A 254,139-nucleotide genomic window follows, 5' to 3' on the forward strand; every position below is an offset into this window, starting at 1 on the left:
ATTTTGATTTTTAAATTCCACATATAAGTGAAATCATATGGTATTTGTTGTTCTCTGTTTGAGCTACTTCACTTAGCAAATACCTTCCAAGTTCCATCCATATTGTTGCACAGGGCAAAATCATATTTTTTTTTGGCTGAGAAATATTCCATAGTCTCTATGTATTACTCTTCTTCATCTACTCATCTCTCAATGGACTCTTAGGTTGCCTCCACATTGTGACCACTGTAAATAATGCTACAATGAACATGGAGATACACATATCTTTTTGAATAACTGTTTTGGGTTTCTTTGGATAAATACCTAAAAGTGAAATTGCTGGTCCTTTTTTTTTTTCTTGTTATAGTGTCTGCATTTTTGTTACAGCTATTGTTTTAAAATCCATGTTGTCTGATATAAGTATTGCTACCCCAGCTTTTTAAAATTTCTATTTGCGTGGAATATATTTTCCATCCCTTTACTTTCAGTCTGTGTGTCTTTTGATCTGAAGTGGATCTCTTGTAAGCAGTATACATATGGGTCTTGTTTGCTATCCATTCAGCCACCTATGTCTTTTTATTGGAGGATTTAATCAATTTACACTTAAAGTAACTGTTGATAGGTATGTAGTTATTGCTGTTATTATTCATATTTTTATCTCTTTTTCTCCTTTTTCTTAAAGAAGACCCTTTAACATATCTTGTAATTCTGGTTTGGCAGTGTTGAACTTCTTTAGCTTTTTCTTGTCTGAGAAGCTCTTTATCTTTTGATTCTAACTAATAGCATAAGTGGGTAGAATAATCTTGATTGTAGATCCTTGGCTTTTATCACTTTGAATATTTTGTGCTAATTCCTTCTGACCTACAAAGTCTCATTGAAAAATCAGCTGATTCTCTTATGGGAGTTCCCTTGTAGGGAGCACTGCTTTCCTCTTTCTGCATTTACGGTTCTTCGTTTTTCATTTTAATTATGATGTGTGATGGGGGTTTCTTTGGGTTTATCTTGTTTGGGAGTTTGCACTTCCTGGGCTTGTTTATTTACTTTACTAGGTTAGAGAAGTTGTCTGTCATTATTTCAAGTAGTTTTCAATTTCTTGTTCTCTTTTTTCTCCTTCTAGTACCTTAATAATGCAAATGTTGGTAAGCTTGATTTTTATCCCAGAGGATCCTTAAACTATCCTCATGTATTAAAATATTTTTTCTTTTTGTTTTCTGATTAGTTGTTTACTGCTAACTTGTCTTTCAAATCACTGATTTTATCCTCTGCTTCATCTAACCTACTGTTGATTTCCTCTATTGTATACTTCATTTTAATTATTGTCTTCTTCATTTCTGACTGGTTATTTTATTGTTTTCTATCTTTATTTTTGTGTTTATCTCTTTGTTAAAGTTCTCACCAAGTTCAATCACTCTTACCCTCAGTTCATTTAGCATCTTTATAACTAGTGTTTTGAATTCTGTATTTGGTAAATTGCTTGTCTCCATTTTGTTTAGTTCTATTTCTGGATTTTTGTTCTGTTCTTTCATTTGGGATATGTTTCCTTGTTTTCTCATTTTGGCTGCCTCCCTGTGTTTTTATGTTTTAGGTGGGGCTTCTGCATTCCATGGTCTTGGCAGAAGGACTTTATGTAGTAGGTATCCTGTGGGGCCCAGTGGTATAGTCTCCCTGATCACTTAACTCAGGGGCTCCAAGAGTGTTCCTTGTGTAGGTTTTATGTGTCCTCTTGTAGTTGAGCTTTGATTGCTGTCACCATGTCAATAGGAGGGACTGACTCTCATGTTGATTGGTTGTGAGGACTTGCCATGACTACAGCAGATGCATGGGCTGACCTCACAGAGCAAGATTTGCTTTAGCAGGACTCTGGTGCCTGCTTAGTCTAACTTTCTTGTGTATGGCTTGTGGATATGGTTGTGTGATTCTTTGGTGTGTTCTGAAGTTTGTCACCAGGTATGTTGATTCTGGGGTTTCTTGGGAGAAGCTTTGGTGAAGGCCAAGGTCAGCTGCTGCCTCTGCCTGGCCCAGAGCCTCCTGGTATAAGCTACAAAGTGATCTGCAAATGATTGCTGCTTGTGCTGGGCTTGGAGGCTCCTGGGAGAGGCTAAATAAGCTGTGAACTGAGGCTGGCTGCCACTCATACTAGATTCGGAACCATATAAGACCCTCAAAATCATTTTGCCTGGCCTTGCAAGGTGAGCTAATTAAATGTTTGATCAAATATATCAAGTTAATTTTTAAGTTGATAATGTTGTACAGCCTGCAAATTTGTTCTAAATATCCAAATGGTTCTTGGCATAAAAAAAAGGTTCCCTGTCCCTGCGCTAGAGGGATGGGCCAGCAATTTTGGTGGGGCAGAGTCTCATGGAATTACCAGTGGGGCTAACAATGTTATTCATGCTGATGGAGATTCAGACTTGGTGCCAGCCTGCATGTGCAAGTTCGGTGGAGAGAGGGCTCAACAAAGGAGCAATGGCTTCTGCCAATACTACTGTATGGGAGAAAGCTGTCCCTCCAGCCCTCATCCTGAACGCAGACAATTCAATTCTTCTCTGCATATCCTGGTGCATTTCAAGAGGGTGCCCCAATGCTTCAGTAAGTCAGACTGTATTTAAGCCCTTTAAGAGGAATTCCTGGGACTCAAGTCTTCCTCTGTTTCAATGAGCTACAATCCCTGCTGGTTTTCACAGCCAGAATTTATAGGAACTTCTCTTCCAGGCACTGGAACCATAGTCTTTGGAGCCTGGTGTGAGGTTGTGACCCCTTCATTATGGTTTTAATTTGCATTTACCTAAAAATTAGTAATGTTTAACATTTTTTCATATATGTGTTTGGACATCTGTATGTCTGTCTTAGAAAAATATCTATTCAGATCCTCTGTCCAATTTTAATTGAATTGTTCATGTATTTTTTCTTGGTCAGTTGTATGAATTCTTTACATTTTTTGAATATTAACCTTTTATTGGACCTGTCATTATCAAAATCTTTCCCCCTTCAGTTGGCTGCCTTTTTGTATGCTGAGACCTTATTGTCCTTTGCCATGCAGAAGCTTTTTATTTGGATATGTTTGCTTTGTTTCCCTTCCTTTTTGAGTGAAATTTACAAAAAAACACCTCTGAGACCAATGTCCAGAAGCTTAGTTGCCTATAGTTTCATTTAAAAAATATATATATTTTATTGATTTTTTTACAGAGAGGAAGAGAGAGGGATAGAGAATTAGAAACATCGATGAGAGAGAATCATCGATCAGCTGCCTCTTGCACCCCCCACCCCACTGGGTATGTGCCGGCAACCAAGGTACATGCCCTTGACCAGAATCAAACCTGGGACCTCTCAGTCCACAGGCCAACGCTCTATCCACTGAGCCAAACTGGTCTCGGCTATAGTTTCATTTTTGTATTTTATTTTAAATTTTAAAAATCTAATTGGTTTTATTAAATGATTAATGTATTGGGCAGCAGCCTGACTAGCAAAGAGAAGAGAGCTCCTCTTTTTTCTATTTTATTATTTTAGGTCTTACATTCCAGTCTTTAATCCATTTTGAGTTAATTTTTGTGTATGGTATAAGATAGTGATCTAATTTCATTCTTTTACACATGGCTGTCCAGTTTTTTTTCTATTTAAATTCTATTTTTCAGTTATAGTTGATATTCAGTATTATTTTTATCGGTTTCAGGTGTACAGCCTAGTATTTACACAATCATATACTTCACAAAGTGTTCCCTTGATATTTCCAGTAATCACCTGAATTATACATGGTTATTATAGTACTACAAGCCCAGTGTGTGAAATTGTGCAGCCCTACCCACCCACTCAGCCTCACAATGCTCACAGCCTGGTTGTTACAGTGTTAGGACCACTGGGTTTTAATAATATAGATTATTGACTATATTCTCTATGCTGTACTTTAATACTTGTGACTATTTTGTAACTACCAATTTGTAATTTTCCAATCCTTTTATCTTCTTCATCCAGTCCCAACTCCCCTCCCCTTTGTCAACCATCAGTCTATTCTCTGTGTCTAGGAGTCTGTTTCAATTTATTTATTTTTTTGCTCTTTAGATTCCACATATAAGTGAAATCAAATGGTATTTGTCTTTAAATGATTTAGTTTACTTAGGATAATACCTTTAAGTCCAAACATGCTGTCACAAATGATAAGATTTCATTCTTTATGGCTGATTAATATTCCATTGCATATATGTACCATTTTTTTTATTATGGTATCACATAATTGTGTACCACTTTTTTTTATCCAGCTTCCATACATTGACTCTTGTAAATAATGCTGCAATGTACATAGAGTGCATGTATTTTTTTCAATTAGTATTTTGGGTTTCTTCAGTTATATACCCATAAATGAAATCACTGGGTCATGAGGATCCTCTACTGTTTTCCATAGTAGCTGCACCAACCTAAATTTCCACCAATAGTGCATGCAGGTTTCATTTTCCTTGCATCTTCACCAATACTTTTTGTTGTGGATTTATTGATGAAATTCATTTGATAAGTGTGAGGCGATATTTCATAGTTTTAATTTGCATTTCTCTACTGATTAGTGAAGTTGGGCATCTTTGCATGTGCCTATTGGCCATCCATATGTCCTTTTTAGAGAAGTATCTATTTAGGTCCTCTCCCCGTTTTTTAATTGGATTGTGTGTGTTTCTGGTGTTGAGTTGTCTGAGTTCTTTATAAAATTTGGATTTTAACTTCTTATCAGATTCCTCATTGGTGAATATATTCTTCCATTCAGTAGATTGTCTTTTCATTTTGTTAATGGGTTCCTTTACTATGCAAAACCTTTTTAGTTTGATGTAGCCTCATTCCTTTATTTTTTTATTTTATTTCCCTTGCTTGAGGAGATATATTAAGGGGAAAAAATATTGGTTTTACTGCCCAGACTTTTTTTCTATAAATTTTATGGTTTTGAGTCTTACATTTAAGTCTTTAATTAATTTTGAGTTCATTCTTGTGTATGGTATAAAATGATTATCTAGTTTCATTTTTTGCATTTATCTGTCCAATTTTAATAACACTTATTGAATACATTGTCTTTACCTTGTTTTATGTTATACCCCTTTTGTCATATATTAATCAATCATATAGGCTTATTTCTGGACTCTTTATTCTGTTCCATTAAATTATGTGTCTATTTTTATGCCAGTACCATGCTGTATAGATTATGGCTATCCAGTTTTCCCAGCATCATTTATTGAAGAGACTTTTCTTGTCCATTATATACTTTTGGCTTCTTTCTCATATATTAGTTGTCTATATATGTGTGGATTTACTTCTTGGCTCTTATTTTGCTCCTGTTGGTCTGTATCTCTGTTTTTCTGCCAATGCCATACTGCTTTGATTACTATAACTTTAAAGTATAGTTTGAAGTCAGGTTGTGTGATTCTTCCAGAATTGTTCTTTTTTTCTCATTAATGAAGGAAGGATTCTTGATCAGGGCTGGGTTCATGTATGGCCCATCTGTTGTCACCACCTAAAAATTCTCAATCATTTATGAACAAAAGAACCTTCATTTTAATTTTTCACTGGGATACACAAGTTAAGTAACTGGTCTTATTCTTGGTTCTAGGAGAATGATTCAGAAATGGGAAGTGGGGAGAACAGGCAACAAGAGAAAGTGTAAGAATATGATAGACACCATGTGAAATCTGTATGCATGTTAGAAGGTTAGCAGACCAGCTCAAGAACACCAAAGGACTTAGATTGTTATAATGAAGCTTGAAAAATAATTTAAGGCAGAGTTTGGATACTGTCTTGGAAGTGATGAGTAATCTCAGATGATTAGTAAGCAGGAGATTGGTGGGAAGTGCAGCTTTATGAAGATTTGTGTGGTTGACAGTATGCAAGATGGATTAAGAAGCAATGAGACAGAAAATAAAATCAGGGAGCTGATCTAAACCCTAGGGCCGTGGTTGGCAAACTGCAGCTCATGAGCCACATGCGGCTCTTTGGCCCCTTGAGTGTGGCTCTTCCACAAAATACCACAGCCTGACGAGTCTATTTTGAAGAAGTGGTGTTAAGAAGAAGTTTAAGTTTAAAAAATTTGATTCTCAAAAGAAATTTCAATCCTTGTACTGTTGATATTTGGCTCTGTTGACTAATGAGTTACTAGGGGTATGGTAATAGGGCATAAATAAGGTAGAAGAGGCACAGAAATAAAAAATAGGGGGAAAATTATGAGGAAAAAATAGATGCAACTTTGACCACATGTAGGAACTGAGGAAAAACTGGGAGTCAAGGAGTACTCTGAACTATCATGAGCCAGCTGAACTAAGGAAGTAAGGGATAAGGTGTAGTAGCTTATTTGTCAGAGGAATCATGAGTTCAATATTTTAAAATATATTTTTATTGATTTCAGGGAGGAGAGAGAGAAACATAAATGATGAGAGAGAACCACCGACCAGCTGCCTCCTGCATGCCCTACACCGGGGATGAGCTCACAACCTGGGCATGTGCACTTGACCGAAATCGAACCTGAAACCCTTTAGTATGGTACCTACACAAACCTTCTGAAATGTTTTTTTTTAATTTAATAAGTCTTTATTGTTCATATTATTACAATTGTTTCTCTTCCCCCCCCCCCCATAGCTCTCCTCCACCCGGTTCCCACCCCACCCTCTGTCCTTCCCTCCCTACCACCCCTGCCACTATCCTCATCCATAGGTTTATGATTTTTGTCCAGTCTCTTCCCAAACCCTCACACCCCTTTCCCTCTGAGAATTGTCAGCCCACTCCCTTTATATGCCCCTGATTCTATTATATTCACCAGTTTATTCTATTCCTCAGATATTTAATTCACTTGATTTTTAGATTCACTTGTTGATAGATATATATTTGTTGTTCATAATTTTCATCTTTACCTTCTTCTTCTTCTTCTTCTTCTTCTTCTTCTTCTTCTTCTTCTTCTTCCTCTTCCTCTTCCTCTTCTTCCAGAACACCTTTTAGCCATAACCGGTTTGGCTCAGTGGATAGAGTGTCAGCCTGCAGACTAAAAGATCCTGGGTTCAATTCCAGCCAAGGGCATGTACCTTGGTTGCGGGTACATTCCCAGTGAGGGGTGTGCAGGAGGCAGATGATCAATGTTTCTCTCTCGTCAATATTTCTGACTATCCCTCTCCCTTTCACTCTGTAAATATATATATATATATATATATATATATATATATATATATATATATATATATATATATATATATTACATTATATATATATTACATTTCAGCAATCATATAATACTGGTTTGGTGTTGATGAACTCCTTTAGCTTTTTCTTATCTGTGTAGCTCTTTATCTTACCTTCAATTCTGAATGATAGCTTTGCTGGGTAGAGTAATCTTGGTTGTAGGTTCTTGCTATTCATCACTTTGAATATTTCTTGCCACTCCTGTCTGGCCTGAATAGTTTCTGTTGAGAAATCAGCTGACAATCATATCAGTACTCCCTTGTAGGTAATTAACTGTTTTTCTCTTGCTGCTTTTAATATTCTCTCTTTGTCTTTTGCTCGTGGCATTTTAATTATGATGTGTTTTGATGTGGTCCTCTTTGGATTCCTTTTGTCTGGGGTTCTCTGCACTTCCTGGATTTATAATTCTATTTCTTTCACCAGGTGGGGGAAGTTTACAGTCATTATTTCTTCAAATAGGTTTTCAGTATCTTGCTCTCTCTCTCTTCTGGCACCCCCATAATTCTGATGTTGGTTTGCTTGAAGTTGTTCCAGAGGCTCCTAACCCTATCTTCAAATTTTTGGATACTTTTTTCTTTTTGTTTTCATGGTTGAGTGTTTTTGTTTCTTTGTATTTCAAATCTTTGACTTGATTCTTGCATTCCTCTAGTCTGCTGTTAGGTCTCTGTATAATATTTTTTATTTCAGTCAGTGTATATTTAATTTCTAGTTGGTCCTTTTTCATAACCATGAGGGTCTCGCTAAGTTTATTGGCCTTTTCTAGGAAATTCTTGAAAAATCTTATAACCATGGTTTTGAACTCTATATCCAGTAGTTTGCTTTCCTCCATTTCTTTCATTTGTGATATGTTTCTTTGTCTCCACATTTTTACTGCTTCCCTGAGTTGGTAGAGTAGCTTTGTGTGCTAGGCCTAGTGGCTCAGCCTTCCCAGTTACCTGAGGTGAACACTCTTGGTGCACCCCTTTGTGGACTGCGTGTACAATCTTGTTGTAGTTAAGTCTTGATTGTTGTTGGTATCACTGGGAGGAATTGACCTCCAGGCCAGTTGGCTGTGAGGATCAACTGTGTCTACAATGGGAGAACTGAGCTGGAGACACTCTTATGAGACAAGACTTGCAAAATTGCAAAAGCCTCTGTGCTCAGCTTGGATGGGGCAGAGTCTCAGAGCAGAGCAGACAGCCTTGGCTTCCCATCAACCCTGCCCTAAGAGGCCCCTGGGTCTCAGTGTCCTGTGCTAATCACTGCAAGCACCTCTGAGAGAAAGCCGCCCTTGAGTTTTGCCCACTGCCAGACAGTCTAGTTTCTTCCCAAATGAGTCTGTGTTTTCAGATTCTCACCCAGAACTGGAGTGCAGTGCAGTTGGGAGCTTCTATCTCCCTCCCACTTGTGAAAGCCAGCGGCACACTCAGTAGTCTGTCCTCTCTACGCACACTCTTGCACACATCTCCAGACCTCTGCCTTTCATGGCTCCCCTGAGTTTCCATGTGCTTTTCTCTTTTCCTGACAGTCCAAATTCCCCAGATCAAAAATGAACCAGAACTGGGGTTCATGTGCAGTCAGAACTGGGGTTCAGTGAAGTCAGAAATTTCCATCTCCCTCCTGCTAGAGAAAGCCAGCCAGGCACTCGGCTGCCAGTCCTCTCTGCATGCTTGTTTCCATACCTTAGCCTTTTGCAGCTCTTCTCAGTCTCTGTGAGCTTTTCTCTTTCCTTCTAGTTATAGAATTTCCACTCAGCCAGCTTTCCTGTGGTTCTGGATGATGTCCATTTTGTCTTTTAGTAGTAGTTTTGAAATTGTTGTGCAAAGCAGCAGTTTAGATGTTTACCTATGCTGCCATCTTGGTTTCTCAATGAGTTCAATTTTAGATATTTAATATGATAGCAGGTTTTCAAAATAAAATTGTTCATCTTGAAATTAAATAAAAATAATTGTTCATGGAGAAGAGAGTTTGAAAAAAAGAAAGAATGGTTAACTATGTCAAATGTTGCATAAAGGCAAAAACAGTGAAGATTGAGTAAAGTTTTTAGATCACAATTTTAGAAGAACAATGAGAAGAGCCAGAGCCACACAATAAAGACTGTGTGGGAATTGAGAAAATAAGGTAGCACTTCCTAAATTCATAATTTCTCTTCTGCAAACTCACTTCCGCATTCCCTGTCTCATTAAATGCACCAATTCATGCAAGTGTCGGCCTTCCTTCCCCTGGCTGTCAGCACTGGCTTCCCTCTGGCACCAGTGACCAGGCTTCCCTCACAACTCCAGCTTTGTCCAGAAGGTGGTCCAGAAGGAAGTCCGGTCTAATTAGCATATTACACTTTTATTATTATAGATTATTGAATATATTCCCTATGCTTTACTTTAAATTCTCATGACTATTTTGTAACTGCCAATTTGTACTTCTTAATCCATCACCTTTTTCACCAAGCCCCTTAATTGTCCTCCCTCTGGCAACCATCAGTTTGTTTTCTGTATCTATAAGGTTGTTTCTGTTTTGTTTGTTCATTTATTTTGCTTTCTATATTCTATATATAAGTGAACTCATATGGCATTTGTCTTTCTCTGACTGACTTATTTAATTTAACATAACCTCTAGGTCCATCCATGTTGTTGCAAAGGTTAATATTTCCCTTCTTTTTTGATGGCCAACAAATATTCTATTTTATATATGTACCACATCTTCTTTATCTAGTCATCTATCAATGGTTGCTTCCATATCTTATCTATGGTAAATAATGCTGCAATGTATATAGGGCTACATGTATCTTTTTTAATTAGTTTTTTGGATTTCTTTGGATAAATACCCAGCAGTGAGATTGTTGGGTCATATGGTAGTTCTTTAAAAAATAAAAATAAAAAAAATAGGAACATCTCTACTGTCACTCTAACTGATATTCATACTATACTAAAAAGCTATAGTAATTAAAATAGTTTGATACTGGCATAAAAACAGATATATATTGTAGATCAGTGAAACAGAATAGAGCACACAGAATAAACCTATACCTACACAGTCATTAATCTATGACAAAGAAGGCAAGATTATACAATGTGGTGAGGAAAGTGTCTTTAATAAATGGTGTTGGGAATATTTAACAAGTAATTTTGAAATGTCAGTTTCAGTGTTTAGAAGTAACAAAACAGAGTCCATTGCCTCAAGGATTCCCAGTCTAGCAGGGGGCCCAATATCCAATAAGGCAACAGGAGATAAGTGATGTCAGCAAAATGTTGGTAGCCATAAATATAGATGGATACTGAAAAATGCTTAAGAATACACAACAAAGCTGAACCCCAGGCCTATACTGAGACAAGCCAACAAGAAGCAATTTAAGTTAAATCACAGACACTCGGCAAAGCTCGGAACCCTGTGGCATGACGTGCCTTTGAAAGCAGGAGTGCAAAATGGAGCTGAAAAACAAAAGGTTTGGTAGAAAATTATATAGAGTAGTGAGACATTTCTTACCCCACCTTGATATTTAAAAAAATAAAATAAAATAAAAAGGAAGATTCAGAGAAAAAGAGTTTGGGGATTATTAAAAATTACAATAGAAATAAAATGTTCAATAGTGCCGGCATGTCATAAATGCAAGAAGTTTCATCAAAAGGTTGATAGCACCTTGAGGCTTCAGCAGGGGTGGAGATACATATTATTGCTTGTTGAAATGGCCAAAGGCATTTCCCCAAACCTAAAGATCTGCATATATTATTGCCTGTTCCAGACAGCTGAAGGCATGTTAATCTACATGTTATTGCCTCCTGCTAGCCAAACACCTGAACAGCTGAAGGCAGCTCCCCCAATCTAACAATGCCTACTAAACCTTAACCTTTGATATGTATATCTGCTTTGATTTAGGGCAATTTGTGTTAATAAAGAGCAAGGGGTCCAGAGACTCAGAGTATTTGGTTCCTACAACTAAGCTCCTCTGGCTCCCTCATGTATTACAAATTTATATTATATTTCTAGACTATTTATTAATTTACACCACAGCACTTTCACCAGGTTCCTGAACCCTTCTAGATGCTGGATATCACCTCAGCATTACAATATAAGTTTTATTTTTTTTTCTTTAATTTTATTGATTTTTAAAGAGAGGAGGAGAGAGGGATAGAGAGCTAATAGAAACGTCGATGAGAGAGAAACATCGACCAGCCGCCTCTTGCACACCCCCTACCGGGGATGTGCCCACAACCAATGTACATGCCCTTGACCGGAATCGAACCTGGGACCTTTCAGTCTGCAGACCAACGCTCTACCACTGAGCCAAACCGGTGTTGGCAACAATATAAGTTTTAAAGAAAAAGTTGAAAAACCTGACAATTGAACAAGGAAGGCCAAGAGGCAGAAAAGAGTAGCAAAAAATTTTAAAGAAAACTGGAGGATCAGTTCAAAAGACGCAACAAATAAATTTAATCCCAAGGAAAGAGAACATAGAAAACAGTGGGGAGGGAGAGAGAGAGAGAGAAAGAGATATCCCAGAACTGAAATATTTTACTATCTAGATTAAGCAATCACTGAGTCCCAGCCACAGTGGATGAAAACAGACCCACTCTAGGACCTATAAAATTTCAAAATGCCAGGTATAAAGAGAAAATTCTAAATATTTCTAAAAATTAGAAAGAAATAACATGGAAAGGACCATAAATCAGAATGGTACCAAACCTCTCAACAGTAACACTGAAACATAGAACAATTCTTTCATAATTTTGAGAGAAAATGATTTTCCAGTCTGGACTTCTGAAATTATATATGGTTCCAGTTATAAAATGTCTCAAACATTTTATGATCTAAGAATCTACTAGAGGATGTGCTTATTAAAACAAGGAAGTAGACCAAGAAAGTGGAAGACATGTGGTCCAGAAACATTAGATCCAACCTAGAGGGGGGAAAGGGGATTCCCAGGATGATGGGGAAGGGAGTTTCTGGATGGTTATGGGTAGCAGAGCCAGATAGGAGGATGAAGGACTATAAGAAATATTCCTCCAAAAGAAAAACGGATTCATTTTTTTAAGTTTTTTACTTTTAAAATTTATCTTTTTTTAAGTATTTCATATGCTCCCCTTGTTCCCTCTTGACCCTCTTCCCCCTGTCCCCCTATTTCTTGATTTTTAAAAATAATTTTATCTCAGTTGGAGTTTTTATTACAGAATTAGTAATAGGTACATAGAAACCTAACAAATTAAAAAAAGATGCCAAAATGAAATATAAACATAGTGCTCTATATAACTCAGGTGTGAGTATTTACAAGTCATTGTAAAATTGGAATGTTAATTTAATTAAAAAGGTGTTATAACATATTTTGTAGGATGGTGTGGGGGCTACTGTATGCATGTAAGTGGAGTGAGAGGGCCAAATCTTCATCTCCCAAGTAAGAAGTAAAAAACAAACAAATAAATAAACAAAAAACCTGATTCTGAACAATCAAGACATAGTATAAGCATAGCATCTAAAAATATGGAGTAGCTGAGGAAGTAGCTAAAACTATTGAAAATAATTGTTTCAGGGGGATAGGAATTGATCATAGAGAGGAAGTGTGTTAAGACACTGCTGTTTCACCTACACCTTGAAGTAATATTTGACTTCTAATGCTATTTGCATATATTATTTTGATTAAAAAGTTATACATCCACACAAAAACTTGTACATGAATATTAATAGCAACATTATTTATAATCTATAAAGTGGAAACAACTCAAGTGTCTATCAACTAATGAATGGATAAATCAAATGTGGTATATACATAAAATGGAACATTATTTTTCTATAGGAAGGGAATTAGTACAGAATTAGTACTAGGTACATAGAAACCTAACAAATAAAAAAAAGATGCCAAAATGAAATATAAACATAGTGCTCTATACAACCAGCATTGATACATGCTAACAACATGGATGAGCCTTGAAAATATTCTGTTTAAATAAAATAAACTAGTTACAAAAGACTACATATTATATGGTTTCATTTTCATGAAATGTTCAGAACAGGCACATCTACAGAGACAAAATAGATAAGGAGCTGGGGGGTTGGGATGTGGGAGTAAATGAGGAATAACTGCTAATTAATATAAGGTTTCTTTTTGGAATGATGAAACTATTCTGTAATCATATAGTATCATGGATGCCCAGCTCTATAAATATACAAAAATCCACCGAATTTCACTTTTGAACAGTGAATTTCATAGTATGAGAATCATACCATTAATTAAATATTAAAGAAAAAAAATCATAGGGTTGTTATGAGGAATAAATGAAATGATGTGTGTGAAGGGTCTATTCTTAATCTTGATATATTAAAAGACAGACTCTTCGAAGTTTCCTACATATATCAATTCACTTACCTCTTATAGGAACTGTATAAAATAGACACTATACTTAGCCCCATTTTCTAAGTGAAGAAACTGAGGCCAGTGAAATTAAATACTTTGCCCAAGGCTACCACAACTAGTACAATATTAGTGCTGGGCTCTTTACTCTTAACCACTCCATGTGCTCCCTCTGCATGCCTCCCAGACCCGCCTACTCCTCACCTCCACCCTGCTAAGACTGGGTTAGTGGTGTGTGTTCCCACAGGCACTTTGCTTTACATCTGTCATGGTTCTGAGTACCACCTGCCTTTTTACTTGTTTGTGCCCTTGACTATAGTGGACATTCTACAAAGGCAGGGTATGTGCACATATTAATTACTTCATTCCATGCTCATCAAATGTTGGAGGGTAAGCAGTATAGTGAAGCAGAAGTGTTTTTTCTTTGTATAAATCCCATGAGTAAATAAAGGAGAAGTGGCAGAGTATAAGTGACTTAAGATTCTAGAAAAATGAGATAACTGATGGAACGGGGTAGCTAAGGAAGCAGAAGATGTAAGATTAAGGTTATAATGAGAAACTATTGAGAAGCTGGGAGAACTTTAAGACAGAAGGAGAGGAGGAGTAGTAAATGATGGAACCTGTGAGAGTAGAAGAGGCTCAGACCAGGTGACTTGATCATCTCAATAAGCAAGCAGCAGGAATTTGGGGCTAAGGAATGTTGCAGGAGAGTGAACTTGATTGAGGCAAGAACTTTTGGAATCTTTGTAATAATCCTATATAATAAAAGCCTAATATGCAAATTGTCCCCTTAGGTGGTTGTTCAACCAATTGTTCAACCGAGAGACCAGGAGTTAGACTGCTCACTATGATGTGTATTGACCATCAGGGGGTGGCAACCAACCTCGGGTGGTACCTGGGCGCAAAGTGGGGGAGGGGCTTTGACCTCTCTCCAGCTATCTGGAGCCAGGGGTGATGGGGACAGAGGTGGAATGAGAATGAAGGGGGTGTGATGAGAATGAAGGGTGTCTGCCCAGCATGCTCTCACTCTGCCTGCTACCCTCCCCCTGGATGCCAGGGCTTGTGCACCGGGGAAGCCCCTGAGCTCAGTGCTGGGCGCCTGTGAGGAGCCCACTTCGCACTCATGTGGCCTCTTCCAGGTGAACCTGCAGCTGCCGGGACCACTGGGGCTGGTCGGGCTCCTTGTGGGTTCGTGCAGGAGTCTGGCTGCAAGGCTGGCAGGGAGAGAACACGCTGCCTGCCTGGCTTCTGTGTGGCACTATTGTGCGGCCCAGAGGCCCTCACTGTGCCTGGGCTCTGGGCATCAGGCCACGCTCACCACATCTCTGCATGGGGACTTGGGCACCGTGACTCAGGTGGAGGGGGCGTGTGAGGGCCCGGTGCCCAGGTGCTGCCCAGGGCCCCACGGACAGCTGGGACCTGCCCTTCCACGCCAAATGCTTGCACTTAGATTGCCAACCAGACCTAGGGACCGCACCCAGGCACAGCTTTTGTGCACCAGGCCTATATATGATAAATACTATGATGGACCAGGCAAAAGCACATACACACAAAATTACATATACATTTTAGAGATCTAGACCCAAGATGAGAATGCCTGCTCTCAGTAGTTAATGAAAATGAATAACAGTATTTCCGAGGAGTAATTTAGAGGCAAGCAATTGGTTACATTGCAAATCTGTTTCTGTGAACGTAATAGCTACCATGTTTCCCCAAAAATAAGACCTACTTACAGATTTCCTTCTGAGTGAAATATAAGTCATCCCCTCCGAAAATAAGATCCTCCCCTAGGCTAAACATGAGAGATTTTGTTCACTGATTCTGAAAGAAATTGAGTCACAAGAAATTCACCAGGAAATTCAGGAATTGGATTATTATGTTGATGTTCTAGAAGATGATGACATGATGACATGATTGTCATTGAATAAATGAGTAAATTCTTGATACTGTAAAATTCACAGTTTGTCTGGTTTGTGTTGACAACTACCGTACTACCATATCATATACAGATAATAAATTTCCTTTATTTTCATTTAACAATAAATGTGTACTGTATTCTTCTTCATGGAAAAATAAGACATCCCCTGAAAATAAGACCTAGCACATATTTGGGAGCAAAAATTAAAATAAGACACTGTCTTATTTTCGGTGAAACAGGGTAGTAGTTTTAGGGATTGAGGCTCTGGGTTTCAAAGCAGTGGTGGGGGGTAAAGTAGGAGAGAACAATGTGGGTAGAGGAAAGCAAAGTGTCAGCCAGTGAAGAAGTGGTGGAGGACTAGCTGGTTTGGCTCAGTGGATAGAGCGATGGCCTGTGTACTGAAGGGTGCCAGGTTCGATTCCAGTTCAGTACATATGCCTGGGTTGTGGGCTCGTCCAACATGTAGGAGGCAGCCAATCAATGGTTCCCTCTTTATTGATGTTTCTATCTCTCTCTTCCTCTCCCTTCCTCTCTGAAATCAATAAAAATATATTTAAAAAGAGGGGGGTAAGAAGTGGCAGAGGGGGTAGTAGAGCCACAGAGGGTTGGGGGTAGGAGGTGGGAGAGGTCCACTCTGAGTGCAGGTCATCAGTGATGCAAAGACTATAGAGAAGGTAAAAATAAATAAAAGTCAGTCTTCTATTTACTATAATTATTAACATGAAATTCTAGATACTGAATGTGGTAAAATACTCCTCTTTGAAAAGCCTTGGTCTACTCTAAGACTTAAGCAGTTGCCTGCCTCTGGGTAGACTTCTGCCACTGAGAGGAGGGAGTGGTCCAGGAAGTGGGTGAGGTGAGGCGGTAGTGGGTGGCTAATGTGCAGCCAAAGTTTAGTTGGTGCTAGAGTATAAAGACTCCTTCAACTGTTGGTGGTTGTAAGTAGCACAATTCAATGGCTTTCATCTCCTAGAAACTAGACATCATCTGAAATCCTAAATCTTTTTTTTTACTCACTTAGCAGTCATAACTAAGCAGGTTTCACGGTCTTCAAAAGTCAGCTTCACTGAGGAAAGGCTAAGGAGGGGAGGAGATATTAACCAAAGAATGTATATGCATATATGTATAGCCCATGGACACAGGCAATAGTGCGTTGAAGATAAATTTTTTAACAAATAAAAAGGATTTTAAAAATTATAAAAAAATAAAAGAATTAACTAGTAACTCGTTTTTTTAAAAATCAGCTTCACTCAAATCTTTTTTTTCACCCCTTTCATAATAGATGGCATTTATTACATGTCTTTTTCTCCTACTAGATTATACACTCCTTAAGAGCAAGACTGTGTCTTATTCATTCCTGAATCACCAGTGTCTACAGACAGGCACACCAACACTTGCTCTGTATGATGCTCTTCTTTACGGATTCCGCAGGTCTCTGGTGACCAGGTGACGATACCTACAGACTGTGGCTGCTTTTCCTCTTCCAGGCACATGAAGTGAGTCTCTTTCCATTTATGAAGAGTTACTGCTGGACCTTCATTCCATCCTGAAATCGCAGGATGCAGAACCAGATTTTTTTAGGAAAGTTCACAGTCACTTCACATTTTTTTTTTTTTTAATCCAAAAGTCCATTGAGAGCCCTGTGTAGGGCCCCTTGATGATGACTGCCTCCACCAACGTGGAAACCACCAGCATTTGGCTGCATTGTAATGAAATTAGTCCTGTCACCGCAATGCATGGATATTTCTCTGGTGTCCCAAAAGAATTTAGGTGCTTCTTGAAACCCTTCTGCAACTGATTACTGGAGAAAACAGGGTTCGATTCACTTTCTCTGACTTCCCTGGGGAGGCACAAGAGAACTGATAGTTCTCTGTGAGGTGAACTACTTCCAAAAAGGAATGAATCTCCACCGTCTCTTCCTATTCTTCTGCCCATCCCCGGGGTAGCCACTGTGGGATTCTAAGAAGCTGGCCACCACTGGCTAATGGACTACATAAATCAGAACAGCTTGGTTTAACATTTGAGGTCAGAAGCAGGACCTTTCTAGAGAAGAAATCAAAGAAACGAAAGAAATATAAAGGCAGTCTTCCAACTGGTATACCCCCAACTGGTGTACCCATGGACAGGGTTCCAGGCCCCTAGAAAATACAGAAGTGAATGGAATGGTCAAGCATCTTCAACTCAGTCAGCTCTGGAGCACAGCCATACATACTGATTCCTCAATAGCAGTCTGGCTGTGGAGCCACACACAGTCTCCAGGCAACATACAGACTGTGCTTAATGCTCAGTCAGCATTACTCAGAGCTGTACACCCTTCACAACCCTGTATGAGCCCCTGAGCACTTACATTTGATGATAGCAATTTGATCTCAAGACAAACATCAGGATATAGAATAGAGCTTTTTTATTCTATTTCTAATTTTACTAAATGTGCATTCCAAAAATAAATCTGGTCTCTATGAAGAATTTAACTTCCCATTTAGCCACAACAGCTGCCTAAGTTATCCACTGGTGCTCTTTATAGGAAATGTCTGAATAATTGAAATCGTTAATTGGGTTAAAGAGATCCTTAGCACATTGGGTGTTCTATAAATAGAAGAATGAGTAAATAACATAGTGACCTAGATTTTCTAGCCCTTCCCCTTAAAGAGGTTGTTTTGTTTTATTTGCACCAATAGCATTGTTCGGGGACTCTTAAGGGGGATTTGGTTTGGGCTGGGGTGGGCTTTCCCAAGAAAATTCCTTTTAGTTTGTTTCAGATATACTGCCACTTTGCCCCTTGGTTCTTTAACTAAAATGAATAATTGGTTTATCTCTGCTGTTGTTAGGTAGGAAGTTAGACATGAGCACCTGGGGTGAGGCCTACTGTGGGGTTCTGAATAGGGGTTGTACCAACACTGCCTTCTGGCTGCCTCTCTATGGGTAGCCCAGCAGCCAGCAGATCGCCAGAGGGCGGGTTCAGAGTTCATGCAGTTTGGACCCCTGATCTTTCATATTGCTGGTCATATCGCTGGTTCAGACTTCCCCCCTGACCTTTTCCTCCCCAAAGATAACATCTAGGCCTCAGTTGTATTTCAGCTCCAGGCCCAGAAAAGCAGCAAAACCAGACAAATGACTCCGCGGCCTCAGGACCAGCTGCAACTGACCAGTGACCTTCTGTCCTTGTACCGACCAATCAGTGGACACCACGGCCCTGAAAAAGCACTCCTGGAAAGCTGACGAATATTCTATGAAGACCCTCCTTTGAGGCCTCCCCTAAGGTTTCCGCCTGCAAGAGAGAGAGAAATACACTCAGGACAAAGGACCCAGAGTGTGCTCTCCCTCCCAGGAGCACACCTGTGCCGTTCTCCACAGGCATGTAACCCCCAACCTCTAACGGACCCCATGAGACTTGCAATCAGGGGAGCAATGGGCAGTGGAAGCTCGTCCTGTGCTAACCCTGTTCTCAAGGCCCCCTTTTCTCTGACTTCCCAGTGAGTTGGCAGCAGGCCGGCCATTGTCTCTTTGACTGGCCTGCTCCTCATTTGGAGTGTATCTTCCATAAACCTTACTTTGCTTTACTTTCATTTTCGTTGACCTTAAAATCTTTTCTGAGTTGATAAGAAGAACAGAGGTCCTAGTAGTAACCCCAACTGGTTACATTTTCAACTGGGATCAGAGAAAGAAGGCAAGGCAGCAGGATGATATTGCTTGTTATCTGAGATCAGACAGGTTTCAGACAGGTTTAAGTAGCCCAAAACCTAACAAACAGATAGAGGAGAAAAGAAAAAAAAGGAAGGAAAGAGAAAAATGCTTATAAAGAGGAAGTGGTAAGAGGCTTCTAAATTTCTGTTAGGTGATTCTGTTAGGTGATTTTTGTGGGGGAGGAGACATGAAAAGTGTTAAGTAAAATGTCCTTATAAAGACAAAATCTATTTCTTTCTTGGCTGATGATTTGTCATTTTAGTCACTTCCTGCCTTGTGACCACACACTCAGGGTTGACAAAGTTCTGCAAATCAGAAAGAAGGGAGTTCCTGGTCACACGCCAGTACCATTGAGGACCGTTTTTCCACAAGGTAAATTTTCTTTATGCCTTTTTGTCATTTCTAAGTGCTTGTGATGCTTTGCCTGTTGGGTGGCTCTGTTTTAGTGGATTTGGATTTTGCTTTCAGAGGACTAGTTATCGGGCACCTGTCAGCCAAGCCCTTTGTGAGCCCTGCCACCACCAAACTGCTCGGCAAGGCTGCAGCCACATCATGTGCCTGTCCAGACTGGGACCCTCAGCTCTCTGAGTGGCTTCTCCGGTTATGTATTGTTATGACCAAAAAAAAAAACTATGATTTTTTTTTTTCTCTTCTTAAAAACAAATCATGTTCTGATTTATTTCTATTGCTTTATTTCAGAGAGGCTATTTACTGTGATTTTATCTGCTTTAAAAAAGTTTTCAAGAAAGTGCATATTGATCATTTAGATTGTACCTAATGGTGGTGGTTTAATTTTTGCTATTTTGGTCCTGTATTTTTCTTTAAAAAAAAAAACAAACCTTCTTTACAATACTTTAGTGGATATACCTAATATTAACATCTTGAATCACATGTTTATATGTTACTAGTTGTCTGAGTGATTTTGATGCCAACAATTTTTTAATGGATGTGCTTAATAACCACATGGAGTTAGAGGCCACCTCTTATCCATTTATTCTCTAAAAATAAAAATAATTTGTGTTGCCTAATTGTACTTTTTCATAAATTTGTCTGGACTATTCATTATGCTTATGACTAGACAAATGACTGTTAAATTTTGGATGAAATGTTTCTGTCTACAATAGAAATTCTTATAAAATTGACATGGGTATTTATTGAAACACGGACTTCGGATCTTATAACATCAGCCTTTATTTATTTATCATTATCCAATAATATTAAGAACCACTGACAGATGATAAACATAAAAGCCATTCAGACTGGAAATAGATTCATTTTTCAGCATACTTAGCAAAACTCAATTTTTCTTAATCAAGAATAGCAACTTGTCTTCTATAATTACTCCATCAGGATAACTTTAAAAAATATAAAACACAAAAACACCATTAAACAAAGGTGGTTTATCCACACACATTTTGATTTTAACTTTATACAAATCTATCATAATTGGTTACTATTAAATAAACTTGTTTAAAGAATATTTTCACAGGGAATTTTGAATGAAATTAACTATTTACCTATAAATGTGAATTTCTGAGCATTGCAAAATGTGACCATTAATATTATGTGACACATCTCACCTGGAAAAAAAAAAAGTGAAATTAAGAGAGGCAGACTTGAACCCAAAAAAAGAATAAATAAATAAAATATTCTATATGTTAGTTTAAGTAAAAATATTAATGAGAATAAAATAAATTAGGATGTAACAGTATGTCAGCATTTCCCTTACATTGGAGACAATAAAATGGAATGTGAAAAAGTTAATTTAAAGTAGCAAAAAGTCTCTTGATTTAAATGAAGTTTAGCTTGCTAAAGCATCGACATGCTATGTTATAGAATATCCATTGCTCTTCATTCTAGCTCACTCACTGCCAGGCACACCAGAGAAGACACGTCTGGGTCTTGCCCTTTGAGCAAGCACTGCTGTGGTGGGAGGGAGTTGTGCTGAGGGGACATTTCATTAGCAATCTCAGGCCTGCTTTTCTTTGTCACATTTTAAATTTTCTCTTTTTCACAAATTATGCCTTGAAATAATTGGTAATTTGGGAAACAGTTCAGTGTTCTGACATCAGTTATGATTTGTTTTCTGAATCCTTTGGGGAAGGGGAGGTAACAAGTAAAGTCTCATTCAAATATATCTATTGATATTTAAATGAGAGAAAGGGACAAGTAATAATAACACTCAACATCTACAATTACTTACCATGTGCAGCCACTCTTCGTGCATTTCATCACTTAGTCCTCTTTACAGATGATGAGTGGGCTGAGATCACAAAGAAACCGGCCCAAGATTACCGAGCAGTCGGAGGGGGCAAGGGGCTGTAAGGAGCCAGGGTTTCCAGTTCATGCTACCTTTCTATAAGCATGTGTGTCTATTCCAGGTTCTCTCTTCCACACTAGCATATTTTTTCCACCAGATACAGATAACTAAAGGCTTTTATTTCTGAAACTGACTGGAGAGATCTGGCACTCAATTTTAACAGGTAGGGAAGGAAGCTGGAAAGGAAGGGAAAAAGAGGGAAACAGAGGGACTGAGAAAGAGAGAAAGGGAGAGAGGGAAGAAGAGGGGGAGACGGGGGGAGAGACAGAGAGAGAAATTATTTCAGTAAACCCAGAAACATTTCTAATTTTATAATAAGAGATATCATTGAAGTTTTCATATAATAATGAAGTATTTTTTAATTAATGCATAATTTTTCTAAAGAATTGTGTGCCTTCACAAACTTGCTTCAACCACTTCCCCAGTCTTATTTCTTGTCTCACTTCCTTCTGCTCTCTGATCCCCCACCCGCCTCACTTACTCACGCTCTGGGTACACAAGACCACAAGCCTCCAGAAAGTTCTATGCTATTTCACTTTTTTTTTTTTTTTCTTCAACTATTTCTTCCATTGCTTTTGCCTTTATTTGTAAAACTTCTGGTTATTTTTCAAGGCTCACATCAGGAAGCATGCCCTTTGAATTTTTCCTAGTGGACCCCACCCTCTTTCTTTCACAAAGTTTCTTCTGTGTGTGTTTGCTTAATGCTTTGATCATGGAGTAAGTATAGCAGCAATAGTATTGTTTTCGATTCAAGTCCTTATTTCCTGACAACCTGAACTCCTTCTCTGTTCCTCCTAACACACTGTAGTTGCTAATGATTTTATTGAATTGCAATTCATCACAAGTATTTTTTCTCAATTCCTTAGATAGTCCTTAGAGCTTTTTCTTTGATTTCATTTATTAACTTAATATTTACTGAATTTCTCCTTTGATTACTATGAAAGCAGATACAGTAATAATATAATATTTTGCTTTCTACCTTGCTTCTTTCTTGCCAAAACCCCTTTCTTTATTTTGGCCTCAAAGCACTAAACAGACATTGACTTTAAGGAATTTAAGAAATTGTTCTATAACCATTGAAAACAAGCAAAATTATAACCTCATTATCTTAGTCTAAATATATTCATTGCACTAGAACTTAGCTACACTTACCAAACTATATACTTGATAATGAGCTTTTTGATAACAAAGAGCAAAGGACTGTATATCATTAACTTTTACTTAGTCATTTTAGATTATCCTCAGAAAATTCTCAAGTCAATTTATTTTTATTTCCTAAAGAGAAGCCCTTCTGTGTGTATAGGAGATATAGCAAACAAATTTTTAAATCAGGTTAGGTAAAATAAATTAATAAATTTTCTTATAAGCTTATAGTTATGAAGTAAAATTTTTTTGAAGTAAGATTTTAATGGCATTGAACTTTGACTAATAGAGGATTTTATAGCAGAGTGACATTTAGATTAATCTAATGGTCTTCCTAATGTTCTTTTGTGTGCTAGTTTCTCTACCCACAGATTATCAGCTAATGAAATGATGCTATTCCATCTGCATGTTGAACCCTGCAGAAACAAAAATTAGAATTAGAGTTCACCAAAATATAAAACTAATTGGTATTGGCAGATTTCAAGACGTTTAAGTTTCTCCATTTTGGTAGATGGCAGTGTACTTCTCAAAAAAAAAGTGTTGCTGTTTCACATTGTTTTCATTTTGAAATTTTAAAAAGTTACGACTTGATTAGATGTTCTTCTGTAGGAGCATCTCCATACAGCTGCTGTAACTGCTGGCACCCAGATGGCATCTCGAGTTTGCTTCCCTCAGTTCCCTCCTGCTTCAACTTCCTTATACTGTGCTATTGACAGTTCTTCTTGTTTTGGTTTGTCAATTTCAGTCATTACATAGACTTCCCTGTAATTTCATAATCACTCCATCTTGTAAGATACCACAAACAGCAGAGGTGGAAAAAGACTTTCAATTTATCAGCTTAATAATAATAGCTAATATTTATGTACTACTACTTACTTTGAATTGAATATTTTGTGAACATTTTTACTATATTAATGCATGTAGTCATCACAACAAACCAAGATTAATTAAGTCATTCAAATACGTATTGGATTAATTTTCTACAGTTGAATCAGTATTGTATTAACTGCTGAATTCCAGGGAAACCTCCTGGAGTAAACAGGCGGCAGACCATGGCAGTATTTACACTTAAACCCTCGAGCTGAACTTAAATAATCATAATTTGTCCCAAATAAATGCTTCTATATTATAATTGCTTTTATTGAACAGTCTATTATTTATCATCATCATCATCATCATCATCATTTATTTAGTCCCTCTATGCACTTGACTGAGTATTTGGTTTTTACCAATTTATTGACTTCTGCCTAAGTCACAAAACATGATCTCAAAAACTTTATTATCAGTCTTGGAAGATTAGAATACTTTTAGTAAAGTAGCACATTTTCTAATTGTTGACTGATAAACAGGAATAAGTTAAACAATTTAGTATTTAGACCCAAATACACAGGTCTATAATCCTATATAATAAAATCATAATATGCTAAGGGTCCAGTCTTCCAGTCAGCCATTCAACCAATCAAAGTGTAATATGCTAATGATGTGCTAAGGTCACTCAACTGCTCATTATGATGTGCACTGACCACCAGGGGGCAGACGCTCTGACCCATAGGTTAGCTTGTTGCTGGGTTCCAGCCTATCAGGACTGAGGGAGCAGGCCAGACATGCCCTGAAGCCCTCCCGCAGTCCCTCCCATACGCCCACCTCCTGCATCCCACCCAGCCCCAATCATGCACTGGTGGGGTTTCTCGGCCTGGCCTGCGCCCTCTCGCAACCCGGGCTGAGTGCACCGGGCCTCTAGTTATATAATAATGGCCAAATACAAGTATTCTAAAAACTGCAAAAGGATGAAAAAATTGTTTTAATTGTGAGTTGAGAAATAGAGGTAAAAAGTACCCACTTACTGAGTTAAAATAAGTTTTGCTCAGCTTCAGAGTCCTACATGCATCATCCCCACTTGCAAGTTCTAAGGAGGCTTGTTTCTCAAATATGGCTGGGGTTTTTTTGTTTGTTTGTTTGTTGTTTTTTGGTGGAAAGAAAAGCTAACATGTGGAATTAAGGAACTAGCAAAGCCACCATTCTCTGGTTGCAGCATTGATTCTTATTTTAGTCCAGTTCCAGTTCCATGGAATGATGGATAGATGGTATTTCTCTCTCTCTCCCTTTCTCTCTCTCTCTCTCTCTCTCTCTCTCTCTCTCTCTCTCTCTCTCTCTCTCTCTCTCTCTCTCTCTCTCATACACACACACACACACACACACACACACACACACACCCCTTGACTGGCTGAGCTAAAATGAAAAAGAGATTATGTTCTCCACAGGCAGAAAAAACAAAAATTAAAAAAAGCCAAATTCAGCCAGCAAATTAATTATGCAAGTGAATTGCTATCTCACAGATAATTTGTTTTCTTTTTTTCCTCTGGTTGCACTTTCCTGAGGGAAGTGAATTAATGGAATAATTGCTTTACACTTAATAATACCCTACATTTTTATCCCTGTCTTGTAGTTACCACTAAAATGTATCCAAACTGTGTGTCCAAATGTATGAAGTACACAAATGTATTTGTATAAAATTTGCATCTTCTTCCTTATGGCGTAGGAAAATTTAGAATTAGAACTACATCTTTGTTAGCCTTGGGTGTGTCATTTTAAAACGTGGATCAATGGCACCTCCTTGACATTGCCAGCTCACATTTCCTTCACCAGGAGGGCCAGATTAAAAAGAGTGGAACAGACATTCCTTATAGGAAAAGCTATAATATATTGTATAATAGTGCAAATTGAAAGTAAGAAAGAATGAGAAACAAGTAGGCAGTATTATATTATTGAGCCTCCTTTCATCATCTAAAAAATGTGAAATGAACTTTCCCTGTCATTTCCAATGCTATATAAACATTTAAAAAATTTTCCCTTTGGAAAGTGGAATATTAGAGGCAACTTTGGGGAGTTTTTCAGATTTTTTTCTTCCCTCACTATCTTTCAACTTGACATTTTTTTCATCAATATATTCCTGATCCTCTGTTTCTTTCTTATGATCACAGAAAAAGGCAATTGCAACACAATCTATTGGGTGATCATAATACAAGGGTAGGCAAAAATAGGTTTACAGTTGTGAGTACTCAAAACACAATTTATTCTTGTATTCTTATCTATTAATTATTGTATTATTTATTTGTATTACAATAGTAAACCTATTTTTCCCACCCCTGTATAATGTATATAAAATATAATGTATATAAAATATAATGTATGTAATATATGTAGTCAGTTTTTTAAAGTATATTTTATTGATTTCAGAGTGGAAAGGAGAGGGGGAAAGATAGAAACATCAATGATGAAAAAGTATCATCCATTAGTTGCCTCCTACACGCCCCCTACTGGAGATTGAGTCCCCAACCTGGGCATTGAGCCCCCAAACTGGGTGTGTGCCCTGACCAGGAACTGAACCATGACTTCCTGGTTCATAGGGCAATGCTCAACCACTGAGCCATCTCAAGCAGGCATAATGTCAGTTTTCTTAAAGCTATGAGTCTGAGTGTGTGTCTGCAATTTTTGTTCATGAAACAAACAGATATGGTATAAAGAAGAGATCAAATTTGGAAGAAAATTTGGATTCATGTTTTTGTCTTTTACTGTATGGGGGGTCTGAGCAAATGTTTTAAGCCTTTGGAAGTTCAGTTTCCTCTATAAAATAAGAGAAAGTCCTATATATTTCCCAGGTCTGTACTTGGTTTAATTTTCTCCTTCCTTGATTTTATTATCCTATTTTATCAATCTATGTGTATATTTTACTCTTCTCACTTATTGATCCCTTGCTATTTGCTAGGCATTTAATATATGTTAGCCTTATATTTCCATGTAAAAGCTGCATAAGGTTAGTGTTATCATTATCTTATAACAGATGACCAAACTGAGGCTCGGGGAGGGTCAAGTCCAATGTAAGTGCCAGAGCCAAGATTTACACCTTGCCTTTTTCCATTATATACTCAGTTTCTTAAAAGTGCAAACACATGAATTTAAAAGACATTGTCTCTTCTAACATCATTCAGTAACTGCTTTCTAATAAGTCTAAATATTCCTTTCTGTGATTGGCTATTGGATAATTATTTCTAATATCACATTTCCATTAGGCAGAGATCCCAACTCTACTTTTGATGGGTTTTCTGATGTACCAAACATATTTGAAAAATAAGCAAATAAATGCTTGATGATTTTATGATGCAAAGGCCTTTAAACTAGGGTTATGAATGTATTAGACTATTTAGTTAGCACATTCCATTGTAAGTTGGTATTGATAATATTTGCAAATTAAACTGTAGCTTTAAACAAAGTGAAGGTAAGTATAGCCCATCAAATTAAAATTTTCTGCTTCAATTTATCCATGCCTCATTTTGGTGTGTGTGTGTGTGTGTGTGTGTGTGTGTGTGTGTTCTGTGAATGAGTTTATCATTAGAGATTCTCAAAGAACATTTAATCCAAGGAGCCTATAGGAAATTAGGTCACATTATTAAGAATAAATAGAAGCTTCTATTGTCATTGCTAATATACAAATGTTACAGCACATTGTCTCAGTGGTTTTCTAGCTCAAACTAAGACAGAGAAAATGCCTGGAGAGTCAGGAAGTGAAGAGCAGATAGATGTAGAGCACAGGCTAACAGAATCAGGCCCCGAGTACTGTGCACCCAAGAGAGGAGGTGTTATTGCCCCATAGTTCTCAGATATCCAAAGATCTATTTTCTCTTCATGACTCATAATGGATGTGGTCAGGCTTTTCTTAACGTTGCTGTAATTTTCCCCCTCTGACCATACTTTCTCAACTTTTAGAAGGTACTTTCCACCATCAGTATATTAGGTAAGGCTAAGTCTAGAGCCCTTTGACCATTGAACATGAGATCACCCAATACCAATGCTGCTGGCTTCTAGCTGGTATCATCTACCAATTGTCCAGTATCTTTTTGAGACTCACTTCTAGGATTCTTGTTGAGAAACTTGGCACCAGAGCCCCAACAAGACAAGCTGAAAACATTTGAAGATAGGGCACAGATATGAAATCAAAATTTACATCTCCCAAACACCCATAACACTCATGTAATTGTGGATTTTAGATGGTGATGTTAGATAATATTTCATACAATTTATAGTGGAAGTTGGATTTGTTCCCCAAGATTATTTTGTAAAAGTTCTAGTTCTTCATGTTTCCCTTTCTCCCTTCCTATTTCTCTTCCTTCCTTCCTTTGCCAAGCACAGTTTTGTGCAATTTAACACTTTGTCTCATCTAATTAATTCTAAAACAACCTTGTGGAGTGAGCACTATAGTTGGATTATTAATATTCTCCTTTAACCTATGAAGAAACTAAAGCTCAGAAAATTGAGGTAACGTACAAAACACACAGGAAGAAAATCAAATTTTTTTTATATACCATGTTGCTTCCTATTTCATTTTATATATGTATATCAAGCCTAATTTTATAAAGGAAAATAGGATCATAAGCATTTAGGTGAGGTTTATGGGATGCCCAAAATAAATTCCACTGGCTTAGACTGGGAGGAAGGTCTTGAAACATGAAGAAGAAGAAGAAACTCCTCCTCTTCTCCTGTTCATCTTTATATCTAAGATGTAAAGTACATTTCATCTGTACTTTTCTCTGACTGTATATCTCAAGGGGTATTTTAATCCTTAGGTTGTTTAACACTAATTTACTTCTGTTTTTCCCATACCATGGCTAGACCAAACCAAGATTCAGAGGATCTTCTTCTCTTTTCAAACTAGTCACTGACTCACTTTGAGACTTTGAGGAGAAACTTCATTTTTCAGGGCCCACAATTTCCCATCCTACATAATAAAACCCTAATATGCAAATCGACCAAATGGCAGAACAACCAGTCACTATGATGCAAACTGACCACCAGGGATCAGATGTTCAATGCAGGAGCATCTGCCCCCTCCCCCTGCCCCAGAAAGAGAAGTGACAAGCAGTGGTGATCAGGGGTTGGGGCCAGCAGTCAGACATCCCCTGAAGGTGCAGACTAGACTAAGGAACCCCCTCCCCATGCACGAATTTTGTGTACTGAGCCTCTAGTTTTCCAATATGTCTACTTCTCTCCCTCATTTTGCAGGTCTGTATTTTCTCAATGGGAGGTGGTAATAAAAGGAGGAAGCTATGTACATATGAACAAATGAACATGGCTTCTACACAGAATCATTTTTAAAAATATTTTTTATTGATATTTTACAGAGAGAAAGTGAGAGGGATAGAAAGTTAGAAACATTTATAAGCTTCCTCCTGCACACCCTCCACTGGGGTTGTGCTCTGCAACCAAGGTACATGCCCTTGACAGGGATTGAACCTGGGATCCTTGATTCTGCAGGCCAATGCTCTATCCATTGAGCCAAACCGGTTAAGTCTGGGAGGAATCATTTTGTTGTTTAAGGAAAATAAGTATTCTAACCAGTCAACTGCCACGTGTCCAAAACAGAAACCATCCCCATTTCTTCCATATGCTCTGAAATATTTACAAATTTAAGTTACCATCATTTTCTTTACAAAACCCAGAGATATCACTAACAAGTTTGATTTTAAAATTAGGCAACCTATAGATGCTTACGGCGTACAAAGGGTTAATTGTGTAAAGTGAATGCAAAAAGCACTGTAATTAAAAAAAAAAAAAAAAAGCCATTGTAATTGAAGATATCAAGGAGAGCCCAAATCACCAAGGTTTCCCTTCTGGAAGTAAGAGCTAGTGAGAAAGGAAACCACAATGCCACTTCTCCAAACTCTTCTGGAGTTTTACCTCCTGCATCCCTGGCCAGTCATGCTAAGCTCTCAAGAGCTCCCCTGGTGTGCTCTTGCCTGTTTTCTTACTTTGCAGGGATATTTTCTCTTACTTGGAGGAATGGAGTGCCCTTCACCATTCTGTTTCTTTGGAAAGCTACTACTACTTCTTTAAGGTGTAACTTTCCCTTCTCTCCTCAGGCAAAGTTGAGTACTTCCTTCTCTGCTCCTATAGCACTATGGTAAAAATACCTTTAAAGCAGTAATTTTCAACTGTTTTTATCCCATGGCACACATAAACTAGTTACTAAAATTCTGTGTCACCAAAACAAACAAAATTTTTTTGCCGATCTGACAAAAAAAAATGGATGTAATTTTTATTCATTCACAGTGGATGGCTATTGTTGTATTGACTGTTGTCATTTTTTATTTGACAATCTAAGAGAAAAGATATCTTTGCCCCTGACTAAGTAGGTATTGTATGTTTTAAGAAGTCTTGCAGTACACCTGTTAAAAATTGCTGCTTTAAATTATTCAGATTAGTGAAGTTTTTAAGTTGTGTAATCATTTTTGTCCACAGGACTGTGTGTCCCTCAAAAGCAAGGTCTGATGAAGACAAGAGTATTTGGATTACTTAGAGTAATATCTTCATCTTTCTATCTCCACTCTCTAGGAAAAGTCCAGCATTTGATTAAATATGAGTGGATGACAGATGTAGCAGCTACTAGTGGGGAGGATCTCTTTGTCTACCAGAGGCAGGGAACACAGGCAGAAGTGGTCAAGACCAAGCTTGATGGTGTTCATATTCTTCTTTTTAAAAAATATTTTTATTGATTTTTAGAGCTAGAAGAAGGGAGAGGAAGAGAGAGAAACATCAATGCAAGAGCAAAGCATGAATCAGCTGCCTCTTGCTCACTCCTTTCACCCCCACCAGGGATCAAGTCCACAACTGGGGCATGTGGCCTGATAGAGAATCAAACCAGCAAACTTTCAGTGGTGTACGGGATGGCACCCAACCAACTGAGCCACCTGACCAGGGCCATATTCTTCTTAACTCTTCCCTCAAGGTGTTGAGGAACTGAAGGAACTAGACAGTTAAAATTTCTCAAAAGAGCTTAGGAAGAGTCCCAGTTGTAAGTAAAAGCTTGCAGAAGTGGGTTTTAACTAACATGAGGTCAGAGCTCAGTAGCCTGAGTTACCCCAAAGGAGAGCAAAGCAATTTTACATGCAGAAATCCAATGGCCAGAAGCACTAAGAAAGGTGTCCCTGGCCAGGCCCACATCTGTCTTGGCCTGCAGTGGGCAGGCAGTATCGACTAGACTCTGGCATAAGCAGGTAGCTTCCCCAGTTCATAGCAATGTGACTCTGGGCCACTTTTTTAAACCTCAGTTTCCTCATCTATAAGGAGAAAATCTCAATAATGCTCCATAGGATTATGGTGAGAATTAATATGACCCCAATATATGCAAATCGACCAAACAGCTGACTACCTGCAAGTTACCAGTCGCTATGACGCTCACTGACCACCAGGGGCAGATGCTTAATGCAGGTGCTGTCCCCTGATGGTCAGCACACTCCCACAGAGGGAGCGCACCACAGCCAAAAGCCAGGCTCAAGGCTGGCGAGCGCAGCAGTGGTGGCGGGAGCCTCTCCCACCTCAGCTGCAGGCATGTGGTAAGGAGCAAGGGTCCAGTACTGCAAGAGGGATGTCTGACTGCTGGCTTAGGGGGACATCCACCAAGGGGTCCCACACTGTGAGAGGGCACAGGCCAGGCTGAGGGATGACCCCGCTCCAATGCACGAATCTTGTGCACCGGGCCTCTAATAATGTATATAAAACATTTAGTATTGAATACCATTCAGTAAACATTAGCTGGTCTTCTCATTTGTCCTTCAGTTATTGCTTCCTCTGACTCCAGTATGGATAGCCTTTCTACAGATGGAATATAGATTAATCATCCTACATGAATAAGGATAAAGACTGATCTTTAGGCAATCTCCTTCTCATCTGCGGAAATCCAAGTCAAATGTCCCTTGTGGAGGGCCATGCAAGGCTGTCCATAGAAGAGCTATTTCCCCCCTTTCTGTGGATCTAAAACGTCCCCCTGCATTCCAGTGACTAGTGTCTCTCTCCCCTACTAAATAGTCAGGGTCACTTCTTATCTTTGTGTCACCAGCATATAACTCAGGGCCTGGCATATCTGATAGTTATTTGACAGATTTTTCTTAAAAGAAGAAATGTACAATATATGAATTGGCTTATGGCCAATTTAGACATAAGAATTTAGACATTTAGAATTTCCAGAGGATGAATTTCATAATCCAGATAGTGATCTGTAAATTGCATTCAGATCAACTTTACCACCCATTCCCAGTTACCTGGACACTGAGTTCATGTTCCTGGCTTGGTTTTATCCTCCTTTCAGTCACTGCTCCATCTCCACAGTCCCTTTCCTTCCACCTCAGCAGGACTCAGATCAGAGTCGGACACTGTGTACTTAGAGACCCATTGCCAAGCATCACAGACAGCCAACAGGGTTTACCGAAGCAGTTTGAAGAAGCCTAGTTCCAGGCTGTACCACCTCGGCCAGAAATCTCAGGTCGTTGTCTGGGCAGGGCCAGGGTGAATTCCATGGTTAGTTTGAAGACTGTCTAAGGAAACTTGCTGCTCTTTAGTCCCCATAACTATGCATCCATCATTTCTCCAGCCAAGTGGTTTCATGTAACCTTGAAGCATTAACTTGCCTTGTCCTAGGAGTTTGTACCTTTCAATGGGATGGATATTATAAGTACGTATAACAAGAACATAATTATTAAGCTCCTCAGAGAAGGTGACAATCAACTTCTAGGTCCCTGTATATCATTAGTTTACAGTTGCTTTGTTCATGTCTACAACTCATTTCCTGAGCCCCTGCTATATTCCAGGTAATGAGGAGACACTATGAGGTGACTTACAGTTTGTGATCTCATAATGTGCTGGAAGACATGGATATGGGCACAGGTGCCATGCTGCAGAGGTCTGAACGAGAGTTCAAAGGAGGAAGGGCTCGCTGACCCCCACCCAACAGCCAGAAGAACATGCCGATTGTTTTTACAAGTCTGTGGGTGTGATTTTAGTATTCACCTGTAAATTTGGCATTATGGTCTTTTGAAGCATTGTGCCTGAGGGATATTTTAATATGGTTTGATTTGGGTTGCTCAGGAAATTCAGAAGGCCATCATGCAAAGTTAAGAATGAATACACAGATGAATACAGGAGACATTAACCTTGCCTTGATCACTGTAAATTAGTCAGTGCCAATAGTATGTGCATATAGATATGGCATATGTTATTTGTAGCGTGAACCTAAACAACACCTTCTCAAGGCCTAGCTTAAGTTTTTCTTCTTATACAGGAAACATACATGAATTATATTCATAAGCTATATGAAATCATGAGGGAATTATACTTATTATATGTTGAGCAGGTCTCAAAGAACAGCACTACCTATTAGACTAAAATCTTATTTTAAAGGACAGAGGAGAAATAAGGAGACCTGAATTCCAGATCCAATGAGGTCATTGACACTAGGCACATCCTTTAGCTTGGTTGTCATTTCACTCTTCTGTGACAGAAGAAAAGTGTCCAGACAGATAATCTCCGAGGTCCCTTCACCTCTACATTCTATGACTCTGTTATTCTTACATTATCGCTTAAACAATGTGGCACAGACCCGGAATATAGCAAAGAAAACTATTAACGTTTTAAAAAGTAAGTCTCCGAAACCAGGCTAAAAGAAATGTTTAGAAGTCCAGTGGTAGTCACCGAGGCATGTGACAGAATTTTTATGAATCGAGCAGCTTCTATTATTCCCTCTGAGAATAGCCCAGAGAGAGGGAGCTTGAATCCTATCAGGATAGATTTAGGTTACAGAGTAGGGATATGAGACACCAGAGAGGTGTAGAGTTTCTGTATTTGGATGTTTTTAAGAAAATAGTGGATGGTTTTCTTTCTGGGACAGTTTGCGTTCAGTCTTGCCTAGAAACTAGGAGGGAATTGCATCAGCATGCTGTATGTAGCCACATCCCAGAAGCTGCTCTGGTAACCTTACCGAGCTGTGCCGAGCCGCTGAGCAGTGGCCATCTGCTTCGGTCAGTGAGAAGAATGCATGTGAACTGAGCTTTACTTGCTGCTGAGGTAAGAGCAGGAGCCAGGTGGGGATGGTAGGTGTTGGATGTATTTTAGAGGAGGCACCTCCTGGAGAAGGGCCAAGGCCACGGCTCCTGAAACCCCCGCCCCTGTTTCTAGGCTCATTTGAAATACACCATAGCCAGACTCAAACTTGTGCATACACTTGTCAACTGGTGAACAGACTTTTGGAATTTTTAAATTGGGAGGGATTTCATCTCTCAATTTACAGATGAGGAAATGAGGCTCAGAGAGGCAAAATGTTACACAGGTCACCCAACTCACAAGCTTGGCACTTTCTCCCACTCCCTGCTTGATATTTCCGTTAGGGTGTCCTTGGAGATGTACAAGTGTGTTAAGTTCTCTGAATGCCTTTATTGTGTGGGCTGAGTTAGATGTTTGACCATTTTAATTTTTTGATAAGCTTTTGTGCTAATTTCTTACTCTTATTTAATATTTTCCCCTTTAACTGCGTATTTATCCTTTTATTTAGTCATTTTTTTATCTTCATAACTTTTTGCAATAAGTGAGCTGTACTCTCTGTGTTCCATTTGAAACCTGACATGTAACTCTGGGTTCATGAAGTCCTAGCCTTTTTAACTCCTATGCGTGTAGCCCAGTAACCAGAGCAGTGCTCATGGATGGAGTGAAAGAATGAATGTATGAACAAATGAGTGACATCTGGTATTGAAGTGATTATATAATAGTGGATAATCAACTAGCCCATATTAAAAGTCAACTGTTTTTAAAAGATCCAGGGATATCTGAGCTTTCAATAGAGGAAAGTCTGGATCTTAAAGTCCTGGTGAAATGTGGAGCTTCAGGACATTAACAGTAGGAGTATCATTATTTACAGCCCAGGGAGAGATACCCAACCTGCACCTGGAGTATTCCTTTTGCTTGCAAAAGGTTTGTTCTGTGATACATTCTACACAGAAAACAGAGGTGTTGGGGCATGTTGGGTGAGAGGAGAGAGGCTGTGGCCCTCCTTAGGTGGTGACAGAACCACACTCTGTATGATGTACTATATACAGCTTCTGAAGCCCCTTATGCAGTGATCAAACTACAATGGATCCCAGAGCAACATTAGGCACATCAGGTTTGGAGTGATCTGGATTGTTGGCTTCCCATGACTGTTTACATGGCCCAAGATAGTGAGAGAAAAGGGCCACTGAGTCTGTGCCGTGAATAGCCTTTCTTGGCCTTGCTCCTCTCCCTCTGAGACTGAAGAGACAAGAATTCTATCCTTTGAAGCAGCCCCTGGAAGAATCAATGAATGTGCAGGGAGAAAAAGATAATATGAAAGAAATTTTGACTTAACAAAATAATTCATAAGAGCCCTTAAGTGTTTATCTGTATTTGAAACTATTTATAATTTTTTTTTAAAGTCATTTTAAAAATACATTTTCAGAACCATCTTTTATGGAAAGTTTTGGTATATTTGTTATTTATAGGCAAGTGACATTTCAAGAATATATGGTAAATTACTCATAGTTAGACCCCCCTAAAATGGTCTATGATTTTGAAATGAAGGGAACAGGAATAGGTGGAAGTTAAAGCTCCTTTGATATCTAAGTTTCTAAGAAAAATTTACAGGTCTTTTATTTTGTGTTGAAGTCCTATGTACGTTACGTTTTACTTCTTTAGTCATCATAGTCTAACTCTAGAGATTGCAATATTGATCATGTTCTAGATTACATGTTGTTTTGGATTACTTTCTGTTCATTGAGGTGTTGGGAAATGGTACAATTTCCCCTGGGATACACACAGAAATTATTGAGATAAAGCTAGGAATTTAGGTCCTGAGTTTCCAGTTTTACTTTACTTACTGTGTCAAGTTGCAGGAAAAGTAGGGCACACTCAAAAGAGTCCCTTGGCAAAGTGATGCCAGGTTACAAGTGCATCCCTGGTCCTGGCAGTTATATAATTGGGCATCAACATATTGAATCAAAGCACTGCCCAGCACAGCACTATCACCTTTCAGAAACAATTCCATCCCATGAGCATTTCCCTCTGGATAGGTCACCTTTTATCATTCTTTCTGCTTCTTTTCATTATTTGTTTTCCCGGAGAAAATTCAGCTTACACTTTTACATTTATTTTACAGGACATATTTCCTTTTGTAAGTTCTATAGCACTGTATTCTATAGTAAGAACCTGCAAATAGTTTCTATATTCAGACTTCAGGAATTGGACTTAGTTGCTTTTATCATAAGATGTCATTCTCAGAAATTTGCTTTTACTACCAATTGGAAAATACCAGCCTCCTATAAGTAGGGACTCAAAACCTACCAACTTAGAGAAATAAATAGGTTTTGTCACTTTTGCCATGTGAGGGGTTACTTGATGTTCTTATGATGTTAAAAATAGTCTTATAACAATGAACAACCAGTGCTTTATTTGGACAAATGTCATGGGTTCCTATAACTATTGACTTAATAAATGTAATTGCTCACAGAAAAGCTAGCAGCCAGATGTCACTTAGAAAATGGGTCGAGATTTTTCTTCTTAGATTTTGTATTGAAGATACTAGTGTATGTTTCACTTCTTTAGATTTGGGCAGTGATCCAAAATTCACCACTGATTTACAAGAGACCTTAAAATGGCTTCAGGCCGGGCATAGTCAGATGATGTAGTCATTAAAAAAGGTCACACTTCCTGCAGGAACAGTACAGCGGTGCTGAAGAAATGGCTCTTGGGAGGCACATGCCTTCCACTTTTTTCAGGCTCCAAATAATTCAGCAAGTCCCATTACTATAGTGACCTCCCTAGAGTCTGTTGCCAATACGGTGGCAGTAATTTGCAAACCAAAACACTCATAATTGGCTTTATGAATTTTACCAACATTATTATAACTCATGCCTTCAAATATGTATGCATTAAAATGGGTGTATTTTTTTCTGGGCAAACACATTAATAGATTATGTAAAGTACCTAATCTTTTATTCTAACCCCAGTAATATCCTTCTTAGAAATGGTCTGATCTGCATTGTCCTCCTGTTTCTCTGCTTTGTGAAAATGCTATTTGCACACCCAGTTCAATCATTTCTCAGTTATGGTCTGTAATGGCCCTTTTAACGGTCCCTCCATCCTTTTGCTGCTCTCTTCACCAGCAACTGCATTGACCAGGCATTGATTTAAGAACTTGTTCATAGCCGAAACCAGTTTAGCTCAGTGGATAGAGCGTCGGTCTGCGGACTGAAAGGTTGCAGGTTCGATTCTGGTTAAGGGCATGTACAATGGTTGCGGGGCACATCCCCAGTAGTGGGTGTGCAAGAGGCAGCTGGTCGATGTTTCTCTCTCATCGATGTTTCTAGCTCTCTATCCCTCTCCCTTCCTCTCTGTGAAACATGAATAAAATATGTTGTTGTTTTTTTAAAAGAACTAGACAAAGCATTTTATCTCATTGGATCCTCAGGCTCCTTATCTATAAAATTATTCCTTAGATTCCTTCTATCTCTAACAGTTTGCTGTGTTTCCAGGACTTTCTGCTCATTCTGATGGTAAAGGTGACTTATCTATTTGTGTTTATGCCCAAGAAAGAATAAACAGTATCATAGTAACTTGGGCTGTTGATTATTCATTTTTCAATTCACCTTTTAAGCTATTTCAAGCTACTCTCTTTTCCTTTAGTTATTAAATAACTTATGTATTATAGATTTTTAAAATTTTCAGACTGTCTCACTATATGGCTTCTCTGAGCTAAACCTATAAATATTTATAGGTCTACTAGAGGCCCAATGCATGAAATTTGTGCATGGGGGTCTGGTGTCCCACAGCCTAGCTTGCACAATTTCTAATCTGGGATCCCTCAAGGGACGTCCAATTGCCTTTTTAGGCCCTTTCCCACTGGGACTGCTGGCTCCCAACAGCTCACCTATTTGCCTGCCTAATCATCCCCTAACCACTTTCCTGCCAGCCTGATTGATGCCGAACTGCTTTCCTGCCAGTCTTATCCCAACTGCTCTCCCCTGCAGGCCTGGTCACCCTTAACTGTTCTCCTCTGCTGGCCATCTGGTGGTGGCCATCTTGTGTCCACTTGGGGGCGGCCATCTTGTATGTTGGTGTTATGGTCAATTTGCATATTACCTCTTTATTATATAGGATTTCTAAAATGTGGTTATTTGGATGCTCGGATTTTTCATCTTCACCTAGCTGGCATGGCTTAAAAGCATTATTTTACATTATATTACACTTAAAGTAATGCTTTTTTTCACTTTCTAGTTTTTTCATTTGGATTGGGCAATGTAATTTTTAGGTTAAAATGGTTTTCTACTTTTTCATGATAGCATGATCACTTTTTTTTTTCCATTTCAAAATTAAGTCTTTTCTTCCTTGGCCTTGCTCTTTTCCCTAAAATGTATTTTCATTTCTTGTATTTCTGCCTTTTCTTGTATTTCTCACCAGTCTCTTACAATGGTCTAAAATCTACAACTCTTAGGTCAAAGAAGAGGAACAAGTTTTTATTTGGAAATCCCTTTCATTCTCTTTACTTTTCACATTGTTTTATGCTTGCCAGGTAATTAAGTCATTGTAGACATGCCTCACCTGAAATGAAGAACAGTACCTGGCTTGTAGTAGGCATTCTTTAAATATTTGTTAAATGGGTGAATTTATTTCATAATCTTATGAACATTTATGAACCAAGAGGTATTAAGACACCTAAAGCCTAGAAATTAGGGCCAGCCAGCTTTAGGAAGTCCGGATTTTACCAAAAGCCTTGTTAAAATGTGGTGAGAGAGAGCCTTCTCTTAATACATACATAGAGTTTTGGTAGAGAGTACAAAGGAGAACCAAGCCAAATTAGTCACCAGAATTTAGTAAAGTGTACAAAGTTATATACTAATTTCTTAAAATAGAAGCCTTGATTTCTGTTTTAATACATGAAAGCAAAAGCTCCCTAAGTTAGAATACCTAGATATGTTCTCTATATTACAGTTATTTTTAATCTTCCCTGGGTTATACATATTAAAGGTACTTAATGAAAAATTCAGAGTGAATGAATGGAAGGATGAAATGAGAGTTGAGCAGAAATATGAAGGCATTGAACCTGAATAGACATCATGGGAGAGGAGAAAAGATTGAGAGTTGGAATCCTGGTTGCTCTTCTACCTACCTGTGTAATCTAAGATAGTGTACCTTAATATCTCTGAGCTTCTGCTTCCTGCTCTAAAAAATGAGAATATATATACTTATGCCCTAGCCTTTATTGATGGAAGTTATATATATATTTTTTTAAAAATGTGTTTACTACATCCCTCAAATGTTCTCATTTTGAGGCCTGGGTAAAGGTATTACTATTAACTTTACTTCTGAAGCCTAAAAAAATTGGTTTTGTTTATCTCATATAAATAGAGTAAATTATGTAACTGATTATATCTTCTTTTTTGCATTAATTTCTGGAGAACATGGAATTAGATTTTCAGCGCACTTCTGGAGAAATATGCAGTCCTAATCATGTATTTGAAATATTAACACTCTTCCCTGTCAGCATCTTATTTCTCCTCACAGATTGCATAATCTTATTGGCTTAGTTCTTAAATCTGGATATATCTTTGTAACCTGGCTCAAAATGTTTTTGAAACAAGACAGTGAAAAAGAAGAAAGGAAGAAAAAAAATACAGGAAGGAAGTAGATAGAAAGACAAGCAGACAAAAAAAGAAGAAAGGGAAGTAAAGAGAAGACAAGGCAGTCGGATGGATAGCCAGGCCCTACCTCTGAGGGTTATCGTGATGTATAAATGAGATTGTGTTTGCTTATACAATTAAGGCCTCAACATTTTCTATTATCCTTCAAAGAACCCAGTAGACCAAGGCCTTTTTAAATAGATAAGGTAAATGATAATAAAATTAATTTTTATTGATAGTAAAATATATGTTTAAGGAATTTTAAAAATAACTATTTATATATATTTAATTCCACAATTTTTAAATGATGTTCCCTAGAGTTTGCACTGGTACATAAGGTGACAAGGAGTCGGGATAGTAGAGACAGGAGGGCCTTGGGGTTTTTTCAACCAGAATTGATTTTGTGGTTTTGTTTTCATTTGTTCACTTTTATTTACATGTAAAGTTTCTGTTAACAAATGGGAAAACAAAAGTTTGATAGCACTGATATATGTACATGACAGGATAGTAACTTGGGGAATTATGGATGTGGATTTACAAAATTAAGCATAATGCATTTTTATGCTTAATTTAAGTGTTAAAATTGTTTTCATTTTTGTGTGCTTATTGGTTGCCACCAGGAACAAGTACAGCATTATAGAATAATGTAACAAAGAAATAATGTAAAAGAGAAAATCAATTTAAAACATTCTGTCACAAATTTAAAATATTTTTAAGTCAGTAGTTTCACTAACATGCCCAAAATATAATTATAGAAATACCCTATCCTCTATAGTCCCACCCACCTCACAGGAAATCCGTAAGATTTAGTGGAAGTCCTATTTGAAACAACTGGTGTGGATTAGCTAGGGACATTATATTCTCCAATATAATCTATTTTCTGTTTCATTCTCTTTCTACCTACCCAAGGCAGCAATAATGCACAGGAAAAGCAAAGTAACTCCAGCATCAGCATTATATTTCTCAGCAAAACTGGCCTTTCTAGGAAGAGAACACCTAAAAGCCCCTCAGATTCCCATATATCGATTATTAGTCAAATTTTCTTCCTTTTTCCCTAAATGTTTATAGAACTTTGATAGCATCCTTATAAGTTATAAAATGTATCCGTTGTGTTGGCCAAACATTAATTTTCAATGTGAACATGACAATGTGTCTAAATAAAAGTAAAGTGGGGTTTTTGAGGTTTTTTTAGTTGTATATTGCTGTGTAGCAAACTACTCCAAAGTTTAGGGATTTTAAAACAATCATGTTATCATCTCTCTTGACTCTGTTGGTTTAATGGGTACAGCTGGGTGATTCTTCTGCTCCATGTGATGTTATCTGGGACTGTAGACACCTGGGGGCTCAATGGGCTGAAACATCCAGAATGGCCTGGTCAGGTGGCGGGCAGTGGAAACTGCCTGTCAGCTGGGAACAAGCAGGAACTGTTAACCAGAGCATCCAATTCCCCTTCATTGACTTCTTCATGTGCCTTGACATCTCATTGCATAGCGGTGAGAGGAACATCCCAAGAATGGGCATTCCAAAAGGAAGAAAGCGGAAGTTTCTCATTGAGACATGGATTTTCTATCCTTCTAAATGGTCAAGGCAGTGACAGGGTCAGCCCAGATTCCAGGGGAGAGAAATCAGCCCTGCTCCTGATGTAAGCAGCAGTCCATACATAACAGGGAGAGGAGAGACTGGTGAGGGCCATCTTTGGACACCACCATATGGAAGGTTAAAAAAAAACACAAAACTATTTCCTACACTTTGAAAGAGAGTTATAAATCATGAGGGACGCAGAGAAATAGTTCTTCACTTAAATAAATGGAAATTGCTTTTGAAAGAAATTGGTACATTAGGAATTAATGTGCACAACAGTCATTCCTTATGTTCTCCCCCTCTGCAGATCTGTTGCCTAAAACTATAAAAAATGGCCAGAGGATCAGTGTCTGATGAAGAAATGATGGAGCTCAGAGAAGCTTTTGCCAAAGTTGGTGAGTAGATCTGATACCTCAAGTGGCACAATTCTCTTCTTTACTGACTTGAGGGCAGATTCATTGAAATGGTAAAATGAAAAAAATAGCAGAAGTAGCAAGAATACAACGATATTGGTTAAAGGAGTTAGGAAATTTAATTATGAAAGATATCTTTCAAAAAAATGCTTCTTTCTCTATCAAAACATGGAATATAGGCCCTTTCTTACTGTAGCTTTTCCTGGAAATGGCTCTTGAGTCTCATCTTTTTATTGCATCTACTTTCTTTGTTGTTGTGTTTTTCTATGTGGGTTTTTTTTTGGGGGGGGGTGGGGTATATTTTATTTATTTCATATTTTTTTCTTTTTTTAAATCATTAAAAAAAAATTTTTTTTCACAAACCAAGCTTGACAGTTTGGAAATCCCTTTGTACAGTTTATAAAATAATAACTTCTAAATGAAGGCCTGGATTCACCACCAGACCAAGCAATTATGTAAACAATTTCTGTTCACCCTGTCATTGCATTTTCAAGTCAAATTGCTTCCATAAGGTGGAACAGCACTACATATGATGCATAACTTTGAAACATTAGCCATCAGACATGCTAGGTTGCCAGGCACCTGACGTCCCAATGACAAGGAAGGCATCCTGTGTTATGTTTCTACTTCTGATTTACACTCAGAGGAGAGTCAGCCAAAAGACAGAAGTGCTGCGGGGTCAATTGTATTCTTGTATAATTTCTCCTGCATTGAGTGGTGTTTATTCTGATTTCTCATACTTTTTCTTACTCCTTACCTCCAAGTCTATGATTTATTATTATTTTCTTGTCTGGTTTTATTAGAGTCCCTTTCGATTCTGTTACCAAACTTCTATTTTGAATTTATGACTCCTGGACGTTGGAAGTGATGTTAAGGAACATATCCAACTGCAATAGGCCTCTCGTGACAGTCCAACTCTTGCACGAATCAGGTCATCACTCTTGAGTGATTGCTCTGCTGCCTGCTCACTTCTCACCTAGCCTTCACTCACCACTCTTCATGCTATTAGTTGAATTGCTCTGAAACTACGATTTGTCTTTTGCCTTACAGATACTGATGGGAATGGATACATCAGCTGCAATGAGTTGAATGACCTGTTCAAGGCTGCTTGCTTGCCTCTGCCTGGATACAGAGTGAGAGAAATTACAGAAAACCTGATGGCTACAGGTGATCTGGACCAGGATGGGAGGATCAGCTTTGATGAGTTTATGAAGGTATGATGCATAATATAAGGAGATGCATTTGAAACTTGGAACTTTAATTCAAAAAAATATACAGAAATGCATTTCCACTCTCCTTGCTTCAATATTATGTATTCTTTGTGGTTTTCTTGATCACATATTGGATTTCTATAGATATAATAGGGGCCCAGTGCATGAATTCCTGCACCTTGAAAGGAACTGTGGGCCATGAGTCTGCAATAGGCACAGGGGCAGGCGTGGCCCATTCTTCATGCCCTGACCCGGCCCCTCCTGCTGTGACCCCAGTACCCTGTCTGCTGGCAGCCCTGCTCCCGCCACAGCCACTTCCATGTGCTAACGGCACCAGCTCTGCTCCCACCTGCTGATAGCCTGGAGTGATTGAGGCCAGCGCCAGCAGTGGTGCAAACAGGGCCAGCACCATCAGTGGGTGCAAGTGATGGCTGCTGCCCCTGATTGCTCCTCAGGACCTGGAGATGGTGAAGAAGGCCACGGGGGTGATCAGGGCCGGCAGCTGCCGCTTGCACTCACTGAGAGATCAGGACCTACACCGGGTGCTGGCAGTAGGTTGAACAGCAGCTCCAGTGCAGGGGGTACAAGCGGGGCCAGTGCAGGTGCAAACACCAGGAAGAACTGTGGTGCACAAGAGCAAAGAATTTTCAGTAACCACCAGAGGTTCACCTCGGTCTAGTCCCCTGACTCACCTGCTCTTCCATCCCACCGTGGCCAATGTCCGCCATGTTCCACACACACCCCCTGGTAGTCAGTTCACATCATAATGACTGGTTGTTTGGTTATTCGGTTGTTCTGGTTGTTCCACCTTTGGGTCTATTTGCATGTTAGCCTTTTATTATATAGAATTATATTTTTGCAGGTTTTTCATGGCCTAAAAAGCACCGACGTTGCCAAGACCTTTAGAAAAGCAATCAATAAGAAGGAAGGGATTTGTGCAATTGGTGGTACTTCAGAGCAGTCTAGTGTTGGCACCCAACACTCCTATTCAGGTAAGTTGTACTAATGGGTGTGGATGGAGGTAGAGAGGGTATTGGCATGAGGCAAGAACTGAGGGCAAAGGGAGAGGGAACCATGTAGAAAGGATGTCTTCTGGGTTTACAGATTCAGAACTTAGAATTCAAACTTAAGGTGTACAAAGAAATATAGAAGTTAAGATTAATTTATTGACTATTGATTTTCCAGTGCATAAGTGTACCAATAGTTCTGGGTAGGGCCCAATACAAAATAATCATATCAGCATTTTAAAAATACATAAAGGCTGGCAAAATTCCTTTGTAAATCTTTTGGACAAAATGAGCTACTCAGGCTTCTACCTTTAAATTTCATGTTTATTCTTAATGCCTACTGAATGGTCCAAAAATTTGTATTTTCATTGATTTTGAAGAAAGTTGTATATTTATTCTGAAGGTTCTGAAAGCTATCATCCAACAACCTTGATGAAAACTTATAATAGCCCAAACAGTACAATAATCCAACAAACCCCAAACTGAGTTCTTCAAAGTATTAGTTGTTCTTAAAGATAAGTTCATGGTTAAGTAGCATATTCAATTCTTCAGACAAAGTTTAGCCTTTTATTTTAAAACTAGAGGCCTAGTTTTATTTTAAAACTAGGGCAGGCAGTGTATGGGAAATCTCTGTACCTTCCTCTCAAAACTGTTCTAAGAAAAGATTCTGAGAAAATGTAGCAGCAAGTCTTTGCTTGCTAATCCAAGAACATTGCTTGTATTGAAAACAGGAAGAAGCTGGAGGACGTAAGGACATCAGTCTTGGTGATATCTCCTGTGACCTATCTTTCAGCCCACACTTAGCCTGGGTAGTTTATAAGAGATTTGTGCAATAGGCCTTCCTTCCCTTGGCTTCCAGCACAGGTTTTCCTCTGGCACCTGGGACCCAGGCCTTCGCTCTGGCCAGAGTCTGCTTTCTTGGTCTTTGCTGCAGGCTCAGGCCAGAGTCTGCCATCTTCATCTTTGCTGCAGCCAGAGTGCTGCTCCTGTAGATCCCTCTGCCTCACCCCCAACCTCCCTCTCATAGCAGGTATCCTGCCCCGCCCAGCCACTCCATGCCTGGAGCAACTGGGTGGCTACCATCTTTGTCCTTCTAATTTGCATATTCCCTCCTGATTGGCTGATGGGCATAGTGGAGTGATGGTCAATTTGCATATTTCTCTTTTATTAGTGTAGATACAGAAATATATAAATTATTTCATACATTATGAAACTTCAAGACAGTGATATGCTATGCAGTGTTTCTCAAACTTTTGTGACTTAAGATTCTTCTGAGGGATACTGTTGCTTTCAATGACAGACAAATTGAGAATCACAGTGCTGGGCACAACTTGAAGTTTTATTAAAATTTCTAAAATTGACCTCTGGCAGTTTTATTGGTAGGAAAGAAAGATTATATCACAAATTATTTCATTTCATTATAAAAAAATTTAGAGATATTGCAAAAATTGCCTGTGATCATCCCACATTTAAATCAACAGGATAAAGACAGAGCCCCCAGTTTTATTCTGTAAGAATTAGATCACATTTATATTTAAATTATATATAAATATAAAGAAAATATACTTTATAATTTATATATATTTATATATATATAATATAGCTATAAACTTGCTTTTAAGTATAAAATAATGGTATATATATGTGTATATATATATATATATATATATATATATATATATATCTTCTAAAATCTACTTGCTGTATGTTTTCTTTTTAAAAAAATATATATTTTTTATTAAATTATTATTTTTGCACATATACCAATGCCCTCCCCCTCCCGTAATTGCTGTATGTTTTCTGACTTGGAGTGAGCAGAGATTCTGTGCCTATACCCCACTGTCAATAAATATGAGAAGATCAGATGATGGATGAGATGACCTTGCAATGTCTCTCCTGAGCATGAGAATCTAATATCCACATGTATAATTTTTATATTAGATTTTTACTTTTCAAATAATCCATTTTAACCATTTACTTGCAGAGGAAGAGAAGTATGCCTTTGTTAACTGGATAAACAAAGCCCTGGAGAATGATCCTGACTGTCGGCATGTCATCCCAATGAATCCAAACACAAATGATCTCTTCAACGCTGTTGGGGATGGCATTGTCCTTTGGTAAGTAGCACTTCCTTCTTGGTTTCTGAAGGTTTCCCTAGAATTTTCTAGAATACCAACAATTAATTGTGTTTATCCTAGATCAAATTCTTTTGGTGTCAGCTGGACTTGAAATGCTTTTCTTTGTCAGGTCCAGGAGAAACCTACTGTCAAGAGCAAATTATAACAAAAATGTAAAACGACTATCTTTTAGGTGCAGAAGAAGGATGCACAGTCTAGAGAGAAACATAAACATAGAGATACAGGGATACAAGGTCAAGGCAATTATTTTTGGGTTATATGCCACTTTGCTTCATTGGAACATGGCTTGCATGAGAGTAAACAGAATTAATAATAGCAGCATAATAACAGACTAATACAATGGAAGTCCTATGCAAAGGGAATCGTAAGTGGCGCACACAAATACACAACTGAGGGCACCTGAAAAGGAGAAATGTATTCTTCTATGGGAGGTCTCAGAACTCAGCTGGTCAATTCATGCTGGTGTCTTGAAAATGCCTCTTCAGCTCTTGCTTTAGCAGCTTCTCTGTCATCATAAAACATGGTATTAGTGAGGAGGCTTGAAATGCCCAATCTCAGGTGAGTCCATGTGTTGAAAGGAGGGATAGGTGGGCAAGACTTTAAGCCCCTTTTCTCTCCTCTGACCAGAGAAATTCTGCTTTTGATATTTATTAGAGTTTATTTTTTAAATTTTCAACTGCTAAAAACTCACACACACAACATAGCCTGTAGAATCAAGTCCTGTTTCCTTTGTTGGCACCCAACTTCCCCCATCAATCTCCTACTTTTCCACCCAATACCCTGTCTCAGGAACCCAGTCCAGGGTACTGAATACATGGCTTTATAAATGACATAATGCTTATAATTTGTAACTGTGGCTTTGCCTTTTATTTTTAATAATGCCCTTCCCCATCCTTTCCTTCTATACATCCAATTATGGTATAATTTTCTGGTCTATTCCAACCTCCAGTGATTTCTTCCTTAACTGAATTCTTAAAGCACATGTTCTTTGTAATACTTTGAAAGCCATAATAATGTCCTGCTTTGGACTGTTACTAGCTTTTTATGTCCAGATATTTTGTCTCTGTAGTTGGACCACACACTTTTCAATGGCATGGGTATCTTCCACTTTTAAAAGTCACCTCTCTGCAGCACCATCTCCCAGAGCTGCAGAGAGGTGACTCCAGGTTCACTCCAATTTCATATTCTTTTAAATTATGATTAAGGAGTTTGTTTTGCCTATATTGTAGTAAAATGCCTTTTAGTTAAACAGTAAAGTTATGGAAATACATCTTTAAACAACCACCACCAAAAAAATGTAGTTGGAAAAATTGTTAATGTGATTTCTGATCTCATTAAAAGAATAGTCAAATTTAATATTCTTTGAATTTGTTATTCTTTGTATTTTTTTCTAACTCGCTTTTTAAAAATAAGATGGAGGTGAACTAAGGAAATTTAATTTTTGTTTCATTGAAGGTTAAATCAATGCTAATTTGGGTAAAATCAGTTTTTCATAAACAATACCTGCTGGCTTTGGCTGTCTGATCAATATATTATCTACTTGTGTGGGTGAAATTTCTAAAGTGTTGATAAAATAATGACTACAGAAAGATATAAAACATTTAATCATGTGACTAATTAAAGGTATAGAGTTTGACCTGGTGTCAAATAGAAATTGAGACATCATATAAGCTCAAAAGTTTATAATATTTTATGTAGTGGAACAATTTTTATGGCTGAGAAAGTAAAGTACTTACAGAGGATTTGCTTTGGCTCTCCTCCCAGAATTTCATAATATGTTAAGGAAACCAAGATAATTTTGTAGCTTTTGAGGTAAGGGGCTAAAGTGGGGTCCTTATTTTCTAGCTCAATATATTAGTATGAGCTTAGGAATATTAACCTTCCTTCAGATGATTTGAATCTCATCAAAATTGCACAACTGCCCGGACAGTGTGGCTCAGTGGTTGAACATCGGCCCATGAACCAGGAGAGTTGATTCCTGGTCAGGGCACATGCCTGGATTGTGGGCTCAATCCCCAGGGGACAGGGGGTGTTCAGGAGGCAGCTGATCGATGATTCACTCTCATTATTGATGTTTCTATTTCTCCCTTTCCCCTCCCCTCTCTGAAATCAATAAAAACATAGAAAAACATTTTTAATTGCATAACTGGTTTTATATCTAAACACTGGGTAGCAAAGATTATGTTGCCATCTTGTTTACAATATTGCTAGAATTTAAATTCAGTGTTACTGGGCCCTGTTATTTAGAAGCCTGATTTCTTTAACTTGTTTCTCTTTCAGTAAAATGATCAACCTATCAGTGCCTGACACAATTGATGAAAGAACAATAAACAAAAAGAAACTTACCCCTTTCACCATTCAGGTATGTCTTCCCTCTGTTACTTTCAAAGTGCTTGGAGTGAATGCTCACCAGAACTGCTGAGTCACACTTGTTCATGGCTCAACATTATTCCCAAACCCCGGGCTTTGGTCTGGTGATTGTCGTGACTAGTGTAGATAGAAGGACACATTTATGTTTATTCTTTTATGAAAATAACAGGGTGGGGGATGCAGTATTGAAAGTGGGGAAAGGTTAGCCTGGTGTGAATAGTTTGGGAATTCTTTGTTTTTGGCCATTTATGAATAAAATTTACATTGGTAAAGTTTTAACCCAGCAATTTATCATTGAGCTGATGCAAGTTACATAGCATTTTAGCTGAAAAGACAAGACTTTCTAAAAGAGAGGGGGAGAAAAATGAGAAGTGTTCTTACAGCCTGCACAGTGCTCTTTGCTGCAGCCACCAGAGTGATAAATATAACCTGTTTTTAGCCTTCAATGTGTTGACTTACTGGAACAGTAACCAATCGGTAGTAAGTAAGCTGTACTTCTATGTTATGTTCCAGTATTTAACATTATCGTAATTCTCTTGCTCAGAAGCCATGTCTCATTTCTTAAATCATGAACAATATAGTAAATCCTGTTTGGATTTAAGCAACCCTGAATACTTAAAAAAATATATATATATTGATATCAGAAAGGAAGGGAGAGAGAGAGACAGAAGCATCACTGATGAGAGAGAATCACTGATCAGCTGCCTCCTGCATCCCCACAATGGCGATAGAGCCCACAACCTAGGCATGCGCCCTGACCAGGACTCAAACCATGACCTCCTGGTTCATAAGTTGATGATCAACCACTGAGCCATGCTGGCCAGGTAACCCTGTGAACTTTTAAAATGGAATTGTTAACCAAAGAGAACAGTGATGTTAAACCTATATGAAGAAACTTAATGTTAAATTTACTCATAATCTTGGTCAGAAGAACATCATTTGAACTACACACTAGGGTTAAAATATACCTTTCTTCTCATAGTTACTTTCCCAATTTGACTGGTGGCTAGTATTTTGTTTTGTTAATTTAAAAATTAACATCTCTGACTCTGATAAATTCTCTTTATTGAAACTAAAAACAGTATATAGATTCTAGACTGAAATTTTCACTAACAGTATTCCAACTGAAAGTTACATTATATATATTGTTGTTAGTGACAAGGACATATAATCTATATGCTTGTGTGCATGTGTCTGTGCACACATGGGTGTAAGTTTGTGTGGATGTGGATGTGCTCAAGGTCCCTAGATATTACCAATACTCAACAAATTGTCCTAGTGAGAACCACTCTATCTTTTCTACAAATTTGATTTGTACTTTTTTTATTCCTTTAATACAAAATCTGAAAGTCAAAAAGATATTTTCTTACTCTCTTTTGTGATCTTGATAACAATTGTTTTACTAATGATAGACAGTGACAGGTAATGAGGGTATGTCTTACCCTCAAAGGTGCTCCCCTTTTCTGGCTGATGGAGATATTGAGTGTGAAGGCTCCATCACAGAGCAAGATGGAAAAGTATATGACTCATCTGTTTCATCCTGACCAGAATGGGTCTTCAACTCAGGGTTCTGGTTTGATTGACTAGGCACTACATAAGCCCTGTGTCTGGGTAATGGATTTCCTTTTCTAATCACTGCTTTTCCAATGTCAAAATTTAGTGCCTCTACACCTGTGAAGGTTCCAGAAGCTGCCAATCAGTAATCATCATTTGGTATTTGCAAAATCAAAAACAAAACTTACATGACCTCACTCATTTGTAGGATCTAATAAACAAATGATGAACAAAATAGATCCAAACTGATGAACAAAATATATCCAAAATATAGAAGCATAAAACAGATTGTCAAACCTCAGAGGGAAGGCAGGGGAGGGTGGGTGGTGGGAAGAGATCAACCAATGAGCTTGCATACATTTGCATAACCCATGGATACGGACGATAGGATGGTGAAGGCTTGGGGTGGAGGGGGTAGGCTGGAAGAGGTCAATGGGGAGAAAAGGAGGACATATGTATTGTAACAGTTTCAACAATAAAGTTTAAAGAAAAAAAACTTGCATACTTTTTCTCCCTCAGGAGAATTTGAATCTGGCTCTGAACTCTGCTTCAGCCATTGGGTGCCATGTGGTTAACATCGGGGCTGAGGACTTAAAGGAGGGGAAGCCTTACCTGGTCCTGGGACTTTTGTGGCAAGTCATCAAGATTGGGTTGTTTGCCGACATTGAACTCAGCAGAAATGAAGGTACAAGTAAAGCTTCAAATGTCATTAATGACATGGCTTTTTATTACTGATTTGTTGGGGGCTATCACAGGTAATGTCAGGAATAGTCAAGCTCAGAATCCTCAATTTTTTAAAACTACAGTTATATCAAATTCATTGTATTAATGTAATAGATTTTATCCATGCTGACCAGATTTTTTAAAATGATGAAACTAAAGCTTTTAAGACTACAGACTACTCCAACCTCAAGAGCTTTTCTGAGTTAATTTTGCTTTTAGACACTTTGTAAAAAGTCTACTCTTAACTTGTGTTTTATGAAGCGATTCACATTCATATACTGCAGTGATACCAATAGATTAGGAGAAACTTGATATAGTTCTTACCAAAATGATAGAAAATTACATTTAGTGTTTCAAAGTTCTCAGCTAAATATGTAGCTGTGAATCTATTTCTAGTTGCTCTGAGCATCCTCTCTGCATTTAAACAATTACAGCCCTGTCCTTTAAACAGAAGTAATAGATCTTGATAAGTATTATGTAAAATGCAGTGTTACTTTTTGATTTTCAAGTAGAGATCCTACCAATACAAAATCTGTAGCCAAATCCTAATCTTTATAATTTATAATATATATATATATATATATATATATATATATATATATATATATATATATATATAATATGTTATTATATACTTTTAAAGTCCAATTCTCAATAACCTGTGAAGAATCCTGGGGTAATATAAAATCAATATATTAAGCATAATATAAAGAAGAAGAAAAAATAAAGAGAACTCAGAGTCCACAAGAAAGACTACCGATTTGCAAATAATGACCTCAGTTAAATTTAAATGTTTTTAACTGAGGAAGAAATATGTATTCATCTGGAAAATATAGAAGAAAGAGTTTATTCTACTTTTTGAGCTGCTATAATTATTCAAGAAAGCACTTGAAATATTAAACACAATCTATAGAACATAGTCATTATTACAAAATTGATCGCTTAAAAGTAAAAATATTGTCATCTCATGAAATGTGTTCTGACAGACCCCGTAAAGTGTACTGAGCCAATGGTCTTATTTATTTCCTTGGCTCTACCAACTAAGAAGGCATAGCATCAAGATTTATTGGTGCCTTTTTTCCCCATCTGCAAAAATAGGGGTAAAAAATTAACTCACAGTACCTTACCCCTTTTTTTAGGGAATGATGATAAAGTATTTACTCCATGGAAAAAGCTGTGAGTGCCTTTACCACAGAGAGATGAAGTTGCTATCTTTGGTTTTCCAGCAGAGCATCCTCCCAAATATCCCTGTATTCATTTTACCTCTGCTTTTGTGTGCCCTCAGTTCTGATTGCTCTTCTGAGAGAAGGGGAGAGTCTGGAGGACTTGATGAAACTCTCCCCTGAGGAGCTCCTGCTGAGATGGGCTAATTACCACCTGGAAAGCGCAGGCTGCAACAAAATCAGCAACTTCAGCACTGACATCAAGGTAGGAGAAGTATAACCTGAACATGATTGATGGCAGCGGTGAAGGGAGTTTGGGTGTAAATGGTGTAAAAATCAAGGCAATGGGCCCCATCTCTAGATTCTGGGGTTAGTTCGAGAGTGGCTGGTGCTGTTTTGGAAGGCTTGCTGTTCTCAAGTCCAAGTGCTGGGCCACATACAGGTCTGTCTGAAGTTTAGCAACTGCCCAGCAACAAAAGGTGATGGGTCTTTCTTAGAGTTTCAATATCAGGAAGTAGAGGGATGAGAAAGAGGTAGAAGAAGGGCAAGAGATAAGACTGCTTATGAAGTATGTGGAGGACTGTAATGTCTTTTCTGATTTTATAAATGAGACTATCAGGTCAGGATTCCTTTAAAAAATTAAATGAGTTATTAATTATATTAATACCAGCACACATAGTGTCTACTGTATACTAGGCACTATTCTAATTGCTTTATGTATTTATTGACTCATTAATCCTCACAGCATACCTTTGAGATAAGGATTATTATTTCTTCATTTTACAGATAAGGAGACAGAAGTAAAGAGAAGTTAAGTTGCTTGTTCAAGTTCTTATGGGTGGGAGTGGGGAAGGGGAGGGGGGGGGTAATAGGGTCAGGATTTAAATCCAGCAGTTGGCATCCAAGGTCCCCGTACTTGACTGCCATACTACACTGCCTCTCAAAGAAAACAATTTGTGAATTTTTTTTAAAGGTTTTCCTTTGTATGCACCAGTGATTTTTAAAAGATAATGATTCTGGAAACTGTCTGCAATGAGAATTTACTCCAGAGTGTGCAGAAGGCATAATTGGTCCTACAACAAAAATCACAAAGGGGCAAGGCTGAGGGAAGCATGCACTATGGTTTTTAATTTTGTGCAAAGTTCCATGTCAAAGGAAAAGGGAAAAGCTGTTGGCATTGATGGCAAATGGATCCATAGAAAGAGCTTAAAAGGGAGTAAGGAACATCAGAAGGCAGTCCCATTTGTGAGATGCTGGATGCATCATACAAAAAAACACTTCACTTTTCTACTTTCTCAAAACTTAAAGAGATTTTCTCCAAAGAGAGTCAGAGGAAAGGTCACATGGCTTACCAGGAGTCAACTCAGGCTGATAATTATTTTGTTGTTGTTGTTAATCCTCACCCAAGGATATTTTTCCATTGATCTTTTAGAGAGTAGGAGAGGGAAAGATAGAGAGAAACATGGATGTTAGAGAAACACATTGATTGACTGCCTCCTGCATCTGTCCTGACCAGGGCTCCAGGTCAGAGAGGGGCCTGCAACCAAGGTACACACCCTTGACTGGAATCAAACCCCAGCCCTTTGGTCTGCAGGCTGACACTCTATCCACTGAGCCAAACCAGCCAGGGTCAGGCTGGTAATTCTTTAGGTGACAGCTTTCTCCTGCTATGGACTCCTGGCTTTTAGAACTCAGGGCCTGTCAGGCCTGGTGCCAGTTAGACTGAAGCTTCTAGGATGTAGAGTTCCCCACTCCTCAGGACCTAAGCTAATAATGCCAATTCTTTTTCTTTTTTTTAACTACACCACTTTCATTGGTATTAATAGTCTTCTAGCACCGCCGACCAAACTGGGATTGAACAGGAGCTGGAAAGCATTATCTCCCTGTGTACTCAACAGCTTTGCAATTGTTTTAGCCAACATTTTCAAGCTTTTCAGCCAAAATTAGGCTGTGTAAGCTAAGCTATAAATTCATCTGCTTTCCCATTACTGAGAGGCTGTGTTCTTCTGAATAATAACCATTTCAGACTTGGGAACTGGCAACCTGAGTGCTTACATACCCTGTTTCCCCAAAAATAAGACAGTGTCTTATATTAATTTTTGCTCCCAAAGATGCGCTAGGTCTTATTTTCAGGGGATTTCTTATTTTTCCATGAAGAAGAATACAGTACACATTTATTGTTAAATGAAAATAAAGGAAATTTATTACCTGTATACGGTAGTTGTAAACACAAACCAGACAAACTGTGAATCCTACAGTATCAAGAATTTACTCATTTATTCAATGACAATCATGTCATCATCTTCTGGAACATCATTATAACAATCCAATTCCTGAATTTCCTGGTGAATTTCTTGTGACTCCATTTCTTTCCGAATCAGTGGACCAAATCTCTCATGTTTAGCCTGGGGGAGGGGGCCTTCTTTTCGGGGGGATACCTTATATTTCACTCAGAAGGAAACCTGTAAGTATGTCTTATTTTCGGAGGATGTCTTATTTTCAGGGAAACATGGTAGTAGTCGTGCCTGTTCTCAGCAGCAGCCGCATGCCAACCCAGGGCAGTGCCGTGACATGGATGTCTGAGCAACAGGCAAATCTGAGGTGCCCTTACATCACACCAAGTCAGCAGAGGTGGGGAGAATGCTCCAGTGCATTCTGGGGCCCTTTCCTCTAGCAATAATTAACAACAACCAGCCTGCGGGCTGCATAAGGCCCACAAAATCATTTGGTCTGGCCCTGCAAAGGCATTAGGAGTTGGTTCATCAAATGTTTGCCCAAACAGAGCAGGCTAAATTTTAAATTGATACTTTCGTCTGGCCTGTGAATGATGTTATGAATATCCAAATGGCCCTCGGCAGAAAAAAAGATTTCCTACCTCTGCACCAGAGTGAGTGAAATAGATTTCTTAGGATCAGATGAAATAAGTTGATTCTTCGCAAAGCTAAACAGATATAACATGTGGTAGGCAGATTTTATTCATGCCTAGCACCTGCATGAAACTTTTACTGGCTTTAAAATAGCTGCAGTGAAAATTAAGAGGAGGGAAAGGCAGAAAGAAAATAGATGAAATTCAGTTTCCACAGGTGCACCATCAATAGCTGGCATTCTCTTGTTCTCACTGTCTAACGCCACAGGTGGTGAGCACACATACCCTGCTCTCCCCAGGCCCGATCCAGGTTCAAAAACAAAACAACAAAAAACTAACAACTAATTTTTCAGTATTTAAGAGAAATAAAAATCTCTTCAAATGGTTTTTAAAAATTACCTGAAAATCTGCATGTTTTCATTGAATGAGAATACAGTATATCTATAATTTTAAGACTACAATTCTGAGAAATATGCTTTTTGTCAATAAGCATATTCCCAAAATATAAGAAATCATAATAATTTGCTATCTACATACAATCTTCTATAACTAAGCTAAACTACTTTTTCTAATTTCTGGATAAACATTAAATTAACTTGTCATCTCAATATCTCTCCTTTTACATAAAAACTGCTTGTTTAAAATATTCTTCTTTTGCTTATATTATCTATTTAAATGTATTTGTAAACTCTTTTATACTTCTGCTTCCTTTTCCTGTCACTTTTTAAAAATTAAACTTTAGCTGACTGACTTCAGCAATATAAAGGAATATATATTTTCCTGTATATATATTGTCCTGTATATTTTCCTGAAAAACTTTAGTTTTGCCATTATTTTAATATTGATCTTGAGAAATCATCTTACTCATTTTTGTGCCACAATTAATATTATTAGACTTCAAACCAATGAGTTGAATACATCTTCATGAATTATTTTTCTCCCTTAAGGTCAAAGGAATAAATAGTATTTACATCTTTGGGGGTTTCCTTTTGTGTATGTCCTATATTTTTAATGTTATACTCCTCGTAAAAATAAAAGCAAATATAGTATGTAAACAGACAAATAGAAAATTCAAATTAGTGAATGTTTCCAGATTTGTTAATTAAGTTGCATTCTTGAATGATAGTTGAATAAGAAATGAAAAATATTTGCTTTTGGGAAATCATTGTACTAAGTATGTAATTTAAAATTGTAATTTCTTATTTGCTCACAGGACTCAAGAGCATATTACTACCTGCTGGAACAGGTTGCTCCAAAAGGAGATGAAGAAGGTATTCCTGCTGTTGTGATTGACATGTCAGGACTGAGGGTAAGGCCATGTTCCAAGCTCTGTTTAGAGAACACGATGCTGCTTTTCATTGGGGTCCTACTGGCCGAACAACCTGCCTCTGGGGTTGCATGAGGGGACATCTCTGTTTAAAGCCTTTAAAAACTGCTAACAGTTTTGGGTAATAATTGTAGGAAATTTAACCTGGAAATAAATATTAAGGAAAGAAAGAAACTAATACCAATTAAGTGTCATACACCATACTAGGCATTTCTGTATATTTCCCATCATTTAGTAGGCTCCAAAGTACCAAGAAGTATTATTTCCATATTTAGGTTTCTGAGTATTATTTCTGGAAATAGATGAAATATTTATATAAATAAATAAATTCTCCCTTTAGTGATAAAAACTAATCTGAAGGGCTTATTAAGATCATATGACAGATTTTTGGAAGTAATTTGATCCATGTCTGGGGCCCTTTTCCTCTAGCAATAATTAAAAAAAAAAAAAAAAAAAAAAAGGAATCCCTTCTTGTTGAGTTCCTCCAGTGTGCCAGGTACTAGGCAAAGCATATTGCATATACAGCCTCTAATCCTTACAAACATCACTAAGGTGTTAAACTGCTTTATTGTTGAGAAAACTGAAGGTCAGAGAAGCTAATAATCATCTCATGCCACAGAGCCCAGTGCCTGATACAGCAAGAATTAAACCAAAGGGTGGCTCCAAAGTTCACCCCGCCACAACCCTCCCTCCCTACATAGCTAAGGCTAATGACATTTTTGGTAGACAAAATCTGATGGCTTGTATAAGAAATAATAAAAAGTAAGCTTAATAGATGAAAATAACTAAATCCACTTAATAAGTTATAGAATCTACTGAATATTTTTAAAATATATTTTCTTTGTTGATAGTATTACAAATATATTCCATTTCCTCCTATTTTCCCCTTTACTTCCTCCTCCCAGCCCCAACTCCCCACAATACTGTTTTCCATAGTGGCTGCACCAGCCTGCATTTCCACCAGCAGTGAACTAGTGTTCCCATTCTCCACATCCTCACCAGCACTTGTTATGTGTTGATTTTTTTTTTCTTATGATAGCCATTCTGACAAGTGTGAGGTATTATCTCATTGTCATTTTAATTTGCATTTCTCTGATGATTAGTGACTTTCAGCTTTTTTTCATATGTCTCTTGGCCATTTGTATGTCCTCTTTGGAAAAAATATCTATTGAGATCTTCTGCCCATTTTTTATTGGATTGTTTACTTTCATTTTGTTGATTTGTATGAGTGCTTTATATATTTTGGACATTAACCCTTTATCAGATGTGTCATTGGCAAATATGTTCTCCAATGCAATGGGATTTCTTATTGTTTTGTTGGTGGTTTCTTTTGCTATGCAGAAGCTTTTTCTTTAGATGTAGTTCCATTTGTTTATTTTCTCTTTTGTTTCCTTTGCTCTAAGAGATGTAGCCATAAACATATTGCTGCCTAGGAGGCAAAGTTTTTTATGCTGATTGGCATAGAAACTGACCAATCCGAACCAAATTGGCTGGCAGCGAAGGGCAGGAGAGAACAGTCAATGGTGATCAGGCAGGCAGAGGCAGTTAGGGGCAATCAGGGCAGGAGGGGAGGGCCATTGGAGGTAAGAACAGGCCGGCAGGGGAAGGCAGGGGGGGCAACCAGGTCAGCAGGGGAGGGCAGTTAGGGGCAATCAGGCAGGCAGGCAGAGGCAGTTAGGGGCCATCAGGCAGGCAGGCAAATGAGTGATTAGGAGCCAGCGGTCCCAGATTATGAGGGGGGTGTCCAACTGCTGGTTTAGGCCCTATAACACAGGGGTCATATATCCCCCAAGGGGTCTCTGTGCTATATCCTTTCCCTACAGAGTTGGCTCCACCGGTGTCAACTGCAGACACTTGGGGTCCTGCTAGCTTTTGCTTCATTCAGCATTCAGCATTGATGTCCGCGCAGGAAATCCTACTGGTGTTAGCCTCCCTGGGCCTTCGGGGGCGGTGTCTACTGAATGTTTTAAAGAACAGGACAGCCAATCATTCATCTGAAATGGTCCTGTATAAAGATGAGAGGACTCGATTACTTAAATCCCAAGATTCCTTTTATTTGTGATTTTTCAGATTTCGGTTCAGGAGAATATAAATAATAATATGCTGTTATTGAGTGCCTATTTGAGGTTAAACACTAAAGGTTTCCTTTGGTAAAATTTTTATTTCTTTTTCTGTTATCCATGTCTACTTTGTTCATGGAGAGCCTTAACCCAGCCTTGACTTTTTTATTGCAGGAGAAGGATGACATCCAGAGGGCAGAATGCATGTTGCAGCAGGCGGAGAGGCTGGGCTGCCGGCAGTTTGTCACAGCCACAGATGTTGTCCGAGGGAACCCCAAGTTGAACTTGGCTTTCATTGCCAACCTCTTTAACAGATATCCTGCCCTGCACAAACCAGAGAACCAGGACATAGACTGGGGGGCTCTTGAAGGTAACTGAAAGCCAGTTGATTAAGAGTTTAAAAAATCATTCTCAATTCTAGGCAATTCAAAATCACTTCCTACGCAAATATAAAACCCAAACATGTTATAAATTCTCTGATACATAACAAAGAGAATAAAATAGATTAATTCAATCAATTAGAGCAAAGCAAGAAAAATCAAATGTTGTTATATCACATCCAAAATACAAAGGATTTATCCATTATCAGAATTGTTTTAGGCAAGACAATGAACTTAATTATCAGATTAAATAAGTCCTAACTTCCAAAAATCTAATGATGTACTTAAGGGTCTGAGTGATAATTCCTAGAGGCAAGAAATTGCAGCCACTCGTCATCTAAAAATGTATTTTAACTATTCTAGAGGGTGCTTTACTGAGGTTTTTATTTTGTTTCTTTGCTTTGGATTATGGGAGGCACACAACCATATTTTGAGGCAAAAATCCCTGACAATTATGGTTTGGGAGTTAATTCCCTAAGTGTGAACAAAAAAGCATATAGTGTTACTCAGTTTCTAATAGGTAACAGTGCCAGAGATATTTATTTTTTCCCATCATGAGTTAGTCTCAATATTAAGACAGGAAAATCAAAACAAAGTTAATATTGACTATCACCAAAGAAAGGAAGTCCAAATTTAACATATTGGTTGATCATTTTTCCACAATGCTTTACTCTAGCTACAAATGCAAAATTAATTTGTATTCCAACACTAATGAATTTATTTCATTTGATAACTTGTGGCCAGTGGCCCATGCATTTTGCTGACTCTATGTATATATATCAAGCCTCTACTCACCCAGCTGCCCCTAGAACATTCGCCTTTGGATCCTTCTCTATCACTTGAGATTCAGCTTTTACAAAGCAGAATTGATCATTTCTCCCACACACATACACCACTGTCTTTCTATTCTACTCTCCTCCCACCCCCTTCCTTCAGAAAGTCTCCATTTCCATTAACCTTACCATTTTTTTCTTTATTTACCAAATCCATCAGTTCTACCTTAATATCTTCCTCACCTTTAAATGTATTGAATCAACAAATACTAATAATTCTTCCTATAGAATGGCTTTTTGATCATTATTTTTCCTTTATGCTCTTTTAGACTTTTATTAAATCACACACCAACTATTTCAATAGGTCTTGGGGGCCTATTCCTCCATTCATTAAGCACTTGGATGTGCTAGTGTCAAACACTATCCCCTCTGCATTTTTAATTTAATTTAAGTGTATATTGCCTTCCAGAAATTCTATACACTACTGTCAGGCACCTCTGTTTTCATTATATCCCGGCCTTGCTCAAGAATTTATTTTAGTAATATAAAAAAGAACCATAAAGATTGTCCAACATATCAACCCAAATCTGCTACCTAACACAAATATCCCTGATCCTGGTTCCAACCACTGGACAGCATTATCTCCATGCACTGAATACAGATCCAAAAAAAAAAAATCAGTTCCTAATGGTTTTAATAAGATCTTGCCTATCACACCCTTTGGGTTTATATTTACTCTATCTCCTAATCCCACCCCTACCATATCCTTAAATCCTCTTCCCTTTAATCTTCATTAACCAGATTTTATCAGTTCTAGAAAGTGAAGCTCAAATTCCTCTCCTTCCAAATTTAGCCCATACTATTCTCTCCCCTATCTCAACTCAAATATCAAATGTGTCTATCTCGCACATTAGTTCTCTAGCTTACATGGTCTATGGAAAAATTAACACAGAATAGCAACCTCATCCAAATCCATTAATTTTTAAAATTCTACTTCAGATTTTATTACAGCCTCTTTAGTTAAGATATGCCTTATTAAAGTTTATATTTTCTATGAAAGATATGCCTTATTTGGGCCTGAAAGATAACCAGTCTTCATTAATTTAGGTGAGACAAGAGAAGAACGGACATTTAGGAACTGGATGAATTCCTTGGGTATTAACCCTCGAGTCAATCATTTGTACAGGTAAGAGTATTTGGAAACTCTGAGACCTTGAAAGATCCCCAAGATTTCAAAAACTGCTATGATATGCAATTCTCTTCACAGTGATGAAAAGGGGAGAATTGCCAAATTGGTCTGCAGATGTTGGATATTCAGAAAAAGAGAAACTCACTTTCATACACCAACCTGGCTATGTGTTTCATACAAAATCATAACGTAGCAAAAGGACAAATGTACTATACATTGCCAGTCTATATATGATTTTCTCACAAGTAGGCAAAACAATAAATGTTAAGTTTGTGATTATCTCCTATGTTTCTTACTAGAGCCATATTTTTTTTTTCCTGGAGGCAATGAGTTTTAGTTGAAGGGACATAAGTCTTCCTACAGAAGACCTCAAATAAGTTCCCTCAATATCTGAGTCAGTTTCTTTACCTCAAAAGATGGAGCTGTCTACACCAATTTTACCAAACTGTGAAAAGTCCTTAAGCTAATAGATAAGGAAATGCCTAGCTCACTATAGATCCTTCATAAATGTTAGCTATCTGAGAATTCTTCTGTGTTTGCTTTTTGTTCAGTGACTTATCAGATGCCCTGGTCATCTTCCAGCTGTATGAAAAGATTAAAGTCCCCGTTGATTGGAACAGAGTAAACAAACCACCATACCCCAAACTGGGGGGCAATATGAAGAAGGTAAATATGGAAGTTCCAGGAGGCATAAGCCTGCAAAAGCATCCTGTGGATACTTTATCAGGAGGCCAAACTTAGATAAGTAATGTTTATCCAGAGTTTAAATTACAGTGGAGCAATCAGAAACCTAGTTTTATTAAAGCAAGTTGCTTGCTTATTTATAACTCCATGTTGGATATCTTTAAATATTATGATGTAGAAATTCTAATTAAGATGATTAGAGCAGGGCAGGGTCTCTTCCCCCAGCAAGATTCTCATTCTAATTTTTCAAAGAATTGGAACTTTGTACTGACAGTTTGTCTTGTACAAATAGTTTGTTTAATGTCAACACAGTGGGAACATATTGTTATGGAAAAGCAACAACACGATTAGCACAAATATTTCCTACTAGCCAAGCGTAGCCACAGGAATATGTCTCATATGTCAGTCCATTGTGTGCATGTAGAATAGAGAATCCAGATTTTTTTCATGCCAACCTGTTAGAATTCAGCTATTTTAGGAATATGATGGACATAACTGAGCACGGCTCCCTGGTTAAGTAGTGTGATATAGCCATGAAAATGTCCACAATGATTAATTTATTTTGGTCTTACACTTAGAATAAATATTTTTTGGTAGAAATGAAAGGTTTTATTTAAGAAAAGATGGAACTTTCAGTGTCTAATTTAGAATCCTAGAATTGCAGGAGCAGGCAAGACTTGAGAGATCATTTAATCTGGCCATGTTTATTTCATTGTCTTTACTTTTATTATAATTTTTTTTTTTTGTATTTTAGCACCATAGAGATGATTTCATTAGATTGTTGTCCTCTTTCTTCATTAACAGCTTGAGAATTGTAACTATGCTGTGGAATTAGGGAAGAATCAAGCTAAGTTTTCCCTGGTTGGCATTGGTGGACAAGATCTCAATGAAGGAAACCGCACACTAACATTGGCCTTGGTTTGGCAGTTAATGAGAAGGTAATGCAACTCAGGGAAATAGCTTTTTATTGAGTGTGTTATTAATGAAGAAAAGTACTAGAAAATTTTTAGGAATTTTACTTAATCTAGAAAACTATATTTTAAGCTAAACTTAAAACCAAAGGAATATTTTTAAAATGTTTCCTGATATTTTTTTTTCCTTTCAGTTCTATCCGTTTTCTTCCAAGTATTTTGAAACTCTTATTAGGTTCATAAGTATTTTAGATTATTTTGTCCTTTTAATTAATTACTCCCTTTTCATTAGGGGATGACTCTCTTTATGCCTGGTAGTAGTCTTTTCTCTGAAATCTACTTTTTGTGATATTAATTAATAGAGCCACTCCAGCGTCCTGTTGATTATTGTTAGCATGGCATATTTTTCTTTTATCCTTTTGCTTTTAAATTGACTTATTGTGTTAATAACAGTATATTATCTTTAAAAGGGATTTTCAAAATATGGGGGAAATATGCTATAATTTACCTACATATTTGCCACTTCTGATACTCTTCTTTCCATGGTATAAATACAGATTTTTGTTTGATATCATTTGCCTTCTAGTGGAACTATTTCTAATAGTGCAGAGGAATTTCAGCTTCTACATGTCTGAAAGGTTCACTTTTCATTTTTGGATACTTTTTCTCAAAGATATTATTTAGTATCTTTTGGTCTGCATAGTTTCAAAAGATAAATCTTTTGTCATTTTTATTTGTATATAATATGTCTTTTTTTCTCAAGCTTCTTTTAAGGTTTTTCTCTTTATCACTGGTTTAAAGCGATTTGGTTATAATGTCCTTTGATGTTGTTCATAATTGAGATTTGTCATAATCTGTGGGTTGATAGTTTTAATCAAATTTGGAATAATTTTGGCCTTTACTGCTTCAAATATGTCTCTTAAACTTACCTATCCCTGTTTTAGGGTAGGACTCCAGGTACTTATATATTTGGTCACTTGAAAGTTCCCAAAGTTCATTGAAGTTCTATTCATTTTTCTCTCTATTTTTTTTTTTTTCTCTTTCTGTGTGGTATTTGGTTTCTATTGCTTTGTATTCTAATTCATTGCTATCAACATTTAATCTTCCATTAATCCCATTCAGGTGTATAATGTTTAGCCAAGACATTATAGTTTTCATGTATAAATACTTGATTTGGATCTTTTTGTCATATCCCGTAGCTCAGTGGTGGGCAAATTGAGGCTTGTGAGCCACATGTGGCTCAAGTCGTGGTTTGCCGACCACTGCCATAGCTCTTTCCTCTATCTTCTTAAACAAACAGAATATAATTACAACAACTGTTATTTCTAGGTCTGTTTCTATTAATTGATTTTTATCCTCATTATGGGTCATATTTTCCTACTTCCTTGCATGCTTCCTAATTTTTTTATTGTATATGAGACATTGTGGAATTTACCTTGCTGTGTGCTGGATATTTCAGTTTTCCTCTAAATAAATATTCTAGAATTTAGTCCTGGAATTGAGTAGTTGTTACTTACTAGTCTAGAATTGAGTAGTTGTTACTTACTCAAAAGCAGGTGATCATTTTAAGGGTTACTTAAAGCCTTAGTTAGTCTTGAGTTAATTCTGTAACTCAATACTGAGATCATCTCTTCTGGGTACTTTACTTGATGCTCCTTATATCACATAGTTCTTCCGCTATGAGTGATGAGAACCAAATTATTGCCACCCCTGAGTGAGCTCCAAGAATTGCTCTGCCCATTCATTTCTGACAATTCTTTTCCAAACCTCTGGTAGTTTCTTCACATGCATACCAAAGACTTGAGGCAAGCACTCTTAAGGTCTCTGGAACTTTCTTTCTAAATGACTCTCTTCTTTACTGGCAGCTTTCTCTTCTCTGTTATTTTGTCCATAAATCTTGGCTTCCTTGGCTTCCTCGAGGTTTCAGCCCTCCCCTCAACGTCATGCCCTATTTGGGTTCTCGCTCCCTGCCCTGCGGCCTGGAAACACTTCACGCCGTTCAGCTGGGACAATCTCAGGGCCAGCCACGTTCGGTTGCCCTCTTTCAGGGACCACTGTTTTGCGCTTTCAGATACCCTCACGTCTGAACACATTGTTTCATGTGCTTTTTCATGTGTTTCATTGAATCTAAGGCAGAAGGGTGTATCAGGTCCTGTTCTTTAAAAAAGTTTAGCTATTTTTTAAAACTGACTATAAACTTGATTGCTATGAGAGCTAGATGGTGGTATTTTTAGTAATAGTGGAATATAATAAGATATACAAATATAAAATAAATTATGGGAAAAATAAGCAATTTTTGGTACACAAGTATTTTTAGAAGACTTTTAGAAAGCAAATCTGTAAGAATAAAATAGTTTACTTTTAAATGTTTTGCTTTGTCCCCTATAATGATAGCTCTGACTGGGCAGAAGCCATATAACACTTATTAGAGCCTATGTTAATGTGACTTAATTCATTTTCCTACCTGGAAGAAAGTTCCAGAAATCACATATCACCTTATCTTACATTTAATAAGGTAATGGCAACCACAAGTTGTGTTGTGTGTCTAGACACACAACATTTCAGTTTCATGTCCATGCCACTGTCTGCAGGTCTTCATAATGTTCCTCGAATTGTGTTAATGTTTCCAGTTACTGTAGGATAATCAGAAGTGATTATAATAGCTTTCACAATCTGATTCACATTTGTTTTATTAAGTTTAGTTTTCTACTACCCATTTCTCACCTGGGCCTCCTTGAAGACTGAGGCAGGTGTCTGCTGGGGTCTTTCCACTTTAAACGTTCAGGAATCTGGAGAAGGGGCTGTGATGTACATGAATAAACTAGATAAGAAATATAAATTTGGAAGGCACGGGGAAAGCCAGGCAGAGGCTTAACTCTAGTGACTAAGCTCTTCAAATCTCCGCACCCAGGGTTTTTATTCACACATTTTTCCCTCTAGCAAAGTAGATATACATATCAAAGGTAAGGTTTGGTAAACAGTAAGGGATAATCAGCTTGAGGGATCTGCCCTCAGTTGTCTGGCAGCAGGCAATATCATGCAGATCTTCAGCCCTGCTAAAGCCCCAAGATCCATCAGCCTTCCAACGAAATTCTTGCATTTTATTATACCCTGCTGGAATTTGCTTCCTCCTCTGGCTCAGAAAACTCCAGAGCTAAAGAAACTTCAACTCTATCTCCTTATATATTTCATGTATCTAGACCTGTATGTTTCTAACCAATGCATTTTCACCAGTGCATTTTCAGAAACTATTTTTTAACTTTTCTGTTGTCTTTCACATGTGCTTTTAATTCTTAATGAACTGGCTTTGATACTGATTGTTTTAAAAACCAAAGCAAAAATCTTTTTAGTTGCAAAAGTTAAATTAACTTGTGGGTTTGGATATAAAATAATCTTTGATATTTTCTGTTTTAATTATTTATAAACTCAGGCCAATTCTATTCTATTTTGAATTTCATGATATCTGAAAATCACATTATAATATAATCTTTGTTGTGGAAGTCCTATAAAAATGTGGCCCAAAGTCATACTTTATGGCTGGTGTGTATATATATATATATATATATATATATATATATATATATATATATATATCAAGGTCTAGTCTGCTACTGCCGCTGTTGCCATCTGGTTAATGTCACATTTCTCATGAATGTTTACTATACAAGAATTGTGCATTTAAGAAAGTGGGGAGAGAAATACATTACTGTTGAAGGCTAAATTACTAATAATTATGTAAATGCCACCAGAAGAAATTTATTTATGCGCTACACATTAACAGAACTATTAAAGGCAATTTTAGCTGGAATTTATTTCATTAGATTGCACAGATGTGCTATGGTCATTGATCTGAGCAATAAAGGACATGCCTTTTTTCCCCCCTAAAAACAAATAAGAGATGTATGTTTAAACCTTTCCTTTTTAAACCTAAAAATAGTCCTCAAGGTGCAAAGCTGGCGAACAGTGTGTGTATAAATTTGGGGACAAAAGCCTGAAAGAAGTAGGCTGTCAGTTAGACTCCAGCAAATGAGTAGAGAGTCTGAGGCAGGTAAATAAGAGGATTCTCCCCAAATTAAACAGACTGGGACAGTGAATTTGGCATAAGTTCTTGAAAAACAAAACACAAAGTCTTGTCCTTCTGGTTCAAAAGTTAAATAAATAAATAAAACAAGTGTTGGAAGGCAGGAAAACAAAAAAGTAATGGCTGCAGCTCATGGAGGCCCACCCGCACACACCTCTTCAATCCTGTGTGGCTGACTGAGACCCTGGCTGAAGCTGGGGTTCCTGGTGTCAGTTCATTGTGACAGAGGAGGACTTCTCAGCACCTGTGGTACTGGGATCTTGTCTGGAGAGAACTATTAATAATAGCACAGTTATCCCAAAACATATTTGATGATATGGAATATTTCACAAGGAAAATCATAGGCAGACATAGGCCAAATTGATTTCTGTTTTAAATTTTGTATCTACATTTAGTGCTTAGAGTTGAAGCTCCGACTTAATTATATCCTTCCTTCCCTTTGTTTTCACCACTGTCCTCACTACCATTTTAAACCTCTGCATCTCCCGGGAGGTGGCAAAAAGCCAACTTTGTGTTCACCAGAGCTGTGCCACTGAGGGGCCATTCTCAGACACCTGAATGCAATGAGCTGCTGCCATGGTTTTCTGCATCTTTTTAAACATTCCTGTTCTTTAGTGACTTTTTTTGAAAATATTTTCATGAGTAGACATTTGTGTAAAGGTGAGCTTTTCCTCTGTTCCATTTGCTTCCCTAGTTCAAGAAGTAGGTTAAAAGCACTGCTTCTATCGATGTGAGAGTGTCAATAAAACAGGCTGGGGCTCTAGACAAAGAGGAGTGAGAATTCAGTCTTGAGATTAGTAAAGCTGCTAGATTAAACTTTGTTTTCATCAAACTATACATAGACATAACTTAAGGAAGCAAGCACTAACATACCATCCTCAATGACTTTACTAGGAAGAAATGCTTAACTGTAATGGTTGATCATAATAACTTAATACACATGATAATAATTAAGAAACTAGAGGCCCGATCCATGAAGATTTGTGCAAGAATGGGCCTTCCTTCCCCTGGCTGCCAACACTGCCTTCACTCTGGCCGGAGCCACCTTTCTGCCTTCCCACACTGCCCAGAGGCCCTGAGTCGCTGGGCAGTGCAGAATGCCTGTGTCATTGCTATGGCAAATACGCAAGCAACCCGGCCCTGACTGCTCAGCGTCTGCATATGCAAATTAACCCACCATCTTTGTTGGGTTAATTTGCATACTCATTCCTGATCCTGAGTATGCAAATTGGCTGGTGGGGGTTGTGAAGGTACGGTTGATTTGCATCTTTCTCTTTTATTAGTGTAGACAAAAAGCTAATGTTGCCATAAAGCATCATTATTATAAACAGATCAAAACTAGGGCTTTTTCTAAACTATGGATATTTTAAAAATTTACCTGAGACTTAACCCATTTGTCTTCATTAGTCTTTTGCATTTTGGTCCCATCTCTGGGTTCACATTAAATATTACCCATCTTGACCACTTTCTTGCTTTCTATCGGAGGGACCATTCTATTTATTTCACCCACTACTTCACTCCTCTATATACTAGATGCTCAATATGTACTAGGCACTCTGCTAACCCCTAAAAACAATATGATGAACAAGGTTATGGATTTTGTCTGAGATGACATGGTAGGCAGAGACATGCACATCAATTCCATCAGAAGTTCTGGGAAACAGGTAAATGCTTCACTGAAAATTGTTCAAAGAATTAGAAATCCACTCCCAGAGAACAAAGCTAACTCAGAGAGTCAGGATTCATGGCTTGGTTGGGGAGCTGCTGATGGTTCTGTAAGATTAAAACGTGAGTGTGTTTTTAGGGGGCTTGAGAATAAGGCCAAGAAGGGAGGAGGGAATAAGAAATAAGAGGTGCATTGAGAAGAAGGGCCAAGACCAAATTATGAAGGATCTCATGTGCCATTCTAAGGAATTTGACCTGTATTCTTTGGGTCATGGAAGGTCACTTTAAATGAAATGACCAGAACTGTATGTTAGAAGGAAAATTATATGAGGAGAAGCAGAATGAAGAGGAGCCAGTTGATTTGAGGGATTTTGAAGAGGTATAATTGAGAATGATGCCAGATTGGTAAACATAATCACACAGACACACACACACACACACACACACACAGTGGAGCAAAAGTAGGTTTACAGTTATTTGTATGGAAAATAATAATAATAATAATAATACAAGAATAAACTCTGTATTTCACATACTCACAAATGTAAACCTATTTTTGCCCTGCCTGTATATAACTGCAGGAGCCCTTTTCCTCCCAGCTACAATGATGGAAAGAAGCTGTGACCTGGAGGAAGCAGGGCATCACTCCTCTTTCAGAGGTTAAATTTGAAAGCCATGTGGAAAGTTGTGGGAGAATTGTGTTTTCCATAGAATCAGTAATTGGGAAAGTACACCTGATGGATTATGTACACAATCCTAGGCAACCAACTGGAGGGTGACCTCATTTGAGTAGACCCCATTGAGTAGACTCAATGGCAGGATACTTGAGTTTCAGAGTGAGCAGTACACATTGAAACCCTCGCCCTGAATGTTTTTATATGGGTAATTTGACCCTCTCCTGAAAGCCTTAACCTTTAGGCCTGTGGTTGGCAAACAGCGGCTTGCGAGCCACACGCAGCTCTTTGGCCCCTTGAGTGTGGCTCGTCCACAAAATACCACGGCCTGGGAGAGTCTATTTTGAAGAAGTGGCATTAGAAGAAGTTTAAGTTTAAAAAATTTGGCTCTCAAACAAAATTTCAATCCTGTACTATTGACATAATGAGTTTGCCGATCACTACTTTAGGCCAACAAACCTGCTCAAATGCTTGGCTTTCTTCTGTGTATTTCACCTTTCAGAGGGAGTTGCCTTAGGGAATGATGAGTCTTATCTGTTCCATAAAATGTTAAGAGTTTTGAAGCTTTCTAATAAGTTTCAAAAACAAAACCAATTCTTATAACACTATCCAAGGTGATTCTTACTCTCAGACTGGGGATTAACTGATTTCTACTTTAAAGTGACCTTCACTGTGAGGTATTCCTAATATTTCTGTTCTATGATATATATTTTTTACACTTATATATTTAATGTGTTGGTTACTTGGGCCTTTCTAACATTGACTTTTTCCTTCATTGTTTATGATCCTTTAAAAAAAAGCATTACTGGTTCAGGTCTTTTGCATCATTTCCCTGTCCTTGCTTCTCTTCTCATCTGCCTTCTCTTCTGACCCAAGAAGTAATGACAGTGCTTAGCAGGCATTTGCTCTGCATCTCATTCTAACAACCATAAAGCTGTATTTTAAGTTATCCTAAAAAGAATGAATATATATATATATATATATCCCTCCCCCCTTATCCCTCATTAATGTAACAGTGTCCTGGCTATCTTTTTGTGACATACCTAGAAAGAAAAGAATATCTTCTACTTTAGCTACTTTCTGTGATATAGAAATATTTAGCAACTTTTTTTTCAAAAAATCATTCTTGATTTTTGTTCAGGTACACACTGAGTATTCTGGAAGAAATTGGAGGTGGACAGAAGGTCAATGATGACATTATTGTCAACTGGGTAAATGAAACATTGAAGGAAGCAGGAAAACGTTCATCTATCTCTAGTTTCAAGGTAAAATTCTTAGTCTGCTGCTCATGACCACCTGAGTTTCATGCTTATCATTATTGTTTTCTATCTGTTTTAAAGTGACTGTAAGTGTGAGGTAGCTCGGGTTCCCTCCAATTATGATTTTGCAGAATGATCCATTATTGTTTTGCTGTTCATAGCTATTTCATTGACAAATTTCTTATCACTTTCTCCTGTAATAATTAACTTTAAAAACCATTTTTACATACATTTTGGGTTTTGTTCTTGTATGATAATATTTTTTTAATCTTTATTGTTGAAAGTATTACATATGTCCCCTTTTTTTTCTCATTGACCTCTCCTACCTTGCACCCACCCCACCCCAGGTCTTCACCACCCTATTGTCTGTGTCCATGGGTTATTATGCATATATGCATATGAATTCTTTGGTTAATCTTCCCCACCTGGCCTCCCCTGCCTTCCCTCTGAGGTTTGACAGTCTGTCGATGCTTCTATGTCTCTGGGACTATTTTTGTTCATCAGTTTATGTTGTTCATTAGATTCCACATGTGAGTGAGACCATGTTTCAATAATATTCTTAAAATGTGCATAGCTCCAAGATTCAGATTGTTAACATTATGATGGTAAAATATAAAATGCTAAAATATCTCCCATGCACTATTTTCTGAGAGGAAAAAAAAAAAAAAGCAGTTGTATACTTGTATCTAATTCCCATTTTTTTTATTAATAATAGCATTATCTTTTATTAAATTTCTTACGTAGTTTATGTTTTCTACATTAACTGGATCCTTCCTCAAGGGACCTGTGCCCTTGATCCATATTATAAAATTTGTGCCATTTTACCTGCATTTAAAGATCAATATTTGGAGAAAGGACAACTTTGGAGTTGTATTAACAAGTTTAAGTTGTATTAACAAGTTTGTCTGCACTCACAGATCTCTAGGAGAGAGAACAGATGGTGCAGAGTTTTATGTAGTTCATTAAGGCAGTTGATCATGATATCAATCCTCTGCTTCAAAATCAAGAAAAAAAGTAAAATCTCCTCCCACCAGAAAGGGCAGAAAGGTTGGGCGTACCAGGAGTGCTCAGTTCCAGTGAGTCCATCACGCATAGCGGTCCCTCTATCCCCTCGCCACCTACTGTTCAGTTTGGATTGCTGAGTGGAGGTACGGAGGCTGGTGACAGAAAGATGGTTGGAGAGGTGGTGGAGAAGAGCAAAGGAGAAGGGCATGTCCCATGTGGAATGCTCTCTGGGAACCAGGGCTCCTTTTTTAATGTCTCATTTCATCTTCACAGACATTGTGAAGTCAGCTTTATGGTTTTTCTCACATTATAGGTGAGGAAACTGGAACTCAAGTAACTCCTGAGGTTAGTGCTAGTGATTGCAGGTGAGGGTCCATCAGTGAGGAGAAAGTGTCTTTTACCTGTGGGTGAGGTTGCAAAGCAGAGTGTATCTGTAGGTCACTTAACCATTACTGTGAAGTGACTGATTAAATAACCCAAGGTGCCTCTCTCTGTAAAGAGCTGCCCCTGACGTCCATTACTCCCTCCCCTGGGGTGCTTTCTTGGGGTTTTGCTCTCGGGAATGTTTGACAATTATTTGCTCCTTGTTTCTCTCTGGACTAACTTTCTCCTGTCCTCTCACTAAGTCATTTCAGAGTTAAATAAAAAGGACTATAAAAGGAGAATGTCAAATTAACCCCAGATTGCTTAGTAAGTGAAACCCTTTAAAAAAAAAAAAAAAAAAAAAAAAAAAAAAAAGAACACAACTCACAGTTGAGTAACCATTGTGGAAATTATTCCTTGTCCCCTCCTCATCTATGAGTGTTACCAATTGCAGACCATATCTCTATCTGTCAGCACTTTCACAAGATTGTGGGCAGGAAGTAGGAAAAAAGGTAAAACTCAAATCTTTGTATTTTGCTCCCCTGGTGCTTCTTCACCAGAAATTAGATTATAATTATAAATTCATTTTAATTTTGTGTTAGTTTTTATGTTATCCAGGGGTAAATAAAAATAAACCTACTCTATTTTTAAAAATATTATTCTACATATACAGAGAACCAATGCTAGAAATATAACATCTTGCAGGTGTCCTATGCCTTGTTTCTTGCTTAGAATTGATTCTGGTTTGGACCCTTGAAGTATGAAGTGTTTAGACTTGACTGTGCTTGGATGGAGGTAAACAGTTGCCTCTCTGTGTCTGCACTCACAGATCTCTAGGAGAGAGAACAGATGGTGCAGAGTTTTGTGTAGTTCATTAGGGGAACATTTACAGCTCCAGGTGTGACCATCAAAATGTTTACAAATGCTAAAGAAAGAGTCCTGTTTTTTTAATCAGAATATCTGAGTTCCAATCCCAGCTCCACTACTTACCAGCAAGTTACTTAACCTCAGAAAATTCCTTTACTCACTGTAAATTAAATTCAGGTGCCTACATCTGTGGTGCCAAGAGAGAAAATTTATTTTAAAAGGTGAAAAGATTAAGCAAAATAAAATTATTTTTAATTCATAGACACAGACAATATGATGGTGATTACCAGAGGGAAAGACGGGTAGTGGAGGTAGAAAAGAGTAAAGGGGAATAAGTGGTGAGGACGAAGACTTGACTTGGGGTGGTGAACACACAATACAATACAGATGATATATTGTAGATTTGTAACTTGAAACCTATATAATTTTATTAACCAATATCACCCCAATAAATTCAATATAAAAGAGGAGGGGGAGAGAATTACTGTGGGAAGAGAAGAAAATTCAACCTACAATTGTAAAAAAAAAAAAAAAAAAAGTGCTAAGCAAACTGTGAGACACCAACAAAGATTAATTACTGTCATTTCATTTAATCACATAATTGCCAACACTGTCTCCCTAGACCTATGGACTCTTTTCTTTCCTTGAGGGCTCCAAGAAATGAGCATCTACTGAAACTCCTATCCAAGTGAGCTCTTGTCACTATCCCTGCCCATCACCTCTGGGATATCCCCCCAAATGAAGCAAGGTTTCTCCGAGCACCTTTGGTCTTCTTGATGGTTTTTGTTTGTTTGTTTTTATCAAATCTTTCCTTTCTCTGCTCATACCAGTAGTTAAATTAAACATTTCAACCTCTCTGCTTTTCTCTAGCTGTGCTTACTTTCATTCACATGCTATTTGAGAATAGCTCCCTGCCTGTTGGCAGACAATGGGTTTCCTCTGCTTATTGAGCTACTTAGGAAGTTACTGATGCCTCTACAGAAGCTACAATTGATTTGAAACTACAATTAATGTGCAACACTGCTGCATTTTCCAGAACAGGCTGTATATATTCATATTTGAAAGGAAAGAACTACCCACTTCCCTTGAACGAAATAGAAGTAACCTGGGAGCATACTGATAAAACCATCCGTTCTCTGTGCGCAGGACCCGAAGATTAGTACAAGTTTGCCCGTTCTGGATCTCATTGATGCCATTCAGCCAGGTTCCATTAACTATGACCTTCTGAAGACAGAGAACCTGAACGATGAAGAGAAACTCAACAATGCAAAGTACGTAAATAGACCTGAGGTCAGAGAAAAAAGGACCCAACTGGTAACTGGATATCTATAAAGTCTATCATTTGTGCCTTTATGCAAACACTTTTCACTACTTTCATTTCGTTTTTCTTCTTGTGATTGTTGTCTCCCGTCATCAGTATTTTAGATATTGTACAGTAGTAGTTTTATGTCTCCTGGGATTACAGAGAGCAAGACAAAAAGCAAGCCTATTCTTCCAATTGATAAGCAAGCTTATATTTTCATAAAACCAATTTTCTAATCATAATTATAGGACACTTTACTTAGTTTGTATATGGCAAGCCTGAACACAAACACCCTTTTTTTGAAAATCCATGTATACAAATGGCAGGGGGTGAGGTTCAAGATAAGAGCCTTCTCCAACTTGGAAACAACTGCAATTTCCTTTACCACATTGGAGGGTGGAGGGGGTGGTCAGCAGACAACTATATAGTCTGTGAGCCAAATGTGGCCTGTCATATGCTTTTATAAAGTTTTATTGAAACACAGCTGTGCTTATTTATCCATATTTTTATAGCTGCTTCCCTGCTGCAATGGCAGAGTTGACTGGTTGTGGCAAAGCCCACAAAGTCTGAAATATTTACTATCTGGTCCTTTGTGGGAAGTTTGCTGACCGCTATTCCATAGAAGCACCTTTCTCGGAGTAGCCCCTTTCTAAGGGCTGCTATTGCAAAATACCACAAGCAAGGTGACTTCAAAGAAATTTATTCTCTCGCACTGTAGAGGGTAAATGTCCAAGATCAAGTGTCAGCAGTGTTGGCTCCTTCCAAGGGCTGTGAGGGAGAATCTGTTCCCTACCCCTCTCCTGTCTCTGGCCTTGGCCAGCAAGCCTTGGCGTGTAGATGTATCACTCCAGTCTCTCCCCCGCATCTTCACATGGCTTTCAGATGGCTGTCTTCCCTCTGTGTGTGTATTTGTGTCTCTTCCATTGTTCTTAAAAAGAAACCAAGTCGCCGAAAGCGGTTTGACTCAGTGGTAGAGTGTTGGCCTGCGGACTGAAAGGTCCCCTGTTCAACTCCGGTCAAAGGCATGTACCTTGGTTGCGGGCACATTCCCAGTAGGGGGTGTGCAAGAGGCAGCTGGTCAATGTTTCTCTCTCATCGACGTTTCTAGCTCTCTATCTCTCTCCCTTCCTCTCTGTAAAAAATCAATAAAGTATTAAAAAAAGAAAGAAAGAAAAAGAAACTAAGTCATATTGGATTAGGGTCCCACACTAATCCAGCATGACCTCATCTTAACTGATTGCATCTTTAAAAACCTAATTACCAAATGAGGTAGGAATCGGAGGTCCTAGGGGAGAGGGCTTTTACATACCCTTTTTGAGGAACACAATTCAATCCCAACAGTGTCCTCTCTGATCCCAATTTCGGGAAGTGGGGACCTGCATTTCTGGTATACTGATGTTTAGCACAATATAACGGAGAGAAGATAAATAATTAAATGGCAATTACACTGCAGTGTGATAGATGGTATGGAAGGGGAGTACAGGATGCTATCAAGGAGACAGAAAAGAAATGGGAGCTCTGCAGAGCAAATGACATTAATGCTGAGATGGATTAAAAGGATAAGTAAGAAGGAGCTAGACAGGGAAGGAGATAAGAAAACACTCCAAGTAAAGGGAAGAACATGTATGAAGACCCAGAATTTTTTTTTTTTTTTTTTTTTACGTCAAAAAGAGCTTGAGTCTAGATGTTCAAGATGAATATGATTAGGTTTAAGGAACTTGCTCAAAATTTTACAAGTTAGTGATTCTGTTAAGATTCAAAGTCTGACTTCAAGGCCCAGGCTCCTAAGCACTATCCTATAAGGGCAAGATACAAAATTGCTTCTAAAATGGCTAAAAGGAATTATAAAAAATCTTCAAAATGCTATGATGGCAAGGTTATGCATGATATTTGAAGCTCTACTTTTTCTTTATATTTTATAATGGAAGATACATTTTATTTCATTAATAATTAATATAAAGGAATTGAGAGATGGACAAGAAGAATGGGGACTACCCCAACCTGGTACTCTTAATTTAATTGATCCATAAAGTAAGAATAGTTATTTTAAGGGAACAGGAGAAGTGATGGGACCTTGGGAACAATGAAGAATCTCTGGAGTAGTCATTGTAAGAAGTTACTAGATAATAAACAAAGTGAATGAAAAAAGTGACAGGTAGTAATGTAGGCCCATTTGAAAATAGATTACAGCTAATTATCTTCCTATACCTATAAATAGAGCAAAAATGTTCTGCTGCAACTATGATCATTTTATGTAGAAAATGAATAATATAAAACTGGCTATTCTAGTGTTATAGCAGCATAAATAAACACATGTATATGTGCATAAGAACAGGAATGGAGCAAGGAATAAAATAATTGATTTATAAGGTCAAAATATTGAAATATAGTCTGTAAACTTTTGTAGTTGAAATATAGTCTGCTCACTTTTCCTAGCACATATTCTTCTCCAGTTTGATGACTTTTTTTGCTGTTTTATAGCCCATGAAAACACTTATGATGAAAGCATCAAAAGTGGCAGGAGCTAGGAAAATATCTAAGGACAAGTTATACATTTAGTATGCTAGACAGCAAGTCTGATGGAGTCAGGAGTTTTATCAAGCCAAGATTTGCCCCTAAAAGTGAGAGGATGTCAGTGACCAGCTCTAACCATACCTGCAGTGAGCTTTGTGTTATATATAGTTTGCAGTAGTGTACAGTATAGAATGATTATACCAATATCCTAAGGGTCCCCTTCATGCTTTGTTGCTCTGGCTCTTCTCATTCTCCTGGTTTTCTCCCTTTTAGGTATGCCATCTCTATGGCCCGAAAAATTGGAGCAAGAGTGTATGCCCTTCCAGAAGACCTGGTTGAAGTGAACCCCAAAATGGTCATGACAGTGTTTGCTTGCCTCATGGGGAAAGGAATGAAGAGGGTGTAAAGCCCAGTGGAGTGGGGCTGGAGGTGGCAAACCTGACTGCTCTGCGCTAGATGCTCCTAGGAAGCACAGAGATGATTCAAGCCATTTCAAACTTTTCAACTTAGTGACTCATACAAGAGTCCAAAAAAATGTGTATTTGTTCAATCAGGTAGCCTTTCCTGTATTTAACAAAAAGTGCTTCATTCTTTGCAAAAGATCCAATTTCTTACAAATATTTTTTTTACCATTAAATTTATTGCTTCTTTGAAAATCTAGAGAGAAAAAAAAAAAAAAAAGAACTTATTTTCCTGGTACCATTCCTGCTTTCTGCCATTAGTCAAGTATAGAAGCTGCTGTGTTATTAATTTTAATATAATCTTTCAACCAGTTTAATATGGTTGTGTTTTTGTTTAAGGTGAGGATCAGCAGAGAGAATCATCAAACCAACCTTAAAAAATGTTTCTGGAGGCCAGCATTTGGTCTGTGACAAGCCTTTCTTTCTGTTCCCCTTCTCCTTCACTCTACCTCCCTGTGACTTCACTCTCCACCCTCTCAGAACTGTGCCTTTTCCGTGACCCACCGCTGTAGGCCATTCCTGCCTCTGGGCCATCTGGAGCATCTGACAAATCAGTCAGGTTACCGGGACCCCAGTAGTCTCTGGGAACCTGTAGAAGTAAGACGCATCATCAGAGCTTTTCCTCAGAATTAGGGTCCCATTTGTTATCAGCTTTTAGTTTTATTTTTAGCCAATAGAAAGACCTCTGTTTTTAATCCTAGTATTTGTGCTCATACCAGAACTAACTTTTTTTTTTTAATGTTTTGTTTCTAACATCTTTAATATTATGCTCTTGGTTAGATCCAAGCAGGATGTAATTGAGCAGCAAACCACCAGGGGCCAGCATGAAGCCACAAAAAAGCATCTAGCTTTTGGTGCTGCCTCTCCATAGTTATCTGGTATGGCTAAATATCTAGTGAGTGGGAACAATCCTGCTCTGCTTTAATTTGCTCTGAGATCTCAATGTACCTGATTGCTGCCAGGCCATATTACCAATGTTTACTTTTTTGGTACTGTAAAAGCTTTTTGCAATCCCCAAAATCCCAGGGGACAGTATGTGCCAATGAACAGGGACCACAGCTTACCCCCCAACACCAACACACACACACACACACACACACACACACACACACACACACACCTACCCATACCTAGATAAGAACTGGCTAAGTTGCTTTACAAATACCTAATTTATTGGGTATTTAAAGAATTTCTAAATAAAACCAAAGGGACGCTGTGAATTTGAGCAAACCTAATAGGATATACAGTTTCATGTAAAGCTCCTGAAAGCTAAAAAACAACCGAACATTGTGAACCAGCACCAGACTTCCTTTATAGTGCTGAAAGGGTTCATCAGTGAGTACCTTCTTTAGCAGTGGTATGTCATGGAACTTAGCTATTTTACAGAGCAATTGAAATATCACCCCAAATCTGTTCCTTGGCAGTGGGCTCAGGAAGCCAATGTGTGCCTTCTGTGGCATCTGAATGCAAAGTGGTTGGTTTTATCTTACTCTGCACTTAATGCAGCCTCCGATGATTCTCTTCCATCTGCCTCCAGGAAGAATGTTACTGCCATAATTGAAAATGAAGGTAATGTTCAGAATATCTCCAAATAAAATGTTCCTTATATTGCATCTCCTTTGATGGTTTTATAGCTTATTCATTCATTCATTCATTCATTCAGCCAGCACTCACTAATTGCCTAATTGAGTGCCAGACACTGTGCAAAGTTTGGGAATCTACCTATAAATGAGATGGGCATTGCAGTCTGTTGATCTGGAAAGACATTAAGTAAACTGGCAGGTGCAGTAAGTGATTAATAAAGGCAGGGTGAAATGAGCTTAGAGGAAACAGTCTAAGAAACATTTTGGTTGAAAACTGGAGAATAGATTGGAGATAGTTTGACAAAACAGAGGCTAAAATTAGAGTAGAGACACAAATTCTCAGAAACACACTGAACCCAGTCGTGAACAAAAGCCAGACTTGGATATTGATGCAACACAGATTTTAGCATAATTTGAGAAGGAATCTTTGGGATTGGTAGTGCCAGGGGTCCTCCCTAGCCTGGCTGAGCCTCACTTTGGCAGGCTGAGGGAAGGGATGTTGCTGACGTATTCTGCTGCAGTGACTCCCTGCCAGGTGGGCTGTTATGACAGAAAAGCATCTATGTAGCATGGTCACTTCCTTACCAGGGGGCACCACATATCACACAGCTTCTAGGAAGCCGGGCTTTTGTGCCTAAGCTGTGTGTCCTGGCTGCACTAGCAGCAGCTCTTTGGCGATGGCTCATTTTTTGCCAGAACATTCCTGCAGCTCTGCACTTCCCTACAAATAAAGGGGTTACAAATATTAACTGTTTTTTGTACAAGATTGCACTGATAGGTTTCCTGAATGAGTTCTGGATAGCAGAATAAGTACTCTCAAGAAATGAAAACCAAGACTCTCTTGAAGAAGAAAAGGACAAAGGAATGCAGCAATCTCAGCATGATCATTTTTCAAATTTAAAGTTTATTGTTACATTTTAAATAGTCAGTCCAAGAGAAACCAAGATGGTGGCATAGCTAAACACCTGAACTTGCTGCCTCGCACAACAACTTCAAAACTACAACTAAAAAACAAAATAGACATCATCCAGAACCACAGGAGGGTTGGTTAAGTGGAAATTCTACAACTAGAAGGGAAGAGAAAAGTACACAGAGGAGCTGCAGAGGTATGGAGGTGCGCGTGTGCATGGAGAGGGCTGGCAACTAAGTACGCACCTGACTTTTTCAATTTGGAGGGAGACACAAGCTCCTGACTGCTCTGAACTCCAGTTCCAGGCAAGACTCTGAGGACCCAGACTCATACTGGAAGAAACTGGACTGTCTAGCAGTGGGCAAAACTCGAGGGTGGCTTACTCTCAGAGGTGCTTGCAGCGATTACTGTGGAACACTGAGACCCAGGGGCCTCTTAGGGCATGGCTGATGGGAAGCCATTGCTGTTTGCTCCACCCTGAGACTCTGCCCCATCCAAGCTGTATGCAGAGGCTTTTGCATATGAATGGCCTATTCCTTAGAAATATAAACTTACCTAATAAAGTGTAGCTGAGTCAGAGAGACCCAGGACATCCAAAAGAAGGCCAAAGACCCCACAGCAGCTTATATTGCCTCACAGCTGGGCCTCATGTGAACACCTCCAAAACCCAAACAAAAAAGAGGAATCTGCAGATCTCTCTGTTGCTCCTGCTGGGTGGCCTCAGGCAGAGGCTAAATTAGCACCTCCTTGAAGATCCAAGAGTCAATGTACCCAGGGGTCAGAGTAGGACTTTCCAGATTACAACTCAGATCCATAAGGGATACACTCAGGGGCACACTCAGTGAGCACCAAAGCCCCACTGAAGCAAGTCTTGCCTCATAAGGGTGTCTCCATCACAGAAGTTCTCCTATCATAGACATAGCTGATTCTCCAATTGGCCTGGAGATCAAGTCCCCCTAGTGATACCAACAACAATCAAGGCTTAACTACAACAAGCCTGTGCACACAGTCCACAAAGGGGTGCACCAAGAGTGTCCACCTTAAGTAACTTGGGAGGCTGAGCCACTGGGCCCTATAGGATACCTAGTACACAAAGCTACTCTATCTACTCAGAGAAGCAGCCAAAATGCAAAGACAAAGAAACATATCACAAATGAAAGAAATGGAGGAAAGCAAATGACTGGAAATAGAGTTCAAAACCACAGTTATAAGGTTTTTCAAGAATTTCCTAGAAAAGGCTGATAAATTTAATGAGATCCTAGAGGATATGAAAAAGGACCAACTAGAAATTAAGCATACACTGACTGAAATAAAAATATTATACAGAGATCCAACAGCAGACTAGAGGATAGTAAGAATCAAGTCAAAGATTTAAAATACAAAGAAGCAAAAACACTCCTCTAGAAAAGCAAAAAGAAAAAAAGAATCCAAAAATATGAAGATAATGTAAGGAGCCTCTGGGACAACTTCAAGCATACCAACATCCAAATTATGGGGGTGCAAGAAGAGAGAGAGCAAGATACTGAAAACCTATTTGAAGAAATAATGATAGAAAACTTTCCCACCTGGTGAAAGAAATAGACTTACAAGTCCAGGAAGCACAGAGAAGCCCATACAAAAGGAATCCAGAGAGGACTACACCAAGACACATCATAATTAAAATTCCAAGAGCAAAAGATAAAGAGAGGTTATTAAAAGCAGCAAGAGAAAAACAGTTAATTACCTACAAGGGAGCACCCATACAATTGTCAGCTGATTTCTCAAGGGAAACTATGCAGGCTAGATGGGAATGGCAAAAAATATTGAAAGTGATAAATAGCAAGAACCTACAACCAATATTATTCTACTCAGCAAAGCTATCATTCAAAATGGAAGGTCAGATAAAGAGCTTCACAGATAAGAAAAAACAAAAGGAGTTAATCACTGCCAAACCAGTATTATATGAGATGCTGAAAGGTTGTCTATAAGAAAAGAAAGAAGAAAAAGGTAAAGATAAAAATTATGAACAACAAATACATATCTATCAACAAGTGAATCTAAAAATAAAGTGAATAAAAAATATGATGAACAGAATAATCTGGTGAATATAATATTAGAATATATTAGAATATAATATAGAATATAATAGAATTATGGGCATAGAAAGGGAGTGGACAGATAATTATCTGGGGGAAATGGGTGGGGGTGCAGGAAGAGACTGGACAAAAATTATACACTTATGGATGATGACAGTGGGAGGGTGGGGGGTGTTAGGGCATGGGGTAGGGTGTGAGCCGGGTGACGAGGAACTATGGGGGGAGGGGGAAAAGAGGAACAACCGTAATAATCTGAACAATAAATGTTTAAAAAAAATAGTAATAAATAGTCAGACTAAGTATGTGATCAAAAATTAAATTTGTACCAAAGGTCTACAATGGAAAGTAGGCCACCTTCCCACCCGCATGTCTAGTGGTATGCTTTGAAGCCAATTTTGTGATCCTGTTGTTAAACCATTATTTGCTTGAAATTTCCCATGATGGAGGTAGTTACACCACAGATATAATCTAACTCTATAAATAGGTGTTGTTGTTGTTTTTTTAATTTCCAGAGAGTTAGTTTATCAACCCACCAGTATCTCTGTCCTAGTCCTCCAGTTTCCCTCCTAGTCAACTACTGCTACCACTTCTTTTGTATCCTCCTAGAAATATTCTCTGCACATTATTCATACATGCACACCTTTTTACATTACAAACTATATTACAAACTTATTACACATCATTCTGCATCTCACTTTTTTCACTTATTTTTTGTTGGAGACTGCCGTATTGGTGCATGTCAATCTGCCTCAGTCTTTTCAACAGATGCTTAGTAGTCTTAGTGGCTCATAAAGATATGTTTAAGCTTTGCCTAAGTGCATAATAGTTTAAATAGCTTTCCTTAGCGCATAAGGACACAATAATATTATACCCACTTCTTGTGCACACAATGTTAATTTTAAGTTGACAGGTACTTATCAAGGTTCTACTCTAGTAAAGGTTTTGAACATTGGACAGCAAACATAGAAGCATAGATTCTCCTCTTAAATTTCCTCAAACTATTTGACAAAGAACCATGAATTGAGATGGCTCCTCAAGCTGATTCAAACTTCTCCACTTTATGTCTAAGGAGGCATGTTAATCCAGCAAGGAGATAATGTGCACATGTGCATACACATACACACAAAACATAATTTTAAAAAATGTGATAAAGGCTATAGTCAAATTCTAAATAAAGTTTGGGAGCTCGTGGAAAATTAGCTCTGAATGAAAAATTTGCAGGAGTTCTAACCTTTGGTCACATAGATTACTAGTAAATGCTGGCAGTGATCTCTTAGTGAACTTGGCATTGTTTTGCCCAGCACATCCCTGCCAAACTCATGATCCAGAGACCAGAGTAGATGCTCAGAACAAGTTAGCAGCCCAGACTGATTCTCTTGCAAAATCTAGTCACTGATGGTTTCCTAATAAAATTCCAGTAATTAAACTCTCAGCTGCCAAAGACTGCTCTTTATTCAGTGTTCTTTCCCTTCATTTCTGACAGTTCACCAATTGAGTCTGTGCATGGGTGACAGAAAAAAAATGGTGTAAATATTTTCTCATGTCTAAAGTCTACATGTATTTAATAACACACCATATGTGAAGCATAAAAACATAGTCTAGTAAATATTTTACTATCTTACCATTAACTCAGAAAAATGGCAGTAACATTTATTTTATCTGGTTTGCCAAAATTGAGAAGCTCCATCTATACAAGTATGTTGGTTAATATAGAGGTATCATGCATCAAGACAATTAGAATGAGAAAATGGGGTACCAGTGGTAATACTATCAACAATGAAAAATGAACTTTTAAAAACAGAGGATTAGAGTGCACATACTTAATTCTGAAGCTATGTGTAACCTAACTTGAAAGTTGATGACTCAGTAGTCATTGCTGGACTTGGCTATACCATGAGTCCACTGTTACAGTCCCAAATGTTTAAATTTCCTTGCTCTAAGTGTGTTGCTCAGGCCAGAAGCACCTTGAGGCTGATTTGTAATGCAATCTCAGCCCCCACCCCAGTCCTACTAAGTCAGAACCTGCATTTCAATAAGATCCCCAATTAATTGGTATGCACATTGAAGTTTGAAAAACACTGTCCTAAAAGAAGAGGAGTTGTCTTAAAAGATGTTCAATTGATAGTTACATTAATTAGCTGTAAATTAAATTACACTTTCTCAATTACACTAAATTTAAGAGATTAAATAACTTTACCCTGTTTTCCCATCCACAATGTTTGTTTGAAATAGAATGGCTCTCCTTCCATTTGGGTGCATCCAGGCTTGCCCTTAGCTGTCTCCCTCCCCCTTCCTGGTAGCATCCATTCCCAGGAAGTGCTTTATCTTCCTGGTCCTGCTGGGTACAATTAAGATGTTTCTTAGCACAACTTTCTCTTGCTGGATACCTAGGAAAGCCACTTTAATGCATCTGACCTGATGCCTTATTATTACTTAATAGTAATAATAAGTCTTCCTTCCTATTCTTCCACTACCTACATCAAAACTAGTGGCTTTTACTCCCACAGTCTCTGGAGCAATCTCTCTATGACTTCCAGTGACAACTAAGAAACTTAGTAAACCAAATTGTTCCAGAGGTTGGGGTTTATGGCCCTCTAGTGTCTACTCTTTTCTGCCCCAACACATGCACTTTGCAATGATTTTCTGGGAGTGCAGCTTGATCATTGTTATCTTTGCCAAATTCCTAATGGCAAAGACAGAAAGAGGATAGTGTTTTCCAACTGAACAACTCTAATATTCAAAGCTCCAGAGGATGGAAGAATTTTTTTTTTATATTTGAGGAACTGAAACACTAGTATGACTGATGGGGAGTGAGAAGTGTCATATGAGAAACAGGTGAACTAGTGAAAGGTTTGAGTGATTCTCAGATGTTAGGGTGCTTAGGAATCACTGGGAAACTTGTTAAAATACAAAATCTCCTGATTCCCTTTTGAGAATGTCTATAGGTCTGGTGTGCTCAAGAATTTCCACAAACACCCTAAGCAATTCTGTGACTCACAGACCACCCTTAGAGAACCACTGGTCCTGACCAGCTGTTCTAGATACTGGCTGCACATTGGAATCATCTCAGAGCTTTAAAAAATGCTGATGCCTATACTCCTCCCTCTTGATTCTGTTATAATTGATCTGATGTTCCACCAGGGCAGCTGGATATTTAGGATCCCCAAATGACTCTAATATGCAGTCAAATTTGAGAACAGTGGCCTAAGGCCTGGAGTGCTCTTCAAGGAGCAGGCCTGGGCGGAGCATCTTTAAAAGTGAAGAGACTAATAAAAGGGAGTGGTGATTTACAAAAGGGAAATGAAGGGATGGAAGTTTCCGAAGACAAACCTTGCTTTCTTCACAATATAATTATCTAGTCAACACACATTTGCCTGCCTGGGTGCCAAGAAATCCACTTCATGCCCCAAGTCTCAGGCTCCATCTTAGAAGCAAAAGCAAGGGAATCAGAACCTGGGACAGGGGCTTCAAATTCCCCTCCTCAGTGGCTTCTCAGATATCATCATCTTTCTCATAGAGGAAAACATGAGGGGGCCAGATATGCCAGACCTTTGTGCAAATTACAACACTGCTTCACTCTTCATGAATAACCATGAGAGATTATGTTTGGAAGGGAAAACATGTGTAATTATGTGTCTTCGGAGCCTCTCAAGATTATGCAGCTTTAATGGCTGAATGGTTGTTGTTGTTTTTTTAACTAAACCACATGCATGTTATTTTCCAAACTTGAATGTCAAGAGCAAAACTCTGGCTATTAAATAATAACAACAATCCCAATGAAAAACAACAAAATGAGAAATCAGAATTATGGACATATTATTATTTTTAGCTACTAAATGAGTCTCTTTTGTTATTGGTGTAGATTTACTCAGAGTCCTTGGATTTGCTGCACAAGACTTTGCAGAAGACTGGAAGCTAACAGATGCTAGCATGAGCAGGAACATGATTAAAGAAGTAGCTTCCACTTCAGTCTTTAATTTCTTCAGATGATTTCATGTTGGCACCTCAGTCCTTTGCGTAGCCTTCTGTTTTCTTCTCCCACTTTGCTGTCGTCTGGGCAACTCTCAGTCCTTTTGGGTGAAGGGACACAGGAGCTTCTCTGAGTCCATTGTGATGACGGACCTAACACTCTGGTACCCGAATTGGCTGCATTGCTCCTTCTTTCCTTTCATTTTGAACCCAGGGTTCGACCCCACAACATTCCTGGTCTGGCTGCTCCGGGCCTGGCTGCTGCTGCTCCGGGCCTGGCTGCTGCTGCTCGGGACCTGGCTGCTGAATGGTTTTTAAAGGAAAACTTGTAAATTGAGCTGCACCTAAACTCATAATAAAATGCCATTCAATGAATTGCGTCTCTCAGTGCCTATCTAACAATAAGCCTGCACTGCATGTCCAAGTCAGGCCAGCCGAGATGGCAATGGCATTGGCCCTTATCCTTGAGCCCCTCCATTTGAGAGGAAGGCAAAGCAGAGAACTCTTCAGAGGGGAGGTTATCTTCTCAGGCAGTCTGATGAAAGGCTCTTGAAGAAACACTTGCCATATTGTTTTTGCCACCTAACACTCCAAGTTGGCTGGAGAACAAATGTACAAATTATTTGAGTTCCAGGTGGCATAATTCAATCAGATACATCTCCAGGCTTCTGGGGCACTGATCCATCATCTACCTCTCTGGGAGCAGCAGAGAAAGAGGTCCAGCTGTCTCCACAGGCATCGTGAGCTGGATAAGGTTCCAGGCACAGAATATGTCGCCCATAAGCTCCCTCCCAGGATTATCTTTTTAATGTACTGGTAAATGGGACCCTGAGCACCTGTTTTGTCACTTTCAAATGTTATCTCACTGAATTCTCACAACAGCCCTCAGAGGTAGTTTTTAATACATTTTGAGTTAATTCTTGTATATGTTATAATAAGGTGGTCTAGTTTCTTTGTTTTGCATCTATCTATCCAATATTCCCAACACCAATTATTGAAGAGACTGTCTTTATCCCATTCTTGCTTCCTTTATTATAGACTAGTGGCCCAGGGCACAAAATTCATGCACAGGAGGTGGGGTATCCCTCAGCCCAGCCTGTACCCTCTCCAATGTGGGACCCCTCGAGGATGTCCGACTGCCAGTTTACAGGGATCAGGCCTAAACCAGTAGTCAGACATCCCTCTCACAATCCAAGACTGCTGGCTCCTAAACGCTCTCCTGGCTGCCTGACTGGTCGTCCCCTAACCACTCTGCCTGACGACCTGCTCACCCCCAACTGCCCCCCTGCTGGTCTGCTCACCCCAAACCCCCCACCACCAGCCTGATCACCTACAACTGCCCTTCCCTCTTGGCCTCTAACCACCTCTAAATCAGCCCCACCACCATGGCTTTGTCCAAAAGAATGTCCAGAGGTGTCCTGGAAGGTTTCCCAGTCTAATTAGCATATTACCCTTTTATTAGTATAGATAGAGGCCTAGTGCATGGGTGGGGGCCAGCTGGTTTTCCCTGAAAGTGAACAACTTGGATGAATAAGATCTCAGGGAGTGGTCCAGAAGAGGCAAGTGGTATTCACCAGACTAATGCAGATGCAGATTTTTGTCATGTGGAAGGAGAGCTCAATACAGGTGGTATCACTTGTGAGGTTTGCGGAAGGAGGGACAATGGCAGCTGGCCCTCCAAACTTGCCCTGAATTCATACAACCCAGTTTCTCCCTGCATCCTGCATATCTCTGGCACTCTTCCCTCCTCCCCAACCCAAAAGCCACTGTTCCCAGTGCAAGGCCTGTGAGCCAGTAAACCTGCACACGGGCTTTTTAAAAGAACACCTGGGTTTCCAGCCAAATTCCTTCTCACTCAGATGGATGGAATCTCCACAGATTTTCATAGCCAGCTTCCTTTTGATGCCCTGGTGGAAGCCTGGGTTGAGGAGCCTGTGTGAGGCTGGACCCCTTCCTCCTGAAGGGAGACCTGTGCAGATGATATATCACTCCTGATTCTCAAACACCACAAGTGGGTGCAGGGACAGCCCATATTGCCTCTCCATCCCTCCTACCAGTTTCAACATGGCTTTTTCTTTATATCTTTAAGTTATAGTACTTCTGTCCAGCTATTCTTCAGATCATGTTATAATTCTATAAATTGTTCTAGAATCTACATAAATAACAGCCTAAGTGACTAGAAGATCTGCCGGTTGCTGTGACATGCACTGACCACAACAGGGCAGATGCTTAATGCAGGATCTGCCCCCTGGTGGTTAGTGCATGCCCACAGCTGACCTCCCACAGCCAGCCAACCTCCCATGATCCTTCCTTCTGACTGGCTATCCCAGTGCAGGACTGGGTGAGACAACCGATTGGTTCTAATCACTGACCAGGCCAAGGGACCCCACCCATGCATGAATTTCATGCACCAGGCCTCTAGTTCAGTCATAATTTTGATGTGGAAGGAGGTAAGCACAGCACTTATCTATTCCACCATCTTTACCAGAATTCTCAGGCCCACTCTTTCTTGGTAAATTTAAAATATAAGAGTGTGATTAAAAGAAAGAAAACAAGTAGCCCAAATAGTCAGTTATTGAAATCAACCAAGATTTCTAGAACAAGGGAGACTCAGTAGGTGGCCTAGGTCTTTACATAATTCTGTATCAGGTGAGATATATTTGCCTATTTGAGATAGTCATCTTTGAAGTGGATTCTTTGGTAATCAAGTTTTAAGTAAAGTATTTGCATTATGAAAAAGGGAGGAAAGTTCAGGGATTGTACTACATGTACCTTAATTTAGATAATGACTGTTAGATAAGATGGTCTTCCCTAAATAAACATGATTCAAAGCAATCTGATTTAGTAGCTGCTCCAAAGAGCTTCCCACAATGTAGTATCCGTATCCTCTCAGGGCTGAGCCCATCATTTCATATGAACACCAAAAATCTTTCTGAATAAAGTTTCTGTATTCCTCCATATAATCTCTCTTCATTTTTTTATTAGCCACAAATTTGAGAAACTCACCTTCTATGCCTTATCTAAGTTAAAAATGTTGAAAAGGCAGAGGCAAGGGAAGACCTTTTTAGTACTCCATTGGAGACCTCCTTCTGCCTGGCTTATGATCCATTAGTCAGTACTCTAAGGCTATGGCTCTCCAATAAGCCCAACATGTTCCTATGTTTCTGCTACATTACTACCCATTTATTCTTGGCCTCATCTTCCCTGAGAAGTTAAATATTTTCTAGATAGTCTCAACTAAGAACAACAACTCTCATTATACTTCCTTTTTGAGAGTAGAAATGCCAGCTAAATTGATTGATTACAGAAATGGGAGGAAACAGCATTATAGTTTAACCAGTGTGTAAAGAAGGCTCTTATGTAACCAGTTATCAGTGCCCTTTTCTTCAGAGAAATTTGTTTTTTTGCAAAGAACTGTCGGGATGAAGTTTTATAGCTTTGGAGTCCTGATAGCCACTCTCCTCTTTTGTGAACAGCATGTCTTCGCATTTCAAAGGTAACCTAATGGAATCTTAAAGGGTGATTGGCCATTTTTTCACTTGCATTCCCCATAGAATGTGGTAAGTGCACTGGAATGGGGAGCAATTGTTAAAGTTTGAAGGTCAGCTCTTTCTGAAACTTTCCATGTCGCCCTCACAGATATTAAATTTCAAGAAAAGGATCTCACTAGATCTAGGGCTTGTCTTTTTTCTTCTCTGCTTCCAGTTTTATTATCAGGAGAACTCTGGATTATATGTATATTCAGTGTCTATGGAGATTAACAAAAAATAAACTTTTATAAAAAGTAATTATTTACACCCTAACACATGTAAAATATATTAACTATATAAAATTTATTTTCTTCTTGTATGTGAAACATAGAAGGGAGAACAAAGCCAAAGTATCAAATAGGTGGTTAGGCTGTGCACAAGTATTCAAGCATGGAATATAAAAGGAAAAATAGCTGTGTCATAAGAACAGTCACATGTACATGTCTAATTCTTTATTTTGCTTAGTACAGTGATTTCTTTAGGGTTTCTACTATAAATCACTTAGAAGAACACAAATGAACACATGCTCTGGCATATATGATATGAGGTGAAAGTAGTTTGTAGTTCATGCCTATGTGTAACATTGTAATTTATTCACTAGCTAATATTCAGGATTCTTTATTGATAATGTTTACTTTGGAATTATTTTTTTCTTTGTTTTGCTTCTATGATTCTTTTCTTCTCCAATTTCTCCTGGGACAGATTTCTCTCCCCATGTTAGTAATTGGCAAAGAGAGAAGGGACAGAGAAAATTATACCAGAAAAAAATGTTCTGCATTATGAAAAGCATTTAAGATAATGGAGGTTTACTGGTAAGCCTGAAGTTATGTTTTTTATTCTTTTTTGTTCAATGTGATTGTCAATTGTCAAGAACAAATCTCATCACCAAATAATTGCTGTTATTGAAGTTACACAGGAGTCAAATTACTTAAAAAAAAAAAAATCAGTGATTTATATGTCTCCATGTTTGATCAATAACTCAGATGACTATGATTTCTAAAGTCCTTCCCAGTTCTAATATCCCATAAATTGGTGATTGGCTTTAATTAAGGGTAATGGAGAGGGAAGGAGGAAAACTGATACAACATATCCAAGCTGGTATTGTAGACAGTGACACTATCACTGACAGAGAGGGGAAGAGGAAATGCGTGGTTATTTAGCACCAGGGTTGTCCCGTTCATTGCTCTAGTCTAGGCACTTAGAAGTGTGACCTCTTTAGATGCCTGCAATCCTACACTTTAGGAATCTCTGTTGACATTTTACCAAGGAGAAAACTGAGCCTCAGGAAGAAAAATATAATTTGCCACAAATCAAACAGTAAGTGTAGAGTTTGTATTCAAACCCACGTTAGTCTCATTTCCATTCTATTCATTGCACACCATTGCCTCTAAAAAATCTAGAAAATATAAAAAGAACCAATTTGAAGGGATATCAGATTTGCAAGTTTGTGGAAAAGACAGTCAGTCTGGAATGCAAGGGTAGAGAGAAGCCGGAACTGCAGGTCCCATCAGCTGGTCCTCACCTATAGCAGATCTAAAAGTGGCCTCAGTGCCAGCCCAGCACAAGCACTGTCACCACAAACAAAGAAAATGGACAGAAATGAAGAAATAAATGAGAAAACACCTTCATGCCTGGCTTTTCTTACTATTTTTTGCTTCAACATATACTTTGAAGTCTGGCTGAGACCTGTGTTAAGGAGAGAAATGAGACAATGACTATATTTTAACCAAATAATATCAAAAATATTTAATACTTTGTGTCTATGGTGATGGTCTCTATGTTGTGTGAGCAGAAGCATATCTGATTTCCCAGTCCCATATCTCCACTAGAAAAAAATTAACTCTTCTTTCTGGGAGAAAAAAAAATTTTTTTTGAACCAAATAATTCTGCATGCTGTTTTTTCAGGAATGGCCAATTACTGAAGCAAAAAGAGAAATCTAATTTCATTCATGGTGACTGATGAATTATCTCTGCGGCAAGGATATAATTTCTTCTTGGAATAGCTAATGATGTGGCTTTTTCTAAAGTGGTTCTTTGTTATTGTTTTCTTGTCCTAATCATTTTCCTAATAATGTTTTGTATTCAGGCAATCACTTAGTGGCAGATTTGTAGTTGTATTGAGATAAATCTCATCAGTGAAATGCCCTGAAATGAAGACAAAAAAGGTTTTAAAGGCATAAATACCATATGCCTAGGAGAAAGGCAACAACAACAAAGAAGTCTCCATATTCACTCGCTTTCAAAGGTCAAACACAATAAAGAGTATATCTAAAATACTGACAAGTACCGGTACAATCTTCCAGACCGAGTCAAGAATAATCAGAGAATCTGATAGACAGATTACAACTAGTGAAATTGAAGCAGTAATCAGAAAAGTGCCAACAAACAAAAGTCCTGGACCAGATGGCTCCACAAGTAAATTTTACTAAACATTCAAAGAAGAACTAGCACCTATACTTCCCAGTTACTCAATCAGGGCAGCACACATGGCATCTACTATATAATCACATCTTGTGCTACTCAAAACAATCTGCTTCATAAAATACATTTTTGTATTCTGGTTGGTCTCTTTTCCTGAAAGAAACAGTGGAATTAACTACAGTCCCTACAGCAATAGCAAGTCTTGAGAGACTTATTCATCATTCCCCTTTTCTACCATCTATTCTGTCATTGTCAGTACCTATCCTGGTCTAGGTGGCCTGCCTGGTGAGATAACACAAGCCTGCAGCTTTCAAGGGTTTGAGGCACCAATCACCAGGCCCTTTTGGTCCATGTCTGCTGCATTTGTCAACATATGAAGAAATTAGATAAGGGAATATCACAGAATGTCTAAGTTTATTATCTGATAGCCAATTATATTCTTGCCTGCCACCTTCACTGTGTGAACACAACCCTCGATATCCTCCTGATGACCAAGGTCAATTGCCCCTTCCAGCAAGATAACTCCTCTCCTTTCTGATCATCTCTTGGCACATTGAGACAGAAATATTGTGTAGCAGCAAGAGCTTTCAGTTTAATAGAACTCTATATGTCTTGTGGAAAGATTTTTCCTCTGGATACCAGGACTTTTAAACTTACAGAACCCATATTTGTAAATTCAAAGTAAAATTTCCCTACATGGGTCAACTCGGAATGATAGTAAATCCAACTTGATTCCTGGAACCATGTATTCTATCTAGTGGAGACACAGAATTATATGTTATTTATTTAAAGTATATACTGTATTCTAGAGGATGTTGCCCCTTTCCAAGCTAGCACCTCAGCTGATTCTTCAATAACCTATTCTAAATGCTGTATCAAGCTAGTAGTTTCTGAGTGGTGTGATATGTGATATGCACAGTGGATCCCATGGAAATGTGCACAATATTTTGAAAAGTGGATCTCTTGACCTGATAAAATATTATGTGGGATGCTGTGTCCATGGATCATACATTGTATAAGCCTTTATATGGTGATGCTGACTGAGGCTTTGAAGGCAGAAGAGGCAAACCTAGACCCATAATGAAAGGCAAGTGATGTAGTCACTTTGTCACCATGTGGTTGCCTGGTCTCCTCGAGGAATGATGCAGATTGAAGGTTCACTTTGACCTCTTCATAGATCAAATCTCCTTCTGTCTAACTTTTCCACTTTTAAGGATCTTTGTGAAACCATTGGTAATCCAACATAATCTTGCCATTTTAAAATCCTTACCTTAGACACCTTTGCAAAGTCACTTTTGTCATGTAAGGTAATAAATTCAATTATTCTGGGAAATAGGGCATGAACATTAGACTACCTACCACAGTAAATATGACAAAGCCCAGCTCATGGTGGGTGAGACTGGCCCCATAACCACTTGTTGTCCCATGGTTAGCATTCTGTCTATATTATGGCCCAATAGCTTCCAGGAATTATTTTTTAATTAAATATATAATTCTCCACAGTAGATATTATCACTTTGCTCTAGGTCAGTGGTCGGCAAACTCATTAGTCAACAGAACCAAATATCAACAGTAAAATGATTGAAATTCCTTTTGAGAGCCAATTTTTTTTTTTAACTTAAACTTCTTCTAATGCCACTTCTTCAAAATAGACTCTCCCAAGCCGTGGTATTTTGTGGAAGAGCCACACTCAAGGGGCCAAAGAGCACATGTGGTTCATGAGCTGCAATTTGCCGACCACTGCTCTAAGTGCCTATATTGTGAGTTTTCTATTAGGAGATACCAAAACCTTCAAGTGGCATATTTTCCCACCACAAATGCCCATGTGGTATGAGGGGTCTTGCACTACAGTCTGAACCTTTCCATTCTGGGCCTCTCACAAAATGGTAAATTTTTTTGTCATCCAATATATGTTTTGAAGCAGTATTTCCAAGTGAGCTATATTCAAAACCCAAGAGACCTACCAAGAATTGTGCTCCCTTCTTTAGCATGGGAGGTTGAGATGCAATTAATCATCTGTTATTTTTTTTATTTATATTATTACAGGTATCCCCTATCCCCATCTTTGTCCCCATTCATCCTCCCCTACCCCACATTAGGCTTTCCCCATGCTCTTGTCTGTATATATGGATATGTTATTCAATTAATCTCTTACCATCCCATCTACCACCCTTCCCTCTGAGATCTGTCAGTCTGTCCCATGTATACATGCCGCTGAACCTAGTATTTTGTTCATCAGTTTATATTGTTGATTTAGATTCCACATGTAAGTGAGGTCATGAGGATACTTGTCTTTCTCTGACTGGATTATTTCACTTAGTATAATCCTCTCCAGGTCCTTTCATGCTGTCTCAAGAGTAAGAGATCCTTTTTACAGCCACATAGTATTCCATTGCATAAATGTATCATAACTCTTTTTTCCACTTATCTACTGATGGACATTAGGCTGTTTCCAGATCTTAGCTATTGTAAATAATGCTGCTATAAGTATAGAGGTGCATATACTCTTTCTGGTTTGTATTTTGGGATTCTTAGTATATATTCCCAGAAGTGGGATCACTGGATCAAATAGCAGTTACATTTTTTTTTTTTTTTCAGGAAACTCCATATTGTTTTCCATAGTAGCTGCACAGTCTGAATTCCCACCAGCAATGCACTAGAGTTCCCTTTTCTCCACATCCTCAATAGCAGTTGTTTGTTGATTTATTGAAGATAGCCTTCTGGTCGGTGTGAGGTGATACCTCATTGTCATTTTAATTTGCACCTCTCTGATTAGTGGCATTGAGCATTTTTACATGTATATCATCTGTATTTCATCTTTGAAGAAGAGTCTATTCATTATTTTGAAAGGGATTTCCCATCTATCCCAGACCACTAGACCCTATAATGTTTCTAGTGTGGCAGACCCTGAATCTCTATGGTATTTTTTGCCCACTCTTGAAAATACATGTGTGTTACTAAGACCTCCAATGCACTTGCCACTTCTTGCTCATCTGATCTGATCCATGATTCACATGATGACACTGATATAGTACACTGATATAAACATAAAGGCTAGTTCTCTTTGATTGTATTATTACATCTAGTGGGAAAGTTAATCTAAGTTTGAAGCAAGACTGTAAATATATATTGGTGTCTGTCCCAGTGTGAACTGTTCTGATGCTTTTTTTTTTTTTTTCTGAAAGGGATATCCAGTTCAACAGCTAAATACTATACACCTGGGGCCCTGCTCAGCAAAGATACCACATTGAGTACAGTCACTACAACTGATATTCCTACTTAGTTGAGTTTTATTATTCATTGTCATCCCCTAGAATCCATTTGGTTTTTGTGGGATCCAAATTGGTGAATTGAAAGTGAATTTGATGGGAACCACTATCACTATATCTTTAGGTCTTTAAGAGTGGTACTTATACCTGCCATTTCCTCCAGATGCATTTTTTCAAAATAATTTTGCTATCTTGGCTGTGAAGGGGTGGGAGTGGGGTTGTGCCGAGGTTCTTGTTCTGGCATTAAGAAGAGTTCAGCAATCTGGAAAAAGGCTGTGTGCAACTTAAGTAAGAATCCAGAGATAAAAGATAATTTTGAAAGACATTGGAGATCAGAGGAGCCTAGCTAAAGAAACTAAGTTCTCATTGTCTCAGGACCCCTTGCTTTTTATTAACACAAATTGTCCTAAGGCAAGGTGGAGAAATACACTTCAAAGGGTAGGGTTTCATCTACACTGGCAGTGTTTCCCAAACTTCTCTCATGATGAGAATCACCTGGTGGAGTGCCCCACCGTTGTTGCTGGTCACCCACCATGTTCCACTCTGCCCCCTGGTGGTCAGCATACATCATAGCAAGCACTTTAACTCCTGGTCAAATTCCCTGCTGAAACCGGTTTGGCTCAGTGGTACAGCGTCTGTCTGTGGACTGAAAGGTCCTGGGTTCGATTCCGGTCAAGAGCATGTACCTTGGTTGCGGGCACATCCCCGGTGGGGGTTGTGCAAGAGACAGCTGATCTATGTTTCTCTCTCATCGACGTTTCTAGCTCTCTATCTCTCTCCCTTCCTCTCTGTAAAAAAAAAAACCAATAAAATATATTTTTTAAAAAAAATTCCCACGGGGACAATTTGCATATTAGCCTTTTATTATATAGAATAAGCTAGTGTTGGCATAAATATTCCCTATGCACCAAAAATTTAATTTTTGAAATTAACCCACACACATACACACACACACACACACACACACACATGGAAAAGAGTAAGCACTCTGCAAACTGACTGCCATTTAAGAGAGCTGTTGATTTTGCAATTGCATAGGAGCAAAAAGAATGAGTGAGTATATCTTCTCTTTTTAGCACCACATAGTCTGTAGCAAGACCCTCTTTTCTTCTAACATTTAAAGTTTGTTTCCTTTTTGTAATTATCTCAAAGCCCCTAAAAGTATAATTTATTTCATTTTTACTTTTTATTTAACATCAAAATTCTGTTTCATTTTTCCCCAGTGGCCAGGTTTTATCAGCTCTTCCTAGAACCACAAGGCAAGTTCAAATTCTGCAGAATCTTACTACAACATATGAGGTAATTTTTCCCTTATTTATCTGCATACTAGAGGCCCAGTGCACAAATTGATACATAGGTGGGGTCCCTAGCCTGGCTGGCAATCAAGGCCTATCAAGGCGGGTGGGGGGGGAGAGGGGTGGCCAACCAGGAAGAGGGGGCGTGGCAGGTTGGCCAGCTGTGGGGAGAGGGGCCGCAGGAGGTTGGCTGGCCAGGGGGAGGGGATATGGGAGGTTAGCTACCTGGCCCCCAATTGGGGCTGATCTGGGGGACCAGCCAGCAGGGGAGAGGGCTGAGGGAAGTTGTCTGTGGGAGCACACTGACTACCAGGGGCAGCTCCTGCATGGAACGTCTGCTCCCGGTGGTCAGTGCATGTCATAGTGACTAGTCAGCTGGTCATTCTGGTTGTTTGGTCATTTAGGCTTTTATATATATATATAGACTAGAGGCCAAATGGACAAACTTCCTGCATGGGTGGGGTCCCTAGATCTGGCTGGTGATCAGGCTGATCTGCAGGGAGACTGATGGAGTGATCAAGGGGGCCCCACTGGCACCTGCCTTGGCCAGCCTGGTGCCACCCACTTGCCAGCCCCGCCCCTGTTGCCATCACCAGTCACCTCCCTCTGCAGGGCAACGGGTGGAATGATTGGGGGGGGGGGGCCTCCCTGGCACCTGCCTTGGCTGACCTGGGGCCTATGGGCTGGGGGAAACTCCCGCATTGAGCATCTTCCCTCTGGTGGTCAGTGCTTGTCAGAGCAACTGGTCATTCCACTGGTTGCTCTGCTGTTTGGTTGATTTGCATATTGGGCTTTTATTATATTAGAATTATTTCATTTTGTGGAAGTATTGTATGCCATGCTCTCTCCTATACATTTTCTAACTTACATATAGCTGTATAAACCCTTCTTCTTATACCCTTTTCCTCTTCCCATAATTACATGATTTTATTGGTTCCCAAAATCAAACCTTCTTCATTTGTACTTTTGGCTTTTTAGCTAACCACGTAACAGTACCTTGGGATTGAAAGTGTGTACTTATAAAGATACTATGATAAAAGGAAGTTCAATAGGACTTTGCTTACAAAACAATGGTTTTTAACTATAAGAAGCAAACATTAAAAAAGACAAGGGAAAATTTACTAGCATTTTCATGCCTGGGACCCATCTCCCCAGAATGCCTCATAAGGGCTACAAAATATCAGGGTAAAAGTTTGACAGCTCCATGTTTTTCAGTTAGACCAGATTAAGGTTTGGAGAGAAATACATGTGTAGCATGAAGAGGGGGGAGCTGGAGATGACTGGGAGCACCCTTAAACCATGCAGCTCTGACACCTGTGCAGAAAGGAAGATTGTGTATGAAGAGTCTCTAGACTGAAGGGCAGTTCCTATGTAGGTCTGGGGGGACCAGTGATGAGTCCTTAAGCCAATGTCACATCTAAGAAGAAACTCCTATCTAGCAGGAATAGACCTGCTTTATTTTTTTTGGACCTGCATTAATATAATCATAATGCTCAATCACTGGCCTTCTACAGCCCCGGAGAAGAGCAGGAACAGCTGGTGAGATCAGTAAACTATATTTCTCCCAACAGAGGAGTTGAGCAGTGAATTTTCACAGCCAGCACATTGTGGACAGAGGAAATACCACCAAAGGAAACGTCAGAAATTTAAAATTTAGTTCTTAGTCTGCCACTCCTAAGTGTGTGATTTTAGACAAGTTGACTATGAGCCTTTATTTCTCCACCTGAATAGTAAAAAGAATAACACTTACTGGGTCTATATCAAACTATTACTATTATGATCACAGGAAATGAGTGTGAAAGTGCTTTGAAACGTGCAGTGAAATAGGGAAAAAATGTGAATAATTTTGTAAGATATTGACCAAAGCTCATAGTTAGATTAAAGAATGAAAACACAGACATGATGATTACATCAAGAATATGGATTTTTTAAAATTTAAAAAAATGCCATTTTATCAAGTTTCTGTACAAAATTTTATTTCTCTTCTAAGCATCTGACATACTAGTATACATCCAGTTATATACAGTTGGGCCTTAAGTATATTCATTCACTCCTTCATTCATTGTTTCATCAAATATTTATTGAGTACCTACCATGTTTCAGGCCCTCTTTAGGAACTGAAATTGCAGAGAAAAATAAAACAAGCTCCACACAAAATAAAAGCTTATAATGCCATGTGTATAAATGAGGACCAGTGGCCAGGAAGTATATTTTCACTAGAGGCCTGATGCATGAAATTCGTAAACGGGTAGGGTTCCTAGGCCTGGCCCATGATCAGAGTTGATCTGTGGGTGAACTGGTGGGGCAATCAAGGGGCCCCCACTGGGGCAATGAGGGGGCCCCCATCTTGGCCAGCCTGATATTGCATGCTCGCAGGCCCTGCCCCCCCCCCCCCCCCCCCCCCCCCCCGCTGCCACCACTACCAGTTGCCTCCCTCTGCAGGAGGCGACCCGTGGAGCAATTGGGGGCAACGCTGGTCTACTCACTGGCCAGCCCCACCCCACCACCCCATTCACCAGCTGAGCCCTGCCCCCTGCCACCTCCCACTCTCTGGCCAGCCTCATCCCCTGCCACCAGTCACCTCCCTCTGCTGGGCAACCAGCAGGGTGCCTACTGGCACCTGCCTTGGCTGGCCTGGGGCCTGAGGGTTGGGGGAAGCTCCTCATTGGGCTTCTGCCCACTATTGGTCAGTGAACATTATGGCAACCAGTAGTTCCATGGGTCATTCTGCCATTCAGTCAATGTTCATATTAGGCTTTTATTATATAAGACTAGAGACCCAGTGCATGAAATTTGTGCACGAGGGGGGGTCCCTCAGCCCAGCCTGCAATGATGCCAGCATCCAGCACCCTGGCTGCTATGAATGCCACCATCTTTGTGATGGAGTGATGGTTAATTTGCATATTACCTTTTTATTAGATATGATGATTCTCCTTACAGACACACTTTTATGAGACTAGCTACAGATGAGAATAATATGAACAACATTTTTGTTTTATCCATTTTTCCACTTAAAACTGCAGATTGTTCTGTGGCAGCCAGTAACAGCTGACTTTATTGCAAAAGCAAAAGAAGTCCATTTTTTTGTGAAGGCAGGTGATATAATCAATGTGAAATCCCACTTACATGACAGCAGAATTCAATTCAGGTAAGCATCATCTAATTTTTAATGAATAGTTATTATAAGCACCCATGAGGTATTTGACTAGCAGATAGTACAATTGCTTTTTGGAAAAACAATACTATGTTAGATCTCCAAAATAGACTGGTGATAAAGCTCAAGTAGCTGGCTCTGTGACCTTGAGCAAGTGTTTTAACTTCTCATGACCTTGCTCCCTTATCTCAAAATGATTGTTAGACTCAATGAACTGTGCAGTTTCTTATAGGTCCTCCTAATTCCTTCCTTCTTATAGTTCCTCTAATGTATACCCAGACTTGGCGAACAAAACTGTTATCCTCTTGAGTAGACTTTGTGGTACCTTTCAAAAGCAACTGGTAAAGAAGATTTTGCTTCCTTCACTAGATCATTGAACATCCCTGAATGTCTGCCTCTAAACTAAAATGCATCAATTGCAGTTTCTGCTCAGAGTTCATGCCCTCTTCCTTTTGAAGTCTCCTATCCAACATCTGCTGTCTGTGTCCATTGTTCAAATGCCAGTGTCCTCCTGTTGCCCTAGCACTTCCTGAAGGCCATGCTCTCTTCTCTGCACCAGAGGGCAACCTTTGGAGAATACTCTATGATAATTATTAATAACTAGAGGCCCAGTACATGAAATTAATGCATGGGGGAGGGGGGGATCTTTCAGCTCAACCTGTACCCTCTCTAATACGAAAGCCCTTGGGGAATGTCCAACTGCCAGTTTAGGCCTGATCCCTGTGGCAGTTGGACATCCCTCTCGTAATCCAGGACCTCTGGCTCCTAACTGCTCACCTGCCTCTGTCTGCCCTAATCACTCTGCTTGCCTGTCTCATCCCCCTAACTGCCCTCCCCTCCCAGCCTGGTCACCCCTAACTGCCCTGTTCTGCCAGCCTGGTTGCCCCTATTAACTTTTTTAAAAATAATAACTCTTTCACACACAATTGTATTTGAATTCCTTATTGGCTTCTCCCTCTCACACAATTTTTCTCTCTCCTTTATGTAACACTTTTTCCTACTGACTCATCATTTATAAACTTTTCTTTCCTTCTTATTTCCATCATCCTTCTTCCCATCTTTCTCCTACCCTCCCTCCTTCCCCACATTCCTTCTTTCCTTTATCTTTACCCCTCCTGTCCCTCTCCTTTTCCTTCCTTCCCACCTTAACTGTTTTCTTCACGTCCTCCCTCAGACCGGCTTTGCTCCCTCCTCCATTTCTTTCTTCTTCAAATTTTCCTTTTAAGCTTTACTGGCTCCCCTTTAAAATTTTTCTTCCCTCTCTCTTTCTCTCTCATCCAATATTTTCCATACATTCTTTTTTTCCCCAGCTATTTTCTTTCTTTTTTTTTTTATTAAGGTATTATATGTGTACATATCTTACCATTGCCCACCCGCCTCCACTATTATACATGCCCTTCCTCCCCAGAGTTTTTCGTCCATTGGTTTTGCTTATGTGCATGCATACAAGTCTTTTGATTGATCTCTTATCTCCCCCAGATCTCCCTACTCTCCCCGCTGTAGTTTGATAGTCTGCTTGTTGCTTTACTGTCTCTGTATCTATCTTTTTGGTCATCAGTTTATAATGTTCTTTATTATCCATAAATGAGTGAGATCATGTGATGTTTTTCTTTCATTGACTGGCTTATTTCACTCAGCAAAATGTTCTCCAATTCTATCCATGTTGCTACAAATGATAAGAATTCCTTCTTTTTTATGGCAGCATAGTATTCCATTGTGTAGATGTACCATAGTTTTTGGATCCAATTATCTGCTAAAGGGCACCTAGGTTGTTTCCAAATCTTAGCTATTGTAAATTGTGCTGCTATGAACATAGGGGTGCATATATTCTTTTTGATTGGTGTTTCTAGTTTCTTAGGATATATCCCTAGGAGTGGGATTACTGGGTCAAATGGGAGTTCCATTTTCAGTTTTTTGAGGAAACTCCACACTGTTCTCTACAGTGGCTGCACCAGTCTGCATTCCCAACAGCAGTGCACGAGGATTCCTTTTTCTCCACTGCCTCTCCAGCACTTGTCGTTTGTTGATTTGTTGATGATAGCCATTCTGATAGGTGTGAGATGGTACCGCATTGTTTTTTTCATTTGCATCTCTCAGATAATTAGTGACTTTGAGCATGTTTTCATGTGCCTCTTGGCCTTCCTTCTGTCTTCTTTTGAAAAGATTCTATTTAGATCCATTGCCCATTTTTTAATTGGATCATTTATCTTCCTTTTATTAAGTTGTATAAGCTGTCTGTAGATGTTGGAGATTACTTTTTCATACATTCTTCTCTATTTACTTCCACTGTTTTAATATCTATCTACCCACCTAATTATTCACTATCATTTATCTTTTTTCTTTTCTGACTCCTACTTTTAAAATCTATCCCCAGTACACAGCTATACTTGATTTTCATTATAGCTCCTACAGTTCACTAACACATCCTTTTTTCTTCTTTAACTCTGTTCTCTACTAATTCCTTTATAAAGTTCCTCCCTCCCTCCCTTTTTTTTTTAATATTTCTTATTGATTTTTTACAGAAAGGAAGGGAGAGGGAGAGTTAGAAACATGGATGAGAACATCAATATGCTGCCTCTTGCACACCCCCCTCTGGAGATGTGCCACAAGATACATGCCCTTGTCTGGAATGGAACCTGGGATCCTTAAGTCTGCAGGCCGACGCGCTATCCATTGAGCCAAACCGGTTATGGCCCTCCCTCCCTTCCTAAAGCTTCCGTTGGAGGTGGAGGTATTAACCCCAGCCCAGGGCTCAGCCCCGGCTAGGTGTTCACCGCTCCTCCTTCCCGGCCTCCCCACCACTGTCCTGCTCCCATTCCCTGCCCAGGACACCCCATCCAGCGAGAGTGGCCCATGCGGCCTGGGCACTGCTGCTGCCACTGCAATGCAGGAGCGCCTCTGCCCAGAAGGTCTCGGACCGTCCACCTCTCAGTCCCAGGCCTGTGGGCGCCGCCCCGCCAACAGCCCGCACCAGGGGCCACCACCCTCCTCCCATGCCTGACGGGGCTTGCTCCCCGCCCCTCGCTGGACTCACCTGCTCTCCCCCTCCACCCCCCTCCACACACACACACACACACACACACACACACACACACACACATACACACACACATACACACACACACACACACACACACACACACACACACACAGTCGCCACTCCCTCCCACGTGCAGCCCTGAGTTTCCTTCCCTTTTCCATTCCTGCATCTTTTTCTTGTTCCCTCTCTGTATTTCTGTTTCTCCTCTCTGCCTGTCTGCATGCATGCCTGCCTTCCTCTCCCTCTCCTTTCTTATCCCCTCCTATCGTATCCTATCCTACCGGGCCTTGCAGCTGCCTGAGCAGAGGGCAGGGATGCAGCCTGCTTATCCGGTCACAATGTAATGCTGTAACAGATAATTTGCATATTTCTCTATTATTAGTATAGATTTTTGTTATTGGTGTTTACTGCCTTCTAGAAACTATGCTGGGCGTTTTTATACATTGTATCATTTACTCTTTAACTCTATGAGATAAATACTCTCCTCAATTTGCAGGTGAAAATGTTTTTCAAACTTACAAATGAATTTCTCTATGTCAATTGGCAAGAATATAACAGAGCTAGGAGTTGAACCCAGATCTTTCTGATGTCAAAGGCTTGATTTTTATCTATTGGCCTCACTAAAAGTAAATAAATATTATTAAATGATAGCTAACTTTCAACTTGTTTATCTCAGATAATTAAATGGCTGAGTCGGTTAAAATGTTTGTCTCATTAACATTGTGGCACTTCTCAAGAAGTTTCACCTTGTAGAACTTTTGCTTGTTAGATTTCTTAGTGATTTTTCCCATGCTCACCTATTGTAGCTACAATGGGCCATGTGGGGAAATCAGGGCCGTTTTTGAAAACCAGCTCACCCTCTGTCTTATCGTCTAGTATCTTGTTGGAAGATGTGGAAGATCTAATCCGCCAGCAGACTTCCAATGATACCATCACCCCCCGGGCCTCCTCCTCATTCTATGAAAATTATCACCCACTAAATGAAGTAAGCCATCACATTTCTCTCCAAAATTACTATTTTCATTTTAACCAGCATTTTCACTTCAATGATTATTGAAATATCATAATTAATGGAAAGGGGTAAAAAATATTACAATTAGGTTGATCATATGGTAGTAACTCTTCCTTTTGTAGATATTTTCACTGGGAAAATTGCCATCATATTTGGTAAACTGACTCTAAACAGGATTTTGTCCATAACTAAGAGTATCTCTACCTGCTAGGAGTAATACTACATACTAAGGAACAGCAGAAAATAATAAATAGGGCCTTTGTATTGAAACTGCCACACAAAAATTTAACAGTCCACTGTGTTAGTCTGCCATAACAAATTACCACAGATTGGACAGCAGAACGTTATTCTCTCATAGTTCTGGAGGCTGGAAGTCAACAATGGAGGTATCAATAGGGTTAGCTTCTCCTGAGGCATCTCTCCTTGACTTACAGATGGCTGCCTTCTTGCTATGTTCTTACCTGGCCTTTTCTCTGTTATGTACACATCCCTGGTGCCTCTGTATGTCTCAGTCTTTGCTTCTTATAAGAACATCAGTTAGAATGTATTAGGACCCATACTAACAGCCTCATTTTAACTTAATTACCTCTTTAAAGGCCCTATCTCCAAATATAGTCACATTCTAAGATACTAGAAGTTATGTGCTTTAACATATGAATTTGAGAGGAACACAATTTAATGACATTCCAGAAAATGCCTTGGAACTCTCCTCCCTTCCACCCCCACTCCTTTCTAGGAGGCTCATAGGAACCATAGAAATCTTGCTCTCAGAAAATTCCTCCAAATCCTCCTTCCCCTTCAGCACTGATCTCCTTTTCAGTCCTCACCACAAGGTGGGCAGGATGTATTCTTTTGTCATTGACTCTCACTAAGAAATCGTAAGTAATCCACCATGGGGAGAAAAACAAATAGCCATAAAAGTACTTTTTAAGCTGAGACCGGTTTGGCTCAATGGCTAGAGCGTCGACTTGGGGACTGAAGGGTCCCGGGTTCGATTCCGGTCAAGGGCATGTACCTTGGTTGCGGGCACATCCCCACTAGGGGATGTGCAAGAGGCAGCTGATTGGTGACTCTCTCTCATCGATGTTTCTAACTCTCTATCTCTCTCCCTTCCTCTCTGTACAAAATCAATAAAACTATATATTTTTTTTAAAAGTACTTTTTAAAACAAATAGCAAAACAAGACAGTTATTCAAAGGATGTTATCTTCATTACCTCAATTAGATTGTGAAATAAAGAGTCTTCTATAAAACTGCCTTCATATACCGTAATACAGCCTCCTCTGTGGGAGGAACTCTACTGAACCATCACTGGAACACAAAACAGTTGTGTGTAGTTGTTCTTTCAGATGTAGTTGTTAACGAAAAAAAACATTGAAACCTGTAAAGAATTTTTTAAAGAGTTTATTTGAGCCTTACTGTCGACAATTGCCGGGAAGCAGAACCTCAACGGATTGAGATAATGCTCCGAAGAATGGTGGGTTACATTTTTCTATTTATACACCGAAATCAAAGGAGGGACATAGGTGGGTTACATGAAATTCATTGGTGATAGAGTAAGGAGGCGGGAGAAAGCAAAGCGGTGGGAAAGTCCTGGGATTGGATAAAAAGTAAAATGATGGAGGTGTACTCAGGTGAGTGCAGGGACAATTAACATGATAAAGAAGGAATTTGGGGCATCTGTCCAGGCGCCCATCATATTTGGTTGTTCCCCAGGGGCTCCGGAAAAAAGGGAAGTTACAAGTTACCCAGACATCTCCTAGATATGTTATTTTAGAGGCAAAAAGGCAGATGGGCTCAGTAAGAAGATCAAAGTTGATCTTTGTCTGGGAAAATATCTGGGACATGACTACCTACTATAACCTGTTAGATATTTAATTTTCAAACCATCTTTTGTGGTTATCTTAGGTCTCTGGGTTTGCAAGACTGCCACACAGGCCTTCCCTGAGCTTGTCAGGTTAGCATGTGGCTTTTTTCTTTCACTTAGTCATTCCTTAGAAGAGTAGCACGTAAACAGAGGCCCACTGAAGAAATCCTCAGACATAGGCAGCGCTGGTGTTTGGCAGCAGGTAGGCTTCCCAGGAGCACCTTGGACACTAGCCTAAAGTCAGGCCTGGAATTTTTTATTTGTCCTTCCACTGTAGTCTTGATGGAATCACAAGTACCACTGGACTGTCATCTAGGAGTCAGGCCCAGAATCAGCCTTTTCAGAAAAGAAAAGAATTGTTTTTCCCTCTAGATTGTTTACACCTTTGCCTCTCATCATTTCACAGATCTTCTTGTGAATTCACAGGTTTCTAGTGGGAAATAACAGCACTATCATTTATCCTGGGCAAAGACAGTGTCCAGGGCTTCCTTGGGTTGCTCTTAAAAAGTGAATTTTTTTAATTTAAGATAAAAGTGAACTTGTGAATGAATGATAAGGAGGATTTCAGACACAGAGGCAGGGATTTGATGTGACGAGCCTTTAAAAATAACTCTTAAGAGACATACTTTAAAGATAAACTTTTCTACTTTGTCATATGGTTCTCAGTACTTTTCTACTCTTTCTCTAAACTTTGATAATTTTCAAAACTTTACTTTTATTGACTTTTCCTCAACAACAGAAGAAACAGCTGCCCCAAGTATTTTAGTTTCTCATTCTTTCTTCATACACAGGTTTTAGAGAGCGCTCCTTCCCTTGACGATGTTGTCTGCTTCCTTTAGTCAGGAAAATGCTTTGAACTTACTCTATGACTGACTGCTTTTGTCCATTTTGATAGATCTATTCTTGGATAGATTTTGTAACTGAGCAGTATCCTGATATGATTGAAAAAATCCACATTGGATCCTCATATGAGAAGCGTCCACTTTATGTTCTAAAGGTATGTTATGGGGGAGTCACTGATCTGTCGACTGCAGGGGATGTGTTAATTCTCTTGTTATAATTTGGATTTTTTTTTTCTTTGAGTTCTATAAGTATTTGTATTACAACTGTTCCTCCACTTTAATATTCAGCTACTTAAGGTTGTTTTTCCCCCTGCTTTACTAATGCACTGTTGGTCTATGAGTGGAAACCCCAATTTTAGAATCTGCTCTGTCTCTTTTATGTGTCATATTAGGTCTAGTAATAATTAATGTCGTTTTCTAATACTTTTTTAAATTGAATTTATTTAAACAATACAACAAAATTTAATCAACAATATAGTTGCCGTTGTTTTCTACTACTTGTGCCCAACGCTCAGGAAGCATTTTAATCCCTCTGTTGTAAAATTCTTGTGATTTTGATGCAAAAAAATTCGGTCAATGCATTTTTGAGGCATTCTTCATTATTAAATTTTTTTCCAAGAAGAAAGTTTTGCAAAGAACGAAACAAATGGTAATTGGAAGGGGCAATATCAGGAGAATATGCAGGTTGAGGGAGAACTTCCCATTCCAACTGGCGCAGTTTTTCAGCAGTGATTCTTGCAGTATGCGGTCGTGCGTTATCGTGGTGAAGAATTACGCCCTTCCGATTAATCAGCGCGGGTTCTTTTTCTCTTAAAGCTTGGGCTAACCTTTCCAATTGGGCACTATACACTGCACTTGTAATGGTTTGGTTAGATGGTAAAAGTTCATAATGAAGAATTCCTTTAAAATTCCACCAAACACACATCACTTTTTTTGCATGCAAGTCAGGTTTTGGCGTGGGCTGCGGAGCCTCATTTTTGTCCAACCATTGAAGCCGCCTTTTCAAATTAACATACAGCACCCATTTTTTATCTCCGGTAACAATTTGCTCTAAAAACGGCAAACGGTTTTGACAAGAGAGGAGCGAACTGCACATTGTGACTCTTTGATTACGGTTGTTGTCGGTCAACTCATGAGGAACCCATTTTCCAAACTTTTGGACTTTGCCAAGTGCACGCAATTGATTGGAAATTGTTTTTTGTGAACAATTTAAAGTTGTCACAAGCTCTTGTTGGGTAATTTGAGGATTTTGCACCAAAAGAGCTTGAAGAGCTTCTTGATCAAAATTGGACACACGGCCTCAACCACTCTTGTCATCTAATGAAAAATTTCCCCCGCGAAATTTCTCAAACCAACGCTGGCATTTTCTGGCACTAACTGCATCTTGACCAAGAGCACTACAGATGTTTTTTGCAGCCTCACTTGCTTTTCTTCCTAATTGGAACTCGTAAAGCATGCAGTGCCGAATATGCTCTTCATCCACCATCTTCTTAGCCCTAGTTTTGAAACAAAAACCAAACCAAACACAAACTTTTTCAAGCAAAACTTGTTAATTGCACTTCACATGTTCTGTAGATACCACGTGTTTGAAGGTTATGTCAATGCAAGTCAACACCAAGCAAGATTTTAAACGAATGTTTAAAAACGACATTGATTATTACTAGACCAGATAGATAAACTCCCGAACTTCAAGACCTACTGTCATAAAATAAAGGGTGAGGAGTGTGGTCTGGATAATTTTTCAAGCCCTTGTTTTATATATACCACCACTACCACCTCTGACTGCTTTATGAAGGAAGAAGAAAAGAAAGAGATAATCTATTATTGGTTAAACACTGACACTGGTACAGGTTTTGGAACAAAACAAAACAAAATGAAACAAAAAGCTGAACAACCAAACCCAAGGAAGGATAAGAACCAGGGAAAAGCTGGGGTCCTGGCAATAGGGTTGATATGATAGCTTCTGCTCCAATCACAATTCATTTGGTTATTTATTTTCAGTTGAAAAATTGGCCTTAGTAAAGGTGAGTAAATGTGGCCAAAAAAGAATTTGTGGGAGCCATAAAACCATACTAATTCTTTCTTGATAATTTATAATTATGTGCTTCTGTTTTGTACCACTTTCCCACCATATATATGTATATATGTGTGTGTGTATATATATATATAATTTTTTTAAAGAAGCTCTGGAAAAAAATAATCATTGGAAAAATATTTTTTTATTAATATTTAATTTACATTTAGTTTCCCAACATTATCTAAATTGTGATAGGTGAGCCTTTTTGATCCTTAAAAAATAAGATTTGGAGTCAGGATTTCTAGGTTTTAATCTGTTCTGAAGAAACTTGCAGTGCAGACTTAAGACAGACATATGAAACATTGGGTCTTCTTGGTGTCTGAGTTGCTCAGATTGGATCCTTGTAATCATGACATCCCATCCATGACATTTGCTATCAGCATGTCGTGTATACTCATTGGAACTTGTGTTTCTGGTACTTAGATGTACATGTGGGAAAACCATGCTTCTTGCATGCTTTAGTCTTACTCTTACTTGGCCAAGGATGCCCAGATAAGGACATAATATAGGTCTCTAGGGTACCTCCTGCTTGCCAGTGTCAGGACTAGGACCAGCAGAGCTTGCTTAGTATGGACAGAAGACAACTAATTCAGACAACTCAGGGTTTTCTATTAAATTGAATAGATTAAATCAGGGAGCCAGTTCTTTCTTTGAGTAATTTAACCTTTCACAGACAGTGAATGTGAATTTCTCACTTGCTTTCTCATTGAATATTTCTATCTCCAAGTTAGTTAAGAAAATCCTCCTTTGTTGATGCAGATGGCAATTTAAAAATCTAACTCTCTCTTTACTTATTTTGAAATTTCAACCCCATATATTCGTTTGATTTTATAACACTCTTCTCCCTTCTCTCTCCATACTCTAAAATTGGGTTGTAACTATTTTTTAAAAGCAAATGAAATATAATTCATTTTGTTTGGAGATGATTTTGAGAATTCTGCTGAAAACATCAAAGGCTATCACTGAGGAAAGAAAGATTGGAAAAAATGTCTCTTTTTCCTGAGACTTGGCGTCACGCACTAGCCCTTCCCATCCCCCAATATTGTGAATCAGAGCAAGCCTACTGTCCACAGACATATTGGTGATAAGTTTGTGTGAAGTTAGATGTGTGATTCTTTTTTTTTTTTTTATTTTTAGATGTTTTGGGTTTTTTTAATATATTTTATTGATTTTTTACAGAGAGGAAAGGAGAGAGATAGAGAGTTAGAAACATCGATGAGAGAGAGTCATCGATCAGCTGCCTCTTGCACACCCCCTACTGGGGATATGCCCGCAACTAAGGAACATGCCCTTGACCGGAATCGAACCCGGGACTCTTCAGTCCCCAAGCAGATGCTCTATCCATTGAGCCAAACTGGTCTCAGCAGATGTGTGATTTTTTGTGTGAAATGGGGAAATAGCCTACTGACTCCCCTTTCTCAAGCCTTTGTGTTCCACACCACTCACAGAATGAATGGGTAGCTGCCTACCCAACTCATAACCATTTACCTCTAAAGATGTGTGAAGAAAGTGCCTGAAGCACTAGTTCTCTGATCTCTACTTCTACATTCCCACGAGTTATAAGTAGTTAAATGTTTGGGGAATAAAAGACCTTTAAGTCAAAAGTCCTGGCTTCAATTTTGACACTTACCAGCTATGTGGTCTTAATAATTTTATCTCTTCACTTTTAATTTCACCAGCTTTAAATTTTCCTTCAGAATTCTCATAATAATTCAGAGACTAGCACATATGTCATATATTTGTTAAAAGGATCTATAATAATAAAAGCATAATATGCTAATTAAACTGGACAACCTTCCAGAGGAAGCCAGGGCTGCAAATTAAGCCCGGGTCCCGGGTGACAGAGGGAAGCCGGTGCTGGCAGCCAGGGGAAGGAAGGCCTACTCTTGCACAATTTTCCTTCATTGGGCAAAATATAAGCCCTAGTTAAAATATAAGCCCTAAATAAATAGAAATTGTAAGGTTTGAGGTGCAGGAAACTGAGCACCAAAACATTTTAAAGTAAAGTTTATTCCCTAGTAATGAGTGGGACTCATTAAGGAGGAAGAGAAATCAGAATTGAAGGAGTGGGGAGGGGACAGGGGACTCAGCCAGGCTGCCTCCTGGACATAGAAGACAAGCAGCACATGGCTGGTCTGGGGGTCTTTTTAAGGGGAGGAACAGGAGAAGGTTGGACCCAGAGTGGGACAGGAAGGGGTGAAGTCCAGGACACTTTGGCACTCACTGATGGGTGGTTCAATGTCTTAGGGATGTCTCTGTGACAGATGACAGTAATGTCATAACTCTGCCCACCTGTTGGGAGTTGGGAGAACTTTATAGAAATTATCCTGAGGATCCTTGTTATTTTTATTTTCTTTGGGCAGGTTTCCAAAAAACAACAAGCAGCCAAAAATGCTATTTGGATTGACTGTGGAATCCATGCCAGAGAATGGATCTCTCCTGCTTTCTGCTTGTGGCTTATAGGCTATGTAAGTACATTATTCACATTCTCTTAAATGCAAATCAATAAATGTGATACATCACATTAAAAAAAAATGAAAAAATAATCACATGATCATATTAACAGACACAGAAAAAGCATTTGACTAAATCTCATACCCATTTTTTATTTTTAGAAAGAGAGTAGAATAGAGGGAGAGAGAGAGAAATATCAATGTGAGAGAAACACATCAATTGATTGCCTCCTGAATGCCCCTGACTGGAGCCTGGGCTAGAAAGAAGCCTGCAACCAAGGTATCAACTTGACCAGAATCAAATCTGGGACCCTTTGGTGCGCAGGCTAAAGCTCCAACTATTGAGCCAAACTGGCTAGGGCCAGCACCCACTTTTCATTAAAAAAAAAAAAAAAAAAAAAAACAAAAAAACCTCTCAGCAAAGGGCAGGGGGAAGGGGGGTGGGCATACCTTAACATAATAAAGGTCATATATGACAAACCTACAACCCATCATACTCAATGGGCGAAAATTAAAACCATTTTCCCTAAGAATAGGAATAAGACAGAAATTTCCCTTTTATCACTCCTATTCAATATCTGGAAGTCTTAGCCACAGTGACCAAATTTTCTAGTTTATCTCAAGAATACAGTGGGGAATTTGCTTTATGTTTATAATCCAGAGTCAGATCAGTACAACCAAAGGAGCCATCAAGCTAGAGGAGTCTTCCCATCTCTAGCCCCTGTAACTTTCAGAAATGTTGAATTCAGTTTTAACTGAAGCACTAAAACTCAAGACTCAATAATATTGCATTATAATCTAATGTGCTGAGAGACTAAATACTGATTATTCCCACCACACACACAAAAAAATGGTATGTGATGTGACAGAATTTATATGCACACATATGCATTGCCCGTGGACACAGACAATGGGTGGGTGAAGGCCTGGGGCAGGGTGTAAACCTGGTAGAGGGGGGCAATGGAGGAAAAGGGGAGCCATCTGTAACACTCTCAACAATAAAGATAAATTAAAATTTTAAAAAAGGCCGTGTGACAATGGGGGCAGAGACTGCAGTGATGTAGCTATGAGCCAAGTAATGCCAAACAACCACCAGAAACTAGGAGAGTATCATGGAACAGATTCTCCCTCAGAACCTCAAGAAGGAACCAATTTGCTGACACCTTGATTTTGGACTTCTGGTCTACAAAAATGTGAGGGAATAAATTTTAAACCAAAGAGAGAGATAGAGAGAGAGGCCGACAAAGAATCCTACAGTGCCGCATATATTAAAACTTCAACAAAAATTGTAGAAATTAAAATGGTAAATGCTTTATTACTTTAAAATAAATGAGGTCTCTAATCTTTTTCTGATAATTAACTGCTATGTTAATACTGAAACATGATAATACTGAATATTTGATGATACATGACTTCAACATAAATTTACAAATTTAATGCATAAAAATGTATTTTATTAGTTACTCAACTCTTGCAAAAATCTCTTCTTTTATTCTATAAAATTTGCTTCCTTTTCATTAAGCTGTCATTTCTGACTCATAGTAGATTTAAAAAAAAAACTTGTACTTTAGCTTTCCTTTTTTCCATATTTCATAAGTGGTTGTCCATTGAAAAAAAAATTAACCTGACATAATTGTTTTAGCAGAATATGAAAATAAAATTTTAAATATTTAAAAAGAGAAAATGGTAAAGCTTTTGCTATAGCTAAGGTAAGATCTGAGGTGTTTTCTTTTGTCAATAATAAAAAAATATTTTAAAAACATCTTTTGAGAAAAGTTTAAAGCAACAAATAATTGTAAACTAATCCACACATTAAAACATAGCAATGTTGCCACTACTTCATTGTGATAGGGTATTTATACCCAAGCTTAGTCCTAGAAGCAATGCTTTAACCAGCTGAAATGTGTCTTTGTGGTTATCCTGCCTTTATATTTGGTTATTTTGGGGTGCACTTCTCAGTCATCAGAATATGGATGTCTTTGGATCATATTGGAAAATATGATCCTAAGGTAGATATGGGTCTAAAGCAAACGAGCTGTGTCAGGTAATGCCTATTAGGAAACTCATAGTCAGTACTTAGGAAAAGCTACCACTGATTTTAAAGCTTGGAAAACATACTGCTACTACAGCAAAAATTTAACTCCAAAAGCTACAAAGACAATGTAGAAAATATCACTACAGTAGTCCTGCCTGGATATAAGACAAAGTTAAAGCTCTGATTGATATGTGTTACTGAAAAAACAAAAACAAAAAACAAAAAAACTATATGTAGGTTTTTGCTTCCTTAAATCTTTGTAGTGGGCTTTATGGATTTAATAAATAATTATTTTTATTCCTCAGAGGAAATTTTATAAAATGTATGGTTCTGTTTTCTGCCTCCATTTAATAGGAAGACCAGTTGTCTCGTTCCCAAAGCATTTACCACCATTGGCAGCTAAGTATCCTAAGTATCCTAGTTTTCCTAGGAATTGATACTCTTCCTAAAAGTTAAATTTGTAAATCTAAACTTGTTAAATTATTTTTAAAAGGGAGGGGGGACACATAAAAGAAACAGACTAGCCTGACTGGTGTGACTTAATGATTGAGCTTCGACAGTGAAGCAGGAGGTTATGGTTTGATTCTAGATCAGAGCCACATGCCCCAGTTGCTGGCTCCATCCTCAGTAGAGGGCCTGCAGGGGGCAGCCAATAGATGGTTCTCATCATTGATGTTTCTATTTCTCTCTCCCTTTCCCTTCCTCTTTGAAATCAATAAAAACTATTTTTTAAAAAGGAAAAAGAAACAGACTAAATTTAGAAGAACTTAAAAGAGATATTATTTAACACACTTGGTTTTATTTGTAGGTAACTCAATTATCTGGGGAAGAAAATCTGTTTACCAACCTTCTGAGGCATGTGGATTTCTATGTAATGCCGGTAGTTAATGTGGATGGCTATGACTACACTTGGAAAATGGTAGGTGAAGGCAAAGAAAAAACTTGCCCCCATTGGGAATACATGATACACTGGATTAATTATTTATAAAATCCTGAATCTTGACACAATCATTTCATTATGAAAAAAGATAATAATAATAATAATTCTCATTACGGAAAAGATCAACCTTATGTGAGTGGAAATAATTTTATAGTTCACTCCTATGTACCTGTCAGCTTTAGAAATAATCACCGTAAGCCAATCTATTTTCATCTATATATTCAACCTTTTTCTGCCTTACCCATATTATTTTAAAGTAGATCTCAGACATCATATAATTTCATCAATAAATATTTCAGTATGCATTTCTAAAAAAGCTCTTTTAAAAATAACCACAGTAGAAATATATCTAAAAATTAAAAATAATTACTTAAAATAAAAGGTTCAATCAATATTTAAATTTCCAATTACATAATAACTTTTAAATAAGTTTCTTTGATTCCGGATCTAAATAAGGCTAATATGCTATGATTGATTTATATGTCTTTAATTCTGTTGTAATCCATATATGGTCATGCTCTCACTCTTCCTTGCAATGTATTCATTGAACAAAAAAGTTTCCCATTGTCTGAATTTGCTAGTTGCATTTTGCCATGTTGCAATTTAACCTATTCCTCTGTCTCCTGTATTTTCTAAAAATTGCTGTTGAGATTCTGTGAGCTTAGTCAGATTTAGAATTAACTTTTTTGGCATTGTGATAGTGTGTTCTCAGATAAGGATGTGTATAATATCTAATTGTGACTCTTTTTGAGATATTAGTTACCACTGATGCACAATGCCTAGATCCATTTATTCTTATTAGGAATCCTTTAAATTGAATTTTTTATTTGAAAAATCATAAACTGCAAGACTTCAAACAGAATTAATTGAACTTTTATTCTGATGATACGTAAATTTAAACCTTAGTACACTTTAATTCAGTCATGAGCATGAGTATCCTGTTCAATCTCACCTCTACTGGAAACCATTATCAATAATTTTTCTAATCTATAAGTATCATGATTCATGTAAAATTACTCAAGCACTATGAAATACATTCTAATTTAGTGAGGGGCACATAAAACATAACTGAGCATGTATCGGTTAAGAGAAACCTACTTGAGTAGCACATGTAAACACTATAGGGAATGAGAAAAGTGCAGGGATTAGGAACATATGGGATTGCACAGGAATAATTTCATGTTGGAGGTAATTTGTACAGAAGATATCAGAATGGAGATAGATTAAAAAAAAATCATCTCAAGTAAGAGGAATACTATGAATAAAAGTTTTCAGGTCGGGGTGGACAAATCCTAAACTAAGTAAATGAGAAATACCTAGCATAGCACACAATACTAACTTAATGTTCAATAGTGATCACATCTAGATGTTGATGTTATAATAAATGTAAGTCTTCACCAGAATCACAGTGGAATTTAGCCACCCTTTAGATGTTTCTACTTTTCAGCTGTCCTTTGTGGCTGAACTCTGCCAACTAGTAGTCCCTGCAGTTCAAGAACCTAATTTCTCCACAGAAAGTGTTGCTACCAAACCACAGGCCAGGGTTTGGAAGCAGAATGAGAAGCTTGATAGAAGTGTTGGTGAGAATTGGGGGAAAGAGTGCCACATCACCCAACCTTAGACCTAAAGGCTGTGCACCTACTTACATGATCAAATTTTCTAGTTTAGCCGAGACCGGTTTGGATCAATGGATAGAGTGTTGGCTTGGGGACTGAAGGGTCCTGGGTTCGATTCCGGTCAAGGGCATGTACCTTGGTTGCGGGCACATCCCCAGTGGGGGATATGCAAGAGGCCCCTGATCGATGACTCTCTCTCATCGATGTTTCTAACTCTATCTCTCTCCCTTCCTCTCTGTACAAAATCAATAAAAAATATATACAAAAATATATATATAAATAAATAAATAAACAAACAAATTTTCTAGTTTACCTCAAGAATACAGTGGGGGATTTGCTTTATGCTTACAAACCAGAGTCAGATCAGTACAACCAAAGGACCCATCAGGCTACAGAAGTCTTCCCAGCTCTAGCTCCTGTAGCTTTTAGAAAATGTTGAATTTAGTTTTAAAAAGCACTAAAACTCAACAGTATTGTATTATAATCTTCAAACTTCTGAGAGACTAAATATTGATTATTCCCACCACAGAAAAGAAATGACATGTGGTGTGATAGAGGTACTAACTATCCATATAATGGTAATCATATTATAATATAATATATAAATGTATCAAATCAACATGCTGTACACCTTAACTTTATGCAATGTGAAATGTCAAATATATTTCAATTTAAAAAAAAGAAAATCATGACTCAGTTTTAATTTGAGTCGTAACACAAAGTTATTTTACTTTTCTTACAAGGAACTCAACAATGAATGATGTTACTTTAAAAGAGTAAGACAAAAAAAAAAAAAGCAAGCCAATAAGCATCCTATTAGGTCTAGTAATAATTAATGTCGTTTTCTAATACTTTTTTTAAATCTAATTTATTTAAACAATACAACAAAATTTAATCAACAATATAGTTGCCGTTGTTTTCTACTACTTGTGCCCAACACTCAGGAAGCATTTTAATCCCTCTGTTGTAAAATTCTTGTGATTTTGATGCAAAAAATTCGGTCAATGCATTTTTGAGGCATTCTTCATTATTAAATTTTTTTCCAAGAAGAAAGTTTTGCAAAGAGCGAAACAAATGGTAATTGGAAGGGGCAATATCAGGAGAATATGCAGGTTGAGGGAGAACTTCCCATTCCAACTGGCGCAGTTTTTCAGCAGTGATTCTTGCAGTATGCGGTCGTGCGTTATCGTGGTGAAGAATTATGCCCTTCCGATTAATCAGCGCGGGTTCTTTTTCTCTTAAAGCTTGGGCTAACCTTTCCAATTGGGCACTATACACTGCACTTGTAATGGTTTGGTTAGATGGTAAAAGTTCATAATGAAGAATTCCTTTAAAATTCCACCAAACACACAACATCACTTTTTTCGCATGCAAGTCAGGTTTTGGCGTGGGCTGCGGAGCCTCATTTTTGTCCAACCATTGAAGCCGCCTTTTCAAATTAACATACAGCACCCATTTTTTATCTCCGGTAACAATTTGCTCTAAAAACGGCAAACGGTTTTGACAAGAGAGGAGCAAACTGCACATTGTGACTCTTTGATTACGGTTGTTGTCGGTCAACTCATGAGGAACCCATTTTCCAAACTTTTGGACTTTGCCAAGTGCACGCAATTGATTGGAAATTGTTTTTTGTGAACAATTTAAAGTTGTCGCAAGCTCTTGTTGGGTAATTTGAGGATTTTGCACCAAAAGAGCTTGAAGAGCTTCTTGATCAAAATTGGACACACGGCCTCAACCACTCTTGTCATCTAATGAAAAATTTCCCTCGCGAAATTTCTCAAACCAACGCTGGCATTTTCTGGCGCTAACTGCATCTTGACCAAGAGCACTATAGATGTTTTTTGCAGCCTCACTTGCTTTTCTTCCTAATTGGAACTCGTAAAGCATGCAGTGCCAAATATGCTCTTCATCCGCCATCTTCTTAGCCCTAGTTTTGCAACAAAAACCAAACCAAACACAAACTTTTTCAAGCAAAACTTGTTAATTGCACTTCACACGTTCTGTAGATACCACGTGTTTGAAGGTTATGTCAATACAAGTCAACGCCAAGCAAGATTTTATTTTTTTTTTTTAATATATTTTATTGATTTTGTACAGAGAGGAAGGGAGAGAGACAGAGAGCCAGAAACATCGATGAGAGAGAGTCATCGATCAGCTGCCTCTTGCACACCCCCTACCGGGGACATGCCCGCAACCAAGGCACATGCCCCTGACCGGAATCGAACCCGGGACCCTTCAGTCCCCAAGCCGACGCTCTATCCATTGAGCCAAACCGGTCCCGGCCCAAGCAAGATTTTAAACGAATGTTTAAAAACGACATTAATTATTACCGATAGCAAAACCAAGTGACTATTATTTCTCTAGGCCAAAATTAATCAATTTTTTTTTGTTTAAACTAAAATAGTTTGAGTTAATATGATTGAGACCAGAATAGAAACAGGAGCTGTGCAAAAAGAATTCTGTGAAGAAAGGGACAGGATGAAGTGATGGGGTTGCAGGAAAGAAATATACCCTGGCCACTTAGGCATTCAAAGTCATGTCTTGCCCAACCAGCATGTCTCAGTGGCTGAGCATGGACCTTTGAACCAGGAGGTTATGGTTCAATTCTCACAACCCAGGCACACACCCAGGTTTTGGGCTCAATTCCCAGTGTTGGACATGCAGGAGACAACCAATCAGTGATTCTCTCTTATTATTGATGTTTCTATCTCTCTCTCCTTCTCCCTTCCTCTCTGAAATCAATACAAATATACATTGAGTGGCCAGATTATTATGATCTCTGAACTCATAATAATCTGGCTATTCAGTGTATATCCTATATAATAAAAGGCTAATATGCAAATTGTCCACTCAGCCAGGAGTTTGGTCAGCAGGCAGTCCCACCACCCATGTCCCCTCTTTCTAGCCAGGCTAGCTGGACCCCACCCATGCACGAATTCATGTACCAGACCCCTAATATAATATTCAGATATCATAATAATCTGGCCACTCAATGTATATTTTTTGAAAAGTCATGTCTTTCTTTAAACCACAAACATGGCCACCCTGGTTATCTGTTTCTTGTTTACTTAGGATCGAATGTGGAGAAAGAACCGTTCTATTCATGAAAACAATCGTTGCACTGGAACAGATCTGAACAGGAACTTTGCGTCCAAACACTGGTGTGGTAGGTTGTTTGTTTCATTTTGGGTAACGTTTCTTCATTAAAGAGATTATATTCATAAAGAAAGGTGCATTAATTTAAATATAGTGGGTCTTTCTGAATCAGCAAATAATTTAAATACACATTTTAGTTAAGAGTAGTGCTATGAATATTAACTAGAGTCAGCAAATTACCTTAACCTCTCCTTTCTGCTGTTTCCTCATCTGTAAAAGAAGGAAGTTAGACCAGTTCTTTAAGTCCCATCTAGTTTCAATATTTTAAAATCCTATTTTTTCTAGAATAATAAAGAAGTGCTGTAATAAACAAGTAATTTCATCCCTAGGATAGCAGACACCAGGGTCAGGTGGGTATCTCTAACTTTTACTTGTTAGAGATACCCACCTGACCCTGGTGTCTGCTATTACATAGTTAAGTGTTTACCTCTATAGTGTTTGAAATCATTTTCTTTTGTATTAACTATTCCCTTTCTTAGCATGTTCTTACTTTCATGAATATTACAAAAATAAACTTATATCTAGCACAGTGCGAGTTTATCATTTCTTGATTTGAATGAGTTAAGGAACTCAGTGAATACTGATTTAGGTATTCAATAATATTGTCTGCTCTCAGGGAAGTAGGTGTTAGTTCAACCTACAGACTCTTATTATATTTCATAGCCACTACATTTAAGAAACAGTTACCAAATAAAACTACACAGATACATGACAGAGGAATGGGAGCATGAGAGATCCCCTTGGCTTCTCCCCTTGAAATTATAACAAGTAAACCAAATATAACTCAACAAAGAATTCCTGCTCAATACAGAGGCATGCCTGAGGATTCCTACATTGAAACATCTAAAGGTGGGCAACTAGGAACAAACAGGGATATGAGCAGGGAGAACAGCACCAATGGCCCACAGATGCAGTCCTGCAGCCGGATCTCAAGGCTGGGCCTGAAGGAGGAGGAAAACAGCAGCAGCAGGCACTTTCTTCGGCCAGGAGGAACAAAGAGCTATAGGGGGCAGCTCAGCAGGAAAAGCAGTGAGTGGAGGGGACAGTGACTGAGCCAGCAGATGCCTGACAGAGCACGGGGTCTGGCCATGTGGCTCTCCACTGTCAGGCTAGACAGTCCTGTTGCCCTTGGAGTCAGGTTGAGGAGCATATCATCTGTAAACCAAGAGGTATTACAGTAGAACCGCTATTTCCCTCTGTGACTGATCCCCACATGAGATGCTTGGGGTGGGGCCCAATGGAGGTCAGGGGAAAAATAAAACACACCAACATGCAACACAGATAAACTGTCTTATGGAAGCCCTGGAGTCAAAACTGAAAGACCACAGAGGTAAAAAAAAAAAAAAAAAATCTTGCAATTCAGTACCATCTACTGGAAAAATCATAGAAGGACTTGTTCAGAGGAAGCTGCTCTCAGCCAAAAATATTCCTATATAATAAAAACCTGATATGCTAAGTGTCTGGTCAACTGGTTGGCCCTTCAACCAATCAAAGTGTAATATGCTAATGATATGCTAAGGATGCTCAAGAACTCGCTATGACATGCACTGACCATCAGGGGTCAACAGTCAACCAGTTGCTTGACATGCACTGACCTCCAGGGGAGCAAATGTTCAACTGGTAGGTAAGCTTGCTGCTTAGGTCCAGCTAATCAGGACTGAGGGACACACCCTGGAGCCCTCCCATGGTCTCCCCCAACTGGCCAATCTCCCATGTCCCTCCCCAAACCCAATCATGCACCAGTAGGGTCCCTCTCACAATCCAGAACCCATGAGATATTGGAGAGCTGGTTTTGCCCCAATCCCACAGGCCAGGCCAAGGGACCCCACTTGTGCACAAATTCGTGTACCATGCCTCTAGTAGACTGATATAAATGTTTAGGTAAAGAAGAACAGCAAATACCATGAATAACCATGGTAACAAGGTTACCATGAAAAATCTCCAGAAAATAGATTAGAACACATGGAAATGTGATATAAATGATGGAGATTTCAACATTGCAGTTCTGAAAATACTCAATGAGAAGCAAAAAAATACAAACAAGCAATTCAATGTACTCAGAAAACACATCAGTGGACAAAATGAGTACTTTACCCAAAGAGATTGAAACTTTAAAAAAGAACCAATCAGAAATCTTGGAAATGAAGCATGCAATCAAGGAAATTAAGAGTGAACTACTAAGGCCTAGCTGGTTTGGTTCAGTGGATAGAGCATTGGCCTATAGACTGAAGGACCCCGGCTTTGATTCCAGTCAAGGGCACATGCCTGGGTTGCAGGCTTGATCTCAGTAGGGAGCATGCAGGAAACAGCCAATCAATGATTCTGTCTCATCATTGATGTTTCAATCTCTCTCTTCCTCTCCCTTTCTCTCTGAAATCAATCAATATATATATATATATATATATATATATATATATATATATATATATATATACACACACACACACACACACACACACACACACACACAAAAGAGTGAACTACTGAGCATAGGAAACAGAGGCAATCAGATGGAGGGGGGAAAAATAAGGATAATGAAGATAGAAATGGCACAGAGGAGAGAAGAGAGACCTGGGCGTAAACGAAAATGAAAGTAGTCTACAAGAACTATCTGACTCCATAAAATAAAAAGCAATTGTAGAAGTATAGGCATTCTGGAAGAGGAAGAGATGAAGCAGAGAACAGAGAATTTATTCAAACAAATAGTGGATGAGAACTCCCCAAACCTATGGAATGAATTAGATCCCAGGATCCAAGAAGAAAAAATAACACTTAGTTACCTCAATCTAAAGAGGTCCTCTCAAAGGCACTTTGTATTAAAACTGTCAAAAGTTAATGACAAAGAAAAAATTCTCAAAGCAGCCAGGGAAAAGAAGGAAATGACCTACAAAGGAAAACCCACCAGAACTTCATATAACTTCTCAGCAGAAACACTATAAGCTACTATAAGAGAGTGGAACCAAATATTCAGACATCAAAAAGAGATGAATTACCAGCCACAAGTAACATACCCAGAAAAAATATCCTTTAAATATGAAGGAGTAATAAAGTCACTCTAAGACATACAGAAGCTGAGGGAATTTATCGCCAGAAAATCTCCATTGCAGGAAATACTCAAGGGAGTTATTCTACCTCAAAGAAAATAAGGTCACACCACTACAAATAAGATCACCAAAATAATTACAGCATAAACAGGGATAATTTGTGACAGCAAAAACATAAAAGGGGTGTGGTTAAAGGTCTGAACTAGTAAAGGGGGATGAAGATCAGACTCACTCAAAAGAAGAAAAAAAACTTTGGTGTATATTTAAGTTTATTATTTATAAACCTAATGGTAACCACACAGAAAAATCTCCAAACCAGTACACATAGCTTAAAAAAAAAAAAAAAAAAAAAAAAGAGGAAACAGAGGAAAGAAATATGAAACACTACCAAGCAAAAACAACATATAGAAACATAAAGGAAAAGGACCAATGGAGGAACAGAGGTACCAGAAAATAAAAGATAAAATGGCCATAGGGAATCCTCATATATCAATAATTACTCTAAATGTAAATGGTCTATGTGCAACCAGTAAAGAGGAACAGAATAACCATGTGGATCAAAAACAAAATCCAACCATATGCTGCCTACAAGAGACACATCTAAGATGCAAAGACAAAGGAAGATTCAAGCTAAAAGGATGGAAAATGATTCTACAAGCAAATAACATCCACACAAAAAGCAAGTGTAATCATACTTATATCTGACAAAATAGATTTCAAGATAACAATAAACAAAGATGGACACTTTATAATGATAAAGGAGACGCTACATAAAAAAGAAAAAACATAACACTTCTAAATATATATTCACTCAACCAGGGAGCACTGAAATATATAAAACAACTACTCACAGAACTAAACTAAGAAACAGATCAAAACACAATCAGAGTTGGAGACCTTAATACTCTCTTTATAGCTCTAGACAGATCAAACAAACAAAATCAATAAAGAAATATCAGTCTTAAATGAAACACTAGACCAAATGGACATAATTAACATTTACAGAAACTTTCACCCCAGAACATCAGATTATACATTCTTCTCTAGTGCACATGGATAGACCATATGTTCAGTCACAAAATTAGCATCAACAAATGCAAGAAAATTGAAAGTATACCAACCATGGTGCCTTGAAATTACAAATCAACTGCAAAAAGGAAATTAAAAAAAAAATCCGTAGAGATTAAACAATATATTATTAAAAAATTACTGGGTCAAAGAAGAAATAAAAAAATGAGATAAAAAGTTATATATAGAGAAATGAGAATAACAATACAACACATCAAAACTTCTGGAATGCAGTGAAAGCAGCTTATGTAACTATAGACCTATCTCAAAAAACAAGAGAAATCACAAGTAAACAACCTAATGTCATATGTTAAAGAACTAGAGAAAGAAGAATAAAAGCAACCCAAAGTCATGTTAAGAAATAATAAAAATTAGAGCAGAATTGAATGAAATAGAAAATAAAAGACTATATAAATTAATAAGACAAAGAGCTGTTTCTTTGAAATGATGAATAAAATTGACAAACCCCTGGATAGACTCACTAAGCTATAATATAAAGGTAAAAGACCTTAAACAAACTCAGAAATGACAGAAGAGATGTCACCACAGACATCATAGATATACAAAGGATCATACTAGAATATTATGAAAGACTATGTTACCAATATCAATAACCTAAAAGAAATGGATAAGTTCCTAGAATTATATCATCTGCCTAGTCTAAATTATGAAGAATTGGAAAACATAAATAGACTGATGAGCAGTGAGGAAATTGAAACAACCATCAAAACCTTTCCAAAAAACAAAAGTCCAGAACCAGATTGCTTCACTAGTAAATTCTACCAAGGATGGTTCAAATACGCAAATAGATTAATGTAATACACCACACTAACAAATTAATGTGATACACCATATAACAAATCATATGATCTGATAAATACATGCAGAAAAAGCATTTGATAAGGTACAAAATTCATTTATAATTAAAAGACTCAATGCAATAGGAATACTAAGGAGAAAGTAAACAAATGGGACTACTTGAAAATAAAAAGTTTCTTCACAGCAAAAGAAACCAAAAACGAAAAAAAAGCCCACTGTGTGGGATAACATATTTGGCAATATTACATCTGATAAATGGCTAATATAAAAATACATAAGGAACTCATACAACTTAACAGAAGGAAGACAAATAATCCAATTAAAAAATGGGCAAAGGACCTAAATAGAAACTTCTCCAAATACGACATACAGATGGCAAAGAAACATATGAAAAAAATGCTCAAAGTCACTGATGCTAATTAAAACAACAATGAGTATCACCTCACACATGTCAGATGGCTACCATCAACAAATCAACAAATGACAAGAGCTGGCGAATATGTGGAGAAAAGGGGAACCTAGCACACTACTGTGGAAGTGCAGATTCATGCAGCCATTATGGAAAACAGTATGGAGTTTTCTCAAAAAATTAAATTTGGAACTGCCATTTGACCCAGAGATCGCACTTCTAGGAATATATCCTAAGAAACTCAAAACACCAGTCAGAGAGAATGTATGCACCCCTTATGTTCATAGCAGCACAATTTACAATAGCTAATATCTGGAAACAGCCCAATTGCCCACCAGTAGATGAGTGGATAAAAAAGTTGTGGTACATTTATACCATGGAATACTATGCAGCCATGAAAAAGAAGACTCATACTCTTTGAGTCAGCATGGAGGGGCCTATCGAGAATAAATAGGGCTGACAGATACTAAGTACAGAGCGGTTTACATAGTGTTCCTCCTAGATTTCGTTATCAAAATATCATGAATGGAGAATCTCAAACTTTAAAAAGTTAAGTCCCTTGTTGGAGATCATGGAGCTAAAAAGTGACAGATATGGGATATAAAGCCAGGCTTTATAGTTTATTGATTTTTAGAGACAGAGAGAGAAAGGGAGTGGGAGAGAGAAAGAAACATGGATGTGAGAGCTTAACACTGAGGGCTGCCTCCTGCACACCCTCTACTGGGGGTTGGGGATGGAGCCCACAACCTTTTGGTGCATGGGATGACACCCAACCAAATGAGCCATACCAGCCAGGGCTGATTGAAATTCTTCGTTATAAATTCCCTTTTGGAACTTATTTTATCTTTAAGCTCTTTTGGTGCTCTATTTTACTTAATACTTCCATGGTGAAACCATTATTACCTAATTTGAGTGACAAAGTGGTCAAAATATATTGTTATTGCCAAAAAGAAATAGCATGGTGCTATATTATATTAGGTTGTCATATATTATTACATAACACAAGAATTAAAAACAGAAACAGAAGCAGCATGCATATAGACAAGAGAGAGTTCCAAGTAAGCCAGTGAGAAAGAAGAATTAAATCTTCCGTGTTTCTTGTTCCAGCAACTAGAATGTGCCTTTATGATACTTTCTAAAGGATCTATTAGAGCACCTCACTTATTAATAGGAAATGGCATTTATCAAGCCTACTTATTCATTTTATCCTTCTTCTGTACTAAAATGGTCCGTATGTTAGAGATGGGAATGAGGTTGAGGATATCTTATTCTACTAGAGCTGTCATAGCAAAATGTCACAGACTGGGTGGCTTAAACAAAAGAAAGACTGGAAGTCCAAGATCAAGATATCAGAAGGATGAGTTTTCCCAAGACCTCTCCCTCTTGGCTTGCAGATGGCTACCTTCTCATTATGTTCTCCCATGGCCTTTTATCTGTGTTATGCATCATTGGTCTCCCCCCCCCCTCTATCTCTCTCTCTATATCTCTCTCTCATTTCTCTCTCCCTGTAAGAACACCATATTAGATCAAGACCTTACCTCTATGCCTCTATGAAGTCATTAAAACGTAATTACCTCCGTAAAAGCCCTATTTGCAAACACAGCACATTGTGGAATAGAACTCAAACATAAATTGGCAGGGGGAGGGAAGAGGAGGGAGGGAGGCAGAATTCAGTCTATAACTTGAAGAATTTTGTGAAAACCCCTGTTCTCAAACTTTTTAAGACAGATACACTAATTTTCTAAAATGGTAAGTTAAATTACAAAGTTTTTGCAATGGGAATGCACTTTTTAAAAATCCATTCTCTCTCTTTCTATGAGATGGTGGTGTCTCTTACTTATTTTTTATTGTAGTAAAATATATATAACATAAAATTTGTCATTTTGACATTGATGTGTACAATTCGGCAACATTAAGTACATTCACAATCTAGGTGAACCATCACCTATATTCATTTCAAAACTTACATCATTCCAAACTAAAACTCTGTAATCATTAAGCAACATCTCCTCATTCCCTGCTCCCTCAGCTCCTGCTATTTCTAATCTACTTTATGTCTCTATGAATTTGCTTCCCCTGGCATTTCTTGCCTACAGAGCAAATAATGTTTGAACTTGAAGAGACCTGGTAGACCTCTTGGTACAGATGAAGCATGAAAAGCAGCTTGTTCAGATTGACATGCCTGCTTAATGGAAAAACAGTCTCAAAGTCAAGTTTCCTGACTGTCTCTTTCCACTAAAATGTTTGACATCTCTAGAAAGAGTCACAGAATGAGAATCTGAAGCTGCACTGTCCATTACAATAGCCACTAGTCACATGTGGCCATTGAGCACTTAAAATGTGGCTTGTTTCCATTGAGATGTGCAGTGAATGTAACATGCACACCAGATTTTAAAGTCTTAGTGTGAAAAAAGTAACAAAATACTTCATGAATAATATTTATATTGGTTAAATTTGAAGTGATAATGCTTTGTATATATTGTGTTAAGTAATAAACTGTACTATTAAAATCAGTTTCACCTGTTTATTTTTTTAAAGTGATTACTTGAAAACTTAAATATGTGACTTACATTATATTTCTATTAAACTGCTCTGGTCTGAGGATTTATATAAGGACAAGCCTCTCCAATTCTCTCAAGTCCTCATTTCATCTACCCCCAATATACATGGTGGGGTGGGAGCAGAGGCAGGGTGGAAGAGGTCAATGGGGTAAAAGGAACATTTGCAACATTTGCAACAATAAAGATAATTTTTAAAGTAGATTATGTGAATACACAAAACACAGAGTTTATTCTTATATTATTATTTATCTAGTATTGTATTATTTTCCAAAACAAACAGCTGTAAATTAACTTTTTACCCACTATGTACAATCTCTATTCTTTTGAACTATATATCAAGGGGAAAAAGACCAGGAGTATTCAAAGTTGACCAAACTCTCAAAACTAGTTTGTCCATTCACATTATTGATTAAAATTAAAATAAATAAAATACTTGGAAAGTCGTCTGATGTTTAGTACAACATTTCCTTGTGGGAAAAAGAACATGAAGGTTGTTCCTGTTGCAAATAACAGTAAGAAAGCAGAACAAGCTTAAATAAGAAAGCCAAGCTCTGTAAAGCCAAGGAACCAAGGGCAAGAACGCAGCTGGGACTCAGAAACAGACTAGAACTGGGCCTGGAGCAGTCAGTGTAGGGAGCTCAATGAGGCCTTTCTCTCCCATCTCATCTCTGTGATGGGACTGGCTGTTTTGGGTCACAGTACAAATGATGATAATGATAACGATGATGACTAGGACAAGAATCGAACAGTAAATAGTATTTGCCAGGCACTGTGTAAAGAACGTTATATGCATTAACTCATCGGATCTTCATTAAATACTCATTTAATGTATTTTTTTCAGTAAGCAGATAAGGAAATTGAAGTTTGGATAGGTTAAAAAAAATTACCCAAAGCCAAGATTAGAATCAAGTGATTGGATGATTAACAATATGTAATACGGATCTTATTGTAAAGGATGGTTACCAACTAGAGTGCCCAAATTGCATCTACTAAAACAACAGCATTTACTTCATAGGGTTGCTCTGAGGATTAAGTAAAATATTTTGTGTAGATCTTTGTAGAGTTCCTGATATATAGCATGTGTTCTGTGGGTGTCAGCTGGTGTTGTTATTATCTTCTTTGTTCAAAAAAGCAACTATACTGAAACTAGTACATTCGTCTTGATTTCAACTTATCAGTGGAGGGATTCAGATTTTAGGACACAAGTTAAGGACCCAATTCAGACCCAATTCAGCTATTTCCAGAAGGGGTGGCTCCCTGGGGATCCATCGCTATGAATTAGGGACAGGAAGGAAAAGTGTTGGGGGCAGGCTGCCATTCGAAGTAATATATGCCATTACTCTTTCAACGAAATGAGTAAACATTACTCTGGCACCAAATATCACCATCACATTTTATTTCACACTAAGCCACTTGAGCAAGTTAGAATTAGCGCTGAAAGCAGACTTGTATATTCTGAGTTCCCAAATGAGTCTTTTCTTTTATGGGCTCTGTTAATTAGCAATTTTTAAACAACGTAAAAAATAAACTTACAATGGATTTTTAAAAATGGGGTTTGCCGAAACCGGTTTGGCTCAGTGGATAGAGTGTCAGCCTGTGGACTGAAACGTCCCGGGTTCCATTCTGGTCAAGGGCATGTATCTTGGTTGCGGGCACATCCCCAGAAGGAGGTGTGCAAGAGGCAGCTGATTGATGATTCTCTCTCATTGATGTTTCTCTCTATCCCTCTCACTTCCTCTCTGTAAAATAAATAAATAAAATATATTATTTTAAATGGGGTTTATTGTTCTCACATAAACAGGAGTTGGGAGACAGGATAAGCATTTCTGAGACTCGAGTAGACTTTCTCGAGGTTGCAAGATGATTGCCCCCAGGCAGCAACTGTTAGAGGTCTGCTATGAGGGCATGTGAATAATCAACTTCAAATGGGACATTAACAATGTAGTGGCTATCATAAATATACTCTTTACAGAGCTCTATCTAAGCCATTTCTGAAATGTTACACTATAGATACTAGGAGAATACATAGTAAGGAAAATCACAAGTTACAATAGAATGTAACATAATTTAAGTCTATCATTTTAACAACAGAGAAGGGTGCATCAAGTTTCTCGTGCTCGGAAATCTATTGTGGCCTTTTCCCTGAGTCAGAGCCAGAAGTGAAGGCAGTCGCTAATTTCTTGAGAAGAAATATCAACCATATTAAAGCTTACATCACAATGCATTCATACTCCCAGATGATAGTGTTTCCATATTCCTACAACAGAAGCAGAAGCAAAGACCATGAGGAACTGGTAAGAGCTGTTGAATTATTTTTATTATTAGCCTTTCAGAAATAAATTAATATTTAGTTTCAAGAATTAAAAACTTATCTAGGGTTTTCCACCTACATGTGAAGCCATATGAGCAAGGACCAGGACAGGAGTCTCTGGAATTATGCATCTGCTTTGTGGTCACTAGCTTTCTACAATAGCCACGACAGATCAAGTCTCAGCACAACACTCACCAATTTGATATTAGCATTAGGAATTGGTTGCATACTGACATCTCTAACTCCAAAGAGTCCTATTAAAAGCATCTCCAATTTCAGTGTTGAGGCAAGAGCAGCCCCTACCCCTTTTTTGTAATGTAGTGGACAATACAGTAAAAGTAAAGGGAATGATAACATGCTATGATACCAAGGAACAGACACAATTTCAGCCAAACATTGAAAGATGGAATTTCTATATACGGACAGGGAAGAGAAGACATTTCAAGCTGAGCAGATGGTGTTTCCCACAAGAAGTACGTTCAGGGGATTGTGAGAGTGCCAAAGTAAAGGTGATACCATCAGAAAGTAGATGAGGTCAGCTTGTGAAGATAAGGTCAGCTTATTTGAATGTCAGAATAAATTTACATTTCATTCTGTAGTCAACAGGGTTCCATTCAAATCTTTATTTTGAATAAAGGAATGGCACAGCATCGTATCCACTGATATTCCTCTGGGTTATTCAAGAGAGTGACGGTGAACAGCATCCAACTTTAGAAAAGATCTGGGTATCTGGGTACACTAGAAACAAATATAGTGTAACATGGGATTTATTATCTTGCTTCATAACCAAAAAAATATCTTTTTTATTGGATGAGTCTTAGGGAGTTACTAGACATTTTACTCAAGACTAAAATAGAGTTTCTAAAAAGGATGAGAAGGGAATCAGGACACTTAGGTATAATATTGTTTAGAGAACTTGGATTTAAAGTTTGGTGATAATTTTATCTAGGAATGGGGTAACCTCAAGTTGTTTGCCTTTGAAATATAGTTATACTTCATTTTACAAAATTAATAAATTCCTATAAAAGGCTGATGAGAATTATTTTTTCTTCAAATTTAATAAAATTTTCAAGGTATTAGAAGAGTTTATGGTTAGAGTCACTCAATTGAGATTTCCATAAAACAAAACAGATTTTTTTAAGTTAATTTATTCTTCTTGATTTACCTTTGGGTAAATGCAGATTTTTCATACATGCAGCTTTTTCCAAATTTATTGATATATAACTGACATATAAAATTATGTAAGTTTAAGGTGTAAAATGTGATGATTTGACACACATATATGTTGTTAAATGATTACCACAATAGAGTTAATGCATCTATCATCTCAGATAACTACTTTTTTTCTTTTGTAGTGATAACATGTAAGATCTACTCTTTAAGCATCTTTCAAGTATATTGACAATGTTGCTTATACACAATATTGCTAACTATAGTCACCACGCTGTATTTTAGATCCCCAGGACTATTTCATCTTGTAATTGGAAGTTTGTATCCTTTGACCAACATTTCTCCATTCTTCCCACCCTCAGCTCCTGACCACCACCATCCTACTCTATATGTATTCATGTATATAATCTGAGTCAATTAATATATGATTGAATTTTTTAGAAATTTCCATCTATCCTGTTTTAAAGTTTTACATTAACTGAAATTTCATATTCTATTGATTTCAGTCTCTACTGGCCAGAGAAGCAGCCCAGGCTATTGAGAATATTAGTCAAGATATCAGATATACATATGGCAGTGGCTCAGAAAGTTTATGTAAGTATTTCTTAAGATCTTAGAAAACTGTGAGATATTTTTTAACAATCTGTGATTGGTTTTTCTGTATAGATTTAATTTTTCTAAATGGAATCTTTAAGCAAGGTCACTTGTAAAACAATTGGATAATAACAATTACAAATGGAAGCATAATAGCTCTGACAGCACTGAACAAGCTATATTAACAAGTGAATAGTTAAAAAGAAGACAAAATGCTATTTAGGAAATATGCTCATTGCTATAGAGTAGGGGTTATAGAAATGGCATCACACTAGTTGAGTGAAGCAGAAAAGGTCATAAAAGGTGAAAAGGAAATGGGAGCTGTCCAAGGCCACCCTGTAAGGCCATGTAGGTTGAACCCTATATACATCTAGTATACAACCATTACATTAGTTGCCTTTCAGTGACAGCCTGTGCTCTAGAGTATAGCACACTATAGTTGAATGTCTGGTTTCTATCACAGTGATGAGAATATGTATGTGGCATACTCTTAACAAATATTTGTTGAACGATTCCTTTGTAAGTACAGTGGAATAACAGACAATGATTTTACTTTTTTGAACCTGGGGCGGGGGAGATGAGAGAAGAGGAACAGAAAATAAACATGTAACCAACTATCAGCAAATCATGACCCACAGGTCATATCAGCCGGCAAGGGGGGTACAGTTGTAGGTGACCAGGCTGGCAAGCAGAGGCAGTTAGAGGTGATCAGGCTGGCAGGGGGGGCAGTTAGGAGCAATCAGGCAGGCAGAGGTGGTTAGATGTGATCAGGCAGGCAGACAGAAGGGTTAGGAGTGATCAGGCAGGCAGACAGGCGAGCAGTTAGGAGCCAGTGGTCTTGGATTGTGAGAGGCAGTAAGACATCCCCCAAAGGGTCCAGATTGAGGAGGGTGCAGGCCAGGCTGAGGGACCCCCACCCCTCCCGTGCACAACTTTTGTGCACCGGGCCTCTAGTGTAGAATAATTGTAAAAAGTACATACCCTTAACCCTCCGGTTCCCTTTCCCATCGGATCTGAACACCGATCTTGGTGGTCGTAGAGGAGGAAGAGTAACAGTGAGGCTGGCCTCATGGTGCTTGTAACCTGTGGGCCAGTTTCAGGCAAGGTTGAAAGAAAAAAAAGGAAGAAAAAAAAAAGTACATACCCTTATTCCAGCAATCTACTTCTAGGAAATAATATTCTAAAGAAGTAAATAAGCAGTTATGTATAAGCAAGGTTGTTCAATGATATTTATATTACCTGGAAATTAGAAAAATAAAAAGGTCTCAAATAGATATTTAAATTATTTACACCCAGCTCTATAGTGCAATGCTATGAGTTAAACATTATTTGAACTCATTGATACACAAAACTGGTCACAACATGTATCATGTTTAGAAATGTTAAAAAACAGAATGTATAGAATGATCTTAGTATGTAGGAAAAATATAACTTAGAAATTTTTAAAAATTAAGTTAATTTTTGTTGTTGTTGTGGTTAAAGCCTTCACCACAAAAGGAACTAAAACATTAATGGTGATTATCACTTCTTGGTAAAGTTATGGATAATTCTGATTTTCTTCCTTAACTTGTTTTCCACCAATCTCCATTGTTTTACCAGCAATGTATATTACTTACTAATCAGAAAAATGCTAAGCAGTTTTCATTTTTAGGGGGAAAGAACACATTTTGTTAGTTAATTTGAAACATTTGTATTTTGAAAAGTAATTTCTTTTTCTTCTTACAGATCTAGCTCCTGGAGGTCCGGATGATTGGATCTATGACTTGGGCATTAAATATGCCTTTACAATTGAACTTCGAGATACAGGCGAATATGGATTCTTGCTGCCAAAGCATCTCATCAAACCTACTTGCAGGGAAGCTCTTGCTGCTCTCTCTAAAATAGCTTGGCATGCCATCAGAAATGTTTAATGCTCTTGATTTTTTCACTCTGTTCTCACATTTTAATTTACTGATTCCAAGACCAAATTATTGTACCAGTTTCTTTTTTAAGTTTTAGTTTTGGTAAAAGGTTTTCTTATTCCTTTGGTTTTGTCAGAGAACAAAATAAATGTAATAAATAAATACACAATTTTCCCTTTTTTGTTTAACTTGTAAGAAGGTAGGTATTGATTTTTTTTCTTTGATTTGTGATGTTTGACTAACTGTAACTGGACAACCAATGGGTCCTGGCTGTCTGTCAGTACTTGAGCTAATTGAGAAGAGACAGGATTGAATCATATATGAGTGTTTATTCCAATAAAGCTGGCAGCATGGGAGTGGGAGAGCAGCAGGTCATCCACAAAAATCTGCTCTGCTCCTCTCCACAAGCCAGCTGCTTATATTGGGTAGAGGGACAAAGATTATGTGGGAAAGTAAGCAAGGTATAATGGTTACAGGCCATGTGGGTTTGGGGGTCGCCCCAGGACTAGGACTAAATTGTTTAATCTTTCCATAATAGGTAGTTCTGGAAAAAGGAATATGCACGGCATTCTGATGTAGGTTCTCATATCCCGGGGCCTACATCTTTCAGCCAGGTTAAAATGTGCTTTCTCTAATCAGAATAGAAAAATCATGGTAACAGACCATGATTAATATTTCTTATAATTATAGCTAGTCCCCAATAGTCTATTCTGCTCCTAACATAACCACCTCAAGCAATTTTAATAACTAGTTTAATGCAACTCATTAAACAAGGGGGGAAGAGGGTTGCCAGAAATACATTAAATATTTTTGCTTTAATTTTCAACAAATTCTGCTTGTGCCTTTAAACACACAGCCGTGTGTCTATTCGCTCCACAGGAATAGACCATGGCCCAGAAAGTGGTGTCAATAACAGAATAAATATTTCCTGTGGCTCCAGCTCATCGTTCATTGAACTTTGTAGAGCCAGTACATGTACTTACTTTCGACAATAAATGTTAACAACTTATTGCAAGAACTAAGAATTAATGTAATAAAAGAACAAAATCTCTCTCTTAAAAGAGAGAGAGAGAGAGAGAGAGAAAGAAAGAGAGAGAGAGAGAGAGAGAGAGAGAGAGAGAGAGAGAGAGAGAGAGAGAGAGAGAGAGAGAGAGAGAGAGAGAGAGAGACAGGAATCATTGATCAGCTGCCTCCTACACGCACACTGGGAATCCAGCCCTGACCATAAATCGACCCTGACTTCCGGGTTCACAGTTTGACGCTCAGTCACTGGCCGTCTGGGCTTAAAATTATCTTTAATTGGGAAATTGAGAAGACCCTCTCCAGGGGCCTCCCACAAAGACCGGCCAATTCCCACCGCCGCCTCCAGGGCTGCGGAGGCGTGTCCGCGGAGGGGCGGGGCCTGCGTGCTGACGTCTAATTTGGCAGCCGGAAGCTGCCCAGGCCCACAGAGGAACAGGGCAACCCTCGACTTCCGGCGGCATTTTGAGGCGATCCTTCTGGTTCCCTGGAAGTGTTTTCGTTGGCTTTTCTTACTTTCCAGCGTGTCTTTGGTGTTTTTCTCTCCACGGCCCAGTCTCGCTTGATACTGGCGAAGCGGCCGGCGAGTTCCGCTTCTCAGCCGCCCCCGGGGCCCCCCGCCTGCCGAGGGCCGGTTCCCGGGAGCCGCGCGCGCCTCTCCTCCGTGTTGTCGTCCTCCCGGGGCCGGGCGCGGGGACAGGGAGTCGCATCCCCGGCTCCTCTGAGCGGTGGCGGCGGCGGCGGCGGCGGCGACGCCTCCCGGCTGTGCTTGCGGAGGGAGCTCGGGGCGGAGGTAAGCCTGAATGGTGCGCTGTGGTGCGGGTGCGGGGGAGGCGCGGGGCGGCCCGGGGCGGGAAGGCCCGGGGCAGGCTCCTTATCCACTGGAGACTCGCCGCGGTTCTGAGCTTCTCCTCTTAGTGCTGCAAAGGCTCCTGCGCTCAGGCCTCCTCGCCCCCATTCTGATTCCGGTGAGTTTGTCTGCGGGGGCAGGTGGGCTCAGATGAAAAGGGCTGCACCTGAGGTGGGCTTGGGAACCCTTGCGTGGTATTCGCTTTTGAATGCAGTGAAAGGCTGCGGGAATATAGTTTTAGATTTAGAAGCTCCCTTTTTTTTTTTTCTTTTTTTTTTTTTTAACGCATTCCAGACTTACTGGGGGCAAGTATCTTACTTGTGGTTGTATTTAGTCTTATTTCCTGGCACTGATACTGACTTAGGGCCTCGGAGTTGAGGAGTGCTACTATCATCTTCTCTTTCCCTAGTTGGTAGTTTGGCAACTATACGGAGAAACCGGGGAGAATGAGAGGAGGGGCCTGATGTTTGGCTTTATCTGATGTGTGACAAATGATTTATGTGGCTGCAGAATTATTCGGAGTTGCTATTACTTACTAGTAAATGGAATTGGTAGGATCTTGTCTGTGGAGTCGATTGTCAAGCTACTATTTTGCGAGGTTTTCGGATAATTTGAACTGCTTTGGAAATTAGGAACATATTTAATCTCTTCAGGTTTTCCGTTTTGTGAAAAAATTATTTACAAAGTTTAGAAAAGATCTTCACACCTCAAATTTTCAAAGTTCATGATACTTGGCAGTAAATCTGAGTATGTTTATACAGTACAATCCAGGCATAATTAGTCTCGTTCTGTAATATTTGAAGTTACTGTCTTTAGTACCTAAGCGAAAGTGTTTTTGGAGAGTTTTGTGAACAAAATCTGTAGATTTTCAAATAATTTTGTTTCTTAATGAAATATTTAGATGGTAACATGACAATTTCAACAATATACTGAATGTTGATGCAGGTACTTAACAAATTGTTCTGTAAAAATAGTTCCAAGGTAAAACTAAGACTGAACCTGGTAGGATCCAGTTTTATCAAATACATGACTTTTACTGGCTTCCTAATTATTGGTGATTTGAAATGAACATTGATTGCATATTTTAAGATATGCAGATTCATCCTTCGGGCAGATGTTAATTTAACTCGTACAAATTATCAGTGTTAATTTGTATTATAAAATGCATTCTATTTACGTATTTAAAGAAATGGTGTTCAATGCTCTTTGGTTTCCCCATCTCCTCAAACCTCTCTTTGTCATGTAGTTAGTACTGTTTCAGCAGATATTTTATAGCAATTGAAATGCTAACTTGTGTTGATATATAGTGTCGTCGTTGTTTTCTTCTTCTTCTTCTTCTTCTTCTTCTTCTTCTTCTTCTTCTTTCTTCTTCTTCTTCTTCTTCTTCTTCTTTCTTCTGTTTGTCTTTTGCAGTTCTGTTTACTTCTCTTTGGTTACCAGCATGGGATTTTTCTGTGCATAGTATTTTTAACAAATTATTTTTTCTGCACAGTGCAGCATGTTCATACTTGTCAGGTTAGCTTGGTCACTTCAGTTCACAATTCAGTTTGGAATTGTTTTAGTCTGTTTACATATAAGTGATGTGCAAGATTGTTTTAGAAAGTTCTTTTTAAAAAATTCTCCCAGACTATGCATCAAATAAACCTAAATTTTTCTTTCAAAATATAAAATGTAAATGTGAAGAGACCTAATATTTAACATAACCCTTTTTATTTTAGAACTGCAGTGGGTAGGGATTTATTCTACTACCAGTTAATACATTTATGTAGTCTTTAATTATTTGACGATTTACTAATATTATGCTGCTGCTCATCAGATTATGCTTTCATTTTTGCTACTGGAAGATGAGACCTCAAAAAGTTGTGGTCAAGGATTGGAGAGAGCATACTAGAGCTGATACATGGTTTAGACCTCAGAAATAATTGTTTACAAAGAGGCTGCTATATGTTTTTTTCTTTCTCAGTCAAATTTATAGCATGAATTTCAGACATTATGATGTTTGTTTTTTGAGGGGGCGGACAGTTCCATTTATTGAGACTGTGTTTTATTGTGTCTTAATGATTCAAACTTTATCCCCTATTTTTCTTTTTCAATTAAAAAAATATAATAACCTCTGGTCTTTCATTAACTCTGAAAATGAAGAGGAAAAATAAGAAGATACTGAAACAGTAGACTCACCAGTGTCACTTTGGTTTTAATAATGCTGCTGTTTGGGAAAGACATAGTGTAAAATGTGGTGGCAAAGAAAACCAAAGAAAATCTTGAAAACAAAACTAGAAAGAAAACCTTCAAAGACTCTGAGCTAGGGAAGACTTCAATATTTGCATTTTTTAAAAATTGTTTCTAATTTTTCTCATTTACTCTGAAACATTTACTTGTTATTGAAGCCTCTGTAGATAGTAATTGAAAAGTCCCTCTTCCCCAGTCAAATTTGCATTTTATTCTGTTGCAATATTTACCTTCCTTTGTAAGCCCAAATTTTTAGATTGAAATTTCTAATTAAGTCACATTAGTTGGTAACACTTTAAATTTATTAATTACTATATATGATTAAATGCTTTTCTATTGTACTTTAGATTATGTGTACATATTTAGATAAGTAGGACATAAAATATTTTTTGTATTCTTTGCAAGCATAAAGCATTTTCTATGCAAAATCATGAATGCTTCAGTATATTTAGATAACTTGATTACCGATGAAAGTTCTTACCGATGAAAGTTCTTACCGTAGATAGATGATCAGAAGAATTCCTCTTTCATTTAGAAAACTCTAGTTCCTACTTTTTCCCTTTTGCTTCAGATTTATTATTATTATTATTATTATTATTATTATTATTATTATTATTATTATTTTAGTTAGGGTCTTCCTGTAACCTAGACCTGGTACTCAAACTCATTGGGGCAAGGTCTGACACTCTTGAACTCTCTTGAGAAAAGAGAGTCCTTTACTTCATTGCTGTTCTTCCTTAAGTTGGTAGACTCAACAGTAGCTAGAAGTAAACTTCCTGGGATGAGCATTATTTAGGTGAACCTTGAGAAGTTCTTATGTCACCTGTAAAAGCAACTTTGTCTCTTTGTGAAGGAACTTTTTTAGTGGCAAGAATACAAGGAGAGGTGCTATTAGTTCTCACTTGATAGTCTTTGACATAGCAGTCCAAACGCGTTGAAATCTTTTAAGCTTATATTAGGGATCTGGAATTGAAGAGAAGCTGTGAGACTATACAGGGAAGGAAAACAGTGCTGATCCAACCCACAGGTTACAGAGCAAGAAGAGAAACCAGAGTTAATACCTGGAGCCCTCAGCAAAACAAGAAAGAAGCTGACAGATGACCAGTGTCACAACTATAATAATAAACAGCTGTTGCCCCAACTGTGGAAAACACTACCATTGACTCTTGGAGGAGGGTGTATTGGGAATGAGGGCATGTTGGGAATGGCATTTTGAGGACAGAATTAACCATTTCAATTGATAGTAGAGAGAAAAAATTGTAAGATTGGGGTTGGTTTTCTTAGAGACAATGTGGTGGGATGGGTGCCCCTTTTCCACATTCCACATAACAAATAATAGCTAATATGGAACTTTTAAAACTCATTTGATTTTATTAACAAATGTTTTTAAAATTAGTGAGCATTACAATGTAACCTATATGTTAATATTTATAGTAACAAATGGAACTTTAAAATGTTTTTGTTCTAACTTTTCCTATATGTTTTGTTACATATTTAGTTTTCAAATTCTGCTCATTTTTAAATTACTATATAGAGGTTTTCTCAATTAAACAAAGTTCTACATTTTCTACCTCTTCATCATCTCCACTCATTGGCTTTAGTTTTTTTTGTTGTTGTTTAGTAAAACAAATGGGCATTTGAAATTTTACCAACTTTTCCTTTGTAAATTTACATGTGGACTAAGAATAAATAAGCTCAAGAAAAGTTAAATCAAAGATTGTCTTATAATACTGACTACATTATGAAGGGTTCATTGTATCGTTTTTTACTTGGGAAACAAAGAGGAAAGGAGAGGGAGAGAGAGAGAGAGAGAAATATCAATGATGAGACCAAATATCATTGGTCAGCTGCCTCTTGCACGCCCCCCACTGGTGATCAAGACTGAAACCTGGGCATGTGCCCTGACCTGTGTCTTAGAAGATAACTTCTGTATACCTATATTTACTTGTGACCTCCTATTCCTTTATTTTTGTCCTGAGAAAAATCCCTTATACTTTTACAGTGTTAATCTACAGTTTTATCTACTTGCAAGTTATGTGCTGTGTGCTCAGTTATTTTAAATTGAAGAATTTTACTGTTTAGTCTCTCTCTCTCTCTCTCTCTCTCTCCCTCTCTCTCTCTCTCTCTCTCTCTCTCTCTCTCTCTCTCTCTCTCTCTCTCGTTTTTTGTTAAAGTAGTACAAAATGTCAAAAATTAGAAGGAAAGTCACAGTGGAAAACACGAAGACCATATCTGAAAGCACATCCCGAAGACCCAGTGTCTTTGAGAGGCTTGGACCCAGCACTGGCAGTACGGCAGAGGTGAGTGTCAGTTGTACAGTCTCAGGGGTTCTCTTGCAATCCTTTTTTTTTTTGAAATACCAAATTGTATCATAAAGGTGAACTGGTTGTAAATATGTTGGTTCAGTACATTTTTAAAAATATTTCATTAAAAGACTTGAAAAGGGTGATAGGGTTTGTGGGTGGTTGTTTTTTTCTCTGATGTTTTATTATTTGGGGAGTAATGTCTATCTCAGGTTAGCTGCAATTTTGATAGCATTTGTTTTAATTTTCCACTAGCATCTTTTGTCCAGAAATAAATATGAAATTTACATAGTAATATCTGTCTCTTAGACACAGTGCCGTAACTGGCTGAAGACTGGCAACTGCCTCTATGGAAACACATGTAGATTCGTACATGGCCTTTCACCCCGTGGTAAAGGTTATAGCAGCAATTACAGAAGGTAAATTGAGAACTTTGAATTGTTCATATACAATTAGAAAATGGCTTTTATAGTTTACTATAAAAATCTGAAATAAAACTATATATTTGGTGAGATTTTTTTTTATCTTGGTAGTAGTCTTGTTGATAATGTAATAAAAAATAAAATCTTTTTAGTTTTAAATTCAAGGTTAATAAAATGTTTGCTTTAAAGTTAACTTTTTTGTTCAATATTTACTTGTTTTGACAATAGATCTTTTTTATGGTTTATGTGTGGCTTACTTACACCTTCCAATTATGTATTAAACTGCTGCTAAGACAGAATTTTATTGCAGTTTAAATAAGACATAATTTTAGCTTTTTAAGATATTCTAAATTTGAATCTTAATGACAAAAGACAATCTAATGCAAACTCTGAAGGTGAAATGCATTTGCCAAATCCTTATTGCAGTGTATTAATGTAAATGAAAATATATACCATATTTTCCGGCGTATAAGACGACCCCCTAATTTTTACAGTTAAAACATAGGTTTAGGCCTATATTCGCTGTATAAGACTACCCCCTACTTAAAAGAAAAGACTTGCCGAAGCCGGTTTGGCTCAGTGGTAGAGCGTCGGTCTGCGGACTGAAAGGTCCCAGGTTCAATTCCGGTCAGGGGCATGTACATTGGTTGCGGGCACATCCCTGGTAGGGGGTGTGCACGAGGCAGCTGGTTGATGTTTCTCTCTCATCAACGTTTCTAGCTCTCTATCTCTCTCCCTTCCTCTCTGTAAAAAATCAATAAAATATATATTTTAAAAGAAAAGACTTACTTTGCCGTCAAGATCTGCAGGTAATTTTTGTGCAGTTTTGGTCTTTTGCCCCCGATTTTCGGTTGACTTTTTTTGTTTCAAAAGTCGTCTTACACGCCGAAAAATACGGGTATATGAGGAGAAATGGAGCTATTTTGGACATCATATGCCTTTAATAAAGGCAGAACTAAATTAATCTTCCCTAATAACGACCTTTTATTTTTCTTTTGGTTCACTTATGATGATTTTATTATGGTTGGTGGAGAAAGATGTAGCTTATGTAAAGATTGCCACAAAAAGTTTAAACTTGATTGGTAAAGAAATAATTTATCTAGTTTTAAAATTGGATATACTGATTGTTTTGGCTATAGGAATAGTAAAAAATTGAACATTAGGATTTGGAGATTTTGTGTGTGTGTATAGGTTTTAAAGTTTAATTGAATTTAATATATTTTATTGATTTCAGAGAGGAAGAGAGAGAAAAATATCAGTGATAATCATTGATTGGCTGCCTCCTGCACGGCCCCGACTGGGGATCGAGCCCACAGTCCGGGCATGTGCCCTTGACCGAAATCAAACTCTACAGGCTGACACTCTATCCACTGAGCCAAACCAGCTAGGGCTCATGTTTAATTGAATTTAAAATTCAAACTTTCAAATGTTGCATATTTTTGTTTCCTTGTGATGCTGAATATTGTCTTATTTGTGTTTAAATTGTCATTTGTCTTTTCTCTTAATGAAGGGGGATTAGTCTTAATAATTTTAATTATCTGTATAAACACATACTTGGTAAACAATTTCAGTAATATTAATGTTTTGTTTGTATTAATACACTTTTAATAATGCTTTAATTCATCTTTGAAATTTATTATTAACTGAGTCAAAATTTTTATACAGGAGACAGTTTTGGGGGAAATGGCAAAGAAATTTGTTTAAAATAGAAAAAAGTACTATCATACTAGATTTAGCATAAAGAATTTTTGTTATAATTTTGCTCTTTCATGTATTTTTTTATATCTCATAACTTCTCTTATATTTGTGTAATTTACCTTTTTTTTGTAGGGAAGAAAGATAGTCAAAATGCAATTCAAAGAAGGAAAGAAAAGCAATGTATTTCAGATATGCTTATTTAGTCAAAAAATATTTAAGCCATTTATTGTTAGATGCTTTTTAGGATAGAAACAGGTTTAAATAAATTATATACAGAAAACTAAGACAAAAATTTACATGTATATCATAATTATAATTTAAAAGGTTTATGCACTGGTTTATAATAAGAATTCCATTTTTTCATGTTTTTTTATTGATCTTAGAGAAGAAGGGAGAGGGAGAGATAGAAACATCAATGATGAGAGATAACCATTGATTGGCTGCCTCCTGCATGCCCTCTACTGGGGGTCGAGCCTGCAACCTGCGCATGTGCCCTTGACTGGAGTAGAACCTGGGACCCTTCAGTCTGCAGGCCAATGCTCTTTCCACTGAGCCAAACTGGTTAGATCTAAGGAGTTGTATTTTTAAGTTCAGCTTTAGCTGTTAAAACATTTAATATAGATCTATAAAATAAACATGTAAATGTTAATTCGATCCTTTAAAGTGAATTAACAAGTTGCTAATTCACTATGTGATCTATAGTAATGATTGATACATTAAAGGAATTGATATGGTTATCAACTGTTACTTGAAATAGATGTGAATATTTATGTGATTTGTAGTTATCATTTGAAAATATTATGTATAATATTTTTTATGGCTAAAGAGGGACATATTCTTTAACTTATATTGCCTTTTTTAAGATGTTCTGGTAATCTTTAAAGGCCGTATGTTTTCTATCTCTGTTTTGTTGTTCTTATTTAATAGTGGTGTGAAATAATTGAACAGCCATTTATCAAATTTCCAATCCTATATAATAAAAGAGTAATATGCAAATTAACCATCACTCTGCTACACCCACAAGCCAATCAGGAGCGAGTATGCAAATTAACCCAACCAAAATGGCTGTGGCCACAGAGAGCAGGAGGGAGGCTTGGGTTTCCCTGGCAATGGAGGAAGCCAAGCTTTCTGCACACCCTGGCCGGCCCAAGACTCCGCTCCAGGCTACAAAGTTTCAGTTGTGGAAGATAAATAAATCCTGCTTGGACAGCTGGGGGGGCATGGCCAGCCTGCAAACCATCACAGGCCCCCCTCGCCCAGGCTGCCTGGGACAATCTTCAGGGAAAACCAGCTGGCTCCACCCATGCACCCAGCCTCTATTTTATCTAATCCTATCTTAAAAAAAAAAAAAAGGCGTAATATGCAGATTGACCATCACTCCAACACACAAGATAGTTACCCCCATGTGGTCAAAGATCCTTCCCCCATGTAGATACAAGATAGCCACCACACGATAGCCAGCGGGGGAGGGCAGTTGGAAGGGACCAGGCCTGCAAGGGAGGGCAGTATGGGCGATCAGGCCAGCAGGGAAGGGCAGTTGGGAGGGACCAGGCCTGAAAAGGAGGGCAGTTGAGGGCAATCAAGCCTGCAGAGGAGGGAAGTTGGGAGAAAATAGGCTGGCAGGGGAGCAATTAGACATCAATCAGGCTGGCAGGAGAATGGTTAGAGAGTGATCAGGCTGGCAGGCAGAAGTGGTTAGGGGCAATCAGGAAGGCAGGTAGGTGAGCAGTTGAGAGCCAGCAGTCCTTGATTGTGAGAGGGATATCCGACTGCCTGTTTAGGCCCGATCCTGGTGGGGTCGGCCTAAACAGGCAGTCAGACATCCCTTGAGGGGTCCCAGATTGGAGAGGGTGCAGGCTGAACCAAGGGACACCTCTCCCCCTCTCCCCCGCTTGCATGAATTTCGTGCACCGGGCCTCTAAATTATAAAACATTACCATTGTTGAATATAAATATGTGTATTTTTTTTTAATCTAGAGCAGAATATAAAATCTTGGTTCGAAATATTGCTATGAATCCTTTATTTTTATTATAAAATCATTTTAAATTTAAGAAAAGTTATAAGAATTATACAAAACTTCGTTATTTAACTTTGATTCTTAAGAGGCATAAAGTATTTTCTCAGTTGTTGATATTGTATCCAACTAAATACATGTGTAGATTATACTGTTGCTTTTAGATTAATTTCGCAATGTCATGGATTAAAACTATCTTCCTACTTTTGTTTTCAAATAAAACTAATACAGGGTGGGGCAAAAGTAGATTTATGGTTATGAGTATTCAAACCACAGAGTTTACTCTTGTTTTATTATTTACTAGTTATTGTATTTTCCATATGAACAACACCTTGTATTTTTATATGATTAAATTGTTAATTACTAATTGTTTTTTTTCTCAGCTCAGACATAGTTTCTTATTCATGTTACCAGTACCTGCCATCCCATGGAATCTTAAGCTATACATTTTGATTGGGAGAGAATTTGTTAAGTGATGCTCATATTTTTTATGTTAATATTAAACTGAAACAAATTATTTTTTTTCCTGAAATTTAGGAGCCATGGGCAGTTGGAAAAATTATATTGACATTTGTGAGTTTATTTCTGCAAATATATTCTCATAAAATGATGTATAAATATAGATTTTTGCTGTTTCTTGTTTTGTTTTTAAAGGTCACCAGAAAGACCTACAGGGGATCTTAGAGAAAGAATGAAGAACAAGCGCCAAGATATGGACACTGAGTCCCAGAAACGAAATATAGAGGACTCATCCTCACCTGTTAGGGTAGGAATAAATTTCCCAAAGTAAAGTTAAATTTCAGTAGTGACCTGTTATTTATGCCCTATTTTAAATATTATCTTGTGTGGTAAATATATGGTAAGTGTATACTATTGCATTATAATGTTCTGTATAGATAATGTAATTTAGAAGAAAAAAGTAGTCCTCTGGCAAAACTCATAATTCTGATTGTTTCACTTCTTGGTGGCAGTTAAGGTAAAGAAATTCATTGGTAGAGCTTAAGCTGAGCTTCTTAAGGTTTCTTTACCTTGGTGAAGGAGTCATGAATATCTAAACATATTCTTGAGTTTTCAGAGTTTAAACCAACCATCATATTCTGCCTGCTTCCAAGAATGAAGCAGCTTAAAATAGAACACTTAAATTAAAACAATGAAAGTAAGGCATATTGGTAACAGAAACTGAACTAGAAAACTTAGGTAAAGGACATGTGACCACAAAATTTGGTGATGAATTCCTGGCATTTAAGCTAAAGAGAAGCATAATTTATAATGGAGTTTATTGGGTAGAAGGACACATGAATTTGTTGGGAATGGAAGTCTTTTCCAGAGTCCATCCGTGTCTCCCCCCCCCCCCCCCCCCCGAAATGTAACATTTATTGAGATTGAATTCAAATACTGTATAATTTGCCCATTTTAAGTATAGACTTTTGCGATTTTTTTGAATATTCACAGTCATGCAACCATCACCACCGTTAATTTTAGAACATTTTCATTACTTCCAAAAGAAACAAGTTTTTGACTAGACATATTTTTCATTTCTCTTAGGTTTATATCTAGAAGTAGAATTGCATGTCATGGCTTAAACCTTTACCTTTGGAGTTATTGCTAGATCATTTTCAAAGCAGCTGCACTATTTTTCATTCTTGCCAACAGTGTACAATGTTTCCAATTCTCTACATCCTGCCAACAGTTGTTATTATCTAACTTTTTGATTATAGCTATCTTAAGTGGGTGTGAAGTGGTAATCTCATTGTAGTTTTGATTTCCTGGTGGCTAAATAATGTTGATCACCTTTTCATAGGCTTATTGGCCATTTGTATATCTTGTTCGGAGAAATGTCTATTTAGATCTTTTACCCATTTTTTAAAATTGAACTATTATTGATTTATAACTTCTCTATTTTGGATATAAGTTTTCTATATATATGATTTGCAAAAATTTCCTTTATACTGTGGGTTGTCTTCATGTTCTTGATGGTATCCTTTACAGCACAAATGTTTTTAATTTAGTGAAATACAATTTAATTTTTTTCCATCTTTAATTTCTTTATGGATTAAGGCATTACTTATATGTCTTAATCCGCCATTATTCCCCCAACGCCCTCCCACACACACACTCATGCCCTCATCCCCCTGTTGCCTGTATCCATTGGTTGGGCTTATATGCATGCATACAAGTTCTTTGGTTGATCTCTCCCCTTTCCCCCCACCCTCTCCTACCTTCCCTCTGAGGTTTGACAGTCTGATTGCTGCTTCTCTGTCTGGATCTGTTTTTGTTCATCAGTTTATGTTGTTCAGTATATTCCATAAAAGAGTGAGATCATGTGAGGGATAGAAAGTTAGAAACATCAGTGAGAGAGAATCATCGATCAGCTGTCTCTTGCACACCCTCTACTAGGGATGTGCCTGCAACCAAGGTACATACCCTTGACTGGAATGGAACCTGGGACCTTTCAGTCTGCAGGCCAACTCTCTATCCACTAAGCCAATCCGGTTTCGGCTCTTTTTTTTATTCCAAATAAATTTTTGGAGATTTCTTTCTAGGTCTGTGAAATATGCCATTGGTATTTTAATGGGGGAGTGCATTGAATCTGTAGATTGCTTTGGGTAGTATAGACATTTTGATGATGTTGATTCTACCAATCTGTGAACATGGTTTGTTCTTCCATCTGTTTATGTCTTTCCCTATTTCTTTTTTCACTATCCTGTAGTTTTTCCGCATATAGGTCTTTTACCTCCTTAGTTAGTTTATTCCTAATTAGTTTACCTCCTTAGTTAACTTTTTTGGTGTGATGGTAATTGGGATTGCTTTTTTAGTCTTTCTGTAAGTTCACTATTGGTGTAAAGTAATGCCATAGATTTCTTGGCATTAATTTTGTGTCCTGCTACATTGCTGAATTCATTTATTAAGTCTAATAATTTTTTATGGATTCTTTAGGGTTTTCTATGTAGAGTATCAAGTCCTCTGCAAATAAGGACAGTTTTACTTCTTCTTTTCCAATTTGAATGGCTTTTATTTCTTCTTCTTGACTGATTCAAATGGCTAGTACTATTATATGTTGAGCAGGAGTGGTGAGGGTGGGCATCCCTGTATTTTTCCTGTTCTTAGAGGAAATGGTTTTAGTTTTTGCCCATTGAGTATGATGTTGACTGTGGGTTTGTCATATATAGCTTTTATTATGTTGAGGTATGATCCTTCTATTCCTACCTTGCTGAGAGTTTTTATCAAGAAAGGGTTTGGGCCGAAACCGGTTTGGCTCAGTGGATAGAGCGTCGGCCTGCGGACTGAAAGGTCCTAGGTTAAATTCCGGTCAAGGGCATGTACCTTGGTTGCGGGCACATCCCCAGAAGGGGATGTGCAAGAGGCAGCTGATCAATGATTCTCTATCATTGATGTTTCTAACTCTTTATCCGTCTTTTTCTCTCTGTAAAAAAAGAAAAAAGAAAGGGTTTGGATTTTGTCAAATGTTTTTTCTGCGCCAATTGATATGACTGTGTGATTTTTGTCTTTCAGTTTGTTTATGTGATGTATCACGTTTATTGATTGGGGATATTATATCCCTGGGATAAATCCTACTTGGTCATGGTGTATGATCTTTCTGATGTACTGCTGGATCCGATTTGCTAGAATTTTTTTTTAAGGATTTTGACATCTATGTTCATAAGGGATATTGGCCTATAATTCTTTCACTGTGTTGTCTTTATCTGGTTTTGGTATTAGGGTGATGCTGGCTTCATAGAATGAGCTTGGAAATGTTCCTTCTTCTTGAATTTTTTGGAATAGTGTGAGGAGGATAGGTTTTAGTTCTTCCTTGAATGTTTGGTATAACTCCCCTATGAAGCCGTCTGGCCCTGGACTCTTGAATGCTGGGAGCTTTTTGATGACTGCTTCAATCTCCTCCTTAGTTATTGAGTTACTGAGATTTTTAGTATCTTCCTGATTGAGTTTTGGAATGTTGTATTTTTCTAGAAATATGTCCATTTCCTCCAGGTTGTCTAGATTATTGGAGTAGAGTTGTTCATAGTATTTTTTTAAACAATCCTTTGTATTTCTGTGGGGTCTGTTATTTAGCCTCTTTCATTTCTGATTTTGCTTATTTGGGTCCTCTATCTTTGCTTCTTGGTGAGCCTGGCTTGAGGATCATCAGTCTTGTTTATCCTTTCAAAGAACCAGCTCTTGGTTTCATTGATCTTTTGTATTGTATTGTTTTGTTTTGTTTTGTTTTGGTCTCTTATGTGATTTATTTCGGCTCTGACCTTTATTATCTCCTTCCATCTGCTCACTCTGGGCTTTTCTTGTTGCTCTCTTTCTAATTCTTTGAGTTATAAAGTTAGATGATTTACTACCATTTTTTCTTCTGTGTTTTTTTTTTAGGTAAGCCTCTAGGGCTATGAACTTCCTACTTGGGACTGTTTTCATTGTGCCCCATAGATTTTGGATTGTTTTGTTTTTATTGTCTTTCGTTTCCAGGATGTTTTTAATTTCTTCTTGGAGCTCATTGGTAACCCAATCATTGTTTAATAGCATGCTATTCAGCTTCCAAGTGTTGGGAATTTTTGGGGTTGTTCTTATTGTAGTTTATTTCTAATATTATGCCATTCTGGTATGAAAAGATGCTTGGTATGATTTCAATCTTCTTGAATTTGGGGAGTCTTTGCTTGTCACCCAGTATGTGGTCTATGTTCCATGTGCACTTGAGAAGAATGTACCGTATTTTTCGGACCATAAGACGCACTTTTTTTCCCCCAGAAGTGGGGGGAAAACGTCCCTGCGTCTTATGGTCCAAATATAGCCTACACATATACTTTCTAAAAAGTTTTTTTACTTGCCCGGCTCTGTGTGGTCTCTGTGTGCTTGCCCGGCTCTAAAATGGTTCTAAATGCTGCTGTTTACTTTACAGGGTTGATTACATGTGTTTATGACTGTGATGTTGGGTTTTAATGCACATAAAATATTTTAGGACACTATTTGTTTCAGAATCTTTTTTTCATTTCCCTTCTCTAAAAATTGGTGCGTCTTATGGTCCGAAGCATCTTATGGTCCGAAAAATACAGTATATTCCACAGCTTTGCGGTGAAATGTTCTGAAGATGTCAATTTAAGTCCATCTGATCTAGTGAGTCATTTAGGATTGCTGTTTCTTTGCTGATTTTTTGTCTAGAGGATTTATCCAATGATGTCAGTAGTGTATTAAAGTCCCTACTATGACTGTATTATTGTCAATATCTCCCTTGATATCTTCCATGAAATTTTTTTTATGTATTTGGGTGTTCCTGTATTGAGTGCATATATGTTTATCAGGGTTATATCCTCTTGTTGTATAGATCCCTTTAGTATTATGAAGTGGCCTTCCTTATATCCTGTTATGGCCTTCACTTTGAGGTCTATTTTGTCAGATATAAGTATTGCTAACCCAACTTTTTTTTCATTTCCGTTTGCCTGAAAGATATTTTTCCATCCCTTTACTTTGTCTTTGTGAATCCCTTTTGCTGAGCTGGGTCTCTTGTAGACAGCATATAAATGGGTCGTGTTTTTTTTATCCATTCGGCCACTTGATGTCTTTTGATTGGAGCATTTAGTCAATTTATGTGTAAAGTTATTATTGAAAGGTACTTATTTGTAGTCATTTCTATTTTTGTGCCTGTTGCTGGTTTGGTAGTGATAAACTTCCTTAGCCTTTTTTGTCTGTGAAGCTCTCGATTTCCCCTTCAATTTTGATTGATAGTGTTGCTGGATAGAGTATTCTTGTATTCCGTACTTTGCTTTGCAACACTTTGTATACCTCCTTCCATTCCCTTCTAGCTTGATGTGTTTCTGTTGAGAAATCATTTGATAATTTGATGGGGGATCCTGCAGCCTTTAAGATTCTCCTTTGTTGTGAACATTTGCCATTGTAATTATGACATGTCTTGGTGTGGGTCTTTTGGGATTCATCTTGCTTGAGACTCTACTTGTGTAACTTTTTTCTTCCCTATATCTGGGAAGTTTTCAGTTATTATTTCTTCAAGTAGGTTTTCTAATCCTTGCTGCTCTTCTTGTCCTTCTGATGGCTCTATTATATGTATATTATTTCGATTCCTGTTGTCCCAAAGCTCCCTTAAGCTTTCCTCCTGCTTTTTAATATTTTTCTCCAGGTGCTGTTCAGATTGAGCTTGTTTCTCTGCCTTATCTTCTAACTCACTAAATCAGTCCTCTGCTGCTTCTAGTCTACTGTTGAAATCTTCCTTTGTGTTTTTGATTGTAGCTATATCATTTTTCATTATTCCTGACTTTTGCATAAGTTGTTGATTTTCTCATCCATCCGGTATATGAATTGGTACAACCATTACTCTGATTTCTTTTTCTGTCATGTTGCATGCTTCAATTTCACTAATTTCTTTCCTTAGCAACTCCTCATTTTCTTTCCTCAGAGGATTGTGTTGTCTCCCCATTCTATCACCAGAAGGTGCAAACATAGAGTTGCATGGACATGGACTGTGTGCAGTGGGAGCTTTGCACCACCCGAGTTTCACTAAAATGCTCTGACACGAAGAAGTGTGGCTGCTGTGGATTGGTGGGAACTAGGCTCATCAGTGTTACTAGTGCTCAGTGTGGTCTTGTGTGCACACCTAGAATCAGGGACCCGCTTGCACCATGCTGAAAGAAAGACCCTGTTGGCGTGTGCCAAAAATCAGAGTTTCCTAGTGCGTGCCAGGAGTCACAGCCCCCTGTGTCTGCACTAAGAGTCGAGTATCTGCATCTCTGTTGCTTCATATGACCTCTCACTGAGAATCAGAGTCCCTGTGTGCACATGCACCAAGAATTAGATTTGCTGGCTCTTATTGTGAATGCACTGGGAGTCAGGGGTCCCAAGTGCATGTAATGAGAAACAGAGTCAAGTCAGTAGTGCTCAGTGCTGCCTCCTATCTGGAGAATCAAGGTCCTGGTCAGCTTGGGGGACTGGGTTGCACAGTAGCACTGTGTCAGCAGGAGGTCAGCTCCTGTGCTGCAGCAAACAGGCTTGCATGTACACTTGCTAGAAGTCAGGTGGCACTGCTGCCTTGCGTGGGTCTTGGGTTTGGTTGCCTGGTTGCATTGCAGGGAACAGATTCCCAGTGTCCACACTTTCCTAGGCTCAAATTCCTGTAATGGCACTGCGGCCCGTGAGAGGGATGGGTCAATAAGCTACTATGGCACTGCCTGTGAGCCTGCGGGCAGGGGAGATAGGCTCTGTGATTCACAGAAATCTGCCACCAGGATGTCTGGATTCTTGAGGTCTGTGCGTCTGCAGCTGTGGTTGCAGGTCGCTGTTCCCAGTGGCTGCAGGGTCCTGATTTGTGACCAGACTGGGTGTTGCTGAGGCCAGGATCCTAGTCTCGAGCAGCTCTGTTTCTCAAGATGGCATGGTCTCTCAAAATCCAATTTATTTAAATGTTTTATGTTTAAGAAACAATTGTCTAATATAAGGATGCAAAGATTAATGCCTATGTTTTCTTCAAAGAATATTAGAGCTTTAGCTTTTACATTTAAATCTTTTATCTATTTTGCATTACTCATTATTTATAATACTAGAGGCCTGGTGCACAAAATTTGTCCACAGGGCAGGGTGGGGGCGGTTGCCCCTCAGCCCAGCCTGCACCCTTTCCAATCTGGGATCCTTCGAGGGATGTCCAACTATTTGCTCTGTGGCTGCAGCCATCTTGGTTGGGTTAATTTGCATATGGACAGTCAGATATCCCTCTCACAATCAAGGACTGCTGGCTCCCAACTGCTCGCCTGCCTGCCTGACTTCCTGATTGCTCCTAACCACTTCTGCCTACCAGCCTGATCACCCCCTAACCACTCCCATGCCAGCCTGATTGATGTCTAACTGCTCCCCTGCAAGCCTGTTTTCCCCATAACATCCCTCCTCTGCCGGCCTGGTCACCCCTAACTGCTCTCTATTGCAGGGTTGACCACCTTCAACTGCCCTCCCTTGTAGGCCTGGTCCCTCTCAACTGCCCTCCCCTGCTGGCCATATTGTGGTTGCCATCTTGTGTCCACATGGGGGCAGCCATCTTTGACCACATGGCAACCATCTTGTGTGTTGGAGTGATGGTCAATTCGCATATTACTCTTTCATTTGATAGGATAGAGGCCTGGTGCATGGGTCGGGGGCTGCTGATTTTCCCTGAAGGTAGTCCCAGATTGGGGCCTGGGGTGGCCTCAGTGAGGGGCCTATGGTGGTTTGTGGGCTGGCCACAGCCCCCTGCGACCCAAGCAGAGGCCCCGGTATCTGAGATTTATTTATCTTCTACAATTGAAACTTTGTAGCCTGGAGTGGAGCCAAGCCTCCTGCTTGCTCTGTGGCCGCAGCCATTTCTGTTGAGATTTATTTATCTTCTATAATTGAAACTTTGTAGCCTTAAGTGGAGACAAAGGCAGGCTAGGGTTGTGGAAGCTTGGCTTCCTCCATTGCTGGGGGCAACTCAAGCCTCCTGCTCTCTCCATCTCCATGGCTGCCTTCACTTTTGTTTAGGTTTATTTATCTTCTATTATTGAAACTTTGTAGCCTTCAGAGGAGGCCAGGGCAGGCCAGGAACTTGACTTCCTCCATCACCAGAGAAACCCAAGCCTCCTGCTCGCTCCATGGCTGCAGCCATTTTTGTTGGGATTTATTTATCTCCTATATATAAAAATTCTTTAAGTGATACTTTGTAGCCTTCAATGGAGGCCTGGGCCAGTCAGGGTGTGCAGGATGCTTGCCTTCCTCCATTGCCAGGGAAACCCAAGCCTCCTGCCCACTCTATGGCTGCAGCCATCTTGGTTGGGTTAATTTGCATACTCACTCCTGATTGGCTGGTCAGTGTGGCTTGCAGGTGTACTAGAGATTCTGTCAATTTGCATAATACTCTATTATTATATAGGATTAGCTAAGGAACCAACTTCATTTTTTGCATGTGGATATCTAGTTATCTTATTAGTCTTTGTATGAAAGTTACTAATTAGTATAATAATCAAAACCTATAGAAGCTTTCCTATGGCTATTGATTCTTGATTTAAAAAAAAAAAGTTGTGTCACAGTTTTATGTTTAGTTTGCAAAGAGTTTTTTTTTAAGTAATGCAGTTTCTGTATCTCTTTAGGATCTAATACGGTAGATTCATAATATTATTTAGGTACCTCAAATAGTTGTTCTTAGGTGGAGGTGTGTATCAAAAAATTTTTGAAAGAGAGATGGTCTTTTTTTTTTAATTCACATGTAAAAAAATATAGATAGATAGATAGATAGCTACTCTATTCTTGTTCTACTGAATTTTAATTTCTGGGTAGGGCTGAGCATATGTATTGCATTTTGAAATAACCTGTTGATTCAGAATAATGAGTGGATTTTGTTTTTTGCTGGTAAATGTTTAATATAGTTACTCAGGAAAAAAAGAAAGCTATGTTTTGTAGGATTTGCCAATTTCTTTGGTGTAAATACTCCTATCATGATCAGTTTTAAACTACCAAAGTATTGTTATTGAATACAAAGCTGGGAAAAAGATACTGTTTAATATAATTCTATATTATTCTCACACACGAACATACATATGTACATATATACATACACATATACATATATACATATAGTAAGTGTAATTAACTGCAAGAGTAAAATGTGCTGAATATTTAGGAAGTGAGTTTTGAGTTTTGTCATATTATTTGTTTATTTTTACTTGATATAATTTAATTTTTAATCATAGTTTGGTTTAACAATGACTTGTACGGTTCTTAAAATTTAGCAGTTGGGCCTAGCCGGTATGGTTTGGTGATTGAGTGTCAACCCGTTAACTAAGAGTCACCTGTTCGATTCCCAGTAAGGCCATATACCTGGGTTTTGAGCTCAGTCCTCAGGAGGGGGCATGCAGGAGGTAGCTGGTCTAGTATTCTCTCTCATCATTGATCTTTCTATCTCTCTAGCCCTCGCCCTCTCTTTCTAAAATCAATTTTAAAACATTTTTAAAAATTTTAACAGCTGGCTCTTAGTATATGTCAGTGCAAACTGGTTCTAGCACACTACTCATGGATAATAATAGTTAATGTAAAGGACAGACATCTCAAATTTATATTCTGAACACTTTATGAATTATTTAACACTAGTTGAGTTTTCTCTCTAATATAAATTGGTTTGGGGTTTTTTAATAGGAGATGAACATCAGCAGTAGAAATAGGTACTTAACAGGTATCTAAGTTTATGTGTATTGTTGGTCATAAAGATTTATATGCTTAGCATCATAACAGTTTACATATTTATCATACCACCTGAGTAAACAGCAAGGTTGGCATTTGATTAAGAACTTTAAAGCCTGATTTTTGCCTTCCCTAGATGAGAAAGCCCTCAAAGGCACTGACCTTCATGCACACCTAAGGGATAGAGTCATAAGATTCTAGAATTGTCAGTTTTTAAGGAATTTGCTATCCAAATCTAAGAAAATATACTGTTAATAAGCCAGTGTATTAGGATATTCATTATTTTGAGTGATAACAGGGTAACAGCTGCTAATCATTTCTGTAATATATTTATACTGCAGTTCATGTGATTCTTGATCTTCATATAATGAATTTCTAAGGGAAAATTAGATTTAGTTGAAGTAGGGGCAAATATAGCAAAGACAAAAGAACATAGTTAAATAGTATGTGTGTGATTTCACAAATTAAATGTAATTCTACCCCTTCTCTGCCATTGACCTCAAATCCAATGTGTCTGAGTTATGAGGTTGGTAACACCTGATCTTGTGGAGAAATAAATTGTAATTCTATAGAGTGTGCTAGCATGTTAGAGAGAGATGAATAAATGGAAAGTATAAATAACTGTGTTGAGAACCAGAGAGCCCTTTACAGAGGAAAATGACATTTTGTACTGGGTGTGAAAGACAAAATGAGATGAAGGAGGGAAGGAGTGAGTCCAGGAAGAGGAAAAAACCAACACAGTAAAAGTAGTTTTAAAGGACTACTTTGTTTAAAGAATTGCTATGAAACTTTGTGCCCAGGGTATTATGAATTATAGCATATGAATGTGAGTTGAAGGCGTAAGACATCTATCTTGTTCACCAACTCACATCCAGATCCTGGAACTAGTAAGTTTACTTACTAGGTGATTCTGATAATGCAGCCAGTATTGAGAATTCCTAGTGGTCTCAGGTTTGCATTAGGGCTATTGAATACTTGAAATGTATATAGCATAGTCTGAATTGAGATGTGCTGTAAGTGTAAAATACATCCTGAATTTCAAAGAATTGGTATGTAAAAAATCTCATTAATTAGTTTTATGTTGATTATGTATTATAATGACAATATTGTTTATATAATGGGTTAAATAAAATATGCTATCAACATTTTAATTTTACCTTTTTTTTTTTTCCTTTCAAATGTAGCAAGAAGAAAGTCTTAAAAGTACACATTTGGTTTGCATTATATTTATATTAGAAAGAGCTGGTCTAGGTATTTGAACCAGACTTAAAATGAAACTGAATTTAACACAGTCAGAGACTTATTTGAGGTAGAGTCAATAGGATTTAATGAGGACACAGATTGGTTTTTGGTCCCTTTTTTATGCTAGGAGACTCATATGATCATGGACAACTCATTTGTAGCACTATTTACAATACTTGTGCTGACACTAATAGGCTATTTTGATACATTTATGAAACAATATATTACATTTTTATGGCATTAGATACTTTTAATCTGTAGAACTTTTCAAATGCAGTAATTAAATTGTGTTTTCTTCTATATCAGAGACTATTCTGTAGCACACCAAACAATATATATTTTTGTTGAACTGAAAAAAATAGGTATTATTTTGATTGATTTACACGAAAAAATAATAGTAGTCACTCTTGCTCCAAAGTAACCTTTAAAAAAATCATATGCCTATTGTTGTATATAAATATTGGTACTATTCTTGTACCAGGAGTTAACCAATCAGACATAATTTTATTATGCATCAGGACTGACAAGATGTATGTTTATGATTCAAGATTAGATGGCTGTTGTTGAGTTGGCTGTTGTCATTTTTTAAATTTGACAATCTAAAGGAAAGAGGTCACCACCACTGATTATTAGCAAATATTGCAAGTTGTAAAAATTCTTGCATGCCCTGGCCAGTTTGGCTCAGGGAATAGAGCATTGGCCTGCCGACTGAAGGGTCCCAGGTTCAATTCCAGTCAAGGGCATGTACCTTGGTTGCGGGCACATCCCCAGTAGGAGGTGTGCAGGAGGCAGCTGATTGATGTTTCTCTCTCATTGATGTTTCTATCCCTTTCCCTTCTTCTCTGTAAAAAAACAACAAAATATATTTACAAAAAAAAAAAAAAAAAAAATTCTTGCAGCACACAGGTTGAAAATCAATGATCACTATCAAATTTGTGGGTATAGGGTATAGTATTGTTAATAGTATTCTTTTACTGTCCTTGGGATCTATAGTTATGTTTTCTGTTTTGTTTCTAATATTGATAACTTATCTTTCTCTCATTTTTTTCTTTTTTTTTTTTAATATATGTTATTGATTTTACACAGAGAGGAATTGAGAGGGACAGAGTTAGAAACGTCGATGAGAGAGAAACATCGACCAGCCGCCTCTTGCACACCCCACCTCTTGCACGGGGATGTGCCCGCAACCAAGGTACATGCCCTTGACCGGAATCGAACCCGGGACCTTTCAGTCCGCAGGCCGACGCTCTATCCACTGAGCCAAACCGGTCCCGGCTTTCTCTCATTTTTTTCTTAGCCTGGGTGTAGGCATATTGATTTTATTTATCTTTTTTTTTTTTTTAAACTTTTGACTTTATTGATTTTTCTCTGTCAATTGCCCATTTTTTATTTCATAGATTTTTGCTGTAATTTTTATTATTTATTCTGATTGCTTTAGATTTAGTTTGCTCTTATTTTTCTAGTTGTCTTAAGGTGGAAACTTAGATTATTGATTTTAGATCTTCTGATCTATTAGGTCTAGTAATAATTAATGTCGTTTTCTAATATATTTTTTTTTAATCGAATTTATTTAAACAATACAACAAAATTTAATCAACAATATAGTTGCCGTTGTTTTCTACTACTTGTGCCCAACGCTCAGGAAGCATTTTAATCCCTCTGTTGTAAAATTCTTGTGATTTTGCCGAAACCGGTTTGGCTCAGCGGTAGAGCGTCGGTCTGCGGACTGAAAGGTCCCAGGTTTGATTCCGGTCAAGGGCATGTAGGCTGGTTGCGGACACATCCCCAGTGGGGGGTGTGCAAGAGGCAGTTGGTCGATGTTTCTCTCTCATCGATGTCTCTAGCTCGCTCTCTCTCTCCCTTCCTCTCTGTAAAAAATCAATAAAATATATTTAAAAAAATAAATAAATAAAATAAAATTCTTGTGATTTTGATGCAAAAAATTCGGTCAATGCATTTTTGAGGCATTCTTCATTATTAAATTTTTTTCCAAGAAGAAAGTTTTGCAAAGAGCGAAACAAATGGTAATTGGAAGGGGCAATATCAGGAGAATATGCAGGTTGAGGGAGAACTTCCCATTCCAACTGGCGCAGTTTTTCAGCAGTGATTCTTGCAGTATGCGGTCGTGCGTTATCGTGGTGAAGAATTACGCCCTTGCGATTAATCAGCGCGGGTTCTTTTTCTCTTAAAGCTTGGGCTAACCTTTCCAATTGGACACTATACACTGCACTTGTAATGGTTTGGGTAGATGGTAAAAGTTCATAATGAAGAATTCCTTTAAAATTCCACCAAACACACAACATCACTTTTTTCGCATGCAAGTCAGGTTTTGGCATGGGCTGCGGAGCCTCATTTTTGTCCAACCATTGAGGCCGCCTTTTCAAATTAACATACAGCACCCATTTTTTATCTCCTGTAACAATTTGCTCTAAAAACGGCAAACGGTTTTGACGAGAGAGGAGCGAACTGCAAATTGTGACTCTTTGATTACGATTGTTGTTGGTCAACTCATGAGGAACCCATTTTCCAAACTTTTGGACTTTGCCAAGTGCACGCAATTGATTGGAAATTGTTTTTTGTGAACAATTTAAAGTTGTCGCAAGCTCTTGTTGGGTAATTTGAGGATTTTGCACCAAAAGAGCTTGAAGAGCTTCTTGATCAAAATTGGACACACGGCCTCAACCACTCTTGTCATCTAACGAAAAATTTCCCTCGTGAAATTTCTCAAACCAACGCTGGCATTTTCTGGCGCTAACTGCATCTTGACCAAGAGCACTACAGATGTTTTTTGCAGCCTCACTTGCTTTTCTTCCTAATTGGAACTCGTAAAGCATGCAGTGCCGAATATGCTCTTCATCCGCCATCTTCTTAGCCCTAGTTTTGCAACAAAAACCAAACCAAACACAAACTTTTTCAAGTAAAACTTGTTAATTGCACTTCACACGTCTGTAGATACCACGTGTTTGAAGGTTATGTCAATACAAGTCAACGCCAAGCAAGATTTTAAACGAATGTTTAAAAACGACATTAATTATTACTAGACCCGATACAATATGCATTTAATGTTATAAATTTCTAAGCACTGCTTTCACTGCATTCCACAAATTTTGATACGGTTTATTTCATTTTCATTTAGTATGAACTATGTAAACATTTCTCTTAAAAAATTTTTATTCACATGTTAATTAGAAGTGAACTATTTAATCTCCATATATTTATGGATTACCAGCTACCTTGTTACTAATTCTAGTTTGATTCCATTGTGGTCTGTCTGAAAGGAGATAGTATATAATTTCTGTTTTTTTGTAAGTGTTTTATGTTCCAGAATGTGGTCTAGGTTTTGTTTCTGAATATTCTTCCAAAGATATATATTTCTGATTTTAAAGAGAGGGGAGGGGAGGGGAGGGGAGGGGAGGGGAGGGGAGGGAGAGAGAGAGAGAGAGAGAGAGAGAGAGAGAGAGAGAGAGAGAGAGAGAGAGGGAGAGAGAGAAAAGCATTGCCATGAGAAAGAAATGTCAACTGTGCCTCCCTTATGCACCCCAACCAGAGATCAAATTCACAATGTAGGTATGTTTCCTGACCGTGACCTAACCCACCACCTTTTGGTGTATGGGATTAAGTTCCAACCAACTGAGCCATCCAACCAGAGTTGAGAATTTTGTTTTTTAAATTATCTTATTAGTAGAATGTTTCTGTCTAGTTCTCTCCCCATCTCCGAGGTTTCCGCTCTTTACTGCTGTATTATTGGATACATAGATACAGAGATATTAAAAAGAAAAATTTGAGTTCATGTTATATTTAACTCTATCCCAGGCTATAAAAAGCTAAGTGCTGCCCTAACCGGTTTTGCTCAGTGGATAGAGTGTCGGTCTGCGACTGAAAGATCCCAGGATCGGTTCCAGTCAAGAGCATGTACCTTGGTTGCAGGCACATCCCCAGTGGGAGGTGTGCAGGAGGCAGCTGATTGGTGTTTCCTTCTCATCAATGTTTCTGACTTTCTATCCTTCCTCTCTGTAAAAAAACAATAAAAAATATTTATATATATTTAAAAGCTAAGTGTTCATCACCACCAAACCAGTGTTATAAGAAATGTTAAAGGGACTTCTTTAAGAAGGGGAAGGAGGGAGAGAGATCATAAATAGGAATAATAAAATAACAAAAACTACATACCTACTAATAATCACCTTACATGTAAATGGATTAAGTGTTCCATTTAAAAGATAAGGTTGCTGAATGGATAGGAAAATAAGATCCATGTATGTGCTGTCTACAAAAGACCCATTTGCAGCTAACATGATTCTCTGCATAGAGAACCCAAGAGATTACTATTATAAACACACACTATCATCCAAATGGAAATGATAAATAAAAGCTGGGATAGCAATACTTATATTAGACAGTATAGACTTGGAACAAAGGCTATAACAAGGAACAAAGAAAAGCATTACATAATTATAAAGTGATAAACCTGATGAGAGGATATAACCCTTTTAAACATTATTGCACCCAGTGTAGGAGCACTGGGTGCAATAATGTTTAAAAGGGTTATATATCCTAAATGAATAATATATATACTAAATGAATAATATATATTGATGGGTTATGTACTAAATGGGTTATATATTAAATGAATAATATATATTGATAGATAAAAATTGACAGTAATGTAGTTATTCATGTGAATAACAATTGACGTTAATGGATAGATCATTCATTGATCAAGGAAACAGCAGCCTTAAATGATACATTAGACCAGATGGATTTGATATTTTAGAGCATTTCACCCTAAATTCTTTTCAAGTGCACATGGAACATTTTTCAGGCTAGACCACATGTTAGTTCACAAAACAAATCTCAATAAATTTGAAGAAGATTGAAATCAAATCCAGTATCTTCTCTAACCACAAAGGTATGAAACTATAAATTACTTACAAGAAGAAACTGGAAACACATGTAGCTAAATAACATTCTATTAAAAAATGGATGGGTTAACAACAAATTCAAGGAAGAAATCAAAAGATACTACCTTGAGGCAAATAAAAATGACCTAGAAAGATCCAAATTGAAAAGTAGAAGTAAAATTGTCATTATTTGCAGCTAACATGCTTCTCTGCATAGAGAACCCCAGAGATTGCAAACACACACTATTATTAGAACTGATAAATTCAGCAAAATAGATACACAATATTCTGAAATGGGTTGCATTTTTGTTTGAACTATCAGGAAGAGAAATTAAGAAGCAGACTTAATTCTAGTTACAAAATGTCAATTGTAGTTATAGACTGTAGGGGTGTCGAACTCAATCAGAGAAGGGGCCAAAATCTAAAATCCAGCCTAAATTGTGGGCCGAATGGTTTACTGAACAGTCATAAACTGTCATTGTGATGGAAACGCAGCAGAGTGCAGTGATGACAGCGCAGTGCGGGCCACATTGCAAGGCCTGGTGGGACGGATTTGGCCCGCGGGCCTTGTGTTTGACACATGTGTTATAGAGCATAGGGTGGCATGACCTAACAGTAGTTTTGGAGAAATCTAAGGGTTGCTAATTGACTGTATTTAAACCAGGAGTGGGGAATGTCTTGCTTGCAGTCCACATAAGGCCCAAAAAAATCATTTGATCTGGCCCTGCCATAGCAACCGCAGGTGAAATTAGAAATTCAATAAATCGGGGAGAATCCAAGATGGCGGCATAGGTAACACCTAACTGCAGTCTCACACAACAATTTCAATAAAATATAACTAAAATACAAAATGGACATTACCCAGAACTACAGGACAGTCGACTGACTGGAAATTCTACAACAAGAACGAAAGAGAAAACCAGAAGGAAAATCAGAAGAGCTGTAAAAGCCAAGGTACTGAGACACATTGCGCGCGTAGAGAGGACGGAGCCAGAGAGGAGGGGGAGGCTGAGTGCCTGGCTGGTGTTCCCTAGTGGGAAGGAGATAAAAGCTCCGGACTGTGCTGAACCCCAGATCCGACAGCACTGACCCCAGTTCTAGGCCTGACCCTGGGGACATAGGCTCATACAGAAGGAGCCTGGGCTGTTAGGCGGAATCTCAGGGGAGCGGCGAAAGGCAGAGCCCCCGGAGGCGCACACATTGCGCGCAGAGGACAGACCTTTGACTCTGCTGCTAGATTGCCCTAGTGGGAAGGAGACAAAAGCTCCGGACTGTGTTGAGCCCCAGTTCCTACTGCACTGAACCCCAGATCTAGGGCAGACCCTGGGGACCCAGGCTCATACAGAGGGAGCTTGGGCTGTAAGGCGGAAACCCAGGGGAGCGGTGAAAGGAAGTCCCGGAGGCATGCACATTGCCACTGAATTGCCCTAGCAGGAAGGAGACAAAAGCTCCAAACTGCTCTGAACTCCAGTTCCAATTGAACTGAACCCCAGTTCCGGGCTCTTTGGAGGTGAGCCTAGACTGGTAGCAGGCGAAACTCGAGAGCACCTTTCTCTCAGAGGTGCTTGCAATGAGTACTGAAGGACACTGAGGAATACTGAGACTTAGGAGCCTCATAGGGTGTGGCTAACGGAAGCCAAGGCTGTAGGCTCCACCCTGAAACTCCGCCCCATCCAAGCTGAACACAAGAACTTTTAAGGCTACCAACTCAGGGAAGCTGCGAAAATGCCAAGACAAGGAAACAGATCACAAACGAAAGAAATGGAGGACAAAAGCGACTGGATATAGAGTTCAAAACCATACTTAAAAGGTTTTTCAAGAATTTCCTTGAAAAGGCCAATAAGACCTATGAGGACATGAAAAGGAATTAACAAAAAATAAGGGATCAACAAGAAATAATAAGGGATCAACAAGAAATAAAGAAAACATTCTCTGAAATAAAAAATTATGAACAACAGATACATAACTATCAACAAGTGAATCTAAAAACCAAGGGAATTAAAAAACCTGATGAACAATATTAACTTGAATATAATAGAATCAGAGACTTGTTTTATTAATGAAAAAAATTGAGCTAACATTTGAAATGACATGATTACTGGTGGAGCTCCAGCTATGGTTGGCTTGCAAAAGCGTTATAATTGTGCATTTATCAAGTTATACAACTTTTTTTTTTTTTTTTTTTTTTTTTTTTTTTTTACTGATCTTAGCCTGCTTAATAAGTGTTATCAAAATAATTTTCTAGTCTGGCCAGTTATTTCTTATAAGGTTATTCAGTGTGATTCAGTGGATTGAGCATTGTCTCATGCACCAAGTGGTCACTGGTTCAATTCCTGGTTATGGCACATGCCCAGGTTGCCGGCTCAATCCCCAGTATGGGTCTTACAGGAGACAACTGATTGGTGTTTCTCCCTCCCTCCTCCTTCCCCCTTACTCTCTAAAATAATTTTCTATATTATGATTTGTGGTGGGATATTGACAAAAATATTAGAATAAAACATATTTCCTAACTTGAAATTTCTCCAAATATTGAAGACTGCATTCAGTCTTTATTACTTACTGAATATATATGGTCTTTGAGAATAGTATCAGAGTTATATTGAAAAACAATAGAGAAGTCATTATATATAAATTGTTTTTAATGAAATTACTTTTCTGGTTCTAAATCTGTTAAATATCTACACTAATAAAAGAAATATGCAAGTAGTTGACCATACCACTATGGCACCCACCAGCCAATCAGGCATGAGTATGCAAATTAACCCAACAAAGATGGTGGGTTAATTTGCATACATGGAGTGGCGGGGCCGAACGCCTGCTATCGGGGGAAGGGGGAGGAGGAGCTACAGAAGCAAAGCGAAGATGGAAGGTGGCGGTGGCCAGAGCAAAGGCCTGGGTCCCGGGTGCTGGAGGAAAACTGGAGCCAGCAGCCAGGGGAAGGAAAGCCTATGCATGAACCTTCATGTAATTGGCCTCTAGTTCTGTTATAATTTCACAGAATATTTACTTTATAGTATAAGCACTACTACTGCTCAGAAACTCCTTTCAAGTAAATTTGTAGTTGGATACAGGATCCTTTAAGTAGACAAAAACCATAACATAGCCCTAGCTGGTTTGGCTCAGTGGATAGAGCGTCAGTCTGCAGACTGAAGGGTCCCAGGTTCGATTCTGGCCAAGGACACATGCCCAGGTTGTGGGCTCGACCCTCAGTAGGGGGCGTGCAGGAGGCAGTCGATCAGTGATTTTCTCTCATCATTGATGTTTCTATCTCTCTATCCCTCTCCCTTCCTCTCTGAAATCAATAAAGAATATTTTAAAAAAGAAAGGTCCTGGGTTGAATTCCACTCAAGGGCACATGCCTGGGTTTCTGGCTCAATCCCCAGTGGAGGGCATGCAGAAGGCAGCCAATCAGTGATTCTTTCTCGTCATTGATGTTTCTATCTCTCCCTCTCCCTCTCTGAAATCAATAAAAATAGATTTTTTAAAACCACAATATATTATTGAAGAATTCGGAGATAATCACCTATAAAAATATTTTTACAATACATACTAATACATGTTTAGAGTGGATTTAATCCACAGAACATTCAAAAGTTATGTGGTATATGGAGTAGTTTCTGATAGCCCATAGAATATATTTTAACAATAATGTTACTTTTGCCGAGACCGGTTTGGCTCAATGGATAGAGCGTCGGCTTGGGGACTGAAGGGTCCCGGGTTCGATTCCGGTCAAGGGCATGTACCTTGGTTGCGGGCATATCCCCAGTAGGGGGTGTGCAAGAGGCAGCTGATCGATGACTCTCACATCGATGTTTCTAACTCTATCTCTCTTCCTCTCTGTACAAAATCAATAAAATAAAATAAAATAAAAAGAAGAATGTTACTTTTTTTCCTCATGTCTCTATAAATAGTGGTTTTTGTTTTGTGTTATGTTTTTGGACCTTTTACCATTTTTTCATGTCTGGTTCAACCAGAAATTTTTACAATTTGTCAGCTTCTGTTGTCTTACCAGCAATCATATGTCATTTCATTGAGCAAGTAGTACAACATGACTACATACCTAAAGATGAAAAATTTACTAGTTTCAGTAATCTAACCACTAAACCGTACACCGAAATCAATACATAATATAAATAAATACATAAATAAATGAAAAAAAAGTTTTCAAGGATAAGTTAATTTGTGTTTTATTTTTTATTTTTTTTAATATATTTTATTGATTTTTTACAGAGAGGAATTGAGATAGAGAGATAGAAACGTCGATGAGAGAGAAACATCAACCAGCTGCCTCTTGCACACCCCCTACCGAGGATGTGCCCGCAACCAAGGTACATGCCCTTGACGAGAATCGAACCTGGGACCCTTCAGTCTGCAGACTGATGCTCTACCACTGAGCCAAACCAGCTTCGGCAATTTGTGTTTTAAGCAGCCAAATTTTATGTCTGATAGTGCCCAAAAGAATTTTTACCCTTTATTGTCCTTTGTGTAAGTGTCTTTCATAGTCAGGATTTAGTGTTTAAAAAAAAGCGATACACTGTCAGTAGGAAGATAATTATATGATATTGGTTACTTTATTTTTTTACCATTTAGTTAATTGTGGTTTGAAGTCTTTCTGTTATGTGACATATGCTTATTAAATTTTATAAGCCAATTACTATTATCCTGTTTTGTCAGTTGGCTGCTATTTCACCTAGAATAAAGTGTAAAACTTTTTTTATACTAGTAAGCACTGATTTCTAACTATTTTGGCTACCATTTTTGTTTTCATCAAAATAGGGCAAGTCTCTTGTTTTTAAAGCATTTGTAATGAGTTTGGATTTATCTTTAGGGTGTGTAGGAAATGCTGTTATGTTAAAGTCACAAACCCTTGTGACTTTACACGCAAAAAAGTATGTAGCACACTATCAACGTTTAAAATAATAGATTTGCTTTGTATATTTTAAAATCTTAGTTACTCCTTACATGTACTACATCGCTGTTCTTTAGTGAAATAGGTATTTATAATGTCTTTTCATTGTGGTGCTACACTAGAACTTGTCATATCCTCTACTTAGTGGATAAGTGGTTATTTGCAAAATAGATTCTTTGTTAAAACAAAAATGAATGAAGTTAGAAATATTTTGTATTACAATAACTATCTCATTCAATTTTTTTAAAAATAACAGTAATTTCTGTGTATTTATGTACTTTTTAGAAAGAATCTTCAAGGGGGAGACATAGAGAAAAGGAAGACATAAAAATCACCAAGGAAAGAACTCCAGAAAGTGAAGAAGAAAATGTAGAGTGGGAGACTAATAGAGATGGTGAGTTTCAAAAATCTTTGTTTATATAGTAGTCAATTTATTGATTATTCACTTTACAGACACTTTTTGTCGTTTGTCGGCTTCAGCCCAGCTGCCCTTCAGTAGATGAGTAGGTTCAAAACACTTTTCAACTGTGATCTCCCTATCTGTAGAAAATGGCATATAATTGAAAAACAAAGGCAGAAAAAGCTGTTCACACTGCATTTTTCAACTTCCCCTTCCTTTTTTTCTTCTTAGAACTTATTGTGCACCATCACAGTCCTTTGGAATTTTATTACATTTGTTGATTTTCTGTTCCTCAACATTAGGGTTAAAAATTAAATCTAAATTTATATTTGTTATTTTTCATAAAATATTAAAAGATTTAAAATTTTTAAAGACCTGGGAAAATTATTTAAAGGTATTGTTGACTTTCATTTTTCAAAAGAGATCCAAATCCAATAATAAGCGTGATCTGGGATTTTTTTCATGAAAAATTAGCAAAATCATCTTTGAGTCATTGACTTAACAAATAAGGATTTACTTTCCGTACCACAAATGTTCACTTTTTTTTTCTTTTTTCTTTCTTTTTTTTTTTTTTTTTTTAATATATTTCATTGACAGAGAGAGGAAGGGAGAGGAATAGAGAGTCAGAAACATCAATGAGAGAGAAACATCTATTAGCTGCCTCCTGCACACCTCCCACTGGGGATGTGCCTGCAAACAAAGTACATGCCTTGACCTAAATCAAACCTGGAATCTTTCACTTTGCAGGCCGAAGCTCTATCCACTGAACCAAATCGGATAGAGCACAAATGTTCACTTTTATGATCTTCTTAGAGATATAGATATAGAGAAAGAGAATTCATTTGTTGAATGTGTTGGGTGTGCTAGGCATTTTAATATAATTTATATAATTTTCTCAATTCAATAGCTTTGCTATTTCTTATACATAACTAAAGAGTTTAAGAACTTAAGCAACTTCTCAGCATAAGCTTAAAACTTAGACCAGGGGTTATAAAATTAAAATTGTGGACCAGGCACCTCTCTGCAAAAAAAAACTTGATTGGAACAAAGCCATACCCATTGGGTTACATATTTTTTGTAGCTGTTTTTGAGCTCCCATGAATGAATTGAATCTTTGTGGAAAGCCAAGAGCCTGCAAGCCTAAAATATTTACGCCTATAATTAAGAACAATCTCTGAAAACTTACCTAGTCTAATACTTGAATTGTACCCTAAATGCTTCTCCAGTAATTTGAATATCAGTACTTTTTAAGGGAATTTATTCCATCTTTGAACAGCATTATCTGTTGAAGAGTGCTTCTAAGAGCAAACAGGAAACTCTCCTATGATTAGTTCATTGGGATTTCATAAGCCAAACTAATATCGCTTATAAAATATAGTGTGTATCCTCCAAAATGTATACATACTTTAACAACTGATAGCTCAATTTTGAAAATGAAATGTATTTTAATAAACACTTCCTTTGTAATTATTCAAAATGTATGAATAAATTTTGGGGAGACACCCTGTAGTTGTAAAGGCAGCTATAATGTTCCATTGTGTTTTACCAATCTGTATATATAAAGAGGTAATATGCAAGTTAGGCCGGGTCGCTGCAACATCACAACCAGCTCAGGAGGAGGGGCTCCAAGGGAATAACACAGGGTGGCCCACACCCAGCCCTGGAGCCGGATAGAACAACATCCAGGGGGGCTGGAGTGGAGACACAAACCCGCAGGAGGACCAGGCCAAGCCAAGCTGTCTGGCAGTCCCAGGGCAAAGAGGCCAAGCTACGCCGCCTGGCGGTCCTGGGCAAAGAAGCTGCTCCGCTGACCAGCCTGGGCTAAGGACCTGTTCAGCGCATTGCACTAAGTCCAGGACCTCTTTCCTGCAGCCACAGGAAGTTTCCCTCTCCCCAGAGCTAGAAGCACCAGCTCAGGTCCACCCATCAGCCCTGTCCTGACTGTGTGGGTAAGTTCCTGCAGGCTGGGGTTTGATCCCCACCCATTAACAGTAGGAGACCAGTGCCTTTGTCATTGCTGTGTGTCTGGGTTTTAATAGGACAAATGCCCGGTAGTCCCGGGGGAAGAAGCTACCCGGCGGTCTTTGGCAAAAAAGCCGCCCATTTCCCGGGCGCAGCTTAGCAAAATCTTTCAGGAGGAGAATTGTCAAGGCTTCCCCAAATTCCCTCAGCCCCTACCCACCCCTCTGTAAAGGCAAAGAACAAATGAGGCCTCTTAAATAAAAGTCAGAGGTCTCCAGCAACGTGGGCCTATCTCATCACTGTCATTTGGACTGGATGGCATTTGAGTATTTGCACCATGTCAGAGAAACAAGTCATGATCTCTGCCCTTAACTAATTCATAATCTTATTAGAGCATGAAGTCTAATCATGATCTCTGCCCTTAACTAATTCATAATCTTATTAGAGCAAGTGGGTGATAAAAGCCCAGTAATGACATCAGAATGTAAGGCAACAATAGAGAGAGGAACAGAGGTAATTGCTAGGGTGATTTTCCAACAATTAGTACAAAGAGTATGTGCTGTGAATTAAATTTTTTTAAAAAAGTGTGAATGTAGCTGCTTCATGAGTATGGCATCCCTTCCTATTTTAAAGGAAGCTGAGTTCCATGTCAACTGTGTATTATGTTATGAGTTCTGAGACACAGGACAAGGGAGGCCCTAAGTGTACTATGCTTTGATATTTGAGTCATTCTTTATTGTTCAATGTTATTTATTTCTGTAAACCTCAGTTTTGTAGTAAATTATTAGAATAATACATCTTGCTATAAAATATTACTAGATCAAATGATCAGGTCACATTTTCTATAAATGAACACAATCTCTGGTATGCTAAAGTGATAGGTTATTATAGAAATAGTGAGACCTAAAGGCTTGATTACAAGTGAGGCTTCCTATAACAACCCACATTTATTGCTTAAAAAAAAAAAAAAAAAAAAAAAAAAAAAAAGCAGGGAGCCAACTATAAACCGAACCAAATATAAGCCCTTGAAAGGCAAATGTAAATTGGATAAGCTTCACTATTACAAGAGCAACAAGAAAAAATTCAGACGCAAGAATGAGAAACACATTGCATCAACTCTTAAGTTGCTGCTAAAGAAAAAGAATGGTATACTATGAAAACAATATAGATTGTAAAGAAATTTGTTCAAAAAGAATTTCCTAGAGTATGTGGTATTTCAATTAATTTTTTTTTTTTTTAATGTGAAGAGTTTAGCTAGATAAGAAAAAGCGTAGGGATCCCCAATTGCAGAGGGTGCAGGCTGGGCTGAGACCCCACTGCATGCACGAATATTGTTGAAAATAAAATATTGGAAACTTTGACTCTTCAAAATTAGATATCTAACTTTTCTGGAATAATACGGAATTAACTCAACATACCCAACATTCTTTTATTATTATTATTATTTGTTTTGGGATTTAAATTTTTCTGAAATTTCTTAAAAACTTCCTATCTTTTTATTTTTTATTTTTTAATATTTTATTGATTTTATACAGAGAGGAAGGGAGAGAGATAGAGAGTTAGAAACATCGATGAGAGAGTCATCGATCAGCTGCCTCTTGTACACCCCCTACCGGGGATATGCCCGCAACCAAGGTACATGCCCTTGACCGGAATCGAACCCGGGACCCTTCAGTCCCCAAGCCGACGCTCTATCCATTGAGCCAAACCGGTCCCGGCAAAAAACTTCCTATCTTTAAAAGTAAGTTTCTCTATTACAATAATGCATACATTTTATTGAAAATTTAAAAGGTACAGAAGAACTTGTCATTTTTCTCCATGTTTTCATAGTACCTATTTCAGAAACTTATCCTTAAAAATTTCTAATCCCTTTATTTGTCCTGCTTGATGTTTACTGCACAAAACTGAGAGAACTTTTCATCCACAAGCTCCCTCAACTTCCTGCCAGTAAACACTATAAACCACTTTTTTACGTACACCTAAACTTTATTTCCCTTTTGTTCTGTGTTGGGTTGCAGGAAGAGACTGAACATAAACTGTGTACCTATAGATGAGGTTAATGGTGGGTGTGGAAAGGTCAGAGGGTGAGGTGGGAACCTGGTATAGGGGAGCAATGGAGGGGGGAAAAAAATGAGGAACATTTGTAATAATAGGAACAATAACAATTCATTTAAAATTTAAAAAAACAAAAACAAAAAAAGAAGCATGAGCACCCCAATTCCACCAAGCATGTGAGAAGTCCATAGGTAGTGGAGAGGTCCTGGAAGACAACATGCAATGTGGAAATGGAAAGACACCAAGGTGGCAGATGTGAGTGAAGAAAAAGACCATCTTGGAAGTTGAATCCTTACCATCTACCCCAGCTGATGTTTCATAGATCAGAAACAGCACCAAAAGACAAAGCTTTCTGGGATTTCTGATCCACAGAAGTTGGGGAGGCAGAGATATAATGGTGGTTCTATACCACTAAATTTTGACATGTATTGTTATATTTCTGTCCAAAATAGGGATTTTGTTAAATTTCTGTCATTTAGTAATCCAGTAAATAAAGTTCTTCATCCACCTCTATAATACTATTTAAAAAAAAAAAAAAAAAGATGACTACTTTTATGGTGATTTCACTTACAAAGTATTCACATGGCTATTTATGTTTTCTCTTGATTGAAACCTGCACATTTTGAAAATAGTGTGACTTTATGATTTACAGTTATCTGGTTGAAAAAACATTGAATCATGGATTTATACAGTCATGCCTGTCCCCAGATAGTGACACTGAACTGGTTTATAGACTTATCATTCCTTCTGCATTTTCAAAAGTGAATAGCAATTTTAGCTAAGTGTAAGAGAAATTGGTCTGTACTGGTATGTCTAAAAACATACATTCTTTTTAAGGATCCCCCCATATTAGAAATTGAATATGAGAAATTTTTAAAATATTTACTCATTAATTCATTTTATAATAACAGTAATAAACCCAACATAAAATTATATGGAAAATAACTGTGCTTTGCAAAACAAAAATAAAATTTGTGAGGTGGTGGCATGTTTTACATGTTTTTCCAAATATTTTTTAATGTCCAGTAAGGAAGCCAGAAGAGGTAAACTCTGTGATTGCCTTTTCTTATGACCACATTAGCACTATCGCTAAATTATCGAACAGTCAGTCTGGATAACCATCTGAAGACTAGGTGAATAGTAGTTCTATAACTAAAGTTATAAAGTAGCCATGTCAAGACTGGTAGCGGAACAGAGAAGCAAAATGGGTTGGCCTCACACCCCAGAAGTAATTGAGAATTGGGAGGAATATCTCATTTGCAGAGGGATCCTGTACATGCACCACAACATGCTCTTTCAGCAGTGGGCAGCCAGACTTGATCAAGTGATCAGCTACAGTCTTTTCTTCAAAACTCTTAGAAGTCCATAGGCACCAGGCAGGCAGCAACTGTGACCTGTCCCTCTTACTGAGTGGCCCTAGGGTTGGCCCTGGTACCAAATCTGAATCTGTATTAATCTGTTGAACACTACTCGCCCCATTCTGCTCTTTCCGAGACACTGCCTCACCCAACTTGTGTATAGCCCGCAACTCTTTCAGTGACTGAGCCTTATGGACAGCTGGCAGCTGGCCTCAGGGTATTCTGTACATTTTATCTGGCCCCAAGCCTGTAACTGGTACCACCAGCCTTGATTTTAGCATCATGGCCTCTCCCACATGCCTCCAGGCCCAGCACTGGCAGCAGCCAACTATACATCACTTTGTATGTTCTACCAGGTAACCCCAGATTATCATAGGGTGCAGCTGACTTTGGCCTACACCAGAAACTTACCCAAAAGGTCCAGAACCAATACACCTTTTAGCTTATTTGAGACCATAACAGAGTATCACCCAATTAACTCCTCTAGTAGCACACACAACAGGTGGTCTTAGCAGGCACCAGAGCCCTTTTGGGGTGAATCTGTTCCGTGGGAAGAGCCACTACAAAGCAGTTTGTACTGTGTGGTTGTGGTTAGTCCTCACAGCCAGATAACCTATCAGTCAACGCTATTCCCTGATGTGCCAAAAGCAATCAAGGCTCAACTACAGTAGGGGGGCACATGACAATTCACACAAGGGATTGAGCATCTGACTCAGGTGATCAGGGTGACTGCACCATTGGGCCTTTTGGGTCACTTAAATCATAAGACCATCCTGCCAAGGCTGGGAGACATAGCACATCTACCTAGTACATAGAAGCAAACACAGAGAGGGAGCCAAAATGAGGACACAAAGAAATATGCCCTAAATAAAAGAACGAGAAATCCCCAGAAAAATAATTATATGGAATGGAAGAAACCAAATACCAGATGCAGAGTTAAAAACAATAGTTAAAAGTCTGCTCAGAGACTTTAGGGGAAGAATGGATATCTCAGTGTAAATTCAGAGATAGTAAGCATTTAAAAGAACATAGAAACCATAAAAAAAGGACCACTCAGAAATGAAGAATATAGTAACTGAATTGAAAACTACTCTAGAAGAAATCCAGTAGATAAGATGAAGAGGGGATCGAATCAGCAATTTGGAAGACAAGATAGCAGAAAACACCGAAATGGATCATCAAAAAGCAAAAAGAATTTTTTTAAATGAGGATAATTTAAAGGACCTCTGGAATAACACCAAGCATAACAACTTTCACATCACGGGTCCCAGAAGGATAAGAGAGAGCAAGGAATTGAGAACCTGTTTGAAGAAATAATGACTGAACATTTCCCTAACCTGGCAAAAGGAATGTACATATTCAATAATCCCATTAATTGCTACAAGGGAGCTTTCATATGACTGTCAGCTTTATTCTCAACAAAAACTTCACAGTCTAGAATGGTTGGCATGAAATATTTAAAGTGAAGAAATGTAAGGACCTACAATCAAGACTACTCTACCTAGCAAGGCTATCATTAAAAATTAAAGGAGAGATAAAGAACTTTCCAGACAAGAAAAAGCTTAAAGGAGTTAGTTACCACCAAACCAGTATTACAAGAAATGTTAAAGGGACTTCTTGTAGAATAAGAACAAGAAGCAAAAGGAGGGGGAGGGAAGGAGGAAGAGGAGTCAGAAGTACAAATAATAAAAGGGCAATAACTACATACCTTTTAGTAATCATTTTAAATGTAAGTGGATTAAATGTTCCAATCAAAAGATATAAGGTAGCTGAATAGAAAACACCACTCATACATTAGAGACCAATTTCAGATTGATAGACACAGACTGAAAGTAAAAGGATGGAAAAGGATTATTTCATGCAAATGGAAACAAAAAAATATCTGGGGTAGCATAACACATAAACTTTTATGAAACAACATAGGAGCACCTAACTATAAAGCAAAAATGGATGAACATAAAGGGAGAGGTTGACAATAACGCAGTCATAGTAGGGGACTTAGCACCCCAATGACATTATCTAGACTGAAAATCAATAAGGAAACAACAGCCTTCAAAAACACATTGGAATACATGCTTAAAGCATTTCACCCCAAAAGCAACAGAATATACATTGTTTTTAAGTGTACCTGGAACATTCTTTCACATTAGACCACATAGTAGTCCAAAAAAAAAAGCCCAATAAATTTAAGAAGATTGAAATCATATCAAGCATTTTGTGGTAGGTTTTTTACCACAATGCCATGAAACTAGTATCAATTACAAGAAAAAAAAACAAAACTGAAAAATAAATACATAGAGACATACTTATGGTCATTCGATATATGAAATGATGTTCAGTGTTACTAATTATTAGAGAAATGCAAATTAACACAATGAGATATCACACCTATCAGAATAAATAAATTAAGTGTTGTCAAGGATGTGGAGAAAAGGGAGCCCTCGTCCACTGTTGGTGGGATTGCAAATTGGTGCAGCCCCTATAGAAAACATGGAGATTCCTTAGTAACTAAAAATAGAAATACCTTATGACCCAGCAAATCCACTTCTGGGGTATCAAGCCAAAGAAGTCCAAAACATAATTTGAAATGATATATGCATCCCTATATTTATTGCAGCATTATTTACAATAGCCAATATATGGAAGCAACCTAAATGCCTGTCAATAAATGACTGGATAAAGATGATGTGGTAAATATATACAATGTAATAATAAGTCAGACAAATACATGATTTCATTTTTTGTGCAATCTAAAAAAAATGAACAAGCAAACCAGAAACTGGCTGATAGATATGGAGAACATACTGATTATTGCTAGATGGGTGGGGCTTTGGGAAATCTGAAAAAGGTGAACAGATTAAGAAGTGTAAATTGACAATTATAAAATAGCCCTTGGAATATAATGTCAATAAGAAACAATAGTCAGTAATATTGTAATAATTATGTATGATGCCAGGTTGCTACTACTAGGCCAATGTTTCCCAAACTTTTGACATAGGCATACCCCTTCTATAATTTTCGTAACGCTGAGTACCCCTCGTATTCATGAGAACGTAGAATTAGGCACAGCTAAGCACAGTGCAGTGCATATCCCCACCAAACTCCGGTGCAATGCGTACCCCCACCAAACTCTTCCCGTACCCCTGGGGGTACGAGTACCACACTTTGGAAAACACTGTACTAGGCTTACCAGGTTATCACTTCATATGTTCTAGAAATGTCTATGAAATCATTATGTTTTAAACGAGAAAAAGAATATAATCAAATTACCTAGAAATAAAAGACAAAAAGAAATACTTAAATATATACCAGGTGTACTGGTTAAATAATGAGATTTTTTTTCAATAGATGGAGCTACACATATGTTGATATATATATATATATATATATATATATATATATATATATATATATGATTTGATAGTTATGCTCTTTTGTTGTATTGACAGCAAGCTTTAAAACTTCATTATGTCAAATTTTCTGAAGGTGCCTACTTTGTATCCCATTTCTTATGGACTAGAAAGGCATCTTTCTTTTGATTATAAAAATATGCATGAAATAAAAATAGTTTCTGATTAAAGATTCAACTTCTCTTTTAGCAAATTGCATTAGCTGTAGTACATACATTGTCTTTAACATGTCTTTTAACTGTTCAGGCCTACTTCCTTGGTTGGGTGGTTGGGAATGAAGTCTCAAAGCCAGCTTCTCAGTTCTTACATGTATTCTATATTGGTGATACCTCCACACAGTAGCTTTTTGATGGGCACAGTATTATTGTTAATACTCTTTGTTTTATCCTTAGTATTTGGTTATAAAATTTCATCTGTCTATTAATAATTTAAGAATATAATCAAACCATGTATTTCAAACCTATTATTTACTGATCTATGTCAATGGGAAGTAAAATAGTAACTAGATAGATCCATTTTTAATTTAATTCACCACCTCTAATTATTTTACCTAGTAAATGTTATATGCCACTTAATGATTGTTTTGTGACTGATAAATATGAGTTAGTCTAGTTTATATATTTACAGATAAGTTGTCATATTCTAATATAACATGAGTAATCAAGTTTAATCACACAGATAACAGATATATAACCAGTGCACCTGGTTTTCTACACTCAGTCCCCATGATAAGTGGATAGTTGACATTCTATTGTATTTTATCAGTACATGACAATGATGCCCATTTTCTTATGCTTTAAGCAGTCAAGTAGAACTAGATATCTTTGTTTTTTAGTTCATTTTCTTTACTCCAGGTTAAGAACTGGTGTTCTTAAGTGCTAAAAATATAGTTTGAGAAGGCACCTCATTTTGCAATCCATTAAGCCCAACTAGTCATGTGTTAGATTAGAAGTCAGTAAAATTCCCACCTCCAGGCTTTTTGGCATTTATAGCAAATGAGAATGAGATGTTGGGTGGTGGTGCCAATAGCCATTGAAAACTTGTATGTGTTATAATGAAGCAGCTCTGCACACCACCCTTCCTTTTCTTTTCCTTAACCAGATTTCTTCCTTGCTACCACCTCCATTGGAAGAAATGAATGGAAATAGAAACATAGTATCAAACCCACTGAGGAGATGTACAGTTCTAATCTAAGGAACTAGTACAAATCACTTTTAATGAAAATGTTATATATCCTTCAGAAATTAGCTCATGTACACATTAGTATTAAAGATAGTTAACCATAATTAGTTACAAATCAATTGTGCCACTAATTTAAAAAACAACAACATGGAAACAATATTGCACAACTAATGTAACCTTTATTTAGTATTAATGAGTCTCTAAGAAAATAAAAGAGGTAATGATTAATTTTATATGCAGTGTGTAATATTGAAGGCTTTGGTATGTTTAATGTTTAGGATTTATAATTGGGTGTTTTATCTTTTAAAAATCCCATCTCTTAATCAAAACTCCAACTCCCAACAACTCAAAATTACTTCCAGCAAATCCAGAAACCTTAAAAATATTTGGCTTTTCATAAATCAGCCATATTGATTTTAATCCTTTATAGAAACAGTATATTTCTTTTATCTTTTAAAAGTATGTTAATCTAATAAAGGCTCTACTGTTTTGATTTATATAAAAATTATTTGAAAAGATTCTCTAGATTTTATAGAGATTATTATGATAGTTTCTTAAAAGTAATGAGATTTTTTTGTTTAAAGATTCTGACAATGGAGATATTAATTATGATTATGTTCATGAGTTGTCATTGGAAATGAAGCGTCAGAAGATACAGAGGGAATTAATGAAGCTGGAACAAGAAAACATGGAAAAGAGAGAAGAAATTATTATTAAAAAGGAGGTATGCTATTTATTGAAATATGTTAGTCGATAAACATCAACATGAATATTGACCAGAGAACTCATTAGCTTCTGGGCACATCTTAAATTGTATTGGGCTATTGATACACATATTGGTCAACTTGCTCTATATCAGTCATTTCATATGTGTTAATAATTTAATCTTCACATTACGCTATTAGTTAAATAGATAATAAACAGGTGAACAAAACTGAAGTTCTGTTGGCCAGAGTTACCGGCTAATGTAAAATGGGATTTGAATATATATATATATGTCTGTTGTTTAGGCCCATGCTATTTCCAGAATAATTGTTTCATTTCTAAAGAGTAGAGAGAGAATTTATTTGAATATAATTTGTGATTTTTTTAGGAGATTTTTAAATTTCATAATTGCATTTTGTTTTGTTGGTATTAGTATTATTTAAGGGAGTTAATTAGCATTTGTTTTTTGTTTTGTTTTGTTCTTTTATTTATTTTTTTAAATCAATCTTTATTGTTCATATTATTACAAAGGTTCCTCATTTCTTCCCCCCTCCACCAGGTTCCCACCCCACCCTCCGCCCCCTCCCCATCCCCCATTGTCCTCATCCATAGGTGCACAGTTTTTGTTCAGTCTCTTTCTCCCTCCCTTTCCCCGATAGTAAATCCCTTTTCAGATAGTAAATCAGTTACTTAGCATTTTCTCATATCAATAATACTTCCACATGCCCAATGATACACTTCACACAAAAGACATTTCCAAATAGGTCAACGAGCCTCATCCAGGCCCCACCCAAGGCATTCACAGATCAACACCCCAACGCTATACTAACTCAACACATCCAGATCTAAGCCTTCATCACTTGATTCAGCAGACCCTCAAGTTCCCCCAAAAGTTTCCAGCCATGTCTGAGAGGCAGCCGTGGGGCAGGAGCAGGCGAGGAGCGAACTGTTTCGGGCCTGGCTGCTCCAGGCCTGGCCTCTGTTGCTCTGGTTCGTTCCACAACCAGCTGCTCTGGGTCTGGTCGCACCCTACCCGGCTACTCTGGGCCTGGCCGCTCCCAGCCTGGCAACCGCTGCTTCGGGCCTGGCTGCTCCCAGCCTGGCAGCTGCCGCTCCAGGCCTGGCCGCTCCCAGCTTGGCAGCTGCTGCTCCGGGCCTGGCCACACCAGACCCAGCTGCTCCGGGCCTGGCCGCTCCCAGCCTGGCAGCCGCCACTCTGGGCCTGGCCGCACCCGACCCGGCTGCTCTGGGCCTGGCTTCTCCGGGTCTGGGTGTTCCTGGACTGGTCACCCTGGGCTTGGCCGCCTCCGCCTCAGGCCTGGCTGCCACTGCCCCAGGTCTGGCTGCTCCAGTGCTGGCTGTTGATGCTCTGGTTCTGGCTGCTGCTGCTCTGGGGTCTGGCCGTTGCTGCTCCTGGCCCAGCTGCCACTGCCTTGTGCCTGGCCACTCTAGGCCTGGCCGCTGCTGTTCCAACATTCTGTCTTTTTTTTTTTTTTTTTTTTTTAAACGCATTTATGTTGCAGTGTTGGCTGGTGAGTTGAGTTCTGACTTAGTCTTTGATTTTTCAAGATCTTCTTTGTATTCTTTCTTAAGTAATTTTACTATCTTTTGCCCTCACTTGATTTCTTCACATTGAGAACTTCTTTGGTTTCTTCCTCCTTGTCCTGGGAGCTCAGCAGGTTGGCCTGTGGCACCCCTGTGTTCTCCGCAGGCTCCTGAGCTGCTTCAGCCTGTTGCCGGGGTCGGCGCCGCCCAGGAAGCAGCCCCCGGCCTTGGCTCCGTTGCCTGCGCTCAGCGGTCGAAGGCTCACGGGCACCCCCCCCCCCGTCCTGGGGACTCCGTCGCCCGGCTCCCTGCTGGTGCCCCGCTGGCCGGTGTCCGGCAGGGGCTCCTGCTCCTCGTCGCGTTCCTCCAGTCTGGAGCTTTTTTTCTCCTTCCCGCTAGGGGAGTCTAGGATCAGAGTCAACAGACTGTCCTCTACACGCAGTGTGCGCGACTCCAGGGCTCCGCTTTTCACAGCTCCCCCAGGACTCCACCTCACAGCCCCGTCTCCCCCTGCCTGAGCCTGGGTCCCCAGGGTCTGGCCTAGGACTGGGGGTCAGAGCAGTCGAAACAGGGGTCCAACACGGCCGGGGCTCCTGTTCCCTTCCCTCCAGGGCAATCCCACATCAGAGTCAACATTCCTTCCCTTGAAAGCAATGTGCGCGACTCCTGGGGCTCGGCCTTTCGCTGCTCTCCCAGGACTCCACCTCACAGCCCCGTCTTCCTCTGCTTGAGCTTGGGTCCCCAGGGATTGGCCTAGAACTGGGGTTCAGAGCAGTCCGGACTGAGGCTCAGCACCACCGGAGGCTTTGTTTCTTCTGGCTAGGGTAATCCAGTATCAGAGTCAACATTCAGTCCTCTGTGTGCAATGTGCGCGCAACTCCGGGGGCCCTGCTTTTCGCTGCTCCCCTGGGATTCCGCCTCACAGCCCCGTCTCCCCCTGCCGGAGCCTGGGTCCCCCGGTCTGGCCCGTAACTGGGGCTCAGCGCTGCCGGTTCCGGGGTTCAGCCCAGGCAGGGGGTTTTATTTCCTTCCTGCTAGGGAACACCAGGCAGCACCCAGCCCTCTCCTCCTCTCCGGCTGCGACCTCTCCCCGCACGCGTGCGTGTGGGTGCACAGCTTGTCTCCGTACCTTAGGCTTTTTCAGCTCCTCTGATTTTCCTTCTGGTTTTCTCTTTCCTTCTTGTTGTAGCATTTTCAGTTAGTCGACTACCTGTAGCTCTGGGCAATGTCCACTCTACATTTTAGTTGTATTCCATTGAAATTATGTGCTGCTGCGGTTAGATGTCTACCCGAGCAGCCATCTTGGATCCTCTCTCTAATTAGCATTTGTTTAAAGGCATAGGTTCATAAGTCTGACTACTATCAATATATGGCTATCATATAACCCTTAATATTTCATTTTAATTTTGGTATGGTTTAAAAACCAGTGCTTTGATTCCTAATTATTATAACCATGATTGGAGGAGTTTCTGAATTGACCTAGGGAATTTTTTTTACAGGTTTCACCAGAAATGGTTAGATCAAAGTTATCTCCATCACATTCTCTAAGGAAGTCTAGCAAATCTCCAAAGCGAAAATCAAGCCCTAAGTCATCATCTTCAACTAGCAAGAAGGACAGGAAGACAACTACAGTATCCTCTCCCATGTTGGACCAGCAAAGGTTAGTAAGGTAATAAATAGTGCTGGGAAGAAATAGCTTTTTCTGACATTATACTCTTAAGGAATTAGTAGATTGCAGAAGGGTACTTTTAATACATTCAGTATTTAATGTAATAAAGTTACAGAACAATAAAACAAATATCTGTCACATCTACATATACTTCAGAACTTCCTATTTTTTAAGAAATGAAACATAATATTTCCTATTTTTCCCCTCTTGAATTTTGTTTTATACTTGTGCATGTCTTTGTACTTTCATAGTATGTATTATTTTGCAATATATAGTATTTTCATCAATTTAACCTTAATACAGATACATTATAACTTTTTCACTTAACATGTTTTACATTTATATGTATTGATATATGTAGCTTGTTTTTTTGTATCTATACATATTAATCTAGTTGAATATTTAAGTTGTTTCTAGTTTTTAGCTATTAGAAATGATACATAATGAACTTATTTTTTGTCATGTGTACATGATCAAGAGATTAAATTCTTTACAGTATATATGTAGCAATAATAATATAGTATTTAGTTTTATTGTAGTAGCCATTTGAAGAAATAAAAGCAGAAATGATTAAATTTTGTTACATTGTAAGACTGTGATGTCTAACTCAATTTTTATCTTTCTGCTAAGTTTTTCCATTTTTCTTTACTGAACATAATTTGTATTCCCTTTGTGTGTATCAAATTTTAATTATATCCCCCTCGTTATATTGTTTATATTATAATTTAGCTGTGGCATACATGTTTTACAACCTCTATTAAATTTAAGCTCCTTGTAGATTGGGATTTTTTTTAATATATTTTTTTATTGATTTTGGAGAGAGGGGGAGGGAGAAGGAGAAACATCGATGTGAAAGAGAAACATTAATTGGCTGCCTCCTGTATGCCCCTTACTGGAGACCAAACCTGCACCCGGGGCATGCGCACTGACCTCCAGGTTCATAGGTCTGTGCTCAACTACTGAGTGACACTGGCCAGGCTATAATAGGTCTTGATGGTCATTGTTCTATCTTCGCAAAGTACCTAGTTTTGCATAGAGTTTTGCATTTTAATGGGGCATTTTGTAGAGATGACTTGATCCTTTCCTTTGCTCTTGGGATTGAGTAAATAATGGCAAGTGATATGGAAGAGGTTAAACATAGAGTGATGTGATTTACCCCTATTTGCTTTATATCCACTTGGTTAACCAATTATTAACTTTTCCTCAATTTCATTTATTTTTCTCTCAACAAACAGCATACCAGAAATATTTTTTTTATTTTCTTATCTTTCTATTTATAAAATCTTTGATGCAAGAAAATAGAATCTTTGAAATTTAATCTTTTCATAGAAATCATAACTATTTGGATGAGTGGTTAGTTGTATCCTGTTCTTTTTCATGTAGTCATCTCTTACTGCTCACTTATCTTGTGATAAAATTTAGCATGACTAATTACTTATTGACTTAACTGTGATATTTCCTGTATTCTACAATGTTGTTGACTTTAAGATTTACGATTAATTTAATAATAGAAGCAGAAGGATCTGGAAAACAATACATTATAGGTACAAAGAAAACATTGCATTGTACATACCATTTTTTAGCTCTGCAGTTTACCTAGAGTGTGTCAGATCATCAGCTTTTAGTTTCATTTCTTGGTCATACTGTAAAATGTTTGAAGACATTATATTAAGCAACAAATAAGGATTAGAATTTCAGTTAAAATTCAGTGGAATGTTGCAACCAATGACAGTCAACTGAGGTAACAATCAGGTAAACAAACTTCTGGGTCTTAGTCTTACATAGTTATTAAATTGGGGTGGCAGAGATAATTACAAATTAAAACTGACCATTCTCCCTGAGAGCTGCCAGTTTTCTTTTACTTTCATTGTGAGATATAGTCTGATAGTAAACTTTATGTAGATATGTGAGATATAGTGTGGCTTAGAACCAGCAAATGTATTATCTGTTTTGGCCATCTTCAAGCATGTCAAACTCACAGCCCAAGGGCCACATGTGACTCACAACGAATATTTTTGCAGCCTAGCCAATATAATGGTATGTAAGAAATTTTTTAATTAAAATTTCATAACTTAATTTTTATAATATCCTATTGTACATATCCTATCTAATAAAGAAGGAATATGCTAATTGACAGTCATGCCCTCACAAAGATGGAGGCACCCACAGCAAATAAGGAGGGAATGTGTAATTGACTGCCATGCCCTTAAAGATGGCGACATCCACAGCCACAAGATAATGGTGCCCAGGCTCCTCATCCCCCAGCCAGCTCAAGGCACTGGCAAGCCTCAGATGGCGGCTGCTGAGGTGCCCAGGGCTGGCCCAAGGTGCAGACAAACCTTGGATGGAAGCTGCTCAAGGCTCAGGTAACCAAGACTGGCCAAGGCTTATGTTGCTGGCAGTGGCAGCAGCAGAGGTGTGATGGGGTCATTACCTTCCCCTGCTTGCCAGGTCACCTCCCACTTCTGAGGGCTCCCGGACTATGAGAGGGGGCTGGCCGGGCTGAGGGACCCCCCTCCAGTGCATGAATTTTCATGCACCAGGCCTCTAGTGATTAATAACAAATTACAACGTTGCTAATGACTAATTATTACCATCATGTTGTATTCATTTCCCTTAAGTGCCTTACACTCAGGCACACCATTTCTCTCCACTAATTCAGGTACACCATTTCTCTTCACTAATTCTAGCAGCAAATATTTTAGCAGCTGATTGCCACATCATTAGTCTTAGACTGACATTTGGTGTGCACAATAGAAAATATTTTGTTTTTGGAAACCAAAAATATAGATTTATTTGCCTTATACGTATTAATTTGTGCAGTTATTCAGTGTCTGGTAAACTAATGTTCAAGGATATACCTCCCTCCCCACCTCCTTCCTTGTGCACAAATTTTATACATCTGGCCTCTAGTCTATGATAATAAGAAATAGGGATAAAGGAATAAGAGAACTAAATTTTCTGAATGGTCACCATAACTCAATTGCTTTTATAGTGTTATTTTTTTTTTAAACTTTATCACCATTTTGAGGAAGTTACTGTACATTATCCTTTTATAGCTACAGAATCTTTGTGTTAGAGAACTCAAGGTCACAGGAAGTAAGTTCTGAGATTCAGGCTCAAGACGTCATTTATAAAATCAATAGATAGTAAAATGAGTGGCTAGTGAAAACTTGCCAAATGTATGCAATGAAAAGGCTAATTAACAACTCAGTACCAGACTAAATACTCATTGATACAGAAAATGGGAAAAATTGAAATATAATTTTAGTACAGTTTGAGAGGATACTGTATTGACATGATAAGAGCATTTGATGAAAATATGAGCAATCTGTGAAGAAATATATTTTGGAAGAAGAAACAATTTTTAAACTGAAAATTGTGCAATCATGAGATTGTCAAATTTAGAATTAGGAGAATGAGTCTTGCTTAAAGGCAAAATTACCAAATTTAGGACATATTTAGATAATAGGAAAGCAGAGGATTATAGAAAATAACAGAGGATTATAGAAAAGCAGAGGATTGTAGGAAATAACAAAAAATTAAGAAATGGAAGAGAGTTCCAGGATATTCATTAAATTATAATAAAAAAACAGAAATACTTAGTCATATAGCAAACTGATTAAATAAAGTAGAAGAGATTGATTTAAAGACTTGAGGTTTCAAATGGAAATAGCTCACTGAGTACTGAAAAAAGATTTTAAAAAAGAAAATTATTTATCTTGAGAGTTTCAAAAAAATATTTTTGTTTTAGAGAGAGACATCAATGGCAGAAAGATACATAGATTGTTTGTCTCCCATATACTCCTCAACCAGGGATTGAACCTACAATATTGGTATGTGCCCTGATCTGGAATCATACCCACCTTAAGGCATATGGGATGTTACTCCAACCAGCTTAGCCACACCAGCCAGGGAATTTTGGGGAAATGTTTAATGTCTACGGAATAATATATACATCCCAGCAGAAAAAAACAAGTAACTTTCATAGGAAAAAAAAGAACTCTCTTTGGACTTTTTTGAAGATAGTGTGAAAGTACTTAATAGAATTTTGAGGGAAAAGAATAGTGATACCAAAATGCTGCATTCGGTCAAATTGTTGTTCAAGTATAACATAAAGACAGATAATTTGGGGCCATGATCAGCAAACTGTGGCTCTCGAGCCACATGTAGCTCTTTGGCCCGTTGAGTGTGGCTCTTCCTCAAAATACCACAGCCTGGGCAAGTCTATTTTGAAGAAGTGGCGATAAAAGAAGTTTAAATTTAAAAAATTTGGCTCTCAAAAGAAATTTCAATCATTGTACTGTTTATATTTGACTCTGTTGACTAATGAATTTGCCGACCACTGATTTGGGGTATATAAAGGCTCAAAGTTATACCATTTAGATAAAATTACTTAAAGTGACAAATGAAAGATCATAAGCTATTAATTCTAGGTAGGTTAAATATGAAATACAAAATTTCAGAATTTTAGAGGACTGTCTTTATAATTTAAATGTTGTAAAAAAGATTTTTTTTTAAATAAGACTCAAAGATTTAAATGTTTACTAACAATGCTTAAGATTTCATTTATAGTTAATATAATTGTGTGTTCTTTGTAATGATAAAAGTATAGAAGCCATTTAAAAACTATTAATATGGCCCTAACTGGTTTGGCTCAGTGGATAGAGCATAGGCCTACAGACTCAATGGTCCCAGGTTCGATTCCGGTCAAAGGCATGTACCTTGGTTTCAGGCACATCCCCAATGGGCGGTGTGCAGTAGGCAGTTGATTGATGTTTCTCTCTAATCAATGTTTCTGGCTCCCTCTTCTTCTCCCTTCCTCTCTGTAAAAAAATCAATAATTTTTTTTAAACTATCAATGTGTAATTAAAAAAAAAAGTTATAGAATATATGTATACAAGGAAATTCCATACAATCTATAATAATAATCTAAATCTACATTTTGTTATAGACAGATACCCATATTATATTTAGTACAAAAACCTTTTTGTACTAAATATACGAATTTAGTACAAAAAGTAGGATTGTGTGTGGCAGGGGAGGGAGGGAAAGAGACATGGAAATAGTGTGAACATATATCCAAGGTTTTAACAATGGTTATCCTTGGGTGATGGAACTATAGGTGATTTTTACTTTCTTCATCTACTTTTCTATATAAACTTTAACCCTTTGCACTCCGAACCATTCTGGACATTGGCTATCAGCTACTTGACGCTACTTTGCGAAACGTGTGTTGAGTTAACTCAATTCCCCGTAATCACTAATAAACTGCAATGTCCCCTGAGAGGGGACATCCGAGTGATATGCTAGAATTCTGATGTCCCCTGAGAGGGGACAGCGGAGTGCAAAGGGTTAAAAAAAAATCACCTCCCGTTCATGCAATTCTTTTATTATTTCATTTCCTGAATCTCTTCCTACTCCACCTCTGTCTTAGACACCTACCCTGTAAATTATGTAATAAGTATTAATGATATAAATAACAAGTAAATTATTTCTTTGCTCATTTCTGGTTTTTTCCTAGATATTGATTACTAATATAAAAAATATTCAAAGGCAAGTTTTAAGGAATGCCACCATTTTTAAAATGTTGTTTGTTAAAATGAGAAAAATATCCATTAGACCTTCTAAAAGTATTTGGATCTCTAATGATAACTTTGTGTTATCTTCAGGAATTCAAAAAGCAACCAAAGTAAAAAGAAAGGACCTCGAACTCCTAGTCCACCTCCTCCTTTACAGGAAGATATTGCTCTGGGAAAAAAATATAAAGAAAAGTATAAAGTAAAAGATAGGATAGAAGAAAAACCTAGAGATGGAAAGGACAGAGGACGGGATTTTGAAAGACAAAGAGAAAAAAGAGACAAGCCCAGGTAAGGAGGATTCTGACTTGTTGACAATCTTGCTTTTTGTAGAATCTAAAATACTCAGGAGCTCTTAGGCATTACTGTAATGGATTTTTTAGTGGTAGTAAACAGTTTATGCATACTTAATCATACCCATATTGAGTTATGGATAATTCAGTAAATATTAACATTTTTTATTGTGATTAAAAAACAAAATTTCCTATCTTCATTTTTAAGTGTACAGTTCTGTAGTGTTAACTATATTCACATTGTCATGAAACACATCTCCTGAACTTTTCCTTGAAAATCTGAAACTCTAGACTCATTAAAAAATTTCCTTCCCCTCTCCCCTTGCTCCCAACTTCTCAGTCCCTAGTAACCACTAATCTACTTTCTATTTCTGTATCTATCCACGTTAGATACTTCATATAAATGGAATAACTTGTCTTTTTGTGATTAGCATAAAGTCTTAGGAGTTCATCCATGTTGAAGTGTGTGCCAGGATTGCCTTCCTTTTTTAAGCTGAGTGATATTTTATTGTCTGTATATACCACATTTGTTTATCCATTCATCTCTCAGTGGACATATGGATTGCTTCTGTCTCCTGGCTATTGTGAATAGTGCTATTATAAATATGGGTTTAGTATGTTGATCTTTTGGTTCACAAGATTTATGAAAGTTTTACAGATTGGATAGGGATGTTTTATCCTTAATATTTTAAATTCATTTTGAAATTCTTTCATGAAACTAATATTTCCTCAAGAAAATATATAACTCTAGACCTCTTAGTCTCTTTTCTTTTTGAATTACAATGTAATAGAAAATACACAAACCTTGAATTTGCACAAACAGGACTTGTATCTTGGCTCTGCAAGTTACTTGATGTAAAGTATTTGTTTTCTCTGTTTATTTCACTGAAAATATGCATGATACTACCTCATAGGATAGAGGTGAGGATTAAATAAGGTAAAGCTTAAAAATATAAGCAAAGTGCTCAATAAATATACTCTTTATCTTTCTACTTCGGTAATAATTTACCACATAGTAATATTTAAATATGCCTTTTCATTTGCAGGTTTTCACTTAATCGAATGTTGCCATAAAATTATTTAGTTTTTCTAATTTTTATTCTTTTTTTCTGTTGCTGATGCAGTATTGTTAGATTTAGAATCAGCTGTTAGAAATAAGGATACATGCCCAAACTTTGCTGCACGTTGGAATCACTTGAGTGTCTTTAAAAAGTATTGCTACCCAATTCCAGTCCCCAGGTGTTCTGATTTATTTAATATAGGTTGCTACCTCGGTATCCAGATTTTGAAAGCTCACTAGAATTCCAGTGTTCAGCAAAGGTTGGGAATCATAAATTGTGATTTATTCTCTCATTTAAAGAAGGTCAGAGGGAGGTGGGTCTGAGACTGATAGCCTATTCCTCAATGTCATGACACTAGATTCCTTGTGCATGCTCACTTTTCAAGCAAAGAGTTAGATATCTCACGGTTAAATTTGACTGCTAATGCCTTTACTTCCATATTCCAGGCAATAGGAAAAATTAAAGGAAGAAAGCTTTAATCTTCCAAGAAATCTCACACACTATTTCCCCTTACATCCTGTTGACCAGAATTTACTCACATGGCTACGTTTAGCTATGAAGGCATCTTGAAAATATAATCCTTTAGCTGCACATATATCTTAAGCAAGTAAAATTGGGATTACTAACAGCAAGGAGAGAATAAGTGTTGGGATAGGACAGTGGTCGGCAAACTCATTAGTTAACAAAGCCAAATATTCAACAGTACAATGACTGAAATTTCTTTTGAGAGCCAAATTTTTTAAACTTCTAATGCCATTCAAAATAGGCTGGCCCACGCCATGGTATTTTGTGGAAGAGCCACACTCAAAGGGCCAAAGAGCCGCATGTGTCTCGAGAGGTTTGTCAACCACGGGGATAGGACATTGCAGTCTCTACTACACCTGTGAGATGCCATTTCTCCTCATGTTATTAAGTAATAAGATCATTAGAGTAAAACCAGTATTGTCTGGCCCTTTATATGGGAAAATCTGTGAAATGGTATTTGTAATATTACTAAGAATAAATTATCTATCTAATAAGCAGTTATAACTTTGTAAGTTTGTCAAAACCCAGTAATTTCCCAAAAATATATTTCGGTGGTAAGCTTAGTCCTTTCTTTGTCTTCATAAGAGATCTTATCTAACTTATTTAGGTAGATGAAATTTTTTCTTCCCTCTCCCCTGTGGTGACTTAGAAGAACCAGAATGATTATCTCAGCTGTGTCTAGGATCTGGCAACATTGTGTTTTACTGGAGCAATAAGAAAGTGGTTAATTGGCACATTCACAATTCCTGAACATAATTTTCTAAAATATACATTGCATTTTATTCAATCCAATAGCTATGTTTTGAAAATGACATATAAATCAGATATAAATTATGTTAAATGTTCTAGACTTACAGTTTAAGAAGTTTTGATTCTTCTCTGATGGTTCTTGGTGTTCTTATTTGACCCAGAAATTTCTGAAAGGTGGTTCTTAGCATATGTCCCTACATATTTCATCATTGAAACAATAACACATTTTGTATTAGGAGAAATTGAGGTTGATTATTCATTTTCCAGTTTTTCTTTCTGGCTGTCCAATAATTGCCTGTTAAAATTAATTTATGTTGTTATATCTAGATGTATTTTCAAATAAAAATACAGCAGATTCTCAACATCATTTTGTTATAATATCGATGAGGTGCCATAGGAACTTAACTCTTGTTTATATCATTTAGTCTGTGGTAAAATTTGTCATGTTTTACATTATTTTACTTAAAGTTGTAGAACCCATCAATGTTAAGTGAGGACTTACTATATGCTAATTTATATATTTGTTCAATAGTAATTGAATTCCTAAAATATGTTATAGGTTCTGTTCTAAAAGCTGGTGATGCAGCAGTGAAATGTTGTCAGAAGCTATGGGGTGGAAGTAATAAGAGTAAGAATGTGTGTGTAAATTATCTTTTTGAATATGGATTTTTTCCCCTTCCTTCCAAGTAAGACTTCTTAGGCCTATTTACCTAATATTCGGGGGGGGGGGGAGGGGGGGGGGAGGTTGTTTCAGTGGTTTCCTATTGAATTACTAGAAAAGTATGCATACACATGGGACAAATGATGCAAGAAAACCACGTGACCCATTAAGTCCCTGTGTCTCAGTTCTACATCATTTTAAATCAGGGGCTGATAACCTGAGGTCCATTGGTGGGTTTTAGTACTCTGCAAATTTCTTGATACTTGGGTAAAAATTTGCCCCTGTGTTTTGGTGAGGGAGAATACCCATAAGTTTCCAAGCAAAATTTATTTCCTTGGATTTCCCCCTCCAAAAATTTTTTTAAGAATTCTTAAACATTCCTTAGGCCTCTGTCACTGATCTGCCATCCAGGATTTGAGTAGTATTCTCAGAAATCTACATTGGCCACATTAACTTTGTTAAAAATATATTCTGGCCCTGGCTGAGGTTCCTCAGTAGTAGTGGTTAGAACATGTACCAGGGATCGAAGAGTTGCAGATTCGATTCTATTCAAGGACATGTACCTCCATTGGAGGCTCCATCCCTTGCCCCAGTTGGGCCCATGCTGGGGACAAACAATCAATGTGTCTCTCTCACGTTAGAAAAAATATTGGGTGGGGATTAAATAATAATAAATACAAATTTAGAAATAAAAAAAGAATATATTCTGTTCCCAGGACATTTATTAACTAGAATAACACTAAAATCTATTGTGTAGTTGCTTTTGAAGTGAATAGCTTGGAGGCCACAGTTATTAAACAAATGTTAGTTAATATCTTTCATTTTGAACAGTAGAATTTACTCACTGAATTATTTATCTAACATTGATTAAAATCTGAATACTACTGGTTTATAAAATAAAAGACATATGGGCTTACTTTGTTATTTTGCTTTTAGAAAATGTAGCAGTTTCCCATAATTTTTAAAAATAAATTTTTCAAAATCTAATCTGAATAGAAAATAGTAAAATCTTGATTACCTGGAACTCACCTGAATCATTATTTGCAGAGATTATTATGTTCTTTGTTTGTTTTTAATTTAAATTATTTATTGTTTAAAGTATTACATACATTTCCTTTTTTTCCCATTGACCTCTCCCTGGCCACATTCACCCCCCAGCACAAGCCTTGGCCCCCCTACTGTCTGTGTCTTCGGGATATGATTATATGCATACATATAAGTCCTTTGGTTGATATCTTACACCTCCCCCGCCCCCACCTTCCCTATGAGGTTGGACAGACTATTTGATGATTCTACTAGGTGTATATCAGTTAGTAATACGGATTTTGTAATACAATAATTTCAAGAGAATCAAAGTAATGTTCATTGCTAGCTACACATTTCCCCCATCTTTCAAGTAATTTGTGGATACCATCCCAATAGAACTTTACTTGTTTTGAAGCAAACCATTCAGAGACCCAATTTTCCACTTCTTCATGCATTTTGAAGTGCTGCTCAGAAAGTGTGTGTGCCATTGATCGGAACAGGTGGTAATATGAAGGAGCAAGGTCTGCTGAATACAGTGGATGGGTTAATACTGCCAAGGCAAGATCTTTTATGTGTCTTTAACTGGTTTTGAAGTGTGTGATATTGCTTTATCATGAAGCAAAATTACTTTGCCGTATCTTCTGGCCTATTCTGGTCAATTCACGACCAAAGTGTGCTTCAAATTGACTATGTTGTCGATAGCTATCAGTATTAACAGTTTCACCTGGTTTTAGCTATCAGTATTAACAGTTTCACCTGGTTTTAGAAGCTTATAATACACCACACCTTCCTGATCCCACCAAACACAGAGCACTTTCTTCTTTCCAAACCGATTTGGCCTTGCAGTCAATGTTGATGGTTGACCTGGATCAACCCATGATTTCTTGCATTTGGGATTCTCCAAATAAATCCACTTTTCATTGCCAGTCACAATTCAATGTAAAAAAGACTTTCTTTCATGCTGTTGAAGCAACATTTTATTGATAACTTCTCTGTTTTCCATTTGTCTTTCATTCAGTTGATGTGGTACCCATTTTCCTTCCTTTAAAATCTTTCTTATTGCTTGTGAATGATTAGAAATTGTTTGCTGAGCAACGTTTGATCTTTCTGCAAGTTGTTTTTGAGTTTGACACTCATCTTCATCCAATAATGCTTGTAATTGTTGGCCTTCAAACTTTTTCGGTTGACCTGGACATTGTTGTTGTTTGTTTTGTTTTGTTTTGAGGTAGGCCTGTAGAGTTATAAACGTGCCTTTCAGGACTGCTTTCACTGTGTCCCATAGATTTTGGATTGTTGTGTTTTCATTGTCATTTGTTTTCAGGATGCTTTTTATTTCTTCTTTGATAACCCAATCATTATTTAATAGCCTCTAAGTGCTTGATTTTTGTTTTTCATTGTTTTTATTGTAGTTGCTTCTGAATTTTATGCTTTTGTGATTCTAAAAGATGCTTGATTTGATATCTATATTGTTGAATTTCAAGAGACTTTGCCTTTGTCACAATATGTGGTTTATCTTTGAAAATGTCCTGTGTGCACTTGAGAAAAATGTATATTCTGAAGCTTTGGAGTGAAATGTTCTGAAGATGTCAATTATTTCCATCTGATCTAGTGAGTCATTTGATAATGCTATTTCTTTTCTCTCCCTCTCCCCCTTTTCCTCTTTTCCCCCCTTCCTCTCTTCCTCTCTTCCCCTTTCCCCCGTCTCTTTCCCCTTCTCCCTCATCATTTCCATTCTGTAATTTGCTTTAGAAGAGAGATAACTTGCAGGAAAGTTCAAATTGAATACTTAGTCAGAAAAATTACTTATAAAAGGAATATTGTGTCTCAATATCCCTAACTTAACCTATTATATCTAGATAATCCTATTGTAGATGTTACACTGATGGTTTAGTATACCTATAATATTTTCCTGCATTTCTGAGTATTTCTTTTTTATAGTTCCAATGTCCTTTATTATGCTGTTGAAATTCTTACTAAGTTCCTTGAGCATTAGTATAACAAGTATTTTGAACTCTGCATCTAGTAGATTGCTTGTCTCCATTTTGTTTAGTTCTTTTCCTATAGTTTTGTTCTGTTCCTTCTTTTCGGACATGTTTCTTTGATTCCTCCTTTTCTCAGCATCCCTATGTTTGTTTCTATGTATAAGGTAAAGCTGTTATATCTCCTGGGCTTGGTAAAGTGACTTACTGTAGAAGGCGTCCTGTATAATCTAATGGCTTAGCTTCCACGGTCACATGCACTAGGCACTCCAGCTTGTTCCCTTCCGCAATCTTATGTGGACTGTATACACCCTTCTATTGTAGTTGATCCTTGATTGCTGTTGGCACGTCAATGGAAGGGATTTATTCCCAGGCCAATGAGCTGCAAGGACTAGCTAGCTATGACCACCAACCACTGTGGAGAATGAGCTGTACAGGGCCCACCCCACAGAGATGGGTCTGCATTAGTGGGGCACTAGTGCCTGCTGAATCTGCCCCAGAGTGTGTCACTTTTGGAGGTGGTTAGATAGTGCTTCAATGTGTTCTGAAGCTGTCCACCAGGTGCACTGGCTCTGGGACTTCCTGAGAAGTGCAGCCAAGGTCAGCTACCACCTGTCTGGGGCCACCCAGCATGAGCCTCAAAGTAATGGCAGGTGGTTGCTACTTGAGCTAGCATTAGAGGTGCCCAGGCAAGGCCAAGCTGGAAACTATGGTCAGCTGCTGCTAATACCAAGCCTGGGGCCATTTAGTGAATGGTTAAGGCACATGTGTCAAACACAAGGCCCGCGGGCCAAATCCGTCCTGCCAGGCCTTGCAATGTGGCCCACACCACGCTGTCATCACTGCACTCCGCTGCGTTTCCATCACAATGACAGTTTATGACTGTTCAGTAAACCATTCGGCCCGCGATTTAGGCTGGATTTTAGATTTTGGCCCCTTCTCTGATTGAGTTCGACACCCCTAGGTTAAGGGCACACTGAGGCCAGATGCTGCTTGTTTGAGAAATTTTAGGAAAGTCTGAAGCATGAGCCATGACAGGCCATTTGTATGGAAAAAGCTTGGGTGTGTCTACCAGTTTGGTGGAGCAAGATTTCAGGGAATCACCAGAGCAGGGTTAATAGTATTACTCAGGTTGATGGAGATTCAGAATTAGCACCTACCTGCTGACTCTATTGGGGGGGAGGGGTAGTCTCAGAAAATGTTCAGTGTCCTCTGCAAGCAATTTTGTCTAGTAGAAAGCTATACCCTCAGTTCTCTCCCGATGCCAGACAATTCACTTCCTCTACATATGCCCTGGTACCTTTTGATGTATTTCCCCAGCACTGGAGCTGGGAGGGAGGGAGTTTGAGTAAGTGAATGCACAGGAACCTTTAAAAGGAACTGCTTGGCCGAAACCAGTTTGGCTAAGTGGTAGAGCGTCGGTCTGTGGACTGAAAGGTCCCAGGTTCGATTCCCGTCAAGGGCATGTACATTGGTTGTGGGCACATCCCCGGTAGGGGGTGTGCAAGAGGCAGCTGGTCGATGTTTCTAGCTCTCTATCTCTCTCCCTTCCTCTCTGTAAAAAATCAATAAAATATATTTTTTAAAAATAATAATAATAAAAGGAACTGCTTGGAACTCCAACAACCTGATATTACTCGGCCTCAATCCTTACTGATTTTTATAGCCAGAAGTTATGGGGACTTCTCTTCCTGGCACTGGAACCCTGGTGGGGAAGTTGGGAGGCTGTTTGGAGGCTGGGACCCCTTACTTCACAGGGGGTACCTCCACAGCTGAGGTAGTTCTCCCCTCCCAATATTTACCCACTGTACGTGGATGTGGGAACCAGCCCATTCTAGATCTCTGACCCTACTGCCAGTCTCAATGTGGCTTATTCTTTGAATCCGTAGTTGTAGGACTTCCATTTAGCTAGATTTCAGGCAGTCTGAATGATAGTTTTATATTTTAGTTGTAAGTTTTATGTGGTTGTTATGTTACTTCTTGATAGAAGTACAAATATGCTCGTGAATCTTGCTCTGATTAAAAAACAGATGTGGTCATTTAAAGCTAACTGGTTTTTACTTCAACTTAAAATCAGCAAATTACCACCAAATTGGCAGTGTTATTTCCTTTTAGAGATTGCACCTATTTATTAAAATAATTAAAATAAGAAATTTCAGACAGTTGACAAAAAATGTTATCTGTTGAATTCATTCTTTGATTTCTTCACTATTTATCATTCATGTTCAAATACCATGCTCTGGACTGGTAAATCTCATTCTGTGACCATGATCCACAGGACAGAAAGGAATCCATGAATAACAAGCATATTCTATAGACTGAATTGATAGTTTCTTGAGTAACTGTATATTAATGCTGCTTGGTTATATACAGTGGGTAGAAAAAAGTATTGCATTTACATTATTATGGACTATTCACACACATAAAAATAGAATAGTATAAGGGTCCCTGAGTTGGTAGGATAGCTTTGTGTGCTAGGTGTCCTATATGGCCCAGTGGATTGGCCTCCCCAGTCACCTCAGGTGGACACTCTTGGTGTACCCCTTTGTGGACTGTGTGTTCAGCTTTGTAGTTAAGTCTTGATTGTTGTTGGTATCACTGGGAGGAATTGACCTCCAGACCAGTTCGCTGTGAGAATCGGCTGTGTCTCTGCCAGGAGAACTTATGTGCTGAAGACAGGCTTATGAAACAAGACTTGCAAAATTGCAAAAGCCTCTGTGCTCAGCTTGTATTGGGCAGAGTCTCAGGGCTGAACTGACAGTCTTGGCTTCCCATCAGCCCTGCCTTATGAGGCTTCTGGGTCTCATTGTCCCTTGGTAATCACTGCAATCACCTCGGAGAGAAAGCCGCCCTCGAATTTCACCCACTGCCAGACAGTCCAGTTTCTCCCCCAATGAATCTGGATTCCCAGATTCTTGCCCAGAACTGGAGTTAAGCGCAGTTGGGAACTTCCAGTTCCCTCCAGCTAGAGAAAGCCAGCACCACACTCTGCAGTCAGTCCTCTCTGCGCACACTTGCACACACGCCTCCAGACCTCTGCCTTTCATGGCTCCCCTGAGTTTCCACCTGACAGTCCAGATTCCCCCCGTAAGAGCCTGGGTCCCCAGGGGCTTGCCCGGAACTGGGGTTCAGTGCAGTCAGGAGCTTTCAACTTCTCCCTCGAGAGAAAGCCAGCCAGGCACTCAGCTACCCTTCCTCTTTGCACGTGTGTCTTTGTACCTCAGCCCTTTGTGGCTTTTCTGATTCTCCGTGAGCTTTTCTCTTTCCTTCTAGTTGTAGAATTTCCACTCAGTTAGCTTTCCTGTGGTTCTGAATAGTGTTCATTCTGTCTTTTAGTTGTAGTTTTGAAATTGTTGTGCGAGGCAGCAGTTTAGGTGCTTACCTATGCCGCCATCTTGGTTTCTCCTTTCCCCTTTTCTTTATTTGAATTTCAAGTTTCAATTTTTATCCCTCAGATAAGAAACCAGCCAATTCTAGAGCATAAAACTAGTTAATCTGGAATTACTGCTATCCTAAGGGGAAATGTAATTTAATACTGTATATCTCCACAGTAGTCCAGAAGCCACCGTATTGATAATTTTATCATATTTCAAGATGATTTTATTAGTCACACCTTTTATGTTTGTAGAATGAACATAGTTCTTGGTACAATCAGGCTCACATCCATAATTTGATCCATCTTGTTTGATAACAGATCCTCTCTTTTCACTGTTCTTCAGTCCTCAAATTAAAACAATAGTAACAAAGTGAGAATGTAAAGGTGCTATCTTAACCAACCTGGGCTACTATTACAAAACACCATATTGCTAAGTAGGTTAAAAATAGACATTTATTTTTCATAGATTTAGAGACTAGAATCCAAGGTCTAGGTGCCAGGCAGATTTGGTTCCTGGTGAGAGCCCACTTCAGGACTCATAGATGTCTGTCTTTTCATTGTGTCCTCACATGAAAGAGAGAGAGGGGCACTCTGGTGGCTTCCTTTTCTAATAAGGACACTAATACAATTGTGGGAACCCCATCCTTAGGACCTATCTAAACCTAATTACTCCTCTAGATTCCGCCTCCAAATACCATCATTTTGGGGGTTGGTGTTTTCACATAATAATTGAGTCTATAACACAAACTTTCAGTCTATAACAAATGCTTAAATTAAATCAACAATTTTCATAAAATACTTTCCCCTAAAAGATTGGTAAGAAGAAAAATAGATTAAAAGCTGAAACCATAACTTGACAACACATTGGTGCTCTGACCTTAATGCAATTGCTCGATTATTCAAAGCTTGAACTGAAAAATTGTTTCCACCAAATTTAAGTAATAATTATTATAAGCATTGAAGGTAATTCTAAAATACTTTTACTGGAACTTCTAGCCCTCTAAATTATTTGAGTAAACATCTAGACTTCAAAATGATTTGAAGAATATCTTATTTATCTGCGTATGTGATAATCTAGAATGCTATATTTTAAATATTAGTCCTGTTTTTAATTATTGCATAAATGTTTGTATTCCAGCTCTTCATTATGCACACATTTTGCATATTATTGTAGACAGGGCCCAGGTCATAATAGATTGTAGAAGTGATTCAGTATGTTATTTCCTTGTCATCAGTGAAAGAAGATGATTTTAAAAGTGTATAGAATGCCTTAGTTAAACCAAGACTTACAGACTAAATCTCATTTTGTGCTGTCCAAAACTGAAGGCAGATTATTTAATACTAGAGGCCTGATGCACGAAATTCATACATAGGGGAATGGGGGAGTGACCTTAGCCCAGCCTGCACCCTCTCTAATCCGGGACCCCTCAGAGGATGTCCGACTTACCGGCAGTCAGACATACCTCTTGCAATCCAGAACCTCTGGCTCCTAACTGCTCACCTTCCTGCCAGTCTGGTTGCCCCCTAATTGCTCCCCTGCTGGCCTGATCGCCCCTAACCACCTCTGCCTCGGCCCCTGCCATGGTGGCTTTGTCTGGAAGATGTCCGGTCTAATTCACATATTACCCTTTTATTAATATAGATGAAACTATAGACAGTACATTCTTTTCTTAACCCTAGTAATTTTCTAGATGTCAACTCGGGCAGGGCAGATTAGGTTTGGCTTAAGTTTTTCCCTTTCCCACAACCTTGAAGTGTAGGCATTCTCACAGCTGCTTTCTATCTAGATCTTACCAGTATGTTTTTTCTTTAGCTGTCTGTGGGTTCCCCCCTCCAAGTACCTAGTCACTCTGTCAGAGATTACCTGTAATGAAAGTGAATTCCATATTTTAAGTAAGGGTTGGACCATCTGCTCAGAGAGAATGTTACCTTGCAGCCACAGCTTAGGAGAAAGGCAGTGCATATCTCCTCTAGAACTGTTCTTTAAAACAGAGCTGATTTTAAAATCTGTCAAATCTTTAAAAGTCAGTTTAATATTTTATAGCAGTGTGAATTAAAATTTATTCTAGAATTATTCACAGTTTTAGCTTTTTTACATGCAATTATTTTGCAGTTTTATTTGGGGGGGAAATGTATTTTCTTTTGGCTAAAAATGAAGGCTCTTAAACTATTTTTTATTAATGTTATTTTTTTCTTATAGGTCTACTTCCCCTGCAGGACAGCATCATTCTCCTTTGTCATCTAGACATCACTCATCTTCCTCACAGTCAGGATCATCTATTCAAAGACATTCTCTTTCTCCTCATCGAAAAAGAACTCCTTCACCATCTTATCAGAGGACAGTAACTCCACCTTTACGATGTTCTACTTCGCCTTATCCTTCACATTCCCTGTCTTCTCCTCAGAGAAAGCAAAGTCCTTCAAGACATCGCTCTCCAGTGCGAGAGAAAGGAAGGCATGATCATGAACGAACTTCACAGTCTCATGATCGGCGTCATGAAAAGAGGGAAGGTATGCACTATATTTTATCTGGATTTTTAAAAGTCATTTAAGTTGATTTTTTTTAACTTAAGACTTGAACATTCAGATTTATTATTATAATAAAGGATAGGTGAGAACTCTGTTATATTAAGCCTTCTATTAAACACACAGAGGAGAGGTCTTGAGGACAATATGAGGTGCTTAATAGCATGGGCATGTAAGCTGTTAGCATGTTTATTAGTTATTTATATATATACTAAGTTGGTGCTTTCTTTAAGAAGTTTTATTTGAGCTCTAACCTGATTGGCTCAGTGCCTAGAGCATTGGCCTGCAGACTCAAGGGTCCCAGGTTCGATTCTGGTCAAGAGCATGTACCTTGGTTATGGGCACATACCTAGTAGGGGGTGTGCAGGGGCAGTTGATCAATGTTTCTCTGTCATCAATATTTCTAACTTAATCCCTTTCCCTTCCTCTCTGTAAAAACGTCAATAATATATATATTTTTTAAAGTTTTACTTGAGTACTCTTGAGTTCTAGAAATTTTTGGTCATCTTATTTTTAGTGCACCCTCCTAATTGTTGAGATAATTTTTTAAAAAATAATGAGGTGAAAGAATGAGAAGCAGCCAACCAGAGGGCAGAGTTTGAAAGCATCAAAAGTGTTTTGATAAAGAGGTGAGAGTAGGGGGAGCATTCAAAAGGTGAGTGCAAACCAAGTGATAGTTTTCCAGGTATAACTCAAGAAAGAAGTAAAGTAAACAAAGCAGTTTCCATTCTTAGATCCCTGAGAATTAAGTTAACTTTGAATTTGTTACACTGTTCAAGCTGAGTTATCGTTACCTGACAATATAGTGTTATATCTCTAATATCTCTGTACTTGTATAAGCTTCTTGTCCTTGTTTATTTACCTTGACAAGTTTTTCCCTAACCTCTCCTCAGTTAGTTTTAACATAATGAGTACTCAGAAAATATTTGCTTACTTGTAACAACATTTCTGTTTAATATACATTTTAGAATGCTGTTTATGAGTATAGTATAGCAGTCTCCCTTGAATCATATTGAATTTATTCGTTCTCTTCCTATCAACAATGCAAGCAATAATTAATCAAATTTTTTATTCACGAAAATAATGGATACATAAGTAGAGACTGGAGAGAGCACCTATTTTATAAAATTATCCCTGTGTACATGATTTTGGAATAAGATCAGTACATTAGTATTTTAATAATAATATTTCTTTAGTGACTACTGAATGAAAACTCTTTATTTCAAAACATAATTATTAAACACACTAATGAAGAGGAATAGTATACAGTTGAGTATTTGGGAGATTGCTTTTTTTGCGATAAGAGTGGCTTATATTATTGGAAGAATCTATATGTGTTTAGGTTCTTTGTAAGGAGGACATTTCTTTAACCTTCCATACAAGAGTATAGCAGATGTTTGTTCCTCTCTAGATGTCATTTTCTGAAATAAGAATAATTTTAGTGGAAGAATGAAAAGGGAGGTAAGGAAAAAAATATAATCAGTCAGAAAGGATATATACACCCCTATGTTCATAGTAGCACAATTTACAATAGCTAAGATTTGGAAACAGCCTAAGTGCCCATCAGCAGATGAATGGCTTAAAAAAAACTGTAGTACATCTACACAATGGAATACTATGCTGCTATAAAAAAAGAAGGAACTTTTACCATTTGCAACAGCATTGATGGAACTGGAGAGCATTATGCTAAGTGAAGTAAGCCAGTCAGAGAAAGATAAATATCACATGACCACACTCATATGTGGGATATAATGAGCAACATAATTTGACAAACAAGAAGGGATCCAGAGCCCTAACCGGTTTGGCTCAGTGGATAGAGTGTCGGCCTGCGGACTGAAGGGTTCCAGGTTCGATTCCGGTCAAGGGCATGTACCTTGGTTGCGGGCACATCCCCAGTGGGGGATGTGCAGGAGGCAGCTGATCGATGTTTCTCTCATCTATATTTCTAGCTCTCTCTCCCTCTCTCTTCCTCTCTGTAAAAAAATCAATAAAATACTTATTTTTTTAAAAAAGAATGGAACCAGAGACAAATGGGGGGAGGGGGGGGATGGTGGTTAGAAAGCAACCAAAGGATTTGTATGCATGCATATTAGCATAACCAATAGGCACAGACACTTGGGCGGTGGGAGCTTGCCTGGGGTGGAAATGGCTTGGGGGGGCGGGGGAGAATTGGGGGAAAAGGAGACATGTAAAGCTTTAGACTGGGAAAAAGAAAAAAGAAAAAAAAAAGAAGAAAAAAAAATATATATATATATAATAATTAGATGTATTTCTACAGACAGATGGGGGCTCCATGAAAAGAAAACACTATCAAGTGAACATATTTTTAAGCCAGTTGATATTGGAAGAGGACTAGAAGTAATAGATGTTTACAAGAAGGGATGGAGACATATCAAATCCTTGCCTTTGCCATTTAGCTTATTCACTGTAGGCAACTATAAAGTCTTTAATGCCATTTGAGGTGGACACCTGTGGTCTAATCTGACCTAATATTTGGTAGAGATGATTAAAGTCAATGTGTGCCTCTGTATTTCAAAGTGATTTCTTAAAAACCAGTAATTATATGAGATCAATTCATTTGTTTCAATTGTTTAAATAATAAGTATGATTTTAACTGGTTTGGCTCAGTGGATAGAGCACTGGCCGGCGGACTCAAGGGTCCCAGGTTCGATTCCGGTCAAGGTCATGTACCTTGGTTGCAGGCACATCCCCAGTAGGGAGTGTGCAGGAGGCAGCTGATCCAATATTTCTCTCTCTTCGATGTTTCTAACTCTATCCCTCTCTCTTCCTTTCTGGAAAAAAATCAATTAAAAAAATTTTTTTTAAAGAAACAAGTATGGGTAAATTGGGGTAGGGTAAGATCTTTAGAGTTTAGTCATAAAAAAAAAAACAATTATGTAAGCATTAGTAAAAATTACCTTTGGAATTTTAGCTTTGGATGGATTTAATTTTCTTGACCATATTTTCTCCTTTTATTTTCTTCAAAGAACATGCATTATCATTGTAATAAAATTTTTAAAGTTCCATATTAAATATATTGAGGGTTTTTATTTCCAAAATTGCATTACAGAGACTAGAGGCAAAAGGGATAGAGAAAAGGACACAAGAGATGAACGAGAGTATGAACAGGATCAGAGCTCTTCTAGAGACCACAGAGAAGATAGAGAACCTCGAGATGTTCGGGATCGAAGAGATGCCAGAGATACTAGAGACCGGAGAGAGCTCCGAGATTCCAGAGACATTCGGGACTCCAGGGAGATGAGAGAGTATAGCAGAGATAACAAGGAGAGCCGTGATCCCAGAGATTCTCGGTCTACTCGTGATGCCCATGACTACAGGGACCGTGAAAGTCGAGATACTCATCGAAAGGAGGATACATATCCTGAAGAATCCCGAAGTTATGGCAGAAACCATTTGAGAGAAGAAAGTTCTCGTACTGAATTAAGGAATGATTCCAGAAGTGAGTCTCGAGGTGAAATTAGGAATGATCGGATGGGCAGAAGTAGGGGAAGAGGTCCAGAGTTACCTGAAAAGGGTAAGATATCTGACTTGTCAGTTAACTGTATCTTGTATATTTATATAGAAATTATTAAATCTCTTAAGATTTCTTTTCTAAATATATTATTTCTACATCTATTGTCATTATTTTGTCAAAGTAATTTTCAGTTAATTACCTCTTAATTCTGAATAGGAATTGTGAACTAAAGTAACAAAAGGTAAGTTGGGCCTGAACTAGACCCCCAGTTTGAATTATATCATGCCTAAAATCTTGATTAATGTGAAACACTAAGAAAATTGCTCTCAGGAGAATAAAAGGGAAAAGGAAATAATTTCTATACTACATTTAATTTCAAAATAATCATTAAAATAGGGTTAAATGGTGGGCTTTCAAAATTGGTGGTCAGAAATGACTAATTTGTGTATTCTTCAGTATTTGTACTTGCTTCAAAACACCTCAGATCATCACATATCAGGATTTTGAGCCATTTTTCTAGTCTTTCCCTAAAAATGCATTTGTCTTATCATAAAACTACTACCTAAAATATATTTGACTATCTCCAGACTTCTTAAAATGAATTAACTTTGTCTTCTTCTACAGTCCTTTCTCCCTTCCCCAAAACACTGCTGCACAGCCTGATTACTCATTCCTTTCATTGGTCTGTTGGTCAATATTACAGCTTCACATTAAGCTAAAGGCCCCTCATCTTCTTCATAGTTGTCTTGGGTTTTCTTAGTCCTTTGCTTTTTTATTTACATTTTATAAATGTAAATAAAAAATACTCTTATTTAAAAAAAAAAAAAACACAACTAACTATATTCTGCTCTATACCCTGCTGTTTTTACTTAAAAAATATATTGGAAATAATTCCACATTACTCAGTTTGGTAAACAGCCACTGTCTTTTTCTGGTGCATAGTGTTTATTTAATAGATAAACCATCTATATAGTATATGTATAATAATAAAAGCCTAAGTGACTATCACAACCAAACAGGCTGCATGAGGCAACCAGGCCAACGGGGGAGACGGAGTCATTGAGGGGCAACCAGGCCAGTGGGGAGTGGGGAGGAGTAAGGGGTGACCAGGCTGGCAGGGGAAGGGGGGGGACGGGGTAATTAGGGGCAATCAGGCAGGCAGGCAGGTGAGCAGTTAGGAGCTAGTCATCCCAAATTGTGAGAGGGATGTCCCAGATTGGAGAGGGTGCAGGCTGGGCTGAGGAGACCCCCCCCCCCCCATGCACAAATTTTGTGCACCAGACCTCTAGTATATATATAAAAAGCTAATATTCAAAGTGTCCCTTCAGGCCTTCAACCAGGAAAACAAATTCGATTGCTCACTATGATGTGCGGTGACCACCAGGGGGTGGTACAAAACATGGCTGGTGATCAGTGGCAACGGCAGGGCACTGAGGGAAGGAGGGAAGGAGGAGGCGAGGGCAAGTGCGTGGGTGGTGAGGGAAGGGGGAGGTGGGGAACCAAATCGGCCCTGATTGCCACTCAGGCCTAAGGATCCTACCTGTGGACAAATTTTGTGCACCGGGCCTCTAGTAAAAGTAATAAGCCCTACATTGGTGGATATTTAGATGTTTCAATCCTTTTTTTTGGAACAGTGCTTAAATGAATAGCTATGAATAATATATTCATTTAAGCACTGATGTCTTCAAAAGTGTGTATATAGATATGATAATTAAAATTTGTTAATCTTACATTGTGATATTGCTTTATTTTTCTTGTAGAACTAATTAGATTATCTTAAACATCTATGTCTGGGGTGTTGGGGGCCAATCAGGGCCTGGGCCAGCTGGGGAAGGGGGAATGGGGGCTTGGGTCAGGCTGCTTGGCTGCTGCAGTGCATATCATACCACTGATTGTTCAGTCATTCTGACCATGCTGATCACTGGGCTTTTATGTATATAGAGTAGAGGCCCAGAGGGAGTAGGCCTATGCTGGCAGTTGGATACCCTTAGCGCTGCTGCGGAGGCAGAAGAGGCCACTGCTGCTGTGCTCACCAGCCATGAGCCCGGCTTCTGACTGAGCGGCACTCCCCCTTTGGGAACACACTGACCACCAGGGGGAGCACACCCACCACCAGGGGGCAGCTCCTCCACTGAGTGTTTGTCCCCTGGTGGTCAGTGCTCATCATAGTGGCCCCTTGTTCTGCCTTTCAGTGGATTTGCATTTTAGCCTTTTATTATATAGGACTAGTGGCCCAGTGCCTGAAATTTGTGCACCGAGAGGGGTGTCCCTTAGCCCAGCCTGCACCCTCTTTAGTCTGGGACACCTCGGAGAATGTCCGAGATTTAGGCCCTGTAAGATTGGACCTAAACCAGCAGTCAGACATCCCTCATAATCTGGGACTGCTGGCTTTTAGCCACTTGCTGCCTGATTTCTCCTAAATGCTTCTGCCTGCCAGCCCAGTTGTCCCCCAACTGCCCTCCTCTATTGTCCTGATCGCCCCCAACTGCTCTCCCCTGCCATGACCTGCCTCCTCTGTGCGAGGCAGCGGAGAAGCTGGAACTGGCCTCTGCACCACACAGAGCCGCAGGACTTCCAGCCCTCACCACACGGGGGACATCCACACCCCGTCTTCACTGTGCGCTTGGCCATCTTGTGGTGGCCATCTTATGATGATGTTGCACGTGAGGGCCACCTAGGCTTTTATTAGTATAGATGTGTATAATGAGAATACTTAACAAAAGATCTACTCTCTCTCTCTCTCTCTCTCTCTCTCTCTCTCTCTCTCTCTCTCTCTCTCTCTCTTTAACCAAATTTTGTAGTTTCTGATACATTATTACTAACTATAGGCACTATAACATACAGTAGATATCTAGGACTATCATCCTGTACAACTGAAATTTTATACCCTTTTACTAATACCTTCCTGTTTTCCTCTCCCTCTAGTCCCTGGCAACCACTATTCTGCTCACTGCTTCTATGAGTTTGACTGTTTTAGATTCTATATATAAGTGATATAATGTGGTATTTGTCTTTCTATGTCTGGCTTATCTTGCTAAGCATAATGTCCACCAGGTTCATTTATGTTGTTGCCAATGGCAGGATTTTCTTTTTATTTAAGACTGAATAATATTCCATTATATATATTTACCACATTTTATTTAGGTTGCTTCCATTTCTTGGCTATCCTATATAATAAAGAGAGAATATGCAAATTGAACCTCACACAAGATAGTCGCCCCAATGTGGTCAAAGATGGCCAACAGGGGAGGGTAGTTGTGGGCGATCAGGACAGCAGAGGAGGGCAGTTAGGGGTGACCAGGCCTGCAGGGGAGGGCAGTTGGGGGCAACCTGACCTGCAGGGGAGGGCAGTTAGGAGCAACCAGGCCTGCAGGGGAGGGTAGTTGGGGGGACCAGGCCGGAAGGGGAGGGCAGTTAGGGGCGACCGAACCGGCAGGGGAGGGCAGTTAGGGGTGACCAGCCAGCAGGCAGGGGATCAGTTAGGCATCAATCAGGTTGGCAGGGGAATGGTTATGGGGTGATCAGGCTGGCAGGCAAGTGAGCAGTTGGGAGCCAGCAGTCCTGGATTGTGAGAAGGATATCCCAGGCTGGACTCTGCACCCTCCGTAGGAATCTCTTGTAGGGACCCCCCTGTAGGAATCTCTTTCACGGCCCACGTAGAAAGAGTTCCAATTCAGGGTTCAGGTTCTAGAGAAGGACTGCACACAAATGAAGAGACTTGAAACTTGAAGAAATTCAACTTGGCTATATGGGGGGCCAGGCGGTAGTCCAACTCTAGAGGGAGAACTACTACCTCCTCTGGCCCTCCATCCCCTTTTATTGAGGTTTTGGGGGAAACATCGTAGGCAACATAAACAGAAATTTATATGTAGCCATTAGGCAGGAAATAACAGAAAGTTTCACGGGACAAACAAGGTAGATTCTGCTTCAGCTAACAATGTCTCAACTAAAGGTTAGAGCAATTAAGGTAGTTGACCAGCCTTCCTGGCTTCCTGTCAACATCTCTTTTTTAGTGAAACTGATTTATTTTCCACCACCTTCCCCCCTCTTCCACCAGTGCACTAATTTCATGCACCAACCCTCTAGTTGTGAATAATGCTGTAATGAACATGGGAGTTCAGATACCTTTTCCAAATCCTTATTTCAGTTCCTATGAACATATACCCAGCAGTGGAATTTCTGGATCATATGATAATTCTATTTTTAGGGGTTTTTTTAGGAGCCTGTACTGTTTTCTTTAGTGGCTGTGTAACCTTGCATTACCATGACCACAATCTAGATACTCAACTTTATCATCACAAAACTCCCTGTGATGGATAGCCACAGTCTAAATCCCTTGCCCCTAATCCCTAGCAACCACTATGTCCTCTATCATATAATTGTTATTTCACAAATGTTACATAAATGGAATCATGCTGCAAGTATCCTGTGGAAATTGGCTTTCTCATTCAGTATAATTTTCTTGAGGTTCATGTGTCAATAGTTTGTTCCTTATTGTAGTATCCCATGGTTTGGATGTGCCACTGTTTTAACCACACCCGCATTGAAAGTCATTTGGGTCCTTTCCAGTTTTTGGTATTACAAGTAAGACTACTATGACCATTCATTTCCCAAATTTTTTAATGTAAATTTTTAGATACCACGTAATGTCGACAAAGTGCCTTGGTTCTGAATTGGAATGTTTTCACTCATTATAAACTGTAATCAAAGCAATAATATATATATATCCATAAGACAACTAACAACTAATATCTTTTCAACAATGATAAGTACACTTTTGAATTAAGCAAAACACCTTTATCTGTATGGGTTTTGGTTGGAAAAATTGTGACTGATAAAACTTGTTGAATGAAGTGTATAAGTAAACATTTGTGTGAATATCCTTTTTAGGAAGCCGAGGCACAAGAGCGTCTCAAATTGATAGTCACAGTAGTAGTAGCAACTATCATGAAAGCTGGGAAACTCGAAGTAGTTATCCTGAAAGAGACAGATATCCTGAAAGAGACACTAGAGATCAAACAAGAGATTCCTCCTTTGAGAGAAGACATGGAGAAAGAGACCGTCGTGACAACAGAGAAAGAGGTTTGTCAAATGGAATATTATTAAATAATGACCAACATTGATTGGGAAAATTACTATTTTTTAAGTAGTTATCAGTTTACTTTTTAGTGAATGATGTCTTTTAGATTTTTGTTTGTTGACACATTTGAAGCTATTGTATTTACTCATATAATCTTTTCTTATATACTTAGTTTAGGGAAAAGGGTGTAAATAACTAGCTATCATGACCTGCTGGGTGACCGTGTAGGTAGTTATACACTCAAAGAACTGAGGTGCACTTGTATGTCTCTCACATTAACCAAATAGCTCATAAAAAATGTAGATTTGTGGTAGCATTGTGGAATTTCTGACTCAGGAGATACTTCAACTTTATCATCTGAGTATCCTGGCCATTCTCTCACTAGCAGTGATAAAGTTTTGTAAGGACTGTGGTAGAGGAACAAGAAAAACAAAATAATTACTGGACGGGGGTTTTCTAGAGAAACATTTTACTTAACTTTCTTTCATGAGAATATGTAATGCTTGCTTTAGCTAATTTTAGATTCTTATATATCTTAATCTAAGCATTTTCTGTTACTCTATTAGGTGATCTCTTAAATAAATTATGAAACAAGGCTACTAGAAAGCATTTAAGGAAGGGTATTAAGTATTTTCTTTAATAAGCTTTTATTGCCTGTACATATTAGGGCTATGAATAGTTACGATTTTATGAAGGTCTAACTAACCTTGGCTGGTTACTAAAGTAAGGTTTGCTGTAATGCTGAGATTAGTATAATATAAAACTTGATGAAGTGGAGAATTGAATATTTATGCTTCACAGTGAGCTGAATCAAAGAGGTTATATAGTATATTAATAAGGAAGTACTGAGAGGAGAATGAATGAAGTCTCTAAGACACAATGTACTTTAGGGAGTTTAGATGAAATTAGTGCTGGTTAGGTTGAGTTTGTTAGGGTAAGCCTAATATTTAGGTTAAAAGATATGTGTATGGCCAAAACCGGCTTGGCTTAGTGGATAGAGCATCAGCCTGCGGACTGAAAGGTTCTGGGTTCGATTCCGGTCAAGGGCATGTACCTTGGTTGCGGGCACATCCCCAGTAGGAGGTGTACAGGAAGCAGCTGATCCATGTTTCACTCTTATCGATGTTTCTAACTCTCTATCCCTCTCTCTTCCTCTCTGTGAAAAAATCAATAAAATATATTTTTTTTTTTAAAAAAAAAAAGGTACGTGTATGATTTCTTTAGTCACAGATGAGGCTGGAGTTTATATCTGAAATTTTTTATTTCCTAACACTGATTCACCTCTTTTTACTCTCTTTCACACTGTGTCCTGGTAATGCCTTTTTTTTTTTTTTTTTTTTTTTTTTTTTCCTAGTTTCATATTCTTGCTCAGGTTTTCCACATGTCATGCCTGAATTCAGTAGTAGTATTTGGTTTCAATTTTATATTTATTTCAACCCCACATGCATTAAGTTACCAACAACTTTGATAGTTGCATTATATGTATTCTCTGACTTAATATCCTTTTATAATATTAAATCAAAGACCATATGTATATTTTTAAAAATCATAAAATTTTTTCAAAATATCCTTGTAAGTGTAGATATAAAATCCATGTTTTATAATTTAGGAGCTTTAGACCAAGAGAAAGGTAGTGATTTTTCCAATATTACAGAAAAATAAGTTCCATAGTTAGAATTCAAACTTAGGTCTTCTGACTGCAAGTCCTATTCTTTTTCTGTTTTACTTTATTATAACTATTTCAACAAATATTATTTGTCTAACTGAGGTAGAAATATATTTTTGAGGTTAATGATATTCTACAAATGTTAACTGAGTCCCCACGCACTTTGCTAGGTTCTTAAAGTACAGTAGTCCTGTGCTTGTAGAACTTAATAGAAGTGAAGATAACCACCACCCCCCGCCCCAAAGAAAAAGAAAGAGAGAAAGAAACTGATTCAGTGCTATCAAGGAAACAAGCAAGGGACCCAAATATAGAAGTAAAGGTTGGAGATTTTTTTATCTAGAGTATTTATGATTTTTTTTTTTAAAGACATTACATTTATGCAGAGAAATAAATACAAGAGATGTTAGTATTGCCCAGATTGAGGGTAAAAATGTTCTGTGCCAAAAGAAGAGTATATGCCATGGGAAATTTTCATATGTCCTAGTTTGAAAGAAGATCAGTGAGACTAGCGATGGTGACAGTAGGTAGATTAAAGGAGGTTGATGTTCGAGATGCGCCCAAGCACATGTTCTGTGCTCAGGAATTTAAATCTTCCCTTTAGTTCTTCATAGCCTAAATATTAGGTGTATTGGTTAATAATGCAGATTTTGTAATCAAAGAAAACACAATAATTTCAAGAGAAACATCATAAGTGCTTTATTCAAAGTAATGTCCATCGCTAGCTACACTTTTCCCCCATCTTTCAGGTAATTTGTGGATACCATTCTAATAGAACTTTTCTTGCTTTGAGACAAACCATTCAGAGACCCAATTTTCTACTTCTTTGTATGTTTTGAGATGCTGCTTAGAAAGTGTGTGTGCCATATATCAGAACAAGTGGTAATCTGAAGGAGTAAGGTCTGTTGAATACGGCGGGTGGGTTAATACTTCCCAGGCAAGATCTTTTAATGTGTCTTTAACTGTTTTTGAAGTGTGTGATGGTGCATTATCATGAAGCAAAATTACTTCGCTGTGTCTTCTAGCCCATTCTGGTCAATTCACGATCAAATCGTGGTTCAAGTTATTTGTTGTCCATAGCAACCAGTATTAGCGGTTTCACCTAGTTTTAGAAGTTTATAATACACCACACCTTCCTGATCCCACCAAACACAGAGAATCGTTTTCTTTCCAAAGCGACTTGACCTTGCAGTCGATGTTGATGGTTGACCTGGATCAACCCCATGACTGTGCATTTGGGATTCTCCAAATAAATCCACTTTTCATCACCAGTCACAGTTCGATGCAAAAAAATAGTTTCCTGCCATTGAAGCAACATTTTACTGATGACTTTTTGGTTTTCCATTTGTCTTTCGTTCAGTTAATTTGGCACCCATTTTCCTTCCTTTAAAATCTTTCTCATTGCTTGTAAAAATGATCGGAACTTGGTTGCTGAGCAACGTTTAGTCTTTCTTTTTTAATTTGAATTTATTTATTTTGATTGTGTAGCAAAGGTGGAAAATTTTTTTTAATATAATTTATTTATGTTTTTACAGAGGGAGAGGGAGAGGGAGAGAGAGAAACATTGATGAGAGAGAAACATCAATCAGCTGCCTCCTGCACACCTGTCACTGGGGATTTACTCACAACCAAGGTACATGCTCTTGACTAGAATCGAACCTGGGACCCTTGAGTCTGCAGGTTGACACTCTATCCACTGAGCCAAACTGGTCAGGGCTGTTTAATTTTTCTGCAAATTGTTTTTAAGTTTGACACAGATCTTCATCCATTAATGCTTGTAATTGGTCTTCAAACTTTTTCAATTGACCTGGACGTTCTTTGTCTTTCACATTGAAATCATCACTTTCATAGCATTTAAACCAGCGTTCACAAGTGTCTTGAGATGGAGCATGTTCACTTTAAACTTCCCGAAGTATTCAGCAGCACTTTTCTTCAAAATAATGAATTAAAACTTTCTGCAAATGGTTTTTGGCATGAAATTAGAAGTTTTTAAGTGTCAAAATATCTATGATGTTAACACCTTCAGAAAATTTGACATATGAAGGGTTTTTTTGTTTTTGTGTGTGTGTGTGTGTGTGTGTGTGTGTGTGTGTGTGTGTGTGTATAAAATTGATTTTTTACAGAGAGGAAGGGAAAGGGACAGAGAGTTAGAAACATCGATGAGAGAGAAACATCGATCAGTGCCTCCTGCACACTCCCTCCTGGGTATGTGCTCGAAACCAAGGTACATGCCCTTGACCAGAATTGAACCTGGGACCCTTGAATCCACAGGCTGACGCTCTATCCACTGAACCAAGCCAGTTAGGGTGACATATGAAGTTTTGAAGCTTGTTGTCTATACAACACAATAGAATACATATCAGTTCGCATATATGTGAACATATGTGTAACTCCATTTATTGAAAAAAATGAGCATTACCCAGTACACCTAGTAGGTACAAATTGACAATTGAAGTGTGATAAATGCTACTATATAAAATTCTATGAGAAAAAGGAGCAAACAGAATTCTGAGGAAATCCAAGAAAGCTTCCTAAATAGGGAACATCTGAACTAGGGTCTAAAGGATAGTAAGAGTTTGTCTAAACTCTTGGGTGAAACACTTTGCAGGGAGAAGGTGCAGCATGTGCAGACATACAAGACTAAAAGAAATATATTTTGAAGTAGTAAAGAAGTATGAGGTTGGAGTAGAAGTATGCTATATGTGGTGGAAAAAGAAAGAAGCTAGGAAAAAGGATTGTTCAGAGTTGATAGGCCAAGTTTTCAGGCTTATTAGTCAGGCTGAAAATTTTGTATTTAATTGCCTTTTCACTGCTTTTTTTTTTTTTAATTGTTTAAAGTTTTACATATGTCTCCTTTCCCCCCAGTTGACCACTAGCACCACCACCTCACCATTCCCTCCCCAGACAAGCCCCTACTGCCCTAGTGTCTGTGTCCATTGGTTATGCTAATATGCATGCATACAAGTCCTTTGGTTGCTCTCTAAAACCCCCCCTTCCCATTTATCTCTGGATCTATTCTTGTTCATCAAATTATGTTGATCATTATATCTCACATATGAGTGAAATCATGAGATATTTATCTTTCTCTGGCTGGCTTATTTTGCTTAGCATAATGCTCTCCAGTTCCATCTGTGCTGTTGCAAATGGTAAAAGCTCCTTTATAGTAGTATAGCATTCCATTAGGTAGTTGTACCACAGTTTTTTAATCCACTCATCTGCTGATGGGCACTTAGGCTGTTTCCAAATTTTAGCTATTGTAAATTTTTCTGCTATGAACATAGGGGTGCATATATCCTTTAAGCATCCAGAAGAAGAGTTTTTATCAAAACTATGAGAGTTTAGGGAAAGACTGAAAACCAAGGATACCAACCAGTTAGACTGTTGATGACATAGCTATCTAAGAAGAGCTTATCAAAGTCTGAGTTAATAATATTAACTGTAGGGCTGAAGAGAGGAAATAAGAAGAAATATTTTGAGAGTGAAATTGATGGTAGTTGAATATGATGAGATTTAGAGATTTCCAACTTTCATGAATGGGTATGTCATTCATTTAGATAAAGGAAATAGATAAAGAAGCACATCTTCAAAGAACACATTTGGGGGGGGGAGAAGATAGTTTAGACATTAAACTGGTCTTATTTTTTTCATTTTCTCTGAAGTAAGGAAGATTATTATTTTGTTGGTAAAATACTTTTTATACATCAAAATAATGTCTGGGTAAAATAGTCAATTCCAAAGGTGGGGAACATCCAGGCCATGGTCCCATAAGGCCTGAGAAATCCCTTGGTCTGGCCCTGCCAAGCATTAGGGATGAGCTAAATAAATGTTTGACCAAATATAGCAGGATAATTTTTAAGTTGATAACGTTTTATAGACAACAAATATAATAAATATCCAAATGGCCCTTGGCAGAAAAAGGTTATCTATCCCTGGTATTTCCTTATTACTATAAGATTGGGTTTGTTTCAACATTTTGTAATCATTGTGACATTACTATGACCCTCAAACCAGAAATTCACACAGTCATATAGGTTCTGGGAATCAAAAGTGTAATATAATAAAACCTTTTTAAGTAGTTTCAGCAAAAATAAAAAAGGATTTAAGAGAACTGAATTCTAATTCTACTGTCCTAATGTATTTACCATCTCTATGACTTTGACAAACTTCTGGAGTATAATTTCTGTGTTTTTAAGAGAAAAAGGAGGAAGGGGACAAGGTTTTGTTTTGTTTTAGCTTTAAAATGTTACAAACTTTTATGTCAATCTATAACTTCTATATATGGGTAATTATCTTTCATATGTGGTAAGAAAGGAAATTTAAATTACTATATTGAGCCCTTCCTTAGAAATATCATAAAATTATTCTGCTTAATAAGTTGATGTTAGATATGCCACTTAAAATCTGTTGGCCATATTATAGTATGACTTTATAATTAACCTGTAAATGTTATTATATAATATGAAAGGGGCTATCTCTATGGAAGAGTGCATGCCATTTTATTATACATTTTTTGATCCCAGAATAATTTTTTGCTTCACTGGGCATTTGAACATCAAGCATTAATTTTGTTTATATGATTTATGTATCAAAAAATATACATACATATATATAATGTAATAAGATTATTAACTCATTTTAAGAAAACAACTCTTCATCTGAGTAATCAGTTATGTGATTAAATAAAACTTTAATAGTTATTAATTGTAAATATGTCACTTATATGAAACACTTTTTACATTTGATTATTTCAAGATTGCTAAACTTCAGTACCCTTAATATCTTAGTTTATGATAAATTGATATTGCAGCAACAAATATTTGTTTTGTTCTACTACTTTTTCCTCACATAATAGCTGCACTTTTATGTGTATATATTTTTGCCTGAAATTAGAGGTGTGACTTACGAGGGAAATTTTTTTTTTCCTTCAGCTCCTATGTTCTACACCTCCTGCTGCCCCTATCCTTTGCCACCAGTGTTCTCAGGTCCTGCTGGGGGGACAGAGAAGATCAGAGGTGAAGGGTAGAGATGGCAGAAAGTGGGGTTGGAGCAGTGGGCTGGAGGTAGGGTAAGGAGCATGCAGAGAAAGATCAAAGGTGGATCAACGGGAGGTGGGTGGGGGACTGATGGGGAACAGAAAACATGTTAGTTAGAGGGCAAAAAAAATACCTTTAAGAAAAAATATTTTTAAACATCTAGGGGTGATTATTTGGATGATTAAATTAAATATAAAGGTGATATCTGATTTATATTATTGCCAGTGTGACCCTATACACATAAAATTTAAAATTTGCCATACTGTTTTACCATAGGTTGGTTATCTGTCAAATTAATCACTGACAAAACTTGATTTTCATTGTAGATCAAAGACCAAGCTCACCAATTCGACATCAGGGAAGGAATGACGAGCTTGAGCGTGATGAAAGAAGAGAGGAACGAAGAGTAGACAGAGTGGATGATAGAAGAGATGAAAGAGCTAGAGAAAGAGATCGGGAACGAGAGCGAGAGAGAGAGCGGGAGAGAGAGCGGGAGCGAGAGCGGGATCGGGAAAGAGAAAAGGAAAGAGAACTAGAAAGAGAGCGGGCTAGGGAACGGGAGAGGGAAAGAGAGAGAGAAAAGGAGAGAGACCGTGAAAGAGATCGTGACCATGATCGAGAGAGAGAAAGAGAGAGGGAGCGAGATAGGGAAAAAGAACGGGAGCGAGAGAGAGAAGAGAGAGAGAGGGAGAGAGAGCGAGAACGGGAAAGGGAGAGGGAGAGAGAGCGGGAAAGAGAAAGAGCAAGAGAAAGGGATAAAGAACGAGAGCGTCAGAGGGATTGGGAAGACAAAGGACGAGAGGACCGCAGAGAAAAGCGAGAAGATGTCCGAGAAGACAGGAATCTAAGAGATGGACATGATGAGAGAAAATCAAAGTAAGTGATTGCGAATCAGTTTTGTTCTGTCTTTTGTTTAGGCACCAAAAATTTTGGTTCCCTCCCAAAAAAGAAATGGGGAGAGTGGGAGATGTGAATCAGTTTTTTAAGTTACATCTCAGTAAAGAATTTAAAATGTTTTATTTAATGCTTTTTAGCGTGCCCCTAATGGCTTGTTAATTTTTTCCTCTCTACATGTTTCTGTATTTCAATTTTAATTATATAATTTTGTGTTTATAAGTTTTTGAATTATCTGGAAAAAATAATAGTTTTTTCATTCTTAAATTTATTAATCCAGGAGCTATAATTATTCTTGTTTAAATTACATTTTTGATGGCACATAGCTTATTCACCTACTTCAGACTTGTTTTTAATAGGAAACCAATATAAAAGTGATAAAATTATCCACTTTATAACTAGTTAATGGAGTTGATCAGTTACTAAGAGATATTGCCTATGCTATTCCTAATAATTCTTCATTAGATTTGCTTACTGAAAATCTGGAGTCACTACTTCCAGTGAACTGAGAACACTTCTGTAACCACTGCAGAGCTAGAAAAAGGCAAAAGAGAGAGAGGTATCCTCTTTTGAGATGTGGAGTCTATAGATAATTAGGGACAAAAATATACTTGAAGGCGTTTTCTCTTCCCCTTCCCCCCCTCCTTTTTTTTTTTTTTTTGTTTTGTTTTGTTTTGTTTTGTTTTTTAACCAACATGAATTTATTTGCTTAAGTATCTAGGAAATCTAGGCTTACCTTTCATTCATTCTGATGTATCCACATTCTCAAACAAAGCATCAGGAATTATATACCTTCATTCCTCCATGTTTTCTTCTGTGCTAGTTCCGATCTCAGAAAGGTTTTCTCCAAATGATGGCTAAGACAGCCCTGTGGTTATACCAGTCAGCTTAACAACCCTCTGTATCGGGGCTTTTATTAGTTGAGGAATAGACAAGGGAACCAAGCCAATCACTTTGGCCATGAGAACTTTGAATTCTGATTGGTTATTTTTGAGGTTTTATAGGCACAAAACCAAATTGGGAGTTAACTGCTTTGTAAAAAGTATTAACTTAGAAAAGGGTATGGTTATGTTTGCTAAAATAAACTGTGGAAATATTTTATATATCTTCATTTTCTTTGGTCCTACCTCTAGCCATTTGCCTCTTGATAAAGTGATTCCAACTCAATGCTTTAGGCTTTTTCATCATTACTATTACGGATTATGGTTATGGAGAAACAACATAGCACAGAAATGAAGGCCTCTTTCATTGGGTCCTAGCTTCCCTTCAATGTACAGCCAAGATTTTCTATAATTCATCCTCATTTTTTTAAAAAAATCTTACATTAACATAAAATTCATATACTACTTTTAACACATGTAGCACACAATATCGGGTCTAGTAATAATTAATGTCGTTTTTAAACATTCGTTTAAAATCTTGCTTGGCGTTGACTTGTATTGACATAACCTTCAAACACGTGGTATCTACAGAACGTGTGAAGTGCAATTAACAAGTTTTGCTTGAAAAAGTTTGTGTTTGGTTTGGTTTTTGTTGCAAAACTAGGTAGGGCTAAGAAGATGGCGGATGAAGAGCATATTCGGCACTGCATGCTTTACGAATTCCAATTAGGAAGAAAAGCAAGTGAGGCTGCAAAAAACATCTGTAGTGCTCTTGGTCAAGATGCAGTTAGCGCCAGAAAATGCCAGCGTTGGTTTGAGAAATTTCACGAGGGAAATTTTTTGTTAGATGACAAGAGTGGTCGAGGCCGTGTGTCCAATTTTGATCAAGAAGCTCTTCAAGCTCTTTTGGTGCAAAATCCTCAAATTACCCAACAAGAGCTTGCAACAACTTTAAATTGTTCACAAAAAACAATTTCCAATCAATTGTGTGCACTTGGCAAAGTCCAAAAGTTTGGAAAATGGGTTCCTCATGAGTTGACCGACAGCAACCGTAATCAAAGAGTCACGATTTGCAGTTCGCTCCTCTCTCGTCAAAACTGTTTGCCGTTTTTAGAGCAAATTGTTACCGGAGATGAACAATGGGTGCTGTATGTTCATTTGAAAAGGCGGCCTCAATGGTTGGACAAAAATGAGGCTCCGCAGCCCACGCCAAAACCTGACTTGCATGCGAAAAAAGTGATGTTGTGTGTTTGGTGGAATTTTAAAGGATTTCTTCATTATGAACTTTTACCATCTAACCAAACCATTACAAGTGCAGTGTATAGTGCCCAATTGGAAAGGTTAGCCCAAGCTTTAAGAGAAAAAGAACCCACGCTGATTAATCGGAAGGGCGTAATTCTTCACCACGATAACGCACGACCGCATACTGCAAGAATCACTGCTGAAAAACTGCGCCAGTTGGAATGGGAAGTTCTCCCTCAACCTGCATATTCTCCTGATATTGCCCCTTCCGATTACCATTTGTTTCGTTCTTTGCAAAACTTACTTCTTGGAAAAAAATTTAATAATGAAGAATGCCTCAAAAATGCATTGACCGAATTTTTTTGCATCAAAATCACAAGAATTTTACAACAGAGGGATTAAAATGCTTCCTGAGCGTTGGGCACAAGTAGTAGAAAACAACGGCAACTATATTGTTGATTAAATTTTGTTGTATTGTTTAAATAAATTCGATTTAAAAAAGTATTAGAAAACGACATTAATTATTACTAGACCTAATACATATCACTTCTCATATCTCCTCTGACCTCATTAGCTCTTTTTTAATATCAAAATTCTGAAATGTATTTTGTGTTTAATATGCAGTCCTATGCTTTGATTAATATTTTTCCAGGCTTCTGTTCTCTGCTTATAATAGCAAAAATTTCTTGTGTGTTTTTTTGTTTTTGTTTTTTTGACTAGACAATCCAATCATTAATAAGGACCTCAGTAACTATTTATTATATGAAGTTAATAAGTTGGTATCTTCATCAGTTGTATTGTCATCTCATTAGTTGAACTTATCCAGCACTTTTTTAACCACTATTATATAGAAGATTTGCAGAATTGCCATAGTATTTATTTTACTTTTGTTTCTGTAGATATTATTTTGAAATTAAGATCTATGTTTTAAATTTTCACTTTATTCTAGTGTACCAGTAATCTCTTGCTTTAGCTTAAAACAACAACTTTTTTGTTCATGATTCTGTGGATTAGCAATTTTGGCTGAGCTCAGCAGAGCAGTTCTGCTGGTTTCACTTGGGATCAGTCATGTTTCTATAGTCATTATGGCAGTTCACTTGGGTCTGAATGACTCCAAATGGCCTTACTCTCATGTCTGGCAATTGCTAGGCCATCTCATTTTTCCTTCATATGACTTTTTATGCACCAATAACCTAAACTCTGCTTTTACATCTGATGGTAGAAACATACCAAGCCGGCAGAAGCTGCAAGGCCTCTTGCTTCTTATCTCTCCAAACTTATACAGCTTCACTTTCACAACATTCTCTTGTCACGGGAAGTCACTGGGCCAGCCTAGATTCAAAGAATGGGAAAGTACACTGCCTGATGATGGGAGGCACTTCAGATAATGAATTGCACAAAGTTGGGTTTGTAAATTGTCATACTACATCTGAGGCCTCCTCCTCCACCTGGTTTGCTCATTATAAGAATGAGCTATCAAGGAAATAACTGCTATAATATGTATCACAACTTTTGAACATAGAATTTATTAACAATGTTATTAAAAAATAGTGTGTCAAAATTTAATGAACATAAAGGAAAACACCAGAATTACTTAAATACTCAGATATTTATCACTACTCATTTAAAATTCAATGGAAGAACAAGAAAGATAATGAATATATGAATTATTTTATTAATTTTCACCAAGCAAGTGCTTTAGTTCTAAGAAGAGGAAAGGAACTAATTTTTACATAACATGCCTGGCACTGCGCTTATGACATAACTAATTTAGTCCTCATTACAATTTTATGGTATGGACTCTTGTTTTTCCCCCACATTTTCAGGTGAGAAAGCTAAAATTCAACGACTTTAAGGAATATACCTAAGGATGTATAATAAGTAACATGGCTATAAGTTTAACTTGTCTTTTGACTTTAAAGCTAATATTGTTTTCATTTGGCTTCCTAACAGTATAAAAATATAAAATTAATTAATAAATTTTAGTAGAGGGCTTGTGAATATTTTGATTCCTAGGCTGTGTGCTTTCCATCTTGCAGTATTTATATCTGGTGATTTTCAGTTGAGTGATTCTACATGTATAATGAAGAAAGGAAGATGTGTTGCTATGTATTTTTTTAAGTTTATAATTATAAGTCGTAGCAAATTAAGTGTTTCATTTTATTTAAAATGCTGACTGTATAGCCCTGACTGGTTTGGCTCAATGGATGGAGCGTCGGCCTGCATTCAGAGGGGTCCCGGGTTCGATTCCAGTCACGGGCGTGTGCTTTGGTTGCAAGCACATTCCCAGTAAGGGGTATGCAGGGGGCAGCTGGTCGATGTTTCTCTCTCATTTCTGACTCTCTGTCCCTCTCCCTTCCTCTCTGCAGAAAATCAATAAAATATATTTTGGGAAAAGAAAAGAAAAAAAAAATGCTGACTGTATGATGTAGCGCTGACAATATTGCTATCCTACAATTATTCTAGTACTAGAGGCCCAGTGCACGGAAGGGCGTGTCCCTCAGCCCGGCCTGCACCCTCTCCAATTTCCTTTGGGGAATGTCCGACTGCCTCTCACAATCCGGGACCTCTGGTTCCTAACTGCTTGCTTGCCTGCCTGCCTGATTGCCCCTAACCTCTCTGCCTGCTGCCTGCCTGCCTGATTGCCCCTAACCACCTCTGTCTACCAGCCTGGTCACCCTTAACTGCCTCGCCCCGCACCTGGGAACCAGGATTCCCTCCTTTGGCCAGTCACAGGCACCCAGGACCTGGGCTTCCCTCCCACTGGCTGGCTGTAGGCAACCAGGACCCTGGGTGGCTTCGACCTGGATGACCACAACTGTAGGGGATTGTGGGCAGGTGGCTTGTCCTTCTCCTGGGCCACATGCATTGGCGCCAGGGCCTTTGGGGCAGGCAGCTTGTCCCTCTCCTGAACTGGGCTGCAGGCACAGGTGCAGCCACTGGAGCCCAGAACTGCAGTTTTTCCCTTTCCCCGGCCACAGCCTGGCTGGTCCCCATTCCTCTCTCCCCAGTGTTAACTGTTTGAGCCATGAGGTTGTGATGACCATTTGCATATTAGCTCTTTATTATATAGGATAATGGAAGAATAATGTTTTTAAAAAACTTATTAGCTGAAACCGGTTTGGCTCAGTGGATAGAGTGTCGGTCTGCAGACTAAAAGGTCCCAGGTTCGATTCCGGTCAAGGGCATGAACCTTGGTTGTGGGCACATCCCCAGAAGGGGGTGTACAAGAGGCAACTGGTCGATGTTTCTCTCTCATCAACGTTTCTAGCTCTCTGTCCCTCTCCCTTCCTCTCTGAAAAATCAATAAAAAATATTAAAAAAAAAAAAAAAGAGGCAGGCAGATGGTCGATGTTTCTCTCTCATTGACATTTCTAGCTCTCTATCCCTCTCTCCTCCTCTCTGTAAAAAGTCAATAAAATATATTTTTAAAAAAACATATTAAAGAAATCTCTTTACAACTTCTAGAATTTTATGAAATATATTTTTTTGTCTAACTTAGGAAACGCTATAGAAATGAAGGGAGTCCTAGCCCTCGTCAGTCACCTAAGCGGCGACGAGAACATTCTCCTGACAGTGACAACTACAACAGTGGTGATGATAAAAGTAAGCAGAGTCTGTTTTCTATGTTTCTATATTCATATTCATTTGTAACCATAAGACTTCTCTTTGACTTTAGTAGGAAGTGATGAATTCAGATATAAATTTTTTTATTTTGCTTTCTCTGAATGTCTTTAGTGTGATTAAAATATGTGTTAGAAATAGTTATTTTATCACAATGGAACTGTCATTTCCTACCATTTGCAGAAAAGCTGTATTTTAATTTTTATTAAAATGATTGCCATTTTTCAAGTTTTAAAATGAAACTAAAGTTGGCTTATTATTAGTTATATGTTACTTAAAAGTTTACTTTGGTGAAAGTGTAATTACTTTTATCTGTTTGAGTAGATGAACGACACAGACTCTTGAGCCAGGTTGTACGACCTCAAGAATCTCATTCTCTTAGTCCATCACACTTTCCAGAAGACAGGCAGGGCAGATGGAAAGAGGAAGATCGTAAACCAGAAAGAAAAGAGAGTTCAAGACGCTATGAAGAGCAAGAGCTCAAAGAGAAAGTTTCTTCTTTAGATAAACAGAGAGAACAGACAGAAATCACAGAAAGCTCAAGAATTCGAGCACAAGACATGCTAGGACACCACCCATCAGAAGACCGGGATACATCTGATGGAGCTCATGATGAAAATAAGAAAAAAGCAAAATTTCAAAAGAAACCTATTAAGAAAAAAAAAGAGGATGATGTTGGAATAGAGAGGACTAACACAGAGATAGCATCTGAAGATGGTCAAGTATTTTCACCAAAAAAAGGACAGAAGAAGAAAAGTGTTGAAAAAAAACATAAGAGGTCTAGAGGTGATTCTGATATTTCTGATGAAGAAGCAGTCCAGCAGAGTAAGAAGAAAAGAGGCCCCCGAACTCCCCCTATAACAACCAAAGAAGGATTGGTTGAAATTTCCAATGATAAGGATTTGACTATAGAAGATCCTCAGAGAAAAGAAGATACAGCTTTTAGTGACTGGTCTGATGAGGATGTGCCTGACCGGGCAGAGTTGACAGAATCAGAGCATGCGACCACAGCTCCTGGAAGGACTACTTCTCCATCTTCCCTTCCCCCTCCTCCTCCTCCTGTGGCTACAGCTCCTACTGTGACCACTGCTGCTTCTCTTGCCACTACTGCTACTGCTATCAGCACCTTCAGCCCGAGTACCACTGCTATTTCCACTTCTGTCATCCCCACCAATACGAGTGAAGACTCTCATAGAAAATGCCATAAAACACGAGCTGAAAAAGCAGAGGCACCTCATGTTACTATAGAAGATGCATCACATCGCAAACCAGTGGATCAAAAGAGGAGCAGCAGCCTTGGGAGCAATCGCAGTAATCGTAGTCACACATCTGGTCGTCTACGTTCCCCGTCCAGTGATTCGGCCCATCGAAGTGGAGATGACCAAAGTGGTCGAAAGAGAGTACTGCATAGTGGCTCAAGAGACAGAGAAAAAACAAAAAGCTTGGAAGTCTCAGGAGAGAGAAAATCAAGGATTGATCAGTTAAAGCGTGGAGAGCCCAGTCGAAGTATTTCTTCAGGTAACAAAATTTAGCTGGTGGTTCCTGTGTTAGCATATTTTGTACAAATTATAATTTTAAAGTAAATGCTAAATTTATTACTTCACTCACTGCCCTAAATTACAAGGAACTTAGTTAGAAGTTTAACCATCCCTCCAAAATGTTACCTGTTACCACTTTAATGTCAATATTATAATAAAGGTACATTCAGTGATGTCAGTCTGCTTAATATCGATATTTTAGTAGTATATGTTGGTGAAAGGGCTTATGTATTCAAATCATTTTTTCATGTCTAAAATTTTAACCTTTCTGCTCTTCCAAGAGCTAGTTCATTCTCTTTTGACCACAGAGAATAAAGTAGGGGGGTAGGAAGAGATCAGATAATGAAGTGATGATTCTGTTAATGTGTGATCATTTTATGTACTTATTTCTTTGACGATATTTTGTGGTTATAGTGATAATGGACAAGAAAACATGTGTTTTACATATTAGTTAGCACTTTGAGACATAGTTTTTCCTTACATGAGTTCTTTGGATAGTGGGAATAAATATAGAAAAACATAAATTATAACGTTTAAAGGACCCTAAAATGAAGCATATTATGACTATTTTATGTTAACTCTTTGTGTATAATATATTTATTTTAGATCGCCAAGATTCAAGAAGCCATAGTTCAAGAAGAAGTTCTCCTGAGTCAGATCGACAAGTTCATTCAAGATCTGGGTCATTTGATAGCAGAGATCGGCTTCAAGAACGAGATCGGTATGAGCACGAGAGAGACAGGGAAAGAGAGAGGAGAGATGCAAGGCAGAGAGAATGGGATCGAGATGCTGATAAAGACTGGTCGCGTAACAGGGACCGAGATAGATTACGGGAACGAGAGAGAGACCGAGACAAAAGGAGAGACATGGACAGGGAAAGAGAGAGACTAATTTCTGATTCTGTGGAAAGGGACAGAGACAGAGACAGAATTTTTGATAGTTCTCAAACAGAGTCTATAAAACGCATTGAAGCAAAAGTGGAGCCTGAACATGAAAGAGACCTAGAAGGCACTTCTCGAGACTCTGTAGCTTTGGATAAAGAAAGAATGGATAAAGATCTAGCTTCCATACAGGGATTTGAAGATATAAATAAAGCTGGAAGAACTGAGAGTCTGGAAGGTGAGTCACACCTTATTGTCTGTTGTACTGCTCCTTTCCTGTTCAGATTTTATAGAAAACCATTGTTTTAAAAAGTAACCTGCTGACTCCACATTGTTTTAAGGAAAAATAGATTTCATAAAGTAACATAAGGTTTTTGTTTCTTTTTATTTTTTTCTTTCTTTTATTGATAAGGTATTACAAGTGTGTCCTTATCCCCGCGTTGCCTCACCATCTCCCACCCCCACCCCCCAATCCTGCCCTCACCCTCAACCCCTTGGTTACTTGGATTTCTCTCCAGAATTTTAAGGGATCTTAGCTTTTCATTTTTTTATCTTCGATACTATAGCAAGGACACAATAAATGATAGATAAGTGAAAATGTATTTTGAGTATACATACATGCCCTACATTTTATCCTTTGGTAAATTATAGCCTAGGTAACAATAGTTATGACTCCCCATGAGAGATCTTCTGGAAATTCTATCTCTATGGCACTGTCTAGTTCTGATACCAATGTTTACACCATTCTCTCGTAATCTGTCTACTTCAAGAAACTTCTGGTATACATAGTATATAAACAGTAGTATTTTATTGGCCATCTTGTAGCATTGGGCCCAGAGTAAAATTCACATTCTTTTAAAATGAAACATCCTTACATCTTTTGGTTATCTGAATTAATATTCCAATATGTTATCTGTTACACATTTTCTACTTGACAAAAACACTCAGCGTTCTTCAATTACATTTTTCTCTCAATTTTGAGTTCAGATATCATCAGTTCGGGAGCCATAATACTCATGGAAGTATGTAAACTATTCATTATAATAGTTCTCTTGTGACCCTTTTTTAAAACTACATCATTCATTGGTTGTGGCCATTGATAACATAGCATAGAAATACATAGTTGAATTACCTACTGTGAGATGAAACATTTTTATTCACTTATAGTAGGAAAATGAGTTGGATAAACTTGAAAATTGAAAAATCCTACTGTTCGAATCTACCTAATAAAAGATTAACATGCTAATTGACAGTACCTTCACAACACCCACCAGCCAATCAGGAGCATGTATGCAAATTAACCCAACAAAGATGGTGGGTTAATTTCCATTTGCAGGCACCGAGTGGTGACGACACAGGCAGTCCACACCACCCCAGCCGCTCTGGACAGCATGGGAGGGCAAAAAGGCAGCTCAGCCAGAGCCAAGGTAGTGCCAGCAGCCAGGGTAATGAAGGCCCATTCTTGCACGAATCTTCATTCGTGCATTAGGCCACTAGTATTTATATAATGAAGATATTAAAATTGGTTATCTTGCCTTAACTGGTTTGGCTCAGTGGATAAAGCATCAGCCTGTGGACTGAAGGGTCACAGGTTTGATTTCAGTCAAGGGCATGTACCTTGGTTGCAGGCACATCCCCATTAGGGGGTATGTAGGAGGCAGCTGATCAGTGTTTCTCATGACATTTCTAATTCTCTATCCCTCTCCCTTTCTCTCTGTAAAAAAAAAAAATCAATATATATATTTTTAAATAAATAAAATAAAATTGGTTATCTTAGAAGTGAATTGGTGAGGGTACAGAGAGATTATTACAGAAGTTAATAGAATAGAAAAATATTAGAATGCTTAGGAATATCTCATAGTTTATTATATTTTATTTGCTGCAAATATTTATAAAGCATACTGTTGCATTTTGAAAACTAGTATTGTAAACTTAACAAAGGATATTGATAACCAATGATTAGAAACATTAAATGTACTCTGTAATCTTAGAATAAGTTCACAGCTAACTCACTAGGGGTGTAGGTGGTTGAGAAAAGTTGATAAAATCAAGAAGTAGAATATGTGTTAAAATTATATTACAGCATTCTTTATAAAATTATGTTCATTAAAGAATAATGTTAGGATAGGGAAGGTGAATTGTGATATAGGGGGAGAATTGATAGCACTTTTACATTTTTACCTCAGTGCTATAAAGTCATTTATATGAGCTCGATTTTATTAACAGATTTGCAAGTTTTTAAAAAAACTAATGAGTTTTGCTCAGTTGATTTGAGTGTCATCCTATACACCAAAAGTTTTCAGGTTTGATTTCCTGGTCAGGGCACATAGCTAGATTGGAGGTTCGATCCCAGTCAGGGCCCGTGTGGGAAGGCAGCCTGCTGATGTTTCTCACATCAGTGTTTCTCTCTCCCCTCTCCCCCTTGCTTTTTCTAAAAACCAATAAAAAACATGAGTTTAAGTAAAGCAATCAATACATCCTTTTGAAGTTAGTCTATTTGTCTGAATTTACTTAAGTTTTACTATATAAAATTATGTTATATAATCAACATTAACATGTTAGCTTTTTTTTTTTTTTTAATATATTTTATTGATTTTGTACAGAGAGGAAGGGAGAGAGAACAGAGAGCCAGAAACATCGATGAGAGAGAGTCATCGATCAGCTGCCTCTTGCACACCCCCTACTGGGGATATGCCCGCAACCAAGGTATATGCCCTTGACCGGAATCGAACCCGGGACCCTTCAGTCCGCAAGCCGACGCTCTATCCATTGAGCCAAACCGGTCTCAGCAACATGTTAGCTTCTATTTCACATATTTTAACCTATTTTGATATGGCTGTCTCTATGTTCTTGCAATTAAAATGAAATTTAACTATTTTTTCAGTTTTTTTATTCAAGTGTTTTGAATAATTAAAAAATGTCATTTTCTAGTGAAAATACTTTTCTGGGTTTTTGGGTTTTTTTTAGTGACACAGTCTCTACATCTTTGATTTGACTTAGACATTCTTTCCCTTAACACTCTTTTCTTTTTTTGGAGTCCATTAGATTTATTTATTTTTTTAATGTGCTCTTTTCTTTTTTTTTTAATTAAATTATTCCTTAACACTCTTTTTGACATGAGATTAATTTTTCTAATTAGCAGGAGATGATGAATCCAAGTTAGATGATGCACATTCATTAGGATCAGGTGCTGGAGAAGGATATGAGCCAATCAGTGATGATGAACTCGATGAAATTCTGGCCGGTGATGCTGAAAAGAGGGAAGACCAGCAGGATGAGGAGAAGATGCCAGGTAATCATTTGCAGAGGTGGTTGATCAAAAAAAATTATATGATTTATGGTATGAAGATATTTTTGTTCCCTTTAATGCTATAAGAATTAAATAAAGTAAAGTCAATTTGGACTTCCCCCTTTATTTTGAAGTAACATTGACAGTCCAATAAAATGAAAATTGTAGTAATTGTCAATAATAGTCAATAAAATGCTGTATTCATTTTTTTTTTTTAATAAGTTTTTATTGTTCATATTATTACAAATGTTCCTTTTTTTCCCCTCCACCATTGCTCTCCTCCACCAGGTTCCCACCCCACCCTCTGCCCTTTCCCCTCTCCCCATTGTCCTCATCCATAGGTGCACAGTTTATGTTCAGTCTCTTCCCACACCCCCCTCTCCCCTTTTCCCCAACAATCGTCAGTTCACTCCCCTTCCATACCTCTGATTCTATTATATTCAACAGTTACTATTGTTCATCAGATTTTTTTAATTTCCTTGTTTTTTAGATTCACTTGTTGATAGTTACGTATTTGTTGTTCATAATTTTTATCTTTGTTTACTTTCTCTTCTGAAAGAATCCCCTTCAGCAATTCATATAATTCTGGTTTGGCGGTGATGAACTCCTTTAGCTTTTTTTTATTAGTGAAGCTCTTTATCTGGCCTTCGATTCTAAGTGATAGCTTTGCTGGGTAGATTATTTTTGGCTGTAGGTTCTTGCTATTCATCACCTTGAATATTTCTTGCCATTCCCTTCTGGCCTGCATGGTTTCTGTTGAGAAGTCAGCTGACAATCGTATAGGTGCTCCTTTATAGGTAACTACCTTTTTTGCTCTTGCTTCTTTTAATATTCTCTCTTTGTCTTTTGCTCTTGGAATTTTAATAATGATGTGTCTCGGTGTGGTCCTCTTTGGATTCCTTTTGTTTGGAGTTCTGTGTGCTTCCTGGACTTGTAAGTCTAATTCTTTCACCAGGTGGGGGAAGTTTTCTGTCACTATTTCTTTCAGTATGTTTTCGATATCTTGCTCTCTTTCATCTTCTGGGACCCCAATAATTCTGATGTTGGTTCGCTTGAAGTTGTCCCAGAGGTTTCTTACATTATCTTCAATTTTCTGGATTCTCTTGCCTTCTAGCTTCTGTGGAGGAGTGTCTTCTGGCTCTTTATGTTCCAAATCTTTGACTTGATTCTTGTGATCTTCCCTTCTGTTTTTAGGACTCTGTAAAATATTTTTTATTTCAGACAATGTATTCTTTATTTCTTGTTGATCCCTTATCATTTCTCGATGACTCCTTATTAATTCTAGTTGATCTCTTTTCATATCCTCATAGGCCTTATCCATCTTTTCTAGGAAATTCTTGAAAAACCTTATAAGCGTAGATTTGAACTCTATATCCAGACGCTTTTTGTCCTCCATTTCTTTCGTTTGTGATCTATTTTGTTGTCGCATTTCACAGTTACTGATGGGACGGGGTTTCAGGGTGGAGCCTGCAGCTTTGGCTTCCGTCAGCCCCGCCCTCTGCGGGTCCTTCAGTGCTCGCTGCCAGCACCTCTGAGAGAAAGGTGCCCTCGATTTTCGCCTGCTGCCAAACAGTCTATGCTCTCCCCCAATGAGCCCGGTATTGGGGTTCAGTTCAGTTGGAAGTGGAGTTGGAGGTGGCGTTTAGAGCAGTCTGGAGCCCCAGTCTCCTTCCCGTCAGGGCAATCCCGCGGCACAGCCGACCGTCCCTTCTCTGTGCGCAGTGTGCGCACCGCTGGGACCTCCTTTCGCCACTTCCCCGGGGTTCCGCCTTACAGCCCGGCTCCCTATGAATTTTTAAGTAGCCTTTGCCTTTGAATTGGGAAAGGCCTCATTTAAAATAGCAAAATTGTAAGATTTCCTTTTCAGAGTTTATATTTTATATAACTTGGAATCTAGCCAAATAGTCCTGGTTTTCTGGCAGTATTCTAGATAGTAGGTATATATGATACAGAGCTTCACAACTGTAGTGCCATAAACCAACTTTGGAAATGAATGTTTAGAAATTTATAAGAGTTGAAATTATATTTGAGCACTATTTCTATATCTCTCTCTACAATTTTTAAATTCAGTAATTATTTTCACTTACACCACTTTATGCCTTGCCAGATCTTACTCTGTTGACTGTATCAATCACCCCATTTAGTCTGGTTGTTAATAAAAAGTTTTGGAATTTGTTTTTAATCATAGTAGGGTCTTTGCTTTGTCTGAGAATGAGAATATTACATTTGATTTTTATCTTTATTACTGGCTACTGTGTATTTCTAAATAGGACATTATTTTATTAATTTGCTCAACTACTCCTTATTATAGATGGATTATTTGTTCTTAATACTTATAAAAGCAAATGCCTGAATTATAAAGTAATTTCATAATGAATTATTTGTTTTTAAAAAGTAAAATTTGTGTGCATGCATGTGTATTTGCACATGAATGCAAAGTAGATTCCTACATTTAACTTGTGAAAGGAGTCTGATACCAAGTTTTAAAATGTCAGACCTATTATTCTTTGTGAAATAATGGAATTTTTTCATTGGGATCTCTCAAGCAGTTTGTAGGAATGAGTTTGTTTGGGTTTTTGTTTGCTTGCCTGTTTTCTTTTGGTTAAAAAGTTTTGTTGTTGTTGTTTTTTGTAAAGGTCCTTAGATTCTAAATATGAGGATTTATAGAAAGCTTTTATCTTAAGAATATGGCATTTTTGGTTTAAAGTATTATTTAATGGTTTTCCATATTTTGCAATTTCTATTTCTCTCTAGATAACAAGTATACTATTTCTTGGTGTAAAAATAGTCCTGTTGTGTAACTTTTTACAGATCCATTAGATGTGATAGATGTGGATTGGTCTGGTCTTATGCCAAAGCATCCAAAGGAACCACGAGAGCCTGGGGCTGCACTCTTAAAATTCACACCTGGAGCTGTTATGCTGAGAGTTGGGATTTCTAAAAAACTGGCAGGTTCTGAACTCTTTACTAAAGTCAAAGAAACATGTCAGAGACTCTTAGAAAAACCCAAAGGTAATTCTAGTCTACTTTGATTGAACACTATGTGTGATAAATACTAAGATGCCTTTAAAAAGGATTATGTTCTCTTTATGTAGCATTAATAATATTGGGTATATCTCTCTTTTTTTTCTTTTTCTTTTTTTTTTTTTTCTTTTTTGAGGAATCACTCATTATTTAATTCTCATGGTGAGAATTTTTTTTTTTTGCATTTTAATTTATTGATTGATTAAGGTATTATATATCTATCTTTATCCCCCGAGAATTTCTTTCTTAAATTTATTTTGATAAAAACTTAAGCTCATAGAAAAGTTGTAAAAATAGCATAATTATCTTTCTATATCAAAATTTCTTTGAACAAAATACTCAGTGGTTTAACCAGGGCTAAATGAAGCAGAGCCTATGGGAGAAGACTAGATATCTCTATATCTAAGCAAATTGGATGTCTTGGCAATCCTTTTTTCTGGGATATGGGGAATTCTACCCAAATACAGTTGTGTAGGTTGAACCTTGAACAAAGTTGTTAAAAACTGGGTCTCTGGGCCAAATGGTCTGGATTCCAATAGACGCAGCACTTAGTAGCTATTGTTCCATCTCTGTGTTAGTGTCACCATCTTAAGCTGGGAACAATGACACCACCAACTGCATATGATTGTTAGGAGGAGCATATGAGTTATTACAAGTAAAATACTTAGAACAGTTCCTGATGTGTTGTAGCACTCAATAAATATTAACTGCTACTCTTTAATTTGAAACTATTTTATCACATTGATTATAGACCTTATCAAGACCAAAATGAGGAGGGCATGTGGAAAGGAGATAAAAGATGAAAGTAACATTATTTACTTTTATATAATGTTCATGAGAATAAACAAGTTTAGTTAAAAGAATTAAGCTTTTTATTAATATAAAAAATGTTTTTAAGAATTTTATGAATCCATGTCCTTTCTTTCAGCTGCTAGCATAATCAGTAAAACTCTTGATTTTAATATTTTTCAGTAAACATAGAAATGTATGTTTATGAAACATATATAAATTATAATTGTGAGTATGTATAGCCTGACAGGTGATCAAAGTCTTAGGTTATTGTTCTACTCTTTCTACCATTTTTGGTTGCTCGTTGTGATCTTAAGCAAGTATTATAACTGCTATGAACAAAAATGATGAAATGAAACCCCTAAGGTCTTATCCACCTCTGAAGTTATTGACTCCTGTGACTTACAAATGGCATTTTAAGTTAAAATCTAGTTTAATTTTGCTAACTATAACATAGTAGTACAGTTTGACCTTGGCTTACTCTCAATAATGAAAATGCACACTGTAGAGAGGGATTTGACTGTTCTTTACCAGTCAGTCCAGTATTTTGCTATGATTGCTTTAGAGAGCTGATATATGATGCTGAATATAAGAGAGAGAATCATTGGAAATATAAGGAAATAATGTTTCCCTATCTTGCAACAAAACTACATTCAATGACTTTCACAGAAAATATATCGCCTTTAATATAAAATAATTTTCATCAATGTTGGTTACTGATAAAGTACAGACTGTAGAATATTCATCTAAGCAGTTGGTATTATTTTTATATTTTAGGAAAACTTAATGTGTGTTTTTGGTTTTTAAAAGATGCAGACAATCTTTTTGAACATGATTTGGGGGCTCTCAATATGGCTGCATTACTACGAAAAGAAGAAAGAGCAAGTCTTCTTAGTAATCTTGGGCCATGTTGTAAAGCGTTATGCTTCAGACGGGATTCTGCAATCCGAAAGCAGCTTGTTAAAAACGAGAAGGTATTATTATTTTGGTACAAATTGCAAAGTGTTCGTTGAGTGTTATGAATTATATGCCTTTCATTTGATTGCTTTAAATATTTTTCATTTCATTGTGAAAAAGTTTCTTTAGATAATAAAACATACTAGAAATTGCCGAGGCTGGTTTGGCTCAGTGGATAGAGCATCGGTCTGTGGACTGAAAGGTCCCAGGTTCCGATTCTGGTCAAGGGCATGTACCTTGGTTGCGGGCACATCCCCAGTAGGGGGTGTGCAAGAGGCAGCTGATCGATGTTTCTCTCTCATCGATGTTTCTAGCTCTCTATCTCTCTCTCTTCCTCTGTAAAAAAAAAAAAAAATACTAGAAATTTATTTAAATTGAGGGTTAAGGAAAAATATTCCCCAGAATATGGTGAGAATATTTATAGAAATATTATTTATGACAGTGTATCAAGTTGGAAGAGAGGGAAATAAATACAAGTGATTATATGTAAGCATTTACTTGAGAAGACAAAAAGGAATTGAAATATGAGAGAAATAGAAATTAGTTTAGATTGAAAAGGGATCTGGTCATAAGAAATTGAAAATATTTTAGACTTTTTGAAACTAAGAAACTGGGACTTTAATTTGGGGATGTGATTTGGTGGGCATGGGCAGTGTGACAAAAGAGAGTTATCCTAAAAATTTAGGTAAACATTTAATTTGTTAAATTTTACTTGGAAACATTAAGGAAAGCATTGCTAAATAAAGGATACTTAGAACTGATTTACTATCTGAAAAGGGATTTACTATCGGGGAAAGGCAGGGAGGAAGAGACTGAACATAAACTGTGCACCTATGGATGAGGACAATGGGGGAGGGGAAGGGGCCGGAGGGTGGGGTGAGAACCTGGTGGAGGGGGGAAGAAATGAGGAACCTTTGTAATAATATGAACAATAAAGATTGATTTAAAAAATAAATAAATAAATAAATAAAGGATACTTAGTTAAAGAAAGTACTCAGATTTATGGAGGACATTACATTTATAAGAAAGAGAGGGATGAATTCATCTCTAAATGTTAAAATGGAAACATATAAGGAATTGGAAAATTTTAAATTCTTCTCTGCTTAAGACCTGATTGAAAATTACTTTCGACAGAGTTGCTACAGTATTCTCCTTTGCACTCCCATTTCAGTATATACCTAGTACTCTTTATCCCTTTGCTTAAGTGCTCATCTCTCCTTACAGCCTTCCTCTACTGGAAATTTCTCTGTGAAAATCAAGTGCTAGTGCCCTAGACCTGTATATACTGAGTCAACTTCTTCTTTCTTTTTTTTTAATTTTCACCCGAGGATATTTTTTTCATTGTTTTTTTAAAAAAATATATTTTATTGATTTGAGAAAGGAAAGGAGAGTGGGGGGGGGGGGGAGAGGGAGAAACATCAGTGATAAGAAAGAATCATTCATTGATTGGCTGCCTCCTGTATGCCCCACACTGGAGATCAAGCTGGCAACCTGGCATATGCCCTGACTGAGAATCAAACTGTGACCTCCTAGTTCATAGGTCAACGCTAAACTCCTGAGCCATACCAGCTGGGCTCCATCGATTTTTTAATGAGGGTGGGAGGGAGAGCGAGAGACAGAGAGAGAGAAATATCAATGTGAGAAACATTGATTGAAGGGAAGAATCCCCCAACCGTGTTGGTGATAAGCTTGCAACCAAGGTGTTGCAATCAAATCTTTGACCCTTAAGTCCATGGGCCAACGCTTTATCCACTGAGCAACTGGCTAAGGCTGAATCAATTTCTTATGCATCTAAAATGGTAATAGTTATATCATCCTTGGTATTTAAATGAGAAATAATCACTCAAATTATTTTTTGTTTAGTCCATTTAAGGAACCCCACTTGAGAAAGACTATGGATTTTAATCAAAATTGTGTATCTTTTTATTTACTCATTATTTTCTTCTCACCTGAGGGTATATTTTTATTGATGAGAGAGAGAGACAGAGATAGAGGGAGAGAGACATAGATTTGTTGCCTCCCATACGTGCCCCCACCAAGGATCAAACTCATAACCTAGGTTTATTCTCTGACCTGGAATTGAACTTGCAACCTCTTTTGGTGTATGGGTGACACTCCAGTCAACTGAGCCACCTGGCCAGGGCCTGCCCCTTTTTATTAAAAAATAGTCTGGCCGAAACCGGTTTGGCTCAGTGGATAGAGCATCGGCCTGCAGACTGAAAGGTCCCAGGTTCGATTCCGGTCAAGGGCATGTACCTTGGTTGTGGGCATATCCCCAGTATGGGGTGTGCAAGAGGCAGCTGATCGATGATTCTCTTTCATGGATGTTTCTAACTCTCTATCCCTCTTTCTTCCTCTCTGTAAAAAATCAATAAAATATATTTTTTTAAAAATAGTCTGTAACATTCCCTGTTTTCCTCCTCTAGTATGCCATAATGGCTTCAAATTTTTTTATAACTAAAAATGCCCCTGAAAATTGCATGAGAACCATTGTTCAGAACTCTATTACTGGGCACAGGCCATTAACTGAACAAAAAGTTCAGAATAGGAGGTAAGTGATACCAAAGGACAAAAAGAAAGTTAGAAAACCATTGAACACCCCCATAAATCGCATGATTATATTTAGGAGGAGGATTTTTAAAGTATCTAAATAGTTCATAGCAGAAAAGATAGGTGAGGGTACTAAAAGAATTCTTAGCTGCATCGTGGTATTAAAAGAATGTACAGAATCTGTAGCAAGCAAAAGGAAAGAAATATCAATAATACCAGCAATCAATAAAATTCATACTGGAAAAACATTAGAGAACATTCATGAAACCAAAAGATGATTCTTTGAAAAGAATAAAATTGACAATCCCCTAAGCATAATGATATAGTGAAAATTAAAACGCAAATTATCGATATCAATGAAAGAGGAAATATCACTGCAAATCTCACAAACATTAAAAGGATCAGACAGTACTATAAAGTGAACAACTCTATGTAAGTAAACAACTCTATGTAAATAAATTGACAATTTAGAAGAAAAGAATTTCTCTAAAAGCTACAAACTATTTTTTTTTAAATATATTTTATTGATTTTTTACAGAGAGGAAGGGAGAGAGATAAAGAGCTAGAAACGTCAATGAGAGAGAAACATCGACCAGCTGCCTCTTGCACACCCCCTACTGGGGATGTGCCCGCAACCAACCAACGTACATGCCCTTGACCGGAATCGAACCTGGGACCTTTCAGTCCGCAGACTGATGCTCTACCGCTGAGCCAAACCGGTTTCTGCTAAAAGCTACAAACTATTAAAACTTACTCAAGAAGTGATAGATAACCTGAAGAGTGCTATGTCGTCGTCGTTGTTGTTGTTGTTGTTATTATTATTATTTATTATTATTATTGAATTTGTAGTTCAAAACCTGAGAAGAAAATCTGCAGTCCCAGATGGTTTCACTGGCAAAATCTACTAAACATTAAGGAAAAAATTAACACCAATTCTGTACTATTTCTTAAGAAATCTGAAGAGGCAGAAATACTTTCCAACACATTTTATGAGGCCAGAAAAACTCTGATATTGCAATCAGTCAGAAACATCGTAAGTGAAGAAAACTGCAGATCAATATTTCTCATGAACATGGACATAAAAATCCTCAAATATGATAAGACATCAAAGTTAGCAATGTATAAAAAGAATACACCACCACAACCTAGTGTGCATTATCTTTGAATGAAAGGCTGGTTTACTATTTTAAACTTGAAAAAATACATGGCAATATCAGTTGATGCAGGAAAAAAAATTTGACAAAATTTAACATTCCTTTACAGTAAAAATTCTCAACTAGCTAGAATAAGAAGGAGTCTTAACCTTATAAAGAATATCTACAAAAAAACCTTAGTTAACATAGTAATATTTAAGTATAAATAAAAATAAGAATAATATAAAATTACGTCCACTGGGCATGACGTACTGACACGTCCTAGTGAAAGAGTATGCACCCGTTGTACGTTGCGTAATTAAAAAGGGAACTCCCCGGTTAACAGGTTAATGGTAAAAGTTTGAAAGATTTCCCTCAGAGATCAGGAGTGAGGCAAGGAGATTTACCACCCCTATTCAACATTGTAGTGGAAGTCGTAGTGGCAAGAAAAAGAAATAAAAGCATACAGATTGGAAAGAAAACAAAATTGTCTTAATCACAGACAACTGCCTATATAAAAGGTCTAAAGTAATTTACTAAAAAATATTCTTAGAACTTATAAGATAATGAGATACAAACAGGATGCAAAAAGCAATTGCATTTCTGTATGTAGGAACTGAACTGAAAACAAAATTGCCCTTTTCAACAGCTCCCCCAAAAAGCAGTGCTTAAGTATAAATCTAACCAAATGTTCAGGGTCTGTGTGCTAAAAACTACAAAACACTGATGTGAAAAATCAAAGGAGACTAATAACTAAAGAGAGATATTGTATTTATAGATTGAAAGACTCCATATAGTTAAGATTGTGATTCTTCCTAAGCTGATACACAGATTTAACACAGTTCTAGTAAAAACTCCAGCGGGGTTTTTTGTGGAGAAAGACAAGCTGATTCTAAAATTTACATGGGAAGTCAAAGCGACTAGAATAGCCAAAATAATTTTTAAAGATGAACAAAAGATTAATAAAGTTGGAAAGACGCACACTACCCTATTTTAAGATTTACTATAAAGCCACAGCACTTTTTTTTTAAGTAAATCTTTATTGTTCAGATTTTTATAAATAAATAAATAAATAAAGCCACAGCACTCAAAATGGTGTGGTATTAGTGAAGGAATAGATACTTGGATCAATGGAACAAAACAGAATCCCGAAATAGACCGACACACTTATTACCAGTCAACTTAAAACTTTTTTATTTTGAGATAATTGATTTTCAAAGTTTAAAATTTTTATTCTGTGACAGATAATGTAAAGACAAGTATACTGGAAGAAAATATTTGCAAATCACATTTTGAAAAAGAACTTGTATCCAGAATATATAAAGAACTCAACAATTAACAGTAAGAAACAAGCAACCCAATTTTTTTGGTGGGTAAAAGATGAGTAAATACTTCATCAGAGAGGATATATGAAATGTCTGATAAGCCCATGAAAAGATGTTTAACATCATTAGCTTTAGGGATTGCAGTTACAACTTCAATCAGATATTATCAACAACCTATTACAAATAGCTAAAAAAAAAAAAAAAAATTGGTGAGAATGCAGAATGTATTGCTAGTGACAATACAAAACGGTAGAGCTATTGTATTTTAGAAGAGAGTTTCATTATTTCTTATAAGGGTAAATGTATACTTAACCATCCCGCTGCTATATATTTACCTTAGAAAATGAAAACTTGTCTGGCCATTGTTGCCTAGTGGATTGAGCATCTTCACATGCATCAAGAGTTCACTGGTTCGATTCCCAGTCAGGTCACATGCCTGGGATTCAGGCTCAATACCCAATAGGAGCATGCAGGAGGCAGCTGATAGATGTTTCTCTCTCATCAATATCTCTGTTTCTCTCCCTCTCTATCTAAAAATCAATAAAAACGTGTGTGTGTGTGTGTTTTTAATGAAATTTACATTCATATAAAAACCTTTTCATAAAAGTTTATAGCAGCTCTATTTTTATCTCCAAAATTAGAAATAAGCCCAGTGTTGTTGAACTGGCTAATACATAAGCAGTAGCACCTCCATACAGTGATTTACTAATTGGTAATAAATAACCAAGCCTTTAGTACTATCAACAACATGGAAAAATTTCAAAGGCATTATGATGAAGTGAAACTAATTTTAAAAGATCATATATTCTGTATGATTCCATTTATAAGATGTTCTGGAACAATAACAAGATACTTATTATTTGTCAAGGTTTAAGGATTAAAGAGGGTGTGAATACAAGGAGGCAACCAACGGAGTGTTTTTCAGTGATGAAATGTCTCTGTGGTCATGATTTTGCATGAGTAGTAATTCACTGAACTATGCATAAAAAGTCAGTTTTCCTATATTTTTATAAATGTAAATGTGATCAAAGAATACACTGTACCTTTAAGGATCCTAGCAAAAATAAATAAATGGCAGAAGGCTGGAGATATTCAAACTTTACTTCATTATACACATGGTTGGAGAACATAAACATAACAAAATTTTATAACAATAACTTCCAAAAAATGCTAATGTAGCTTTAAGTTACTGTAATGGAGATATACATTTTATAATAGTTCAAGGGAGACTTAATTCAGTTCTAGAGCCCACATCTTATGGAGTGTAGAAGGTTTAGTGCTTCTCTTTAGAGAATTAAAAGCTTATCATGTAAAAGTAAGATTGAGTTAGTGTATGGCTCCATAAAAGAGATTTTTATTTCAACATATAGAAGAAGTAGTACTATTCAACTTAGATTGTACAGTGTGTGGGTTTTTGTTCTGTTTTTTTCCTCATTAGAAATTAAGTAAACACTAGTCAGTTACTTGTCAGGGATTGTTTAGATTCCTACATTAGGTAAGAAGTTAGACCACGTGCCCTCGAAAGATTGCTTTCTTGCCTGGCTGGTGTGGCTCGATGGTTGAGCATCAGCCTGTAAACCAGGAGGTCACGATTCGATCCCAGTCAGGACACTTGCCCAGGTTGTGGGTTCAATCCCCAGAAGGGGATGTGCAGGAGGCAGCTGATCAATGATTCTCTCTCATCATTTGATGTTTCTATCTCCCTTTCCTTCTCTGAAATCAATAAAAAATAAATAAAGATTGCTTTCTTTCATAAGATTTCTCAAGTCTGAAAACATTTCTTAATTGTACTGTTAAATACCCAATACAACTAATTTTTTATAACTTCTATATTTTTGTTAGAAGTTAATCTTTTTTATTGTCGACTAATGTACATTTTTTTTGTTTTGTTCTGTTTTCTCCAAATAGGGCACGGTAAAACAAGCTTACACGAGTGCTCCAATGGTAGACAATGAATTATTACGATTGAGTCTGAGATTATTTAAACGGAAGACTACTTGCCATGCCCCAGGACACGAAAAGGCTGAAGATAGTAAACTCTCACAGTCCATTGTCCAACAGGAACTGTGTGTATCTTAAAACTGAAATTCAGTGACATTTTTGGATCTTCATCACTGCATATTCTTTTTCAAGTTCTTTGGTTTCACAAGCATTAGTAGTGAGTGACAGAAAACATTTATCAGCCATGCTAAAAAAAATGAAGAAAAACTTTGATGTAAAGTTTAAAGAACGTTAGTTTTGGCTAACTTGAGATTTTACACTGTGCTTAATACTCATGCAAAATAATGTGAAAACATCTAGATTTAGTAGTTTATTTTGTACGTTTTGTTAAAACCGAGGAAAACGGTTGTCACTGCTCTTCCAGCCTACGAAGGTTTTTATTAAATGGAACCACTCACGTGTTCTGGATCATCCCTAAGGAAACTGCAACTATATTCAAAACTGTATTTACAGAAGGAACGCACACATTGTGCAATACTGTGCTGTACAGAACATTGAAAGGGCACGCAGATCCAGCATGCTGTGTTTGTGGGCAGACCTCGGGGCGGGGGGGGGGGGGACGGGGGGGGGGGATCAAAATACTTTTTTTTCTTTCTAAAGTTCTAATAAAGTTACTGGGTTTTTGGCTTTTTTAAATATATATATGCATTGTTACAATGTATATTGAATGTACTTGGAATATAAATGGTTTTGTTTATTATCAGAGATTGTCTGCTATTTTTATTTTAAATAAATGTATCTTCTTCCCTTTCCTTGTTCTAGATTTACTTTGCTTTTTGGTAACCTTATTCCTGGAGTTCTAAAGCATTTGTCACCAACATTACATTCTTCTTCATACTTCACATATTTTACTGCTGAAGTCCTTATAATTGGACAGCTATAAATAATGTGGAGTTGAAGATGTGTTTCAAGTATAGCTCAGTAATATTTGAAACAAGCCAAGAGCTAATAAACCTGTGTAATCTGAGCTTTAAAATATTGCCATCAGATTTTTCAGAATAAGAACCTCCTCATTACATTGAACTGCCTCTAGCCTATAATATGTAAAGTGATTTACTTCTTAAAAATCACAGTATATCTGCTTTATTCAGTATGTACACATGTAACTCATGAAGTAGACTGTTAGAAGAATTTGAAATAGGCTCTATGCTGCAGAGTTTTGAGGGAGATAAAAATAATAAAGCAAACGAATCAAAATTGTAATTTGGTCATTGCCTCATAGTTTTTTGTTAAAACTGTAAGCCTATGATACCTGTGTCAGTAGTTTTGTGTCCTCTTCTCCAAAGGTAACAAAGTTTCTGTTCATTTCAAGAAACATGTGAATTTAATTTGTGCAAAGGAAATGGTCTTATTTAAATGACTCTGAAAGCATATATAAGAACAATTTCAAACAAAATAATTTATTTTCTTGATCTAGTTTCCTTTTCCATTTAATAAATGTTTTTGAGTAAAGAAAAAAAAAGGTAAAAAAAAATTGTAATGACTGGAGAATGGAACTTATTATAGTGGGCAATATTGTGCTCTGTAGTACAAAGATTTTAAAATTCTAAAACTTCTAATTCTCAGAATTGTGAAATATAACAAAAGTGGTTTTCCTCTTCTGCACTGACTTTTTTTCTCAAGTTATTTATTCATAGAATAAAAACTGTACATATGGTCTCTGACTTAAATTATTCAACTTACAATTTTTTGACCTTACGATGGTGCCAAAGCAATACACGTTCAGTAGAAATTGGCTAGGTTAGGCTATGATTTTGGGGAGGCTAAACCTATTTTCGACATAATGATATTTTCAAATTACTGTGGACATAGTTATCAGGACTTAGCCCTCTCATATCTGCAGTTAAGTTTGCCTTATAATCAAAATCTGGCCGGGACCGGTTTGGCTCAATGGATAGAGCGTCGGCTTGGGGACTGAAGGGACCCGGGTTCGATTCCGGTCAAGGGCATGTACCTTGGTTGCGGGCATATCCCCAGTAGGGGGTGTGCAAGAGGCAGCTGATCGATGACTCTCATCGATGTTTCTAACTCTCTATCTCCCTCCCTTCCTCTCTGTATAAAATCAATAAAAAATATATTTAAAAAAATAATAATAAAAAATAATCAAAATCTGTTGCCTTTTCAGTTTTAATATCTTTTTATGTTGTGAAAGAAAATTTTAGAACCATTCCTTTATTCCCCTAGTCATAATATTTTTGGCCAATTATAAAGGCAATGTTTATTAAAATACATTTTATTTTCAAAATGTAATAGAGTCTACAGACATAGTGTGTATACATGTTTTGGGGACACCTATGTAATGAAATGCTACCAATCAGTTTACATGACTGGGAAACCACTATGTTCAAGGTTTTAGTACATGTAAGGTGTTGAGTGGAACATATTAGGTCTAGTAATAATTAATGTCGTTGTCTAATACTTTTTTTAAAATCAAATTTATTTAAACAATACAACAAAATTTAATCAACAATATAGTTGCCGTTGTTTTCTACTACTTGTGCCCAACGCTCAGGAAGCATTTTAATCCCTCTGTTGTAAAATTCTTGTGATTTTGATGCAAAAAATTTGGTCAATGCATTTTTGAGGCATTCTTCATTATTAAATTTTTTTCCAAGAAGAAAGTTTTGCAAAGAACGAAACAAATGGTAATCGGAAGGGGCAATATCAGGAGAATATGCAGGTTGAGGGAGAACTTCCCATTCCAACTGGCGCAGTTTTTCAGCAGTGATTCTTGCAGTATGCGGTCGTGGGTTATCGTGGTGAAGAATTACGCCCTTCCAATTAATCAGCGCGGGTTCTTTTTCTCTTAAAGCTTGGGCTAACCTTTCCAATTGGGCACTATACACTGCACTTGTAATGGTTTGGGTATATGGTAAAAGTTCATAATGAAGAATTCCTTTAAAATTCCACCAAACACACAACATCACTTTTTTCGCATGCAAGTCAGGTTTTGGAGTGGGCTGTGGAGCCTCATTTTTGTCCAACCATTGAGGCCGCCTTTTCAAATTAACATACAGCACCCATTGTTCATCTCCGGTAACAATTTGCTCTAAAAACGGCAAACGGTTTTGATGAGAGAGGAGCGAACTGCAAATTGTGACTCTTTGATTACGATTGTTGTTGGTCAACTCATGAGGAACCCATTTTCCAAACTTTTGGACTTTGCCAAGTGCACACAATTGATTGGAAATTGTTTTTTGTGAACAATTTAAAGTTGTCGCAAGCTCTTGTTGGGTAATTTGAGGATTTTGCACCAAAAGAGCTTGAATTGCTTCTTGATCAAAATTGGACACACGGCCTCGACCACTCTTGTCATCTAACGAAAAATTTCCCTCGTGAAATTTCTCAAACCAACACTGGCATTTTCTGGCGCTAACTGCATCTTGACCAAGAGCACTACAGATGTTTTTTGCAGCCTCACTTGTTTTTTTCCCTAATTGGAACTCGTAAAGCATGCAGTGCCGAATATGCTCTTCATCCGCCATCTTCTTAGCCCTACCTAGTTTTGCAACAAAAAACAAACCAAACACAAACTTTTTCAAGCAAAACTTGTTAATTGCACTTCACACGTTCTGTAGATACCACGTGTTTGAAGGTTATGTCAATACAAGTCAACGCCAAGCAAGATTTTAAAAGAATGTTTAAAAACGACAATTATTACTAGACCCGATAATTAGCATAAAAGACACCTCTGTGCTCAATAATTGTTTAGTTTTAGCCAGAAAGACAAGATTGAACATATAACAGTCTAAGCCAGCACCATCCTATACAATAAAAGTCTAATACGCAGATCGAGCGACTGAACAAATGCTTGCTCTGACGCACACTAACCACCAGGGGCCAGGTGCTCAATGCTGGGGTTGCCCCTGGTGGTCTGCACTCCCGCAGGGGGAGCTCCTCTCAGCCAAAAGCCGGGCTTATGGCTGGCCGGGCTCACAGCTGGGGAGAGCAGCCGTGGCGATGGGAGCCTCTCCTGCCTCCGATTCAGGTGGGCAGTAAGGAGCAAGCGGTTCCAGACTGCGAGAGGAATGTCTGACAACAGCCTAGGCAAGATCCCTGGGGAAGTCAGGTGTAAGCCGGCAGGTGGACATCTCCCAAGGAGTCCCGGACTGCAAGGGCACAGGTTATGCTGAGGAACTAATTCCCCTCTCCCCTTTCCTCCTCCCGCCCCACCCCCTGCCCGTGCACCAATCTCAGGCACCAGGCCTCTAGTTTACAATATAGTCATAAAGTTAGTCATTCCCGTCCTCTTCAGAGATACAGGGGCTCCTGACCCTCAAACGTCACAGCTCCACCTGCACCCACCTTTCTCCTATCTGATGGCTTTCCCCTCCCTGATGTCTGTCTCCTCGGTTACTTAATACCTTTGTTTTAATTAATAATCTTATTTTTCAGATTATTACAGTTCCTCTTTTTTCACCCCATAGCTCCCCTCCACATGGCTCCCATCCCACCCCATGCCCTTACACCACCTCCCCCCACAATTGTCCTCATCCATAAGTGTACGGTTTTTGTCCAGTCTATTCCTGCACCCCCCACACCCTTTTACCCCGAAGAATTGTCAGTTCACTCTCTATGCCCCTGATTCTATTATATTCACCAGATTATTCTGTTCATCAGATTTTTTATTTGATTTTTAGATTCACTTGTTGATATGTATGTGATTTCCGTAATTCTTACCTTTACCTTTTTCTTCTTCCTCTTCTTAAAGAATACTTTTCAGCATTTCATATAATACTGGTTTGGGGGTGAGCACACCAGCTAGGGCTAAGGTTAGATTTTTTACTTGAGGTATTTCTTGTTTCTTGTAGTAGGCCTGTATTGTTATAAATTTCCCTTAATATAGCTTTTGCTGTGTCTAATATTTTTGGATTGTTAGGTTTTCATTTTAATTTGCTCATGGTATTTATCTCTTGATCTCATTGTTAACCTAATCATTGTTTAGTAACATGTCATTTAGCTTTCCACATGTTTGTGTTTTTCAGGGGTCCTTTTCTTCGTAATTAATTTCTAGGCTTATACTTTTGTGGTCAGAGAAGATACTTGATGTGATTTCAGTGATCTTAAACTTATTGAGACTTGTTTTATGGCCCAATATTTGGTCTACCTAAAAAATATTCTATGTGTGGTTGGAAAGAATGTATATTCTGATGATTTGTGATGAAATGCTCTGAAAATATCAATTAAATCTATCTGGTCTATGTGCTATTTAAGGCCAGTGTTTCTTGTGGATTTTCTCTGAATGATCTATTCATATCAGTGGGGTATTAAATTCCCCTACAATTACTGTATTACTATTGATTTATCTTTTTCTGTTCATCAATATTTGCTTTATAAATTTAGGTGCTTCTACATTGGGTGTGTAAATGTTTACAAGGCTAATACCGGTCTTGTTAAAGTGTTCTTCTTATCATTAAGCAGTGTCCTTTCCTATCTCTTGTTATAGCTTTTCTTTTAAAATCTATTATCCTATATAATAAAACCCTAATATGCAAATCAACTGAACGGTGGAATGACTGGTCACTGTGATGCATACTGACCACCAGGGGGCAGACGCTCGATACAAGAGCTGCACCGTGGTGGTCAGTGCATTCCCACAGGGGGAGCACCACTCGGCCAGAAGCCGGGCTCACAGCTGATGAGCACAGAGGTGGTGACAGGACCCTCTTCCACCCTGAGGCAGTGCTAAGGACCCCTTTGGGGATGTCCACCTGCCAGCTTAAGCCAGCTCCCAAAGGGTCCCACATTGCAAGAGGGCACAGGCCTGGCTGACGAATGCCCCCTACACTCAGTGCACAAATGTTGTGCACCAGGTCTCTATCGTCTTATATAATTATGAGGCCCAATGCATGAAATTCATGCACTGGTGGGTGTGTCCCATAGCCCAGCCTGCACCCTCTCTAATCTGGGATCCCTCTCACAATCCAGTACTGCTTGCTCCCAACTGCTTACCTGCCTGCCTTCCTGATTGCCCCTAACTGCTCCTGATGGCAGCCTGATAAACTAACCACTACCCTGCCAGCCTGATTGCCCTTAACTGTCCTTCCCTGCAGGTCCAGTCATCCACAATTTTCCTCCTCTGCCAGCCTGGTCACCCCTAACTGCCCTCTCCTGCAGCTTGATCACCCCCAACTGCCCTCCCTTGCAGGCCTGGTTGCTTCAAACTGCTCTCCTTTGCTACCCTGATCACCCACAACTGCCCTCTCTTGCAGGCTTGGTCCCTCCCAACTACCTTCCTCTACTGGCCTAATGGCCCACAACTGCCCTTCCCTGCTGGCCATCTTGTGGTGGCCATCTTGTGTCCACATGGGGGCAGCCATCTTATGTGTTGAAGTGACAGTCAATTTGTATATTACTCTTTTATTAGATAGGATATAGGCCTGGTTCACGGGTGGGGGACAGCTGGATTGCCCTAAAGGGTGTCCCGGATCAGGGTGGGGGTTCCCTTGGGAAGTGGGGCGATCTGGGTGAGAAGCCTTAGTGGTAGAGGTGGTAGTTTGCAGGCTGGCCGCGTCCCTTGGTGACTCAAATGGAGGCCCTGGTATCTGGAATTTATTTATCTTCTATAATTGAAACTTTGTAGCCTTGAGCAGAGGCCAGGGCCTGCTAGGCTGGGCAGGAAGCTTGGCTTCCTCCATTCCTGGTGAAACCCAAGCCTCCTGCTCGCTCAGTGGCCACAGCCATCTTGGTTGGGTTAATTTGAATACTAGCTCCTGATTGGCTGGTGGGCATGGCTTGTGGGTGAAGCAGATGAATGGTCAATTAACATGTTTCTCTTTTATTAGTGTAGATGGCTATCCCAGCTTTACTTTTCATTTGCATTTGCATTGAATATTTTTACTGCCCTTTCACTCTCAGTCTGTGTGTCTTTTGTTTTGAGGTGGGTCCCTTGTAGACAGCAAATATATGGATCTTGTTTTCTTATCCATTCACCTATTCTATGTCTTTATGTTGGGGCATTTAAGCCATATACGTTTAAGATGATTATTGATAGATCCATATTTATTGCCATTTTATTTTTCTAACTATGTTCTGTTTTTCTTCTTATTATTTGTCTTATTATTTTATTCTTGAAGCCCTTTAACATTTCTTATAATACTGGTTTGGTGATAACAAACTCCTTTAAATTGAAGCTCTTTATTTCTCCTTCAATTTTAAATGATGGCATTTCTAGTTAAATAGAATTGATTGTAGGTCCTTGCTTTTCATCACTTTAAATGTTTCCTGCCAGTCCCTTCTGGCCTGAAATGTTTCTGTTGAGAAATCAGTTGACAGTCTTATGCGAGCTCCCTTGTAGGTAACTATCTCTCACTTGCTGGCTTTGGTTAGGCTTTGGGGAAGGTGAATGTTGTAAGCCCCACCACAGAACCACACAACTCAGTCTGTCCAAGGTACTGCCCTGACCTCTCATTGTAACAAATTTTGATCCCTGACATCTTCAGTCTTTCAATTGTCATTAATGCAACTGCTACTGCAGCTGCTGCTGCTGCTGCTCATCATCTTCTTCAAAGTTGTTTTGGCTTTTCTTAGACTGTGTCACTTTTATTTAAATTTTAGGATCAGCTTGTCAGATAACCGTCCTAACATATATATTCACCTGGCTGGAATTTTCAATAGGGAGTGTGTTAAATTATGAATTTGGAGATAATATTTGCCATTTGAATACCACCTTCCATTCCATGAATATGGTATTATATTTCCAAGTTTTTCATTTTATGAAGATGGTATATGTTCTAAGGAATATTTAATTTCTCCGGTAATGTTTCTTAAATTTATTTGTAGATATCTTGTTTTTGTTTTTTTCTTAAATGTGTTCCTGGGCATTTTATGTTTTCTTGATGCTATCGTCAAAAATATAGTTTATTAATTTTCTAATTGCCTAGAGTTGGCATAAAGTTACCCTTTTTCCTTTTTATTAAAAGTATTGGGGTGACATTGGTTAATAAGATTATATAGGTTTCAAGTGTACATTTTTATGATGCATGATCATCATATTGCATTTTGTGTCCACCACCCAAAGTCAAATCATCTTCCATCGCTATATATGTGACCCCTTTTCACTTTTAAGTCCCCCTACCCCTCTTGTCTCTGGAAACCACCCTACTGTTGTCTATGTCTAGGAGTTCTTGTTTGCTCATTTGTTGCTTTCAGTTTTATAAGTGAAATTATGTGTCTTAACTTTTTCTGTCTGACTTCACTTAGTATGATATTTTCAAGGTCCATATATGTTGTCACAAATAGCAGTATTTCATCTTTTTTATGGCTGAGTATCTGAAAACATTTATTCACAAAGACGTATGCACCCCTATGTCCACTGAAACATTATTCATGGTGGCCATGACATGAAAGCAACTGCAGTGTCCTTCAACAGATAATTGGATAAAGAAGATGATCACCAGCCAGCCTAGGGACCCTACCTGAGGGGTCCCTGATTGCCAGAGGGCACAGGCTGGGCTGAGGGACAGGGACTCCTCCCCCCTTCCCTCTACCATACACAAATTTTTGTGCACTGGGCCTTTCGTATGAAGATATTATTTTATCTTTCTTTTTTATTTTTTTCTTGTAATCAGCTAACAAATTTTTGTTCCTTTATTGCTTGTCTGCCTTTATGCTATGAATGTGTTTAATTTTTCTATTTTGATTTGGTTCCAGGGTTTTGTTTGTTTGTTTGTTTGTTTTTTAATCATTGACACTACTAGAGGCCCGGTGCACAAAATTCTTGCACAGGGGGAAGGAGTGTCCCTCAGCCCAGCCTGCACCCTCTTCAATCTGGGACCCCTCAAGGGATGTCAGACTGCCCGTTTAGGCCTGATACTCTCTCACAATCCAGATCTGCTGGCTCCCAGCTGCTTGCCTTCCTGCCTTCCTGATTGCCCCTAACTGCTTCTGCCTGCCAACCTGATCACCCCCTAACCACTCCCCTGCCAGCCTGATTGATGTCTAACTGCTCCCCTGCCAGCCTGTTTGCCCCCAACTTCCCTCCTTTGCTGGCCTGGTCATCCCTAACTGCCCTCCCCTACAGGGTTGATCACCCCCAAATGCCCTCCCTTGCAGTCCTGGTCCCTCCCAACCTCCCTCCCCTGCTGGCCATCTTGTGTCCACATGGAGCCAGGATTTTGACCACATGGAGGCAGCCATCTTGTGTGTTGGAGTGATGGTCAATCTGCATATTACTCTTTTATTAGATAGGATAGAGGCCTGGTGCATGGGTGGGGGCCAGCTGGTTTGCCCTGAAGGATGTCCCAGATCAAGGTGGGGATTCCCTTGGGGTATGGGGCAGCCTGGGCAAGGGGCCTATGGTGGTTTGCAGGCCAGCCACGCCCCACAGCAACCCAAATGGAGGCTGTGGTATCTGGTGTTTATTTACCTTCTACAATTAAAACTTTGTAGCCTGGAGTGGAGCCAAGCCTCCTGCTCACTCTGTGGCCGGCAGCCATTTCTGTTTGGATTTGTTTACCTTCTATAATTGAAACTTTGTAGCCTTGAGTGGAGGCTTAGGCCAGCAAGGGCAGGCAGAAAGGTTGGTGCCACCGTTGCCAGGGAAACCCAAGCCTCCCTCCTGTTGTCTGTGGCTGTAGCCATATTGGTTGGGTTTATTGGGCGTGGCTGGTGGGTGTATCAGAGTGTTGGTTAATTTGCATATTAATCTTTTATTAGGTAAGATACTTAGCACAGTGGCTGGTACAAGGTAGGTGCTCAAAAAACATTTGCAATTCAATTCAATTCAATTCAATTCAATTGAAATTTATATATGACATTCACTGAACTAATTGTCATCTCTTTTCTCCTTAGGTTTACAATTCAGTTCTTTGTTTATTTTAATTGCTTAAGGTCTGTCTCACCATCCACCTTATAAACACAATGATGGATCATGTCTTTCTTTATCACTATATTCTAAGATACCCCTGGTACATTGTGTGGCACATGAGAGGTGCTCAAGCCCTAACCTGTTTGGCTCAGTGGTTAGAGCACTGGCCTGTGGATTCAGGGGTTCCAGGTTCGATTCCAGTCAAGGGCATGTACCTTGGTTGCAGGCACATTCCCAGTAGGGAGTGTGCAGGAGGCAGCTGATCAGTGTTTGTCTCTCATCAATGTTTCTAACTCTCTATTCCTTTCCCTTTCTCACTGTAAAAAATTAATAAAATGTATTTTTTTAAAAGAGGTGCTCAATTAATATCTATTGAATAAAATGAGCAAATGCTGGAAGTAGATTCATGAAATAACTGTGTACATGAAAGAATTATACAATCATAGAATCTTTCAGCTAGCAAAGACCTTAGCAATTCTTTAGTTACTTATTATCAGATAGACCCACTTAGATTGAACAACTTAAGCATTGATGCAATTTAATCTACATAAAGTAACAGTAGATGCAACTACAATGTCAAGGATATTTCTTCTAACTGATGTTTGGAAGTGCTAATGAGAGCACAGCAAAGACTTAGCTTCAAGTTTTTTGAGGCAAACATCTTACGGCTCTACACTTCCATCTTCAAACAGATTTCACAGACAACAAGGGGCTGCAGATTAACTAAATCAGTCCTCTTCTCTGGACAATATAATTTGTTTTTTCTTCTTCTTTTTTTTTTATTTAAATCAATCTTTATTGTTCATATTGTTACAAAGGTTCCTCATTTCTTCCCCCCTCCACCAGGTTCCCACCCCACCCTCCGCCCCCTCCCCATCCCCCATTGACCTCATCCATAGGTGCACAGTTTATGTTCAGTCTCTTCCTCCCTCCCTTTCCCCGATAGTAAATCCCTTTTCAGATAGTAAATCAGTTACTTAGCATTTTCTCATATCAATAATACCACCACATGCCCAATGATACACTTCACATAAAAGACATTTCCAAATAGGTCAACCAGCCTCATCCAGGCCCCACCCAAGGCACTCACAGATCAACACCCCAGCCCTATACTAACTCAACACATCTAAGCCTTCATCACTTGATTCAGCAGACCCTCAAGTTCCCACAAAAGTTTCCAGCCATGTCTGAGAGGCAGCCGTGGGGCAGGGGCAGGCAAAGAGCGAGCTGTTCCGGGCCTGGCTGTTCCGGGCCTGGCCTCTGTTGCTCTGGTTTGTTCCACAATCAGCTGCTCCGGGTCTGGTCACCGCTGCTCCCGACCTAGTTGCTCTGGACCTGGCTGCTGCTGCTCCAGGCCTGGCCGCACCAGACCCGGCTGCTCCGGGCCTGGCCGCTCCTGTTTTTTCTTCTTGTGGTTAATCTCAAATATGTAAAAAGTTCTTAATTATCAATAAGAATAAACAGTCAATACAAAAATAGTCAAAGAACATCCAATGGAAGCCACATTTCTCAATTCATTTAGTTCACTGTGGCGGAGCACTTGTGACTTCCACTGAACGTAAATAAATGAAAACCTAATCAACTTAAATAGGAAGGACATGTTTTTTTACCCACTGGAATTAGCAATAACTATTGCCAAAGGTATGGAAAAACTGTTACACACTGTGAATGGGAGAGTAACTAGTAAAGATTTTCTGCAAATCAGTTCAGCAATCGCCATGGAAGTGGTAAGTATAATTATGCTTTTGGAAAGCTATTGCATGTTACAAGTATTTCATTAAAAGAGAAATTAAACACATGCTAAACGTATGCACCATGGCATTAATCTCTGTTATCTGTAATGTTACAAAAGTAGAAACTAAATGTCAGCAATGCAAGGCTGGGTTGTATACTGATGATACATGCGATCTCTTGTCTGCAACTATTGAAAGTGATGGCAGACCATGGAAATATGCCTACATGCTTGCTGAAGAAAAGCAAACTACTGAACAGTATATATACCATTTATATAAAAGTATGTTTATGTCTGTGCACATATGTTCATACATATAGAAGACCAGAATGTTAATCAAATAGTTAACAGTAGTTACCTCTAGGTTCTGGCATTGCAATTTATTTTTACTGGTATTTGCACTTCCTGTTTCATTAGGTTTTTTTTATTTTTATTTTTATTTTATTTTATCTTTTTAATAGATGCTGTTTTAAAATATATTTTTACTAGAAGCCCAGTGCTCTAAATTCATGCACTGGGGTGTGTGGGGGGTGTCCCTCAGCCTGGCCTGTGCCCTATCCCAGTCCAGGACCCCTGGGGGGATGGCACCTGCAGCTTAGGCCCCCTGGAGAGGGCCTAAGCCGGCAGTCAGACATTCCTCCCACAGTCCGGGAGCCCTCTCTCCTTATCACCTGCCTGCTCACTGCTCCCTACCGCTTAGTTCACTGTCCCTTAGCACTGTCACGGAGCGTCTGCCCCCTGGTGGTCAGTGTGCGTCATAACGACCAGTTGTTGCACTGTTTGGTCGATTTGCATATTAGGTTTTTATCATATAGGACTGATTTCAGAGAGGAGGGGAGAGAAACATCAATGATGAGATTCACCTTTCAGCTGCCTCCTACATGCCCCCTCCTGGGAATCAAGCCTGCAACCAGGCACGTGCCCTAGGCCGGAATGGAACCCGAGACCCTTCAGTCCACAGAACCAAACCAGCCAGGGCTGTTGTTTTTCACACGTATTATTTTCACTGAAACAAAGGTCTCTGTTTTAAAAAATGCTAGTTTTGGCCGGCCACGGCTGCTCTCCCAGATGGCGGCTCCTCCGGGCGAGAACGTCAGTGTTGAGCCAGGTGTTGCTCCGGACACGCCAGGAGCAGCGGCTGCAGGGCGAGGTGGTAGCTTTCGACTACCAGTCCAAAATGCTGGCTCTAAAATGTCCCTCTTCCAGTGGAAAGCCCAGCCACGCAGACATCTTGCTCATAAACTTATAATATGTTTCAGAAGTGGAAATAATTAATGACCAAACAGAAACCCCACCTCCCCTGGCTTCACTCAATGTTAATAAGCTTGCCAGCAAAGCACAGACAGAGGAGGAGAAGCTGAGCCAGGCCTATGCAATCAGCACTGGTGTCTCCCAAGGGGGCCAGCAGCTCTTCCAGACCATTCACAAGACCATTAAAGATTGTAAATGGCAAGAAAAAAACATCATAGTCATGGAAGAAGTTGTTATTACACCCCCATATCAAGTGGAAAACTGTAAAGGCAAAGAGGGCAGTGCACTGAGCCATGTACGCAAAATAGTTGAAAAACATTTTAGAGACGTGGAAAGCCAAAAGATACTGCAGCGTTCACAAGCCCAACAACCAGAGAAGAGGCTGCCCTGTCTTCCTGATCCACATAACGGAGGACTCTTCAGCAGCCAGCCGAGAGGCGACGGTGGTGGCTTCAGCGGCGGCAGGCCGGGGCAGGGAAGGGATCCTGTATTTCCTGCTGGCTCTTGTTAACAGAGGGTCAGCGTTTCTAAATCTTAGACTTGAACAAACAGAACACCCAACAAAAAGAACAAGAGAATAATTTAAAAGTTGAATCATTACTTGACTAACAGACTTTGGTCCACCATGTCCTTTCCACAGCTCCCTTCTGGAACAGTCACCTTGTTAATTTTATTTTTGAAAATGTCTTCCTGGCTCTATCCTTTCCCCTCTGACTTCTCATTTCCTAGTCTGTCCGCACTCTGTTGTTACAAGTGGCCACACTTACCTTGTGAACGATTGAAAGAAACTTTTACATCTTCCAAAATGAAAGTAACAAGCTGACTGTGATACTTAAGTTGAGAACAGCAGACAGAGGTCTCACTTTAAGTCCCCCTCCCCTCCTTTTTTCCTTTTTCTTTTTCTTGCACAGGGCATGGCTTGAATTAGTTTTATTTTTCTTAACTTTAAATATATATATGAAAATATATACTAAAATGTTCTCTAAATATTTTCTGCTTCTTGCAGGTCTCTTTTTACTAGATCATGGCCACTCTTCCCACCTCATCCCTCTGAAAACAAAAATGTATTGCCCTCTCCACCTCCCATAGCCAGGGAACTAACTTGACTTAGTTTCACAGCAAGAATCTCCGGCAGCACTTTGTAGAGCCAGCGTGTGCAGGTGGGAGTTGGCTTTGAGGGTTCCTGGTGGCTTTTCGTCTGTGTGTGTGTACCAGGCTCACATTTGGCTGAAACCTCAGGATTCTCCATCCGCCTTTTGTCTTACTCCACAGAACTAGGACTCCTCACCACTCTCCCGTCTCCTACATGAGAGCGCCAGCCGCCCTTTTCTCCAGTGTCCTCTGCAGAGCTATTTGCATGGCACATTCGGCTCCTCCTCGAGGGATGATATGCTCTTATCAGAAACCTGGAGTCCACCGATCTCCACCTCTCTTAAGGGCATCCAGAGGCAACAGCCCAAGAGAAAGCTTGGGTTGCCTATAGTTTCTCTTCTGACAACCTCCTACTCTTATGCCCATGCCCACTCCCTTTAAATTTTACAAGCTTATGACAGTTTGTATGTGCTCAGCCATTGGGCAGAAAACCTGAAAAGAATTCTGGACTTTAGTCCACCAGTTTGTCTGGTTTGATAATCTGCTGAGAGCCAAAACCGGCACCTGCTGTACCATACCTTTAGGGCCATCCAATGGGGCAGAGAGTGCCACCATCTGAGTATCGGGCACTGAGTGGGATGTGGGTGATGCTCATGTGACTGGCCAGAGCTTTGGGGTGGGGTGGGGGTTAACTATTATTTTTTTGGCCATGATCTTTTTCCCCTTCCTTTTTTTTAATTAAATAAATGGATCAAAATTAAATAATTCAAGCCCTGCCTTCAAAATGAAATTTTTTTTTTAGTATTGTTTAGCAAAAAACAATAAAAACCCAAATTTTTTTAACCATCAAAATAAATAAATAAATAAATAAATGCTAATTTTATCAAACACATATATCAAAAACAGAATAAAAAGATGCTTATCTGCTTTTGGAAGTGATCATAGGAATAATTACTACCTATACAAGATTTGTCTCGTTTCTTCTAATGAAATGACCATCCCATCATTTTGATACTGTCACTCGGAAAGGGCCAGGAAAAATGCTTCCACCAAGCCTTCAAGACTTTTTGTAGATACTGCAGTTGATTTGTCAATCTCCCATTTTTCTTAGTATTTATACACTCTGGTGATGGAGGATTAATAATAGCTACTTGTCTTCTTAGCAGAGACATGCTTAATTGCTTCAAATCCTGATATTCTAATGTCTACAAGTACATGTCCTTTCCTATAGAAGTACTAGAAGTTGTTTCATTATGTATGCCTTAGTTTGGGATGATTTGGGTTATTTCAATCTTACACAGTATTTCTGCTTTTCTAAGACACAAATTGACGTCTTAGCAGGAAACGTCTGTAAGTTTTTTTCAAGTTCATGATAAAGGATGAACTCAGGAACAGCCACGTGGAGGTGGGCAGAGGCTGGGGGAGGGGAAGGTAGATGCTCTCCCCCGTTAGACACCATCTCAGCACCTTCAGGTGCTCACCCGCGGAAACATTCTTCTTCTTCTTTTGTTTTTATTTTAAAACTTTTTTTTAAATAAATTTTTTATTAAATTATTACATTCTTTGATACTGTCACTCTGAACTGCGCGACTGCAAGGTCTTGATGGGTGGTCAGTCCAACCTACCAGACATGCTGATGATGTTAGTGTTCAATTAGCAATGCACCGGACATGAATCTCAAGCCACCTTGCCCTTTCAATGCCTCTCCCCAATTGCTGAACTGATTGATTTCTGTATTATCATCTAGACTCTGGAACATGCAACAGTCACGTGGCCTTTTAATTTAATGTTAATCTTTATTGTTGAAAGTATGACCTATCCCCCCCCCCCCCCCACATTGACCCATTCTAGCCCTCCCCCAGGCCTTCACCACATGGCCATTTTAGTGGCAACTGCTTCATAAATGTACAAAGCTGTGCATACCATAATGTGAACTAGAAACTATCAATGCAGAGCCTCTCAGCCTTAGATGTTTGTTTACATCCTACTTCTAATTTGTGTGTTTACATCCTCACAAACTGTGATGAAGCTATTCATAGTCCTACTCAAAATGTGATCTGTGGTCCGATGCTAATCCACAGTTCACAAACTTTCAAGACAATAAGTAGGTATTTAAGATAAAGCACTTAGAAACTTGTATAGCAAAGTGAAAGATTAATTTTGTATTGTTAAATTAAAAAAATAAAAGAATTAGGCCTTATATTTCCTGTTTAATTTCATTTTTCTAGTAATTGTTTTTACTGCATGCTATAAAAGAACCAGTCCCCCGCCCCCAAATAATCAGTCCCTGACAGAAGTTTTAAAATCTCTAAGTCTGTAAAATGGCTCTTCACCTGAGTTTCAGAGTTGGCTTCTATAACTAACATATCATACAAGAGTATGGATGTGTTAGTTAAGTTTCCCATTGCTGCCATAACAAATTATCACTGATTTAGCAGCTAGAAACAACACAAATTTACTAATCTCACAGTTTTTGGAGATCAGAAGTCCCATTAAGCTTATCTGGTTTCTCTGCTCAGAGTCCCACAAAACCAAAAGGTATTAGCCAGCTATGATCAGGAGGCTCTGGAAAGAAATCTGCTACAATCCAGTCCTATAGCCAGTAGGACTGAGATTCCCCTTTCCTGGCTGGCTGTCAGCTGAGAGCCACCCTCAGCTAGTTTCTCCCTAGTCTTAACACATGTGTTCCCACATCTCAGCAGCACAGGGTGCACTGAATTCTCATGCTTGGAATTTCTCAACTGCCCCTTCTGTAGCATGTTTCTGCCTCCAGCTGGAGTCGGTTCTCTGCTTTTAAGGCTTGTGATTAGACAGGATCTTGCTACGGACTTAATATTTGTACACTGCCCCTCCTCCCAATTCTTATGTTGAAACCCAATGCTCAACACTGTATTTGAAGGTGGGGTTTTTGGGAGCTGGTAGATCCCTTATGATTAGGAACCCTTATGATTAGGATTTGTGCTCTTTCTAAGACTCCAGAGAGCTCCCTCGCCTCTTCTACCACATGAGGACAGTAAGAAGGCCTTGTCTATGAACAGGAAGTAGGCTCTTACTAGACACTGAATTGCTGGTGTCTTGACCTTAGATTTCTGAGCCTTCAGAACTATGAGAAGTAAATTTCTGTTGTCTATGGTGTTTTGGTACAGAAGCCCAGAGACGAACACAGGCTTACGCAGATAATACAAGATAATCTCCCTATTTTAAGGTCCACTGCTTTAATCTCACCTGCAAAGTCCCTCTGCCATGTAATATAACATATGCCCAGGTTCCAGGGACTAGGGTGTGGACCTCCATAAAGGAGCCTTATTCCGCCACCACAAACAGAATGGCAAGCATGTCAGACTCAAAGGCTAACATGGCCAAATAAACAAGGCTTAAGTTTATGTGGAATGCAACAAACAAAAGCTTTAATTCTGATAGAAATGTAGGTTTATTTCGATAAAGACATGCTAAATACAAAGGGTTGAAATCAATGAGTAGTCGTTAACATAAAATAGAACATTTTAATAAAAATATTTTTGTTGAACATTAACTTACTAGACACTGAATAACTCTACAAATAAGCATAACGCAAATAAACCTATTTTTCTTGTTCTCCGAAAGCGAAATATTTCCTGTTGCATACACCAAACAAGTCAGTCCAATACTAATGATGTGGTTGCTAAAACATTCGCTGCTGGTATTAGTGGAGAGAAATGGTAAGCCTGTGCATAAGGCGTGTAAGGGAAATGAATGCAACATGATTATAGTAATCAGTCATTAGCGAATGTTGTAGTTCATTAATAATTATGTATAACAGATATTGTAAAAATGTAGTTATGAAATTTTAATGAAAACGCTCCTTACATATCGTTATATTGGCTAGGCCACAAAAATAATTGCCGTGGGCCACAGGTGGCCGTGGGCCGTGAGTGGGACATGCTTGGAGTATGGTTAAGTCCAGGAGTCCTTGTGCTATTTTACAAATTGAGAATAACCTAAGTGTACAGTGATGTCCTAGGCCTTCACATTCATTCACCAATCACCCAGAGCAACTTCCAGTCCTGCAAGCTCCATTCATGGTAAGTGCCCTATACAGGTGTACAAGTTTTTAATCCTTATACAGTGGTGCCTCACACAACGAACTTAATTCGTTCCAGGGGCAAGTTTGTTATGCGAAAAGTTCGTTATGTGAAACGTGTTTTCCCATAACAATACATGTTAAAAAAAATAATTCGTTCTGTAGCATAAAATATGCTAAGATGACATAAAAAAAGATAATTTTTTTGTTATTTTTATTTAGATACATCTAAAAACATAATTTTTTTTTAAAAAAACACATTTTTTTAATTTTAAGACAGATTAAGTAGAGTCTACCGAATCTTGCACATCTTCATCCATTTTCTGCTTTTTGGCCGATGGTTTCATGAAAAACCTGTCCAAAGTCGTTTGTTTTTCTCTTTTCTCCAACATCTGCCGGAAATAACGGACAAGAGTATCGGAGTAAAGATCGTTGATCCTGTTTGCTTCAGCTGAATCCGGATAGTGGGCATTGGTAAACTCCTGAACTGCTTTCCATTTGACCAGGATGTTCTTGATGTCAGCAGTTGGGATTGGTTGATTGTTTGATTGTTGCTCCTCATTATCAGATGACGCTTCCCTTTGAGCATTGTCCTGTTGCTGGACCAGAAGTGCTTGGAGCTCTTCAGTTGTCAGCTCTTCTTCGTGTTCCTCAATAAGCTCCTCTATATCCTCTTCCTCTACCTCTAATTCCAACCTTTGGGCCACTGTGATGATGTCCTTCACCACTTCATGTTTTTCATGAAATAGTTTTGATACTCCTTTGGCTACTTTGGCTGATTTGATTGCATCCTTATTTGTCAAAATGGTGAAAATGGTGGTTTTGCTGAGGCCAAACTCTTTGACGAGGTCACACTGTTTTACCCCACATTCACTCCTTCTAATTATTTCCTGTTTCATTTCAACAGAAATCACCTTCCTGCTTTTTTTAGAAGCCATGATATAAAAAAAAATATTGAGTTTAACTTAAAAGGACGACTGCCGTGATACGTGCGTGATTTAATTCGTAATGAAGAACGATTGCCGCGATACGTGCTTAAGTTAAGCGCAGTGACTAACGACTGCCTGCAGTGCCTGCGCGGAAGAATGCAATACATCGGCAGCGATCGTGGAAGCTCGGGCGAAGCAGTCGTGAAGCTCGGGCAAAGCAGCCGTGGAAGCTCGGGCGACTTCGTTGTGTGAAACGGAAGTTCGTTGTATGAATCATGAAATGAAGTTCGTTGTGTGCAGCGTTCGCTGTGCGAGGCGTTCTTTATGCGAGGCACCACTGTACCTTACTTTTACTGTACCTTTTCTATGATACACAAATATTAGCCATTGTTTTACAACTGCCCACAGTATTCAACACCAATTTGTTGTACAGGTTGGTAGCAAAGGAGCAATAGGCTGTACCATGGCAGGTATAGGTGGGTGTAAGTGCACTCTGATGTTGGCACAATGAAATCTCTTAAGCACACATTTCTTAGAATGTATCCTGTCATTAAGCGACTCATGACTGTGTTATGCAAGAATAGATAAATAAAACACTAATATCACCAACAGCATGTATTATACCTCTCCGAAATACCATGCATTGTTTTTAATGCCTGACTAGATCCCGACTAATACAAATGCCAATCTTTTCTGAACTAATCATTCATTGTCTGGCATTCCTTGGCATGAATTTTTTTTAAATTTAAATTAAAAGGTAAAGGCTTAAACTTTTAATTATAACTTTATCACAATTTCAAATAGTTCAGTGATTCCATTTAGTCTTTAATATGGTAGAAAAAATAGGTAGGTAGGTAAATACGTGATCAAACTGGACAGATAATAATATTCATGTAGAAGGTTTGAGTATATATTTTATATGTTCTCTTGAATAAGTTTCTCTCCCTCTCCCCATTAAATAATTCCAGGGATCGGGAAAGGGGATAAGAAAACAGAGGTACACTGAAATTTAAAACTTGCTTAAACTCATATAGCTAGTAAGCAGTGGAGCCAAGATTCAAGCCAGGTGGTCTACTTTCAAATTCTCTGCTCATAATCACTATGCTATGTATGACACTTCTCACAACAGGGATATCTGATCACACTTTATGACCATCCAAATAAGTAGAAGTTCTCAAATTCATCACTACTGCATTCATAGTCTACTGCTTGACTGATATTTCTTTCCATGGTGTGTGTGTGTGTGTGTGTGTGTATATATATACTGTTAATATCACCCAGTATTAACCCTATTAATAGTTATCACTGCTCCACACGGTGAAAAA

The 254,139-nt window shown here is 38.2% G+C and overlaps 3 protein-coding genes, 1 non-coding gene and 1 pseudogene across 15 annotated transcripts; all 5 read left to right on the forward strand.

The window, feature by feature from the left end:
* Positions 1 to 19,326: 19,326 nt before the first annotated feature.
* Positions 19,327 to 77,217, forward strand: LCP1 (lymphocyte cytosolic protein 1). Its single transcript, XM_036458981.2, has 16 exons — positions 19,327 to 19,463; positions 40,951 to 41,038; positions 42,107 to 42,270; positions 43,130 to 43,259; positions 45,259 to 45,391; positions 47,693 to 47,774; positions 49,856 to 50,021; positions 51,345 to 51,487; positions 55,302 to 55,397; positions 57,650 to 57,845; positions 59,736 to 59,814; positions 60,369 to 60,483; positions 61,306 to 61,439; positions 68,974 to 69,097; positions 72,473 to 72,597; positions 75,417 to 77,217. The coding sequence occupies exons 2-16, from the start codon at positions 40,975 to 40,977 to the stop codon at positions 75,547 to 75,549; spliced, it is 1,884 nt and encodes a 627-aa protein (XP_036314874.1). The 5' UTR covers positions 19,327 to 19,463; positions 40,951 to 40,974; the 3' UTR covers positions 75,550 to 77,217.
* Positions 77,218 to 87,466: 10,249 nt separating this feature from the next.
* CPB2 (carboxypeptidase B2) lies at positions 87,467 to 130,919 on the forward strand. The gene is made up of 11 exons (XM_036458984.2): positions 87,467 to 87,637; positions 94,585 to 94,660; positions 97,680 to 97,804; positions 101,727 to 101,835; positions 104,624 to 104,725; positions 109,011 to 109,115; positions 111,944 to 112,054; positions 116,764 to 116,857; positions 126,840 to 127,042; positions 128,736 to 128,823; positions 130,549 to 130,919. The coding sequence occupies exons 1-11, from the start codon at positions 87,564 to 87,566 to the stop codon at positions 130,731 to 130,733; spliced, it is 1,272 nt and encodes a 423-aa protein (XP_036314877.1). The 5' UTR covers positions 87,467 to 87,563; the 3' UTR covers positions 130,734 to 130,919.
* On the forward strand, positions 129,810 to 129,929 carry LOC118731066. Its single transcript, XR_004991765.1, has one exon. It is a non-coding gene; the product is annotated as a small nucleolar RNA SNORA61 (small nucleolar RNA).
* A 1,250-nt stretch (positions 130,920 to 132,169) lies between the features above and the next one.
* Positions 132,170 to 234,692, forward strand: ZC3H13 (zinc finger CCCH-type containing 13). 12 transcript variants are annotated; one of them, XM_036458976.2, is made up of 21 exons: positions 132,170 to 132,537; positions 136,998 to 137,123; positions 137,436 to 137,545; positions 141,916 to 142,027; positions 162,787 to 162,895; positions 173,453 to 173,592; positions 176,618 to 176,778; positions 182,460 to 182,657; positions 194,238 to 194,548; positions 197,634 to 198,098; positions 202,929 to 203,120; positions 209,710 to 209,793; positions 210,141 to 210,690; positions 216,334 to 216,437; positions 216,780 to 217,973; positions 218,600 to 219,112; positions 222,014 to 222,166; positions 224,975 to 225,175; positions 225,939 to 225,979; positions 226,787 to 226,950; positions 233,850 to 234,081. In XM_036458976.2, the coding sequence occupies exons 2-21, from the start codon at positions 137,007 to 137,009 to the stop codon at positions 233,857 to 233,859; spliced, it is 4,929 nt and encodes a 1,642-aa protein (XP_036314869.1). In that variant the 5' UTR covers positions 132,170 to 132,537; positions 136,998 to 137,006; the 3' UTR covers positions 233,860 to 234,081. The 12 variants fall into 12 exon arrangements, with proteins under 12 accessions (XP_036314869.1, XP_036314861.1, XP_036314863.1 ...); XM_036458968.2 differs by lacking the exon at positions 225,939 to 225,979 and having other exon boundaries at positions 233,850 to 234,692; XM_036458970.2 differs by lacking the exon at positions 225,939 to 225,979 and having other exon boundaries at positions 222,017 to 222,166; positions 233,850 to 234,692.
* An 11,858-nt stretch (positions 234,693 to 246,550) lies between these two features.
* LOC118729611 lies at positions 246,551 to 248,316 on the forward strand (annotated as a pseudogene).
* The last annotated feature ends 5,823 nt before the right edge of the window (positions 248,317 to 254,139 follow it).

Source organism: Pipistrellus kuhlii, unplaced genomic scaffold (assembly GCF_014108245.1).
Source record: "Pipistrellus kuhlii isolate mPipKuh1 unplaced genomic scaffold, mPipKuh1.p scaffold_m20_p_3, whole genome shotgun sequence".
Lineage (NCBI taxonomy): Eukaryota > Metazoa > Chordata > Mammalia > Chiroptera > Vespertilionidae > Pipistrellus > Pipistrellus kuhlii.

What these genes read in the sequence shown, in the direction of transcription:
- CPB2 (XM_036458984.2), top strand. Translation starts at nt 87,564, where the DNA reads ATGAAGTTTTATAGCTTTGGAGTCCTGATAGCCACTCTCCTCTTTTGT. An exon ending in ATCTTACTACAACATATGAG is followed by an intron (nt 94,661 to 97,679) that starts GTAATTTTTCCC and finishes TTAAAACTGCAG; the next exon opens with ATTGTTCTGTGGCAGCCAGT. An exon ending in GCTTGTGGCTTATAGGCTAT is followed by an intron (nt 109,116 to 111,943) that starts GTAAGTACATTA and finishes TTTTATTTGTAG; the next exon opens with GTAACTCAATTATCTGGGGA.
- ZC3H13 (XM_036458968.2), top strand. Translation starts at nt 137,007, where the DNA reads ATGTCAAAAATTAGAAGGAAAGTCACAGTGGAAAACACGAAGACCATA. An exon ending in TCGTGACAACAGAGAAAGAG is followed by an intron (nt 203,121 to 209,709) that starts GTTTGTCAAATG and finishes TTTTTCCTTCAG; the next exon opens with CTCCTATGTTCTACACCTCC. An exon ending in CATGATGAGAGAAAATCAAA is followed by an intron (nt 210,691 to 216,333) that starts GTAAGTGATTGC and finishes TGTCTAACTTAG; the next exon opens with GAAACGCTATAGAAATGAAG.
- LCP1 (XM_036458981.2), top strand. Translation starts at nt 40,975, where the DNA reads ATGGCCAGAGGATCAGTGTCTGATGAAGAAATGATGGAGCTCAGAGAA. An exon ending in AGACTGGGGGGCTCTTGAAG is followed by an intron (nt 57,846 to 59,735) that starts GTAACTGAAAGC and finishes TCATTAATTTAG; the next exon opens with GTGAGACAAGAGAAGAACGG. An exon ending in TGGGGGGCAATATGAAGAAG is followed by an intron (nt 60,484 to 61,305) that starts GTAAATATGGAA and finishes CTTCATTAACAG; the next exon opens with CTTGAGAATTGTAACTATGC.